Consider the following 260,759-nt stretch of genomic DNA (forward strand, 5'->3'; position numbering starts at 1 on the left):
TGGTATATTGAAAGATGCTCATTCTAGTTCCTACTTACACAAGACAAAGGAGACATTTACTATAACGGATGTGCTAACAAAAATGTCAAAATTGAAGCAGTAAGTTAACAGTAACAGTTGAGAAAAAAATATAACTTTTAAATATTTTAAATATTGACTTTGTTTAATCAAATTATGATGTGTGCCGTGGTGGTGATCATGGACCCTTGTTGCGATGAATCACAAACAGAGAAACGCAGCCATTCATTCAAGTTCTCAATGTACACGTGTGCGACGAAATAAATTGGCGTTTCAAAATAGAGACAGGTCGGACGGTACGTAAGGCAAACCAATTCTCAGTCAGTCATTCAATATTGAGTTGTGATAAACTTACCTTTCAAAAATTAGCTCAGTGTTTTCACAGCACCGTCTATTGGATTGGTTTTGAACCACACTGAAGGTGGTCGTAATGTCCATCCACTATATTGGCGGTGCGTCGATTGACCCAATTTATACGTCGTTAATGGCACGGATGAGGTCATTCAAGGTACACCACAATTGAACATATTTAACCAGGTTATATCCGCTAGGACAATGCGGCATGTGGCTCAATCAATTATTATAATCGTGACTAGCCTGCCAATATCCGGCGCTGAAATTCACCTGTCACGTGGGGCTTCCGCTAACACGGGTAAGACAGTTTCCGTCTCATTCTCTCACGTGACTTAGTATTCGTTTCTTGAAAAACGACGGAATGTTTAAATAAATGATTCTTGAACAGCATGAATATACACATCAGCTGTGTTTACTTAGTGTTCGATACAGTAACATCAGCTGATCATATATATTACGAATAATAAATATGTATATATGTAAATATTTGCCATCGAATCTATCGATAATGCCATATCTGATCAAGTCTTTTGACGTTTTATCACGTGACACTACCTATATTCATTTCGAGTACACTTGGAGCAAGAAAATAATGTCGTGTTGCTCAATTATATTTTCAGACAGGCACTTTTAATATTATAAGGTTATTACGAAGATACCTCAAAGTATGCACGAAGACAGTACAGCGGCAGTATCGACCGACGCGCAGCGGAGGTCGATGCGACAGCGTACTGTCTGAGTGCATACTTTGAGGTATCTTCGTAATAACCTTATTATTATTATACATCTTTTCCTTCCAATGATACATCATGGGAATGCCGAAATCCAAAAAGTTTAGAACAGAATCAGCGAACTTATTTGTGTGGAGTCCGGTCAAATCCTGGTGGCAGCCATGTTTGTTTTTATTATTAGAGGACGCTTACGCGCGTAATCATTCCATATTTGGAATTCGCATTTCCTAATATGGTAGTATGAAAATACCCCGTAAAATACCGCAAAATTACGGCACGCTGTAACTTATGGCGTTACGGTGACAGATGTTTAATATTACATAATTACACCACAATAGAAACATCTTACAGAAGTACTGCAAGAGTATTCATGTGTGTTTTAAAATGTAGCATATCCTTTTTCGCTTAGGTCTGAGACTGGATATGAGTGAAACTCAAATTCTTGCGTGTTAGTCACCATAATATCATGGGTACAGGGTTTATTAGTTTGATCACAATTCGAGTTATAATAAAATGTATTATTTCTGTTTCACTCAGAAAGAGCTTACGTGTTTGCCAACGAAACGTTTCCACAAGAACATTGTATTTGGAAAACAAGATGTCATTAATTCTAATTGCACTGGATCTGTGGCTATTTTGACACCAATGAAGGATTGAGCCCGAAAATTGTCTAAATGAGTGTTAACATCAATCATTGATTATAATAACATGATTTAATAGGCATAGCTTTTAGATAATTAGTTTCACCGATACATAGTGTAAGGGTATGCAGCAACTGTCGTATGTTTTGGATACATACGTTATTAATGCGGTCAGGTTCCACCAGTGCATTACATAGTACATCGATATTAAAATAATAAATAGAAGTAAGCTTATCAATCTATATCTGATTATACAGCTTTCAAAATATTACATTGATTTATATAATATTAATGTGTATTGATTAATTGTACCAAACTCATCATTGCGACACGTTTCTTGGTACACTGATCGCTGTCACCATCATACAATATTTACATGGTCTTGCATATTCTACGAGCGTGCTTGGGAGTGAAAGGTGTGTACACAGCTCAGAATTATCTTGAGAATTGCGAGAAAGTTGTTATATGTTTGTTTTAATTAATGCATAATAAAGAATTATGGATGATTGTTTTCATTGTCCGTTTATGCACAATAAAGAAGCTCTATCCGCATGAATGAGTTGATCTGAAAGTCGGTTGGTATACATACTTTGTTATCATGTGACATTATGCCTGAGTACCTCATCAAAACCGCCATATTGTGTGATGTGTCATTGAAACATACTTGCTGAAATAATCTTTCAATTTTCAAGGTTTTGGAGATAAATATTTTATTTGTAAATGTGATATCCTGAATGTCCTGTAACCTCTCTGCTTGGTTTACGTTTGAACTGTGTATCGAGAAGAAATACACACCTAGTCAGCATACATCTAAGCATACTAAAAATATGTTATTGGCAAGAACACGATACACAGAATAGCAGACATGTGTCATGACTCAGTATTATCTCCCTGTGTGTTCGCAAGCCATTTCCAGTGAAACACGGTACAGCTTGTGTTAATGTGTCGACCACGTGAGTTCGGCATTGATTCGAAACAACCCTGCTGTATTAAATATATTTGCAATTATAATGACGTCACTGATCTTATTAACAGTGAAGTAAGCAAATAACACCGAATAAACGGCAAGGTAAAGACTATGTCTAATTATAGTAAATACGTACTGCGTGCGTGCCTTGCCGTTTATTCGGTGTTATTTGCTTACTTTACTTCCTATGTCGACAGCAACTATGAGTTTAAAATTATTTCTCAGTACTTATCCACTGTTACAATGCTGTACCATTACTTTCACCATCCTAATACAGCCAGACCTGAAGGCCTTTGCCGCATTCTGGCCATGCTGTGTGGCGCGTATCGCGTGAACGGGTTTCATGTTCTCTGCACGTAATAAGCTCGGTTATTAAGCATCTTTTCTTGGGGATGCCCGGTGGCCGAGGGGAAGACGTGTAGTGGCGTGAAGTTAGGCGATTTGGTGCCGTACGCGAGCGCCGGTTCGAGTCACGCACGCAGTACGTATTTACTATAATTAGACATAGTCTTTACCTTGCCGTTTATTCGGTGTTATTTGCTTACTTTACTTCCTATGTCGACAGCAACTATGAGTTTAAAATTATTTCTCAGTACTTATTCACAGTGAGACTAGCGTTCAGTTATGTTGTGGTGGCCGAAAATGATAACTACATAGAACTGATCAAACATGCATTACGATTCATGGCTTTTGTTTAGGATTAATGATTTCATCACGTGCAATTATATCTTTATTTGTCTGTGTATAGATTACAAGCCCAGAGAATCCCATACATGCTGTGTTGAAACGTCAATCCGACATTTACCAACTTGACACCGAAATTATAATGCTACTCATAAGACGGGTACACCATATCATACTTCATTATTGTCGTTACTACCCAAGACAAAACAGAATTTGTGTCGAAGCGTGTATACAAGGCAGGATTTGATACGTCGAAGTAACCTGGATAGCCAATCAGACACACTCTTGTAAATAGCTTTGCACTGTCTCCAATATTGATTTGTATATAAGAAGTGGATAAAGCTGGACATGGCATTTGTCAGTACAATGTCTTCATTTGTCAATATATCAAGTTCATTCACAGTTATATTATGTTCATTTGTCAGTACAATGTCTTCATTTGTCAATATATCATGTTCATTCACAGTTATATTATGTTCATTTGTCAGTACAATGTCTTCATTTGTCAATATATCATGTTCATTCACAGTTATACTATTTTATTTGTCAGTACAATATGTCCATTCGTCATTGTGTCATGTTCATTCACAGTTATACTATGGTCATTTGTCAGTACAATATGTTCATTTGTCATTATATCATGTCCATTCTCCGTTATAGTATGTTCATCTGTCAGTACAATGTGTTCATTCGTCTGTATATCATGTTCATTCACAGTTATACTATGTTCATTTGTCAGTACAATATGTTCATTTGTCATTATATCATGTCCATTCACAGTTATATTATGTTCATTTGTCAGTACAATATCTTCATTTGTCAATATATCATGTGCATTCACAGTTATATTATGTACATTGTCAGTACAATATCTTCATTTGTCAATATATCATGTTCATTCACAGTTATATTATGTTCATTTGTCAGTACAATGTCTTCATTTGTCAATATATCATGTTCATTCACAGTTATATTATGTTCATTTGTCAGTACAATGTCTTCATTTGTCAATATATCATGTTCATTCACAGTTATATTATGTTCATTTGTCAGTACAATGTCTTCATTTGTCAATATATCATGTTCATTCACTGTTATACTATGTTCATTTGTCGGTACAATATGTTCATTCGTCTGTATATCATGTTCATTCATAGTTATACTATGGTCATTTGTCAGTACAATATGTTCATTTGTCATTATATCATGTTCATTCTCCGTTATAGTATGTTCATCTGTCAGTACAATGTGTTCATTCGTCTGTATATCATGTTCATTCACAGTTATACTATGTTCATTTGTCAGTACAATATGTTCATTTGTCATTATATCATGTCCATTCACAGTTATATTATGTTCATTTGTCAGTACAATATCTTCATTTGTCAATATATCATGTTCATTCACAGTTATATTATGTTCATTTGTCAGTACAATATCTTCATTTGTCAATATATCATGTTCATTCACAGTTATATTATGTTCATTTGTCAGTACAATATCTTCATTTGTATTTATTGATTCGGTAACTCAATCCTAGCCACATTGTATGAAATAAAAACAATTTTCAGTACTACAGGATCACCCTCTATTCATTGTATTTATTGTGAATATAACTTGTTCAAATCAATTTTTTATCTTGATTATCTAACTCATTGTCGAGTTCTAATGAGTATCAAAATATTTGTGAGAGAACTGTGAATGAAGGGAAAAAAAGCTAAATAACATAGAATCGGTTAATGAATATCTTGAAGTAGTTCGTATTGTCTAAGTATCATTTTGGTTAAATCTAGGGTCACTATAATATGAGAGAGTTGGTAACATTTGCTAGCAGATTGGTGAATGGTACTACTCAATGCCAAATCAATTACAGTTCGGGAATATGTTTTTATTTCATGTAATGTGTTTACAAAAGAAACATGTACACGGGTTTTACAGGCGACAACCGCTGAGCAATCCTACTGCAAAAATGCTTTGTGGCCCTTGTCAAAACAATATGTTCATTCGTCATTATATCATGTCCATTCACCATTATAGTATGTTCATTTGTCAGTACAATATGTTCATTTGTCATTATACCATGTCCATTCACCGTTATACTATTTCATTTGTCAGTACAATATGTCCATTCGTCATTGTGTCATGTTCATTCACAGTTATACTATGATCATTTGTGAGTACAATATGTTCATTCGTCATTATATCATGTCCATTCACCGTTATACTATTTTATTTGTCAGTACAATATGTCCATTCGTCATTGTGTCATGTTCATTCACAGTTATACTATGGTCATTTGTCAGTACAGTGTGTTCATTTGTCATTATATAATGTCCATTCTCCGTTATAGTATGTTCATTTGTCAGTACAATATGTTCATTTGTCATTATATCATATCCATTCACCGTTATATTATGTCCATTTGTCAGAACAAAATGTTCATTTGTCATTATATCATGTCCATTCACAGTTATACTATGTTCATTTGTTATTACAGTAAGTTCATTTGTCATTATATCATGTCCATTCACCGTTACACTATGTTCATTGGTCAACATTTCATGTCCATTCAGCGTTATACTATGTTCATTTGTCATTACACTGTGTTCATTTGTCATTATACCATGTCCATTCATCGTTATAATATGTTCATTTGTCATTACAGTATGTTCGTTTGTCATTATATCATGTCCATCCACCGTTATATTGTGTTCATTTGTCAGTACAATATGTTCATTTGTCATTATATCATGTTCATTCACCGTTATACTATGTTCATTTGTCAGTACAATATGTTCATTCGTCATTGTGTCATGTTCATTCACAGTTATACTATGTTCATTTGTCAGTACAATATGTTCATTTGTCATTATATCATGTCCATGCTCCGTTATAGTATGTTCATTTGTCAGTACAATGTGTTCATTCGTCTGTATATCATGTTCATTCACAGTTATACTATGTTCATTTGTCAGTAGAATATGTTCATTTGTCATTATATCATGTCCATTCACGTTATAGTATGTTCATTTGTCAGTACAATATGTTCATTTGTCATTTTATCATGTTCATTCACCGTTATACTATGTTCATTTGTCAGTACAATATGTTCATTCGTCATTGTGTCATGTGCATTCACAGTTATAGTATGTTCATTTGTCAGTACAATATGTTCGTTCGTCATTGTGTCATGTTCATTCACAGTTATACTATGGTCATTTGTCAGTACAATATGTTCATTTGTCATTATATCATGCCCATTCACCGTTATACTATGTTCATTTGTCAGTACAATATGTTCAGTTGTCATTATATCATGCCCATTCTCCGTTATAGTATGTTCATTTGTCAGTACAATGTGTTCATTCGTCTGTATATCATGTTCATTCACAGTTCTACTATGTTCATTTGTCAGTAGAATGTGTTCATTTGTCATTATATCATGTCCATTCACCGTTATACTATGTTCATTTGTCGGTAAAATATGTTCATTCGTCATTATATCATGTCCATTCACAGTTATACTATGTTCATTTGTCAGTACAATATGTCCATTCATCGTTATAATATGCTCATTTGTCATTACAGCATGTTCGTTTGTCATTATATCATGTCCATCCACCGTTATAATAGGTTCATTTGTCAGTACAATATGTTAATTCGTCATTGTGTCATGTTCATTCACAGTTATACTATAATCATTTGTCAGTACAGTATGTTCATTTGTCATTATATCATGTCCATTCTCAGTTATAGTATGTTAATTTGTCAGTGCAATATGTTCATTTGTCATTATATCATGTTCATTCACCGTTATACTATGTTCATTTGTCAGTACAATATGTTCATTCGTCATTGTGTCATGTTCATTCACAGTTATACTATGTTCATTTGTCAGTACAATATGTCCATTCACCGTTATAATATGTTCATTTGTCATTACAGTATGTTCGTTTGTCATTATATCATGTCCATCCACCGTTATATTGTGTTCATTTGTCAGTACAATATGTTCATTTGTCATTATATCATGCCCATTCACCGTTATAATATGTTCATTTGTCAGTGCAATATGTCCATTCGTCATTGTGTCATGTTCATTCACAGTTATACTATGATCATTTGTGAGTACAATATGTTCATTCGTCATTATATCATGTCCATTCACCGTTATACTATTTTATTTGTCAGTACAATATGTCCATTCGTCATTGTGTCATGTTCATTCACAGTTATACTATGGTCATTTGTCAGTACAGTGTGTTCATTTGTCATTATATAATGTCCATTCTCCGTTATAGTATGTTCATTTGTCAGTACAATATGTTCATTTGTCATTATATCATATCCATTCACCGTTATATTATGTCCATTTGTCAGAACAAAATGTTCATTTGTCATTATATCATGTCCATTCACAGTTATACTATGTTCATTTGTTATTACAGTAAGTTCATTTGTCATTATATCATGTCCATTCACCGTTACACTATGTTCATTGGTCAACATTTCATGTCCATTCAGCGTTATACTATGTTCATTTGTCATTACACTGTGTTCATTTGTCATTATACCATGTCCATTCATCGTTATAATATGTTCATTTGTCATTACAGTATGTTCGTTTGTCATTATATCATGTCCATCCACCGTTATATTGTGTTCATTTGTCAGTACAATATGTTCATTTGTCATTATATCATGTTCATTCACCGTTATACTATGTTCATTTGTCAGTACAATATGTTCATTCGTCATTGTGTCATGTTCATTCACAGTTATACTATGTTCATTTGTCAGTACAATATGTTCATTTGTCATTATATCATGTCCATGCTCCGTTATAGTATGTTCATTTGTCAGTACAATGTGTTCATTCGTCTGTATATCGTGTTCATTCACAGTTATACTATGTTCATTTGTCAGTAGAATATGTTCATTTGTCATTATATCATGTCCATTCACGTTATAGTATGTTCATTTGTCAGTACAATATGTTCATTTGTCATTTTATCATGTTCATTCACCGTTATACTATGTTCATTTGTCAGTACAATATGTTCATTCGTCATTGTGTCATGTGCATTCACAGTTATAGTATGTTCATTTGTCAGTACAATATGTTCGTTCGTCATTGTGTCATGTTCATTCACAGTTATACTATGTTCATTTGTCAGTACAATATGTCCGTTCGTCATTGTGCCATGTTCATTCACAGTTATACTATGGTCATTTGTCAGTACAATATGTTCATTTGTCATTATATCATGCCCATTCACCGTTATACTATGTTCATTTGTCAGTACAATATGTTCAGTTGTCATTATATCATGCCCATTCTCCGTTATAGTATGTTCATTTGTCAGTACAATGTGTTCATTCGTCTGTATATCATGTTCATTCACAGTTCTACTATGTTCATTTGTCAGTAGAATGTGTTCATTTGTCATTATATCATGTCCATTCACCGTTATACTATGTTCATTTGTCGGTAAAATATGTTCATTCGTCATTATATCATGTCCATTCACAGTTATACTATGTTCATTTGTCAGTACAATATGTCCATTCATCGTTATAATATGCTCATTTGTCATTACAGCATGTTCGTTTGTCATTATATCATGTCCATCCACCGTTATAATAGGTTCATTTGTCAGTACAATATGTTAATTCGTCATTGTGTCATGTTCATTCACAGTTATACTATAATCATTTGTCAGTACAGTATGTTCATTTGTCATTATATCATGTCCATTCTCAGTTATAGTATGTTAATTTGTCAGTGCAATATGTTCATTTGTCATTATATCATGTTCATTCACCGTTATACTATGTTCATTTGTCAGTACAATATGTTCATTCGTCATTGTGTCATGTTCATTCACAGTTATACTATGTTCATTTGTCAGTACAATATGTCCATTCACCGTTATAATATGTTCATTTGTCATTACAGTATGTTCGTTTGTCATTATATCATGTCCATCCACCGTTATATTGTGTTCATTTGTCAGTACAATATGTTCATTTGTCATTATATCATGCCCATTCACCGTTATAATATGTTCATTTGTCAGTGCAATATGTCCATTCGTCATTGTGTCATGTTCATTCACAGTTATACTATGATCATTTGTGAGTACAATATGTTCATTCGTCATTATATCATGTCCATTCACCGTTATACTATTTTATTTGTCAGTACAATATGTCCATTCGTCATTGTGTCATGTTCATTCACAGTTATACTATGGTCATTTGTCAGTACAGTGTGTTCATTTGTCATTATATAATGTCCATTCTCCGTTATAGTATGTTCATTTGTCAGTACAATATGTTCATTTGTCATTATATCATATCCATTCACCGTTATATTATGTCCATTTGTCAGAACAAAATGTTCATTTGTCATTATATCATGTCCATTCACAGTTATACTATGTTCATTTGTTATTACAGTAAGTTCATTTGTCATTATATCATGTCCATTCACCGTTACACTATGTTCATTGGTCAACATTTCATGTCCATTCAGCGTTATACTATGTTCATTTGTCATTACACTGTGTTCATTTGTCATTATACCATGTCCATTCATCGTTATAATATGTTCATTTGTCATTACAGTATGTTCGTTTGTCATTATATCATGTCCATCCACCGTTATATTGTGTTCATTTGTCAGTACAATATGTTCATTTGTCATTATATCATGTTCATTCACCGTTATACTATGTTCATTTGTCAGTACAATATGTTCATTCGTCATTGTGTCATGTTCATTCACAGTTATACTATGTTCATTTGTCAGTACAATATGTTCATTTGTCATTATATCATGTCCATGCTCCGTTATAGTATGTTCATTTGTCAGTACAATGTGTTCATTCGTCTGTATATCATGTTCATTCACAGTTATACTATGTTCATTTGTCAGTAGAATATGTTCATTTGTCATTATATCATGTCCATTCACGTTATAGTATGTTCATTTGTCAGTACAATATGTTCATTTGTCATTTTATCATGTTCATTCACCGTTATACTATGTTCATTTGTCAGTACAATATGTTCATTCGTCATTGTGTCATGTGCATTCACAGTTATAGTATGTTCATTTGTCAGTACAATATGTTCGTTCGTCATTGTGTCATGTTCATTCACAGTTATACTATGTTCATTTGTCAGTACAATATGTCCGTTCGTCATTGTGCCATGTTCATTCACAGTTATACTATGGTCATTTGTCAGTACAATATGTTCATTTGTCATTATATCATGCCCATTCACCGTTATACTATGTTCATTTGTCAGTACAATATGTTCAGTTGTCATTATATCATGCCCATTCTCCGTTATAGTATGTTCATTTGTCAGTACAATGTGTTCATTCGTCTGTATATCATGTTCATTCACAGTTCTACTATGTTCATTTGTCAGTAGAATGTGTTCATTTGTCATTATATCATGTCCATTCACCGTTATACTATGTTCATTTGTCGGTAAAATATGTTCATTCGTCATTATATCATGTCCATTCACAGTTATACTATGTTCATTTGTCAGTACAATATGTCCATTCATCGTTATAATATGCTCATTTGTCATTACAGCATGTTCGTTTGTCATTATATCATGTCCATCCACCGTTATAATAGGTTCATTTGTCAGTACAATATGTTAATTCGTCATTGTGTCATGTTCATTCACAGTTATACTATAATCATTTGTCAGTACAGTATGTTCATTTGTCATTATATCATGTCCATTCTCAGTTATAGTATGTTAATTTGTCAGTGCAATATGTTCATTTGTCATTATATCATGTTCATTCACCGTTATACTATGTTCATTTGTCAGTACAATATGTTCATTCGTCATTGTGTCATGTTCATTCACAGTTATACTATGTTCATTTGTCAGTACAATATGTCCATTCACCGTTATAATATGTTCATTTGTCATTACAGTATGTTCGTTTGTCATTATATCATGTCCATCCACCGTTATATTGTGTTCATTTGTCAGTACAATATGTTCATTTGTCATTATATCATGCCCATTCACCGTTATAATATGTTCATTTGTCAGTGCAATATGTTCATTCGTGATTGTGTCATGTTCATTCACAGTTATACTATGTTCATTTGTCAGTACAATATGTTCATTTGTCATTATATCATGTCCATTCTCCGTTATAGTATGTTCATTTGTCAGTGAAATGTGTTCATTCGTCTGTATATCATGTTCATTCACAGTTATACTATGTTCATTTGTCAGTAGAATGTGTTCATTTGTCATTATATCATGTCCATTCACCGTTATAGTATGTTCATTTGTCAGTGCAATATGTTCATTCGTCATTGTGTCATGTTCATTCACAGTTATACTATGTTCATTTGTCAGTACAATGTGTTCATTCGTCTGTATATCATGTTCATTCACAGTTATATTATGTTCATTTGTCAGTAGAATGTGTTCATTTGTCATTATATCATGTCCATTCACCGTTATACTATGTTCATTTGTCAGTACAATATGTTCATTTGTCATTATATCATATCCATTCACCGTTATATTATGTCCATTTGTCAGAACAAAATGTTCATTTGTCATTATATCATGTCCATTCACAGTTATACTATGTTCATTTGTTATTACAATAAGTTCATTTGTCATTATATCATGTCCATCCACCGTTACACCATGTTCATTGGTCAACATTTCATGTCCATTCAGCGTTATACTATGTTCATTTGTCATCACACTATGTTCATTTGTCATTATACCATGTCCATTCATCGTTATAATATGTTCATTTGTCATTACAGTATGTTCGTTTGTCATTATATCATGTCCATCCACCGTTATATCGTTATATTGTGTTCATTTGTCAGTAGAATGTGTTCATTTGTCATTATATCATGTCCATTCACCGTTATACTATGTTCATTTGTCAGTACAATATGTCCATTCGTCGTTATAATATGTTCATTTGTCATTACAGCATGTTCGTTTGTCATTATATCATGTCCATCCACCGTTATAATAGGTTCATTTGTCAGTACAATATGTTAATTCGTCATTGTGTCATGTTCATTCACAGTTATACTATAATCATTTGCCAGTACAGTATGTTCATTTGTCATTATATCATTCCATTCTCAGTTATAGTATGTTCATTTGTCAGTGCAATATGTTCATTTGTTATTATATCATGTCCATTCGCCGTTATACTATGTTCATTTGTCAGTACAATATGTTCATTCGTCATTGTGTCATGTTCATTCACAGTTATACTATGTTCATTTGTCAGTACAATATGTCCATTCACCGTTATAATGTGTTCATTTGTCATTACAGTATGTTCATTTGTCATTATATCATGCCCATTCACCGTTATACTATGTTCATTTATCAGTGCAATATGTTCATTCGTCATTGTGTCATGTTCATTCACAGTTATACTATGTTCATTTGTCAGTACAGTATGTTCATTTGTCATTATATCATGTCCATTCTCAGTTATAGTATGTTCATTTGTCAGTACAATATGTTCATTTGTCATTATATCATGTCCATTCTCCGTTATAGTATGTTCATTTGTCAGTACAATGTGTTCATTCGTCTGTATATTATGTTCATTCACAGTTAAACTATGTTCATTTGTCATTATATCATGTCCATTCTCAGTTATAGTATGTTCATTTGTCAGTACAATATGTTCATTCACAGTTATATTATGTTCATTTGTCAGTAGAATGTGTTCATTTGTCATTATATCATGTCCATTCACCGTTATACTATGTTCATTTGTCAGTACAATATGTTCATTTGTCATTATATCATATCCATTCACCGTTATATTATGTCCATTTGTCAGAACAAAATGTTCATTTGTCATTATATCATGTCCATTCACAGTTATACTATGTTCATTTGTTATTACAATAAGTTCATTTGTCATTATATCATGTCCATCCACCGTTACACCATGTTCATTGGTCAACATTTCATGTCCATTCAGCGTTATACTATGTTCATTTGTCATCACACTATGTTCATTTGTCATTATACCATGTCCATTCATCGTTATAATATGTTCATTTGTCATTACAGTATGTTCGTTTGTCATTATATCATGTCCATCCACCGTTATATCGTTATATTGTGTTCATTTGTCAGTAGAATGTGTTCATTTGTCATTATATCATGTCCATTCACCGTTATACTATGTTCATTTGTCAGTACAATATGTCCATTCGTCGTTATAATATGTTCATTTGTCATTACAGCATGTTCGTTTGTCATTATATCATGTCCATCCACCGTTATAATAGGTTCATTTGTCAGTACAATATGTTAATTCGTCATTGTGTCATGTTCATTCACAGTTATACTATAATCATTTGCCAGTACAGTATGTTCATTTGTCATTATATCATTCCATTCTCAGTTATAGTATGTTCATTTGTCAGTGCAATATGTTCATTTGTTATTATATCATGTCCATTCGCCGTTATACTATGTTCATTTGTCAGTACAATATGTTCATTCGTCATTGTGTCATGTTCATTCACAGTTATACTATGTTCATTTGTCAGTACAATATGTCCATTCACCGTTATAATATGTTCATTTGTCATTACAGTATGTTCATTTGTCATTATATCATGCCCATTCACCGTTATACTATGTTCATTTGTCAGTGCAATATGTTCATTCGTCATTGTGTCATGTTCATTCACAGTTATACTATGTTCATTTGTCAGTACAATATGTTCATTTGTCATTATATCATGTCCATTCTCCGTTATAGTATGTTCATTTGTCATTACAGTATGTTCCCTTGTCATTATATCATGTCCATCCACCGTTATATCGTTATATTGTGTTCATTTGTCAGTAGAATGTGTTCATTTGTCATTATATCATGTCCATTCACCGTTATAGTAGTTTCATTTGTCAGTGCAATATGTTCATTCGTCATTGTGTCATGTTCATTCACAGTTATACTATGTTCATTTGTCAGTACAATATGTTCATTTGTCATTATATCATGTCCATTCACCGTTATAGTATGTTCATTTGTCAGTACAATGTGTTCATTCGTCTGTATATCATGTTCATTCACAGTTATATTATGTTCATTTGTCAGTAGAATGTGTTCATTTGTCATTATATCATGTCCATTCACCGTTATACTATGTTCATTTGTCGGTAGAATATGTTCATTCGTCTGTATATCATGTTCATTCACAGTTATACTATGTTCATTTGTCAGTAGAATGTGTTCATTTGTCATTATATCATGTCCATTCACCGTTATACTTTGTTCATTTGTCAGTATAATATGTTCATTCGTCTGTATATCATGTTCATTCACATTTATACTGTGTTCATTTGTCAGTAGAATATGTTCATTTGTCATTACATCATATCCATTCTCCGTTATAGTATGTTCATTTGTCAGTAGAATGTGTTCATTTGTCATTATATCATTCCATTCACCGTTACACTTTGTTCATTTGTCAGTACAATATGTTCATTCGTCATTATATCATGTCCATTCTCCGTTATAGTATGTTCATTTGTCAGTACAATATGTTCATTTGTCATTATATCATGTCCATTCTCCGTTATACTATGTTCATTTGTCAGTACAATATGTTCTTTCGTCATTGTGTCATGTTCATTCACAGTTATACGATGTTCATTTGTCAGTACAATATGTCCATTCGTCTGTGTGTCATGTTTATTTACAGTTATACTATAGTCATTTGTCAGTACAGTATGTTCATTTGTCATTATATCATGTCCATTCTCAGTTATAGTATGTTCATTTGTCAGTACAATATGTTCATTTGTCATTATATCATGTCCATTCTCCGTTATAGTATGTTCATTTGTCAGTACAATGTGTTCATTCGTCTGTATATTATGTTCATTCACAGTTAAACTATGTTCATTTGTCATTATATCATGTCCATTCTCAGTTATAGTATGTTCATTTGTCAGTACAATATGTTCATTTGTCATTATATCATTCCATTCTCCGTTATAGTATGTTCATTTGTCAGTACAATGTGTTCATTCGTCTGTATATCATGTCCATTCACCGTTATACTATGTTCATTTGTCAGTACAATATGTTCATTCGTCATTATATCATGTTCATTTACAGTTATACTATGTTCATTTGTCAGTAGAATATGTCAATTTGTCATTATGTCATGTTTATTCACAGTTATACTATGTTCATTTGTCAGTACAATATGTTCATTTGTCATTATATCATGTCCATTCTCCGTTATAGTATGTTCATTTGTCAGTACAATATGTTCATTCGTCATCATATCATGTCTATTCACCGTTATACCATGTTCTTTTGTCAGTAAAATATGTTCATTCGTCATTATATATCATGTCCATTATTATGCCGAATAAATCTTAAAACACTTCGTAGAGTTGAATGCATGTATGTATACAAATATACAAGTTGAAAGAATTCAAACACAATGAGCTCTTCGGGTCGCTAAAACTGTATGTCCACCTCTGTTCGGGTGAACATTTGTATAATGTTAATTCGTTATTTTATGTAGTCCGTTCGTCATTATTTCATACATATTCGTCATTATATGATGTTCAGTCATTGTACAATATCAATTTATTATTTACCGACTGTGGATTTCTAGCAAGTGCGGTATTCCCATGTTGTGGAGGGACAATGATGAGTGATCTGTTGCATAACCGAGTTTTGAATGCAGAACAAGCTGATTGCATGTTTGGGTCTATTGAGAATTTTAGTAAAAGTTCATCGTTCTGACATGTGCACACAACGATGAAGCCCCATCTCTTCTGCAATTTTTCATGACTGTTGTAGTAAAATTTGCCGATCTATTTAAGATCAGGGTTAGAAAATTCATACATTGCAGACTATATGATAGCAACCAGGGGATCGAATCGTGGCAGTATCACGTGGGAATTCTTCTCCTCTAAGATTCTCCACATGTGTCAGGGGGAAATCTCGTCTCGTCTCTATGTCACGTCCCCTTGAGGTGCGGGATCGGGAAAGTCACTTAAACCTTACAGTCAAATAAGATACACACAACGAAATATGTTTCAACTCTCGTCTTAGTCGGTCAGTCAAGCACTCTATAAGATACAGCGCCCTGGGGAAAAGTCCCCAAGACTATCGCAAGGCTGACCCAAGACTCTCTCTAGACTGCGTCAAGACTCGCCCCAAGACTCTCCAGGACTGCGTCTGTCTTGGAGTACTCGCCAAGACTAACTAAAACAACTTTATTCATTTTCAAAACCTTAACCAATTACAAAGAATTAAAAAGACTATAGGGCGTAACCTCCAATCATAAAGCCAATCACACTAAGTACTGAACACGTCATATCTTTTGATTAATCGTTCACTACATTACATTAATAACTGCGAATACTAACTGTCAGAAATATTAGTCCAAATAGCGACGGTTATCTCGTAATTAGTTCCAAATCACTGAACCAAGTTCCGTCCGGAACCTCAAATAGGCCAAAACGATGACATATATATAACACAGCAATTCACTCGTAATCAGCTAATTAAGTCGATTCACAGATACGCAAAAACAAATTCATCACAGCAGTGTCCACAATTAGCGAATAGGGCGATGGCGGTGTAGTGTTTATGAAGGGGTTTTAAGCTTTTACTTTTAGTTGTTTTTCTTTCTTGGAGAAAATGGATTTCCCAAGATTGCAGCTTTCCACTACGTACGGCTTATTAATAGTTGTCAGCATGGGGTTCGGCATATGGTCCCGACACGAACTATGCTCGACCTGGTCATCTCCATTACGCACATAGGTGTGGGTCAATGGTAGGAACCCACTGGATTAGATATCGCTGCTTTTGCAGAGTGTAGAGTGGAGGAGAATGGTGACAGACAACACGTTGCTGGCATCAAACCAATGATTAACTCAGTCGGGTATCAATTTAGTCAGGCCTGTATGAATGGATGAACTCTATGTCAGTATACCTATACATTGGATTAAAGACAATTGTGGGACTCGAAATAATTAAAGCACACCAGTAAATTTCACCAATTGCATTGTAATAAACAACTTATTTTTATTTGAACTTCCTTGTGCTACTAGAACACACACAGTGCAGCTATACGGGTTGATTCTATATTCATTGTACTTCCTGTTATTATCAACTTTTCTCATTGAATTAAGGTGCCCTCTAAAAATCTGATAGTCAAAGTTACGTAATATACACGCATACGTATTCACCATGAGTGTAGATCACGGCTGCACATATTCAAAATGCACGAAAAGAATTGCATTACATTTCCTTGGTATGGTTAGTGGTTCTCAAGATATATTTAATACTAGTAATATGCAGCATAGTCATAATGGTTAATTGACTTAAAACACTTTTGATATGTTCCCTGCAACTTTATCCTTCTATATTGAAACATATAAATCGTAATCTGAACATTGGTAAATTGTGGTAAATAAGCAAGCTGTTCATTTTGTTAGTAGTTATTGGTTACATTAGGACCAATTTATGAGACTGGATAATTTGTGATGTGTTGACACATGTGAAACAGTTCACATATAACATATATAGTGCTATGTTTCTCAAATAGATATATGCCATTCATGTAACACATTTCAGGTACTGGTATCTTCCAAATGTACTATTATTCTAGTTATATGCCACACTACACACACACACTGCTATACAACTTGAATAAACATTGGAACAAAGCGTAGTCAAAAAGACAATATCAGACATGGTGTAAATGATTAAAATAAACTTAATTCCTATATTGCAATTAATTGCTTATATGTTGTTATATATAGTGTTTCAATGTCGTCAATGATTATTTTATGAACAAGTTCCAGTCTCACCAATTTTACAATAACAGATACAAGTGTTTAAATTGCTCATCGAAAGAAATTCAAATGTCTGACTAGCCTTAATATGTCCGACATGACGCGGTAAAACAGTTTTCAACAATGAGGGTAACCAATAAAATACATTTAAAATAGTATTGAAGCGGGGGAGTTGTCACCTGCGTAAGCGTCAGATGGCCATAGCGTGTTACTGTTTACAAACAAGCGTCTATCCATGAGCCTTTGCGATTTTGGCGTGTGTTATTATCGCTTGGGACTCAATTCCCGCGCGTGCGCAGGTGACGACCCTCCAGCTTTAAATACAATGCTGATTAAGTGCCTATATTAGTGTATACATGATTGAGATATTCATCAATAACTATTCTGATGATGTCGGGTTGATTGTGGTGGCATGTGGACGTTCAAGCAGTCAGCGAAAAATACTGAAATGTTGACTGTTTTTCAACAAAAGGAGGGATTGTAAAAGATTACTCTACTTAGTGTATAACGAAACACATAATTAGCATTTTCTATAGTCATGATAGTTAACATTTGATTTTTCATGGATACTGATTTTTGTTATTTTTTGAGCAGATTACAGAATTTTTTATCAAATTGTTTATATACAATGTTATAGTTTGGATTATAATTACGAATTCACATAATGTAATTACGAATAGACATATTATATTGATAAATAAACATAGTATGGCGTGGAATGGGCATAATATAACGACGAATAGACATCATATAACGACGAATGGACACCATATGACGACAGTGGGCACCATATGACGGACGACAGTGGGCACCATATGACGGACGACAGTGGGCACCATATGACGGACGACAGTGGGCACCATATGACGACAGTGGGCACCATATGACGACAGTGGGCACCATATGACGACAGTGGGCACTATATGACGACAGTGGGCACCATATGACGACAGTGGGCATCATATGACGACAGTGGGCACCATATGACGACAGTGGGCACCATATGACGACAGTGGGCACCATATGACGACAGTGGACACCATATGACGACAGTGGACACCATATGACGACAGTGGACACCATATGACGACAGTGGACACCATATGACTACAAATGGACACCATATAACTACAAATGGACACCATATAACTACAAATGGACACCATATAACTACAAATGGACACCATATAACTACAAATGGACACCATATAACTACAAATGAACACCATATAACTACAAATGAACACCATATAACAACAAATGAACGCCATATAACGACAAATGGACGCCTTATAATCAGAATGGACGCCTTATAATCAGAATGGACGCCATATAATCAGAATGGACGCCATATAACGACGAATGGACACCTTATAATCAGAATGGACACCTTATAATCAGAATGGACACCTTATAATCAGAATGGACGCCATATAACGACGAATGGACGCCATATAACGACGAATGGACGCATATAACTACGAATGGACGCCATATAACGACGAATGGACGTCATATAACTACGAATGGACGCCATATAACTACGAATGGACGTCATATAACTACGAATGGACGCCATATAACGACGAATGGACGCCATATAACGACGAATGGACGCCATATAACGACGAATGGACGCCATATAACTACGAATGGACGCCATATAACTACGAATGGACGCCATATAACTACGAATGGACGCCATATAACGACGAATGGACGCCATATAACGACGAATGGACGCCATATAACGACGAATGGACGCCATATAACGACGAATGGACGCCATATAACGACGAATGGACGCCATATAACGACGAATGGACGCCATATAACTACGAATGGACACCATATGACGCGAATGAGCAACAAATTACGACCAATGATACAAAATAGATCTGGCGTTTTATAGCTTTTAAGAAATTCCAAAGCAAATTTTGTTTCCGGTAATATAATTAATTTTTTGAACATTTGATTTGTGGAAAATTGAGAGCCGTTCACTCAAACATAATTTGAAAGACACGCTACTGTGCATGTGGGGTTATTTCCCAACAATTGTTGTGAGAAATAATGATATACACTAAACGGTTCGCATACAACGATTATGAACCTAAAAATCTGACACGGACACAGACACGGATTTACAGTGGTATTGCATGTAATATAAATTCATAATACAATAAATTACATAGAGTAATACATATGGACATTAGTAATTGTGCGTACATGAACGTAATACATGTACTATGAACCGGATATATACGTACATGAACGTAATACGAGTAACAATCTATGCGTACATCAACATAATACTATGAACCGGATATATACGTACATGAACGTAATACTATGAATCGGATATATACGTACATGAACGTAATACTATGAACCGGATATATGCGTACATGATCGTAATACAAGTAACAATGTATGCGTACATGATGAACGTAATACTATTAACAGGATGTAGGCGTACATGAACGTAATACAAGTAACAACATATGCGTACATGAACATAATACTATGAACGGACTTTATGCGTACATGAACGTAATACTATGAATCGAATTTATGTGTACATGAACGATACACAATAATATTATATCCAAGATACACAATAATAATACACAATAATAGTGGTACGTAATAACAACACGGAAATACATCACGAGGAGGGGGATTCCTAAAACAAATATCTAAGAAATAAGTAACAAAAAATATTGATGGCAATGATGTAAAATCGCTGTCTAAAATGTGTGTTATTTCATCGGTAAATTGGTGCGACTTGCTTCTTGTCTTCATCCTGAAGGTTCTATGTTGCGATTCGCGCACCGCGAGGTGCGACGTTAGAGCTTCTCGACAATTCGGAGAGAATGCATGAAAGATCCGTCAATTATTTCGGCTGGCAATATCCGTCACGTATCACATGTCATCAGAAGTCACGGTTTGCCATACTATTACCACGTAGATCAAGGCAATGCAACGCCCGGCTTAATTAGTGTTGGACTTTATATAGTTAAGACCGGTGAGACAATGGATATTGAAATATGCATTTGGCTGGTAGTTAATTCATGCAAGATCGCCCTCTTGAGTGAGTTATTTGGTTAATTGATCCATAGGCAGACCTCTTAAGTGTCAGGACAGTCTGATTCCTTATATTGATTGGTCGTTTATATGTGGTTGTTTCCAGTGCGTATTCACGAATTTATCCACAGGGAGTTGGACAAACTTATGTATTTTAATAAATTATTAAATAATAAAATGTTATATAACTTTTCTTTACCCCCCTCCTTCCTAGTATCGATTTCAAGTAATCACTGATCCTTGTTTATACCACTCTTTCCTTTATCACAATCTTTGTTACGCGCTAATGTTATATGCAAATTTTAACGCGCGATGTAGACACCCTATTATATTCTAGTTTGTCCAACTCCCTGTGATTTATCTGTAAATTGTCTAGTTTATATTCCGCTGACTGTATAATGTTCATTACAGAAATGCCCCGACTGACCCTTCAAGTATTCACAAGCTGAATGCTTGTCTATGACACATACTGCACACATTTCAATGTCCCGTTGTTGTTGTTGTTGTTGTTGTTGTTGTTGTTGCTGTTGTTGTTGTTGTTGTTGTTGTTGTTGTTGTTGTTGTTGAACCACTGACACTGCAAAGCAACATCGCACGATTGTATGTATGAATGAATTATCATGTTGCCATTATAAAATCTACCTATCCATTGAGTCATCGTATTCACACTATATATTAAAAATAATTATAACACCCGTCTCGCCGATAAAGGATTAAAAAAAACAATATATAAAAAACAGTCATGTTTGTTATTTTAAATACAAGTTTACGCTCGCACGAATCAGGTAATAGCGCAATGAACAGATCGTCCTTCACATTAAACTACTGACTGCGCTAGTCTTCAACGAATGACTACTACATTTCGATTTACCGCAAACTAGAAACGTTACTTTTACATAGATAGATTTACACAAAATAGTATTCTCGTATACGTAACAATATAAAATACATGTGTTGTAAACGCAGGTAGCCTAACAGATTGCTATAAGCGTAATCTAACAGTTATAAAAACGAATATAGAAGACGGCAATGTCATTGGACACTATGTTTTGAAGTAATTACCTGAAACAGTTCCTATTAAACTTGTATATTTTTGAATGTGTGTGTTTAAGAAGTGTAACATTAGCAACAAATAATATATCCGTAAAGTGCTATACACCAACGAGTTTGTCATCGACGGATTTTACGCATGCGTACCAGTGATGTGCGCTGTCCTATAAAACATATACAACGTTCAGTCTTCAGCTACGTCAAACTCTATTTGTAACATAATTGACAAAAATATAGATCAATATGTTATATCTTTATATTGTATAAAGTTACAAAGTACCTAATCTTCTCTGTAAAACATTGAGGTATATCCACTGTCTATGATATGCAAATACATTTGTATTTCTCGGACTGCTTCTCCGAGATGCTTCCACAGTGGTGTGAAGTCCTTATTGTCTCGACGCTTTCATAAAATGTTACAAGTCTTCGAATGTTGAGAATACGAACTGTTATGCTCACTCAAATAGCTTGCCGGAATCACAAACATTTCGTTATTCCCAGTACTGCGCATGTTCCCGTCCATGGCGCGAGTCAATGACGTCACTCTTGACGCAATCATTTCCTGCTGTTCATTTGAATAATCTCCTGTGTTCAGCGGGCACTGTACATTGTTATCTGCATACAAGTCATCATTGGTGTTGTTTGGTTCGTGTAGTCTTCCTGATGCCACACGTTTCATACCCGTGACAGCGCCACCAGCCGAGTCACGTGACAAACTGTCTTCTGATCCCATGGTCGATGGCGGAAGTTTCAGATATGCAAATGAGTCTGACAACGTATTGACGCTGCTGGTTGCAGAGATTTGATCTTCTCCTGGAGGTATTATCCTGTCGTCACCTTTAAAACAAATAATATTTCAATCAATGCATTAAAAAAACGAACCCGGGGTGAAATATTTCAACCGATTGTCTCTGTCGCTGTTTTAAGCGGGAGATCGTCACCTGCGCACGCGCGGGAATTGAGTCCAAAGCGTTGATAACAACACATGCTAAAACGGATAGGCGTATGGGTAGACGCTTGTTTCGACTCTCCCGCTTTAAACAAATACATTTTTTTGACAAAGACGTGAGTGAACAATCGACATTTTCAAGTACTTCAAGAAGGTGAGCGCCCTCAATTCTTTGCAAACATGTTGCACTCTCGTCAACATCGCGGATGAACATAGTGATTACTTCGATGCGACATTGCCCACTTGTTAGCAGATTTGAACACATTATCCACAGTCGCTTGTAACATGAAGTCAAAAATATGCCGAATCTTGATGTTAGCCCGCCAGTGGCTCGGCAACATCATATATATACTATTATTATTATTATTATTATTATTATTATTATTATTATTATTATTATTATTATTATTATTATTATTATTATTATAAAAATACAAAACTGCAATAATATAAACCAATTCCATGCGAAATCGACGAATAAATGAAGTCACACAAAACACGCAACTTCCAAATGATTGGTTGAAGCTACTGGGTCAAAGCAGGTCAAGTGTTTTCTATTAAGCGTTTTGCTGATTGCAAATCAATCACGTGTCTTGCTGTTTGCCAACCAATCACGCGTCTTGCTGGTTGTCAACCAATCACGCGTTTTGTGGATTGCCAACCAATCACGCGTCTTGCTGTTTGCCAATCAATCACGCGTCTTGTGGATTGCCAACCAATCACGCGTTTTGCTGTTTGCCAATCAATCACGTCTTGTGGATTGCCAACCAGTCACGCGTCTTGTTGATTGCCAACCAATCACGCGTCTTGTGTCATCTCACATGTATATGAAACTTGATTCAAGTCTTACTGCGTGAACTGTTTGTATTATTTGTCGTACTCTTTTTTATCAAGTTTGTTTGTAATACCTATAGCTATAACAGAACGACGATCCCGTGTTTTGAATTGTTGATTTAGACTAAGTCTAAATCAACAATTATGGGTGATCTACTGTAAAACATGTTGAAAAAGCGACATGCAATTTTAGCGAAATGTGGTAAAATGACGTAGTAGCGAAATGTTGGTTTAGCGAATCTCTCTTGTCATTGTTGATTTCCTGTTTTCACGATACTTGTCTGTCGCGCGCCAAAACAAATGCGCAGTTATTACCTCCATAAAATTAAATAAGAAAAACTGTGTAATTTTATGATTCAAATTACTGTATACAAATCCCCAAGCCTTGGCCATTTTGAATTTATAATAAAGTCATTAGCGACATCTTTAATTAGCGAATCAGTTCTCTCGCTAAAAAGACATGCTCGCGAAAAAGACATGTTTTACAGTAATTTCAAAAAATAATTATTGAAAACAAAATTGTCCATTTTCAGCAATATACCAACCAGTCTCACCTGTAGGTGGTTCAGCGTCAACTTTATTACTATTTAAGAAGTAGGTCACCATTCTACCTTTTCCTTTAACTTCAATTTCACCTCGAATTTCGATTACGTAATCACCGCCTTCCAGACATCTGAAATCAACAGCTCAAAATTATACGAGTATCAATGGAAAAACTAAACGAAAATAAAATAGTTATTATAATAGGTGCCCAGACATGTAACTTCTGTCGTCGATGGGGTTAGAATGTGTTGCTAAAATGGTTTGTATTTAGGGCATTATTTGGATATCAATATTATTTTACAGACATGCTACGTGCTTGCCTACTTGTGCAATTCGCAGGTTATTTGTGAGATTGGAAGTGTTAAAAAACAGTGTTTTCAATAGTCAGAATAGTAAAAAAAATACAATAATATTATCCCTGAGTGGTCCCAACAATAAGGGAGATAATATAATTTTTGATTGGCCCAGCAGGAAGATAATTATCCCCCGAGTTGTTCCAATAACAGAGATAGTAATACATAATATATTATATAGTAATTTTCGTAATTTTGGGTTAAATTGTGCTATTTTGATTATTATTGCATTTTCTGTTAGCGAAGTAAAATATACATGGTCATAATAATTGCATGTTGCTAGGAAACACTGTTAATAGCATAATTGGCCTCCAGGTAATCTCCTAGACTATCACTGGTACGGCATATGTACTACCGTAATCCTCTATATCTAAGCTTTCAAAAGATGTATAGGTTGTTATAGTAGCAGGCTTTTATAGAATGTCCGAATCATTTTTCACTATATTGCTTTATCCTTGTCGCAATCTTGATACGTTTGTACTCACAGTTTTGTTTCGTGACTGATATGTATTCTCCCTGGCACGCCATGACTTTCCATCCTGGAGGCTACATTGACTGTATCGCCAAATAAGGAATACCTAGGGACTTTCTCGCCAACGACTCCTGTGACAACGGGTCCTGAATGGATTCCTACGCGAATCTACGTGAAAGATGTTGCAAATTTCAAATTAAGTAATATAGTTGTTATTTACAAATCGACTTCTATGTATAATCTAGCTCACGTAAAATGTATACTATTAATGGTTTGCTGGAATAAATTGCGTAATTCCGATCTATACTCACCATAATAAAATTACATAAAGTATACAAAGTTTACAAAATTAAATTCCGTTTCTGCTCATCTGGAATATTTGGGATGTGTTTTCGAAATAATGATATAAAATGAAAACTCACTTTGATAGAATTCCCATCAGCGGGCGATTTTACTTGAATGGACGCTTTGATTATCCCGAGTGCAAAATTGGCAACTCCCTGGGCGTGAGCTGACTTCGATACATGTAAGCCCCCAACCACCATATAGGCGTCTCCAATCGTCTCAACCTGATAGTAAATTGAATGTAATGAGGATTTTATGAATACGATTACCAAAATAATTTCCCCATCTTTCATTTCTTGACTCTGTCGTACCTTGGTCCACTGGTATTTGTTTTACTCTTTGGACACTTCGAGGCCCGGTATGTATACCACGATGCCACTCAGACGCCATGATTGTGACGCATTCGAGTTTTGCTATGACAAGCATTATTAAAGTTTAGTCATTCAATAATGCAATGAAGCATTGTGTAATTTTGTGGCAATGCAGGAGCCGACAAAGTAATAATGCGTGTCGATGCGCAATAACACGTTGGTGAAGGAAAAGAGATAGCAAATACAAATCATATACTGGAAGCGGCAACAACGACTAGACACGAAATGGGAATCCAGCGCTTAGGTATGGAGATGTAGACTGCTTGACGAATACATACAATTGTTTACGTAACCTCTGAGAGCAACAACCCAACTCAATGATGAAACTCAAAAATAAGCGGAATTATGTGACCCGATACTGACCTTGTAAACCTCGTACACACTGGTGAGCCTGTCAAATCGTGAATACATGTCATTTAGGAGGTGTATGACCTCAATTGGCTTGCAGTGGGAGCAGATGTTCGTGAACTTCACAATATCTGAAAACAGCACCGTTACTTTGTCGAAATATCCTTCAGAAAATAAAAGGTGGGAATACTAATAAAATAAGTTTATATCGCTCTCTAACGGTCAATTATTATGCAATCTACTGAAGGTACACGTGCCTTTTGTGCGTTTGTTCTGACAACTGGCTTCTACAAAGACATGTCAATTGCTGGGAATAAAACAAATTCACCAACCAAATCATTTAATACATGTCACGTACCAATCTAACATTGATGCAAAAAAATCAAATTTCAAATTGGTTTGTTTTAGTTTGACCACAATTATTATGTAAACAAGATGTAAGCAGAATTGTTTAGTAATCGCACGAGTTAGAGCGTATTTCTGATCGTCGACGCCACAGTTGTGGTCAGCAACCTTGTAATGCATTGCAACTACAGAATTATAATACCACGACAAAAACGGAAGATTAAGCAAGCCATTAATGTACAGCGACACATTAAACGTCTATTGCCTGTCAGTTGCCTTGAATAATTCAATGCACACCACGTGATATTGAAATAATCATTCTAATGCATGTTTTTGCCGTAACACGTTATTGAAATCTGTATTAGCATTGTTACTATTGTTTATAATGTCACTTCGAATCCCATTCTTGTCCAACTTTGTCATCAGTGAACCCCTTAACTGTAGATGTTGCACCTTGACTGAAGCTGCAGAGTTGGGTCAACGTATGAGGTTTGAATTACAGGTTAAATACAGTTTCGAAGTGTTCCTCACCTGCGTCTACTTTCTTGCCTTCACGCAGTTGTTCAGCTGCCTGTCTAGGCATCATTGAATACAGCAGCATATCGGTTTTCTTTTTTTCTTCCTCAAGTTGTTTCAGCGTGAGACGTAATTCTTCTTCTTTCTGTTCTAGTTGTTTGGCAAGTTGTAATTCAAGCAGCCTCTTAAAAACAAAAGTTGCTCCCGAATAATGAAACGAATCATATATTGAAAGCAGTACTAATATTACTAGTATTTGAAATGAAATGATGGAAGAGTACAAGTTATTTCCATACAATAAACTAACCTGTTGATTGGCTAGAACTAGATCTCGCGTTAGGTCATGCACAGCGAGATCTGCGAAATGTAAACCGCATTGTTTCATTTCTTCCAATGTATGAACAAACGGTGTACATAGAAAAACAAGACAAAGTAGGTCTTCCATCCACATCATCTGACCTGGAATCCAAACAGAAATAGCGTATTATCAGTATTATGTCATCTGCTCCACGACCCACCTTGCTGAAATGATGATTACATTTTACCTTCGAATTGTCTATGATGGGGTCTGGGTTTAGACGTTTGGGCCACAAACCTCTACTAAAACAGTAACTGGGTTATCCCTAGTATAAACGCGAACGAGGCTGTGAGTTGATGACGTAATCTGACAAATGAAGCGTCCCAGACCCCGCAAATAGTCTAGTGGTGGTGTAATACCTGTATTGAAATGCAAATGAGTGTCACGTACCTCTGAGTATTAGGCGTGACTTGTCGGTGTAGTATTCCTTAACTCGCTCCTTTTTTATCGCCATTACAAACTCTATGTTGATGAATTGTCTGATGTCCTGTGACGTCATAGGTATGTTTGGGTGCATTATCTCTAAAAAGTCACTGACTGTATTTTCGTTCAAGGTCAAATTCTGACAAACTCGTTGGATCATGACACCGCATTGTTTGAACACGAGAGATTCGTCGAATACAAAGTGAAAAGGAAAGGCTCTGCAGAAGGATTCCTCGTCCATCCACAGCCTATCTGGAGCCTGGAAAAAGTTACGTAGATCCCATGTGGAAAACGGACGAGGTATATCGCCCCCTACGACAAACTTTCTCACAGGGCTTGCAATCGTTTTCTGTGGGGAGTAAAATATACAATATAAAACTTAAATTACATTGTAATTATTAATACTAACACAATATTATTAACTTTATTTTGTGCAACCCAATAACAAAACAAACAATAACGCTATGCCAAAACCCCATGTTCACTGACCAGAACATGTCTAACCACTTCATCCAAAATTTTCGTCATGATAGTGCGCGCAAGAGCTATGAGTTCAATGACCTACTAAATTATGCTCAGCGACTCATTAACACGTGGTCACGCGCTCTTGTTCACTGCATTTGCTCCATCGCGATGAAAATACCAACTGAGAAACAGAACACAACTCTGGCATTTTTTCCAATAAAAAAATATAAAAGTTATAATCCACAGAAATTGTATATCGCGAACTCATAAACTGACAATTCTATAATTAATTTGATGCAATTCTCATATTCATTCAGTATATAGAACGCAATAAACTTTACAATTATATATACAATTATACTCACCGTCTTACGCTTGGTACTGATAGCAAAATCACCAACAGAACGTATAATGAATGTTGTGTGAGTTTCCCTGCCGAGTGGGGGCGTTTCCTGCTCAGAGTATACAACCACCGTTACTTCTATATCGAAGAATTTCTTGGCTATTGATTTAACAATCCCTATATTCAATATAAAAGCGAATGAAATTAATTTGCACATTATCACTAAAACATAGTTTTTATGTCGATGTTTCACGTCGATAAAAGAGAATTTATGCATGTCATGACTTGTTTCTTTGTTACAGTATCCTGCAATGTAATGGAGTATTGACGTCATCACACAGTTACGCCCCTAGTAACCAGAAATCTTACACTCGTCCCTGTATACTTACACACTGGGTTATTATTTATATTAATCAATGTTTAAGTCGCAATATATTGTTTATGAAATAACGACCTACATTTTATTGTACGTACCATTAAATCAAAACGCTTGCGCATTTGCATAATTCACCACGTCTGTGTACTATATAGTCATATTCCAATGTGTATGTCAAATCAAAGACACTAGAAAGTGTCTTTGGTCAAATACACAACTGAAAATTACTCAGGTTATTGTTGAATGTATATAATGTATCGATTATTAAACACAATGGTAAGGTATTACAGATTTCTAGACACACACAAGTATTATTTATAGACGTTGTTCGCTGTAAATTGAGCAGTGCATGCATTATATCCACTTGAGAAAAGGAATGATTATCGTCGTCGTAAAAAGTAGTTTACGATGAGCAAATAAAACGCTAGATTGATAGAAAATGATAAGTAGTGCTTACCGACAACGATGGGCTCCAGACCTTTCCTGTTTGAATAATAATGCAACAGTAGACTTCCATCATCTAACTCACTACACCGAAATGAGGGCGCACTCATCTCTGTGAATGTCGATTTCAAGTGTACGAAGTGAAGAAAGTCCAAACTTTCCAAGAACGACTTCAAATCGTTCCCGAGTACAGAGAGAAGCTTTTCATAGCCTAGACGTAGAACGTAAATTACGAAGAACTCGCCAAGCATCTCTAGAACTACGGGAATATCGAGACCTGGCAAGAAACGTTACGAAAAAATGTGAATAAGATGTATTCATGAAAGTATACTTATTTCCCATAGGAAAGAATTCAGTGAAGAATTCCTCAAATATGAGAAATGGACCAATGAATACGTTAGCGACAACAACGTGTTCGGGTGGGTCGGTTCGATAAACAAGATATAAAATCAAATGATAAAAATACAATAATAGTGTTCCAGCTTTTATCGTTGTAATGTTAAATAAAAAAAGTCGAAATAGTTCCCTTTTATTTATTATGACAATATGATATATATTAAAAATGATGTGAGGTGATTTGTGATCTAAATTCAAATATGTACATTCATAAAGAACAAATCGAATATTAACAACATAAAACACGACTACAATAATTCACTCATTGATCGAAAGTTTAGAAAAAATGCATATGAAACACATAAAAAATAGTGACATAGACAACATACTATCTATACCTGGTCAGTATTATTATGGGTGTTGGGAGATTTCAATAAGTTTTAAAATGCGGTCGAAGAATAAACTCGAACTAAATCGATTAGACGTCAGACCACAGCTAGTAAATCTGATATTGCTTGAAAACATTGTATATTGATGAAAAGCGAGATCTTATCCTACGATCGATGATTTCTCAAAGGGACAGAATTGTGTTACAACTCATCCATTATGCAGTGAAGTAAGTTGCACCTCCTAGCAACAAGGTGATTCTGTGACGTAAATGGTTGAACGGAAGGCCGTTCACATCGTCATTATTGAGTTTATTTGTAGTCGTCCGTCGGTTATTGAGAGATATGATAAATGATGAACTACTACACAACCAGATGAGGTAGTGAACAACATCTCTTAGTTGATGTTAACACAGGAAGTAACGCACAGAAATAACACAATATACTGAACGACATATCTTTCATCAAACTCATGACGTCACGTGATTACGTTTTGTCACTAGAAGGCGCGAATTATATGAAAGTTGTGCATAGGAGATGTGAGCACTGAAGGAAATACAAAGTCCATCGGTATAAATTGTGCGCAAAGTTTAAAAGCGCTATCAATATACTAATTCAAGTGACGTCAATGACACCACTTTAACACAGATTAAAACAAAAACATCTTAAAGGGCGGTGCTCGTCGCGCCGCGTCCTGTTCGATATGGGACTCATAGCGACGTATACAACGCGTGTAAAATACATTGTTTATTTTCGAACACGCGCTGCGCGACGACCACCGCGCTTTAATCAACTAAAACATCACTTAAATAAGTCTTGTGTAAGATACAAATCCCTCGGTTTTAACGCATGATGGCTTTAACAGAAAACGTATATCCCGATGTCTATCTTTTCTAAATTCAAATATCAAAGCAAACCTTGATAAATATTCAAGTATTTCTTCCGCAGGATATGCTTGTGTTCTAATAAAATTTATAATATTGCTGCTCGGCTTGCTGTTCTGTTATTTGATATATCAATACCCGTTGTCTCTATGACAAATGCGACACTTACCTAAAATTATCGAAACGGCTTGCAGTATTCTAAATGACACAGTGTCTTTGTAATTTTGGTGCGTCAAAAACGCGATGTCATCAATGTCCGCCTTGGCTCTGAGAAAACAAACCACAAAAAGAAAACACATTATCGTCGATCAATAACTAGAATTTCTGTGAAACAACGCCGACATAAATACGATAGATAATCCAAAGCTTTGTTTTGATACACTGCGTAACTGCTAAAGCGCTGGTTAATCCGTACGATTGTATTGCTCTATTCTTATGTCGTCGTTATTCAGACATCATTTTTTTACTCGATACATACATATTGTGTATTGCTCTCAATAATGTTGTATTCAGATGTCAGATTTATAAATACCGATGATTTTCTTTCTGCGTAGCTTCAAACAAGACAAGCTGATTCTGATAATTTTGTATACAACTATGTAAAAACGAAATTTTTCACAGTTTTTTAACTAAATTCCCGGGGGAGTGGGATGAGGTCCTCCACCTGAAAACTGCACGTGACGACGAAATTGGGAAACTTTCACCGACGGACAGTTATTTGTTACGTCTTTTACTGGTTTGCTAATGTCCATGTCCATGTATCGAAATGTACATGTCAGAAGAGTCAAATGGAACGTACTCGTGTATGTATTCCTAAAACCAGAACACTCGACAGGGTGAATAGAGGATGTGTTTTGCGATACAAAATATTGATTATTGTCGATTCTGGATATCAGCAGTTGATCATGAACTGAATACAATGTGTTGCAAAATCGACATCATAGTTTACGACAAATCATCTCGGTTGTTACGAGTTCGATCGGCAGACCTCGCAAATCTACTTCAGGTTACCCCCACCCTGTCTACTTATTGCCATAATCATCATTTAAAAAACGCGGAAGTGTTCAATAATTCGACGAATTTCACTGACACCGCTAGCTAGCAGGAACAACAATCTGTGGAGTGAACTTCGTAATCTAGAAATGAAATACGTTTATCTAAAATAGAAACATGACAAATCTGGTCATATCACTGATGAAGTATAACATGTCACACTGTGCCGAACTCGTGGCCATGATATTCATCTCACATATACTGAGACGCCGTCTATACATCAATGATTAAGATTATATCGCCCAGATAATCATTGTACATGATTGAAATCCACTATGTTTCCATCTAACGTGCAGGTTTTTACTTTATAGTTAAGTTATGTACGTGAATTGATTGGCCGCAAAATGTTACACTGACTGGCAGTGAAGGCGGGATAGTTAAAATTTTACGTACTGTGTTCTTGTCTGCAAAATACTGATTTGTAAACTGATCATTTATAAAACTCAATTACAGTACACAAAAAACTCTAGTGCGATTACAAGAAAATCGGGAATAAATCTCATTGCACGAACAAGCTTATACGATATCACGTTATCCATGTTAATAGTGTTTGTAAAGTTATACATTTGTCACCGTAACGCCACAAGTAATAGCGTGCCGTAATTCTGCGGTTAATTTTACGGGGTATTTTCATCCTACCATATAAGGAAATGCGAATTTCAAATATTGAATGAACTTTTTGAATTTCGACATTCCCATGAAAGTATAATATGTATAATAACAGAGGTACATTACTTGGGGTTTGCAACGGCCGTAGTACTGTATGGTGACATTATGTCAAGATCCCATTCAAGTCTCATCTTGTAGATAGCGACTGATGCGACGACCTTCTGACATGACATAGGCGGTTTGTAATAATCAATAAAACATGTATTACCACATTCATAGTGAAAAAATGCAATACATCGAAAATGTACAGAAAATATAGTTATCGTATTCCGTCATATCGTGAGCAGCTATTTTGATCCACCTGGACATCCCAGTATCCTAGTGACCTCGGGCATGCGCATTCGCATTTTTCTGAGTTGGAACGCTTATGCGAGAGCGAGATTGTAACGGGATCTTGGTATCATGTCACCGTAGTTGCGAGCCCCAAGTAATGTACCTCTGATAATAATAAGGTTATTACGAGAATACCTCAAATTACGCGCGCGTCGGCCGATACACCAGTTGTACTGTCTTCGTGCATACTTTGCAGTATTCTCGTAATAACCTCACATTACGTCGAAACAATATGTGAACAGAGAAGATTGTATCTAATGAGAATAATGGTTTGTGATTCTTATTTTGGGATGGGCCTTGCCGTGTTTAATTTAAAAACATTGTAACATTTTGTGAAGATTGAAACGGTTATTGGCGGGGACATCGACAAAATCATCGTAAGCAGGATCATCGTCGTCATGACGAAATATGCCTCATGTACTTGTTTCTGATTCATGATGAATATATGTGAAGACATGTTTTTATTCCTTGAATGAGCACTGGTCATTTGTGAAAATTGTCATTGGCACATCGTTTTGCCCATCAATGTATGCATACATAGTTGTATGCATACCGAACGCATATTGGCACCCGCTGTTGTTGTCGACGATGTGTATACTCGTGTAAGTGACCTACATTCAATATCCTGCCATTAACATTCTATCGTTTGTATCAAACAACTTGTAAGTTAATAAACAGGGGAATATTACACACACAAAAACGCTTAGTTCATGGATTTCAAAAAACGTGGAGCTGGGCAAGGGGTAGTAAATTGGATACATCCATCTCACTGAAAGACACTTCATACAGCGAATCTAATGACGATTCTGAACGAGCCCCAGGACACATCGCGCCAACACAGCAGGTACATGGCAAATGCATTCATGTCACTTAAATCTTACAATAAACACCAACTATAAAATATAAATAAATAAGTAATACGTACATTAAAACGTCCATGCATTTGAGTAACATAAATTTCATAAAACTCGTCATTGTCGTATCTATGTATGTCATATATGTTAAATAGCATCATCATATAAAAGGAATTCAACTTTGTTAAATTAAAATTCGAACTTGAAAGGAAGTTTAATTTACATGCAAATTAACTATCGGGTTGTAATGTTTCATCCATGTTTTGCAAGCAGATTCACAAATTAAATTTATTTATACTCATTCCAGTAGACTATTATCAGGAGATTTTTTGTACGAGCATGGTCCGAGTAAGTCACCACATCACACCACGCCATTTTTATTCATCCTCGTCCGACTTGTGTTATCAATAATATATTTATCACACTAGAACTAACCAAATGAATGTAACAAGGTTTCCAGTGTGGGTATTCATGTTGGGGCATGTATCGTGACGTCACGTATTCACCAGTAGTCATTAAATCAATACGAAGGTTAATCATAATATCATATTTAACATATATTGACTTTGTGTGTTTTCGCATTTCACTTGCGTTGTGTTGTGCTGTAAATACATGGTAAATAAAAGATTAATAGTCTACACATGAATAGTCAAATATCAATGTACCGGCTTAAACCGGTTGCATATAATAACATAAAATGTATATTGTTTAACGTGAAAATAGAATACTAGTATTATTGACTTCATACCCTATAGCACAAACCATAACGCGTACAGTTTGTTTCAGTTGCAATTTCGAAAGAGTTATGATTATTTTCTTCTTTGATTGTATATTTAATGAAGTCTTCGATTTATCTACTTGGTGCGTGTGTTTTACATATAAATTGCCGTTCTTGGTGCCACCAATATTAAGTTAATACATTTGCATTACTTGGGGTCCATTAGTAAAAACACAATAGTGTCTAACTGTCAGTGCATTATCTAGTGTGTACTTTATACATTATTAACAGACTTTGTATCATTTTAATATACTAAATCTGAACGCTGCCTCCTTCATCAGCATATATCAAAAATGCTTTAAATAGCAGAGCGCTTTCCTTGAATTGCTTTTATATTATGAAATAAAGATTTTTGCAATATTTTTTAGCGACATGTTAGTTAGTCTTTATTTATTAGAAACTTACATTTTCAACACTGCCACAGATTTACCTTCAGCGAGACATTACGCGCGGGCTCAAACAATCTGAACTGCATCGTTCAATGCTGCGAATCAGACATCATCATCGCTATGGTCGGTTCAAGGATTCAGCTTTACGTATCATTGATACAGTAAATGTGTGCGTGTAAGATGTTCTAAAACCACGACAATGTGAATTTATTAAACATTCACACGAGTATTCAGCATTATCTGGTTCATTTAATTAAACAGTTAACAAAAATCTAATTCAGGGAAATCCTTCCTTTATATATTATTGACCTTGAACGCAAAATGTGTCTGACAGTTAAATTTTCATTTACATACAATATGTATTTTTTCTTCGACGTGATTTTGCTGATATTTGTTAGAATGAGTTGCACTTAATACAGTAGTTTACGAATAGGTAGATTACGGACGGCGAATTTAAATATATATAGCATAAATATATATATAGCATAAATATATATAGCATAAATATATATAGCATAAATATATATATAACTCACACTTGTTGTATGCAAGTAAAAATAGTATAGTCACTTATATTATACTAGTAATTGGGAAAATGAAGAAATACAAATTTAGGAAGATATAAGCAAATAAATAATAATGTAATAGTTATTATTATTAACTGCAACTGAGAAGTATATGAAGATCTGTCTTCTCGTGTTACAATAATTGTCACAGACGGGAGACTAACCTGTGTATGCCCTGAATGTTACAATTATGTTAATGAACAAAAATGCACTATATCATCACCGATATGTGAAGTACGTTTGTCAAGCAGTTCAATCAGAAACTAGCTTATTGATGAGGTATGCTATTCACACGGATAGACGATCAGTCTGCGTGTTGACAGTTTACGTATTCACACCACGCAAAGCGTGTCCAATTCGACGGCTAATCGATCTACACTAATTGTAGCACATTGTTAATAGATATGTAATATGTATCCATATTTGCATACTAATCGCATTGTTATAAGTTAAGTAATCTATAGTCACATCGCAGATATCCATATTTGCATACTTTGCAAATACATACTTTACTTTTTCATAATTAAATAACTTCACCCTCATTTTTGCCTCTCCATTCATGCAATTACATTTTTAGCTACATATTAGGCAACTGGTTAGTTTCTTTAAAAATAATTAAAAAATACTGTTTATTTACGTGTCATGATTTTCTCATACCTGTCGGTGTATGTGAACTACATTGTTATGTTTTCCATCCTAATATATGCTATGACTACTGATCCATTGGGTCACAGTTGTGTGTTTAGCAGTAATTGAACAGGATTGACAACGTGTTACCAGTGTCACGTATCTCCCAACTGGGACGGTTCGTTCAGTTCATATCAATCAATTACGTTTTTGTAAAGCATGACATTACACACACTGGGTGTTATCAGTGGCGGCGATCGTCCGTTTTATGGCGCTTTAACTGTCTAACATACACTTGTTTATAGCATACAAGATACAAGATATTGTATTTGGAACGTACACAATACAGAGCTTGAGTAAAGTCCAAAAAACAAAACAAAAAGAAATAACAATACAAAACAACTAACTAAATAACTAAACTAAAATAATTTCATAATCTGAAAAACAAAATTAGCTAAGTTAGTATAGATAAATTTATCATTACTAGAGAAAACAAATCATTCTTACATAAATTTTGTAGATTGGGTGCATAAATATACAATGATTTAAGAAATTTATCCCTGTGCCCATTAATATCATTATGCATCATATAATGTATTTAATTCCCCAAGTCGTCGTTGTTACATAAATTACATACTCTATTATCTCTATCAGTACCCTGGTAACGGCCTGTCTCAATAGGTAGAAAGTGTGCTGAAATACGGTATTTAGTTAAAGCTATTCTATGTTTCTTGTTTTTAATTTCATCCAAATAGTTATCTAACTTATAATTACTTTTAAATGTGTTGTAAGTGCTTAACTTATTATGGCCAATTTTCTGTAAATCAATTCCCCAATATTTAATGTAAATAAGCTTCATCTTCTCTTTGAACAAGTCACAGAAATTTGCTTGACTGATATCTACATTATCCATTTGAGTAATTCTCAACAGCTTTTGTATAAAGGTAAACCATTGGTCATGGGTGTAAGCACTGCTTTCTTTGAATGCTGCATTAATGATTGCATTGTTTGTTTTTTACATGACATTCTTTGATATGATTTCATGACTGTCGTACAAATTTCTTCCATAATTGGGTACCGTCCCAACTCCCCTCTACAGGCATTATTTGATGCCTTCTTATGAACCCTAAGTACTCTTTTGCAGAACTTAACATGAACTTTTTCAGTTACCAATTTGTCTGAGAATAATTTTGAAATGAAATTGTCATCATCAATCTCAGACTTGTTAGTTCTTGATCCTTTAAAAGCATTTGTCAAGAACCCACCCCAAACATCCACACCATAAAGTATAATTGGTTTAACTATAACAGTTTACTTGCAAGTGCTTCCGTTACCACCAGCCCCACGTCTGTGGTGCCTTCGTTTAATACTGTAAAACCTATTCCACTAACGTCATTGACACCAGTCTCACAGTTGTCATGCCATTTCACCAATCCACGGTTACTCTTTTTTAGTAACCGTGACCAATCCCACATGTGTAGTGCCATCCATTCAATAATTTGTTGTACAATCTGATTCACTTTGTTTATACCATCAGCCACGCAATCTGTCATCTATTCCATATTCTGTTGCATAGCATATTTTACTTTAGTCATAATCATAGTAGCAACACCTGTAGTGTCAATCACTCAATCTGTATATATTTCCCTAGTTGTCATGGCCCATTTTCGTCAGTGTACAAACTGGTCTGCTTTATTTACCATCTGTAGCGCCATCCATTCCATACTTTGCTGTAAAACGCCAACGTTAAACAATGCCATCTTTCCTAATTGACTGCCATACTCTGAGCTACTTATAGTGACGTACAACGTAGTATTTTGAAGTTACGTAATCAACAGTTTTGTGTAGAGGCTCTGTTTGGCTTGAATAACGACGTACAGGTGGTACCATACATGATTGCGCCATAAATTTCAACTTATCCCATAATACTTGTTTATTGTTTTAATGGCCATGATTAATTAACATATTTTACACGCAAAGTGAAAATAAATAAAAAAAAATTCGAGAGATACAAAAATGCGTTTTGAAGCATGTCATTCACCTCCTACCACGTGTGCTATACACGTACTGATGTAATACGATGCCAATAATGAATATCTGTCTGATCATCTCATTTGCATTGAAATTATATTGACTTGAAATAAACAGATCAGTGTACGAATTACGCATGTATGTATGTTAATCCCACTGTTTATTTAGCCTGGATTTAAAGCAGTTGACAACAGTCTTGTTTTACGAGTTCTCATTGTATACTGTAAAATACTTTATTTTAGCTGGAATGTATTTTCACTGACTTTGATGAGTTGAATGTGAAATATGGGGAAAAGAGTATATTCACTGGATTTTATGTTCACTGAATCACACCTTCAGCAAAAATAGGGAAAATAAATTTCAAGCGGAAATAAAATATTTTACAGTATTTAAAATAAACATTTCCCATGCATCATTAAAAAAGTGATTTCGAAAATAATATTAACATGTACGTTTATATTTTCACGTAATTATTTCCACTGTATGTGTAGAGTGAGGTATTCGGAGAATATCTTGAATATTGGTCGCGTTTTTAGGCATGTTGGTATATATGACCCGTGGCTTTTGATGATGTGTCTTATACTTCTTTTCACGCTTACTAACTTGACGGCTTAATTAACTTGATGGTTGCTTGTCGATGTGAACGTAATTACAGATCATCATTGTTGCGATCAGTACGCGACAATTAATGTTGACAGATTAGTTGGGAATAAACACTAAGATATAGTGCATATATAGTATACGGATCATTTACATGTGTGGCGTTATAGTGATTTAGATGGAACTTTTATAAGTAATAAATTAACATATTTGTATCCATGTCCAACATAGCTCTCTGTTGGATGTATAAACCTGCCATTTCACACGTATCTCCAATCTTCTTGTAACAGGACATGTGTCGTTTCTAGATCTGGCTGACGGAGAGTAAGCCTATCGATCGGCAAGCACACTCGACATACCACCATAACGCATTACGGTCGCGCAAGACACTTTTCAAGTTATATATTGCGTGAGACTCAGTTTAAAGACGATCCACCTCAAATGACTTAATGATGAGGTGGTTTGGAATTCATTGAAACTGTTTGGGCATATAACTTGCCACCCGCTGTACTGACGAATCGTTTAGTGCTGTCCCTGCCCGGTATACAGGCAATGTATCATCTTATCGGCCAGCTTTTGAGGTACTTGACACATAGACCTTAAAAATACATATGTTTAATGTCTGTGGTCGACATGAGCTTGTACATGTTTCAAGACCATTGTGATTTCAATTGATAGAAATCTACGGCGACCGCTCGTAAATTTACCACTGTAGGGCAATAAGAACCGGAATTTCAGAATGTTCTGAATCAAATGTTATTTAAATCGTCTGTGCATGTTAGAGTACCCAATCCTACGTCATAAAAAATAATCACATTGAGTCTTTCAGACTTATGTCACGGAGAATTGAATATTTTGGATTTAGGAGCGTGTCATTATTACCTCAATGTGTGTTACATATATGCAACAATACACGACTCAATTATTGCTATTAATCTGCACTAACAAGGTTTGAAAATCTGGCAGGAGAGGAAATCGACGAAATAATGTTGTTAGACCAAAAAAATATACCCACCCCGCATATATAATGGTTCATCCCTTTACATATGTTCTTCGGAGATTATAGGAGAAATGTAATCAAGAAATCAAGGCGAATAATTGCATCGTGCATATCTAAGCCGTGTATGAGGTTTTTGTTATCAAAGCTGAAGCTGTGATTGAATTTTCTTATTTCCGAGTCGTTTATAATCAGTTATCTGTGTGGAGACTTGACTCGGGGTTGATAACCTGTGGTGCTAGTACACCGCTATTGAACATGTAATTGATTGTAAAAATTACCAATTCACCAAAATTGTCGTAATAACTTTAAATTACACATTGTTCGTGCAATAAAAGATGGACGACAATGTGACGTCATATGTTAATATATCATATTCACTGGAGAAGAAAGGTTAGTTGAAATCATTATATTTCTTTATAATTCAGTAAAAACTAAAGTAAACCTGTAAAAATCGTCACTAAGATATTTCGAATGGAATACTAGTAAACTTAGTGTACTATAAGTATACAGAGTGGGATAGTTTATTCTTAAAGACGCACAACAGTGTATACATTCTCAATATTTTCTACTGTAATTCATCAGTTAATTTCTTATCAAACTGAAATGTTAAATGGCGCTGCCCTATAAATGACGTCACGCTACTTGCCACTCCACTTCAGATGACGCGAGTAACTGTTCCACTCGAAATAATACAATTGAGTTCAATAAACGTTTCATACGCCATGACTACTGCAAGCGAAAGCGCTCGATGACATACACAAATAAACGAAAATACGTAAGGATATACGAAAGCACTCTTAAAAAACACTGGAGTGTATACTGAAACACAGACAGAAAAAATAACCAACCTTGTGTCGTCTTCGACAATATACCTCATTTGACGTGGTCATATATTTGTTTACATTTTCGCGTTTTCGGATGGTACATTTGACCCTAAACCTGATTGTAACTATACAGCTACTCTGAAAAGAATCTGTGCTACCTGTCTCACATGACAGAGGTGATCCGTTCAACAAAATGCAAGCTATCTATCTGACATGCTACATACTCTAAATTTCATATTCACAAGGCTTATATTCGTTCTTTAAAATTTCGTACAAATATGTTATTTTTTAATATCGTATTTTCTAGATCAGAATACACGATCGATTTTATATAACATACGTCATACGTGTTCCACAAAATGTCGATTTACTTGGTTAGTTTCCTGTATTAAAAGAGCTTATTACTATAATACTCATCTTTTCTGGGAAAACATGTTTATAATCCACACAGTCGACGGTTTATCCATAACTGGAACCTGAACGCATTTTATAGTAAAACAGTATCGATTGATAATATAGAAGAAAACGTGTTTATAGTACGCGATACAATTAATATGTGAATTATATTTATTTCAAGATATATTTGAGTCAGACGACAGTTTCGGACATTAAATATCACGGTTGTTCCTCTGAACGTTAATACTACTTTGCACATTGCAAATGCAGAGATTTATATTGCAGAATTGTACATTAATTTAATCAGCAAAAATGCTAATATTTCGAGAAACTTGTTTACGACTCACAAAACTATCAATGTTTGCTCAGTGCAGCATTGGTACCCTTTAAATGGTACGTACTAAGGTATATGCATTTATTTAGCGTATTTTCAAGAAGAAGAGAATGAGAATGGAATGGGGAGAATGGAAAAAAAGATTGTAGTGGGGAAATCAATATTAGTATTATTACTATGAGGTTATTACGAGGATACTTCAAAGTATGCACAAAAACAGCGGTGGTATCGATCGACGCGCAGTGGAGGTCGATGCGACCGCGTACTGTCTGAGTGCATACTTTGCAGTATCCTCGTACTAACATTATTACTATACATCGTTTCCTTCCAGAAATACATCATGGGAATGCCGAAATCCAAAACATTTAGAACAGAATCAGCGAACTTCTTCGTGCGGAGTCCGGTCAAACCCTGATGACAGCCATGTTTGTTTTTATTATTAGAGGACGCTTACGTGCGTAATCGTTCCATATTTGTAATTTGCATTTCCGAATATGGAAGGATGGAAATACCCCGCAAGATACTGCAAAATTACGGCACGCTGTATCTTATGGCGTTACGGTGACAGTTGTCTAATAAAATGTTATACTCACACTATTTTGTCCCAAGTCTCTTCTCCGTATTTCTCGGTGACGAGTGTCCGTATACACACATGTATAAGTCCATACTGTATAAAGGCAATTCAGAACAAACCTTACATTTAATAGAATGGCCGTCTAAATCTCCCCCGCTCGCGTCAACTGTTATATCATGGGTACGTGAATCAGAAGAACTGTGGATGCGGTGACGGAGAGAATAGAGAACAGTATTTGATTGGTAAAAAAAGTCACGTGACTTCATCGTTGTCAATGAGATCTCTGCGGCCATTTTGCGTCTGAGGCCTACTCACCTATTCACGTAGTTCCACGTGTGTCATTCAAACATTCTGGCCAATAGCGTCGCCGCATCTCACATTAAAGCGGGAGGGTCGTCACCTGCGCACGCGCGGAAATTAAGTCTTAAGTGACAATAAAAACGTAAAGGCTCATGGGTAGACGCTTGTTTATAAACAATGACACGCTATGGTCATCTGACGCGTGCGCAGATGATAACTCCCACTCTTTAAAACTCCGCGACAACAAAATGGGAAAGATGAATTATGACACAATCAAGAGTTGCGTTGATAGCATTCAAGTGGAATATGAGAATTTAGTTCACACGGAATTCACTTGCCGTATTTACATAACAACGGCTCATTTGATTCTCACTTTTCATTGAATTTTGTCGAAAAGAAGATAATTATATGAAGTAAATGGTCAGGTTCGTTTTCATCACGAATAAAAAAAATCTTATTCATTTGAATAAAAACTTCACTGTCCGAATTTGCATATTCTTACATTAAGGCACGTGTAATAAACAATGAGTTTTACACGAATGGTGATATACCTCACCGCTTTAATCAAATCCTATTCCTGGTGTTCAACCTAGTTCTTGTCATGCAGCAATAATCGATAATTATTAAAATATAGTCATAAACTGAAAATACGTGTTTTAGACATAATTGATTGCATAGTATATCATATGAGTAGAGCTCACTGTGGTTACAGCAACGATTGTACCACTCTTGGATGGGAACTATGACAGCATGCCGACCATTAACACATGTTAGATAAATGACCCACTTAATGCTTACACTGACAATCTACGGTTTCTCTATACGACTTTACCGACAATATAAGTGCCATCATTCTTGTCGACATGTTTATTTTTGTACGGTTTCCATCCAATTTTAGAGTGCATTTTTGCCACAATACTTTTCCACATTTGATTTACATCGTAATTAGGGGGTTACTTTCACTCTTGAAAACCGGACAGCATGATTAGATAGAACACCGTTGTTTGGTATTACTTTGTCCTCTGAAACAGCTGCTGTGATGTCAATGTTCATACACGATAAGAGTAGATTATAAAGTAGTTAGATACCGGGTGTGTCAAAATAGCACTAATGTATTGACTGTGTGTCCTTGCCGACAATATGAATCAAACTCTTCTTTCAAACTTGTGTGTGTAATGATTACAATTGGCGTTACGAGTGTATGATTTTAAAAGTGACGTTGTCACAACTGATGAATTCGTACCTTTTTTCTCGGCTATAGCGCGAAAATCCAGGAGTTGTAATCACCTACTTCGTTGTTTCAACAGGTAATACTAGCACATCATAGGCATATCTCTTTAATACTACAAAATATTTCTCATTTGTGTCAAAATATCCCCTCACTAATGTGTACCCTATTGCGTCAAAATATCCCTCAGTAAAAAAGTACCTTAATATGTCAAAATATCCCTCAGTAAAAAAGTACCTTAATATGTCAAAATATCCCTCAGTAAAAAAGTACCTTAATATGTCAATATATCACTCAGTAAAAAAGTATTCCTCAAGTTACGAAGTACTGCGATGTGTCAAAATATCCCCGCAGTAACAATGTATCCCAATTATGTCAAAATATTCCCCAGTAGCAAAGTACCCCAATGTGTCAAAATATCCCCTCAGTAACAATGTATCCCAAATATGTCAAATAATTCCCCAGTAGCAAAGTACCCCAATATGTCAAAATATCCCCTCAGTAACAATGTATCCCAAATATGTCAAATAATTCCCCAGTAGCAAAGTACCCCAATATGTCAAAATATCCCCTCAGTAACAATGTATCCCAAATATGTCAAATAATTCCCCAGTAGCAAAGTGCCCCAATGTTTCAAAATATCTCCTGAGTAACAAAGTATCTCTAATATGTCAGAATATCCTCTCAGTAACAAAGTACCCTTAATGTGACAAAATATTCCTTCAATACCCCAATATGAAAAACATCTCCTCAGTAACAAAATGTAAAAAACCTAATATACTCACGGGTTTTTCAAAACACTCATCATGTGTCAAAGTACCCGCTTTGTGAAGAAGTATCCCTAATTTGACGAAATATCACCTCAGTAACACAATACCTCTAGTGCCACAAAATGCATTTCATGTAACGAAACACTCCTCGCGCAACAATATATACCCCTCAAGCAACAATGTTACACGTAAATCCACACGTGCGCAAATTGTGGTTAATGTAACACAAAGCAATGTACAAGATAATCAATCATTACATCATATTGTAAACAACGAACAACCAATTAGAGGTCTTAATTTATTCATAGTATCTAAACAAGTACAAGTGATGAGTCCTTCCTGAATGTTTGTCCATTATATCACGTGTCATTTCAAATGTTAACTGATAGGCAGCTTTGTTATTGTGCAAATCATGTACCAGGGAAACTCGTTCTCATTTACGTGCCTGAGTGTGAAATGCATACAATAATGTAGTACATGAGGCTTGCCATCACGCATGACTGAGAGAATTGAATGAGTCGATGCCGCTTAGTGTATAGGCACACTTTAAGGGAGTAACGACACCTGATTGAACAGGTAAGTCCTGAACATTCAGACCCAATACACGAACACCAAAAGGCTTTCAAAACACAACATAGGTTAATAAAACATTGCCGAGATAGTTACTCACCATGTTTAGGACGGGTTTTCGTCTTGTTCAATAGGATAACGTTGAGTATTACCGGATGCGATTAGGTAATGCGAGAACAAGTCATACCGTGTATATACTGCTTATGTAAAAGTCATCCTACCGAGATAGGAATATAAAACGACAATTTGCTCAGGCCACATACGGTAAACTTAATGTTTCACGGAGTGTTGCCGATTGCATTATATATGCTTCAAGCACAATCGGATTATGTTGTCGTTTCGTTTGGTCCTCGTCAAGATTGGCTGAGATGCTTAAACATATTCTAATTTCAAGGAGCGTTGACTTAGCTAACACAGCAGGGTTTACTGTTCCATTCACCTTACTTATTAGTGACATGAGCTGGTGACACGCAAACTGTTCGTAGCGTTGATAATGTTTTCATCTGTAGTCGTCTATGAATAACGAACGACTACACAACCAAACACAATATCGATTTGAGTGACATTGCCTTAACCCGTATGCGTCATTTTGACGTCACGGAATCGATACGACATTGGAGGGCGCTACTTACAGTAAACGTATATTGCAGAGAAGAACATGCACTGTAAAACTAGCTAGTGATGTCAACTGCTTTGTATTATCTCTAATGTAAAGTGGAGCTAATACTATGTAGCTGTTTTAAATGGTTCACAGTATTTCGGGATATATGTTTACATTATGCGTAGGGATATTTAGTACAGCACAATTAAACTATCAACACACGTCGTCACACGCAGAGTTCATTCTAGGTTGAGATTTTCCAGTATATAATATCACTGGCCTTTGCGATAATATGGATTTTTACGATGTTTTTCAGAAGGTCGGGACTATGTTCTTTTAAATATTCAAATAAAAAAGAATGCTTATATCCATTCATTTCAATTACAATTTTTAAATAATGAGCATTCGTAACATATACTTTTTTTGCACGTATTAAATAAATGTATGATTTCTCTCAATATTACCGATTTGAGTAAATAAATCTCTTATTTCGAATCGTATTATTAATAAACTAATCTGCCATATTTATTAATGCTAACCCAAAGCCTATCTCTTGAATATCTGAACACATATTATTTATCAATGTTGGAAGCATTGGCATATTTCTCATATTTTATAATTGTAATTTATCACAAATTATGATTTCAAAATATTACAGATCATACATTATTTTATTGTTAACGTTGAAATGAAAATATTGCTAATTTTAGAGCGGACAATTGCAAAGTAAAATTTGCCATATTGAAAATATTTCATTACAGTCAATAATATGAATGGGTAGGGGTATGCCGCTCTCGGAAAGAGAATATTGTTGTAATTGTTACGCGAACAGATAACTAACATACTTCCATGAGGTACAGTCAGTCGCCCTTATTGTTATATTATGTAGTGGAATCTGTCCCGAAAATGTCTCTTTCGAATGGGCATACCACTGGTGCTAGCGTTTATATTGAAGGGAAAATATATTAGGATATTGAGATACTGTTCAAACACAATTTGTTATAAACTGAACAAAATTAGCACTGTGATTGAAAACGTTTTTCAAAGTCGCTCTTAATGTTTTGATCGTGATGGTTGATTTATTAAAGCGTACCATGGTCTAGTGGAACATCAAGGGCAATGCATTATATCCTAGGCAAATGAACCGTATAAAAACATGGCACGTAATTAAAATGTGTAAATTATTCACCGCATAGAGCATTTACATTACTGTCATGCGTCATTTGCATTACATACATGTCCGATGAAAAGGTAATAGTATTACCTTCCAGGCTGCCCCAAATACATAGCAGGCTATATATTGGGAAAGCAGCAGACTATATGTTGTACGCGAGGAAGATTCATTTATATATATATGGTACGCGGGAATACAGTAGACTATGTTTTACTTCAGTCATATTTACCTTACAACTAATTAATATTAAAATATTTAAATCTTGGACTTAATTCGGAAATAAAAATATTTGTTGTCATTTACTGGCAGACTTGAAGTGTCTAATCCTAAAGCCTCCTTTGGATTAGTACTCAGAGAATTTTGGTTTGTTCAATAAGTCTTTATAATTTTTTTTATACAAGAAAGCTACTCCTCCAAGACAACAGGAACTTCTACACCACCATTGATGGTCAGTTATTTTAGTTGAATTACCATTTTCTGTGAGAATTGTTGCAACTGAAAGTTTGTAATACACATGACGGCCGGTACTCTCTGTGTGTAGCAACCTGGCAACGATCATTAGTGATCAGAAATTCATATGTTCTTGATCGAAATATGACCCGCTTTTTGTTCTTAGAATGTGTTGTAATGTCGGCTGGTCGAATTAACTATTGGTGATACCCATTTGACGTGTCTGAAACATTGACCATACAGTCAGAAAAGAAAAACATGTGATATCTGCAAAAACTAGTCCCTTCCTCTGAGAAAAAAAATAATAAAACCTATTAATAAATGACAAAACATCAAGTCTAAGAAACACGGTTCTAGCAATCCTACTAAGCGCGTCAATTCGTTTCATGTACAGGGGAATTCTGCGTCTGAATTATCAGATACGCTTACAAGTCTCTGAAGCAATTTCATCAGATGAACAAATAGTTCATTCAAACCGAAGCTTTTACCCCAAGACACACTGAATAAGAGGCACCGAGCGGCATTGCATACTAAACAGAGTTGTCCCATTGCATAAATATCGATGAGATTGAAATGTAGCGCAATACAGCATGGCTAGGAGTGGAAAACCAAAAACACATGAGAATGCTGGGAATGATACTGTCGACAAGAAGAAGGAATTCATTGATTCACAAGTTGTTTTTCAATTTGGCAGAGACGTGCGACGGAACAACCCTTGAGAGTTGTAAAAGTGTCAGGGACGGAATAGAGCAAAAGCTTTGTCAGTTGTGAAACAGATTTTTCTATTCCTGGGCTAGAATGTAACAACATTGTGGTACCTGCACCTGTGCACCTTCTCTGCTTGCGTTTATAAGAGTCATAAGAGTCACACCCAGAATACTGTTGATAAACCCAGAAGTATCACTATTTATGAAAAGAGGTTTTTAGCTGCACCACATCCCAGATAATCAGTCCAAGCGACTTTCAAGGCACCATCTTACGAGATTGGCATGATTTCTGCATCATATGCTATTTACGTTGACCTAAAGGCGGCCATACAAAGTGTTCACCAACTAGCCAGGACAACCAGTTTCCAAGTACCAATATCCCTTAGTATACTGTGACAGAAAATGGCCGACTACGTTTGGAACAGCACTTTTAAGACAGCATACAACACTGAGAAATAATACCAAGACAGCCGATATTAGGAATGTACCTGGAATCAAGGCTATCATCCAATGCAGAAGCATTTGAAAACTGAAACAGAAAGTCTCAGGGTGGCAAACAAAAGGTAGCTTGGATGGAACACAGGCCTTCACAAGTACAGGCAAGTAACCGACAATGTTTGCGGGAGTTCCTAGGATACTTGTGGATTGGGTGGTCGTGGTCGAGGATAGTTCCATTTCTAGTTGTGAACTGGAAGATACACCACAGTACAAAGTTAAATGCAAATAATCCACAAAACAAACGAACTGTCTAAAATGCACACTACTGCACAGTCCTACGAAGAAAGTCGCAACCAACAATGCAAAAGCAAAAACATGTACATCACAGGATGTCAAATCGGTAAGAGACATATATATGGACCTCCATGGTAAACATGAAAGGGTGGCAGGTGTTTCAAAAGGAGTGAGCACATTCTACTTTACATGTGGCGCCCACTACCTTTCTGAGTGAAGAACTGAGTGTCATGGAAGTAAAGCTACCTTTTGAGTAGACCTGATTTGGGTGCTAGAACAGCGAGCACAACAGATAAAATGTTGTTGATGCATATAACATATAACACAAAAATCAAACTACCTTATATTAGTGTCTAGCAACATTACCGGACCTCAGGAACACGCATGGGGAGAGTTCCATGACAGGCGACCTTTAAGTCCCCCAGTAGAAGATGTTTTTACTATTTCTGTGGATCTGATCCACAAAAAGATTTACTCTAAACAGCAACCTTGTACAAGTTACACACAGAGACGGATGTTCTCAACCTGCAATACACCAGGTCAAGGCTCTGGCCAACTCACTGGCCTTTGTCAAGTGAATCTATCAATAACATTTTCAAAGGTTGCAGAAGACAAAAGGTCCTAACCATCTGGGCCTGCTGGTCCCTAGCCAGCTGGTGTGTGGGCAACCTGTGCGACATAGCATGGAGAGGCAAAAAACACTAGTGTTGGGTCCCATATCCAATTAATCCATGGTTGTCTAATGGAGATGTCTAGTGGAGATGACATTTCAGGTACCAAAGCCTCGCATTTCGTATTCTTTTTACTTTGCATTAAATTCCCCAGTTGGGGAATGTTTTGTGACCATAATTTCCACCAAGACAACTTTGTTTACAAAAGTACCCTTAGTTCAGTGTTAGAAACATGTTTTAATAGTTGTTAGTTAATACAAACGATAAATTAGCTTCTAGCCTATTAGCCTTTCCATTCAAAGGAGTCAGCTGGGTTGAAACAAGGATTATACAAGAGTGAGTAATGTCTTTTCTAAATTCTAATAATACATGTAGTTTAATACTAGTAGCTAAAATTTTGCGGTTATATTGAACGTATTTCCATGTTGATAAAGCATGTATGAATCTGATGTAACACAAAAACATTCTAAGGAAATAATGAGCTAACTAATTTCATCGGAACACGCATGCCCTCTGGATTCAAATCGCATATGCATTTGGACGAAATGGGCCGGGCACATTTCCTACACGTTCATTAAATGGTTGTTGGTAGTGAGTATTATTACTAAACTTAGAATCTTATAAAAACGAAGGCTGGAATTTCTAAAACAGGCGTAGTCTGTAATGATTTTAAATTACAGTCTTCTCAAATTTAAAATTATTACACATGCTTTCTCGAAATGGCCGATGTTTAGGGGTATGGCAATATAGAAGTTTGACCAGTTAACCCATATCTTTTGGAGAAGCGATACATAATTCACTGACAATTGTTAGACTGTGTAAAGTATTCCCATATGATTGTCTGCATTTCTGCACCACTATCCTGACTGGTTTTCAGCACCAAAATGGTGCATAAGGTTTTTCACTCGCTCGCCCACGATCGGTTTACGCATGCTCATTATCATACAATTAACATGATAATATATAATTTCTCAACATTAAAAACTACGGCAAAAATATTTTCCGTATAACTGTAATTCATTCCAAATTACATTTTAAAATTTATTACATCATATGTAGCGCATTATTTTTTGTTAACTTAAAAATAGAAATTAGAACATGAATCAACAACAGTCGATAGTAGTGTACACAGTAACACTCGGAGTGGGGTACGCTAAACAATAAAACCTAAGGCCATTATCTTGATTGCCTGTTTGTCATCTCTGGAAATGACACAGACACACAATAATGTATTTGTATGATTTGCGCGCAGTGATATGTGTAGCCACTCACATCACGCGTCATTTGGTGTGGCTCGCGCGCAGTGGTATGTGTAGTCACTCACATCACACGTTATTTGGTGTGGGTCGCGCGCAGTGATATGAGTAGTCTCTCACATCACGCGTTATTTGGTGTGGGTCCCGCACAGTGATATGTGTAGTCACTCACATCACGCCTTATTTAGTGTGGGTCGCACGCAGTGGTATGTTTAGTCTCTCACACCACGCGTTATTTGGTGCGGGTCGCACGCAGCTATATGTTTAATGGATGCTCTCATTACCAAAGTATGGTAATGACTGTAATAAAATTTCAATATCTACTAAGACGTTGTAGTTCTTACTATGACAAATATATTTTATACTTTTCCTTTTCATGTATTTTATATCCATTGCTTTATTCAACTGACAGTTTTACTTATTAAGTATTGTCCACGGTTACTACCGCTCCTGTCTCCTTCCACAAAGCCACAATCCCTAGTCCCTTAAAGGGCGGCAGTCGTCGTGCTGCGTCCTGTTCGATATGGGACTCGTAGCGACGTATGCAACGCGTGTGAAATACATTGTTTATTTACATAAAATTCCAACACGCGCTGCGCGACGACCACCGCGCTTTAAAAACAAGCTCCATCAGGTATTTGCAATCCAAGTCTACTTCAGTAAATTTTCTTCACAAATTTCATGTTCTGGTACCAATACATCTTCGTGCATACAGTGATATGTGTAGTCTCTCACAAAATGCGTTGTTTGGTGAACGAACGGCGCCGTAACTGAACGACAAACATTTATGAAATAATAATTTTTCGACACTTGGGGCTATAAAGACAAATAAATTGGAAGGTCATTTGAATGTTTTAATAGTGTCAGTACTTGGTGGGGGATTTTAATAGACTTTTAGATGAAACCTATCAATTACGCCTTGTTTCAAGGTAAATGATAGGGAAGGACTTCATCAAAGATGTCAACAGTTCATTACCATTAAAACTAAAAGGATGCGTGGGATTGAGTGGACAGGAAGAATTATATTTAGACACATATGCATATATCGCCCAAAGGTATAGATGGGTAAGATTACGAGAAAGAACCAAATGTTTATTACATGCTGCCCTATTCAGTTAGAATGCCGAATGTATAACGCGAGATTTAAGTAACAGCCAATCAGAGAACTGGATAATTCACGCAGATGATAAAGTCAATATTTATTGACAAATATAAAACAATTTCAAACAAATTGAAGTTTGGCAATCCAGAATCCCTATATTTACATATGTGTGTAAAACACATAGGAAGGGCGTCGGCATGACAACAGAGCTACCAACTTGAAGTGCAAAGAAATGTACATATGTTGTAAAGATTCACATAGAATACAAGACGCAATTTTTCGTTGACGAACTCACTGAGTGGGAACATGTTAGTCACAATGACATAGACGGGTGTAAGCAATATCGTCCAAATATACAATTCTGATTAATGAGTAGTCGTTCGTCAGTGAAAACAAATACTTTTACTCCTGATCAATCACAAAACAAATCAATATCGACTACAATGTGGACGACGTCCTTATACACAGTTGAGACACAGAAGCGCATGACTTTTATTGGACGTAATCTTTTCTTTCAAGCTTGTGTAATCAAATGTTACCTGTGTACTACTCGGGTCGTCGTGTCGACTGGCTCATAAACGATGATCAATGGTCAATGCAAGTAAGGTTTCATTGTAAACTAAAAAGGCTGTTTTGCAGTACATAATATTTAGATTTATGATATAACGAACTACATATACGTGCAAGAATTTAGAATTAATAGTACGTAGAAATTATTTAATACGACGCATGCGCATTTTCAAAGCCTGGTATGAAGTCAGTTATTAGTTGCGAATTTAATTAATGACAAAACTACAGGCAGAAGAACTGTAGGTGAAAACAAAATGTCATTGCAGATGAATGTGAATAGTTCTTTATTTGAAAACAAGGTAGGTGGTTTCGCAAAATTCTACGGATTAAAGAATAGAAATATCAACAGGATAAAGTATGGAGATTCAGAGATTATGAAAAGCCTAAACCTCAATCGGGTGAATTTACTTACTAACTTCTTTTTTTGCAGAATAACGTTGCCATGGTTTCATGGAAATGTGACGCACGCCTTCACATTATCGAAAAGTCGTTGAATACCTGAGGCTCATGGCCATGCTGCTTCTGACATATTTTCACAGAGGTCAATTTCACAAGATTATCATTAAACTTTTACACGTGTGAACATTCGATGTAGACACAGTCAGTCGTCATTAATGCATCGGTGTACAAATACTAAAAGGAAGGTCAAATGCAGCTTTTCAGAACATCTGGAAAATAAATATAATAAAGATAATAAAAATGTAATTTCAAAATAAATACAAAATCATCAGATTCCGATGATTTCGGTAATTGTTCTATAACCAATAAGATTTAACTGACGTACACGCATACGATTTGTGGCACACTGTCTGACGATACCTGGGCAGTGCTCTAGGTAACAAAGCATTGCTGCGTCTCGTCCGTTATCAAGCACAATTCCCGTTCTTGCCATTTGATTAAAACTATTATGAACACAGCGTTGGGTAAGATGAAGGGTCCAAGGTAACTCAACTCAACTCCAAACCCAATATGACGATGTGGGAAATTATAAGTAAACAAATTTAGTTGGGGGCCTTTTCATTGAATGAAAGGAACTTGATATTGTAAACAAATTTAGTTGGGGGCCTTTTCATTGAATGAAAGGAACTTGATATTGTAAACAAATTTGGTTTAGTTATCAGTCAAAATTGGCGTTTTAAATCAGTTATGGAAAATATAAACAAGCAGCCTATCGGCTGAGATAGCTCCGCTGTTAGCAATGTACATTTCAATTAAAGCACTGAAGACATCATTAGAAAATGAACAATATGAATAGTATCAAAGCAATCGGACTTACAGTTTTAAAGAGAATTAAAGATATCATTACAAAATGAACAATTCTGAGAGAGGTCCACATGTAGTACCTATATATGTAATATCAAAGCAATTGGACTTGCGGTTTTTAACAAGAAGTCGAAAATATCACTTTTTACCAAAAATTACAAAAATATTCACCAAAATAAATAGAGAATTGAAGATATCATCACAAAACAAACAAATCTGAGAGAGGTCCACATGTAGTACCTATATATGTAATATCAAAGCAATCGGACTTACAGTTTTCAACAAGAAGTCGAAAATATCACTTTTTACGAAAAATTACAAAAATATTCACCAAAATTAGAGAATTGAAGATATCATCACGAAATGAACAAATTTGAGAGAGGTCCACATGTAGTACCTATATATGTAGTATCAAAGCAATTGGACTTGCGGTTTTTAACAAGAAGTCGAAAATATCACTTTTTACCAAAAATGACAAAAATATTCACCAAAATTAGAGAATTAAAGATATCATTACAAAATGAACAAATCTGAGAGAGGTCCACATGTAGTACCTATATATGTAATATCAAAGCAATTGCACTTGCGGTTTTTAACAAGAAGTCGAAAATATCACTTTTTACCAAAAATGACAAAAATATTCACCAAAATTAGAGAATTGAAGATATCAACATGAAATGAACAAACCTAAGGGAGGTCTACCCAAGGTACATATACACCAAGTATCAAAGCATTCAGGCTTGTAGTTTTCAAGAAGAATTCGAAAAAGTAAAACATTGACACGGACGACGGACGACGGACGACGACGACGACGGACGACGACGGACGACGACGGACAATCACTCATATGATAAGCTCCGCTCGACAAAGTCGACAGCGGAGCTAAAAAAAACGGTCACAAGGCATTATTCTCCCTGAAAGAGAAAAAAAAACGGTCATGATAGGAAACTTATCATTAAGTTATCACTATTCCTTTTTGATAAACTAATCAAACCACTCATTTTTGATGGTAGTGATGTCTGGGACGGCGAATGTAATATGGAATCTAGCATTGTAGATGTACATTTCAGACTCTGTCGGCCCTTCCTAAGCATACATATTAACATATAGCGAAATTGATTGATATATTCGATTGAAGTGTTCATCCAAAAATAACTTTACAGTGGTGCTCGTAACATCGATACTAAATAAAGCCCAAATAGTAAACAAAGCATTTACATTTGCAAATAGATTAAAATAGAATCAATATTAACAAATATCAACCACAAACAGCAGATAAATATATACATGCTTTTTCAACATTGAACAGCAAGTATTGTTTCAACAAATATACAGAAGACATTAACACGAACCACAGAGCAAATTCGAAAGCTAGAAATAAACTAAAACGCACAGGTTATTTAACAACAATATCCACTTTGAAAAATACCTAATTGGTTGAAAACATAATGCTCTACGTGAGTCTCTCATCGGATTCCGATTTAGTAACCACTGATAAATTAATATAGTCGACATTATTATGTCCTAGTAATAACAAGATCTGTGAAGATGAACAGAATTTCTTAATGATTACACACTCTACTGATCGCAAAGAAGTAAATTGTTTCCAGAAGCTGTAAGTTCCATTCAATAAAAAAATAAATTTGAATTCTTTGTGGAAGGCGATGACTTCAATATGATTTCAATAGCGCTTGCGCAGTACATGTCATTATGTATGCAACATAGAACACACACCTCAATTGTTTTGTTTTTTGAAGCTGTGTTTTCACTTTTATTTTATCCATTGTAACCCTTTTCATTCCTTCCAAGCGTTGTTATGTGTTAAAATCTAAATCGAACGTTTTATATGTACATTAGACTTCATTCCTATCCATCTTTCACTTCAATCTGACAAACCATCCATTTTACTGTACTTGGAATTACGATGAAAAAAAACACATCTTTTTATCTCATTAATGTGTGAAGACACATTTCCTCCTGTTGCTGGACGATTTTCAATTAAGTTGGTTTACTGAAATGCTACGCGGACTCTAACGGTAGTTAACATACTGTTTGAGGTCAAGGTCCTAGTAAACGGGCCAAGGACGTTTACTCGAACCATGGAAGGTAAACTCTTTTTACCTTCCATTTGAACCGAAGTAATATTGTGAAATTGTTAGAGACGAGCAAAAAGTGGTATTACTGTAATTAATTTAATTGATATGGTAATTAGATAATTACAGTTCAATGTTGCATAATGAATTTTAAGTTACGTAACCATTACGTAGATTGGTTTAAACAATTTTTAAATTTGGTTTGTTTAGTTGTGTGATCTAGCCGATAGATCCCAATGCATCATGGGATATCAGACGGTTGCTTTGTATTATTACGCAATATAATTAGTTTAGCTGCCTTTCCAATTGTGAATTAAGTATAGAGTAGTTTTCTTACACAACAAATAGTGTTTTTTTTCAATCAGAAGAAACTTTCCTTTCTGTAGTGAAAACAACCATCGTAATCACTTATCTCAGCTTCAGAATCAAATAAACAATATATGTAGTAATTATCAGTCGATTTTTTTTTTATCACGTACATTTTACTTAAATTGTATTTAAGTTCTGTGAATTTCTTAAATTGTGTCCATCTACCTCACATACACACGACTCTAGAGGGCGTGACTTATGTGCTGATACCGTTATCTACAGCTAACAAGCACCCTGTCGTCTGAGATAGCTTCGCTCAGACCGCTGTTATCAATGCACATTTCAATTAAAGAACTGAAGATATCATCAGAAAATGAACAATGTTTATAGTATTAAAGCAATCAGACTTGTTGTTTTCAACAACAATTTGAAAATATAACTTTTTATCAAAAATATTCAGTAAAATTAGATAATTGAAGAACAAAATCATCACGAAATGAACAAATCTGAGAGGTCTACCTGTAGTACCTATGTAGTATATCTAATATCAAAGCAATTAGACTTGCGGGTTTTAACAAGAAGTCGAAAATATCACTTTTTACCAAAAGATGACAACAATATTCATGAAAATTAGAGAATTAAAGATATCATCACGAAATGAACAAATATGAGAGAGGTCCACATGTAGTACATATATATGTAATATCAAAGCAATTGGACTTTCGGTTTTTAACAAGAAGTCAAAAATATCACTTTTTACCAAAAATGACAAACGTATTCATGAAAATTAGAAAATTAAAGATATCATCACTAAATGAACAAATCTGAGAGAGGTCCACATGTAGTACCTAGATATGTAATATCAAAGCAATTGGACTTTCGGTTTTTAACAAGAAGTCAAAAATATCAGTATCAAAGCATTTGGGCTAGCGGTTTTCAAGAAGAAGTCGAAAATAGCATTTTTGACCAAAAATGACTAAAATATTCGCTATAAATAAGACAATTGAACATATCCACACGAAATGAACAAATCTGAGAGAGAACCACCCAAGGTACCTTCCTAGTAAGTTTCACAGCTATACAGTTTGTGGTTTTAAGAAGAAGTCGAAAATGTAAAGTTGACGAAGGCAACGACGGACGCCGATGGACAATCAGTAATACTATAAGCTCTGCTTGACTTTATTGACAGCGGAGCTAATAAAATCAGATATTTTACAGTTCTGTGAGGCATGCGCCAGACGACCTACGAGACTGATATTGAAATGGAAGAGTGACTGATATAATAATAGCAAACCAAAGGAGTCTTACTGATATATATTCATAAAATATAATTGAGAAATTCATATGACCAGCTCAATAGGAAAATGTAAATAAATGTGTGAATGAAATTTGTGCTGTAGTGTTGGCTACTGGTATTGTTATGGAATGAAAATCAAATGATTTCCTTTGAACTTTGCTTAGCCATATTGTCAAGTGTAACTTGCAAGACTATTTAGGGAGATGTGGCAGAATACAACATGTGCAAAATAAAAGGAATCTCTGCATCCATTCCATATACACAAAAGCTTACCAATGTCAACAAAATATGTAGAAACAAGAATCCCTATCTTTCCCAAAATAAAGATTACATTTGTTATATACATGTTTCAATGAAATGCAGATAGTTCACTTACAACTTTAAAAAAAAAACACTTGATTAACTTTTTTTTAAACAACATCATTTATTCAGATGCTATTCCAATGTGTACATATATTCTGTGTACACCCTAGTACAAGGTAGTATTTCCTGAAATATATTATTATTTAATACTGGTTCTGTGAACTCCCTAGTACAAGGTGGTATTTCTCCAAAATATATGATCTAGTACTGGATCTGTGAACTCCCTAGTACAAGGTGGTATTTCCTGAAATATATGATCTAGTACTGGTTCTGTGAACTCCCTAGTACAAGGTGGTATTTCTCTGAAATATATGATCTAGTACTGGTTCTGTGAACTCCCTAGTACAAGGTGGTATTTCTCTGAAATATATGATCTAGTACTGGTTCTGTGAACTCCCTAGTACAAGGTGGTATTTCTCTGAAATATATGATCTAGTACTGGTTCTGTGAACTCCCTAGTACAAGGTGGTATTTCTCTGAAATATATGATCTAGTACTGGTTCTGTGAACTCCCTAGTACAAGGTGGTATTTCCTGAAATATATGATCTAGTACTGGTTCTGTGAACTCCCTAGTACAAGGTGGTATTTCTCCAAAATATATTGTTATCTAGTACTGGTTCTGTGAACTCCCTAGTACAAGGTGGTATTTCCTGAAATATATGATCTAGTACTGGTTCTGTGAACTCCCTAGTACAAGGTGGTATTTCCTGAAATATATGATCTAGTACTGTTTCTGTGAACTCCCTGGTACAAGGTGGTATTTCTCTGAAATATATGATCTAGTACTGGTTAGACATGACAATAAATAGACCAATGGTTTAACAGTAGTGGAACATAAAGTTTCTGCTGATTGGCTAGGCAGGTAAGTAGTTAGAACGTGATAGCCAATGAGGAACAATCTTCTATCTGATTTCAGCTTCCCCCACTGCTTTGTAAATTGAGAAAATACAGCAAGTCAAACAAATTCTTGTGATTAAACAAAAATTGCTGGTTGCTGTAGCAACAAAAATGTTGAAAACTTTGGTGAGTTCCTGTGTAATCCTTGAGTTATAAAATCTAAAGTCATGAATTTGAGCGTACAGTATAGGAAACCAATCGCAGACATACTTGAATACCAATATAGCCTATGTGTACTGTAATTATATGCACATGACACTTAACCTAGTAAAGTCACATGACTTAGAGAAGTAGTCTTTCACAAACTTTATTATGACAGTCTGTTTTTTGTTTTTTAACAAATTGTAAAAATTAATAATTCATAAAACTAAAATTCAAAAGACTGCCAATAATATATTCCATCAGACTGAATAAAATCGAACTGTAAAGGTGACATCCTCCTGTGAAAGATTTCAACACATGTTGAATAAATAAACTAATCTCAAAGACCTAAAGTAATAAATGCTGCCCTCTAGTGTCAGACATTACAAAATACAAGAAATCAAGGTGAAAGTGTATCAAGAAAACTGTTTCAAATTAATAAAAGTGTTTTCAGAGCTCTACTTTTTCTGTCTTTGCCTTCACACTGTCTGCCTTTTTCCCTTTAGGAGGGGTAGATATGGGTTTGTATTTTTCACGTTCTACATTTGAGGCACATCGGAATCCCAGGTTGTCTGAGCCTGCGTCAGCGGTGTTACCCATCCTGAAAAAAATAGACACAATTCTATGTTAATTTGAATATTTTTTTTGTTTTTAACTTTTTTATTTTTGTTTTTATTTTTCAACTTCTTTGGTTAATAAATATTTTTAAATAAATATTGCTTTTTTATAGATTTTTCTTCTGTATTATGGAAATTTGTTTTCAAATGGTATCATGTGATAAAGGAGGAGTTTCCATCTGTTGCACCCTGGGTAATCAAATTCCTGTATGCAACAGTTTAGTCTGAACTATCTGTGTGGGCAGTACCATTTTATAAGTTAATTAAATTATTGTACCAAGTTATGTCCAATATGGATTCCATGCCATCATGTAAAATACATTGTTTACTCAAATTTGTATCCAAGATGACTGTGATATTTAAAAATAATCCTAAACATGTTTATAGTGTTATTAGAAGCACATGTGTTTACGAAAATGTTGTCACGTTGAACTCCTCAAATGTGTATTGGAGCAACAATTGAACATTTTTATGTACCATAATTTCTTATTTGATTTGGACCCGAATAGATATACTTTACGATTGGCTTCAGATCTTATCAACATTTATGAAAAAAGTATGAAAAGTACTGTAAAATACTTTATTTTTGCTATTTTCACTGAAGAGATGATTCAGTGTAAATAAATCACACCGAATGTATGCCTTTGTTTTCTATAATTTATCTTCAACTTCAAATTCAATACAAAGCAAAATATTATACAGTTAGGTAGATTTATTTTGTAAAACATAAGTTGACTTAATAGTCAATATGGTCAATAGAAGAGATGGCAACGTGAGGTTGTTGCACTTCAATACGATACACTATTATGGATTTAATAATTGCTTCTAATATAAGAAATATGGTACATGCAACTCCAACTCCAAGAAACAAATATCACAGTACATACTTTGTGGTCACCCTAGCTAAGTGATTAAATCGTACCTTGTAGTCACCCTAGCCATGTGGTTAAAAGCGCCATCTTTTGAGTCAATGTACGAGCCTCCTCTCAATACTAGCATAGGATTCTCTGGATTTGAATCTTGGTTTGGTGATTTAAATATTGTACTTGTCCATTCCCAAAGGTTACCGACCATGTCATACATACCTACAAATAAATATATTGTAAGATTAACCCAAAAAATTTACAATCTTGGTTAATATTATAGAGGTGTAGCTAACACATTGCATATTCTAAGCATGTATTAGTGAAATGGAATGTAAATCACTTCGGCAGCGAAAAATCACAGTTGATAGCCAAGGGAGTGAGGGATTGCATTTTAAACAAATATTACCGGTATATATATAGTGTATATAATTAGTGCAAATTTGCTTGTAATTTTTTGTAATTTTCACTCACTTGTGTTTTGATTTTAGACCGAACAGAGTATATAATTATGCCATTGCATCTAATTTTCGATTAAAAAAAATTTGAAAATTGTTGCCCACATTTTATGTTGAAAAGAGCAAAAGTAAAAGTATTTTGTGGATGATAACTGCTTGTGAAGTTGGTGCTCAAAACGTTAATAGGCCAGAAAAATACTTTACATGTCAATATGTACATATTCATCATTTTTCAGTTTCAGAATTTCGGTAAAAAAAGCAAGATTTCGGAGAAGGTACCTGAAAAGAGGTTTGGTTTAGATATACATGTATAATTCTACTGGATTGTCTTGATTGCTTTACTGTACATGCATTCTTTATGCAAGATGAAAGTCTTACCGTAATCGTTTTGTGGTTCAAATGCATCTACTGGGGATGATCCGTGGTAACCATCTTCCTTAGTGTTTTCTTCAGGAAACTTACCCTGCAAGTAAAAAATAAAATTAAACAATTTGATTACATAGCCCCTTTCATGCAATAGTACCAGTAAATAAAAGGGAAACCAGTCAACCATTTTAAATTAGGACTTGACATGATATAACGTATGTGTATGATTTGATATGTGGCTTGATTTTGATGCATTATCATGTTTTGATTTCTGTACGTCCGTGTGTCCGTGTTTCCCTGCGTGCGTTCGGACCTGAATCTCAGAAATGTCTGGACCAATCACAATCAAACTTCACACATGCATCATACATGATATTATACATATGCATATCAATGGGCAAATGGCGGCCATTTTTGTTCTAAAAATCATTAAAATCAAGCATTTCTTGACTGTTTAGAGATGGATTTTGTTCAAACTTGGTATATACGTTGAACATTATAGTACCTTGATGCACATCATTTTGTTTTCAGATAGGATTCAAAATGGCAAACTGGCGGCCATTTTGTTTTAATAAATGTGGTTCTAGTGCCATATCTCTGACTTGCTGTGACTGATTATGTTCAAATTTTAAATATTTATTATACATCATGTCATGGATATACAGATATATTGGTTTGACGATCCTATTAAAAATGACTGAATGGTAGCCATTTTTGTGCTAAAAAAATCATCAAAATCAAATTTCTCGACTGTTTACAGATGGATTTTGTTTAAACTTGGTACATACATTAGACATTATAGGTTCTTGATGCAGTTATTTTATTTTTTAGATCGGATTTGGAATGGCTGACTAGTGGCCATTTTGTTTTAATGAATGGGCTTCTAGAGCCATATCTCTGACATGCTTTGACTGACTATGTTCAAATTTCATATATTCATTATACATGTATTCAAAATGGCTGATTTTGTTTTAATTAATGCTGTTCCAGAGCAATATCTCTCAATACCTGTTTGACGATCAGATACAAATGTCAATCATTTAAATGTTAAACAATCATCATAATCATATTCCTGACATGTTTATATTCCAGCTATATTACTATAAACAAAACTATATATTTTAAATTCGATAACTAACGGGGACTGTGCTTGTTATTTTTAAAATGAACACCATTTGGCCATCTTGAATTGAATTGCAAAATAAATGCATTTGATTTGTGTGACAATGCATGTAATGCATTTGTAAAGTTGAACATGATTCACCAGTCGACCATTTTAAACTTAATTTGAAAAATAAAATGATGTGCATCAAGGTGCCATTACGTTCAATTAATCTGCCCATGCATGACTCAGATTCGGTTCTGTGATAATGTGTGATTCTGATGCATTTTTGACCATTCGACCATTTTTAATCATATCATGAAACAAATGCAGATGCATATGTCCAATATAATGTCTGATGTTTGTGTGAATTTTGAACTAGATCAGTCAAATCATGTGTGAGATATGGCTGGATACAGACGGATGGACAAACAGCAAGGAGGTCAGTCCATAAGTCTTATAGAGATTAATAAAGTGTAAGTTTTATTTCAGGAGAGGTGAGTTTCCTCTCTACATGCTAAATTTATTAGAGTCACCCTAGTTCCACTGCCATGTCACCCTAGTTCCACTGCCATGTCAACCTAGTCCCACTGCCATGCCACTCTGGTCCCACTGCCATGTCACCCTAGTCCCACTGCCATGTCACCCTAGTCCCACTGCCATGTCACCCTAGTCCCACTGCCATGTCACCCTAGTCCCACTGCCATGTCACCCTAGTTCCACTGCCATGTCACTCTGGTCCCACTGCCATGTCACCCTAGTCCACTGCCATGTCACCCTAGTTCCACTGCCATGTCAACCTAGTCCCACAGCCATGTCACTCTGGTCCCACTGCCATGTCACCCTAGTCCACTGCCATGTCACCCTAGTCCCACTGCTATGTCACTTTGGTCCCACTGCCATGTCACTCTGGTCCCACTACCATGTCACCCTAGTCCACTGCCATGTCACCCTAGTCCCACTGCCATGTCACCCTAGTTCCACTGCCATGTCACCCTAGTCCCACTGCCATGTCACCCTAGTCCCACTGCCATGTCACCCTAGTCCCACTGCCATGTCACTCTAGTCCCACTGCCATGACACCCTAGTCCCACTGCCATGTCACCCTAGTCCCACTGCCATGTCACCCTAGTCCCACTGCCATGTCAACCTAGTCCCACTGCCATGTCACCCTAGTCCCACTGCCATGTCACCCTAGTCCCACTGCCATGTCACCCTAGTCCCACTGCCATGTCAACCTAGTCCCACTGCCATGTCACTCTGGTCCCACTGCCATGTCACCCTAGTCCACTGCCATGTCACCCTAGTCCCACTGCCATGTCACCCTAGTCCCACTGCCATGTCAACCTAGTCCCACTTCCATGTCACCCTAGTCCCACTGCCATGTCACCCTAGTCCCACTGCCATGTCACCCTAGTCCCACTGCCATGTCACCCTAGTCCCACTGCCGTGTCACCCTAGTCCCACTGCCATGTCACCCTAGTCCCACTGCCATGTCACCCTAGTCCCACTTCCATGTCACCCTAGTCCACTGCCATGTCACCCTAGTCCCACTGCCATGTCACCCTAGTCCCACTGCCATGTCACTCTAGTCCCACTGCTATGTCACTCTGGTCCCACTGCCATGTCACCCTAGTCCACTGCCATGTCACCCTAGTCGCACTGCCATGTCACTCTGGTCCCACTGCCATGTCACCCTAGTCCCACTGCCATGTCACCCTAGTCCCACTGCCATGTTACCCTAGTCCCACTGCCATGTCACTCTGGTCCCACTGCCATGTTACCCTAGTCCCACTGCCATGTCACTCTGGTCCCACTGCCATGTCACCCTAGTCCCACTGCAATGTCAACCTAGTCCCACTGCCATGTCACTCTGGTCCCACTGCCATGTCACTCTGGTCCCACTGCCATGTCACTCTGGTCCCACTGCCATGTCACCCTAGTCCCACTGCCATGTCACCCTAGTCCCACTGCCATGTCACCCTAGTCCCACTGCCATGTCACCCTAGTCCCACTGCCATGTCACCCTAGTCCCACTGCCATGTCAACCTAGTCCCACTGCCATGTCACCCTAGTCCCACTGCCATGTCACCCTAGTCCCACTGCCATGTCACCCTAGTCCCACTGCCATGTCAACCTAGTCCCACTGCCATGTCACTCTGGTCCCACTGCCATGTCACTCTGGTCCCACTGCCATGTCACCCTAGTCCCACTGCCATGTCACCCTAGTCCCACTGCCATGTCACCCTAGTCCCACTTCCATGTCACCCTAGTCCCACTTCCATGTCACCCTAGTCCCACTGCCATGTCACCCTAGTCCCACTGCCATGTCACCCTAGTCCCACTGCCATGTCACCCTAGTCTCACTGCCATGTCACCCTAGTCCCACTTCCATGTCACCCTAGTCCCACTGCCATGTCACCCTAGTCCCACTTCCATGTCACCCTAGTCCCACTTCCATGTCACCCTAGTCCCACTGCCATGTCACCTTAGTCCCACTGCCATGTCACCCTAGTCCCACTGCCATGTCACTCTAGTCCCACTGCCATGTCACCCTAGTCCCACTTCCATGTCACCCTAGACCCACTGCCATGTCACTCTAGTCCCACTGCCATGTCACCCTAGTGCCACTGCCATGTCACCCTAGTCCCACTGCCATGTCATCCTAGTCCCACTGCCACTAAAATCACCAAATTATACTGATCATAACAGAACCAGACAGTCAATGATGAATGAATTCTATCAATGTATAGATGGGTATATTTCCAAGTCTGGCCACTAGAGGGCAGCAGAACAACATACCTGCCATATGTTCATTCTCTTATTGTCATATCTTGCACCCCATGGATATCTCTTCGCTGAAAGTACAAAAAAAAAACTGAGTTGCAGGAAACACCATGAATAGTAGATATAAAAAAAACATTGGTAGATTGAATTGGCATTGGCTTTCATTGTGAAAACACATCACAACAGAATATCATAAATGTAGATGTACTTGTTTCTATCAATAATCAGTCAGACCAAGAACTCATCATTGTATGAATAAGTATAAAAATACTCATTATTAAATGTTTTAGAATATTAAGATTCATATCCAACTTTTTCATGCCACGTAACCATGCAATATTGTGAAATATGAATGATAATTTCACTTGTAAACTAGTGCAAAAATCTTTTCCATTTTTCTTGAGTTATTTAATTGCATTTGTTTTGTGAATATCACATTTTTTTTGTGTTTTTACTGCTACCAAATTTCATTATTTTTTTTATTGACAAAAATCTGTTTCTTGCAATATTGAAGTGGCTTATAGCATATGCCAATAACACATATACAACATATGTAACCATGGAAACAGAGAAAGATACATTGATCACCATATGTATATAATATGTACAATAAATTACTGAGTTAATTAAATAATAACAATATGTAATAGTACATCAGACATTAAAATTATTTCTATATATTACATTTCATATCTAGTACTAAAATTCGGATAAAAAGAAATTTGTCAAAAACTTATGTTTTGTAGATTGTTAAAAGGTAAAATTGGAGTAACAAATTTGCAGACAATTTTGGTAAATTTTATTTAGAGCTAAACTATTTGGTACATTATATTATTTTTTTTATTTTTCTGACAATTACTTATTATTAATGCTTAAAGCAGGGAAGTCGTTACCTGCGCATGCGTCAGATGGCCATAGCGTGTCATTGTTTACAAACAAGCGTCTACCCATGAGCCTTTGCGTTTTTAGCGTGTTTTGTTATCAACACTTGGGACTCAATTCTTGTGCAAGCGCAGGTGGCGACCCTCTCGCTTCAAGATGCATTATTGCTTAATACGTTTGCGACATTAAAAGATATGGTATGTATTTTGGAACAAACAAAAATAGAATGTCAATGACTTATGTACATTACAAAATGTGGAAAAAAAATTGACTAATTAATTAACTCTATCTTCTAATCTCTGAGTTATTTAAATGATAGTCATCTTAGATATTGATGGGCATTATACTGGGGATGACGCTCTGCCCTCGAATGCTGAGTGTTATGTGAGCTATTTTTTCTCTCTGGTCTGTTGTATGAATCCCAAAACTTCACATACTAAATGTAATTTTTATTATGAATCAAACAATAGGTGAGACACACTACATTTTACACATTTAGTTTGCATATCTTAATTAAAAGCATTGACCAATCAGTGAAATACAGGAAGTGAAATTAAAATCAAGGATATAGTTAAGGCTGCATTTCTTCAATTTTGTTATATTTTTTATTCAATCTATTACAGAGCAGAGATGATGTTGTGGTACTACCGAGTAAAGTTTGAAAATGTATGGCATGGCATATGCATGCAGACAGCAGAAAAATGATTTTTTCTTCAAAAATAATCCATATTTTGAATTTGTATATTATTAACATAATTAGAATATGTTTGTTCAGTTTGCATTACAAAGGTAATTTGGCTCTGTATTAAAAGGATAAAAATATATTAAAATTGATAATAATCGCAGCTCAAGGACCTTTAAGTATAGCTGCAACAACTCACATTCAAGCCCTCCTCTAGCTGCATACTCCCATTCAGGTTCCGTTGGCAGCCTCCATCCTTTCCATTGGCAGTATTGCTTGGCGTCATTCGCACTAATGTGAACTGCCGGCCAATTTAGTTTTTTTGTGATCGTACTACCCTGACCTTCAGGCTAGAAAATATAAAAAAGATTAGGAACAAAAGTCTTTGAATATTCACATTATTGTGTCTGCTTTCAATTGCCAGGTTTTTAAACTAAGTCCTGCCTTTCCCACTTCAGTTAAAACTGATATTGAGAGTTTTGTTAGTTCAAATTTTCAAACTTGAAACACTGCTATTTATATTAGTAACTTTAACATTTCATTATCGTAAACAAGAAGTCGAAAATATCACTTTTTACAAAAATTACAAAAATATTCATCAAAATTAGAAAATTAAAGACATCAGTTTTTAACAAGAAGTCTTAAATATTACTTTTTACCAAAAATTACAAAAATAGTCATCAAAATTGGAGAATTGAAGATATCATCACAAAATGAACAAATCTGAGAGAGGTCCACATGTAGTACCTATATATGTATTAAATATCAAAGCAATCAGACTTGCGTTTTTTTACAAGAAGTCGAAAGTATCACTTTTTAAACAAAAATTACAAAAATATTCATCCAAATTAGAGAATTAAAGACATCATACACAAAGTATCAAAGCATTCAGGCATGTAGTTTTCAAGAAGTAGTTGAAAAAGTGAAAAGTTGACATGGACGATGGACAATGACAGATGCCAACGGACAATCACTCATACGGTATATATGCTTCGCTCGACAAAGTCAACATTGGATAAGTTTTACGATTTCTTTAATAAAAGTTTTCTATATTTGATTTTTGGAAATGTGTGAATAAATTTTCAAAATTGTTTGAAAATTTATTTTGTTTGTGCAGTTTCATTTATTTCATCTGCTAGGATGATTCAGTTGTGATCATTGATTGATTTGACTAATTGAAATCTGTCTTGGTGATTCAACAATGGCCATTTTTGATTTGGCTCATTTGATTTAAAATTTAATTTTATTAATTTGACATAGTTCAAAAATAACTGAACTGCAGGTACAAATGTCCTGGATTACACAAAACATTAGCAATGATACTTTAATAGGGGGAACATATGGACTCACCTGTCTCCAATATGCTCTTGGTACCGGAACCCACCATGGAGTGTTCTATAATACAAATACATCATTATTATATATTATTGCCCATATTTGGACATTGCATGACATCATTAATGTACATTAGAAAACATACCAAAGACTTTGTCAATTTGTCTTTGAATCATTATTTTCATCAAGATTTCCCCAAATTAAAAAAAAAACTTACTGGTATCCTCTCTGTTATGTTAGCTTTTACTTCCTCGCTCACAAAAGCATCAAAAACAAAACTCCATTGAAAACGTTCTGCCTCCGTCTTGAATCTTTTCGCTTTAACAAATTGTCTACAGAAAAATTAAAATAATTAACTTAAACAAGCATTATAAACCAAAATTTAAAATTATTGTTAGCAATTTTTTTATTTTCCAGATAAGATCATGCATACATTTGTTGACATCAAAATGTAGAGTATTGTTTTTTATTCATATTAATTAAAAATAATCAATTCCGATCATCGATTTTAATTTTTCAAATAGAGTAAAGTAATTCTAAGTAATTGATAAATAATTTTCCAAATTTAATGTTTGGACTGTCAGGAGAGCAAGTCGTCTATTTTTACCTAAAAGCAGCATTCGTCACTGGATATCTCATTATTTTGAATGGTTTTACGGTAACTTTTCTGGAGGGGCCTTCACCATCTCGTGCATTTGGTTCGTCGGTTCCCATAATAAATTTTCCACCTTTCAATTCTACCATCTCCTCAAATTTCTTGAGATCAGCATCTGTAAAATAAAAATATAAAACATCTGAGTTAACCTGTAATGCTATAATAATTTGTATTTTTCCATAAATTTGTTAATAATTTAAAACACAGATGATTATAATTTTTGAATGGCTATAGGGCTTGATCAAAAGTTTGAAAAAAAAATAAAAATATGATTCATAATTATTTTGTGAAAAAGTTTACTTTCACAACAAATTTGAGTTAATTTTCATGATTTTTGAGTGTGTGAAAATAGAAGAATTTTGTAGCAATGAAAACGTTTTTATTTAGGCAATTAATTAAAGCGTCACAGTCAAATTGCATTTGAATTTCTGAGAAATGAACAATGTATTTTACAGGCATTGTATCCATCACATGGGACCCACATTGTAAATGATACAGCATGACAATTGTGACAGTTTAAACCTTTCAACACCTACTTTTGTCAACTTTCACAAAATAAAACCTAATTTTTTTCATAATTTTACCAAACTTTGAACAAGACCAATAGAGCCAGAAAGGAATTACATGTATGTCCATTTGGTTAATAATTATGAAAGAATTAAAGAAATGTTTATAAAAACAACAAAATGTTGCACCAAAACCTTGGCGAAAAAAATAATGGCTTTTATAGCACATATGGTGTTGAAAACATATTTACAGGTATCATCTGGGCATATTGTCTGCATTTAAATGGCTACAGACAATTAATAATCTACTTTATGAATTACTAGCTTCCTATTTTATTGTCAGTTTTTACTAAGATCTCATGATTGTGCCTATAATGCTATTAATACAAACATTTCTGTTTCTGACTGTCAATTTCCATGATTTATTATTTGAAAAGAACAAATGTTATGAAGACACAATTGATTTCTCTAGCATCCCTGTTTACTGCTACTTGATTATTTTGTATTTCTCATTTTCACACAATTTTTTAACCCCACTGAATTTAAAATGATTTACAGTACTCCTCACTCAAACAAAATTCTCAACTCAAATTACCAGTGTGTGTTTTAGCAGTATGATTCTGTGATAATTGGTCGGGTAACTACATATTTATACACACAAGAAACATAAATTTATGGTATACATATTTATTCATTTGAAACCAATGTTAAACTGAGCTCAATATTGTACAAAATGCAATCAAATTTAAAGAATAACATCCTTGATCTGCCCAATTTGATGCATGGCAACACCACATGACAACACATTTCCTTAGTGTCTAGCCTACAAGTATAGCCTACAAGTACAGCCTACAAGTACAGCCTGCAAGTACAGCCTGCAAGTACAGCCTGCAAGTACAGCCTACAAATGCTAAAGTCTGTTAATTATTATGCAAATTATGCAAATTATGCATGAATCAAAACTAATCAGGTCTGGAGTTCATCGTAATCTGTGTAGTAAATTGCAATCCCATCTACCCAGTGGATCTCACATATGCTGGTAGACTAAAAAATACTGAACACACGCACACGCACACACATTTAAGGGCCAAAAAAAAAATTGTTTTGTTGCCCTCAGTGACCGACCGAAAAATATGAAATATCTGGTCGCGTTTAAATATTAAAAACTCACCATTTTAAGCAGTAAAAAGTGTTTCCTCTAAAAATTAAGCATTCTGTATCATTGTTTGATCCCCAGAGTCCCCGTAAGTGGCGACTTTGAACTTTGGGTGGATCTGTATTTCTCTGACATGTTCTGAATACTATGAAGTCCATATACCTTGGCTATTTACAATACTCATATTTTTCACTAATTTAAAAAAAAAAAAAAAAAAAAAAATCTGACCAACCGACTGACACAATTTTTCGACTTGAGGGCAACATAAGTTTGTTTGTTTTTTGGCCGAATGGCACATTTCCTCACATTTGTGCTATGCATAAGCACTGAAACAAACAAGCAGCCTGTCGGCTGAGATACATGTAGCTCCACTGTTAGCAATGCACATTACAGTTAAAGAACAGAAGATATCATTAGAAAATGAACAAATCTGAGGGAGGTCAAGATGTAGCACCTATATGTATAATATATCAAAGCAATTGGACTTACAGTTTTCAACAAGAAGTCGAAAATATCACTTTTTACCAAAAATGACAAAAATATTCACCTAAATTAGAGAATTAAAGATATCATTACAAAATGAACAAATCTGAGAGAGGTCCACATGTAGTACCTATATATGTAATATCAAAGCAATTGGACTTGCGGTTTTTAACAAGAAGTTAAAAATATCCCTTTATACCAAAAACGACAAAAATATTCACCAAAATTAGAGAATTGAAGATATCATCATGAAATGAACAAATCTGAGAGAGGTCTACCCAAGGTACACATATACACCAAGTATCAAAGCATTCAGGCTTGTAGTTTTCAAGAAGAAGTCGAAAAAGTAAAACATTGACACGGACGACGACGGACAATCACTCATATGATAAGCTCCGCTCGACAAAGTCGACAGCGGAACTAAAAAACTCAGTGGTTAGGATATAAAAACCTAATCACTGAAAGTGAGAACATACCATGCCAGAATGTAGAGTACATATCTGGTATCAGACAGATGTAGAACATAGTAAGTTAATGACACAAGGTCAGGGGGTCACCCAAATTGCAATTACTCAAGACCATTAAGTAATGTCAGCTGCTTTCTATTCCTGTCATGCATTGCATACTGAACTGGCCTACATGGCTTATCTAGTTTATATTATCACTAAAAAGTTACTACCACTATTTGTTAGTAATTAATTGCATAAATGAATTACCAACATATAAATTAAATAAATGAATTACCAACATATAAATTAAATAAATTAATTACCAACAAATAGTGTAAGTGACTAAAAAACCAGAAGGGGGGTTAACCCAAAGCCCTGCATTGTCCCAATTTTAAAAGTGAAAATTATAAAAAGCATATTTTCTTAATTGCATGCAATATTACTAGAGCAAATACTATATAATATAAAATGAATTTACATATTTATTCAACAATGTGGAGAAACCATTTAACACATCGCCTCTGTAGAGGCTTTCGGCAGGTTATGTGTTGAAACTGTTGATAATTCATGTCTAGATTTTGTAATATACAACTAAACGGAAGGAACCTAATGTATTTCACTAAAACTGTCACGACTGTCATATAACATCTTGCTAAAATCCAGTGAATATTCAAGTTTAACTATGTATGTAAGAATGTATAGTTTCCTGAAATGAATTTGATAAAACCTAGTGAATATCCCAGACATCAAATTCACTAGTAAAGTTATTATAGTTTTTATAAGTATGCATAATAACATGGGAATATCCAACTTGTTACAACTGAGATGATTTTTATGCTTTCAGAAAGTGAATATAAAAAGTTAAACCAAATGATCAATTACTGTTCTTACAGTTTTGAAAAACAAAAACACAAGTCAATTATCTAATTGCAATCATTAAGAACAAAGATTCATCCAGTGATTATTGTTGTTGGCACAATTCAATGAAGTTTTTAAACATATATTTCATATACATATTTTATTTAGGATGTGGGTGACACAGGAAGAATGAAATTAAAATTTCAAATTTGGGAAAACAATTTAAAAATCCATCTGACCAAATGCTTATTGGGCCCATGGTTTGAAGGATAGAACAATATTTTAACTCCTTTGGCAGAAATATTACTATGATGTAACTGATTACCCACTAACTGAGTCATGGTAGTTTGAACCATGTTTGTGCAATGATGATGTCACAACAAAGATATACATCAACATTGAGTGCAATTTGCATACTCAAAATCTGATCAACACATGTTCCAAATTCAAGTATTTACACTTGGTCATTTATAATGGTACTGCGATCAATTAGCAATATTCACAAACAGTAGCAATTCATTCTTGTGGGTGGGTAATGTTTGTATTGCTACTAGGGATTTCACTTGATCAATATAATAAAGCCAGTGCTACTATATAATAACATCATGGGTATGTTAATTATTGTGCTTAAATGCTGACTTTATAAGTACAATCATTTCACAACTAACTCCGAACTTGCTGATAGCACATGAGCCTTATCATCCTGCTATAACTGTTTGAGATCTGTAGAAAAAATATTTATTGAAAAATATTTGTTTCTGCCAAAAGTGTACCCCGGCTCACGTACATGTGCGTCTATGGAGTGGTATGAGAATGTCTTCGCATAAGCCATTAACTTCGACTGAACAACAAAGTGTATAATATAATTGAGACAGTAGAACAACATTTCTCATGGAAATACTGTACCAATAACTTTATTTATAACATTCCTCCAACAACAAAAAAGAAATTTGCCCACATGTTAATTAGCGGTTGGCATTGCAGGCAGAACACATCTCGGACATATTCACCGGGATCGTGAGATCCCTGTGTTGAAATCACATAGTACATGTATACGGAAATAAACTTTCAACTTGCACTGTAATCAATTTCAGCGATCGATACGCCCCCTTGGGACCGGTTCAGAAATCGAACCTTATCGCGCAATGATATAGCCAAGAACAACTAAATATGCTCACCTGTTAATGTGTCTTTATCGGTTTTACTCTCAGTTAAAATAATTACACACATAAACACGAGCCCCGCACGATACACGTCCGTCCACGCTGCCATTTTCGCTCAATACAAAGTAGTACGCATGCTCAGTAGAATTTTAAATAGGCGTTGGATAAGGCGACAGCTGAGCGCTCTCTCATTGATAAAACTTTAGAGGCTACAACGCGGCAAGCTGTGACTCGCTGACACTGTACATGCTCACTCAGCGGATATTTATACGGATAGGGACTGTAGAAGACAACGAGTCGACTCAAAGAGAACCATGACTGCATTGGTGATTGAGAGAAGGTTAATCCACAGTCCCTGTATCATATTGTAGATGATATGTGATTACTCTACTCGGTTTGGTCAAGGATTATTCGTTGCGGTAACAAACAACAAATGCGCTACTAAATTAACTTGAAAATACATATGCAAACTAATAATAATTATCGCAACCCACTTCATCGTTTCCGTAATTTTCACGGTCATCATAGTTTTTACCGCGCGTAGTCACGTGCCAGTGCGATTAGACAAAACACAGTCGCACACAAGGGGAGGGACTGTTGGCAAACCCCTCCCAGACTCGAAATGTAAATAATTAGACAAATAACAATAAGTAATCAATTATTCTATACTAATCACCATTTTACTACTTACTAGTTGAACTACCTTAAAATACAAATTAAAATAATAATCGGTTTACTCATAACATTGATACGGGTCAGTTTGTTTAGTCCATAGCCAACTTGAGAGCAAGGAATTTGATTTGTCATCGTCCCGAGCACAGTCACTCAGGCTCCTCCAGTAAACGTGGGTATTTAGTTTCAAATTAGCTAAATCTTATATATTCTCGTTAACCCAGGAGTATTATGTTGGCAATCATAATTCTCTTCGCCAGCAATAGTCCGTTTATTCGGTATTCGGTACGCACGCTCTCTGACTGGTTTGGACTGTTTGGCGTTATGATTGAGTAGCCACTCAGCCGCAATATCTCATTCGAGTTCAATTCGGGTGATGGAATTGATGAAAAATTAATTCATGCCAGCTCTTTCAATTTAGGGGTTACCCATCTCAAAACTGTTGGCTTAACTTGAACTAAAAATAAAATTCTGGACGACGACTCCATAATGTGAAAATTAGGGAAAAACGTGAATAAATTTGCACAACAAAATACGTATTGCTACCAAGTATAGTGCATATTGGTCAGTACACTGAATGTGACTGTTATGTTAATAAAAAAGCAAGACCACATACGTTTTCACAGGCGTGTTTTACGTCATAAAACACAAGAAAAAAATCCACGAATGAACTACGATTGAATGGTAATTGAATACTAGTAATATAATTTATTTAGATTCGATAGAAAATTATCGAGATTAACAGGTAGTAAACACTTTCGTAAGACATTGATGCAATAGAATTAATGTCATTATCTACTTTTGCATCTAACAAAATGTGTTACCCCGGTGACACAGACCTGGGTTACTAATCGCACGTTATCGAGTCACGTAGCATGAAATTTACGTTATTTTTTCCCGTAAGAACATCGGGGGTTAATTGATTGAAAAGTACGTATGATCATTGAATTTCTTTTAATCATCAAAATAAAACTAATGTGAGATATTTTAATTTTTTTCGCATTTAATATATAGTTAACCACGTCAAGGTATTTTGTTTTCTGTTTTTGAACGGATACGAAACTGTGCGAGTGAACGATGTCGTCCAGCACACGTTAGAACTTCGTGTAAACAATACGTTTTACTCTTGTTGGATAGGATGCATGGGACCACTCTGTTGACCACGACGCCGAGCGGCGACCAATGCCATTTAAATATGATTAACGGGACATAGCAATGTACCCCCACTTAACCGTGAGTGGGCAGTCATTAGTCACATACGTATAAACATCGCGGGCCAATTTGTACACAAGATGACAGATTCAATCGAGGCGGCCTCAAATAACTACTTCAATTTTTGTGTAAAACAATGTAAAGTCAGACAAGCAGATGTAGTTAGCATACCAACTGAAATCAATATGAGAGACATAAGAACATAAGTATACTGGCGATAGAACACAACCTTGAAGTTGTCCCACACATTTATTTATTGTGATGTCGGTGGACATACCTATTACACCCCTAACGATGCTCGTTTGTTTGTTCTTGCTCGTCAGTCAAAGACGCTTCTCGTAATTCAAGCCGATGTTCCGATGGAGACATTTGACAGATTTAACCTCGCCATTATCATGATGTTGTGTACTTACATTTGGTATATGTTCATATAGAAAAGACAAGCAGTGAATAACATTTACCCTCGCCATAGTGTAAACTTTCTACATGTGATTTGCCTACATACTAGTACCGTACGGAATGACTTACAGAGAATACTGATTCGCTGAATTCTTGGAGTCCCGAATTTAAAAACGTCAATGAATGAAAGTGTAAAAAAAGAAATAGTCCGTTAGTGCGGAGTTTACAGTGTTTTTATTGTTACCAGCAATCCCGTAATGTGTATGTATAGTCTTTATAGGCTTTTCGACGAGTCTGAATGATTCCTTTAAACTGGATAATTATTTAGTTGTTGGTGGAGTGGGGGATATCACGGTCTTTACAAACGCGACTTTTCGAGCTTTCAGCATATGGCAAGCATTATCAGCGTAAGTTAAGTGAGGGCGCTGCTACCTAACGGATCGCCGGTCACACGTTTCTGAGACATTTTAAATAACGATTTATAACGTTACCTTTTATTTATGAAACCATTTAATGTTCAGTTTTTACATAGACAATGGAAATGAATCTGGACTCGTTAAATAAAACAAATGTACTTGACCCTCAATAGCGGCATCATACTAGTTTTCCCCGAATGAAAGTAAGGACAAAAACGAGCCCAATTAAAATACGTTTGTAATAAATTCTGAAAGAAATGTCACGCAAAGATTTCCTTCATTGTCTTACAATTATTTATTTATTATTTTAATATTTTTTGTGTGCCAGGCGACAGTTCAGGATATTGAATGTCACTGTTGTCTCTCCAGACTTTTTTTGTATGTGCTAGTGCTGACACATAGTGCATTTTTGTCACAGAAGTTATATTCATGTTGGGACTACATGACAGGGCTGTGTGGCCATCTCCCTATCAAATGACAATTTAATGCGCTATCCTGGCTCAGTCGAACACAAGCACCTGCGGACCTTAACCAAGGTTCCCCCAAAGTCGCATTCGTTAGTGAATAAATCTCGGCCAGTGGAATTGGCCTTCCCATTGAGTGGCACACTCACCCAGGGTAGGGGTCGGCCATTTTGATGTTTAGCCTAAGGTAGGATTTGAACTTGGGTCTAACGATCATGAGTCTGGTACGACGATTCATGAGTCTGGTGATTAATTGATTACACTGCTCAGATCTTGTCAAGTTTAATAGATTTCCAAACACCTATTCTCGTTGGACGCTGATAAACGCGTAGCTGTATTTACTTTGTCCTTATATAGTCCGTATGTCTCCCTAATTGGCATAAAGTGTAACTCTTTTTTTCACATATGTCAGTTATTGTTATTTTTGTATAAGTGTTCACTAAATTGTCTTATTATTATGTCCGCCCTTGAACTAATAATATATTTAAGTATCTGGACATCACTTTTTAATTCTTCTGAAATATTGATTTTATTAAATAAATATTGTTTTTCTATTTGGTATCTAAGACATTCCAAGAAGAAATTTTCTTTATTTCAATTTTCAATCTGGGAGCATTGCTCACAGATTCTGTCTTCTAAGGATGTTTTGGTTTGGGTAAGTCTATCCATCTCTATTTCTAATACATGACTGCTTATTCTGAAACGAGTCATTATAATGTTATGTTTCAAATTACATAAGAGTAAAGCAAGTACAGAACATTATATAGTTTACCATTTTGTTTAAGGGATTTACTAACTATTGTTTTTTGAGTAACCTGATTTTTATTTATAATACAATGTATTATTCTTTTCTGACAAATGACACAACCTAAAAATAAGCCATTTATTCAAAAATTGTAAATTTACAGAAATTGAAAACTGTATTAAACAACATTAAACAAAGTGACCAACTCCTTTAGTGAATACAAGTCACGCGCAGATTTAGAAGGAGGCGCCCCTCCTTCAGCCTGCACAACAATGACAAATCAATTGACAAGCCCCGCCCACCGGAGGTCTACTTCGGCCACGTCAATAGGATCGCCCGCTTACCGAATTTCTAGACGAGTCCGCCAGTGCAAGTAGTTATTAAATGTGTCATGATGAATCTACAATTAGCATAATGGCATTACCACACGTTACCACACACTCACTCAGGATACGGACGACCCTTTGAGGGTTGAACTATTAAAGTAAAGTTTTGAACTCGAGTCTGCCAATCATGGATTTATGCCGAGTTTATAGGAGGGTAGGCAAATAGTCAGCAAAATTGTGCTCACCAAATCAGTTGAACAGTGAGCAGAATTTCCCCTTTGAAACAGGTAAGGGCCCACACTTTAAACTAAAGGGGATAGGCAGCAGAGTCAGTTAGTATTTAATATTGATATTCTTAAGTCAGTGAGTTCTTTGAAACTTGGTATGGAAATATATATAAAGCTATATCAAAAAAGAAAGTGTGAACAAAGATTTTCGGGAATAAATGTACGTAAAAAGGTTCCCCTTCGATATCAAATATTCAACCCTCAAAGTTTCAAAGGGGATTTTTCTCATCGTTGACGATAAGGATTTTTTACGTGATTTGGTGTGCACAATTTTGCTCACCAAATTTCCCTCACCACTTATCCAACCTTAGTTTATACTGTTTATTGTAATATCGTAGATAGTCAAAGACACTTAGGTATGGGATCCATTAACATGAGCGGGTCACGTATCCAACGCATATGGAAGTTATTGAGAAACGTCACGGTGTATATACATTATATCACCATTGTCTCGTGGCGATATACAACGCTGATTTACATCAGTGGCTGACCTTTTAAAACAACAGATCGTGCCAGCAAGGATTTCTCATAACTGTCAGCACGTACATCGTGTAGCTGGAAACGCGTGCGACAGCCGAGATATGGGGCGTTGTATAGTGAGTTATATCGGTCATTAAGTGTAGGATACGCACTGGATACTTATAATGCACAGGAGTGCAATCGTTCGGATATTTAACAACTCGAGGCTTGTAGGCCCGAGATCAGTTAACATATGAAGGATGTGCGATACGAGTGCATTGCCTGACTTAAGTGACGTTAAAGGGCGGTAGTCGTCGCGTCCTGTTCAATGTGTGACTCATAGCGACGTATACAACGCGTGTAAAATACATTGCTTATTTACATGGAATTCGAACACGCGCTGCGCGACGGCAACCGCGCTTTAACCGCGCCTGGAGATTTATTGCCCAATCACCTTCAACTGATTTTTCAAACGTCATCATGAGACTCGGTGATAACCGGTTTTTATTTTTAGGTTTGCCCGTGTATGTGAACGGTTCTGCCAATAATGTATACATTTAATTTTTGTCATAAAAATGTTGGTAGTATGTTCATTAAACCTTATGATATGTAGTCACCTGGAAGGGAGGGGGTATCGCAATTCGGGAGAGATGTCGTCATATATTCAGGGGGGACTTATATACAGCACTCACAAACACAAACACACGTTCCATGACTACGTTACCCTCTCCGTTTTATGTGTGTGTGTGTGTTTTAAATATGTCCCCCTGTTGTTTAAAAAAAGGACTATTTTCATAGTTGAAATTTTGTCCTCGTATAGTTCAAGTATTAACTCCATAATTACCATAAAGTGTTTGATGCATAACGAGGCGCCAACTCAGGATAAGGATTGATCGTTCGAGGATTTGAACTCGAGTGCGCCAATCATGTGCCTGTTCCCAGTTTATATTTTTCAATATAGCGATAGTTACAAAACTAACGTGTTCACATCAAGATCTACGTTCATCCTAACCAGCACGTAATATTGTTAGACGATCCCCCATTAACATGATCGGGTCAGATGCTAGTAACCAACGCATATGGAAGTCATTGAGAAATATGTCGCAGGAACCGGAGTATTACATTATCATTGTCTTTACAACACAGATTTACATCAGTTGCTGACCTTTTAAAACAACAGATCGTGCCAGCAACAATTTCTCACAACTTTCAGCACGTACATCGCGTCGCTGGAAACGCGTGCGGTGGGTCGCTGTATAGATATATGGAATTGTATTAGTTTCAAGATACGTCAGAATGACAAACGTTGTCGTTCCGTATAATTATAAATCCCATACTCATAATGCAATGCAATAAAACGGCTAGCATTAAGAGTGATAAGAATTACAAATTTCGTACTAATATTGAACTTCTCATAGGCGACAATGAAACAACTTTAAAAGCAGGATTATATTACGCAGAGAATGTAAGACAAGTTTCTCATAATTTTTCGAAAAAATAATCAATGTGTCAATGCGTGTCAGTCTGTAATTTCAAAACTGATTTTCGCTAAAATCCCTGTAGTCGTCGCGTCACGCATGTACGACATTTGTGTTGATAAACATTGATTTTCCCATAATCCAATGCGCCCTTCTAATGGAAATCACAAGTATGAGGTTTGACCTGGGCGTGACTTTCACTGCCGATGACTCCTTAGATACCTTCCAATCACCTAAACAAATACCTAATTAAAGCTTAGTTATTTCTCAGTTTGTACTTGTTGATCAGCGCAACATACAGTCAAAGTCGCCATCTTTGTTTATATGAAACCCTTATATCTCGCGCATGCGTGGCGCGATGACTACCGCCCTTTAATAGAAGAAATTGAATTCGTGCATACAAATTCTAATTGTATAATATGAGATCTGTAGTGATATATCAATAATTTTATTAACAATTTATATTTATGTAGTACATTGTATTCATATTCCCAACATCACGTGAAATTGTGAATGGCCTACATTTCGAGTCATGCAATTACATCCTAAAAGTTCTTCAACACGAGAGGGGGCTATTTACGTGCTAAGAATGCTAAAAAAAAATTTAACACTGAGCAGCGACAGCCGGTCGTCTTTTGCAGTCCAAGAATACAAGAATACGTGATGACATGTGACTTATAACCACATGGGCTATCTTTAGCAAACATTATTAAATTTTCAGCATTCTGTTTTAATTATCTTCAAGCTTCAACAAATATCAGTTTGAACATTTTATACAACAATAATTTATGCAAATAACATTCAAAGTACAGTTATATATTTCATCAGGTGAAGGCTGAAAAGGTCAAAGTGCAAGGGTGAATGACACATTCACATGCAAACATTTTTGGATCAAGGATTTATAAGAATAGGGCATGTAACTTGGATACCAAATTGATAAAGCATGGTGGTGTCGAGATGACGATCCGTGTGAGTTCCATGCATGTGCCGCATAAAGCAGTGGATATACGACCTATGTGAACTGCTTATGATCATATTGGAAAAAAAACAAAAAAAAACAACTTGAAGGGACACTAGCAAAACAGCCTGAAACGAATACTCACCAGTTTTTACGCAGACTCACTCATTTGTATTGCACTATTTTGTGATCATCTCGCAAATTGCGAGACTTTAAATCGGGATCTTTATCGCACATCACACAAGAGCCCTATCTTATAAATCCTTGATTGAATAAACTATGATCATTGGTCTAACGAATTAAGCAGCGCCCTCTAGTGCCATTTAAAAATACAAAAGTCTGAACTACTACTAGTATTAACAAAAGATTTTTCAAAGCTCAACATTTTCTTTCTTGGCATTCACGGCGTCTGCTGCTTTTCCTACACGTTCTACGTCAGAGGCACATCGAAATCCTAAGTTGTCCGAACTTGCGTCAGCTGTGTTACCCATCCTGAAAAAATAGACACATAAATTTGAGAAATTTTTTTCTGTTTAAAAGGCGGCAGTCGTCGTGCCGCGTCCTATTCGATATGGGACTCATTCTTCAATATTTCTGAAAATAAACCCTAATTTTGGAGCCAATAAAAATAATTTGAGTAAATTTTCAGGTTTTATTCAAACTTTGAACTTTTTTGTCCCAATCTTCTGAAGGAAAGGGCAGACTATAAACAGGAATATGTTGTGAATTTGTGATGAAAACAGGAAACTGGTTGTGAAAAGGTTATTCTGTGAAACTTTGTGGCAAAGGAAGAGCATAACATGAGCCTGTGGAAGATATGTCACCCCAGCCAAGTAATTAAAACAAAATATACAGCGCATACCTTGTGGTCACCCTAACTATGTGGTTAAATTCACCATCTTTTGTGTCGATGTACGAGCCTCCCCTCAATACTAACATTGGGATCTCCACAGCTTGACCCTGGTTCTGTGATTTGAATTTTGTACTTGTCCATTCCCAAATGTTGCCGACCATGTCATACATGCCTACAAATCAATAAATACATTATTACATTAATATTTTAGTTAATATTCAGAATTTCGGCCCGAAATGACGGGCACTCGTACTTCCGGTAGAGGCAATATGTTTGAACGGGAAATCACTCTTTGCTGTCATGGTGTAAAATATGTTCAGCTCGACAGTCGACTGTGCAACACAAATACCGACTATGACCAACTATGAACAAATAATTGAAATTTTTTGCTCCATCTAATCCACACCAAACATTTTTTCAAATATTTTTTAAAAAGATTTCTTTTATTGTATTGGCGAAAAAAAATGTCTACACCATTGTAAATATGTTTATAGCAGTCTTTTTTAACCTGGAAACCCGAATGGAGTTCCACTGATTACTCATTCTTCACTCGGCTTGAGTCTGGAATATCTGCTAAGATTGAGCATGAAGCCGCAATACGATGACGATCGAACTTTCTTTATTATGGAAACTATCAGTCGGTTGACATAGAAGGTGGGGGTGTACAACTGCCATCCCTGTGTTATCCATTGTTACGACATTAGCATATTCAAATTAGCATCGGGTTATATTTATCAGCCAATCACCGTCACGGACACCCACTGACTGTATGGGGAGTACTCAAGCCACTCAAGATATTAGTGGCGTGTGAGCAAGGCTATCTCAAGCTCCCAGACTAAGTATTTTTTATATAAACAAAATAAATAGAATTTCAGTACATGTTTATTCATCCTTTATGCCTAAAAAGGGCATTTTTGAACATTTTATGTGCAATGACGAAAGTAGAAAAAAAAATATCGGGCCGCACGCTGACTATATTTTTTTAGACATTACAAGATAAAAGTCAACTCACCGTAATCATTTTGTGGTTCAAATGCATCTACTGGGGATGATCCGTGGTAACCATCTTCCTTAGTGTTTTCTTCAGGAAATTTACCCTGCAAGTAAGAAATAATCTATTCTCATCTTCGAATATTCAAAATAAATGAGTGTTACAACGGAGAGACAATCAGACTTGACGCAAGTATGATATTCACTTCACATCATCTGCTGATACTAGGTGCAAATGTCCAATAACATGGGTGAGATACCCCTCCCCACAATGAATTCAATCTATGAAACGCATATAATTTTCCAAGATTCAAATCTGAAAATGATGCCGTTCACTGTCAGCAATGGCCGAAATAAGGTGCGCATTTATTTCGCTTTTTGCTGTGGTATTAACTATACTAATTATCCATACGTTAATAGTTTGGGAAGCACTGCCACACCACCGTGAACCTTCGTCCCTCTGCCCCTACATTATTGTACCAAGAAAACTCATGACGTTAAAGAAATTACTGTCATTACTATAGTATCTGGAATCACTAAATTACAGAAGAACCATATAGTCAATGACGAAAGAATTTATTTATTTCAAAATTCAGCCACTAGAGGGCAGCAGAACAACATACCTGCCATGTATTCAGTCTCTTATTGTCAAAACTTGCACCCCATGGATATCTTTTCGCTAAAAGTAAAAAAAAAAAAAATATTGAACTGCAGAAGATTGCACTGAAACTTTTATTTGGGTTACTGGACGTATTTACGTTTACTCTCAGCGAACACAGATATTTCTGAAAAAGGAGTATACTTTTGTGATTGATCGCGTATATACACAGTTAAATATACCACTATCTTTGGACGACCCGGCGGAATATAATTTAACTAAGAAACGGGGAGCAAAATTACTGCAGACAGCCTGTCGGTTGATATTGCTGTCTGGTGTTGGATGCATAATATCCATTATCGAATTAACAAGAATATTAAAAAAAAATAATGTTATCGACAGGAAATGAATCTGATCGAGAAATGAATCAAATCAATCTGATAGCAATCAATTCTAGGTACCTACTGACAATCTGGCTTTTAGTTTTTCAAAAATGAAAAAAAATAAAGTAATCGTCATGAAATCGCTTATGTTTTTGCATATGAATATTTAAATTTTAAAGTTGTATTCATATGTTAATTAGGTCTATTGACAAAGCTTTAAGGTTTACTAATTTTAATATCAACAGGTGTTCCAATAATAAATGAACGCTTATAACAATACGGCACGTACATCTAAGTGGTATTAGCTCTGTAACAACACGATTCAATGATTTAAGAAAACGTTTCACAAAAGTCGTATTGACTTTTATTTGAAGCTTAATTATCTGGCATTTTTTTTTTTTTTACTGAAATTGTGTTATTGTAATTTAAAAAAACGCAACTCGATTTTGACATACGTACATTTAAACATATGGTACATTGTTACAGAACAAGGAAAATGAAATGCACTGATTGTGAATATTTTAAAATTGATATATATTACAAAATTATAGCTAATTTATCTAATTAATATACATCGTTTATTTCACTCTAATTTCATCGTCACACTAAATTTCAAAGAGAGCCATGTGAATATAAAAACTCAGTCACTGAATTGAAATGGATGGATAAGATAGATGAGATACATCACTCAGTGTTTATTTATAGAACACCTCATGGTGTTCCACAAAAGACGCTATTGCCGTGTGGTGGTTGTACACATACACAACACCTTGCGGTGTAAATGTCAATATTTTAAAAGCAAAGGTCAGCCTACCGTATGTTATATATAGTTTACACATTCAGTTATCGAGAGATGCTGAATTGTTCGAGTTACGGACATCGAGTTACGAAAACATCGAGCTACAGAAATATTTTGAAACCACGCCCACTTCTGTGATCTCACGCGATGACATATTATCTACTTATGTTTTTAGCTTATTCTGAATATTTAAACAACTCACATTCAAGCCCTCCTCTGGCTGCGTACTCCCATTCAGGTTCTGTTGGCAGCCTCCATCCATTCCATTCGCAGTATTGCTTGGCGTCATTCGCACTAATGTGAAGTGCCGGCCAATTTAGTCTTTTTGTGATCGTACTACCCTGACCTTCAGGCTAGAAAATATAAATAAAAAAGATTAGCGTAAAAAGTTATCAAATTTTCCAATTGTTAAATTAAAACTGTTCTTAATTAAGACTTTTGTTTATTTAAAAGTTTTAATTTCATTATCCTAAAAATAAATTCATTACAGTAGGCATGATTTTTTAAAAAGTTTGTTGTCTTCTCAGTAATTAGTAATTCTATTAACCTGACACATATGATTTACAGGTTGTTGGTAAATAACTGAACGGCAAGTCCTGACAGCCGTTAGTCTAATAAATGTCCTTGCGTACAGATATTTGTAACAAAACACTAGCATTGATACTTGAATAGGGGGAACGTATGGACTCACCTGTCTCCAATAAGCTCTTGGTACCGGAACCCACCATGGAGTGTTCTATAATACAAATACATCATATTTTTAATAAATTATTCTGAGAGAATATATGCTAAACATGTTTTTATTAGTTGTTCTTATTCTAGAATGGATCGACATCTCTGCAGATTTGCAACATCATTATTTTTGTCAAGATTTCACAAAATTATAAAATAAACTTACTGGTATTCTGTCTGTTATGTTTGCTTTTACTTCCTCGCTCACAAAAGCATCAAAAACAAAACTCCATTGAAAACGTTCTGCCTCCGTCTTGAATTTTTTCGCTTTAACAAATTTTCTGCAGAACAAAAGAGAGGAAGTGAAACAATTATTATATTAAAAATATAGGCTACATTATTGTACCCATGCAAATAATTGTTTTCATCAATTTATATAAAAACAATCATTTATATAAAAAAAAAATTTTGTAAAAAAAAAATAATCAATTCCGATCATCAATTTAAATTTTCAAATGTAAAGTAATTTATTTTTATTAAAATTAATTTTCCGAATTTAATGTTTGGACTGTCAGGAGAGCAAGTCGTCTATTTTTACCTAAACGCAGCATTCGTTACTGGATATCTCATTATTTTGAATGGTTTTACGGTAACTTTTCTGGAGGGGCCTTCACCATCTCGTGCATTTGGTTCGTCGGTTCCCATTATAAATTTTCCACCTTTCAATTCTACCATCTCCTCAAATTTCTTGAGATCAGCATCTGTAAAATAAAAATATAAAACATATAATTCTAATACCGTTACTTTCGATTGAGACAAATGTTTCTGAATATCTTGAAAATACTGTGAAAATTTGCCCATTTGCCCTTGAAATGTTTTTTCTGCATACAAAATGCATGGAAAGTTTCTCAAAAGACAAAATTTCACTGAGAAACTACAATTGAATCTGAGAAAATTGAGCGAAAATAAGGCTTAGAGGAAACACTGTTAACAACATGGTTACTCTTTACTTCAATTAAAACGAAGAAATTGAATACCAGTAACTAAAACAGTTCGCAATACGAAATCAATCACTCGAAAGTCAATTTATGCAATTAATAAAACGAAACACCAACAGATACTGAATTGTTACTAATAAACTAATAACACAGCTGGCGGTCATCGCGCCGCGTCCTGTTCGATGTGGGACTCATAGCGACGTACACAGCGCGTGTAAAATACATTGTTTATTTACATTAAATGCGAACACACGCTGCGTTACGACCGATTTTTAAATGTCTTACAGCCTGTAAAAGAAATTATCAATGACAATAAAACAATAAACTTGCCAGGGCTAGGCTAACGCAAATTGGCGGATTTAGAGGAAAACACATGGCGCGCGCCCCGGCCCACCTAGACCGTTCTTACTGTCATATATAATTCGGTAACGATGTCATTGTAAATGTGCCCCATACAGACGATCGGACGGACAGACTCACCATATATACGACATTACCTCCCGTTTTTTACTCTGCACAGGGGAACCAAAAATAGACACAACTGGAATGCACATAATATATAAATAAGCGCAACGTGCACGTCGAAAAGATCGTTCACGTATGGCAAAGTGCACACACGATGTCAGTAACTACGTGTCGACCATTTTATTCCAAAGTCACATAACTTCTTTTCCGCATTAAATTTGAAACGTTCACTTGTTATGAAAACCTATATACTTGTTTTGGGACATATTATGAGATTTAAATTGTATATGTTGATAAAACTCTTTTATCATAGTATTTATTACGTAACTTCTTAATGGCTAACTCTTATCATAGGCCAGACATCTAATACCGTAATGGGTATTATCGATTATCATCGGGTATTATCGGGTATCATCGGGAATTATGAACAAAAAAGAAGCACTTCTCTTAAATTTTATCATCTCATTAATCAGAGTTTAGCAAACACTGTGACATAAAATGGCACTATGAATAGACAAAGTACAATATTTGGCACCGTGGTGTTGCCTTATTCAAAATTAAAACCTTTTCTTTAAAAAAAAAACGCTGTCAGGTCTGCATTTTTCAATATTATGATTGAATTGAAAAGACTCACCATACATAACTGAAACTGTGACCCTTTGGTCAAAAAATATGTAGCATGTAGTTGATATTATTAATTTTTTATAGTATTAATATATTAATAACGAGTATGGCAAGTAATACTCTTGGCGCAACAAAGGTATTTCCTTCATCTTTATAAATATTTATAAATTCCAATGGAAGTTGAATCAAGCCAGCCAATCAACGAGCACATCGCGCGACGACGTCATCTGAAAACGTTCCAACTCTATTTTATCGGCCAATAGAAACCTTTCGTTTTTGTTTGAACTGTGAAATATATAAATATTTATGACGAATAAAGGAATGTCTTTGTTGCGGCGGGAGTACCCAATTTATAGGACTAGTACCAGCATAAATGATGCACCCCGTGGTGACCTAGGTACTACAGGGTGAAGAAAGTAAACAATTATATAAGATTTAGCCAACGAATGCTATAAAATTGCTGTTATTATCCGATATGCCAGAACGTGGCATTCTGCAAATATATGTTAGTTATAGATAATGAGCTAGAGTATTGACATTAATATCCAATTTATGCCAATATTACCAGTGTTATTATTGATATACCCGGCAATGTAATTCACCACGGAGTTTTTGTGTATAGGAGCTACAGGATGAAAATTGGGAAAATTTATAAAAAACGTGAATTTGGAAAAATCTTAAATTTAAATTCGTATCCGGTCAACTGTACGTCGATTGACAGTTTTGTGAGGGTTTTTTTGGTGCGAAATAGAGTAATTTTGCTGTATACACTTCTGATTTGTCGCTATGCGAACGCCAGTCCTTTATGGTCGCCATAGAACGACTAAACCCTGGTATCTACAAGTTTTAAGCAAACTACAAATTCCGAAGTCACGTACTGTTGCGTAGATTTGTAGCGTGGTTGATCAACTGATAACTATCCCTGGGAACTCAATGATTGTTTATATCATGGACTCGAACTTTCAACTCGCTCTCTGTAATCGATTCGACAGGATCAACGACCGATTAGCCTCTTAGAAACCGATATCAAAAACGAACCTCAGCACTCAATGATATAGCCAAAGATAACTAAGAAATGCTCACCTGTTAATGTGTCTTTACCGGTTTTACACTCAGTTGAAATAATTACAAACACAAACACGAGTGCCACACGAAACACGTCTGTCCACGCTGCCATACTTTTGCTCTGTAGTAATAACACACGCATGCCCAGACGATGTTTTAAATACTTATTGGATACAGAGCGCTATAAAATTGTGGCAATTATCTTAGTGGCTACAGACGGCAGCTTGTGATTCGCTGATATTTTTACACAAGCACTCGACACGAGGAAATACTATAATAATATATGTATGCGGGTAGACGTCTACGAGCTGACACGAAGGCCGAACAAAGTATCGGGTGAATGGGGTTATTTAAATAAGTTAATATGGATGAAACACAATTGTTTTAATATTATTAATAGCCTCGTTCATGCGGGTTGAACATGTGTCGAACAAGGTGTTAATCCCTATGCCGGTTACAGAAACTGGACACACTCGCCTCGAGCCGACATCACACTCTCAGTCGAAGAACTTTTCATAACTATTATCTTTATGTTTCATACCAATGAAATCTTCCGTAAGAATCCGCGATAATAAGACGTACATGCACAAAACCATATTGTGTTAAATGTTATTGAATTTACGGACATATACAAACAATTATTGCGTAATGTGATTGAAAAAACGGAGAAATTTGTAGAGATAATATAACCGGTGACTGTGGTACAGTATGTCCTGCGGAATTAAAGAAAAATTCTAGCAAAATTCTCGCATAATCTGCCACAAAAAAAAATCGATAAAATGAAGTGGTACGGAGAGTAACATATTGCGTGCGTGCCAGAGCCGCGTTCACACACGGTTTTCGGCACAATGAGCTAACACGTGGTAAGAGCATTCGTAAATATTAAATATTATTGCTTGATGTTGAGGACCAAATTGAATTTCGATTTAACGTAAATTAAAATGTCGTTTTTACAAAGTTCTTATAATATTCATTGGGTGTGAAATGACCCGATCCGTACTTAGCGCTTCTCAGTCCGCAGTAAGCGTTCACGCACGTTTTCTTGGCACCGACGGGATAACGTTTCTGACCTCTTACCCCGTTCTAAGATGCTGTGTGCGAACGCAACTATACTACCATTCTAAGCTTTATTTGATTATATTCATTACTAGTATATAATAAAACATAAATGTTACATCTGTCTCTTGTTAATTATGTGTGCAAGTGCCAGCAATTTATATATGTTTGTGTATTTTACAGAATGATGACGTGAGACACTGCCAGTTACTAGTATTCTAATGGTATGGATCAGCCAAATAATTGACAGCGCGAGTAGCCAATCAGCGACCGTGTGACATCTGGTGATTTTCCGCAGTAATACGTGACAAGCCATGGTGTTACTGGTCACATGGAAGGTAGAATGCATCCTTCTATTTTACATGCCTGCCATAATCCCCACTGCTAACACCGTGTAAGGTAATAGGTCCTTCTATCGTCCATGCTAACACCAAGGGACATCGGGAAGTTGTTTCTGGTTATGCTCTCGAAATACTCTTCTGAGCCGTTGTGTTTCGTACACTAATTCCACGCTATGACATTATAAGTATTAATCTTTGGAAAATCTATTAATATAGATATATTTTGTAACTTTATAAAATTCATTCAAGTACATAGTTCTATGGTAGTTGGTACACCAATAACACCAGTGTACATGTTTAGCAAAATCTATTAGTTTACAACTGTATCGTACGATCGTTGATTAATATTTATGGTCGCCATAAAACGACTAAACCCTGGTATCTACATACTATAACAAAAACACGACCTTTAACAACAAAGCAAACTACAAGTTCCGAAGTCACGTACTGTTGTATAGATTTGTAGCGTGGTTGATCAACTGATAACTAACCCGGGGAACTCAATGTTTGTTTAAACATAACCGTGACGGAAATGAACTTTCAACTCGCGCAGTGGTTGAATTTTACGGGATCCGCGATTTGTTATCGCCTTAAAAACCGGCATATAAACCGAACCTCGTCACGCAATGATATAGCCAAAGGTAACTCGAAAATGCTCACCTGTTAATGTGTTTTTACCTCTTTTACTCTCAGTTAAAATAATTACACACACAAACACGAGCCCCATGTGAAATACGTCGGCCCTCGCTTCCATACGTTTGCTATGTAGTAATGAATGCAAACAGACCTGATATTATTACACGTTACTGAGAGACATGATATCATTTCACGATATCGAGAGACATGAAATCATTTCACGATACCAAGAGACATGATATCATTTCACGATACCAAAATACATGATATCATTGCACGATACCAAGAGACATGATATCATTTCACGATACCAAGAGACATGATATAATTGCACGATACCAACAGACATGATATCATTGCACGATACCAACAGACATGATATCATTGCACGATACCAAGAGACATGATATCATTGCACGATTCCAACAGACATGATATCATTTCACGATACCAAGAGACATGATATCATTTCAGATACCAAGAGACATGATATCATTGCACGAATCCAACAGACATGATATCATTTCACGATACCAAGAGACATGATATCATGGCACGATTCCAACAGACATGATATCATTTCACGATACCAAGACACATGATATCATTGCACGATTCCAACATACATGATGTTATTTCACGATACCAAGAGACATGATATCATTTCAGATACCAAGAGACGAGATATCATTGCACGAATCCAACAGACATGATATCATTTCACGATACCAAGAGACATGATATCATGGCACGATTCTAAGAATTAAAATAATAAATGTCTCGTCAAATATTTGGTGATGTATTTGTGTTTGAATACCTGTCGTTTAATTAATTTCAACCTTTTCAAGTTGTTAAATTGAGAGAATAATTGTCTCAACAAATATTTGAGACTTATTTTGCTGTAAACAACTCGCATTTGATTAATTTCCACCATTACAAGTTGGTAAATTGTTAGTTGAATAGGAAAGCCAAAACAAATGCTTTGGTTCGGGTGAATGTTTATTATCTAGAAGGATTCAAACCCTTGGTGTTTGTATTAGGCGTTTTTTTTATTTTCCATGTTTGCTACGCCGTAATATGCGACCACTTCTCCATTTCATTGTGATTTTGTGAGTGTTTATTGATGTCTTCCTCACCCGTCACGCCATGACCCAGTTTCAACCACACGGCCATTTTGCAACGAAGTACGTGACCCTTGGCGTGACCCCACTGACTATATTGTCGTTCTGTTCAACTGTTAACCAGGATTTATTCTTGTTATTATCATTATATTGTCACTTGATTTGTTCCACTTTATGTGTAATGCCTCAAGTATCTTTATTGTGATTTGTATATACTAATTCGTATATATACCGAGGAAACGACCACGATTGAAGGTCATGTATTTTGTGACGTCTCAAATTTGTGTGTAGGTGCCTAACTATAACAATGTGACTGATGTGAATTCATTATGTTTAAATATATTATATTAATTTTAAAATATATTCGTATTTCTTAGTATAAATAAAGTTGATACGAATGGTTATTACTTGACCAATGAATATAAGGTCATGTGCCGGGTCACGTGATATATATTCTAGCTGTACAACCAATCAATATGTAAATACTGCATATGGAGTTTATAACCTGATAAATTATTGTTTTATGTGATAAGTCTATGTGAACGACATGTTGTATATTGACAGCAAGGCGGCATTTTTATTTGAATGACAGTATTATATACATTTGGATATTGTCAAATCACTGATACTGAATGGCGTACAAAACAAGCTCATTAAACACTCACATATACAATTCAGTGTTATGTTTAAATGTTCCAATAAAGAAAAAAAAATTCCCCGGTGTGGAACTGTTGAATATATTTTTTTAAACATCAAGGTTACACTAATAGCAAAAAACAGAGGTACATTACTTGGGGTTTGCAACTACGGTGACATGATACAAAGATCCCGTTTCAATCTCGCTCTCGCATAAGCATTCCAACTCAGAAAAATGCGAATGCGCATGCCCGAGGTAACTAGGATACTGGAACGTCCAGGTGGACCGAAATAGCTGCTCACGATATGACGGATTACGATAACTTTATTCTCTGTACATTTTCGATGTATTAATTTTTTTATGAATGTGGTAATACATGTTTTATTGATTATTACAAACCGCCTATTTCATGTTTGAAGGTCGTAGCATCAGTCTCGCTATCTACGAGATGAGACTTTAATGGGATCTTGACATGATGTCACCATACAGTACTATGCGCGTTGCAAACCCCAAGTAATGTACCTCTGGACAAACTTATATCATTTAGCTCTATGATTATATCGTTATTTCATTTCAAATGGAATAATGGAACCCACCAGCATTTGTGCCCTCGCATTGTAACGTTTATAAATAAAATAAATTTCATCATTTTGTTAAACTGCAAGGAGAACCGTACATATTTATTAAATATGTGGGTTTTTTTCTGAAATCGGCGCGGTCTGAAAAGCTTGTGTGACCGGTCCTCACCTGTGTCAGAACATATAGTTACTTCTGTTTTTATTTGAAGTGGTGGCGCTGTTGAAATCGTCATATGTACTATCCCACAATCCAGTCTGATATCTGTGTCAAGATGGCGGCTGCTGGACTTTTGTCGAGGTTTCTGCAGGTTTCTCGCCTTAGAGTACCTCTTCAAAGGGCGAATTTGATTCTACAACAACCAACAAAAAATGCTTTAGGTAATGTTCTTTCTTGATAATACATTACTAGATTATATCGTTGTTTCTTTTCTTTTCTAGACAGACTCGTTATCAAAACACGTAACACTGGCTACGGTAACTCATCTATGAAAATTCACCCGTTCGCAAATCTGTTTCCAAGTTGCAGTAGGAGTCGACCTAGCTGCATTTCTGCAGCTCTCGATTCTCGGTCTTCGGGTCATAGAGGAACCGTAGGAATCATGAGCTACAGAACTGCTGCTAGAGTCGACCACGTAGAAAATGGAGTTGGCTTGAAGATTTGTTGAAAACAAATTTCAAGCTAGACACAGAAAAAAAAATACATGCAAAAGATCGCAGAGAATAGATGTCGAGACATAGTCAAAGTATACAGATAATACAACTTGAAAAAAAACACCCAAACAACAAATGATTTCAAATGTTTTATTCCGTAATATGAAATATGATGACACACGTTGCAAAAAAAACATTCAAAGGGATGGCCAGGCTTACAAGCTTGAATGATACAAAGGTGTTGTTTTTTTCCATAGATATAAACTGTGCAAAAATTGTTAGCATGTCATAGCTGCGTTCTGTAGCTTTCTTTGTAAATTTTCATCAGGCATCAGTTGAATACAAGCGAACCCGGCATCAAAACGATCCCATCACCAAAACATCCGGGCACTTGAGCGAATGAGCCTAATCTTACTGTACAAGTCTCTCGCTTGAATGGTAGAAAAGAAATTTTCATTTTCGTGTAATTTGATTAGTAGAAGACATGATTCGGGCAACTGTAGCTACTCCGATATTCAGTCAGTGCGCTTATGTAAATGGACGTCCATGTTTGGATATACAATTATTATACCTGATTATCATGTTTTCTTCTATTTTTTTTTTTAATTTACTAGTACTAAGTATCGGTACGTGCATGGAGGTACCTCCATGGTACGTGCAACCGACAAACGTACACGAAATCAACAATCTACATTTTCGTAAAATCAACAACCAAAAAAAAATATTTGTTAAATCGACATAAATACTACACAAATGCGTGTCTCATCAAATTGGTGCCGTTTTGTTTGGTGCCGAGTTCTCTCGTACATTGTGGTGCCGGGTTGGTTTTGGTGCCGGGATCTCTTGTTTTCCATCAGTTGATCGACCGTGAACCCCGCCAGCATTAAAAAAAAAAAAATAGCAAAGTGTTGAGTTTATTTTCCAAACATAACTGCATATTCAAAAATCAGTATTTTTTGCATTTAAATTATATAAAAAATAATTAATCACCTTGTAATATATCCGACATCAGCACACGTTTCTCTATCATCAGCACTCATTTCTCTATCATCAGCACACATTTCTCTATCATCAGCACACATTTCTCTATCATCAGCACACATTTCTCTATCATCAGCACACATTTCTCTATCATCAGCACACATTTCTCTATCATCAGCACACATTTCTCTATCATCAGCACACATTTCTCTGACATCAGCACTCATTTCTCTATCATCAACACACATTTCTCTATCATCAACACACATTTCTCTATCATCAGCACACATTTCTCTATCATCAGCACACATTTCTCTATCATCAGCACACATTTCTCTGACATCAGCACTCATTTCTCTATCAACACATTTCTCTATCATCAACACACATTTCTCTATCATCAGCACACATTTCTCTATCAACACACATTTCTCTATCATCAGCACACATTTCTCTATCATCAGCACACATTTCTCTATCATCAACACACATTTCTCTGACATCAGCACACATTTCTCTATCATCAACACACATTTCTCTGACATCAGCACACATTTCTCTGACATCAGCACACATTTCTCTATCATCAGCACACATTTCTCTATCATCAGCACACAGTCTCTATCATCAGCACACAGTCTCTATCATCAACACACATTTCTCTATCATCAGCACACATTTCTCTATCATCAGCACACATTTCTCTATCATCAGCACACATTTCTCTATCATCAGCACACATTTCTCTGACATCAGCACACATTTCTCTATCATCAGCACACATTTCTCTGACATCAGCACACATTTCTCTATCATCAACACACATTTCTCTATCATCAGCACACATTTCTCTATCATCAGCACACATTTCTCTATCATCAGCACACATTTCTCTATCATCAGCACACAGTCTCTATCATCAACACACATTTCTCTATCATCAGCACACATTTCTCTATCATCAGCACACATTTCTCTATCATCAGCACACATTTCTCTATCATCAGCACACATTTCTCTATCAGCACACATTTCTCTATCATCAGCACACATTTCTCTGACATCAGCACACATTTCTCTATCATCAGCACACATTTCTCTATCATCAGCACACATTTCCCTATCATCAGCACACATTTCTCTGACATCAGCACACATTTCTCTATCATCAGCACACATTTCCCTATCATCAGCACACATTTCTCTGACATCAGCACACATTTCTCTATCATCAGCACACATTTCTCTGACATCAGCACACATTTCTCTGACATCAGCACACATTTCTCTATCATCAGCACACATTTCTCTATCATCAGCACACATTTCTCTATCATCAGCACACATTTCTCTGACATCAGCACACATTTCTCTGACATCAGCACACATTTTTCTGACATCAGCACACATTTCTCTGACATCAGCACATGTTTCTGGGACATCAAATTGTTGACAGCAAATATCACTAATGAACAGAATCAAAACAAGGCATGCCCTATCCTGAATACACAGCCTTGCATCCAGGTACCGGTAATTCTATCTTTCAATATTATAGTGCCTATGATAGGGCGTGGTATGTCTGGTGGCGCAGCTCGGCGATTTGAAGTGCGTCCCTCTAAGTATGTGGAAAAAAGACTGTGGCGTATGGTTGTAAGTATGAATCAGATCATCTGTCACTTGTGTGTTGGAGGTTAGAAAGTTTTACATGACATTAGAAAGTTCAAATTATGGCATACTATCAAAGAAATCACATTATGAAAAAAAGTTGTATTATACTTTGTTTGGAGGGTGCGGAAGTACTGATTTGCAGAAAAACTGATTTGTAAAACAATGTGTGTAAGACTAGAAATGTACACTCTGATGGCACAATCCTATGCACTGAATCAGTAAAGCAATACTTTTCTGTGTGATCATAATCTAATAATTTTTTGTCTATTCACAGGGGTTTTACACAATGTTGACTGCACTTCCAGCTGCTGTTGTAATAACATATATAAACGTTTTTATTGGTAAGTTTTGTACAAGTTATAAATGTTACTTCCAGATTCCATGTAAAATTTTGAATTGGTTTATTATTATGTAATCCATTTATCTAAATTCTACATATATTATTGACTGAATGCGGATTGCTATATTTGTAACTGCATTGCAAGAAATTGCCAAGTCTAGCAGCTACCATCATAAATACAATGAATTATAAGCAAATAAGATCATTAAGAAAGTAATGCAGAGACACTGGCGATTGTTGGGCCATGAAATGTGGATGATAAGACCAGACATCCTTACACTGTACTCAGATGGATGTCACCTTGGAAGGGGAGGAAGAGGGAGACTACTGGGCACTTAGTGGAGGACAGTGGAAGAAGAAATGGGCAAAACCTGGAACAAGATCCACTGGCTTGCTCAGAATTGTGAAGGCCGGAGAAGTTACGATGACGCCTTATGCTTCAAAAGAGTCAAGTGGATGAACTAACTTAACTAAATTTGCATAATTCGCAATCCATGTATTTTAAACTGTGGTGATTGTTTTCTGTTTATGCGTAATTTACAATATTGTGTGTTAAATTATACTTGAAGCCTAAACAAAAATTTCACTTTGTCATAACGTTTTGGTAAGATACATGTTTGTAATATTTGGTACACACATTTTGCAGGTTTCATCACTTTGTCAACTGAGGGCACTGTGCAGTGGCGAAATAAGTGATAAAAGAGTGGTCTGCATTTTTTCGGTAGTGTGTGTGCGCTGACCTAAATGTAGCATTTAGTGTGACATGATAACACATATTACAAATACTCGCATAAACATAAAACAAATTTAGGATTTTCTAAAACCAAAACAAACTTGTGTATGTACCTATATATTGGTGACGAGTATGGTTGATAGTTTGTTTATATAGTGTATCTGTACTTGTGATTGCAGGGGAAGCCAAATTAACTGAAATACCAGAAGGTTATGAGCCAGAACATTGGGAATACCATCAAGTAAGAACTGTACTGTACTGTACTGTAGTAGTTGTCTCTTAGTTCCATATTTTAGGAGTGCACCATATATGTACTAGTTACATCATAGTGATATGATGGTTACAGCATATACACCACAAGTGCATACTGTAATACATGTTGAAAAAGCGACATGTAATTTTAGCGAATTGTGGTAAAATGGCGTAATAGAGAAATGTTGGTTTAGCGAATCTCTCTTGTCATTGTTGATTTCCTGTTTTCACAATACTTGTCTGTCGCGTGCCAAAACAAATGCGCAATTATCACCTTCATAAAAAGAAAAAAAAACTCGAGTGTAATTAGAAAGCGCCTCAGAATTTTATGGATTATTGTATACAAATCCCCAAGTCTTGGCCATTTTGAATTTATAATAAAGTCATTGGCGACATCTTGAATTAGCAAATCAGTTCTCTTGCTAAATTCGCTAAAAAGACATGCTCGTGAAAAAGACATGTTTTACAGTAATATTCATGTGATCATGATTGAGTTAATTTGTACCATGGCTGCTGTTAATTGAGGAAGTTTTGACAAATCTGTAGCATATTCAGTGTCAGGGTCAGTATCGTGTACCATGCCTTAGCCTCTTCATTATCAGACTTTCTCACTCAAATTTGTCTGCCCTCTGTTTTTATATACTCCAATATTTGTGGAAATGAACCCTAATTTTGGAGCCAATAGACAAAATTTGCGTAAATTTTCAGTGTTTAATCAGAAAATTTGGCTATTTTTGTCCCAATCTTCTGAAGAAAAAGTGCAGACTATAAATGGGACTATTTTGTGAATTTGTGATGAAAAGAGAAAACTGGTGGTGAAAAGTTGTCATATAACGTAAAATTCTAGAGCACCAATTGGTCAATTCAAGTATCGTAGTATTGTGTAATACGTTACTTGTCTATAGAGCTTTTGATACGAGTGATGACGTGGGCAAATATTAAACTGAAGATGAATGAAAATACCAACCAGCTCTACGAATAAGTAATATCAGGTGTTTTGATTACATGACCAACTCGGTCAAAAAGATGGGGAAATCATTATTTTTACCAATCTATGCTTATGAATCATATGTTAATTTATCTCAACTAGGCATGGCATCCAAGCGCATCAGTGAATGTTCATTTTCAGTTATGGCAGTAGATAGATATTTATAAATAAACTCATTATGAGCTGTTGCCATCTCATCATGCGAGTAATCCAGTCTTAAATTCTTATATTGCTGTGAAATGAGAGCAATTTGTTTTTCTCTGTACACTATTCAAACATGCATAAAATAACACTAACATCGTGATGTTTACCATACCTTATCGGTTGGTTATATTACACGCTAAATGTCACAGCTGTCAGGGATGTGGATGGTGGCCATGTGATAAGTAATACTAAATAGTTGAATGGTCTGCTACACTTGTAATCGTGTGGGAAAATTTGTTTCTGCATCGGTCCAATGTTTTTGTTATGTAATAATTTTGAACTTTTATTTTCAGCATCCAATCACTCGATGGTTAGCTAGATACGTGGTTGGTGCACCTCAAAAGGAGTATGAAAAATTCATTGATTACCTTGAAATAGAAAATGAAAAGAAACAACTTAGGTAGGCAAAACACAAACACATGTGTTGCAATGAATATTCAATCATATGTGACAATAACCACATTGTGTAATTAATTTTATCTGACACCCCTACTGTAATAATTGCCACAGTCTCTGTTTACTAACATTTTGACAAATAATTACTTTTTGTAGATCACAAGAGAAGCAAGTACGTCGTATGATGAGGCAACATGGGGACGGTCATTGGTACTACTACCCAACCCCATCACCTGATGTCTACGATGATAAATCATAGTCACCTTTGTAAATCATTATAAGTTTGTTTTAAAAATCAATTGTTTTATTTAGTAGCCTTGAGTTTATGAAGATTTTGTTCACTGTCTATCCTTGCGGATCTCCAGTTTTAGTACAAAATTTGTATAGATCTGCTAGTCACCAGAATGTAATGCATTAAAACCACCCTTTTAAGTATCTACAGCTTTGAACTGTTAACAAACCGTCTCTGAAATTGCTCTTTACTGTTAGTTACCTGTAGCTGTAAATTAAGTGATTTTTTTGTTAGTTTTGACTGCTTACTAATGACCAAATAAATTTTCTGCAGTGTTTCATGGCAAGGCAGATATCGATCATTTCCTGACATTTCTCAGCTTGCATGTTATATATCCACACACGTTTGAAAAAAAAATTCTTTCTTTTAGTACGTGTGTCAAATCAACATATACCGTATTTGCTGTATTAGAACCACATCTTCAATAGTGCATGTGCATATAAACCAAAAATCGCATTGGCTGTGTATAAAATCATCAAAATATTACCTCTTCTGACAAAAGAAAATACTGTGTAATTTATGCAAGTGCATATGCTGCTACTACAGTATAATAGAGCAAATACAGTAATATGTTAAATATGGCACCAATAATAAGGTAATTGAACAATTAAAGATTTGTTGTATAATATTTTGGTCTGAGTAGTTCATCAAATCTACCATTTTGTTTTGTTTTGCAATCTTCACTTCATATCATCTTTGAATATACCAGGTTATGGTTTCTGTGCCATATATTTTTTTCCCAGTAAATACTCATCTTAATTTCTCATGTTTCCCAGCCTAATTCATTCAGGAGATTAAAATGTACAATATAATCTCCAAAGATTAATTCATGTATCGCCACAAATTTTAAAAGTGATTTGAAGTGATACAAATTTTTGTTTCACACATGCCTTGTATCATGAACCAACATTAAATGGCAATGGTTATAATGGCCCATGCGACACATGTAAATAACATTGTTTACCTGACAATCAAATGTGCACTGCATGCCAACCACTGTCCCTTTAATGACTGAAAGTTGCTGATGTAAACGAACATGTCAATGCACATACATGTATCAGCAAACACCAGTGAATGATGACAATTGTATTCCATAAAGCGTAATACACAGCAAAGTTTGTGTAAATTGTTCAAAATTAGTGTAAAGAGGTTGTTAGAATAAAAGAATTTTTCAAGACGAAACCATGGTTTCTCTACTTCAAATTTGACTGTTTGGGTGCTTTATTCATGTAATGTGAATCTCAAAATTACCAATGTTTCATTAGTTATACCACTCTTTGCCTTGTAAACATTATTTCTAAACACTGTGTTTATTATTGGCAGAGGGCAGTTTTACATCAAGTATCTTCTTGGAGAGTACTCTTTCTTTGTCAACATTTGCGGTTACTTGTTTATTCCAAACAATGTTTATTAGAAAAGGACGTTATTTTTGTCAGCATTTACTAGTAAGTGGACTGTTTCTCAGAAGTTTGTTCTCACATCATCTTAGTGAAGAGTACAATTTTCCCCTCACTATTTACAAAATCGGACATTTTTACTATGCCCGATTCATCAAAGATGGAAGAGAAAGGTATATTAAGGGGAAAATGTCTGTTGGCGTTGTTGTTGTTGTTGTCGTCGCCGCCGCCGTTAATAATTGTTAATGTGTGCACAATAACTTTACAAATTTTATTCCAAACTTTATCAAACTTGGTCACCTATTTCATCAATATAAAATCTTCAATATAAAATATAATATAAAATCAAAGGTCACTGATCTCAGTGGAATTGTGCATTGCTGTCTGTGTTCAATGATGCAAATCATTTATCTTGTAATAATATCATTGGTATCTCCCAATTCCCATGGGAATACTAGACTCGTTTCAAAACCAACTCATGGAGAGAGTTGCACAGTCTGATACACATTTGCAAACTTATAAAAATACAGCAAACGATGTCAGAAAATCGATATAAGAACTCCTATGAATTGGGTGCCAATCTTTTGATCAAGATCTGAAGCCAATAGAAAATCTGTTTAGTCCAAACTTATCAGATCAAAAACAATACATAACAAATACATAGATATGTAATTTGTACACTTGTTGGTGTCGAGCATTTCTGAACTCGGAGCTTGGTCAGGTATCAGATTTGAAATTTTAGAAGCAAATAAAAGTTCTCTCTCAACTATTCAAAGCGTTGGCCAAGCTGGGTTTGAACCATACCTTTCATATCTGTAGTTGGTGCCTATAACCCCTACTCCATGGGGTATTTGGTTGCACTAGCTATACAAAAGTAGATGTTTAAAGAATACATTACATAATACATGCGGAAATGCACTGAAGTCTTGTGTTTATGCAAATGTACCATCCTACTGACAGCAATGTGGCATTGGATTGTTGTACAAATTATTAATCGCACATTGTAGCCACACTGATACAATAGGCCACACTTCATGACATATACAAGTTGCCGACACTTGAAACAGCACAGCTACAAGGTGTGAATAACTAATATCACAATTACATTTGTATTAAAGTACAGACTCACTTAGGAAGCCACAAATGTAATCCGCTTTTTGCAAGGAATGGCATGCTAGTTTATTATTAGACTTTTAGCGAAAGCACATGATTTTGAAATGGTAGCAGTAAGCTAGGTCAACTTAAATGTTGGCAATACCTGTGGTTGAATTGGCTTAATCTTTCGACATCCAATTTCAAAAACTAGACAAATCATTTTTTAATTTTGTAAAATGGCCCTTGATGTAACAACTAAACATTTCAAATAACTATTAGCGCCCTCATTGTAAGTTGTCCACGCTCCCAAACATCGAGTGATTAGCATCCTCGATCCAATCCCAATGTGCACATTTAATCACAGACTACAAATGATAAGGTACATAATTAAAATCAATTGTTTCATGATAAAATATACAAGAAACTTTGGAAGCTGGCTTTTTAGTCCCCGTTCGGAAGTAGTCCGACAACGGGGACTTATGTTTTGCCCTGTGTGCGTCCGTGCATCCGTGATCACCTGTATCTCGAACATGCATAGACCGATTAAGTTCAAACTTCACTCATACATCACACATTATATGGGACATATGCACATGCATTTTTTTCATGATCCGATTAACGATAGCCGAATAGCGGCCATATCAAGGTCGAAAATGCATTGAAATCGCACATTTTCACCATTTCGGACCTGGATCTCAGTTATGCAAGGACGGATTTTGTTCAATTTTGGTACATACATTAAACATAATAGGACCTTGATGCACGTCATTTTTTTTTTCGGATCAAGTTTGAAATGGCCGACTGGCGGCCATTTTGTTTTAAAGAATTCAGTTCTGGATCCGTATGAGACATGCCTGGATTGATCGAGTTCAAACTTCACACACACAAGGTACATCATGTCACAAATATGTATGTGCATTTGTTTCATGATTTCATTAACAATAGCCAAATGGCAGCCGCTTTAAGGCCGCAAATGCATTGAAATCGCACATTTTAACCATTCCGGACCTGGATCTCAGTTATGCATGGACGGATTTTGTTCAAATTTGGTACATACATTAAACATAATAGGACCTTGATGCACGTCATTTTTTTTTTCGGATCAAGTTCGAAATGGCCGACTGGCGGCCATTTTGTTTTAAAGAATTCAGTTCTGGATCCGTATCCAAGACATGTCTGGATTGATCAAGTTCAAACTTCACACACACATGGTACATCATGTCACAAATAGATATGTGCATTTGTTTCATGATCCGCTTAACAATAGCTGAATGATGGCCATTTTAAGGCCGAAAATGCATCAAAATCACGTATTTTCACAATTCCGGAACCGGATCTCAGTCATGCATGGATGGATTTTGTTCAGATTTAGTACAATGTGTTGTACATATACAGGTGCATTTCGGTCATGTTCTGCTTTGAATGTATATGTCACTAAAATACTGAACGGAACGAGGATGTGTCATTGACAATGACTTGTTAAGTTTGTAATTATTTGAGGGGGGGGGGAACAGGAAACAGAATCAAGTCAACCAATAAGGAGAAAAAGTAGGTTTTTCTCTCAAAGCAAGAATGTTTATTTTCATTAATCTAGCAGTTACACAGGAAATGAGCGCAGAATACAGATAAATCTTAGGATAAAACATTGATTCAAAATTTACAATCTTAACAAGCACGTTTACACTATTACTAAACCAATAGAAAAGTTATTAAATAATCACTCTAAATTGCTTTCCCATGTGCAACCACATCACCCCTCTATTTTTTTTTCAAATTTTCATAGAAATACTATATTACACTTTTTACACATACACTAAAAAGACACTACTGGCATCCACCACTGGGATGTTTTAAATAAAGCTTTCGGTAAAAAGATTAATCGCAAAAGTTATCAGCTACTCTAATAACTGTAGTGGAATGGTTGCGATAAGATTTTATTTTTTAAATGATCTCTGAAAGCTTGGCTAATAATTTCAGTTTCAATCTCAAACATGTTCACTTGTACGTAAACAGCTTTAATTTTGGTGATTTTTTTCAAGGCAGCTAGAGAAAATCTGTACATTTACAAAGCTTTGAACATTTCACTTTTATACACCCTTCTGTTGTTCAGTCATTAGTTAAGTCATGAGAAGTTCTAGTGGCAAAAACAAATTAAAACACTTAACATTTTATTTTGAAATAACTACAGAAAGTCAACTAACATTCCACTGTTGATTTCAACATAATGAACAAGAAAAATAGTGATATTACCGGTAGTCAAAAATACATTATTGTAAAAATAAAATTTAATGAGATTGTGTTCTGATATGCTGCGGTGAAATTTGGATTTAATAAATGGGCGAGACAAAGTTAGCATGCAAGTTTCCAAAATGTGAATTTCTTACCACAAAAGATTTTGAAATGGTTGTATAGTACAACAAGGCATCTTTTGTTCAAACACATGAAATGAAACATGAAAATTTGGTAACGCAAGTGAGAAACAGATTAGTAAACTACCGGGGTAAATGCTTTCAGGGACAATTGTTGGCTAATTTTTGTTTATTTTTTTTACCTGCAGACATCAATAATGTGCAAATAAAACATGTTATAGATAGACTTTGTAATGTAGCAAATTAGCTTCAGACTAAATTAAAAATATTGTCTGATAACATCTGCATGCTCTAGGTCTGAATTATTGTGAAGATTTGTTAACATTCTCATTTAATCTTTGTTTTTACATACTTTTCTGCAGCAAATGAAATTCAGCATATCCAGATTTATTGCCCAGTGAGTGGAAAAAAATTGTACATATTTAATTGATATTAAAGCTGGTATAAGGTTAAGTCAGCAAGTTTTCAATAATACATGTATTTATATTCAATAGTAGTTACACTCTCATGATGGATACATGTACCACATTTCAAAAGATGTAAAATTTTGGCCTAAAGTATTGCCAGACATACTTTTCTGTATTTTATTTGTAGCCTCTGATGCATGAAGTAGTATGTGCCATATACCAAATGTCGCATACAACATTTTACAACTGATGTTTCAAGTGCAACTTTCTCAAGTAGTCAAAATTTGATGAGAAGGATTGTCCCTTAGGATTAGTTTTTCTGTGCAATGCTTTTAGGCCACTTCCTTCCAACGAGAACTCATAACATCTGTTTCATCAGCATCCAGGTGAACTTCACACATATCACATTTTATACTTCCAAGGTTAGTTATATTGAGCTTGTTCCGAAACGCGATTTGAAACCTCATTAAAGATGGACAGTTTCTGACGTGCATAAATTATGACTGCCATAACTACCGGATTTTGTGATTTTTCGAATGGGCAGAATCCGTACATGTACTGATTTCACTTTGTGGCTCATTTTACTACATACATTATGTTATGAAGACTTACAAATAATTTTTAACAGGTAAACAATTTTAAATTCACAAATACAAAAATGAATTTCTACATGTGTCATACATTATGGAGTTCTGTATTGACTGTGAAGCCTCACTCTGCTATGTCTCTTTCTAAAATGCATCATGTATAAGAGAAACTGAATAAAAACAGCTAAATTATGTGCATCCCAGTGACGACCAACAGTAAGTGACAGTGAAATAGCCACAGCATATTCTTACTGCAATGACAAGCTTTTTATAAAGTTAACTCTTTCAATGCCTCCCCTGCTTAAATTTAGGTTTCTCTAATTTCTTTGTTAATTTTGGACCAGATTAGCTACTTAGTACATTATTTTCTCTATTTCTCTGAAGAAGCGATTCAGTGAAAATAAAATCAAGTGAATAGACCTATTTTCATATATTTTACATTCAACTCAGTGAAAATAAACTCCATACAAATCAGCCAAAATATCTTAAATCCATCTAAAATAAAGTATTTTACAGTACATAATTTTTGAATATTATAAAAAATTTATATGGATATATTTTGTGAAGGATGACAGCAATTTAGCCGTTCAAAAAGTTTTCAATGTATTTGTTTTTTAGCCATGGGCATTAATAAAAAACAATGATGTAAACAGAAATCTTTCCTGGTGTCACAAAGATGCGTCAACCTGTTGCAATGGCCTTACTTGACATCAGACATAATCCTTTCGAGACGTTTGTCCTGGTCAAACAAATTCAGGAAGACGCTTATTATTCTGGGGTCACCATGGAAAACTGTTTACATAGATGAACTTTTAGCATAGACTAATATAAAGGCTCACTGAAAAAACTACATAAAGGCTACTTATAAATATTTTCAAATAATTTACAGTAATTATTTTTATCATCCATTTGTTTTTAGATATATTATTGAGAAAAGAATTTAATTTACTCTTATCAGGGGGACTTATAATGTCAAAGTCTAATTTATCAAACTTTTCAGCAACCAAGGTACATTCATAGTGTAGTTATACAAGCGTTTTGTTACAATCTTCATGAGAATAGGTAAAATTCAGGATTTTAAAAATGGTTTTGTTGACCCTACCAATACACTAGTCATGAGCTTTAAAAATACATCAGTAAGTGAGAGCAAAACACTTGTGTCATGAAATTATACCATTTCCGGTCACTAAACTTTACAAAAAAATCAATCAATCCACTGAAAAAAGATGTCATCACAAAATAAAACTAGAGATATATCTGTCACTGGTGGTTTCGCCTATCTGAGGTCATAGTTCAGTTGTGATGGAATCTGAGATGGATAGATACTCAACGTCTATTGCACCATTCTTCGCTATTACACATAGAAAAGTCGCACTGTAGATGTACTGACCAATAACTCTTCATCAAAAAATTTGGTTTCTATGGTAACATTACCACTGGAAGAAAAAAAAGTATGTGTATACGTTACACTAGAATGAAAAATATTCTTCAGGACCTCCACTAACCTTTCTCCAGTTGACAATTTGTCACTTTTTACCACCAAAAGAAAACAAAACATGCAGCAAGTCGGCTGAGATAGCTCCGCTGTTAGCAATAATGCACATGTCAATTAAAGAACAAAAGATATCATTAGAAAATGAACAATATGTAGGACTTGCTGTTTTTAACAAGAATTCAAAAATATCACTTTTCACCAAAAATGACAAAATATCAAAATTAGATATTTGAAGATATCACCACAAAATTAAAAAATCTAAAAGAGGACCACATGTAGTACCTATATATGTAATATAAAAGCAATTGGACTTGTGGTTTTTAACAAGAACTCGAATATATCATATTTTACCAAAAATCACAAAAATATTCATCAAAATTAGAGAATTGAAGATATCATCACGAAATAAACACATCTGAGAGAGGTCCACATGTAGTACCTATATATGTAATATCAAAGCAATTGGACTTGTGGTTTTCAACAAGAAGTCAAAAATATCACTTTTTACCAAAAATGACAAAAATATTCACCAAAATTAGAGAATTAAAGTTATCATTACAAAATGAACAAATCTGAGAGAGGTCCACATGTCGTACCTATACATGTAATATAAAAGCAATTGGACTTGTGGTTTTTAACAAGAAGTCGAAAATATCACTTTTTACCAAAAATGACAAAAATATTCACCAAAATTAGAGAATTGAAGATATCATCATGAAATGAACAAATCTAAAAGAGGTCTACCCAAGGTACATATACACCAAGTATCAAAGCATTCAGGCTTGTAGTTTTCAAGAAAAAGTCGAAAAAGTAAAACATTGACGCGGACGACAATGGACAATCACTCATATGATAAGCTCCGCTCAACAAAGTCGACAGCGGAGCTTACAAAAAAACAATCCTCCCTCCTCCAAAAATAATACTGTAGAAAAATATTTGAATATTTAATATTATCAGATTTTATGTTGCATGAATATTCATTAGATGTTAACTGGTTTGTAAAGAAATCAAGAAATTTTATTATTACATATAATTATTGACTGGATTTTAATTTGAATTATTCACCTATCAGTGAAAATGAGGCCCAACGAATAATAATCTGTTTGCATTCTGTTGTCTCAGTCTAGACTATATTCTGCAGAACACAATATAACAATGACTAATAATATTACGACATGCAGCAGAATTGATTGCTAGCTATACTGTGTATGACTTACTTTAAAACATTAGCTGGCATCATTTGTGATTCAGGGGCTGCTTCTATAATGGACTGCCATGTATTCGTAGAACTAGGAATTACAAAACCAAAATCAAAATACCATTCTGAAAGAAAGAGACAATATATCAATCAGTGAAATCTTTTCTTTCAACCAGATTACTGTAAATACCTGCTGTCATTTTTGGAAAGTTAAACTATCAAATTTTCACTGAATTGCGATGTTTCATAATAAATGGCACTAGTTCATGAACAATATTTGTTGTGGCTATCAATAATATTTTTGAACTGGATACAGCTTTTGTAATCTGAGTTCTACAGCTGAAGCATCTAAGCTTGTGAGGGTGCATTAGCTGTACGAGTAAGGGCCACAAAAGCCATATCCAGTCCATATAGGTTTTATCATATACATTATGGATTCTGTTAAAAATAAATACAATTTATCTGAGCTATTGGTTTTTCATTTGTTTCAGTTATTAATCTTATTTATTCCATTTATTCAATCATTCACACTGGACTGATATTTGTGTGCTCAACACCAGACACCAACAAGACGTGCATGTGTTCTAATATTCGGTCTATATTAACGGAACTCATTCAAAATAGAATGCATAATCAATCGAAGGTGTGCTTAAATTTCTGCACTAAATATTTATGTATCAATAGCTAGTTGTAGTATTCACAACGGATTTCAGCTGTGGCAATGTAACTGGTACCCTGTTGAAGAAAGTTTATAGTGTGTATCTTCAAATTTTTTACCATAGAAATACCTTTATAATTTATTTACTCACAGTTGATAAAATATCTCCCCCCACCAGAAAGGAGTACTCACCTTCTAAGCATCTGCCTTTAAACAAAACTTTCTGTTCTAACCGAAATTTATCCATCTGCTCTTGTGATGAAAAATTTATTTCTCTAGAAACACTTTTACATTTAAGAATCTTTTTTGGTACCCTCGCCTCGTGTTCAGAACCTGGCACTGATCTGTAGGGAAAACAAACAATACACAATGAACATTTAAGAAATTATTTGGTAATCAGGCCTTGTGTTCAGAAGCTGGCACTGATCTGTAGGGAAAAACGAACAATACACAAAAAGAATTTCTGAATTTTTTTTGGTACCCTGGGATTGTGTTCTGAACCTGACACTGATCTGCGAAGAAAACCAACAATACACAATGAACAATAACATTCAACCACAATTGTTATCTTAAGTAATGCAAATTCTATTATTTCTGTGATGAAAAGCACTAATTTTAGGGGCACTCTCTGTCATTCATAGTTGAGATACAAGATATGGAGATAATATTTTGAAATCCAAAGAATAAATACTCAAAATATAAAATTATAATTTGTTGAATTTGGTTTCCATAGAAACATGGGTCAATGACATCCGATGAAAAACATTTGAATGTAATGCATTGTGTTCTCTAAGCCGTTATGACGTACCATTGACGCACACAGATTTACTGTGACGCAAGTAGTTATGCTAATTTGCTGGCGCATCTTTCATGCAACAAAAAATCGTACATTGATATCACAATCATGAACAAGATAGCTCTGCTGTTATCAATGCACATTTCAAGAACTGAGGATATCATTAGAAAATTAACAAATCTGAGAGAGGGGTATCTAAAGGTAAGGTATCTAAATGTATAGTATCAAAGCAAAGAATGTCCCTTTTTCTAAAATACCGTACTTATTTGGGCAAGAGCCCATGCCTGGACAAACGCCCACCCCCCACTTTTGACACAATAAAGAAGTTGAGGTCATATCCGGGCACACGCCCAGGGGGTCTTTTTCTACACAAAACAAAAAAACTATTTTCTATTCGTTGACTGAAGTCTGTCCTGATACTTATAAAAATTGTTAATTGCGTAAAACAAGGGGTGAACGCAAAATAGCTGTGACAGCTTTCTGCCTTCAGGGCAGCGGGTTCATCGCTGATTTTTTTCAGAATCATAACAGTCAGCAAGTCTATAAAGATAAATACAAGCAGCCTATCGGCTGAGATAGCTCCGCTGTTAGCAATGCACATTTCAATTAAAGAACTGAAGACATCATTAGAAAATGAACAATATGAATTGTATCAAAAGCAATCGGACTTACAGTTTTTAACAAGAAGTCAAAAATATCACTTTTTACCAAAAATTACAAAAATATTCACCAAAATAAATTAATTAGAGAATTGAAGATATCATCACAAAACGAACAAATCTGAGAGAGGTCCACATGTAGTACCTATATATGTAATATCAAAGCAATCGGACTTACAGTTTTCAACAAGAAGTCGAAAATATCACTTTTTACCAAAAATGTAAAAAATATTCACCAAAATTAGAGAATTAAAGATATCATCACGAAATAAACAAATCTGAGAGAGGTCCACATGTAGTACCTATATATGTAGTATCAAAGCAATCGGACTTACAGTTTTCAACAAGAAGTCGAAAATATCACTTTTTACCAAAAATGTAAAAAATATTCACCAAAATTAGAGAATTAAAGATATCATCACGAAATAAACAAATCTGAGAGAGGTCCACATGTAGTACCTATATATGTAGTATCAAAGCAATTGGATTTGCGGTTTTTAACAAGAAGTCGAAAATATCACTTTTCACCAAAAAATGACAAAAATATTCACCAAAATTAGAGAATTAAAGATATCATTACAAAATGAACAAATCTGAGAGAGGTCCACATGTAGTACCTATATATGTAATATCAAAGCATTTGCACTTGCGGTTTTTAACAAGAAGTCGAAAATATCAGTTTTTACCAAAAATGACAAAAATATTCACCAAAATTAGAGAATTAAAGATATCATTACAAAATGAACAAATCTGAGAGAGGTCCACATGTAGTACCTATATATGTAATATCAAAGCAATTGCACTTGCGGTTTTTAACAAGAAGTCGAAAATATCACTTTTTACCAAAAATTACAAAAATATTCACCAAAATTAGAGAATTAAAGATATCATTACAAAATGAACAAATCTGAGAGAGGTCCACATGTAGTACCTATATATGTAATATCAAAGCAATTGCACTTGCGGTTTTTAACAAGAAGTCGAAAATATCAGTTTTTACCAAAAATGACAAAAATATTCACCAAAATTAGAGAATTGAAGATATCATCACGAAATGAACAAATCTGAGAGAGGTCCACATGTAGTACCTATATATGTAGTATCAAAGCAATTGGACTTGCGGTTTTTAACAAGAAGTCGAAAATATCAGTTTTTACCAAAAATGACAAAAATATTCACCAAAATTAGAGAATTAAAGATATCATTACAAAATTAACAAATCTGAGAGAGGTCCACATGTAGTACCTATAGATGTAATATCAAAGCAATTGCACTTGTGGTTTTTAACAAGAAGTCGAAAATATCACTTTTTACCAAAAATGACAAAAATATTCACCAAAATTAGAGAATTAAAGATATCATTACAAAATGAACAAATCTGAGAGAGGTCCACATGTAGTACCTATATATGTAATATCAAAGCAATTGCACTTGCGGTTTTTAACAAGAAGTCGAAAATATCAGTTTTTACCAAAAATGACAAAAATATTCACCAAAATTAGAGAATTAAAGATATCATTACAAAATGAGCAAATCTGAGAGAGGTCCACATGTAGTACCTATATATGTAATATCAAAGCAATTGCACTTGCGGTTTTTAACAAGAAGTCGAAAATATCAGTTTTTACCAAAAATGACAAAAATATTCACCAAAATTAGAGAATTGAAGATATCATCACGAAATGAACAAATCTGAGAGAGGTCCACATGTAGTACCTATATATGTAGTATCAAAGCAATTGGACTTGCGGTTTTTAACAAGAAGTCGAAAATATCAGTTTTTACCAAAAATGACAAAAATATTCACCAAAATTAAAGAATTAAAGATATCATTACAAAATTAACAAATCTGAGAGAGGTCCACATGTAGTACCTATAGATGTAATATCAAAGCAATTGCACTTGTGGTTTTTAACAAGAAGTCGAAAATATCAGTTTTACCAAAAATGACAAAAATATTCACCAAAATTAGAGAATTAAAGATATCAACATGAAATGAACAAACCTAAGAGAGGTCTACCCAAGGTACATATACACCAAGTATCAAAGCATTTAGGCTTGTAGTTTTCAAGAAGAAGTCGAAAAAGTAAAACATTGACACGGATGACGACGACGGACAATCACTCATATGATAAGCTCCGCTCGACAAAGTCGACAGCGGAGCTAATAAAAGCAGAAATGGTAGTTCTATTTTTGAAATATGTCGTGGCTCTAAAAAGGGCCGGCCGTTTGGTTTGTGCTTCCTTAGAAACGATTCAAGCAAATCGTATAAGGAGAGCCGCTAAGCAAGTGTCGCACTCGTTCGGCTTTAGCGTCGTCGACAATGAAAACAATGTTGCAATATTGTAGCAACCCGTACCTGGGAGAATGGTTGAAATCACGTTATTTTGGCTTTTATAAATATTTTGTAGCAGCTTGCGAATCCATAACTGGGGCCAGCAATTTTGCAATGTCACGCCGAAGACTGACGACTTTTTTACCATCTTTTATTAGGGGCCCAAGCCTGTAGGGCGTGGCCCCTATTCTTATTGTTCGGTTTTTTCTTCTTTAAACTTCTTCTTCTTCTTCTTTCTTCCGTAACTTTTTTCGTCGAGCCGTTTGAGAAAACTGCTGAACCAAATAGTTTGAAAATGCTCTATACTTATAGTCTGTAATATGAACTGGTGCAACATGCTTTCAGAATTTTGATTGGCCAATTAGTTTGTCAGCCATATTGAATTGAAATAAAACCGGAAGTGGTTGTTTGACCACTTTCTGAGGGTCTAGGCGTCTAGATTTTTTTATGGTATATAGTACAACTCATGTGTAATAAATATCAGCAATAAAAACTTTAGCGGTCATGTGACTTTTCCCGCCATTTTGTTTTTCCTAAAAACGGTAAAAAACACTTTAAAATCTTCTTCTTCAGAACCGCCAAGTAAAATGTTCTCATATTCAGTACTTAGCTTCTACATATGGAGCAGATTTAGATTTGAGAAATTCATTATGATTGGTCACGTGGTTTGGCCGCCATTTGGGATTTGTTCTCAACAGGAAGTAGTTTTTTACTCATGCCACAGTTGAGCGTTAATCTCAAATATTGCGTCATGGCATGTCCCTATCTAACCCTTTCAGAAACCTGAAAAAGATTTCAGATCAATCACATGGTTTGGCCGCCATCTTGGATTTTGAGGAAAATTGACCAAAAGTTTGGGCATTTGTTTCTCAGAGGTGATTCAACGAATCTACTAGATGTTTTTACATTTACCATGCCTGGCCTCAACTCCATATGGAAAAAATAATATATTTTCGATAAGTCACGTGGTTTGGCCGCCATCTTGGATTTTGTGAAAATTGAAATTATGCAACTACATGTTTTGTATTAGTCCGATTGGAATAAAATTTTGTATGTGTATTCTACTCTTTAGATACATTCTTTCCCCTGAATGGCATATGGCTAGGTCATGTGGCTACGCGCCCATGGGGTGGGGGGCTTCTAACCTCATTAATATGCATAGCTGCTATATCTCAAGCACTGTTGCAGTTAGGAAGATGATTCCTGTGTTATCATGACAACAGTGAACAAGCAATTTCATTAAAATAACAGATTACCATATATGGTCATGTGAATTCATTAATATGCATAACTGTTATATCTCAAGCACTGTTGCAGGTAGGAAGATGAAAGCTGCGTTATTATGATGATGTTAAACAAGAGATTTGAATAAAATAACAGATGACCATATATGGTCATGTGAGCTCATTAATATGCATAATCGTTGTATCTCAAACACTTTTGCAGTTAGGAAGATGAATCCTGTGTCATTATGACAACAGTGAACAAGAGATTTGATTAAAATAACAGATAACCATATATGGTCATGTGAACTCAGTAATATGCATGACCATTATATCTTAAACACTGTCGCAGTTAGGAAGATAAATCCTGTGTCATTATGACAACAGTGAACAAGAGATTTGATTAAAATAACAGATAACCATATATGGTCATGTGAACTCATTAATATGCATAGCAGTCATATCTTAAACACTGTTGCAGTTAGGAAGATGAATCCTGTGTTATTATGACAACAGTGAACAAGAGATTTGATTAAAAATAACAGATGACCATATATGGTCATGTGAACTCATTAATATGCAAAGCAGTCATATCTAAAACACTGTCGCAGAGCAGGACATGTAACAAGTGTCATTATGAAGACATTGAATGAAAGATGTAACTGACATTAGAAATGGCTATATATGATTATGTAATCTCATTATTAAGAACATGGCTCATTATATATCCTGAAAACCATATTTCGATAACCAAACCAGTTAAATACATGGTACCAACTTCATGTTGACCTCATGTTACTGATAATTCAAGCTACCTGATTGTCTAACATGTGACCACATTAATTATGAAACAGAATCTTGTCAGCTTGGGCCCCGGTGACGCCGCTTGCGGCTTTAATTGCATTTCTGTCACGAAAACTATTCTTCTGTCGTTGGATAAAAAAAAACTTCTTATTTCAAGTCCACCGCGATATGCATATAGTGAGACATTCCAACCGCCGGAACTTGCTGAATGATAACTTTCACCGTGATTAATAAGCGTCAAGTCTGATAAGAAAGCAATGTCACGATTTGACCTTTATGATGAAATACTAGTAGTGATGTCATTCTTAGCCAATCAGTAAAGCAGATGGATAAAGGTCAAAGATGATTGCCAGACTGTAAACAAAAGCATCGTGTGCCATCGCAGCAGAGCGACCTCATTTTTCTTGTCTCTTTATTGTGATTGGAGATGAATGAAAAGTGACAGACTGCGAAATCCGTGGATTAAAAGTGCTAAGTCCAAATTGTGTGGGACGATATCGACGAACTTCAGGAAGAAGTTGTAGGGATTTTGTTGGACGGCTACAGTGACGCCGACTTGGACTTTGAGGGTTTTGAGTTTGACGAAGATGGCAATGAACGTACAAATAAAGATCAGAGAAGTTTTTCTTCAAACAGCTATGAATTTTTATAATTTTTACTGTGTAAATTTTTAAATTATTATTGATCTTGTACGACGGTTGATTCGTAATTTGTCGGGACCGGAAATCATTTTACGCAGTTTAACCCCTGACATTTTAATTCATTTTGAGAACACGCGTATTGGGCGTGTTTGTCGGCGGGAAAATCCTAATTCAAATGATTCCTCACTGTCGATTTTTATTATTTCTGGTTTATTTGTCACATTATAAGCAATACATTATTTTTGTTTTACTTCTAGTGTTGCATATTGTTCATTTATTTCCGTTGCATGTTTTCATTTGCCGTTCTATTCCCTGCCACAGTTCGATCTGGGTGTTGTCAATTTTCGCAAATTTTCATTTTCTTTGCCGGGGATCTCCTGGCAAACGCCCACCCCTTCTTTTTGGCAATTTTCCATGTTCAGGACCCTGGGCTTATACCCAGATAAATACGGTAACAAAATTATTCATCAAAATTAAAAAATTGAAGATACTTGTATCATCATGAAATGAACAAATCTGAGAGAGGTCTATCTCAGGTACCTTCTTCTTTAACATCAAAGCAATTGGACAAGGTACATACGGGTATACACCAAGTATCAAAGCATTCAGGCTTGTAATTTTCAAAAAGAAGTCGAAAAAGTAAAAGTTGACACAGACATTGTAACCAGATTATTAGTTGTTGAATATTCTAATCACATATTTCATAAATCATTAATTCCTACATCTATAACTTGTGCTTCATCATGCAGAAAGGTTTATCGGTACATAGTATTTTAAGAAATATTCAATTTTAACAGTATTGAGATGGTTGACTACATTTGTCACAGAAGCATCTGTTAAAGCATGCTGTCATTTTTTTTATTGATCTGTTTTTAGTTGTTTTCATATCTATGTCCAATTGAACTGAAATTGCCTTTGTATTACCATTAACATTTCATTAAAAGTGTTTTATATGGAGGTTGGATTTTTTATTGATTTCCAATTTATATTTTTTGGTTTGTCTCAAACACAAGATGATACAACAAAAACACCTTTGAGATGATGAAATTCATAATTAAAGTTTGAACTTTTGCAATGGCAATTAGAATTGTTATATGGTTACAAATCTCATACAGCAATAATTTTCAAGACAAAGTCAAAAATAGCATTTTTACCAAAAATTACCAAGTAAAAACATATTTGCTAAAAATAGAAAATTGAAAACATCATCATGAAATGAACAAATCTGACTGAGGTTTTACTCATGGTACCTACATATCAAGTATCAAAGGCTGGTAGTTTTCAAGAAGAAGTCGAAAATGTAATTGTTGACAGACCACAGACGATGACAGACAATCATCTTTGTGTATATGAACATCTCTACTCTATCATCTTCGATGAACAGAGCTAACAAAGGGGAATCTGCAAAAATATTGCTGAGAGGAAGGTCACACAAGATAGATGTAGTCTTTAACAAAGTATTGACTGTAGTAAAAAATAAACGCATCTCAAAGCCCAAATGAACTTCACCACATACATTTGTATAGTTTTATTTAGCTAATAAAATAAAACGATACTTACAAATCGTCATTGCTCTGCCATAAAATTTTTCCATTTTCTGCATCTCGAAGGTTCATCCAGTTTCTATGACAACTAGTCAAGGATCCATGAACAAATACATATGCACTATGGTATGAATGAATTGCTCAATAGACAACTCAATTATGGTTGGCAATGACAATAGTCAATTATTTCAATCTTTCAATTCTAAATTTGAATACTAGTACATTTGAATATCAGCAAAACATCTCAAGCCATACATTGCACTGCAAATGTAACTTTTTAGCGAGCATGTAATCCCTGATTTTATGGCATTTAGGAAGACAAGAGTCGACACTCTTTTGTTGTATATATACCTAGCGAAATTGTTAATACAACAAATTTTCACAGACTTGTGATTATCAAAAATTTGTCTGTTGTAAAATTACAGCGGTTTATTGTCACATGGAGCTTGTTAGTACTAAATAAAGGTGTTTTCGGTTCAAGCATTGAGGTGCATTTGCTAAATGTAATTATTTGAAAAAATCAAAATCAAAATTCAATATCACCAGAGTACATGTTATAAAACATCATCTCAAAGATCAGTTCTTAAATGTTTGTGTCAATGAATTTGCCAGAAATTAATGCACTAAAAGCAAAGTTGTGAAGTCAGCAAAATGTTCTTTGAAACCTTCGGCATGTGAAGGAATATGCATAATACAATAAATAGCTGGGTATCACCAAGCAAATTGGGTTTTGATCAAGGTAACAGCAATCTGTCCTATCATCACTGAATCTCATGCAGTAATCTCTGCTCAAAGATAGGATTTATTGTATTGAAGATAATAACTTACTGTATAATATTTTAGCTGGAATTAATTTTCGTTGAAAAAAAGGTATATTTGCTGGATTTTAATTTCACTGAATCATTCCTTCAGCGAAAATAGCGAGTGAAAATAAAGTATTTTACAGTAGTCAATAAAAAGCACAATACATCCCGTTTCAAGAAGTATAACACATGAATAACATAAAACAGAAAAAAAGTGACTTGCATTCACTCTACTGAACAACACATCAGACACAACTACCTTAAGGTTGCTAGGCGACAACCACTTACTAGTGGTAATCTATCAAAGCGAGAATGTAATTTCATCATGAATATCTGCAGCATATGATGAAACACAAGTACAATCTTTTCAATTGTTGAATTATGCAATCATACTGAGACATCAGTTCTACATACTCTGCATGGATTCTTTGTGACAGACACACAGTCTGGCATATGTAATCTTAATAATTCATGGCTCTGACACACTTGCACGTGTCAAACTCAAGGAGTTGATTAAAAGAGTAAATATAAATCACACGGGAAAAATACATTCAAGCCATGGGAATAAAGTGCACAATAATTGCTGCATCACTATATTTTACATCACTCAATCGATATTTGTTACTCACATGTTGTGTTGCCATGGTGGCGATACAGATGCAAGGAAAAATAAAGGAAACTGCATATACATGTACACAGTGTGATATCCCTAGAGCTTTCAAATCTTTCATAGCCCACCCAAAACATTGGTTCTAATATTTGCTATTTCTGCACTACAATTACATGTACATGCAATAAAGTGCTGAACCATGAACATAACAAGACTCGACTGTTAATAAAATATTACCATTGCCATGGCAATAGATTGAATAATTTACGTAGGGGATGATAGAGTTGCATACTACATACTATTTATATAAGCATTATATTAAATTCATGCCGTATTATCAGATTATCAATGTGGTTGAAAGGAAGTGTGGCTTAGTCAGAGAATAAAAGTAATCATGTTTCTGGTCACCAGATGTATCAGCTAAAAAGGTGCACATCACTGCTTTTCTCAGTATGTTAGAAAGAATTACAGAAAAAATCAGTTTTAAAGAAAAATACAAAGGACAACATCATTAACAATTTTAGAATTACTTTTCTTTTATTCTGAGCCATAATAAGGCAAAAAAAAATCTGTTGACAAATGTATTAAAGCGAATCTCTAATAAAAGCGCTGATTAATAAAAATCATATTTGATGCATATATGACTTATTTTGACAACTCAGTTGTTTGCGCATGGTAAATAAGTACTAGTGAGAAGATGAAACTTTTTATTTTGACAGAACTAATTAGTCTTGCAATTGTTCTCAACAAAACACTACTAGACATATTGGTCATACTAAATGCATATTCCTTTTAAGAAATAAATTCGGCCGAATTAGTCGTTTTTGTGTGGAAAAATCTCTTGCATACGAACACCTAATTACGCGAAGAACCTAGAACACTTTCCTGGGGTATTTGAAACTAAAAATTGGCATTCCAGCTCAGCAGCCAATCAGCGACGGCCTTACACTTAGATGACAATTTCGGTTTCAAATACCCCGGCTTAGTGTTCTAGGTTCTTCATGTAATTAGGTGTTCGTATGCAAGGGATTTTTCCACATAAGAACAACAAATTCGACCGAATTTTGTTATCAGTTGGCTTAATATAACCCCAACGAACAGTATTTTTGTGAAAGATTGGAAGTTTTGTCCTGATTTGTAGGAATCAGAAAAACGCATTTGACAAATTGGCTCTCATTTAGTTGTATGCGTCATTCAAGATGGCGGCCCCATATAGTAAATATCGCGTTTATTTTATTTTATCAGGTGTGCGCCAGCTGACTGTGCCCCTAACCCTTCCTAAGGACACCTTAATTTGTTCCACAATATGATTGCAAGTAGTATGAAAAATATTGATACATTGTATTCTGTTCACCTTAGATTAAATCATTCACAGTTCCTCTGTGAATCATTGATTGAAAACCAATACTCCTTATTGCAGTGAATCGACATGAAATCCTACATAGCCTACCGATTCAGTCTTGAAGCACTGTCCCATTGAGGGATGGTGCTTGAAGCAAGTAAAAACATTTTTAATTATTAAATCTACTTTCAATGACTTTGTAGAATAAGGTCTGGATGTGTAATTTGTAGAACAGGAGGTCTAGAGACAGTGTTCTCCCCAGGCCTTTCAAGCACTGCGGGCCCGCGTCGCTTAGACAAACAGCCGCGTCGCTTTTGTTTCGCCCGCGATCCTTGAAATCCTGCCCGCAATGCTTATTCACGTTGTATTGTTTACAAGTGTCAGCCTCGTCTAGCACATCTTTAAAACAATAACATGTATTGATCGAAAGGTAATCCCGCCTTTGTGCATAGTTAGCCTTACAAAAACAGTGATAAAAACGGAAGTCTACAAGAAGTTACCAAGTCTATCAAGGGTGCGGAGCTGGCAAACCCAAAATACTAGGGTAGTAATAATTTGCCCATTGCGTCGGGATGGTTTATGCCGAGTTGCTGCACTGCGATTAATTGCGTTTTTACTACTTCATCGCCAGTGACACTAATTACCAAGAATTAAAAAAACAAGTGAAATTAAGTAGCATCGGAAAAAAAACTAAATAAATCGAAGTAAAAATTATTCAACTGCAGACGAGACGGACGAAGAAAAAACGAACCCTGACCTCTAGAAATACCTCATTCATAGTGCGTCATTACCGAGGAACGCCACCCTAAGGCGACGTAACGCATGTAGTGACATCACAACCGATGCATGCTGGGTTACAACGGAGATTTTGATTGAGGTAGCAAAGATGGCGGCGCAGAGTGCATGTTTTTCCGCGATATTTAAAAACAACATTTCGTTGGCGATTTTGATGTAATTTGTAAGTTAATCATCAATGAATCGTTTTAATTAAGCAAACATTCTAAGTTTGTGTATTTTTAAACAAAAAAGTCAGGGACCGATGATCGCAACAGCAGCGGTGAATACCCGTTCAACACAATGCCGTCAGCTGACAATGTTACGGTGATCGTAGCGTTACACAAATAATAGATAGATCAATGAAAAATCGCTGACTTTAGTTTTGAAATGCTGTTATAGAAAAAAATGTCATTATTGATTTATTAATTTCTTCATACAGATTTTCCAAATTTACCTCCACGGATAAACAATATATTTACTGACTGGCTATAAGTATTTCCATTTCTTTCCTGTTCTATTTCAAACTGTATTTGACTTGATGCACACATAAAACACAATGAATGTAAATGATAAAAAATATATGAGATATGTATCTCTTCTTTATTTCAGTTATAATGTTTGTTGGGGAAACTAATTATTATGCAAACAAAATTATGCAAATAAGATGTATTGTTATGTAAATTAGCCGCGATGCTTGGCTTAGAGTCTGGGGAGAACACTGTAGAGATGTAGTTTGTATAATAGAGACCTGAGTTTTAAAATGGTCTGAATTATGCGAGAGATAATTAGCTCTTGTGTCTTGGTTTGCAAGAATGATTGAGCAGAGTTATCACTTTTCTCATACGACATGCTCTTGTGTAAAGATTAAGTTTTGCTGATGAATGCCACAATTCTGAATGTTGTAAACAAATAATTACATGTATAACAATACATGTACTTGCATTACAAAGACTCCAAGTTATACCCTAGAACTGTATTGATACCGGTAATTGTCTCAACTGTGTCATTAGGCTGGCTCTAATCAATTCAATTCTCTCGTGACTGATAAAATCTACTTGAGAGCAATTGTTATTGAAAATTCATGAAAGTTTTAATTGGGGTCACTCAAAGGTCAGAATGACAAACCATATTTACTATATAAGAAGTGCATCTCCAATAGATGTGCATGTAAACGAACAGATGTACTTGTTGCATACTACTCTGTCATTTACATAAACATTTGTGTTATCAATCAAGCAAATTTATAATGGCTTATATACAGCTTTGTTGTTCTGCACAACAATTCAATTAAGAAAGCCTAGTCCCAGTAAAATGGATATGTACTAAGACTACAGCGAATATGAATGAAATTGTGCTAAGCATATAGTTAATATGAATTAATTAAAATAACTTAATTAATGACAATTTATTTTGTCAATCACCATGACAAGATGATGGTATAAATGACAGTGGATATAATCCACACACGGAAGAGTAACTCTAAAAGATTAAATGGAACGATCGATTGTGACACGAAATAACTCGCCTATCGTGGACAGAGCTTCGTTAGTGTCTCACAAAACAAGATTGTAATAAATTAATATTAACAACTGCGAATTAACGCAAAATTGTACTATTATTAATTTAGACAATCTGCAAAAGTGTAATATACTGATGATACAGTCGTACGTTAATTTTACAGCTATTCATCAAATCAGACTCATTTCTGAAACCATGGCAACCACGTTAAATACTGAAAAAAAACATAACGCAGTCGAGTAAATATGTACAGGGGGTATATTACAGTAGCCCAGTGACAGTTCCATCATGATGTTGACATCAGCACACAAGACATCTTACCAAAGGATACAATTTAAAACCCTTCAATATATCATCCGCTTTCGCACGGGGCATGTTTTCGTCTGCTCACTGGAGGTACACAAACGTAAACAGGAGAGCGCACGGTAACCTGGAGCAACCGGTGTTTGACGGCGCAGACAAGAATAAATTGAATTTCCTTAGATAGTCTTTAACCAACGCTCGCTACAACGTTTGAGAGCCAGCAGAAATCCAAGATGGCGTCTTGACGTAATACGGGGTACAGGGAACTCTGAATATCAATCCGCCAAAATAGAAAGTAGTGTTATGAAGCCGAATATATTAAGTGTGACATTAACAAATAAGGGCGATAATTAAGAAAACGAACTTTAACGGTTTTTTTGGCAAAATGTGAAAATAGCGTAGACTTCAATTAATATCACGGAATTATTTTTCACAACACTTCGGCACACATTGTTTAGAAACGGGGTGCTAAAAAATACACCTATGACGCCATTATTGTGGAACCCTGGGATAGACTCAACCGGAAGTCAGCTGCTTTCAACATGTCGTGTATCTGCTAGGAAAAATGTTGACAAAAATAACGAAAACTCGGGTATTGGAGGTTCTTTCGAAGAAAGCGATATAAGCACAAGGTATTTGAGGACAATTTGTAAATTTTAAATTATGTGTTAAATCATTGTTATTTAGGTGTTAACAGTGAATGAACTTCGGATGTTCAAAGGTTATAGTACAGATGACCTGAACTAGTTTACCCCTCCCCCACTAGGGGGAGGGGGGGCATTGCCAGGTGTTTATTTCGTGGCGATGCATTATCACAAATAAATAATAAAAAGAAGCCACACAAAAACAACAATCGATCAAACCTAAAATGAAAAAAAAAAATGATTCCCCCCCCCCCCCCAAATACAAAATGTGTTGGTGGTTAGAATTAAATATTCGTAAATGGATGAGGGTGGGATGCCCCAATCTTTCCTGAAACATAGTCATTTTACGCATGGCTAAAATCTGGGTATGCAACTACATAACCAAATATATCAAGGAATACTCTGATTGAAATTGCTAAAGCATGTTTTTGTGAGATTTTAAAATTGTTTTGGTGGAATAGCATGGTGGAACAGCGTTCATTACCATACACTAGTTTGATATTTGAAACCTGTTTATTATCAGACAAGTTCAATCACATCTAGTATATTTTAATTCTTGCTTTATAGTAAATTTAACGTTGTAAAAAGTATCACAATTAGTGGAGCCTACACTGTATGATTTTCTTTTGCAAAATTCTAGAAAAGAATCTGTCAATATCATGATCAGAATTTCATTCACTATTTATTTTTGATCAAAGTCTAGCAAGAATCCCTTTTACTTTCTCACTAGATTTTTGCTAGATTCTTATATTATAGTACCAAATAATTTCTGATCAGAATATCACTCAATATAACACATTCGATTGTACATTAGTTGACAGTGGAAGAAGTGGTTCAAAATATGTATGGTTTTTTTAAGGTGATCATGGCTATGCGAGACTTTATCGATGGTGAATGTGGTGGGGCGAATCCCCTTATGAAATTGACCACACATTTCACACAAGATAAATCTTTGCAACAAGAAGGGTTCAGAAGAGGTGTTATTCATCCTAGAGATTTAGAAAGAGGTTTCATTGAAGCTCCCGAACAACAGGTGAGTATAAGCGTCAGAGGTTAAAGTAGACTGAGTTCCCATTTTTTTAAAACAATTTTACACTTCCGCCATATGGCTACTTGTGCAAATGTAATATAGCTGACCTGAAAATCATATTTCTTCATTAGTTACAACACCACAACCAGTGTTCCTTCTAAGCCTTATTCTCGCTCAATTTTCTCAGATTCAATTGTAGTTACTCAGTGAAATTTTGTCTTTTGAGAAACTTTCCATGCATTTTGTATGCAGAAAAAACATTTCAAGGGGGAAATGGGCAAATTTTCACAGTATTTTCATGATTCAAAAAAATTTACGGAAACAGTGACCACAACTGTACTACATGTGAACTGCAGATGGCTTTCACTCTACCTGTTGCAAACATTCTCGTATTACATTCACAATTATTATTTCATCACATTTGCATGAAGCCCACTCCACATGTTTTCATCACCCTTTTAACTGTACCACACTGGAGATCAGATTGACATTCTCAAAGTCTTTACAGATAAAGTGGTTAAAATGTGCAATGACAGCTTGTGCTAAAATTATACTGTATAAAATATCATAAACATCTTGGGTTTCAGTTTGGCCAAAAAAATAGCTTTTGCTTTTCATCGTTGTACAAGTCAGTTTGAAACCTGTGCCTCACACATTTTTTTGAAATTTTGCATACAATAGAATGGGGAAATGTTTATTTTCACTTTCAGAGGTTGTTTTGTCAATCCAAATCTTCAATGTATGTATTTGAAAGCATGATTTAATAAATGTTAAATATTAAACATATAAATTGATGTGGTATAGAGTGATCTTATTAAAACAAAACAAACTTGTTGATGCTTTTTGGAAAAATAAACTACATTTTTGGTTAAAAACATGGATTTGCTGCTTTCAAAGTCATACATGTATCAGGTAAATTATTCACATAGTTAATTTATATTATTTGTTTATGCTTGCAGTTAGTGAATGAGTTTCTGGCAGAGCAGCATCATCATGCACCACCTCAAACATTTCGCATGGATGCATTACTTCATGAGATGCAAGCAATTGAAGATGCACAGTACAGACCAATGCCTGTCAGAGGTAATGTGAACAGTGTTGTACTTTATAAATTTAAATCTTTGTACATGACATTGGTCACTTACAGTGGACTGTCGTCAGAAATGCACATACTGTAAAATACTTTTTTTTAGCTGGAATTAATTTTCGTTGACTTTTTGGGTGTTTTGTATGGAATTTATTTTCACTGATTTTTGACAAATTAATGTAAATATAAGGAAAAATGTATATTCACTGGACTTTATTTTCACTGAATCTCTACTTCAGCGAAAATGACGAAAATTAATTCCAAACGAAAATAAAGTATTTAACTAGTATACATAGAGAAAGGCTGAGATATCTACCAGAAGCCAGTTAGTAAATTAAAACAATTATGCATCATAATTTGTCTAGTTAAATATTTTTTATGACTATAAAGTACTCTCATTTATGACTGTGTTCTCCAGCTGTTAGCTATTTAGTGCACATGATGTACATAAAGACCAATATGAAAACTGTAAAAAACACACGTGCCGAGATTGGAGGTCAGTGTAAATTTTATACCCATATACCCTAAATCATGCCAAATCCCTTTTTATACAAAGCCCAATGGACATTATAAACATACATGTTGTATAATGCAGACTGATAGTAAAACTGGTTTTATTGACACTTTATAGGCATTCAACAAAAGATGATATTTTTTCTGAACAGAAAATTTGCATGTAATTTATTTCACCAATTTTTGAGTAAACTGTTATTATTACAACATTGGCTAAATTATTTTTATTTGATTGGTTGTTTTCATTTTTTTTTATGAGTCAGACCTTTTACTGAATATACAAATTTGTACTCGTTTTGAATTTTCCTAGTTAGCCACGTACATCCTTAAAGTTATTACCGTACTCGACCGCGTTAGCGCCCATGGGCCTCAACTCAGAAAATCACGATTTTGTAGGGGTGGGCGCTTACCCGAGCACCCCCCTCGAAAAAGAGTGCAAATGAAAATTTTGATTCATCAAGTGACAGATTACGTCTTTGAGAGAAAATCAAATTACTAAATTAGTTGCGTCGTCATTGATTTTCACAATGAAGAAACAGAAATGATCACAAAAAATACGCACATTTTATTACAATATTAATTACGTACCACCATAATTTACGGAATTAAAAACATTTGAGTCTGTTGGAACACAGTTGAAGTCAAAATTGTCATATTATTTCCACTGACAAAGTTGTTGGATCGTACGCAAACTCTCGATGAAAATCACTTTCCGCCATGATGCAATTGCAGATTTGACCTACAGCAGCGTCCTTTGACCTAATGGGTCAAGTTGGTTATTAACTAATCAGAATGCTGTGTTGTGGGGGGTGGGCGCTTGCCCGGGCATGAGCGCTAACGCGGTCGATTACGGTATAGTCTTATACTGTAGAATACTTTATTTTCGTTTGGAATTTATTTTCGCTATTTTCGCTGAAGGGATGATTCCGTGAAAATAAAATTCAGCGAATATACTTTTTTTCCTCTATTTTACATTAAACTCATCAAAAATCAGTGAAAATAAATTCCATACAAAATGCCCGAAAAGCCTTTTCAGCGAAAATTAATTCCAGCGAAAATAAAGTATTCCACAGTAATCGCTTTTGTGGGTTTGTGTGTGTCTGTGTGATTTCCAGTGTTTTCACGTATTATTACTTCTGTGATTTTTTGGGCTTGGTCGATTTTGCTCAAACTTGGCAGCTTCACCCTAGTTATTAGGACAAATCTGAAATTTGTTGCCCACCGTTGCCATAGCAACAGCCAAAAAACTGATTTTTGGATAGCTTCGCGCCAAATGTATCTCCTCCTATAAATTTGGGATAAAACACCACAGACATAGCTCTTTCTACTCAGCTTGAGTGTGGGCACAAAGTTACTATTTGAATATTATCTTTTTTCATTACCGAGAAATTTGAGCCCATGTTCACCAGGAATATTTTTTGAACTCTTCAGTGATTTTTTTGGCTTGGCTGATTTTGTTCATACTTGACAGGTCGTACCGTCACTGATTGGAAAAAATCCTGGCCCACCACTGCCATTGCAACAGCCAAAAACTGATTTTTGAATACTTTCGCCCCAAATTTATTATCTCCTACCAGTTTTGTAATAACAGAGTTCAAATGATCATTCTTTTTATTTTGGCTACTTTGCACACTGGTAAGATATCACTGGCGCCGACATTGTTACACTGTATCAACGTAATCTCAAACACAACTTTGAACTTTGAATGAACTGTAAATGCTGCCTTCATTCTAGAAAATACTATCGCAAAACGGTTGGAAATAATAAATGTAACAGCAGAATACGTCCTAGTAATAAACTAAGTGACTTCTAAAGACTAAATGGTTTTTGCGAACTTCGTATACAGGACCATTTAGTTACAAACTGACGATAGCTTCACGTTCATGTCTTATCATGGAAACAGCCAAAAACATGTTGCTTGTTTTTGGAGGGGAGTGGATCGTCAACTAGCCTACCGACTTGTATTGACTATGTCCCGGACTGTTTACTAGTACAATGTACTTACTTACTTGTCAGTGTCTGACTGTTATATACAGCCCAGAACACGTCAGAATAGTAAAAAAATCAGGAAATGTTGCCCGTGCCTTGACAGCCGTTGAACCAAAACAATCTGTCACCCTTCGCCGCCCACAGCATCCATATGATTTTATTTTGCATAGAAAAGAACACTAAATGCAGCTATCCCGGTCAGCAATTGAATCATCAATCTTCATGATTTATGCAACTGGTATTTCCATCTATTTGCTTAATGGTCTGAACTTTAAAATTTTCAAGTTTGAGAGTGTGTTTTACGTACAGTGACACAAGATCCATCTTGGGCTAGTGGCATTGTCAAATTTTAGAGAGTACAGGAAATGTTTCAGTAAGGAATTGTTAGGCATATCAAAATCTAATATTGGAACAGAACATATTCACCAAAAACAATGCTGCCATGTTTCTAGGCGTACAACAAATTTGAAACAAAAGAAATCGTCCGATGCAAACGACCTGCGTCCTTGAGAATCTAGTCTTATCGCCTTTGCCTTTTGAGCAAAAAAGGTCGAAACTACTTACCGCGGCGATAGATACCTGAATTATATTTTGATTTTAGTAATCAAGGTTAAAAAACGTGTTTATGCATAAAAAACGTATTTTAGTGCAAATACATTTTTGCGAACAAAATTTAATGCGAGTGAATTTCCCTAGTTGTATGCGGTATCCAATATGGCAACCAAGGGCAAAAACATTGTTATGCAAATTAGCTTTAGTTGAAAATTTGAGTTTTCTCCTCGATATCTACGTGAATTTGAACCAAAATGTTATCGGCAAGACTCAGAATATGACTGTGACAGCCACTAAAACGCAATTGAAGGCAAATGAACATGTCATGGAGGCACAAACGATTGTGACTCTTGAGGGAAATGGAAATCAGTTGATTTGAGTGTGTCACAATAAGAAAGGGAGTAAATCATTTTTATGCTGCGAAAAAATGCAGACCTTGAATGTACTTTTTGGACTTTAGTGCAACGTCATTTTTGTTTGATTACCTTACGTTTTTAGGTTCATTTGCTGCAAGTTACAGAGCACATACCTAAGCGGCCCTCCCTCAGCAAATAATAAAGCAAAGGCATTTTCGATGTCGAAATCGCAAAACTCACCCTTTTTACGCAAACTGGAAAGTTCAAATTAATAAACGAAGTACAGGACGTTGAAGATAAAATATCCAAGAATCAACACATACCAAATATTATATCTCAAAAGTGAATATTCGTGGTGTATTTTAAATCTAATCGGACCATAAATGAAAATGTGTTAGTACTCTAATTATCCAAATATATTTTAGTATAAGGTAGTACCGTACTCGACCGCCCGGGCAAGCGCCCACCCCCCACTTTTGCGCAATTTTTATAATTGGGGTCACATTTGGCAAAGCGCCCGCCCCTTCAAAATGCAACTAATTTAAAACTTGGTCTTGCGTAACGAATCTTGGTAATCGTTTTTATATGATACAGCGTGGATATCGATCGCTGTGAACATGTGAATGCATAGAACACGGTAACCGTGTGTAAACTACGCTTCGACAATGACCTGTTAATACAAGTAAAATGCGATAAATATTTCATGCCATATTTAGTTTACCTCTCAAAAATGGCTAGTTACTAGTGTTTCGGAAAAACCATGTCGTTTATTCGCTGAAATCAATCCCAACGGATCATACTTCGACATCGATTATTCACTTCCGCATTGCGTTACCGGAAAGTCTTCAGGAATTTCCGAAGAATTGCGTCAGTACAACACAGCATTCTGATTAGTTAATAACCAACTTGACCCATTAGGTCAAAGGACGCTGCTGTAGGTCAAATCTGCAATTGCATCATGGCGGAAAGTGATTTTCATCGAGAGTTTGCGTACGATCCAACAACTTTGTCAGTGGAAATAATATGACAATTTTGACTTCAACTGTGTTCCAACAGACTCAAATGTTTTTAATTCCGTAAATTATGGTGGTACGTAATTAATATTGTAATAAAATGTGCGTATTTTTTGTGATCATTTCTGTTTCTTCATTGTGAAAATCAATGACGACGCAACTAATTTAGTAATTTGATTTTCTTTCAAAGACGTAATCTGTCACTTGATGAATCAAAATTTTCATTTGCACTCTTTTTCGAGGGGGGTGCTCGGGTAAGCGCCCACCCCTACAAAATCGTGATTTTCTGAGTTGAGGCCCCTGGGTGCTAACATGGTCGAGTACGGTATAAGTATTCTACAGCATATTGGAAAGCGGTTATGGGGATTATTAATTTTAATAAACAATATTCAACTATCCTTTGCAATAAGATCATAATGATAATGTTTCTTGGGTTTTAAAACTATGGGCATTATCAGAGCATAGGTCTTATTTTGGAACTCCTGCCAGAGCAACATCACAAATCATAAAGGCAAATCAATAGCTTCTAAGGATGGTATTCCCAGAATAGCGCAAGTTGTTTAAGAAACATAAAACTTTAATTCTCAACAACGATGAAAGGACCAGTTACTGCGCCAAAGCCCTATTCCCTGCGAGACCCACCCAATACGAAACCCACTTACCGTGAAAGCCACTTACCGCGAAGCTACTAGTACATAACAAAAAAATTAGCAAACATAATTTAAAGTACATGTACTTCACAGTATTTATTTTCTGCTATTTGTTATAAAGGCCCTAGAGTTGCTGAGATAGCCACAGAAGATTGGGCTGCTGAATTTCTGACAAAAGAACAACAGAGACCTCCTGAAGAAGCTTCGTGGACAACAGAATTCTTGGAAAATCCAAACCAGTCAGGTGAGATTACAATTCAACATGAAATGCATTATGGGTAATATAACGGCATTCTATCCATTTTAGTAAAATAGACAATAAGAATTTTAGTGTCACTGCTATTTGTGTTTTGTGTCATTAAATCCATTGGTTTGTTGTTACAGGTAAATATTATACTCACTATTATATTTGCTTTTTTTGTAGCACTTAAAAGTGTGTCTGTGGTCAAAACACGTATTTTATTCATCCAGCATATATTAAATTCAATTTCATATAAACAATATTGGAGATATGCTTTATTCGACCCATTTCATAATGCCTTGAGAATAAAATATATCCCAGAGAATTTTCATATTTTTCCCACAATAAACAAATTTATTCATTTAATGAACACCACTAATGTTATTGTTGTTAGAAACCTTGCCAAATTTATTTTCTATGCAACTAAGAAACATAAAGTAAACAAGATAGATTATTAGTATTATTATAATTATTGCAAGTTTCTGTTTATTTGTGTCCTGGGCTGTTATCCTAGTTACTGTGCAAATTTTAGCACTAACAGTTATTAAGCGCACTGTAATACATTCTTGACATATTTTACTTGAATAAATAAATACCGGTAAATATATATATATGACCACATCTGAATGTGTCATAATTTCACTTCAAATGAGTCTACAAGCTGCTGACATAATCAAGCATATCATACACCAGCAATCTGGATTCTATCTTGCCTATGTCACAGTAATATGCAGTGGAGTTATTAAATATGCATCTATTTGTATTTATTCAAACTTAATACCCTCTTGAAGTTGCTAAATCACTCCCAGAACAAGCTAAAAACAACATTTTTTGAAAGTGGTGTTTTGTTAGTTAAAAATGTGTTATATTAAAAGTCCATATCCTGCTTTCATGTTTTACATATTTTACATGCTAGAGAATGTTTTGATCACAGATTACAGTTAATTAATTAATTAATTAATTAATTAATTAATTAATTAATTAAGAGGACTATTTTAAAATGTATATTCCATTACTTCTTTAATACCCATCAATATTTCATGGTATATACCAGGTATTGGTAAGTGGATTGATACCTTACAAAATCAATATTTTTTTGTTTGGATTTATATGTATATGTTTTGCTGCAAGATAGGTAAGTTTGTGATGACATTTTTGACATTTCTGTGTTTCAGCTGTTGCCAATGTTGTACCTGATACAAAGTGGGCTGCAGAATACTTGGAACAAAGTGAGGATCACTTATGGTAAGACCTAAGATACTGTAGAATTAAAAAATGTTTACTCAGCTTCACTTTAGCCGATTTGATGATGCACTAGGTTTTAAATTCACAGTTATGTAAAGGAAACAATTCTTTCAATGATTATATTTTCTGGGTTTTCATAAAATAAAACCTGGCTAAAACATTGTTAAAGACTATGCCATTGTCTCCCGAAAATTGCCAGAACCAGTCGAGAGGAAGATCAATCAATCAATCCGTTTTTGTTTCATTTCATTATAATGCACTATACATGTAACTGCTGTTCTCAACTGGAATGCAAAATTATTTTGTCTTCTTACTTCCTGTTAAATTATTAAATTTTGACCAATGTCAACCCAAGATCACACAGGTAGCTAGCACCTCTGAAATACAGAATATAAAACATGGTAGTAGGTAATTATAATTCTTTGATATATCCAGTTGTTTTCGAACAAAGTATCCTTTTTCAAGGATAGATATGAATAGAATTCATGGAAAATAGATAAAAATATCTTTGACAATTAAATACATTAGGTTTCTTTGAAACTGAAACTAACATAATTTTGTTTTTCTATGCATCTTTTTGGTTTTTGTTGCTGCTAACAACACACTCACTTGAAATGTACATATCTAAAACACTATGCCGCCTAGAACTTAAATATAGTGACCACATGGTGTTGCTGCCACAGTATATTGTTTTACCAACACATTGGATTGACACTGCTACAGCTGCAGTGATTTATTTCTGCTTGTATGCATAGGGTGCAATCATTTCTCTTTTGAATAATTATTCAATTCCAATGCTGTGCAAATTAGTGTGTAACTTACCACTGCCTGATTCAATCTGCTTAGCATTTCCTCTCTAGTTAATATGTTACACTTTATTTAATACAGGACAGAAGAATTTGAAAATGCTTACAAAGCAGAAGATGAAAAATGGTAAGTTTTTAACTACTGTACATTGAATGCTAAAAAAACACTGACTTGCAAAATTCACGAAAATTGTTTTTTGGTTTACAGTATGTGCACTATTTTCAAACCAAAGTATTCACTATATTTTAAATATCTTTTCAAACAAATCAGTGCGTGAATTCAAAACACTTGTTCATTTTGCAGGATTGATGAGTTTCATCAAGATGCAAAGAAAGATGAAGAATTAGCACAGACAGCCAATCAACTTCTAAACTCCTTAGATGACCCAAGGTTTTCAAACTCTGAGGTACCGTTGAAATCCTAATAGAAACCGTGGTTTATATTACAATGTATCAATTCAAAAATTGAAGTCAAAAGCTCAAGTTCGGTGTGCAGTTTCTATTACATACATATTGCAATCACTAAATGCACAAAACAAACAATACACCGTACAATCTCTTGAATAGACGTCAGGGAAGAGTGAAAGGCCTTACTTTGGTTCTAAAATTAGCGTCACGAAATGTTGAAAAGTCAAAAATGGTGCTATCGTCTTAGATAAAACACTGGTATTCTCTTTGTTGTATTTTGAATATACATGTAGCTAGGTTGAGTTTTATATCTTGTTTAGAATTTTGATTTTCACGAACACATAAACATTAATTAGTTTTGTGAAATAGAATGACTGATAATGAAATGACTGCAGGAGCTAACACTTCCAGCCAGGACTCACTAAATAAAATAAATAGACTTAATTAGAATATCATTATTTTGATAATTATAGTCTATTTGTTTCAGCATAAATAACATCAGTACATGTATTTTAAGTTAAATCAAAGAAAGCTTAAATTACTTATTCATTTCATCTTCCCGGTTTCAATCAATTCCATTTGGCTGATGCTGAGACTCACAGTTCTGTTGCTTTTCCCCAAACTTTTTCCTTCGTATTTTGCATGATACATCAGTCTCACTATACCACAAAACAAGAACATTGAAATTCCTGATTCTAAGTTTGATAACCACATGTTGTTACTACCCTACACATTCCTCAATTAAAGATGATATCATTTGAAATGTATGATGGAATAGTTTTGCAAAATGCAAATGTAGAAGCAAGTCTATATTTAGTCCCCATTCGGATGCAGTTCGAAAACGGGGACTTATGTTTTGACCTCCGTGCGTCCGGACCTGTATCTTAGAAATGCCTGGACCAATCACAATCAAACTTCACACATACATCATACATGATATTATACATATGCACGTCAATTTGTTTCATGATCTATCAAGTGTTTCTGGCATTTATGGATGGATTTCGTTCAAACTTGGTATAAATATTAGACATTACGGGTTCCTGATGCACATCATTTTATTTTTCAGATCAGATTCAAAATGGCTGTCTGGTGGCCATTTTGTTTTAATGAATGGGTTTCCAGACCCATATGTCTGATGTCAAATTTTTAATATTTATTATACATCATGTCATAGATATACGTATATATTGGTTTGACGATTCATTTCGAAGTGGCCAAATGGTGGCCATTTTTGTGCTAAAAAAATCCTCAAATATCAAGCATTTCTTGCTTTTATGGATGGATTTTGTTCAAACTTATAACATACATTAGACATTACAGGTTCCTGATGCACGTCATTTTATTTTTCAGATTAGATTCAAAATGGCTGACTGGCGGACATTTTGTTTTAATGATTGGGCTTGTAGAGCCATATCTCTTGAATGCTTTGACTGATTATATTCAAATTGTATATATTCGTTATACATCATGTTATATATATATATATATATATATACATGTATTCATGGCTGAAAAAACAATTTATAAAAGAGTATATATTAACATAACATTCCTACATGTAGTTACTACTGGACTAGCGTAATTATGAAATTAGTAGTCATGTAATGAAATCTACTGGTCTGTGAACTACATATTATGTATATCAATCTCATTTCATTTCATATAATGTGTTTTCTTCTCTTTCGTCTCAATCTTTCACACAGAGGAAAATATATTTTACAAAAATGTCATGAAAACTTGATTGATTTTCTAAATGGTAAAAATACAGTTGAAATGGATACAATGTGCCTTGTTTTGAATATGCATTTATTTTTGAATTTTCGATAAAGCTGTTGAAAAATATAACAAAATCCTTTAAAACTACTTTTGACCAATCAATCTTAAATTGTAATATTAACGAATTGGAAGAAATAGATTCTCAGCTTTCAACTTATTTTTCTGTGAAATAATTTTTATTTCCGAAGTATTTGTACACCAAAACTATTCAAGAGTTGCTGATGCAAGTTTTTGTGTTTTTCTCAGTTTTTGAAATTTATTAAGAAGATAGGTGATGGGGAAGTAACAATTGAAAATAACCAAGTAGTAGATAAAGGTGAAAATACAGGGACTTCTTGGGCTCAAGAGTTTTCCCACCAGCAGGTGAGGCAAATTTGCATAAATACAACATGGTATCTGATTGGCTAATAAATGAAACAAACCATTTGATTTATCAATTCAAAATTCACCTAGTTCAATATTGATTTAGTGGATACAAATTTTCATACTTCACTTTTACAGCCTTTACATGCCACAGTGGATGTTTTTTTTGTGTGTATCTGTTTTTAATGCTCGTTTTACATTGTCCTGTGTGCTGTTCACAAAAATTCACAATATTCTGCAGCACGTAGTCAAGCAAACAATATAAAATTTACCTGCTACATGTACCTCTTGCAGGGAGACTTAGCTAGTGGCTGGGCTGACGAGTTCACGGCTGAAGCTACGGGGGATGCTAAAACTGACGCTGATTTCTGGGACAAATTACAGAAAGAATGGGAAGACATGGCAAACACAGAAGATCACCCTTGGTTGAGTGATTTTGAAAAAATTGTTGATTTGTCACCAAAGGTAAAATTTTATGTGCAAGATTTTTTCAAATTTCAGTACACTGAATATCAGACCCAAAACAAAAGTATTCATGTTTCTGGTTATCATGTACGTCAGCTAAAAATGTGCATGTGTCACAACTAATTAGTCCCCGTTCGGACGAAGTCTGAAAACGGGGACTTATAATTCGGTCTCCATCCGTTTAACTGTGCGTCCGTCCATCCGGAGTTATATCTCTGAATCCCTTGGACCGATTCCGTTCATTCTTTGCATGTGTCTAGTACTTTATGTGAGACATATGCACATGTAGTGGTTTAGCGATTCGATTCAAAATGGCTGACTGGCAGCCATCTTGTTTTTTGAAAGTGTTGTATTGTGGACATGCTTTGTCAGTTTTCATTCAAACTTGGTACATAGATTATACATGTTAGGATACATGTCCATGACGATTTATTTCACAATTGGATCAAAGATGGCCGACTGGCAGCCATCTTGTTTTTTGAAAGTGTTGTATTTTGGACATGCTTTGTCAGTTTTCATTCAAACTTGGTACATAGATTATACATGTTAGGATACATGTCCATGACGATTTATTTCACAATTGGATCAAAGATGGCCGACTGGCAGCCATCTTGTTTTTTGAAAATTTTGGACATGCTTTGTCAGTTTTCATTCAAATTTAGTACATACATGTAGATCATACATGTTAGGATACATGTCATCCGAGAGTACCTGAGTCCGTCCGTGTGTCCGTCCGTCCATGCGTCACTCTGTCCAGAGTCATATTTCAGAATCCTGTGGACCGATTCCATATTTTCTTTGCATGTGCCTAGTACCTTGTGTGGGACATATGCACATGCAGTGGTTTAGGTGATTTGATTCAAAATGGCCGACTGGCAGCCATCTTGTTTTTTGAAAATGTTGTATTTTGGACATGCTTTGTCAGTTGTCATTCAAACTTGGTACATAGATTATACATGTTAGGATACATGTCCATGACGATTTATTTCGCAATTGAATCAAAGGTGGTCGACTGGCAGGCATCTTGTTTTTTTGTTTTTTTTATGCAATATCTTGGACGTGCTCTGTCAGTTTTCATTCAAATTTGGCACATACATGTACTTTATACATGTTAGGATGCATGTCCATGACAATTTGTTTCAAAATCTGGTCAAGGACGGACGATTGACCGTCATCTGACTTTTTGGCCTTACTACTATATTTCCACAATTTATGTACCATTTTCATTCATATTTGGCACATACATCATACATATCAGTGTGTTTCATAATCAGATCAAAGATGGCCGAATAACGGCTGTTTTTATTTTTGGCCATATTACTACTACACGGAACACATGTTTTGATGTAAATAAACAATCTGTTGTATACGCCACTTGGAACTCAAGTTTCAAGGACACGCTCGCGACAACCCCTCCGCTTTAATATGACGAGCACAAAGAGAACTTTTAAAAATTTTACGGGGACTGTGTCATTTTTAATGACTTGTTGTTGTTTTTTAAATTTTTGAAAAGCTCAATTTTTTTGACCTATTAAAAAAAAGTTGAGACCATATTTCTACTTTTCAAAAAAATGGTAGGTAAGTTTTGTGAAATTAATTTTACATGCAATATCTTTTTCCGGTGATATGGTAAATAGTAAATAAATCCGGAACTGTCCGGAATATATATATACAAAATGTATATATCATGGCTGTTCAGTGTAATAAAGCAGTGGAATAACTCTATAACTCTATATTTGGTGATAAAAATCTGACAGTCTGATTGGTCCATGAAAAAAGATTGACCTGACTATGGCAAAATATGCCAATATCTCAAGATGTTGATTGTTTTACACTAAATTTCTTGAATTGTCAATAATATTTATATTAATTTGAATATAAGTGGTAGTTTCAGATGTTATGCACATGAGTCAGAACCCCACCATGATGTCTTGATAATAAATGGAATAAATGAAAATTGCTACACTTGTTTTTCATTTTGATACATTATTTCTGACATGACAAGCAACATGATCACATCCAAAGACTTTGTCCAAGACTCTGTACTAGCTATCTACCTACAGTAATCAAGAAACTGAAATATATATCTCTTTGGGACTGTGCGTGAAAGCAACTTGGTCTAGGCAATGTACATACACAATAAGCTTTAAGGAATATTGATATGAAAGTGTAGCTAAGTGTAACACCACATATATTTTTTGTAGGATTATCAGTTTGAAGAGGATAATCCTTTGCTGGATCATCCTAATCCATTTCAAGAAGGAATTAAGCGATTAGAAGAAGGTGACTTAGCTAATGCCGTATTATTATTTGAAGCAGCTGTGAAAACAGATCCAAATCATGCAGAGGTAAACTTGTAGCATCTATCTGAACCATTCTACCGTCAATATCAGGCTCCTTTCACAAATTAGTACAGTATAAATTTGTCCATAGTTTTTCAAATTTTGTGATCACTGCCTATAGTAAATTGGAAATTATGTCCATTTGATCCAAAATTAACAAAGAAATTACAGTAAAATATCTAAAATATTGTGGTATTAAGCTCAAAGTATTGATTGCCTCAATTGCCGAGACAGTTGGAAGTTGTTGGGCATAACCATACATTTTTCATTTCATAAACCATTCCAATAAATAGCGCCCTCTAGTGACTAAACATTTTGTGATTTAGATGGCAGATTTGTTTGTTTGTTTGTAAAGCTATTCACCATTTATAATATAGCTTATCACAACAACAAATCCAAACAAGATTCCTTGGACTTTGAATCAGTTCATTTAAATTTTATTTTAAGAGTGACATTATAGTTAACTTAATGCAACTCAGGACTGATTATGTTTATGAAGTAGTGGCCATTTTGGGTCTAAAATCTATCATACATTTCCAGGGCCTGCCTAGGTTGATTACAATCAAACTTGGTGTGAAAGTCACACACAGGGTATCACTAATGCATAACATTTTGTTTCACAATATATTGTAAAACATGTTTCAATAGCTACATGCCATTTTAGCAAATTTGACTCTATGCATGAATTAACTGAATCTTAATTTAGCCAAAGTGTCAACAATCTAATTGTGAGAATATACTTTATCCTTAATTAGTGACATCTTGAATTAGCGAAATTACAGATTAGCTAAATTAGCTAAAATAACTTGCTAACTAAAAAGACATGTTTTACAGTAAATGACAATGAAAAGCACATCATTTTGTTTCATGGTATGAAAGCCGATGACAATGTTTTTCTTATTCTTTTAGGCATGGCAGTATCTTGGAACAAGCCAAGCCGAAAATGAACAAGAGTTAGCAGCAATTTCAGCATTAAAAAAGTAAGTTTGAAAACAAATAAATGAATATCAAAGTCACTTTGCACATGTAGCCTTTCATTTATTTTCATTTTATATATCAGCTTCTTTACTATTTTTTTTTCAAGAATTTAGAATGTATGATTGTAGTTTTTAGAGCAAATACCAAGAAATCAAACTAGAAATGCAGTAGAAATCCAAATTTGGTGAAAAGAAGAAATACGTCCATACAGCCTGTGTCTTTGGAGAGTTGCACGATTGAACCTGTGCAGAACTCAAATAATCTTGGACAGGTTGATCATTCAAAATATAAATGTGTGTATCAAAATTTGTAAGGTTTCAATTATGGGGATCAATGACCATATATTTTCTTTTATTTAAGATGTATAGAACTGGAACCCAGTAACCTGACAGCATTGATGTCATTGGCAGTGGGCTACACGAATGAATCAATGCAGCCACAAGCCTGTGAATCTTTGAAAAGATGGCTTAAAGCTAATCCTAAATATCAAGGGATTGAAGGAAATCCTGGTCTAAAAGCTGAATATAAACCATCATCTTTTGTATCAAGGTAATATTTGTTGCCATAGAAACAGTTTGTTGCCATCTTGAAATTAAATGCATGTGTCTGGATTGAAGAATGAGGTTGGGTGGCTTTTTTATTTCTTATAACATTTCTTTGAATATTCTATTTCTTATTGGCTTGGCTTGGGTTGCAACTTTGCTGTTTTAATCCACACTATGTACAAGTGACCAAGTGTCTTCAAGGAACTTTGTACTTTTTCAAATTTAAGGAAGGTGAGTTTCTAGAGTGCCTTCTTCAAGTATAGGTAATATGTTAGTGAATATTTAAATCTAGTTTAATTGATTGGCACAGAGACGTAACACAATGATATTGGGTCAAATGCTTTTCAACTATGGGAGAAGCTTCACTATGCGTATCTGTGATGATTTGTATGGAGATGACACGTCCCAAATTACCAAATTCTTACATGTGCAGGGTTCTCCCTATGCTGGACAGCATCATCCAGTGCACATGGATGAGGTATACGTATGAAACGCACCTCGACGAGTTGGTGTCATAAACTTTCCCTCAGTGGCAATCAACACTGATGAGTATGAAACCCTATTTAATACAGTGGTAACAATGGTGGTATTGAAGTCTCCCAGTCTGAGTGGAGGCCGATGTAAAGTTTACATAAAAGAAAACAATTGTCACCGCTTTCATTGACATCAAAAAGGATCTTTTTTTTATCCGTGAGGCTGGTAAAATGACATATTTACAAATAATTTCCTGTCAGTCAAGTCAAATCAATTGAAAATGAGCAGATAAAAACACAGCAATCAGCTAAACTGCATCATTTCAGGATAGTCTATTGAGAGAGAACTCTGTACTGTGCTCAAGTTTATTACGTCTAGTAAATGCAAGAAACATAGCAAAGAAAATCACAACTTGTCTAAAAAGAGAACAACCGTGGACTTTGTTGAAGATCACACAAAATCAACATAACATTGGAAATCAGGTTGAAACATTATGAAATATGAGATGACATCCGCTACCAACATTTGTGATGTTATTTAAGCCAAAGTAAAAAAAATGATGCTATCTCTTCTGCGTTTGTGTATTTTTGTGTATTTCCTGGCCAAAGATTGTATATCAAATACATATACAAAAATGTAGAACTCAGCCCGGATTGTCAATGAAAGAAGATTTACATGCCAGTAAGAGTGTCACATACTTGAGCGAGAGGTTAATGCACAAAATAAATAAATTATTTTATCATCAGTGCTGGAAGACAAAACAATCAACAAGCTGAAATAGTCAAACAGTTCTTATTCAATTATGCTGGACAAGACCACTGATGTGAGTGTCAGCAAACTGTTAAAAATAAACTGTTTGTACTCGGACTCAACTGGACATTTATGCGTCAATTATCTCAAGATAATTCAAGCCGCTGAAATCAGATGCTAATCTGTAACACTAAACGCAGAAAATATCACTAGACATGTGACAACAAATTTCAAGGAAAATGAACTTGCTTATGAGAAATTGGTGGGTGTGGGAACTGATGGGAACAGACAGCAATCGATTGAGTGCTGTAAAACAATGGCAGGGAATAACTACTACTGCAATCGGAATTCACCTTTGTGCGCATCAATTGGAACTAGCATCAATCCAAGCCATAATGCAATGTTGTTTGTGTCAGGAGATGAACGCAGTGATACAAAATCTGAAGTCGTTATAGTGCTTTATTGCTACAATATGAATATTCATAACCATCCAGCACTCTCTGATTGCTAGATAGAATCCTGGAGCGTCACATACAAATGTAGCAGTCAGACAAAAAACTGAATAGACCAGAGGTGACCCAGAGCACTTTGAGGCATGACGTGAACAAACTACTGCATGTCCATTGTCTAAGCAAGCAGTTAATTTGCATAGTTACTTTGTTGCAATAGAAATACATGTACTTAGAAATATAAAATGAAAGGCAATAGTAATATCAATAAACTTTCAATAAACTTTTGAGAATTGGCCAATGGCATTTTTGTGTCCAACCAAACATGGTAAAATAGCCATGCTTTAAAGACATGTTGAAAACACTGATTGCGGTATTGATGTGTATCCATCTGATTTTCCAGGGTTGTCTTGGTTTTAATTCTCCACCATTGACAGCTATCGGCCACTACCTTTCATTTCAGCCAAAATTGAGTTTTGGGTAAAAGATAATGAAAAAATTACCATTAAAAATTGAATAATTCATGCAACCTCACATAATATTTATTTTTAATGTCCTTAGCAAGAGTTATTTCAACTCCCAGATTTTTATACAAAACATAATTTTTTTTCAAAAATTAGGAATCTACCCCAACTGAAAATTTTTTAGTTGACCATCTTCGAAGGCCTCAATATGTAGTGAATATGTATCATGGATTATTTAAAAATTTGGTGTCACATTTATCTCAAATTTGCATTGGGGACAACATTATTGCATGTTGGAAAGTAAAAAGATAAAGAAATGACCTGTTTTTATGTGTGAGTGAAAAAGATGTGTTCAAGCATGTTTGATTCCCAAGGGATTCTCAGATATAACTTCCAACAACTTCTCTGACTTGCTCACTGAATGTCATGTGATGCTTTTGCTGATTGGTTAACTGGTACATGGACATTTAACTCATGATGCAGTAACCACTTAAGGTAGCAAGACTATTATTTGTGTTGAAAATTACGATTTTCACATTTGTTTATTAATTGATGAAATGCACTATAAACTTTTATGTGATAAAGTCAACATAACATAGAATGTCATGTAAGTTGGTTAAAATGTAGATTTTCTGAAGGGAAGCAAGGCAGCCTCAGTAGTGATTTCCAAAATCAATAACACAGGTTTAATCTGTGTGCCGATAAGTTTCAAAGATAAACTCAAGACAAAGCAATGTTAGGATGTGTTTTCAGTAGCTATCTGCCACACAATGAGTGTTTCCAAACATTTTAGTGGTTTGTCTCCGCCCCTGTTTGTTTCACAGATTAGTCATTTGCATATGAATGTGTCAGACACAAGGTCACACAGCCACTGAAAAAAAATCATTGATTTTGGTGTTTTCATATGCCAAATTTATCCAATTATAGCTATCCCATTCCTTTATTTTTTTGGTTTCCAATAGCCTTACACATTTGGATGTCCCTACACATGTTAAAGCAGGCCTTGATGGGAAAACAAATTGATTGTGCCGATAAACAAGCTTGAAAATCTTTGCTGTTACTTCATGGACGTTTTCTGGGAGTTTATGTTTTTCAAAATACAAGGTCTTTAACAAAAAATAACGTATACTTATTGTCATCCGATTAACACCAAATTTTCACAGCTTTAAGGTGACAGTGAGAGGAACTTGAATGTGTCCAGACAAACTATTTCATCGATTATTTACCAACGAGTTGTGGTTTGAGTAAGGGGCAATGCGACTAAACCAGTAATTGAAATTCAGCACACTATTTTTTAAAATGCGTTGCTTGCATAAAACTGACCAGACACATTCAATTTACCAGACTATTGAACAACTAGGAAAAGTGAAAAAAATACTTCTTATCGCCAGCATAAATGCGTAATTATTTTTTTTACAGAAAAAGTAATTTTTCACCTTTGATTAAGTAACGGGTCATAGAATGCAGATACGGGCATGGCAAACACACCTTTGCAAAGCTTGAAGTCTGGCGATTCTAAAAATATATACTTTCCTGGGTCTATTTGTGGTCATTTGGTCACAATTAGAAGATGAAAACAAGTAAGCAAATAATAGTCCCGCTACCTTAATTCTGATTGGCTTGCTATATCACATTGTGCAGTAACCATTTGTTGATTGGCTTACTATTGTCACATGTTACAGTAAACATGTGCTGATTGGTTCTAATGATATATAATAAGACTTTCCTTATTTCTGACTAGAAACGCTCTATTTGCTTTGTTCTATTTTACCTTTAAAAAAAGATTTTTAGTTTGTTTCTTTTTTAAATTATACCTTTCACACATACATCTCTGATATGCATTGACATTATAAATCATATCACACATATTGCAGACTCATTTCAGGTTTTTTATTGTATACTGGGGGACTAATTTTTAATATGAACATTATAATTTGTTGATGTTTAATTTACTTTATGTGGATTATGATGATTTCTCATAATAATACTTGGTTTAAACTTCCTCTTATCCATTTGTGGGAAAACATGCCATAATTTGTTGTAGTCGCCAACAAATGTTCACCATTGAAACAAGAAAAGTGTTAGCGAAAACCCATTAATTCTGAAATTTTCTCAGAAATTGAATCTAAAAAAAAATGTTTCTCAAAACATCACTCTCTTAACGTTTTTTTCTCATCATTTCTGTACTATACTGTACACAATTCTGGATAAAGCCCTGTAATCCCAAGGTTGGATATACATTCTCAAAGGAAAAAAAAACATAATCGTGCAGACATTTAATTATTTTGAAATATATTTTGCAATGTGCTTAGATGTATAAATTGCAGTGGTACCGGGGGTATATAAAATTATCTAATTTTCTCAGGAATCTTTGCTAAAATCAAGTTTTCTTAAAAATCTTTGCTGAAAACTGGATTTTCAATGAGTTTTTGCTGAAAACGAACACTTGAAAGCACAGAGCATCTTTAGAGTTTTGAGTATGATTGAAGGATGTTAAATACATGCATCGAGAAGTTTTTTTTTTACGTACAGCTCCAGAATTTTTAGAAAATGGGTCCAGCAGAGCATGCTAAAAACATAAAATTAAAACTTCATTTTCAAGGTTTAGTACTGAAGTGATAGATAGAGCAAGACGTTATACAACAGTCTTCTTCCCAGACTTCATCAAAGTATTGCATCTAATCTGCATAATCTAATATTTGCATCTAATCTGCATAATCCAATATTTGCATAAATAATTATCTAAACAACTTGAGTAGCATTGACAATTTGTGTTCTTGCACTGTTTTTGTGATCCTTGAAATACATGCTCTAAAATTTGCACCAAATAAAATTAACATTACAAACTAAAATTGAAGTACAACTAACAGGTGGCATTAACCATCACAAGTGAGTCTCCAGGCATTAGAGTATCACAATACTTCAGAGGCCTGGGAAGAACACTGTATACATCATGTAAGGTTTTTCCATCACTTTACATTTAACTCTCCCCACTGATCCTTGTTTTACAGCGGTTACGCACGTTTACAGACACACCACAGGTAAAATGTCCTATAACATTCTTTCCATTATATAAATAACATTCACTGTCTAGTATTCATCGGTCTCTCCCTAACCCATCAGGTACTACTTGTTTACTGTGTCCACCTTTCTACATTAGATCTAATGTTGGTTCAGTTGCATTATTTGATTTATCTGTGGTCATATTGTCTACAGTACATTTACCTGTAGTCATATTGTCTGTTAGATTTACCTGTAGTCATATTGTCTACATTAGATTTACCTGTAGTCATATTGTCTACATTAAATCTACTGTTGGTCAGGTGCATTATTAGATTTACCTGTAGTCATATTGTCTACATTAGATTTACCTGCAGTCATATTGTCTACATTAGATTTACCTGTAGTCATATTGTCTACATTAGATTTACCTGTAGTCATATTGTCTACGTTAGATTTACCTGTAGTCTTATTGTCTACATTAGATTTACCTGTAGTCATATTGTCTATGTTAGATTTACCTGCAGTCATATTGTCTGTTAGATTTACTTGCAGTCATATTGTCTATGTTAGATTTACCTGTAGTCATATTGTCTATGTTAGATTTACCTGTAGTCATAGTGTCTGTTAGATTTACCTGTAGTCATATTGTCTATGTTAGATTTACCTGTAGTCATATTGTCTATGTTAGATTTACCTGTAGTCATATTGTCTATGTTAGATTTACCTGCATATTGTCTACATTAGATTTACCTGTAGTCATATTGTCTGTTAGATTTACCTGTAGTCATATTGTCCACATTAGATTTACTTGCAGTCATATTGTCTACATTAGATTTACCTGTAGTCATATTGTCTGTTAGATTTACCTGTAGTCATATTGTCTATGTTAGATTTACTTGCAGTCATATTGTCTGTTAGATTTACTTGCAGTCATATTGTCTACGTTAGATTTACCTGTAGTCATATTGTCTATGTTAGATTTACCTGTAGTCATATTGTCTATGTTAGATTTACCTGTAGTCATATTGTCTACATCAGATTTACCTGCAGTCATATTGTCTACATTAGATTTACCTGCAGTCATATTGTCTACATTAGATTTACCTGTAGTCATATTGTCTACATTACATTTACCTGCAGTCATATTGTCTACATTAGATTTACCTGTAGTCATATTGTCTACATTACATTTACCTGTAGTCATATTGTCTACATTAGATTTACCTGCAGTCATATTGTCTACATTAGATTTACCTGTAGTCATATTGTCTGCATTACATTTACCTGCAGTCATATTGTCTACATTACATTTACCTGCAGTCATATTGTCTACATTAGATTTACCTGCAGTCATATTGTCTACATTAGATTTACCTGTAGTCATATTGTCTACATTAGATTTACCTGTAGTCATATTGTCTACATTAGATTTACCTGTAGTCATATTGTCTATGTTAGATTTACCTGTAGTCATATTGTCTATGTTAGATTTACCTGTAGTCATATTGTCTGTTAGATTTACCTGTAGTCATATTGTCTGTTAGATTTACCTGTAGTCATATTGTCTGTTAGATTTACCTGTAGTCATATTGTCTATGTTAGATTTACCTGCAGTCATATTGTCTACATTAGATTTACCTGTAGTCATATTGTCTGTTAGATTTACCTGTAGTCATATTGTCTATGTTAGATTTACCTGCAGTCATATTGTCTGTTAGATTTACCTGTAGTCATATTGTCTACATTAGATTTACCTGTAGTCATATTGTCTACATTAGATTTACCTGTAGTCATATTGTCTACATTTGATTTACCCACAGTCATATTGTCTACATTAGATTTACCTGTAGTCATATTGTCTACATTAGATTTACCTGTAGTCATATTGTCTATGTTAGATTTACCTGTAGTCACATTGTCTACAGTACATTTACCTGTAGTCATATTGTCTGTTAGATTTACTTGCAGTCATATTGTCTACGTTAGATTTACCTGCAGTCATATTGTCTACATTAGATTTACCTGTAGTCATATTGTCTACATTAGATTTACCTGTAGTCATATTGTCTACATTTGATTTACCCACAGTCATATTGTCTACATTAGATTTACCTGTAGTCATATTGTCTACATTAGATTTACCTGTAGTCATATTGTCTACATTAGATTTACCTGTAGTCATATTGTCTACATTAGATTTACCTGTAGTCATATTGTCTGTTAGATTTACCTGCAGTCATATTGTCTGTTAGATTTACTTGCAGTCATATTGTCTACGTTAGATTTACCTGCAGTCATATTGTCTATATTAGATTTACCTGTAGTCATATTGTCTACATTAGATTTACCTGTAGTCATATTGTCTACATTAGATTTACCTGCAGTCATATTGTCTACATTAGATTTACCTGTAGTCATATTGTCTACATTAGATTTACCTGTAGTCATATTGTCTACATTAGATTTACCTGCTGTCATATTGTCCACATTAGATTTACCTGCAGTCATATTGTCTACATTAGATTTACCTGTAGTCATATTGTCTGCATTAGATTTACCTGTAGTCATATTGTCTACATCAGATTTACCTGCAGTCATATTGTCTACATTAGATTTACCTGCAGTCATATTGTCTACATTAGATTTACCTGTAGTCATATTGTCTACATTACATTTACCTGCAGTCATATTGTCTACATTAGATTTACCTGTAGTCATATTGTCTACATTACATTTACCTGTAGTCATATTGTCTACATTAGATTTACCTGCAGTCATATTGTCTACATTAGATTTACCTGTAGTCATATTGTCTGCATTACATTTACCTGCAGTCATATTGTCTACATTACATTTACCTGCAGTCATATTGTCTACATTAGATTTACCTGCAGTCATATTGTCTACATTAGATTTACCTATAATCATATTGTCTACATTAGATTTACCTGCAGTCATATTGTCTACATTAAATCTATTGTTAGTCTAGATGTCTCATTATTATTGACCATTATTCATGATATACATTGTTGTAATGTAGCATACACTTTTCTAAAATGTTGCACCCTCTAGTGACGTAAAAATGGCATTAATGTGTGTAAGGTATGACATTCAAATTCCTCCTGTGTTGTGTAGTTGTTTGTACTACTGCGAATCTCTGAAGCATCTTTTTTAATTGACAGTCAACCACAAATCAAAACAATATCAATGATGTGAATGATGTTTCCTACACACATTTACGTCTGAGAAGTGCTTTGTTGCTAGGGGTTACGACTAATAGGACAATGTATTATGAGATAAAATGATACATCAATGTCATTGTGTTTGACCACTTTTTGCTGTATATATTTTACATCCGCTGTAACTAATGAAGACCCAAGTGAAGTTTTTCGTATTAATAATCTCTTGTTGCTCTTGTTTTCCCATTCATTCACTTGTTTTCCTTCTAACAACACTAATATTTAGATTTTCATTAAACTGATTGCATTCATATGGTACAACATAGAATCATGGTGTCTTGGGATCGTCTTAAAAACACACTATAATATTATAGCACTAACACTAGACACAGAATGTTCACTAGCTTTATGCATTCAACAAATTAAAAAAAAAAAATAATTGCAAGAATAACTATTTCATGCTAAATAATAGAATATTATTAAAATGAAAATGTGCAAAATTAAACCACATTAATTAATAAATAATGTCATGAGAATTTATAATGTCCATGTGCCATCTACATTGATTGTTTTCAAGAGTTTCTCAGTATTGTATTGAAATTAATCTTTGCATTAACTTTGTTTTTCCATTGAGCTATTAGTTCAAAGTACATGAAATTCTAAATAATAGCATTCAAGTTGAACACTTTTGGTTTTATTTCACTGGTCACATAACAAGAATATTTTTCTTTGAGAGAGACAAATAATTCATTCATTTCACTGGATTTGAAACATGAGGACAACCCTATGCTTGTTACACTTTGAAATAATTTGATTTTACATTTCAGTTCAGTGTTTAATGAAGTACGAAACATGTTTATAGAAGCGGCTCGTCAATCACCGAATGCTGTAGATCCAGATGTACAAAATGGTCTTGGTGTCCTCTTTAACTTATCTGGAGAGTTTGATAAGGCTGTGGATTGCTTCACTACTGCCCTCAGTGTCAGACCTGAGGTGAGTTGCATTATGGGATCTTAGTTTTGAATAAAGACATTACTGTATAAATTGTTGGCACTATCAATGTATGATTTCATGAGGGGCATTTGTGATGAAATTTTTCAAAATAATTACCAATTTATTTTTGTTTCAAATTGTTGCATAATTGTTGATTTATACACTTGGCACCAACTTTTGGAGTTTTTTACTCAGTAAGAAATACTTTTTTCAAGAAAAACTCTTTACATAATTTGAGCTTTCTGAAATTGCATCTGTGATTTTGCAAAATTCATTCTTAGTGCCATATAGCACATGTTTTTACACATGGTTAAGTTTCAACAGATTATTATTATTAAACATTTCTATACAGTTTAATTACTACACTTATCTTGGAGAACATATTACTAACATCAGGTTTTCATTATATGAATATCAGCAATATAAATGTCTACTTATTTCTATGTCTTTCTATGTCTACAAATTTTACCCCATCACTGAATTTTTCACAGTGATTGATAAGATCAGATACACATTGTATGAGTTACTGTAAAGAAGATTGTAAAGATGTTAATACAAAAATACATAGAATTCGAACCAAAGTTTAACTTGTTTAATTGTAATTGTAACTACCAGTACAAGAAAACTATTACAACGAAGTCAACGACAACAAGGACAGAAATTTTCCTCTTGTATACCTTGCTTTTCATCTACTATGATACAGAGCTGTGGTTGACCATTAGAAACACAGAAGGGGGTGGTGGATTTAAAATAATGCAGAAAAAAAAAATCACACACACACACTCCATGTCATCGTGTTTATCTCAAAATTAAGTGAAAAAAACCTTACATAGCACCTAATTGTACAGAAGTAGTTCCAATAGAATTACAGTGGTTACCATGTGAGAATGGGGGTGTATGATTTTTAGCTTGCCCAATTTGTTCCCTGGTTTTCTTTGTTTCTGGTGTTCTGATGATCAAGCTATCAAATGTGTACACAGCGAATTCAACACCAGAGCAGGCAAGTTTCCAAGGTAACCGTGGAACTCGAAACTTGTCTATTGTACAATGTATACAAACAGGTCTAGACACTAAGGGTAGTAGTCCTGTAGCTTAGTATAAGTAAATTTACCATTCATACAACTAAATAGGAACTTGTCTTAACAGTCTACAGTAAATATAATACAATCAACATATATTTTCAGACAGATGAGTTTAAAACTTAATAAATGATAATTGAGCGGTTAAAACAAAGAGGTTGTCACATGCACGGGAATTGAGTCCCAAGCGACAATAACAACGTAGATTAAAACGCAAACGCTTATTGGTAGATGTTTGTTTGTAAACAACGACTCGCATGCAGAGGTGACGACTCCCTCTCTTTAACTTATGTTTATTATTTCAAACAGGATTCTTTGTTGTGGAACAAACTTGGTGCTACACTCGCAAACAGTAACAAAAGTGAAGAAGCCATCACTGCATATCACCGTGCACTTCAGTTAAGACCAGGATTTATCAGATCACGATACAACCTTGGCATTAGCTGTATTAATCTTGGTACTCATAAGTAAGTTTGAAACACGTTATTTATGCATGACCCTTGAAGGTCACACATCCTGGTACTATGCATGACCCCCTTAAGGTCACATATCCTGGCATTATGCATGACCCCCCCCCCCAAAGGTCACACATCCTGGTACTATGCATGACCCTTGAAGGTCACATATCCTGGTACTATGCATGACCTCTAAAGGTCGCACATTTTGGTACTCTCATGTCTCAAATAGCGTACCGGTATGTTTTTTTTTTTGACAGAAAAATTCCACTTGGTACGTTCTTATTTGGGACAGTATATTTATTTATTTTTCTAAATCTTGATTTAAAAAAAAAAATTCCTGCCATTTTCCCATCAAAATTAAAGCCAAAAGATCACACTACAATGTTGGTAAATCTCAAAGTCATCGTCGCGGGGCTCGTCATATTACTGAGTGTACATTTTTGGCTTCTTCTTTAAAACCGTTTAACCAAATGCTTTCATATTTGCAACATAGGTTCTTTGGGTAGTCTCGAGTCAGATTTGTTCATTTCGTGATGATGCAATAAAATATATTATTGTACCTCTGTCACCGTAACACCATAAGTTACAGCGTGCCATAATTTTGCGGTATTGCACTGGGTATTTTTATACGCCATCGCATCAACCTTTCCTGTGTGTCAGTCGATACTCCCGCTGTACTGTTTATGCATACTTTGCAGTATTTTTGTAATAACCTCATATTACCGGTACTATTGGCAGCACAATTGGTGGTATTTGATCAGTTGAGATTCTGTGACAATTTCTCACATTTTACTTATTTATTTTGTTGCAGTGAGGCAATAGAACATTTTCTGGTTGCATTAAATATGCAAAATGCTGTCGGTGGACCTCGTGGAGACCAGTCTGTGATGTCTGATAACATCTGGTCAACACTTCGTATGGCAATTTCTTTATTGGGTAGAAATGATCTGTACAATGCCGCTGATCAACGCAATCTTGATATGCTAAACAAAGAATTTAATATAAAAACTGAAAAATGACAGAATATTTGTTTTGATATAGGCAGATGAATGCCGAATACGGTAGGATAGATGGAACGGTAGGATTTTAAGTGCATCCAACTCGCACTGTAGTTCATTCATTTCAACATTTAAATATGCCCAAGTTAGTTGCTGCAAAAGATTTTAAGCAATAATACTACAAAGAAAAACTTATAAAAGAAAAACTTTATAAATTTCTAACTTGCTATGAAAAGGATATTAAAAGGAAATCATATTTACAGAAAATGTTTGATTATTTTTTCAGTTCATGACTGCACAATAAATTGGGGTAGGCTATTGCAATGTTTTTGGTGTAGTCTCACAAAATAAATGTAACAAAAACTTTAGTAGACATAACAAGTAGACATGTTGGTCAAAATAATTGTAATAAAATAATTTTACCTCTGCATTTCTAATATTTGTAAAGAAAATATTTTATATAACATGTAAATATTGTGCAAATAAATGTCAATAACAAAAAATGTGTGTGAGTAGTGATGTAGTATTGGCATCTGGTTATTTATGGTGTTGACCCTGCGATATTAGTGGCTTACATTAGTGAAGAATTGGGATGGTGATGACTATGCTTTTGTGTATTAAAGTATGAATATCGGGAACCCATACATAGGGAATAGGTATAATTTATGCAGCTGAATAGTTTTATATTATGCACGTAACATTAAAAATGTAAAACAAGGTATATATATGTTAAAAGATCAAACCGAAGAACTGTACATTTTTGCACGAATCAAATAATAAATCATAGATGAAAATGCATTTGAATTTTGCTTCCGTGCTAACGTTTGGTGCGCCCTCTAGTGTCAAAAATGAAAGAAGTTATTCCCTGTTCGAATGAATTCTGTCCATTATCCAGCCATATCTCTCACATGCTTGGGGCTACCAAGTTCAAAATTTACAGGCGCAACATGCATTCGTTTCATGATCCTATTCAAAATGGCAGTCATTTTAAGGCCAAAAATCTAATTTTCACCATGCCGGAACCAGATTTTGGTAAACCATATTTTCTCTATTAACGATTCAGCAATTAATACAAATTTTTGCTCATGTGCACTTCTAATAGAGCTAGCATGGTAAACATTCGCGTTCTGATATTTAAGTTGTCAGTGTCCAATTTGAATGAAAAAAACTTAGAACTCCCATGTGCTGAGAGTATTAGAGACACATTTGTACTTGAGATATTGATGGAAAAGCTGAAAACTAATAATGCAAATCAGAAATATGAACAGATTTGAGTGTAAAACTAATGAGATCTGCGCAATGTAACAAATCATCTATGTACCAAGTTTTTACCTTGCCCGTACCATCAAAGATGGAAGGGAAAGGTACATTGTATATTAAGGGAAAGATTTTGTTCGGCGTTGTTGTCGTTGTTGTCGTCGTTAATAATTGTTATTGTGTGCATAATAACTTTACTAATTCTATTCCAAACTTCATCAAACTTGGCCACCTTATTCATCAGTATAATGTCTTCCCTGAGTTTGAACAATAGATGTCCTGTATGAAAATATCATGCAAAAATTGAGAAAATCTGATAAAATATTTTGACTGTTTCTACTTGACTGATCATTGTTGATACACATCAAAGGTCACTGATCTCAGTGGAAATATGCATTGTTGTATGTGTTCAATGAAGCAAATGATTTATCTTGTAATAATATCCTTGGTAATGTATCCCAGAATCCCATACTGGGTTTCAAAACCAACTCATGGAGAGATTGCACAGTCTGATACACATTTGCAAACCTACCAATAAAATCTTTACAGAAAACAAGATATCAGAAAATCAATATAAGCACTCCTATGAACTGGGTGCCAAACTTTGATCAAGATCCGAAGCTAATAGAAAATCTGTTTAGTTCAAAGTTATCAAACGAAAAACAATACATAAAAAGCAAAACATTTCATCCACATTTTAAAAAGAAAATTGTTCTAAAATATATGTATTCTGTATTTGACAAACAGTTCATTCGACAAATGAAAACTCGCAGGAATGTTTCAGCTATTAGAACAGAATGATAGTTTTCTTAATACTAGTTTAAAAACGCACTGCAGATTGCAGTGTTTGAAGATGTAGATTCTCAGAAGGCAACAGTACTGTTGACTTCTCCCTCCACTGCTAAGCCAGCTAAGATTTTCCGTTATCTTGCATGTTTTATGAATCTATTCACGTCTAAATACAGAACTTTTTTTTTGCGATGAAGCATTTATTTTTATACTAAAATATTTGAATTACTTTGAATAAAACTGGAAATTATGTCCCTTAAAATAATTAAACAAATAAGGAACCAATGTTTTTGTAAGATATTTACATCTTTTAAGGACATTCGGTAGACTGATTCCCCACTGTTGGTTCAACCCCAAAACTTGTTTGTATTCAAAATTATGACAATGCATATTTATATTGAAACAAACTGTGATAAAGGGAATTATATTATATAACAAAGGGCAAGGTCACCAGAGTTCAACTATGTTATTGAAATGTGATTAGAACCACAAAATTATGAATTATAATACTAATTAGAGAATTTATATCAACAGATTTTGACCCAAACTAATCAGGTTTGTACATTGTCCTAGAGCATCTTTATACTAAGTTTCATTGAAATGGAATAATTTGTACTCTAGATATCAGTGTGATGGGCTAAAATTGGTTAGGTAATTAATATGTACAGATTTTAACCCACAATTAATTAGGTCTGTCTATTGTCCTACAGCATCCATGTACAACGTTTCATTTAAATGTGATGATACGCACGTACACGCACTATATTTTATTTATCAACACACACAAGCTCTAAACAAATATACTGTATTCAGGGTTTTTTTGCATGAGCTTGATACATAAATTACAGAGATTTTTTTTTCAATGATCCAGCATAAAGAAATATGATTTTTGGTTTTGTGTTTCTATGGAGATGAGTTGGAGCAAATATGGTATATATGGGAATTTTTTTTTAAAAAGTAAAATTCTGTACAAAATACAGAAATCTGGAATTTTCAAAGTATAAAGCTCCAGCTTATTGCTTCCACATGGAGAGAGTGATGAACAGATATGAAGCCAAGCGAGTAGACTATGTACAGACAATTGTTTCTCACTATTATCCTTCAAAACATGCGCTCAAGCATCTATAATTTTAAAACAGTAACTGACTGTATTATTGAAACAATAAAACCATCCATCCATATTTTACTTTATACATGTAGTAATTGTAACAAACAGGATTTATGGGCATATCAAATCAAAGAAGGGGGAGGGGGTCGCAGGAACAATAGAAAACGGGATAGTAGATCCCCCAAACAATCGAAATGCAGGTCAAACACATTCCCCCCTTCTGAGATTTATTTATGTTGACAATGGGTGCTTATTTACGAGTAACATTACACCAATGGCAGTAACTAAAGAAAAGAGAATGGTGTAAAACAAGATTTAATGCAAAGTTCTGTCTGGGTCTAAAGATCTTGGAGATCTATAAGCAGTGGCACATTTTTGTTTGGTTCAATTTTAAGACTGAATACAGTGAAAATTACTGGAACAAAGTTGCACCATTTTTTGAACGGGAAAACACTATATTGAACACTCTTCTGAATATCCCAGTTCTAAAAATATTGAAAGCTCAAATTTATATATCACCATGTGAAAATTTCTGTCTCAGTCTTTGTTTATGCTTTTTGTTGTACATATTTCACCCATAGTTTTTGGCAACAATACTATGAAACAGGGATCAAAGTTTGGTCGGTATTTGAACGAAACATTGGCATTATAAAGAGGATCCATTTTCATTACATCCACACCTACATGTACTATATAAATATACATAGAAACTGCTCCACTGAATATCCCAGTGCTAAAGCTATTGAAAGATCAAATTTCTATATCTGCATGTGGAAATTTCAGCTTCAAACGTCTTTTGTAAGCTTTTTCTTTTACAGCTTTCACTCGTAGCTTCTTGCGTTCGAGTTCCTTTCTCCGTCGGATGAACGGTACAACCAGTGGATAGTAGGAGTACCTTTCATGTTGAACCTGAAATTTACAATGAAACAGACAATGGAATTACAATGTCAAAACAAACATTGAAATCATGATTTGCGAGAATGTATAACCGGTAATAATTTCTTGCATATATAATCACTATTTTTGAATGTTTATTTTAGGAGCCATCGATATATTCAATAATTATTGAGAAATCCTGATTTTCGAGCAAGCATACATGTAGTAAAAAGGAATGAACATGCACTGCTTAGTTGAGGTTGGGAAAATAAGAAATGGTTGACTCAGAAGAAAACACACTTGCTGATATCTGAAACGATCATAAATATTCAAACAAAAAATTGTTTCAAGGTTACTATGGAAACCACATCATACAATTCCCAGCTCAGCCATTCCAACTAAATGAGTAAAATAGTCAATAACATCTAACCTTTCTGTTCATGTGATATGGTATAGGCCACTCTTTTAATCTTCTCCACACCTTTTCTCCAAACATGTTATATGTGTATATCTTTGGTGCTACTTCTCTTTGACCCGTCTTTAACTCACGGACTGCACAGTTTCTTTCTTCAACCACCTGCATTAGCCTCTCCATAGACTCTTCAACCTGTATGTCAAATCGTTGTTAAATATTTTTTTAATAACACCCATGTGCTCTCAATGTAAAACTGAATAATAGTGATTGAAAATGAAACCAAATAGTTAGCCTTATCATCAGAAAACACTTAGAGCTGTATCTGAGCAAAATGACGTGTTTGTTGCAAACACAATCCCTCGACTGTGGGCCGGTTATGAATGACCGGCTTTAGCGAAACTGTGCAATTCGGACGATGCAACGCACTAAATAATTGTCAAATCAGGGCAAATATTCATATATTCTCCAGCTGTAGTTTATAATTGCTTATTATTGTATAAATGTGGGGTAATTGTATTAATGAGTATGTTAATTATTACAGTTGAATTTAATTGCACTAATTATGCAAATGTATGCAAAATTAGAATGAACATTATTACTACCACAGTTGTTTGAATACATGGTCTGACAGATGACATCAAAAGATCATATCACAAGATTATTGAACATACTGTACATGTACAAAAAAGTTTGTTAAGCAATGAACTGTAATGGGCTGATCCCAGTGAATATGTAAAATCTAAATGATAAAACCGTGAGTTTAAAACCCACTGAATATGGTAAACCAGCGAAATTAGTCCTTTTACAGTATGTAGAATCAGTGTACTGAGTTTGAATGAAATCATGCAAGCTATCTCAGAAAAATAGTTGCTAAAATGTGTATCTGTAACCCAATATGTATAAACCAAATATAAAAATGATTCAAATACATTTACAGACTGATTTTAGACCAAATAACCATCAATTCACCAAATTTGATCAAATAACACAACCTATGGTATTACTATATGCAAACTTTCAACTGAACCAGGTGATATATAGTGTAGTGATGAATCAGGATGGAAATATACAAAAACTGGCTGCCAGTCAGCCATACTCGATCAAATTGTGATGAAAATTGATGTACAGATGCAAGTCATCATCTGTGGTTAGTGCGTCAAGTTTAAATGTGATCGATCAAAGCATGTCTGAGAAATGGCTCCAGATAGACTTTATCTGAAGCAGGGACTAAAAAGCTGTGACGCACATATTTTTTATTCTCGTGCAATGACCTGAAATATGAATATTTGTTATCTAGTTCTCACAAAGCAATATATCCAATACTAGTGTTTGTTATGACTTCAGACGATGTTATGTTATGAATTAACATTTCTTGTCTAGCCATAACTAAAATATGATATATTACATTTTCATTTCATATTTTCAACAGTCTATATTATAAACAGTCAGTCACGATGTAAGCATAATCCATTTTCTGGACATCTAGAGATTCTGAATAATCGTATGTAAAACCAGAATAAAGAAAGGTCACAGCGTTGTAGTGGCATTAAAACATCACATGGGATTCAACAAATGTGAAAGTATTATTGGTATTCTCACGTTCAATGTACTATAAACATTTGATTTGATTTCCTTAATGTGCTATGTTTTCCTCTAAATATTCAATATTTCGACATTGAACTACAAAAAAAGAAATTCAAATTTAAATCATTTGATTTTTGCGACAGACATTTGGTGAGATCTCATAAAATTAAAAAAATCCACTATAAGTGACTGTCCAAAAACTTTGATAAACATCTTTCAGATCTGGTTCTGAGAAGGAAAAAAAACTCATTCATATTTATGCAATGTCTTCTATTCTCAAATTGTCAAAGTTCACCCCCTTAAAATTTTCTATGGACATTATTAGTTATAATTTCATGTTCTGTATTACATGTACAGTAAAATGATAAATCCAAATCCAAACTTTGATAACCAAATTGTTGAAATGTTTACTGCACAAAGTATCACCATTTCCTTTTGATTAAAATCCACCGGTAAGTTTGATACCAACCCCCCAAAAAATATTTATTTTATTAATTTACCTTTTCTATTCTTTCTGGACTAGGCATGAATGTCTTCTTCCTTTTTGCTTCCAACTTCATTGTCAACAACATGTTCTTTTCTTTGAGAAGTACATACCTAGAAATGTAATGTAGAAGTCTATATACAAAGACATCACAAGCAAAACAGATATCATTAAACTATGATATTGTAGAATAAAATCCAAGACTATTATAGATGCGATTGTATTTTCTATTGAAACCATTTTTGTACCAGGGCAGGAAGTAATATATTTTGCACAGAAATCACAACAAGGTTTATGATTATGGAAATTTTGTACACGTCATTATTTGTTGGCATAAACTACAAGTCAACGCCAAAGTCATAGTCCCTATTTGTACTATAAGTACGAGATGTATGAACTGATGTGTGATGTACTGGTACATGTGGAGTTTAAATGTGATTGGTTCAGGCATGCATGAGATATGGTTCTATGGAACTACCTTTGCTTAAATAAGATGAGCATCAGTCGGCAACAAAAATGCATTCACATTTGACAGATACAATGTATGTTTGATGTATGAATGAAGTTTGAACTTGAGTGGCCAGGTATATTGAATATATGGATTGAGAGCTGCATTCATTAAAACAAAATGGTAGCCAGTCATTTTGAATTTCATTCAAAAAATAAAATGACAGCCCATCGTGTTTAATATATGTTAATATATACATTTTAAACCAAATTTATAAAATGAGATATGTGTAAGACTGAGATATGTGATTTTAATGAATTTTTTACTTTAAAATGACAGTCATTCAGCCATCTTGAATTAGCTCATGAAACAAATGCATGTGCATGTTGATATAAAGCTTGATCTGTCCAAGCATGTGTGATATACTGCTGGATATGAACGTATAGAGGTCAAATAATAAATCATTTTCAAACTGCATTTGAATGGGGACTGATCAGATAAATCCAAACTCCAGTTGAGCAGAAGTCTACTTATATTTTCAAAGAAGGCTTGTCATAAAACCCAATAATGTAGCTATAATCGGTCCCATTAAATACGTGGGTCAAAATTATTCAAAAAGTGGTATTTTTAAAACATTTCTAGAACACAATGTTGAAGCAAAATGAGTTTTGCAGCTCTTTTCACAAATCCAGATTTTGAAGTAATTCAGGATAAAAAAAGTACCTCATCAGTCACTGTACATAATTCGTTCACCTTATGTCACCACATTACAATTTGAGATATGGCATAATATCTCCACCATAGAACGTGTAGTGATTTGTACACACTATTGATATGCTAATTAAATGTACACCTGGTTATGCCAGTACATCGGGTATGCACCGTTAAAAAAGAAATGTAATTCAATAAAATGTGGTCAGTATTCTATAAGCCTTGGTCATGTTTGTGTCTTGTCATTGTACTGTGTATGTGCGTGCTTTTGCCCTGGGTCCACCCCAGAATATCACAGAACCCAGTGATCTAATACTGACAAAATGGACTCCTTGTTCATTTAAAATACATCCATAATTTTCTTCAGATTTTGGCTTTGACACACAAAAAAGTGACATATGTTTGGCCCCTATTTAGGTTAAATGCCTGCTGGTTTTCCGAAGGAAGCTTTCAAGCAGGCGATGTGCTAACTGAGGCTTGGCCAGACATTCCCTTTATTCAACGCCAGTTAGAAAACTGATATTGTGACTTACCACAATTTATGTAATGTAACACTGTCTTTAATTCTAAGTTCACCCAATTCCCATGATCGTCCTGATTTCACTTCAATTTCCCCAATTTTCTTTTTTTCTTCAAAAAATTCTTCTAATCCATTATTCTGGAAGGTAGTATGAAAACTGTAATGAAAAAAAACAACATATTTGTGCGGCCAACTGGTCAGTTTTGTGGAAACAAGTACACAGGACTGTAGCAACAGAACAAGGCTAGAAATTGCATAAAAATGGTTCATGCTCGTGATTAAAACAAAATGCAAATGCAGTAGCGCTCGTTTTCCAGGCATTGCCTATACATTCTTCTATTACCGGTAGTACATTGTTTATTCGATGCGAATTCCTGCTGATCGTTTTCAGCAATGATTGCCCGTCTAGTCGGTAAGCACAATTATGCCCACAACATTTTACCTACCCTCGTTTTTTTGGTACACATGACTGGGGGGGGGGGGGGTCAGTTAACTAAGGGGCGAACTAAACAGTCACCCAAGTGACTGTTGAGTTATTCCAGTTTGTATCAACACACCCCATATGGATGGTATAATTCCGGAGGGTATAAAATAATGTACTTTTTTTGTTCCGGGAGGAGGGGTCACCTTAAATGAATTCCACAGGGTGATGATTTTACTAAGGGCTTCCGAAGGGTTGGATTAATGCAGTTTGTATTAGATTAATCGATTCAGTTAGATGTTAAATCTGAGGGGTAAATTTCTGACTGTTAATTCCGTGTGGTACATTTTGGGGAATGATCATCGGGGGGGGGGGGGGTATTGGAAAAAAAAATGTTTTCCGGGTGCTGAAACAACGTTGTATATTTCCAGGGAGGAGTTATCAAATACTAATCCGAGGGGTACATTTTTTACTATAACCATCCATGTAGGGGGTGTGGATACAAACTGGAATGACCCGTTGCACAGATCGTCGACGAAGTTCAAGTAGACAGGTAGGTGATTTGAAAGACAGTGTCATCTTTACCTTGTAAATGACAGCACACCTGTATGTGCTGGCCTGTGTCTAAAAAATGAGTTTTTTGTCGTCACTAACGTCGAGAATGCCCGGCAAAGCTGTGTTATGTTGAATTTCTGGGAAACGAGGATTCTCGTGGCTATGGACGCCGCCATCTTGAATTTGCTGAGCATTATGGGAGTGTTAGTATCAGAGGTCAAAGGTCGTTGGACATGTATTGCGAGTAAATGTAAATACTATTCAAAATCATGCACGTAACTTTATAGACAAAGAAGAACACATGCCCTGTAATTCTGACTCGAACGGTCCAATTCTAAAAGGCGAAATATTAAAAAATAATTAACCTGTTGAAAAATAAAAAAGCTTCGAGTCAAGATAAAATATGCAATGAAATGCTAAAACACAGACAAGCCAACTTTTGTGATCAAAATCAAATAGAAGATGAATATCACCTAATGATGTCATGCAAAAGTTGTACCCCCGAAAGAAATGTCCTATTTGAAATGGCAAAAACTATAACCCCAAACTCTCAAAATATGCCACCAAAGGCACAATTCATAACCTTGCTAAACAACAGTGGTCTAACACTCCCTGTAGCAAGGTACCTAAAGAAGTGTTTTGAAATAAGACAGCAAACCCCAGTAACAATCCTCTTTCAGTGTTTAAGTTTTGCATTTTGTTTTCTATAGCATAACAGTTTAGTTTTAATATTATTGTTTTGTAATGTATTAGCTTAACTTTTTAACCTTTTATTCTTTCTCAAACATTTGTGACCATTGCCAGTCCATCCGAGGAATGTATAAGCATACTAAAAAAATATTATTAAATTATTATTATTATTTGTCGGATAACATTATTGGTTCCTTTATATCCAAACCAATAGTTGTTTGCTCAGTCTCATACCGGCGAAATAATGACTGTACTATGATAATAAGTTCATGACATTACTAATATTTTAGAGTGACCGCGATAACACCACCGTGTGTGAATTACGAATTCTGATGGAATTATTATCACGAGAAACAATCAGACAATGCACAATGCTGAATAGTTTCGCAAATAACGATAATTCATCTTTATCGCATATCACCGTACATGAGTACATGGCGTTGCATTCCTTATTTTATTAAATCCTCAAAGCGGGGGTCCGGGAGTCGTCTTGTTTACAAACAAGAGTCACCCATTAGCCTTTGCGTTTTTAGCGTGTGTTGTTATCGTCGCTTAGGACTCAATTCCCGCGCATGCGCAGGTGACGATCCTCCTGCTTTAATACCAAACTAGTTAGGCATTTACTGGTACAATGATCCGTCAAAATAATAAATTTCAATGAAAGTTGATTCAAATCAGTGAATTAGAAGAACAGTGAGCTATGAGCTTCCAATGTTATATTCCCCTGGCCACTAGATAATAATTCATGCGCGTTTTTAATTCATGTCGACACTGCTGAGAAATTTAAGCTTAATTTGGAATTCTAGTGGCGTTTAAAATAAGCTAGATTTATGTATACGGACGTTAAGATACAATATTGTTTTTTCCTGAACGCTATAGTTTTCGATATTGATGTACAGTGTCGGTTACGGACGGAAGTGTGCAAACGATTAGATTATAATTCCAAGCGTGATAAGAATTATCTATCCGCCACAGGTCTGCCTGACAAGATCGCGTGTGTTGCGCCCTCCGCGGTACTCCAAACCCAACACAAGTTAGTGGGGCCTGGTGCCGTTCGGCCGGCGTATTAGTAGGCGCTACTCACGCCTACATGTCAGACTAGCCACAGGTTAACTTCGTCCTGATTTAACCCCATTCTGACTAAACGTGAACAATTAATTTAAAACGAAGCTGAACATTATGTCTCTAATCTGCATACAGGTAACACCTCTGGCGAGAGATCCGGTAAACCTGCCTATTTCACTTTTACCAGGTCAAAAACTAAGAAATTTTATGCCAAATGTTAATGATTACTTGATCATTGTTTAAGATTTCCTTGAAAATCTCGTTAGATTTAAAATAATAAGTGGTCGACCCTTTATATATTATTTTCATTTTCATTATAATTTTTTTCCGAAATGCGGTAGAGTTACTGAATGTGTTACCAATGTGTTATAAAATTGTCTTGTTTTTTTTTAAAGAGGGTTTCTTTCTCAACAAAACTCTGAACATAGGACTTTCAGAACATCGGACTTTACAGTTTTTGATGAAACAAGGTATCTGATAGGGAAAACTGTGACTCAACAATTTCACTTTCAGTTCTGGTTTGTACCACATGTGACACTAACATTCGAAACCATAGCTCACTGCTCCAGGAGCAACCATTACTCAGTCATTACGTATCTATTTAATTACCGGGCATAATTTTCGGTTGAAACAAATAAGGATATAAAATACCGAAAACTGAAAGATGGATTGTAAAACATGTTTGATTTTTACAAACAACCCCATTTTAATTTCGGTATATCCTTTTGTTGTTACTATGACGACGAGCAGTCACGTGCACGTACATGTGGGTTTCGACATGACGTCTAAAATGGATTCTCCATTTCCACTGTACATTCCAACGACAGCTGATAGGTCATCTGTGGCAGGTTGTAGGCCATACTACCTTCCACTGGTTTCAATGTCAATAACAGTTGTGGTTGAGCGATTAATTTTCAGTTAAATGCCGCAAAGCGAATCAGTGGGATGCATAGGTGAGTATTGCTAGTGCCAATACGTTGGATAATACGTATACAATGTACAACACATTATTATTGCGGAAAGAAACAAAAACAAAACAGTTTCGTTGATTGGCTTATTTTTTTCAATTATTAATTTTAATTATAATTAGTTGTTTTTACAATAAATTTGCTACCCGGTGGCTTTCACAAACAAAACAATTCTTGCATCAAAATAATTGTAACGTCAAAAAATAGTTAAAATGAATAATAATTATAGTAATTATATGAACAAAATGTAAAAAAAAAATAAGCCAACCACGGTCTTATTTTAATCAGAATGATTCGTGACTAATTTTAAGTTTAAGTATAATATATTATGTCTTAGACATATTTTAGTTTGACTTCAGGTTATACAGCATTTCAAACGACCTCTGAACTGTTTATACGCCAAATAAATAAAGCACACTCGATTTCCTGTGTACTCACTGTATCTATCAATTTAAATTATAGTTGCCATGTCGCAGTTGAAGTCGTCTAATCAGCCTATGATGTAGAGCATCGAGAAATGAGCTATAATAAAGGTCTCCCACGACAATAAGACTACACATACGTAACATAGACGATAATTAGACAACCCATAGACGACAATTAGACTACTCATAGACGACAATTAGACAACCCATAGACGACAATGTAAACATAAAGGTCTCACACGACAATTAGACTACACATAGACTACAATTAGACAACCCATAGACGACAATTAGACTACTCATAGACGACAATTAGACTACCCATAGACGATAATTAGACAACCCATAGACGACAATGTAAACATAAAGGTCTCACACGACAATTAGACTACACATAGACGACAATTAGACTACCCATAGACGACAATTAGACTACCCAGAGACGACAATTAGACTACCCATAGACGACAATTAGACAACCCATAGACGACAATTAGACAACCCATAGACGACAATCAGACAACCCATAGACGACAATTAGACTACTCATAGACGACAATTAGACTACACATAGACTACAATTAGACTACCCATAGACGACAATTAGACTACCCAGAGACGACAATTAGACTACCCATAGACGACAATTAGACAACCCATAGACGACAATTAGACAACCCATAGACGACAATCAGACAACCCATAGACGACAATTAGACTACCCATGGACGACAATTAGACTACCCATAGACGACAATTAGACTACCCATAGACGACAATTAGACTACCCATAGACGACAATTAGACAACCCATAGACGACAATTAGACTACCCATAGACGACAATTAGACTACCCATGAAAGACAATTAGACAACTCATGAATGACAATTAGACTACTCATAGACGACAATTAGACTACCCATGAATGACAATTAGACTACTCATAGACGACAATTAGACTACCCATAGACGACAATTATACTACCCATAGACGACAATTAGACTACCCATGGATGACAATTAGACTACCCATAGACGACAATTAGACTACCCATAGACGACAATTAGACAACCCATAGACGACAATTAGACTACCCATGCATGACAATTAGACTACCCATGGACGACAATTAGACAACCCATAGACGACAATTAGACTACCCATAGACGACAATTAGACTACACATGAATGACAATTAGACTACCCATAGACGACAATTAGACTACCCATGAATGACAATTAGACTACCCATGGACGACAATTAGACTACCAATAGATGACAATTAGACTACCCATAGAAGACAATTAGACTACCCATGAATGACAATTAGACTACCCATGAATGACAATTAGACTACCCATGAATAACAATTAGACTACCCATAGACAACAATTAGACAACCCATAGACGACAATTAGACAACCCATAGACGACAATTAGACTACCCATAGACGACAATTAGACTACCCATAGACGACAATTAGACAACCCATATACGCAATTAGACAACCCATAGACGACAAATAGACTACCATAGACGACAATTAGACAACCCATAGACGACAATTAGACTACCCATGAATGACAATTAGACTACCCATGGACGACAATTAGACAACCCATAGACGACAATAAGACTACCCATGAATAACAATTAGACTACCCATAGACGACAATTAGACAACCCATAGACGACAATTAGACAACCCATAGACGACAATTAGACAACCCATAGACGACAATTAGACTACCTATAGACGACAATTATACTACCAATAGATGACAATTAGACTACCCATAGACGACAATTAGACTACCCATGAATGACAATTAGACTACCCATAGCCGACAATTAGACTACCCATAGACGACAATTAGACAACCCATAGACGACAATTAGACTACCCATGAATGACAATTAGACTACCCATGAATGACAATTAGACTACTCATAGACGACAATAAGACTACCCATGAATGACAATTAGACTACCCATGAATAACAATTAGACTACCCATAGACGACAATTAGACTACCCATAGAAGACAATTAGACAACCCATAGACGACAATTAGACTACCCATGAATGACAATTAGACTACCCATGAATGACAATTAGACTACTCATAGACGACAATAAGACTACCCATGAATGACAATTAGACTACCCATGAATAACAATTAGACTACCCATAGACGACAATTAGACTACCCATAGACGACAATTAGACTACTCATAGACGACAATTAGACATACTATATACGACAATTAGACTACTCATAGACGACAATTAGACAACCCATAGACGACAATTAGACTACCCATAGACGACAATTAGACTACTCATAGACGACAATTAGACAACCCATAGACGACAATTAGACTACCCATAGACGACAATTAGACTACTCATAGACGACAATTAGACAAACTATATACGACAATTACACTACCAATGGACGACAATTAGACTACCAATAGACGACAATTAGACTACCCATAGACGACAATTAGACTACCCATAGACGACAATTAGACTACCCACGAATGACAATTAGACTACCCATGAATGACAATTAGACTACCCATGAATGACAATTAGACTACCCATAGACGACAATTAGACTACCCATGAATGACATTTAGACTACCCATGAATGACAATTAGACTACCCATAGACGACAATTAGACTACTCATAGACGACAATTAGACTACCCATGAATGACAATTAGACTACTCATAGACGACAATAAGACTACCCATGAATGACAATTAGACTACCCATAAACGACAATTAGACTACTTATGAATGACAATTAGACTACCCATAGACGACAATTAGACTACCCATAGACGACAATTAGACTACTTATGAATGACAATTAGACTACCCATAGACGACAATTAGACTACCCATAGACGACAATTAGACTACCCATGAATGACAATTAGACTACCCATAAACGACAATTAGACTACTTATGAATGACAATTAGACTACCCATAGACGACAATTAGACTACCCATAGACGACAATTAGACTACCCATGAATGACAATTAGACTACCCATGAATGACAATTAGACTACCCATGAATGACAATTAGACTACTCATAGACGACAATAAGACTACCCATGAATGACAATTAGACTACCCATGAATAACAATTAGACTACCCATAGACGACAATTAGACTACCCATAGACGACAATTAGACTACTCATAGACGACAATTAGACAAACTATATACGACAATTAGACTACTCATAGACGACAATTAGACAACCCATAGACGACAATTAGACTACCCATAGACGACAATTAGACTACTCATAGACGACAATTAGACAACCCATAGACGACAATTAGACTACCCATAGACGACAATTAGACTACTCATAGACGACAATTAGACAAACTATATACGACAATTACACTACCAATGGACGACAATTAGACTACCAATAGACGACAATTAGACTACCCATAGACGACAATTAGACTACCCATAGACGACAATTAGACTACCCATGAATGACAATTAGACTACCCATGAATGACAATTAGACTACCCATGAATGACAATTAGACTACCCATAGACGACAATTAGACTACCCATGAATGACATTTAGACTACCCATGAATGACAATTAGACTACCCATAGACGACAATTAGACTACTCATAGACGACAATTAGACTACCCATGAATGACAATTAGACTACTCATAGACGACAATAAGACTACCCATGAATGACAATTAGACTACCCATAAACGAGAATTAGACTACTTATGAATGACAATTAGACTACCCATAGACGACAATTAGACTACCCATAGACGACAATTAGACTACTTATGAATGACAATTAGACTACCCATAGACGACAATTAGACTACCCATAGACGACAATTAGACTACCCATGAATGACAATTAGACTACCCATAAACGACAATTAGACTACTTATGAATGACAATTAGACTACCCATAGACGACAATTAGACTACCCATAGACGGCAATTAGACTACCATGAATGACAATTACACTACCCATGCATGACAATTAGACTACCCATGGACGACAATTAGACAACCCATAGACGACAATTAGACTACCCATAGACGACAATTAGACTACCCATAGACGACAATTAGACAACCTATAGACGACAATTAGACTACCCATAGACGACAATTAGACTACCCATAGACGACAATTAGACAACCCATATACGACAATTAGACTACCCACAGACGACAATTAGACTACCCATAGACGACAATTAGACAACCCATAGACGACAATTAGACTACCCATGAATGACAATTAGACTACCCATGCATGACAATTAGACTACCCATAGACGACAATTAGACTACCCATAGACGACAATTAGACAACCCATATACGACAATTAGACTACCCACAGACGACAATTAGACTACCCATAGACGACAATTAGACAACCCATAGACGACAATTAGACTACCCATGCATGACAATTAGACTACCCATGGACGACAATTAGACAACCCATAGACGACAATTAGACTACCCATAAATGACAATTAGACTACCCATAGACGACAATTAGACTACCCATGAATGACAATTAGACTACCCATGGACGACAATTAGACTACCAATAGATGACAATTAGACTACCCATAGACGACAATTAGACTACCCATGAATGACAATTAGACTGCCCATGAATAACAATTAGACTACCCATAGACGACAATTAGACTACCCATAGACGACAATTAGACTACCCATGAATGACAATTAGACTACCCATGGACGACAATTAGACTACCAATAGATGGCAATTAGACTACTCATAGACGACAATTAGACTACCCATAGACGACAATTAGACAACCCATAGACGACAATTATACTACCCATAGAAGACAATTATACTACCCATGAATGACAATTAGACTTCCCACGAATGACAATTAGACTACCCATGAATGAATATTAGACTACCCATAGACGACAATTAGACTACCCATGAACGACAATTAGACTACCCATGCATGACAATTAGACTACCCATGGAGACAATTAGACAACCCATAGACGACAATTAGACTACCCATAGACGACAATTAGACTACCCATGAATGACAATTAGACTACCCATAGACGACAATTTGACTACCCATGAATGACAATTAGACTACCCATGGACGACAATTAGACTACCAATAGATGACAATTAGACTACCTATAGATAACAATTAGACTACCCATGAATGACAATTAGACTACCCATGAATGACAATTAGACTACTCATAGACGACAATTAGACTACCCATGAACAACAATTAGACTACCCACAGACGACAATTAGACTACCTATGAATGACAATTAGACTACCCATAGACGACAATTAGACAACCCATAGACGACAATTAGACTACCCATAGACGACAATTAGACTACCCATAGACGACAATTAGGCAACACATATACGACAATTAGTCTACCCATGAATGACAATTAGACCACCCATGCATGACAATTAGACTACCCATGGACGACAATTAGACAACCCATAGACGACAATTAGACAACCCATAGACGACAATTAGACTACCCATGAATGACAATTAGACTACCCATGCATGACAATTAGACTACCCATGGAGACAATTAGACAACCCATAGACGACAATTAGACTACCCATAGACGACAATTAGACTACCCATGAATGACAATTAGACTACCCATAGACGACAATTAGACTACCCATGAATGACAATTAGACTACCCATGGACGACAATTAGACTACCAATAGATGACAATTAGACTACCTATAGATAACAATTAGACTACCTATGAATGACAATTAGTCTACCCATGAATGACAATTAGACTACTCATAGACGACAATTAGACTACCCATGAATGACAATTAGACTACCCATGCATGACAATTAGACTACCCATGAATGACAATTAGACTACCCACAGACGACGATTAGACTACCCGTAGACGACAATTAGACTACCCATGAATGACAATTAGACTCCCCATAGACGACAATTAGACTACCCATGAATGACAATTAGACTACCCATGGACGACAATTAGACTACCAATAGATGACAATTAGACTACCCATGAATGACAATTAGACTACCCATGAATGACAATTAGACTACTCATAGACGACAATAAGACTACCCATGAATGACAATTAGTCTACCCATGAATTACAATTAGACTACCCATAGACGACAATTAGACTACCCATAGACGACAATTAGGCAACCCATAGACGACAATTAGACAACCCATAGACGACAATTAGACTACCCATGAATGACCATTAGACTACCCATAGACGACAATTAGACTACCCATAGACGACAATTAGACTACCCATAGACGACAATTAGACAACCCATAGACGACAATTATACTACCCATAGACGACAATTATACTACCCATAGACGACAATTATACTACCCACGAATGACAATTAGACTACCCATAAACGACAATTAGACTACCCATGAATGACAATTAGACTACCCATAGACGACAATTAGACTACCCATAGACGACAATTAGACTATCCATGAATGTCAATTAGACTACCCATGAATGACAATTTGACTACCCATAGACGACAATTAGACTACCATGAATGACAATTAGACTACCCATGAATGACAATTAGACAACCCATGAATGACAATTAGACTACCCATGAATGACAATTAGACTACCATAGACGACAATTAGATTACCCATGAATGACAATTAGACTCCCCATGAATGACAATTAGACAACCCATGAATGATAATTAGACTACCCATCGACGATAATTAGACTACCCATGTATGACAATTAGAAAACCCATAGACGACAATTAGACTACCCATAGACGACAATTAGACTACCCATCAATGACAATTAGACTACCCATAAACGACAATTAGACTACCCATGAATGACAATAAGACTACCCATAGACGTCAATTAGACTACCCATAGTCGACAATTAGACTACCCATGAATGACAATTAGACTACCCATAGACAACATTTAGACTACCCATAAACGACAATTAGACTACCCATGAATGACAATTAGACTACCCATAGACGACTGTTAGACTACCCACAGACGACAATTAGACAACCCATAGACGACAATTAGACTACCCATAGACGACAATTAGACTACCCATGAATGACAATTAGACTACCCATAAACGACAATTAGACTACTTATGAATGACAATTAGACTACCCATAGACGACAATTAGACTACCCATAGACGACAATTAGACTACCCATAGACGACAATTAGACAACCTATAGACGACAATTAGACTACCCATAGACGACAATTAGACTACCCATAGACGACAATTAGACAACCCATATACGACAATTAGACTACCCACAGACGACAATTAGACTACCCATAGACGACAATTAGACAACCCATAGACGACAATTAGACTACCCATGAATGACAATTAGACTACCCATGCATGACAATTAGACTACCCATGGACGACAATTAGACAACCCATAGACGACAATTAGACTACCCATGAATGACAATTAGACTACCCATAGACGACAATTAGACTACCCATGAATGACAATTAGACTACCCATGGACGACAATTAGACTACCAATAAATGACAATTAGACTACCCATAGACGACAATTAGACTACCCATGAATGACATTTAGACTACCCATGAATGACAATTAGACTACCCATAGACGACAATTAGACTATTCATAGACGACAATTAGACTACCCATGAATGACAATTAGACTACTCATAGACGACAATAAGACTACCCATGAATGACAATTAGACTACCCATAAACGAGAATTAGACTACTTATGAATGACAATTAGACTACCCATAGACGACAATTAGACTACCCATAGACGACAATTAGACTACTTATGAATGACAATTAGACTACCCATAGACGACAATTAGACTACCCATAGACGACAATTAGACTACCCATGAATGACAATTAGACTACCCATAAACGACAATTAGACTACTTATGAATGACAATTAGACTACCCATAGACGACAATTAGACTACCCATAGACGGCAATTAGACTACCATGAATGACAATTACACTACCCATGCATGACAATTAGACTACCCATGGACGACAATTAGACAACCCATAGACGACAATTAGACTACCCATAGACGACAATTAGACTACCCATAGACGACAATTAGACAACCTATAGACGACAATTAGACTACCCATAGACGACAATTAGACTACCCATAGACGACAATTAGACAACCCATATACGACAATTAGACTACCCACAGACGACAATTAGACTACCCATAGACGACAATTAGACAACCCATAGACGACAATTAGACTACCCATGAATGACAATTAGACTACCCATGCATGACAATTAGACTACCCATAGACGACAATTAGACTACCCATAGACGACAATTAGACAACCCATATACGACAATTAGACTACCCACAGACGACAATTAGACTACCCATAGACGACAATTAGACAACCCATAGACGACAATTAGACTACCCATGAATGACAATTAGACTACCCATGCATGACAATTAGACTACCCATGGACGACAATTAGACAACCCATAGACGACAATTAGACTACCCATAAATGACAATTAGACTACCCATAGACGACAATTAGACTACCCATGAATGACAATTAGACTACCCATGGACGACAATTAGACTACCAATAGATGACAATTAGACTACCCATAGACGACAATTAGACTACCCATGAATGACAATTAGACTGCCCATGAATAACAATTAGACTACCCATAGACGACAATTAGACTACCCATAGACGACAATTAGACTACCCATGAATGACAATTAGACTACCCATGGACGACAATTAGACTACCAATATATGGCAATTAGACTACTCATAGACGACAATTAGACTACCCATAGACGACAATTAGACAACCCATAGACGACAATTATACTACCCATAGAAGACAATTATACTACCCATGAATGACAATTAGACTTCCCACGAATGACAATTAGACTACCCATGAATGAATATTAGACTACCCATAGACGACAATTAGACTACCCATGAACGACAATTAGACTACCCATGCATGACAATTAGACTACCCATGGAGACAATTAGACAACCCATAGACGACAATTAGACTACCCATAGACGACAATTAGACTACCCATGAATGACAATTAGACTACCCATAGACGACAATTTGACTACCCATGAATGACAATTAGACTACCCATGGACGACAATTAGACTACCAATAGATGACAATTAGACTACCTATAGATAACAAGTAGACTACCCATGAATGACAATTAGACTACCCATGAATGACAATTAGACTACTCATAGACGACAATTAGACTACCCATGAACAACAATTAGACTACCCACAGACGACAATTAGACTACCTATGAATGACAATTAGACTACCCATAGACGACAATTAGACAACCCATAGACGACAATTAGACTACCCATAGACGACAATTAGACTACCCATAGACGACAATTAGGCAACACATATACGACAATTAGTCTACCCATGAATGACAATTAGACCACCCATGCATGACAATTAGACTACCCATGGACGACAATTAGACAACCCATAGACGACAATTAGACAACCCATAGACGACAATTAGACTACCCATGAATGACAATTAGACTACCCATGCATGACAATTAGACTACCCATGGAGACAATTAGACAACCCATAGACGACAATTAGACTACCCATAGACGACAATTAGACTACCCATGAATGACAATTAGACTACCCATAGACGACAATTAGACTACCCATGAATGACAATTAGACTACCCATGGACGACAATTAGACTACCAATAGATGACAATTAGACTACCTATAGATAACAATTAGACTACCTATGAATGACAATTAGTCTACCCATGAATGACAATTAGACTACTCATAGACGACAATTAGACTACCCATGAATGACAATTAGACTACCCATGCATGACAATTAGACTACCCATGAATGACAATTAGACTACCCACAGACGACGATTAGACTACCCGTAGACGACAATTAGACTACCCATGAATGACAATTAGACTCCCCATAGACGACAATTAGACTACCCATGAATGACAATTAGACTACCCATGGACGACAATTAGACTACCAATAGATGACAATTAGACTACCCATGAATGACAATTAGACTACCCATGAATGACAATTAGACTACTCATAGACGACAATAAGACTACCCATGAATGACAATTAGTCTACCCATGAATTACAATTAGACTACCCATAGACGACAATTAGACTACCCATAGACGACAATTAGGCAACCCATAGACGACAATTAGACAACCCATAGACGACAATTAGACTACCCATGAATGACCATTAGACTACCCATAGACGACAATTAGACTACCCATAGACGACAATTAGACTACCCATAGACGACAATTAGACAACCCATAGACGACAATTATACTACCCATAGACGACAATTATACTACCCATAGACGACAATTATACTACCCACGAATGACAATTAGACTACCCATAAACGACAATTAGACTACCCATGAATGACAATTAGACTACCCATAGACGACAATTAGACTACCCATAGACGACAATTAGACTATCCATGAATGTCAATTAGACTACCCATGAATGACAATTTGACTACCCATAGACGACAATTAGACTACCATGAATGACAATTAGACTACCCATGAATGACAATTAGACAACCATGAATGACAATTAGACTACCCATGAATGACAATTAGACTACCATAGACGACAATTAGATTACCCATGAATGACAATTAGACTCCCCATGAATGACAATTAGACAACCCATGAATGATAATTAGACTACCCATCGACGATAATTAGACTACCCATGTATGACAATTAGAAAACCCATAGACGACAATTAGACTACCCATAGACGACAATTAGACTACCCATCAATGACAATTAGACTACCCATAAACGACAATTAGACTACCCATGAATGACAATAAGACTACCCATAGACGTCAATTAGACTACCCATAGTCGACAATTAGACTACCCATGAATGACAATTAGACTACCCATAGACAACATTTAGACTACCCATAAACGACAATTAGACTACCCATGAATGACAATTAGACTACCCATAGACGACTGTTAGACTACCCACAGACGACAATTAGACAACCCATAGACGACAATTAGACTACCCATAGACGACAATTAGACTACCCATGAATGACAATTAGACTACCCATAAACGACAATTAGACTACTTATGAATGACAATTAGACTACCCATAGACGACAATTAGACTACCCATAGACGACAATTAGACTACCCATAGACGACAATTAGACAACCTATAGACGACAATTAGACTACCCATAGACGACAATTAGACTACCCATAGACGACAATTAGACAACCCATATACGACAATTAGACTACCCACAGACGACAATTAGACTACCCATAGACGACAATTAGACAACCCATAGACGACAATTAGACTACCCATGAATGACAATTAGACTACCCATGCATGACAATTAGACTACCCATGGACGACAATTAGACAACCCATAGACGACAATTAGACTACCCATGAATGACAATTAGACTACCCATAGACGACAATTAGACTACCCATGAATGACAATTAGACTACCCATGGACGACAATTAGACTACCAATAAATGACAATTAGACTACCCATAGACGACAATTAGACTACCCATGAATGACAATTAGACTTCCCACGAATGACAATTAGACTACCCATGATCGACAATTAGACTACCTATAGAGGACAATTAGACTACCCATGAATGACAATTAAACTACTCATAGACGACAATTAGACTACCCATAAATGACAATTAGACTACTCATAGACGACAATTAGACTACCCATGAATGACAATTAGACTACCCATGAATGACAATTAGACTACCCATGAATGACAATTAGACAACCCATGAATGACAATTAGACTACCCATGAATGACAATTAGACTACCCATTGACGACAATTAGACTACCCATGAATGACAATTAGACTACGCATATACGACAATTAGACTACCCATGAATGACAATTAGACTATCCATGAATGACAATTAGACAACCCATGAATGACAATTAGACTACCCATGAATGACAATTAGACTACCCATAGACGACAATTAGACTACCCATGAATGTCAATTAGACTACTCATAGACGACAATTAGACTACCCATGAATGACAATTAGACTACCCATAGACGACAATTAGACTACCCGTGAATGATACTTAGACTACCCATAAATGACAATTAGACAACCCATGAATGACAATTAGACTACCCATCGACGATAATTAGACTACCCATGAATGACAATTAGACTACCCATGAATGACAATTAGACTACCCATAGACGACAATTAGACTACCCATGAATGACAATTAGACTCCCCATGAATGACAATTAGACAACCCATGAATGACAATTAGACTACCCATCGACGATAATTAGACTACCCATGAATGACAATTAGAAAACCCATAGACGACAATTAGACTACCCATAGACGACAATTAGACTACCCATGAATGACAATTAGACTACCCATAAACGACAATTAGACTACCCATGAATGACAATTAGACTACCCATAGACGACAATTAGACTACCCATAGACGACAATCAGACTACCCATAGACGACAATTAGACAACCCATAGACGACAATTATACTACCCATAGACAATTATACTACCCATGAATGACAATTAGACTCCCCATGAATGACAATTAGACTACCCATGAATGACAATTAGACTACCCACGAATGACAATTAGACTACCCACGAATGACAATTAGACTACCCATAAACGACAATTAGACTACCCATGAATGACAATTAGACTACCCATAGACGACAATTAGACTACCCATAGACGACAATTAGACTACCCATAGACGACAATTAGACAACCCATAGACGACAATTATACTACCCAAAGACGACAATTATACTACCCATGAATGACAATTAGACTACCCACGAATGACAATTAGACTACCCGTGAATGAATATTAGACTACCCATAGACGATAATTAGACTACCCATGAATGACAATTAGACTACTCATAGACGACAAATAGACTACCCATAAATGACAATTAGACTACCCATAAACGACAATTAGACAACCCATGAATGACAATTAGACTACCCATGAATGACAATTAGACTACCCAAAGACGACAATTAGACTACCCATGAATGTCAATTAGACTACCCATAGACGACAATTAGACTACCCATGAATGTCAATTAGACTACTCATAGACGACAATTAGACTACCCATGAATGACAATTAGACTACCCATAGACGACAATTAGACTACACGTGAATGATAATTAGACTACCCATAAATGACAATTAGACAACCCATGAATGACAATTAGACTACCCATCGACGATAATTAGACTACCCATGAATGACAATTAGACTACCCATGAATGACAATTAGACTACCCATAGACGACAATTAGACTACCCATGAATGACAATTAGACTCCCCATGAATGACAATTAGACAACCCATGAATGACAATTAGACTACCCATCGACGATAATTAGACTACCCATGAATGACAATTAGAAAACCCATAGACGACAATTAGACTACCCATAGACGACAATTAGACTACCCATGAATGACAATTAGACTACCCATAAACGACAATTAGACTACCCATGAATGACAATTAGACTACCCATAGACGACAATTAGACTACCCATAGACGACAATCAGACTACCCATAGACGACAATTAGACAACCCATAGACGACAATTATACTACCCATAGACAATTATACTACCCATGAATGACAATTAGACTACCCATGAATGACAATTAGACTACCCACGAATGACAATTAGACTACCCACGAATGACAATTAGACTACCCATAAACGACAATTAGACTACCCATGAATGACAATTAGACTACCCATAGACGACAATTAGACTACCCATAGACGACAATTAGACTACCCATAGACGACAATTAGACAACCCATAGACGACAATTATACTACCCATAGACGACAATTATACTACCCATGAATGACAATTAGACTACCCACGAATGACAATTAGACTACCCGTGAATGAATATTAGACTACCCATAGACGATAATTAGACTACCCATGAATGACAATTAGACTACTCATAGACGACAAATAGACTACCCATAAATGACAATTAGACTACCCATAAACGACAATTAGACAACCCATGAATGACAATTAGACTACCCATGAATGACAATTAGACTACCCATAGACGACAATTAGACTACCCATGAATGTCAATTAGACTACCCATAGACGACAATTAGACTACCCATGAATGACAATTAGACTACCCATAGACGACAATTAGACTACCCATGAATGACAATTAGACTCCACATGAATGACAATTAGACAACCCATGAATGACAATTAGACTACCCATCGACGATAATTAGACTACCCATGAATGACAATTAGAAAACCCATAGACGACAATTAGACTACCCATAGACGACAATTAGACTACCCATGAATGACAATTAGACTACCCATAAACGACAATTAGACTACCCATGAATGACAATTAGACTACCCATAGACGACAATTAGACTACCCATAGACGACAATTAGACTACCCATAGTCGACAATTAGACAACCCATAGACGACAATTATACTACCCATAGACGACAATTATACTACCCATGAATGACAATTAGACTACACACAAATTACAATTAGACTACCCATGAATGACAATTAGACTACCATAAACGACAATTAGACTACCCATGACTGACAATTAGACTACCCATAGACGACAATTAGACTACCCATAGACGACAATTAGACTACCCATGAATGACAATTAGACTACCCATAGACGACAATTAGACTACCCATAGACGACAATTAGACTACCCATAGACGACAATTAGACAACCCATAGACGACAATTATACTACCCATAGACGACAATTATACTACCCATGAATGACAATTAGACTACCCACGAATGACAATTAAACTACCCATGAATGAATATTAGACTACCTATAGACGACAATTAGACTACCCATGAATGACAATTAGACTACTCATAGACGACAATTAGACTACCCATAGACGACAATTAGTCTACCCATGATCGACAATTAGACTACCCATAGACGACAATTAGACTACCCATGAATGACAATTAAACTACTCATAGACGACAATTAGACTACCCATAAATGACAATTAGACTACTCATAGACGACAATTAGACTACCCATGAATGACAATTAGAGTACCCATGAATGACAATTAGACAACCCATGAATGACAATTAGACTACCCATGAATGACAATTAGACTACCCATGAATGACAATTAGACTACCCATGAATGACAATTAGACTACCCATAGACGACAATTAGACTACCCATGAATGACAATTAGACTACCCATGAATGACAATTAGACAACCCATGAATGACAATTAAACTACCCATCGACGATAATTAGACTACCCATGAATGACAATTAGACAACCCATAGACGGCAATTAGACTACCCATAGACGACAATTAGACTACCTATGAATGACAATTAGACAACCCATAGACGACAATTAGACTACCCATAGACGACAATTAGACAACCCATAGACGACAATTAGACTACCCATGAATGACAATTAGACTAGCCTTAGACGACAATTAGACTAGCCATAGACGACAATTAGACTACCCATAGACGACAATTAGACTACCCATGAATGACAATTAGACTACCCATAGACGACAATTAGATTACCCATGAATGACAATTAGACTCCCCATGAATGACAATTAGACAACCCATGAATGACAATTAGACTACCTATCGACGATAATTAGACTACCCATGAATGACAATTAGAAAACCCATAGACGACAATTAGACTACCCATAGACGACAATTAGACTACCCATGAATGACAATTAGACTACCCATAAACGACAATTAGTCTACCCATGAATGACAATTAGACTACCCATAGACGACAATTAGACTACCCATAGACGACAATTAGACTACCCATAGACGACAATTAGACAACCCATAGACGACAATTATACTACCCATAGACGACAATTATACTACCCATGAATGACAATTAGACTATCCACGAATGACAATTAAACTACCCATGAATGAATATTAGACTACCTATAGACGACAATTAGACTACCCATGAATGACAATTAGACTACTCATAGACGACAATTAGACTACCCATAGACGACAATTAGACTACCCATGATCGTCAATTAGACTACCCATAGACGACAATTAGACTACCCATGAATGACAATTAAACTACTCATAGACGACAATTAGACTACCCATAAATGACAATTAGACTACTCATAGACGACAATTAGACTAGCCATAAATGACAATTAGACTACCCATGAATGACAATTAGACAACCCATGAATGACAATTAGACTACCCATGAATGACAATTAGACTACCCATGAATGACAATTAGACTACCCATAGACGACAATTAGACTACCCATGAATGACAATTAGACTACCCATGAATGACAATTAGACAACCCATGAATGACAATTAGACTACCCATCGACGATAATTAGACTACCCATGAATGACAATTAGACAACCCATAGACGGCAATTAGACTACCCATAGACGACAATTAGACTACCTATGAATGACAATTAGACTACCCATAGACGACAATTAGACTACCCATAGACGACAATTAGACAACCCATAGACGACATTTAGACTACCCATGAATGACAATTAGACTACCCATAGACGACAATTAGACTACCCATGAATGACAATTAGACTACCCATAGACGACAATTAGACTACCCATAGACGACAATTAGACAACCCATAGACGACAATTAGACTACCCATGAATGACAATTAGACAACCCATAGACGACAATTAGACTACCCATAGACGACAATTAGACTACCCATGAATGACAATTAGACTAGCCTTAGACGACAATTAGACTACCCATAGACGACAATTAGACTACCCATGAATGACAATTAGACTACCCATAAACGACAATTAGTCTACCCATGAATGACAATTAGACTACCCATAGACGACAATTAGACTACCCATAGACGACAATTAGACTACCCATAGACGACAATTAGACAACCCATAGACGACAATTATACTACCCATAGACGACAATTATACTACCCATGAATGACAATTAGACTACCCACGAATGACAATTAAACTACCCATGAATGAATATTAGACTACCTATAGACGACAATTAGACTACCCATGAATGACAATTAGACTACTCATAGACGACAATTAGACTACCCATAGACGACAATTAGACTACCCATGATCGACAATTAGACTACCCATAGACGACAATTAGACTACCCATGAATGACAATTAAACTACTCATAGACGACAATTAGACTACCCATGAATGACAATTAGACAACCCATGAATGACAATTAGACTACCCATGAATGACAATTAGACTACCCATGAATGACAATTAGACTACCCATAGACGACAATTAGACTACCCATGAATGACAATTAGACTACCCATGAATGACAATTAGACTACCCATGAATGACAATTAGACAACCCATGAATGACAATTAGACTACCCATCGACGATAATTAGACTACCCATGAATGACAATTAGACAACCCATAGACGGCAATTAGACTACCCATAGACGACAATTAGACTACCTATGAATGACAATTAGACTACCCATAGACGACAATTAGACTACCCATAGACGACAATTAGACAACCCATAGACGACAATTAGACTACCCATGAATGACAATTAGACTACCCATAGACGACAATTAGACTACCCATGAATGACAATTAGACTACCCATAGACGACAATTAGACTACCCATAGACGACAATTAGACAACCCATAGACGACAATTAGACTACCCATGAATGACAATTAGACTACCCATGAATGACAATTAGACTACCCATAGACGACAATTAGACTACCCATGAATGACAATTAGACTACCCATAGACGACAATTAGACTACCCATAGACGACAATTAGACAACCCATAGACGACAATTAGACTACCCATGAATGACAATTAGACTACCCATAGACGACAATTAGACTACCCATGAATGACAATTAGACTACCCATAGACGACAATTAGACAACCCGTAGACGACAATTAGACTACCCATAGACGACAATTAGACTACCCATGAATGACAATTAGACTAGCCTTAGACGGCAATTAGACTACCCATAGACGACAATTAGACTAGCCGTAGACGACAATAAGACTACTCATAGTCGACAATGTAAACACTTGAAAAGCAGGGTTATTCCACAAAAATAAAAAGATTAATTTGTCTCTTCTTTTCAAATCAACTTACAGTAAACTTCGTCATCGCAGTGAATTTGCTATACTCGTATTGGCAGTGTTTAAACAAACTCACCCAGTGACTACCCACTCAAATTGTTTCATCAGTTTGCCATTTTAAAACTAGTTGATTTTCACTAAAATTCTATTCACAAACTTATGGCGCCAATTAATAGCGAAATTTGTTCACATACTTGTAATTGTCATTGAATTCAGACTTAATTTTGGCCCAAACAGACAAAATGTTGCATTGCTTTTAGTTTTTGGTCATATTGAAAAAGTTAACTTTGACGTTCAAAGGGTTAGATAAAAAAAGTTTGAAATATAAGCATGTCACTCTTGCATAAAAGATTACATGGGTGCACCCCTCCCCGCCCCTGATACAAATAATAAATTATGGTGTGAAACCAAAAGCATAAACTGTGGTGCAGTTAGTCATAGAGAAATAACCATGACGTTATTTCGCGATAAGCTTTGTGACCCCGTCCCATTCATTCCAGTCATGTGCGTCTTGCTTACCCGGAAGTGATCTTCGTTTCGGTTAGATTCAAGTTAGTTGCAATCGTACTGGCGGCAGATCTCAGTGTACATCGAGTCTGTGTATATAGACACACTTTTAAACAACACATTCATTCATCGATTTGTTGAATGGGAGACGTAGTAAAATAGCGTTTAACGGACTGAATATTAAATAAGCACCTCAAGAACAAGGCATGCATTGTTTCCGTACAATGTAAAGCTGGAAACAGGGCGTACAGGTGTGCCGGTTACAAGGACACTATTTTCAGAATGCAGCCCATTGGTAATAAACTTTCTTCGTGTTTTCGATCATTTTTGGCTATTTTCCTGCTAGCGGAATCGGTATGTGGATTTGCCGGGTTGCCATTGAGATACCGGAGTGATGGGCTGGAGATGGATGGACATGAAAATAAAAATGGAACATATCCACCTCAACACGCTGATGACCTAGATTACGAAGACGTCATTCTGGTTGGTATATGTTCTATAATTGTATTTTGTCGTGTACAATAGCTTTAATGCGATAGCTGGGGAAGTAAGACAAGATCCACCCCTGTCTGGTTCAATTAACAATAATTATTAAATCTCTATTAGCGTTGCATTTTTTCGAAGTTGACCATACTATTTAAGTTTATAAAGTGTTTTACGGCAGGATTATTATGCGGTGGGTTGACGACGAGGGAGGTATAAAACAAAGTGCCTAAACAATCGTAACTATACAGTTAAACCAGACTGTTGGGAAAAACATTGAGTAGTTAGCATTTGACACTAGCGTTAAATATAGTGATATCAAGTTGTGATACGAATCATTTTGAAATGACTCGCCTTCCTCACATTTAGGGTCACATGCGGCATAAGAGCTAACACTCACTTTGCCTTTAAATTAACACTAGTATGTGGTGTTTTTATTGGGCTCCGTATTTTACAGCTGATTTATTGATCGATTATTAATTTATGTTTTGTAAAAGGCTCTGCAATTGGTCAAACATTAGATATAGTCCAGCTACTTCGTCATGTTATTGTCTGTTCGTCAATAAGTGTTGGTATTCCGTCTGCTCAGTTGTTTTTGTCAATGGTAATTCGATTCTATGTTTCACTGTAATTAATCTGACAAAGTTACTACGCAGCGCCCTCTATTAACTGGTTAAATTCATTGAAAGAGGGCGCAATAAAGTTGATTTTTTTCAGGCCAGAACCGACAATTACAATTCAATGAAAGTGCATATGTATTCAATGCATTCGGGTTGCCATATAAATAACAATGCAATGCATTCTGAGCTGCTTCTATTGTCTCTGGAATCTATTGTATCAGTTGTACAATTTATGATGTCAACTCTCTCTTAGTTCATTTCAATAAACAAATATAACCTCGTTACTTTCCTTAAACACTCATATGGCTAGGTCGGTCAGTAGCTGCAACCTCTGACGCGCGAAGGTCGAACAACTGATCTATCCTCGGGGCGGAGCTACGTCACAGACGTTCTACGTTGCTAAGACGCGCATCACTGTACCACGTATTTCTATGGGCTTTGTGCGCGCTGCTGTGGAACTCCGGTGGAGCCGGTGAAAATTCGAGAAAACAACACAAACTCAACTTTGAAGTAATCCTGAACAACCAAATTCATATATGTTACACACGTAGGGCTAATCTTGTTACACTGTTCAGGGGACTCTCAACAACCTTCGCAAAGTACCGTTTTCTGCGAGTTTTTGGTCTTTGTTTTCACCGCGAGGGTTGCCAAGCGGTAGAAAATGCCCGGATGTCCGCCCCCGAGGATATCCATTTCAACCTCCAGAAATGTCACTGACATCTTCATGCACAAGTGAATAGCAACGATGCAGTATAATACGTATAGACACGTATAGGGGAATAACGCACACAATCAGGACTTTGAATTTTCCTGTCCCAGTAATTAAATTGAATTTATAAATGAAGCTATATGTACTGCAGTTTATTTTGATTCGTCCCTGAAATCAAAATCGGTATTTCCACAACCCATATGCAAATGAGGTCCGAGAGCAAACAAAGTAGTCCCTTCAGGAGTACAGTTTTTCGGAATAAACAATATTTAGAAGTACGATATTTTCCCCTTGGGGTACATGAATATACTTGCCGAGTGACATGAAATTTGAACAAGAGTAATGGTACTTTTAGGCAGTCACTTATTTTGGCCCAAACTAATTTGCATATCACCCATGCAATAATGTTTTCGGTATTTTCACGGTCGATATGCAAATGAACATGGTATTTTCATTGGCTACCGAACTATTTTTATTTTGTAAACACATTTTCGTCTGCTATTTTTATCCAGTTCAAATCGTTCAACAACATTTTTGGCATGTCAGGTGTACATCACATGGAATACTACGATTGGGAGAACTTAATGTATGTTGATCACCTGGAAACTGAGTTTTATAAACCTTGAAGGGCTCTCAGAAGATCCACCAGCAGTAAAATCAGCGATTACTATGCAGCTGCAACCATCGAGATACCAGGTTTCTGCTGGCGACGTTGCGGCGTTACTCAGTTCCAAATAAAAATTACCAACGCCAAAAGAGCAACATTTTAACCGGTAATCAAGACTCAGTCAATCCACGACAATTGATGTATGCGCACGCTATATACCTCACGAATAGAACCTCACAGATACGACCTCACGAATAGGACTCAGGAAGTGACGTATTGATTGTTCAATGGCGTTGTGGCACATTATAATTTAACGTTGCCGGGCCCATTAGTATCAATATATTTGGTATTTCGTAAATAGAAACTGAGCTCGCGACGTGGACTCGGGTCGCTCACAGTCGGACAGAGCAAGGGAGCAAGGGAGTGTTTGGTTATTGAATGACCCTTGGTTTGCGGTGCTACTATTCGATGACTCGCGATGTAACGGTCGGTACTGTGACTGATTCAAACGCCGTGTGCCGTTATATTCCTGGGCACAGAATGTGTTTTGAGGCCTTCGAGTTCCAGTTCATAATCTTCAACTTACCGGTAGTGATGTTTTCAACAATTAGATTTTTCGGTACTTTGTAGAAGTTGGTCATGGAGAGCGACACGTTTACTATAGAGTCCTGTAGGTCCTAGCGAAGTACTCTGATGACAACAAACAATGATGCTCGCAAGATAATTCTAAAATAAAACAGCGTTTGCTTATAATTATAAATGTGTGGGTTGAATAGAACTGCGGTGCTATCTAAATTTAGCTTTGAAAAACAGATTTCCAAATAATCTGGGTGACAGGAAACTCTCAATCTATTACATAAAATATACATGATTCGTCTTCATAGACTAAAAAAATATTTGACCCATTATTTGAATTGACCATCAGCACTAAGTTTCATGTTTTAATGCTGTAATGGAATTATTTACGTTCAACAAACTTATATAGAACTCACGGTTTCACGTTTTGTCACAGTCCGTGCTATTACTGACAGAGAATGGCATTTTCCAGTACACTAATAACGCTTTATAAATTCTCTCAGAGTGCAAATTTTATTTCAAATGACAGCAGTGTGATGATACCATTCAAGCGAATGTTTTATTTGCAAAATCAATGTCGAAATATGTAAGATGGTATGTTTTAATAGGTGTTCTAAACTCCACTTCTTATTTATATTAGAAAAGGTCTTAAAACTCAGGCTCCATTTTGGGTAAATTGTACTAAAATGGATATTCAAATTTCGACATTTTGATGAAGATGTGTTGTCATAATAAGACATAGTTCTACATTACACTGAAAAGAGGGGTTAAACAGTTTGAAATGAGAACTCCGTAGCGCAGAATGTACCTATACCTCTCCAACACAAGGAGCTTCAACTTGGCAGTGAACCCCTTCCATTCACGGTGAATCGTCATTTAAGGATGTAACCCTGCATATTGTCTGTCTTTCTGTTGTCTAATAAGTATATTAAATGAGATTGGGTAATGCCAAAGAAATATTATTTTCTATTGCTATTTTGACAAATTATTATACTCAGTTTAGGTGATGAATTCCACGTCTTTGTTTCACTCATTTAATGAAATATACATTGCACTTACTACTAAATCAGAAAATACAACAACAGCTACATACAAATTAAAACAATATAGAGTACTGAGGCCTTTCATAGAAATGTAGATGTTTTAAGAATTATCATATTTCTACCGTTAAATGCGATTTCAACTTGTTCATTAGTACGGCTGCCAGTGAATGCAATTCATATTCACATAACTGACTTGCAGTTGATTGCCGAATGCACTGTGAATCAAAACACATTTAAAAGATGCGTAAACTAACCACTGAGCTTAATGTTTCATTTCGCCACGGTTTTGAGAATATGGGCTACTGGCAATAAGCCCCTGCAAAATTCGCCGATTGGCTTTAATACTAACCTCGGAGTATGCAATGTTATTTTTCTTTTAAGGGGCGGTTACACGTGATTCTTTGTGAACCCTGTGACAGACTCATCAAGGCGTAAAAGACAAAATATCCGACATGTACATATAATACACATATCCATGTGATACTAGTATATGACCCAACCATCCGACTACACTATACATATCCATGTGATAATAGTATATGACCCAACCATCCGACTACACTATACATATCCATGTGATACTAGTATATGACCCAACCATCCGACTACAACTACATATATTCATGTGATACCAGTATATCACCTCAACCATTCGACTACAACTACACATATTCATGTGATACCAGTATATCACCTCAACCATTCGACTACAACTACATATATTCATGTGATACCAGTATATCACCTCAACCATCCGACTACAACTACACATATCCACGTGATACTAGTATTTCACCTCAACCATCCGACTACAACTACACATATTCATGTGATACCAGTATATCACCTCAACCATCCGACTACAACTACACATATCCACGTGATACTAGTATATCACCTCAACCATCCGACTACGACTACACATATCCATGTGATACTAGTATATCGTCTCAACCTTCCGACTACAACTACATATATCCACGTGATACTAGTATATCACCTCAACCATCCGACTACGACTACACATATCCATGTGATACTAGTATATCGTCTCAACCTTCCGACTACAACTACATATATCCATGTGATACTAGTATATGATCTCAACCATCCGACTACAACTACACATATCCATGTGATACTAGTATAGTATATCACCAACCATCCGACTACAACTACATACATCCATGTGATACTAGTATATCATCTCAACCATCCGACTACAACTACACATATCCATGTGATACTAGTATATCATCTCAACCATCCGACTACAACTACACATATCCATGTGATACTAGTATATCACCTCAACCATCCGACTACAACTACACATATCCACGTGATACTAGTATATCACCTCAACCATCCGACTACGACTACACATATCCATGTGATACTAGTATATCGTCTCAACCTTCCGACTACAACTACATATATCCACGTGATACTAGTATATCACCTCAACCATCCGACTACGACTACACATATCCATGTGATACTAGTATATCGTCTCAACCTTCCGATTACAACTACATATATCCATGTGATACTAGTATATGATCTCAACCATCCGACTACAACTACACATATCCATGTGATACTAGTATAGTATATCACCAACCATCCGACTACAACTACATACATTCATGTGATACTAGTATATCATCTTAACCATCCGACTACAACTACACATATCCATGTGATACTAGTATATCATCTCAACCATCCGACTACAACTACACATATCCATGTGATACTAGTATATCACCTCAACCATCCGACTACAACTACACATATTCATGTGATACTAGTATATCACCCAACCATCCAACTACAACTACACATATCCATGTGATACTAGTATATCACCCAACAATCCAACTACAACTACATATATCCATGTGATACTAGTATATCACCCAACCATCCAACTACAACTACACATATCCATGTGATACTAGTATATCACCCAACCATCCGACTACAACTACACATATCCATGTGATACTAGTATATCACCCAACCATCCAACTACAATTACACATATCAATGTGATACTAGTATATCACCTCAACCATCTGACTACACTACACATATTCATGTGATACCAGTATATCACCTCAACCATCCGACTACAACTACACATATCCATGTGATACTAGTAGATCACCTCAACCATCCGACTACAACTACACATATCCACGTGATACTAGTATATCACCCAACCATCCAACTACAATTACACATATCAATGTGATACTAGTATATCACCTCAACCATCTGACTACACTACACATATTCATGTGATACCAGTATATCACCTCAACCATCCGACTACAACTACACATATCCACGTGATACTAGTAGATCACCTCAACCATCCGACTACAACTACACATATCCATGTGATACTAGTATATCACCCAACCATCCAACTACAATTACACATATCAATGTGATACTAGTATATCACCTCAACCATCTGACTACACTACACATATTCATGTGATACCAGTATATCACCTCAACCATCCGACTACAACTACACATATCCATGTGATACTAGTAGATCACCTCAACCATCCGACTACAACTACACATATCCATGTGATACTAGTATATCACCCAACCATCCAACTACAATTACACATATCCATGTGATACTAGTATATGATCTCAACCATCCGACTATTTTATAAAGTTTATTCTTTACTCTGGGTTTTAAGTGTTCAGTCAAGAGAGCAAGTAAACATTATTCCTTGCAAAATCCGCTATTCTTATGATGATGCACAGTCCCTCTGATGATACAAGGGTTCTTCAGCTTTTTAAATAAATTTCAAATACGTACACAATTTTTTAAAAACAACAACAACAACAACATTCAATTAACAAAAACATCAAAAGCATACCCTATTGGCGTAATTTCAACACATCAATAAAAACGATTGCCCTGTTAGCATTTTGCCCATCTTTATTCTAAACACCGAATATACATGTTCCCGAATGAGGTTTGCACATCCAACATTAGCCGGCCAAAAAATGAAAATATACTTCTATGAAATACAGAAATATCATTTTGAAAAAAAATATAATTCATCATACCACCATCATGATATAATTCAGTGTTTGGCTGAACTATTCATTACAAATTAACTCACATCAAAATGTATCATACGCCTTAACGATTAGATCAACTAAGTTCTGTATTCAGGAAGGAAATTATACATATTTATGCAGTTAACACGCCAGTCTGTTCTTCGCGATTATTCAGGGGCGGGGGAATTCTGAACGTCACGTACTACTAAGTATACCTTACCGGAGATTCGCTGGTAGGTTCGCCGGAGAGATTCACAGAAGAAATTACAAAAATGTAAAACTTGAAGATTGATTAGTAACCTCTTTTCCGTTTATCTTATATGTCGGAAAAAATATACCCGTATTTTGTTTTCTCGATTTTAATAACCCTACCTACGTGTATACATTACTTTCTATTGCATAACCACATTCACGGGCATGCACGCGGGGGGGGGGGGGGGCAGTTGATACATAGCTGGGTAGGGAAGTGCTCAAAAGTGTGGCCAATTTTATAACTGGATAGTGGCAAAATCTATACCCATGTTTATACCAAAGTACCATTTCTGTCCTCACTGTTTATTTCGAATAAAACAGTTACCTAGGGATATGAGGCCGGAATCTGAGGTGGAGATATTCGCTCATATACGGAACCATAAATACACCAAATTGGGAAAATACTACCGATATTCATACCCATCTTGATCAGAAATAAGACCGATACTTATTTCTAATATTCTAAAAACGAGAACCACTTCAGGGGCACGTAAAATATGCCGCCACTCGAAAATCAAGCTGAAACCTTTTGTGTCAGCACAATTTGCCCCTCAAAATGAAGGAAATAGCTTAGGTTGTAGAGGGTCTAGATTTCAAAATTCAAGGAAGTGTATGCCCCTGGGTCCTCCTAGTAAGCGAGGGGTGATGAGCAGATCTCGCCCCTCCATGGGGTATTTCGTTCCACCGCCTCTGTAAATCATAATAGCGACTGATTTGAATATCTCGGCAAAATGTATCCTTGTTTATATTACTGTGACCCCCCCCCCCCCAATACGAGACCACAAAATCTTTGTGCGCGTGTGTTCTCTAGAAAAGTTTGTTCTAGATGATTGGATATAAATTGTATTATCTGATGAAATGTTGAAACCTGTCTACACAACGGAGCAAATGTAACTTCCAGCCATATGTGCTAATTGTTGTCATCTTTCATTTTCCTTCGCAGTGCTGCAAAACAGCACGAACAAGTAATATTAAAATTTACCGTGACTGTTTTGTCTATTATGTTTCTTTAAGGTTTATGCACACTACGAATTGTTTCCATAAAATGTTAAGAAAATATTGTCGTAACTAATAAGTTTTTGTTGTGTGATAAGTAACTGCCATTTTCGACGGATCAACATGAAACCTCAACCGCAGCCTTTCAAATAGAGTCTGCGATGAACCTCAGACCAATGGTCTGACATTTACAGATAAATATCACAACTAGGACGAAACGAAACGTTGGCATGGCGACATCGATACACATACTGTAAAATGACTAATTTTCACTTGGTTTAAATTTCGCTGATTTACCATTTCAGGTATATTAAGTGGGTTTTAAATTCACGGTTTTGTCATTTAGATAATGTATTCTATGCTAAATTTTACATATTCACTGGGTTTTAATTTAGCGCATTTTTCATTCAGCGAAATAAGCCAAATTAAAACCCGGTGAACAATTGATCCTTTTACAGTATATGGCGCATTACGTGTGAAATGCTAGAAAGTTGTAAATATGCACAATACTTTCAAAACCTTATGCTTTCACAAAGCTTAGAAGACAGGATGCCCATGCACGATTATTTGTTCAAATACAAATCTGCAATATATGACCCTGATTTAGAGCTTGTGCTGCTGGGTGTAATCAGACCAGACGTTACAAACATGATTTATTGGTTGTCATCGTGGGTGGGAAAGTCCAATAACGTGTCGGCAGATGAACATTTGTAGACGGAGTACAGTTCATATAGCTGACGGTCGTACGTGGCTACATGGGGGTCGAAAGTTTTTTTGATAGTGGTTTGTCATCAGCTAGGTCAGTTTACCAGCTACCCAAGTTACAGTTGGTTTTCCAGTTCTCATCATGAATAGCGGCTACTTTTGTTTGAAGTAGATATAAGACGCATAATAATAATAACTGTATTTAAATCTACAAATACAACACTATCAGATATTGACAATAATGAGCTAAAATCGTCACAAATGTCACGGATATACGATAAAATAAAAAATGTATTTATAAAGCATTGGATTAACTCAATTAATGATGATAACAGACAAAACACTAATACAAAAAACAAACTGAGGACTTACAAAAAATTTAAAACAAACTTCATTTTGGAAAACTACTTAATTAAGCTAAAAAATAAAGAACTGAAAAGTACCCTAACTAAATTCAGACTGAGCAATCACAGTTTAGAAATTGAAAAAGAAAGACAAAACAGAATCAAAAGTAGCGACAGAATCTGCAAATTGTGTAATAAAAATGATATTGAAGACGAACATCACTTCCTCATAATATGCCCAGTATATAGTAAAGAGAGGGTCGTTTTATACAATGAAGCTGAAAAGATTATTCCTGACTTTACTAATCTCACACCTGAAAATAAATTCATAAAAATAATGTCAAATAATAACTTAGCAATTCCTCTGGCACAATATCTGAAATACAGCTTTGCTATTAGACAGCAGCACCTACCCCTGGTACTTAGTCATTGACTTTTTCTTTTATTTTTTTTTTACACCTATTCATTGGGTTTTTTGTTTTTATATTCAGTTTATAGTTTTTTTTTGGTGTTTTATTTTACTTTATTATATATTTCCGTTACTAACTTTTATTCTGTTTTTAGTCTGTTTTTGGTTGTCTTTAAACTATTAGCCATTGTAATTTGATTAATTTTTTTTCTGTAATTTTTGTTGTTGTTGTAACCTTTAACCTCCTTCAGTAGGTTGTTATGAGTTAATAAATTGTACTGTATTGCATCTTTAGAAATACGCAATTTTCTATCAGTACCGGTATATAGCAATAACTCCAACTGTATTAGAACAGTGTACAGAACAGTGTTGGGTGCTTCCGCAGTAAGCTATTTTGGGGGTTATGTATTGCATGGAGCTTCATGTGTAGCCAGCTGACAATGAATGTTTGTTAGTTCATGGTATTATCAGCACTTTTAATATGAAAAACATTTAAATATCATCTGAAACAATTTCTTTTCATTGTAATGTTTCAGTGTCACTTTATTTAACCCATCGAGAAAAGGGAATTATTTCCTGGACTCGAGACTCAAGTTAACAAATGAAAATAGCTTATAAGATGATTATCAAAAAAATATTTTCATTATAAACTGAAATAATCTGGCAAAATGTCTGTCCTGACGTTGCACCCACATCTATACAATGTTGATAATTCCAGGTTAGCCAGCATTAATTTATATTATATCCAGTATACAGTGCAGTAATGTTGGTTTCCATACAGCTTGTTCTAAAGAATATAAAGGAAAAAATATGGCATTCTTTATCAGCATCCTCAGTTATATTATATAGGTTCTCTAATAAAACACAATTTGTTTTATAATAATTGTAAATGGTTGCAGTGTTATTCCATACTAAATAAACTTGGTTCTGAATGTCCATATGATTTGTGTGACATTTTAGGCGCAAAACTGACAATTGAGATTTGTGTCCACAAAATATAAATAACTGTACATCCACAATTATGAGCAACTAATTTAAAGGGCCAGTGAAAATTTGCACCGCAAATTTCATCAAGTATCCTAAGTAGGTAAAGATAATTTTCCAAAAAAATTGAAAACTGTAAATGTGCTGCCTTCTAGATGACTAATATGGCAAGTGTCAGTTCTGCAGTAGCAATAATTAGCTATTTAAATTTGAACTGACATCAATGAAAATCAGTTGTCACTAATACCCTCATAATTGTATTAAAGTTGCCTACAGTGCATGTAAGTAATATACTGGAATGTGGTGGATACTTATGTCATCGTCATCTCAACATTTTATTACAAACTATGGAATTATAAACTTGTTAAATAGGTTAATCAGGTCTAGTGTGCAATGTCTTCATTATAACACTGTGTGACTATCTCTATATGCACTAGTGCTCCTGACAGGACTCTGTACGAACCTGTGAAAATAGGGCATCAAGGGACACCAAATACTTTCTGCATTTTCCTATACTAATGTAACATACAAACTAGAAAAGCATGTACTCAGAATGTCAAACACACATGATATATACAAGGATGATTTATCTGTGGTTCCACAGAATTTCTGTTTTCTTAGCCATGTTTTTTAAGATTTATATATAGTTTAAGCTCAACAAAACAAAATAATGTTTCAGATCACCATGCACATCATTCAAAGATTACATGTCAAATGGGTTTTTTTGTAGTTGGCCATGGTAGTAAAGAAATGCATCAATTTTGAAAAAATAATTTGGCCAGAAACATTGTTTTTGGGCAAAGAGTGTACAATGTCACCTTTGACTTATTGTGGTACAATTAAACTGCTATAAATAGATAAAACCCAAGTTTTACTGTATTGCCTGCCCAAAAATACTATTAACAAGTTATACAGTCCTCATTGGTTATGAAGTTTAAGTCATTGCATAAAAAACAAAATCCATCCAAGATGGGGCCTTCTGCAGTCATCTTAATAATATTTATTAGATGCATAAAATCCTCAGGGAAGAATAAAAAGGGTCTTACAAAAAGAAATTTAAAAACTATAATTTAAAAAAAAACAAAAAAGAAAACACACTATTCTAAAAATAAAAAAACAAATAAAAAACAAATATGAATAAAAAATATGCATCCCGAGTTGTGTGCATGTTTAAAGTTTCAGGTTAACTATCCAAGTACTTTCAAGATATGGAACCAGAATTATATTTGTTAAATCAAAAGGAAAGGACGCGCATCAAGATTCAATATTAGTTCAGAAAGGCCAATTTAAATAAGTTTAATGCATTTTTAGTACTAAATCTTGAATCAAGTAGTAGCACATGTTGTATGGTGTTTGTATAAAGATTGAACTTGACCATTCCAGTGTTTCCAATATAGAGACCTGGAACTGTATTTGGTAAAACAAAATGGCCACCAGTAAGCCATTTTTAATTATATCTGCATGTCTCGTGCATCAAGGTCCCATTCGTTTTCATTGTACCAAGTTTGAATGTAATCAGTCTATGCATTACCAAGATCTGTTTCTGAAATGGCCAAAACAGGGAATTTTGATGTATTTTTAGCACTAAAATTGCCACTGTTTGTCCATGTTAAATAAGTCTGTATCACAAATGGATGTTCATATGTAAGTCATATGTACAAGCCTATATAACAATTTTGTAAAAGTCTGGAAAACAACCAAATTTGAGGTGAAATCAGTGAATAAATTCATTTGCACAGAAATTAAGGGTGACCAATACATTTTCAAGACTGTATTCAGAAATGGCTAAATAAAATGTTTCATTACTATACACCTTTTTTCAGTTTACATGGTGGTCTATGGGGAAAACTGCAAACATTTAATGTGATGGTCAATTTTGTAAAAAAAAAAATATCAGTTTTCTTTATACTCCAAAAAAATTAGAGAAAAGAAATAGAGAACAACAATTTTAATGCACCAATAGAGAAAAACTGTATTGATTGTATATTTTAATATCAGTAACATTTTCCATCAACTGTAAATTCTGCAGTACTGGTAGTAGCATTGGAAATGATGGGAAATGTTCTTAAGAAATATGTTGCTAACATAAACACTGTATTTGCTGTTTAATCTGTTTATGAAAATGATTGGTCAAACTACTACTTGTCCTAATCAATATGGAACTCATGACATACACAATACGTGTAAAATACACATTTGTTTACAGGGAATGCGCAACGCTTTAATGACCATGAATACATTAAATACAATTATTTAATTGTAAATATGGCACTGCCAAACTGTGGTTATATTTATTCCCACTTTTAAGAAACTTTGTGCATGCAAATTTATGGGATCTTCGTTGATTTTATTATCAGGAACAACATAATATAATTTTTAAGATCAAAAGGTAAAATAATAAAGAAACATAATTCAACGAGCATGCAACACAAGCTATTATATAGTATTCCCTATTTTGAGTGACGTATCACTAGGAGTCCACAAACTTCAGATCTTCTGTGCAAATCAAAGACTCAGATTCCTATATTTCACATGGATGTTACCCTAATATTCAGAACTTGTAATGGTTGTCGTTTATAGATTGCATATGTGATTTGATAGCATACCATGTACACAGTGATGATTTGTGCTGTGAAATAAATCATTAATCTACTGAAAACCAAGCGACCTGACGGTCGAAATAGGTCCGCTGTCTTCATTATCATGGAACAAGAATCAGTGAAGTGGCATTGTGGTTGTAATATTCATAGTCAGTCATTTAGAAAACATTGCAGTTGCAGTTTCGAACTTTTATAGTGTTCATAAGGATAGTGCATTTCATTGGACAAACATCATTGAGGCTAAACTTAAGAAATCATGGATGTGCAAAAACCTGAGAAATGGTCGAGAAAAAAAAAATATGTTTTTGTTTGAAAATTGTGGTCATGTTTTTGAAATGTTATCTTTCCTGATACGTTGTACATATATGTAATTGTTTTGTTACACCCAAGAACAAATGTTCAATAAATCTGTGCAGTAATAATCTTATGATCAGGTATAAAAGAGTCAATTACAAATGTACTCCAGTTTTACATAAGACATTGCTGAATGCAAGATCAATTGTTGTGCCATATATGTGGTGGCTTCTGAAATAAGCTGAGAAGATCTAAAAGTTGTTTCTAATGACTGTATCAATGTTCTATTTATAATGACCGTCCAAATTATTATGTGTGCAATTTAAGGGACCTGATATAAGCAGAATAATCATCGCATTTTTCATCAAAAATACCAGTTACTTAACTCACTTGTGCTATTACATATTCAAAGTATACTTTAAAGCTGTATTATGTTTTATATTTAGTTGAAAGCTCTCTGTAAATAGGGCTTACGGTTTTGAACCAGTTGTCAAAAATAACATTTTTTACCAAAAATGAGAAAAATGTTCACTAAAAATCCAAATTTGCTTATTTTGACACCAGTTTAACAAATCTGACCATCCAACGTATCATTGCTGGAAATATGAAAGCATTTGGACTTATGGTTTCGAACTAGTTGTCGAAAATAACCCTTTTTTACCAAAAATGACAAAAATATTCACTTAAAATCTAAATTTCCATATTTTTACACGAATTTAACAAATCTGACAGATATATATATATAACAATTTTTTTTTAGATGGTGCCGAGCATTTTCTAGTGGAACTCTGTTAAATCCAATAGCAATGTAAATCAGCATATATTTTTACTTAACTATAAAATATACAAATTAGCAATTGTCTCTTATAAACTTTACGCTTTGACCTTTTGTTTTGAAATTTTCACAAATGATTAACAATGTGTTTATCTTCAAAACGCCGTAGGGGCATTGTTTTTGGTTGAACAGTGTTACAACAATCGTACAGACAACTAGCCTGGGTGTTAATTTATGCATAAACTTGAATTAGTGAAATTTGAGCTGCTGCCCAGATAGACAGTTTTCAAGACGAAACTTTCTTCATAGTAAACAGATGTACCCGTAAACCAATTTTGACAGGAAACAGAGACATGGTTTAGAAGCGAATTTGTTTTAAATCACTTTTGACCAAAAAAAAAACATTTTTGTGCATATTTCAAACTACAATGTCCATAAAAAAAAATACTTACAAAATTTTAAAATTCATACAATAAGCTTTCTAAAAATATATAGTTATGTGGACAAGGGAGGTCATCTTGGTTGCCTAATTAACTAATTAAAATACCTGTCAGGTAAACTGCATCTCTACCTTAAATATCAATTGGCCCAAACCTAATAATCCCCTTATATAGCTACAATGGTATGTTAATGATTTGTAAACACAATCACTTTTCTATTTCAAAACAATATTCCTTCCATGAGAAATCTCAACCCAGGCATTTGGGATGTGGGATTCAATTAGTCTCAAAAATTGAATAATGCTGCCTAGCACAAAGAGATGGCTGGACAAATGTGAACAATAAGATACAGTATTGTATTTATATATATATGCAATATTATGCAATATTCAAATGCTGCACCTTTCACAATATGAATGATTAAAATATTAAATAAATGAATTTTCAGGACAGCTGATTCCAAAACTATGGTGCACACAATATATTAAGGCATGCCTGAAAAATGATATTCTTCACTTCATGATTTTAAATGGTAGAATTTGAACAAGGTGGAACTACATTTACAATTATCAGACATTAATCTTTCTTGAACTTCTATAAAACTAACAATTGCTATGCAATCTTCAATTTCAATTACCTGGGGTAGTTCACATTATTTTGTATCTTTCTCCAAGCAACCCATAGAGGGCACTGTGTATTTAAAAAACATTCACTGGTTTGAATTCCAGTGGATACTAAATAGAAATATTCATTAGATTAAAAATTCACTTGTTTGAGAAAGGAAACTATACATTCTACTGTTAAATCATGGACCATTTTATTAGGTTCATACTGTCTATCAGCCATCCAAATCAGCTACTGGTAATAATTTAATCTGATTTATGTACATGCAGCGGTAAATTTGATAAAAATCATTAGCCACATTTTATTTATTATAAGTAATAGAGATGACATCTATTAGTAAAATAATTTGATTTTCAATAAACACAAATTAGAAACATACATTGATCATTATTGAGAAAAAAATTGTAGCACCTGATGGTTACCAAAAGAAAGTTGTTGTAAAATACATTGCAGTAATTAGCCTGTAGTAAGCACACCAATCACTGTCTTCCTTTTATTTTAAGGAACTATTCAACATCATGAAAGATGTTTATTCCAATCACAGTTTTGAAATATAGGTTCTGTCTTGTGTATAGGAATGGGATTGAATGTTTTGATCACTGAAGCAATATAAGACCAAACATGCTAAAACAGAAACATGTTATGTTCTAAGATATCAAATTTATACTGCTCCTTATACCGGGGTATAAACCACTACTATACCAAGATAATAATGTTTAAAAATTACAAAGGTATGAAGTATTGTTTTAACGACAACAATAATACACAGTCACCTGAGTTAGCCAGTGAAATTTGTTTACGTCTAATGTGGAAAGAATATTACCCAGTTCTTTAATGCTGTGTTCCCCAATCTTAGAAAAAAAATTTACCCAAAAACACTCAGGTCTAGAACAAGTAATATCAGGATAACCTTACATTTATTGAAACATGTCAAATTCCTGGAGAGGAATTAAACTGGTTTTATACAATTGTACCAGTTAAATGCTGCAAGCTAACATACTAGATGTTAAATAGTACATTGGAACAGTACATGCTTCAATGCCCCCAGACATCACTACCTCAAACAAGGATTAGCTGAATTAAAAAATAAATTAATTTGTCAAATAATTAATTTATTCAACACTAAAACGAACTACAGTGAGTTGTTCTATGGTCATATAACAATAAAAATAGATAAGATAAAATAAAATAAACTACACTAAGATACAGTAATGTTAATCAACTACACAGAATGCTAAATAAAGCTAAATAATATTACAAACACGCAAAAGATCATAATAAACTTATACGGTACAATACAATACACTAGCTAATATTATTAAGAAGTAACAAAATCACATTAAAATCACATTAGAGTCATAATTATGGTGGAAAGAATATTTTTAATTTTGGTAGAGCTGCTCACATCTCATTTGCATACATTTTTGTATGTATTGTGCAGTTCTTATTCCTGAACAATATTTCATGATTGCATTGAATTTTTCTAGTTCATTTAACTTCCTAAAATTTTGTATAATTTCCTTACAGTACTTGAATAATTCAATTCTGTGTGTATTGTACAGACTGCAGTCCATAAGGAAATGTATCTCATCTTCAATCTGCTTTTTAGCACAGTGTTTACAGACCCTTTCATTCCTTGGAGTTCTGCAATGCCTGCCAGTTTCAATATGAAGTTTGTGATCAGAGATTCTGAACTGGCATAGGGAGTGTCTCAGTTTAATATTACTCATTGTTATTAAACATTTTTCCATTTTAAACTGTGTTTTGAATGTTCTATAATTTTCCAATTTGTTTGTTCCACCATTTGCTCTGTTGTCATCAAATAGAGCTTCTTTCCATTTTATTTTATAATTTTCTTTCAGTAAAGCAGAGATAGTCTTGGTTTGGTGTGGTTTCTTTTTTTTTATTTGTTGTTTTATTGCCTTATCAAGATTGTTGTCACTGATTATTTTGTCGACATTTCTTGTCCACCTAGTTTTTACTGTATTGACCTCATCAAAGGTGCTTTTTATTAACTTGGGCGTCTATGGAAGTTTTGATCTGAGCCAGAATTTAATTATTTGTGTGATAATTTTTATGGCAAGAGGGTATCTTCCCAATTCCCCTAAGATTGCAAGCTTAGTAGCATTCTTTTTAACCCTCAGGAGTAATCAGAAGAAAGAATAGTTAACAGTTTCAATAATATCGCTATTTTTAGTGACTTCCTCTCCCCATACTTCACACCCATAGCTAATGATGGGTGCTATCAATTTATCAAATAGGTTTAGAGCTATGCTTATTTTGAGGTTTGAGACAGAATTGAGTGTTTGTTTTAGTACGAACTTGTACTAGTGTACGTTTGTTTCAGTAATAAGCCTTCTTCCCTATACCCCCTCTAGATAACTATAGGCGTCCTTAGAAGGGACATACGCAATTAAATTGGGCTAGGAGTGGTATGGGGTGATGGTTTTGGTAAAAGGAGCCCCCCCCCCCCGTGTTGGAGCACAGGAACTATGATCAAATTTGAAATTTTAAACAGCAACCAATATTCTTCAAGCTGGTATTTTTTTTTAGATTTTATTTTTTCATTCCGTTTGACTGTTTTTTCGAGTTTAAAAAATATGAGCTGGCTGGAGCCTTCATCCCTTATTTCTTAAACTAGATACCAGCCGATAACCCCCCCCCCCCCCCCCGCTCATAGGGATTGCGTACAGTTGATCAAAGTTCCTGGGCTCCGACTGGTTGGAGGATCACAAGTGTTCATAGCAAAAATGTCTGGAGAGCATTTATAAAATAAAAACGATTAAATAATGTTGGGCTTAAGTTACAGCTCTGTTTTACTCCTGAAGAGTATGGAAATCTATTTGTTATTCTTCCGTTTAACAAGCTGTCGAAGATTCGGGTCAACGCAACGAGTCCGATGCCAATAAATATTCCAATAAATGTCAATAAATCCTACGTTCATAAACATGAATAAACATGCAAACTGAATCGCTATCTCGCGAGGCGATATTGGTTCAAATACTGCGTCAGGAAAACGTACGATTACTGGTAAACGCAAAACATCGAGTACACACTGCGAAGAAACCGAAAAAAACTAACAACTAACCTACCAGCCATTTTGTATAATGCAAAGTAAGCAAATAACACCGAATAAACGGCAAGGTAAGGACTATGTCTAATTATAGTAAATACGTACTGCGTGCGTGACTCGAACCGGCGCTCGCGTACGGCACCTAATCGCCTAGCTACACGCCACTACACGTCTTCCCCTCGGCCACCGGGCATCCCCAAAAAAGGATGCTTAATAACCGAGCTTATTACGTGCAGAGAACGTGAAACCCGTCCACGCGATACGCGCCACACAGCATGGCCAGAATGCTTAATAAGAATAATAAGCTCGGTTATTAAGCATCCTTTTTTGGGGATGCCCGGTGGCCGAGGGGAAGACGTGTAGTGGTGTGTAGCTAGGCGATTAGGTGCCGTACGCGAGCGCCGGTTCGAGTCACGCACGCAGTACGTATTTACTATAATTAGACATAGTCCTTACCTTGCCGTTTATTCGGTGTTATTTGCTTACTTTACTTCCTATGTCGACAGCAACTATGAGTTTAAAAATTATTTCTCAGTACTTATTCACTGTTAAAATGCTGTACCATTACTTTCACCATCCTACTACAGCCAGATCTGAAGGCCTTTGCCGCATTCTGGCCATGCTGTGTGGCGCGTATCGCGTGGACGGGTTTCACGTTCTCTGCACGTAATAAGCTCGGTTATTAAGCATCCTTTTTTGGGGATGCCCGGTGGCCGAGGGGAAGACGTGTAGTGGCGTGTAGCTAGGCGATTAGGTGCCGTACGCGAGCGCCGGTTCGAGTCACGCACGCAGTACGTATTTACTATAATTAGACATAGTCCTTACCTTGCCGTTTATTCGGTGTTATTTGCTTACTTTACTTCCTATGTCGACAGCAACTATGAGTTTAAAAATTTTTGTATAATGCAATATGGGTAATATGTAAAGTAGGTCGTATTCGTGAGGTCCTATTTGAGAGCTCCCAGATACGACCCAATGTGGCGTGCGCATAACCCTTCTCATCCACGACCAGCAAGCAACATCACACACGAAGATGTAGCGTGCAGCCACAGTCCATCAACGAAGGACTGTGGTGCAGCTAAGCGACAGCCGCTGTCGACGAAAGTCATCCCGTCTGTGGAGTACCGCAGTTGCACGGCATGTTTGCCAATGCACAATTCTGTGGCGGAACTTTTAACTTCAACATAAACTGTGTATCATAGTCGTCCAGTTCAACGTTCTGGTTCTGCCGTTGTCCCAACTAAACGTCAACGAGTTATTTATTCGGACAGTGACTCAGATTAGACGTCTGATTATTTTAATTTCAAACAGTGACACGCGTTCTCCGGGCGCGTTCTACACTGACACGCGCTGCTAGGGCGTAACACTTATATTGGAACATATTAATGGGCAATGGGGTTCCCCGACCTAAATTCCATCCCGGTTTGCACGTTCTTTCTTTAATACGAAATAATCAAGTATGGAACATATGTAATAATAACAGAACCCCACACCCTCCCCGTGGCTTTCGTTGCGTATGGAAGTTATTTTCACTCGAGATGCGGTGTATTCTGCTGTACTTTCACTCGCTTCGCTCATGAAAGTACGGCCGCAGGATACACCGCATCACTCGTGAAAAAAACTTCCATACGCAACGAAAGCCACGGGGACGGTGTGGGGTTCTGTCATATCCTTGCATGACACATCAGTAATTTAGTGCAGGTAGACTAAATCAGTCATTGGGAACTGTTCCTGTGATTTGTGTAAAATTTGTCAAGTTACATAATGATACATGCATCGTTTCGGAAATTGAGTGAATACCAAAAAAAGGGAAACTCGTAGCATCAGAAGCCGTTGCAAAATCTAAAAACATTTCTCCTTGACCCCCATGGTCTTCAGTCCCCTCAATAATAAACGTTAAGAGACGAAGTCGTCTGTAATACGTCTCCCTTTTTAAATATCAGTTTGCTCTTGATGAATCATGTGCAATATTATTTTTCGTATCACCTTGTTGGACATGCTACACTCACATATAACTTCTGAATATTTAATTTTTAACTTAATTTTAAACCCCAGATTATCAATATAAATCAAAACAACAAAAATGGTCATTTACCAGTCACCATGGTGATATATAACAAGTTCGCTTTATCTCACCATGAACACATTTGAGGCAATGATAGAAGGTTCCACAACTGACAAAATGGCCGCCATTAACAATAAAATAAATTAGTGACTACAATTTATTAGAACATGCCTGAGTAAAGAGAGGCTTAAAACAGATCCATATACTGCAAAACTGGTATTTAAAATAGTTGCTCAATTCACAAATCACAGATACATTGTATGTTTTTCCATGATTTTTTAAAATTTTTACCAAATTTTTTTTTCCTGAAGAAGATTCTGAAAAACATAGAAAGCCCACTGAAGTTCTTCTGACTTCACCGGACGCCGAAAAACAAATTTTCTTTACCTATTTTTTTATAATCGCTATAAACTAGTTTGCTGTGAACAGTGTACTGATGACGTCATTAGATCACGTGATATGGGGACACCTTCCTCCATAGAAGAACAGTTAAATACACAATGAAGCTAAAAGGTCCATGATTATTTATTCATCAAATTACCGTACCAATATTCTCATTGCAGTGTGACGGTATCGATTCTGTAAACTACACAGCGCGATGTGAGTTTATAAAATCTAACGATGATTGTCAAAATTTCGATGGATTTATCAACTATCTTCAATTTATCTACTGTGCCTTTGCCGACAACGAGGCCATGTCTACTATCGCTGTCATTGTGCTGGTAAGTACTGTAAATACATTTATTTTCACTGGCGTTTAGTTTCACTATTTTGATGTTTTGAACAATTTCACAGGATTTTAAATTCACAAACTTAGCAATGAAACAATGAATTATATGTTCACGTGGATTAAACTTGAAGCGGGGTGGTCGTCGCGCAGCGCGTGTTCGAATTTCATGTAAATAAACAATGTATTTTACACGCGTTGTATACGTCGCTATGAGTCCCATATCGAACAGGACGCGGCACGACGACCACCGCCCTTTAACGAATTTTACTTATCGTAATCATTGCAAAATTAATGCATTCACAGACCCAGACTCAAAAACAGGCAACATAACCCAGAACGTCAATTCGGAGACTTATCTTGAGAAACGACTGCTTAAAATATAAATCTGTTTTTGTTACACCAAATGACACACGTGGTCAAGAGAGGTTATTTTAAATGTTTCTGGCCGTCAATGAGAATAATAGGGACAAAACTAATTACATTTTACATACAGTTAATTTCACAGCTACATTACTTTGTTGTGCACATTTTATCTAGAATTACGTCACATATGCTACCTCGTCATTATCACTGAATTAGATCAAATTTCCTAATATTGCAGATCTTGATGCTGGTGTACCTATTCCTAATTCTCGGAACAATTGCAGCTAGCTTGTAAGTAACGTATGACTTTACTAACTTCGCATGATTTGCGCCATCGACGGCAATCGTTATCAGGCTTGCAATAGTCGGCAGAGGGCGCAATTCTACAAATACAATAAAAAAGCTAAGCTTGGCGGGACTCGAACCCGCAATCTTCGGCTGAATTCTTTAAATAATTGGAGACCGACACCTTATTCATTAGGACAGAGGGGCACAATACAAAGTCATCGATATAATTCTAGTAAAACTAAAAATGAAATGCAATAATTTCACAATATGAATTCACTGACCTTGCAATGAAACCTGCAATCGTTGGTCGACGGATTTAAGATTAGGAGGCTTACATCATATGCATGACGTCACACGGGCATATATAGATGTCAATGTCACAATACGAAGTCATTGACAAGTTATATGAATATCTCCCTCTAGAGGGACTTGAATCTGTAATATTATGTTGATTTCGTTAGGCTTGGAGGCATTTTGCTTGGCAGTGAAAGCGTGTAATGTAATTCCCATATATATGTTGTTCTTTCAGCTTTTGCCCGTCTCTGTCATCGATATCGAAGTCACTTGGATTAAGTGACAACGTTGCAATATCCTTTGTTTATTATATAGTTGATTGATATATGACAATTGGTACTGTGAACCGTAAAAACGTTTATCAATTATTGCAGTGTTCTGTCTAATAGATTTATTGATTTAATGCCTTATGTATTCATTGCCATACTTCGCATCTTGTTCTTCCCGTAATTTAACCTCTCAGAGAACTGGCATACTATTTTGGTGTTCAGATAAAATGTACATGCATGGAATAACCGAGAAAACCTGTCCCATGAAGGATTGTTATAAAATTCAGGCACGAACGCGCCCAGTAACTTAGCAACCTGGGAACAAGCTTGGGAAACAAATCATTGTTATTTAAGTGAAATAATACAATGTATATAAATCAATTAACGCATCCAATATGCTGTGTCATTGCCTTAGTGTGGAAACAATGTTTTATCATAGACTCCAGTTGTTTAATTTTTTTACTATGTTTTACGATAAACTTTTTTACCAGGCATTAATCAGATTGTGATTTCTTTAATTCGACTCATACGGTGTGACTTTCCTTGCATTCGGTAATGGAGCTCCCGACATATTTGCATGCATAGCAGCTGTGACCAGTGGTGGCAGTGGAGATGAGAACGGACTACGACTTGTTGTTGGAGAGTTATTTGGTAAAACAAATACTGTAACCTGTATTTTAGCGGACATATTATTTTAGCTATTTCAGTAATCTGTACAACATATATTTTAACTATTTATCTATACAAACTTAGTTTTTAGTACACAATTTTAGCTTATTAGCAGCTACCCGTACCATGTGTTCTCTTAACTGGTGCACTATTTTAGCCATATTAGCTAGCTGTACAATGTGTTCTCTCCGGTACATTACTATTTCAGCCATATTAGCTAGCTGTACAATGTGTTCTCTCCGGTACATTACTATTTCAGCCATATTAGCTAGCTGTACAATATGTTCTCTCCGGTACATTACTATTTCAGCCATATTAGCTAGCTGTACAATGTGTTCTCTCCGGTACATTACTATTTCAGCCATATTAGCTAGCTGTACAATGTGTTCTCTCCGGTACATTACTATTTTAGCCATATTAGCTAGCTGTACAATGTGTTCTCTCCGGTACATTACTATTTCAGCCATATTAGCTAGCTGTACAATGTGTTCTCTCCAGTACATTACTATTTCAGCCATATTAGCTAGCTGTACAATGTGTTCTTTCCGGTACATTACTATTTCAGCCATATTAGCTAGCTGTACAATGTGTTCTCTCCGGTACATTACTATTTCAGCCATATTAGCTAGCTGTACAATATGTTCTCTCCGGTACATTACTATTTCAGCCATATTAGCTAGCTGTACAATGTGTTCTCTCCGGTACATTACTATTTCAGCCATATTAGCTAGCTGTACAATGTGTTCTCTCCAGTACATTACTATTTCAGCCATATTAGCTAGCTGTACAATATGTTCTCTCCGGTACATTACTATTTCAGCCATATTAGCTAGCTGTACAATATGTTCTCTCCAGTACATTACTATTTCAGCCATATTAGCTAGCTGTACAATATGTTCTCTCCGGTACATTACTATTTCAGCCATATTAGCTAGCTGTACAATGTGTTCTCTCCAGTACATTACTATTTCAGCCATATTAGCTAGCTGTACAATATGTTCTCTCCGGTACATTACTATTTCAGCCATATTAGCTAGCTGTACAATATGTTCTCTCCAGTACATTACTATTTCAGCCATATTAGCTAGCTGTACAATGTGTTCTTTCCGGTACATTACTATTTCAGCCATATTAGCTAGCTGTACAATGTGTTCTCTCCGGTACATTACTATTTCAGCCATATTAGCTAGCTGTACAATGTGTTCTCTCCGGTACATTACTATTTCAGCCATATTAGCTAGCTGTACAATGTGTTCTCTCCGGTACATTACTATTTCAGCAATATTAGCTAGCTGTACAATGTGTTCTCTCAGTACATTACTATTTCAGCCATATTAGCTAGCTGTACAATGTGTTCTCTCAGTACATTACTATTTCAGCCATATTAGCTAGCTGTACAATGTGTTCTCTCCGGTACATTACTATTTCAGCAATATTAGCTAGCTGTACAATGTGTTCTCTCAGTACATTACTATTTCAGCCATATTAGCTAGCTGTACAATGTGTTCTCTCCAGTACATTACTATTTCAGCCATATTAGCTAGCTGTACAATATGTTCTCTCCAGTACATTACTATTTCAGCAATATTAGCTAGCTGTACAATGTGTTCTCTCAGTACATTACTATTTCAGCCATATTAGCTAGCTGTACAATGTGTTCTCTCCAGTACATTACTATTTCAGCCATATTAGCTAGCTGTACAATATGTTCTCTCCAGTACATTACTATTTCAGCCATATTAGCTAGCTGTACAATGTGTTCTCTCCAGTACATTACTATTTCAGCCATATTAGCTAGCTGTACAATATGTTCTCTCAGTACATTACTATTTCAGCCATATTAGCTAGCTGTACAATGTGTTCTCTCCGGTACATTACTATTTCAGCCATATTAGCTAGCTGTACAATGTGTTCTCTCCGGTACATTACTATTTTAGCCATATTAGCTAGCTGTACAATGTGTTCTCTCAGTACATTACTATTTCAGCCATATTAGCTAGCTGTACAATGTGTTCTCTCCGGTACATTACTATTTCAGCCATATTAGCTAGCTGTACAATGTGTTCTCTCCGGTACATTACTATTTCAGCCATATTAGCTAGCTGTACAATGTGTTCTCTCCGGTACATTACTATTTCAGCCATATTAGCTAGCTGTACAATGTGTTCTCTCCGGTACATTACTATTTCAGCCATATTAGCTAGCTGTACAATGTGTTCTCTCCGGTACATTACTATTTCAGCCATATTAGCTAGCTGTACAATGTGTTCTCTCCGGTACATTACTATTTTAGCCATATTAGCTAGCTGTACAATGTGTTCTCTCCGGTACATTACTATTTCAGCCATATTAGCTAGCTGTACAATGTGTTCTCTCCGGTACATTACTATTTTAGCCATATTAGCTAGCTGTACAATGTGTTCTCTCCAGTACATTACTATTTCAGCCATATTAGCTAGCTGTACAATGTGTTCTCTCCGGTACATTACTATTTTAGCCATATTAGCTAGCTGTACAATGTGTTCTCTCCAGTACATTACTATTTCAGCCATATTAGCTAGCTGTACAATGTGTTCTCTCAGTACATTACTATTTCAGCCATATTAGCTAGCTGTACAATGTGTTCTCTCCGGTACATTACTATTTCAGCCATATTAGCTAGCTGTACAATGTGTTCTCTCAGTACATTACTATTTCAGCCATATTAGCTAGCTGTACAATGTGTTCTCTCCGGTACATTACTATTTCAGCCATATTAGCTAGCTGTACAATGTGTTCTCTCCGGTACATTACTATTTTAGCCATATTAGCTAGCTGTACAATGTGTTCTCTCCGGTACATTACTATTTCAGCCATATTAGCTAGCTGTACAATGTGTTCTCTCCGGTACATTACTATTTCAGCCATATTAGCTAGCTGTACAATGTGTTCTCTCCAGTACATTACTATTTCAGCCATATTAGCTAGCTGTACAATATGTTCTCTCCAGTACATTACTATTTCAGCCATATTAGCTAGCTGTACAATGTGTTCTCTCCGGTACATTACTATTTCAGCCATATTAGCTAGCTGTACAATGTGTTCTCTCCGGTACATTACTATTTCAGCCATATTAGCTAGCTGTACAATGTGTTCTTTCCGGTACATTACTATTTCAGCCATATTAGCTAGCTGTACAATGTGTTCTCTCCGGTACATTACTATTTTAGCCATATTAGCTAGCTGTACAATGTGTTCTCTCAGTACATTACTATTTCAGCCATATTAGCTAGCTGTACAATGTGTTCTTTCCGGTACATTACTATTTCAGCCATATTAGCTAGCTGTACAATGTGTTCTCTCCAGTACATTACTATTTCAGCCATATTAGCTAGCTGTACAATGTGTTCTCTCCAGTACATTACTATTTCAGCCATATTAGCTAGCTGTACAATGTGTTCTCTCCGGTACATTACTATTTCAGCCATATTAGCTAGCTGTACAATGTGTTCTCTCCGGTACATTACTATTTCAGCCATATTAGCTAGCTGTACAATGTGTTCTCTCAGTACATTACTATTTCAGCCATATTAGCTAGCTGTACAATGTGTTCTCTCCGGTACATTACTATTTCAGCCATATTAGCTAGCTGTACAATGTGTTCTCTCCGGTACATTACTATTTTAGCCATATTAGCTAGCTGTACAATGTGTTCTCTCCAGTACATTACTATTTCAGCCATATTAGCTAGCTGTACAATGTGTTCTCTCCGGTACATTACTATTTCAGCCATATTAGCTAGCTGTACAATGTGTTCTCTCCGGTACATTACTATTTCAGCCATATTAGCTAGCTGTACAATGTGTTCTTTCCGGTACATTACTATTTTAGCCATATTAGCTAGCTGTACAATGTGTTCTCTCCGGTACATTACTATTTCAGCCATATTAGCTAGCTGTACAATGTGTTCTCTCCGATACATTACTATTTCAGCCATATTAGCTAGCTGTACAATGTGTTCTCTCCAGTACATTACTATTTCAGCCATATTAGCTAGCTGTACAATGTGTTCTCTCCGGTACATTACTATTTCAGCCATATTAGCTAGCTGTACAATGTGTTCTCTCCGGTACATTACTATTTTAGCCATATTAGCTAGCTGTACAATGTGTTCTCTCCGGTACATTACTATTTCAGCCATATTAGCTAGCTGTACAATGTGTTCTCTCCAGTACATTACTATTTCAGCCATATTAGCTAGCTGTACAATGTGTTCTCTCCAGTACATTACTATTTCAGCCATATTAGCTAGCTGTACAATGTGTTCTCTCCGGTACATTACTATTTCAGCCATATTAGCTAGCTGTACAATGTGTTCTCTCCGGTACATTACTATTTCAGCCATATTAGCTAGCTGTACAATGTGTTCTCTCCGGTACATTACTATTTCAGCAATATTAGCTAGCTGTACAATGTGTTCTCTCCGGTACATTACTATTTCAGCCATATTAGCTAGCTGTACAATGTGTTCTCTCCGGTACATTACTATTTCAGCCATATTAGCTAGCTGTACAATGTGTTCTCTCCGGTACATTACTATTTCAGCCATATTAGCTAGCTGTACAATGTGTTCTCTCCGGTACATTACTATTTCAGCCATATTAGCTAGCTGTACAATGTGTTCTCTCCGGTACATTACTATTTCAGCAATATTAGCTAGCTGTACAATGTGTTCTCTCCGGTACATTACTATTTCAGCCATATTAGCTAGCTGTACAATGTGTTCTCTCCGGTACATTACTATTTCAGCCATATTAGCTAGCTGTACAATGTGTTCTCTCCGGTACATTACTATTTTAGCCATATTAGCTAGCTGTACAATATGTTCTCTCAGTACATTACTATTTCAGCCATATTAGCTAGCTGTACAATGTGTTCTCTCCGGTACATTACTATTTCAGCCATATTAGCTAGCTGTACAATATGTTCTCTCAGTACATTACTATTTCAGCCATATTAGCTAGCTGTACAATGTGTTCTCTCCGGTACATTACTATTTTAGCCATATTAGCTAGCTGTACAATGTGTTCTCTATGGTACATTACTATTTCAGCCATATTAGCTAGCTGTACAATGTGTTCTCTCCGGTACATTACTATTTCAGCCATATTAGCTAGCTGTACAATGTGTTCTCTCCAGTACATTACTATTTTAGCCATATTAGCTAGCTGTACAATGTGTTCTCTCCGGTACATTACTATTTCAGCCATATTAGCTAGCTGTACAATGTGTTCTCTCCGGTACATTACTATTTTAGCCATATTAGCTAGCTGTACAATATGTTCTCTCAGTACATTACTATTTCAGCCATATTAGCTAGCTGTACAATGTGTTCTCTCAGTACATTACTATTTTAGCCATATTAGCTAGCTGTACAATGTGTTCTCTCCGGTACATTACTATTTCAGCCATATTAGCTAGCTGTACAATGTGTTCTTTCCGGTACATTACTATTTCAGCCATATTAGCTAGCTGTACAATGTGTTCTCTCCGGTACATTACTATTTCAGCCATATTAGCTAGCTGTACAATGTGTTCTTTCCGGTACATTACTATTTCAGCCATATTAGCTAGCTGTACAATGTGTTCTCTCCGGTACATTACTATTTCAGCCATATTAGCTAGCTGTACAATGTGTTCTCTCCTGTACATTACTATTTTAGCCATATTAGCTAGCTGTACAATATGTTCTCTCAGTACATTACTATTTCAGCCATATTAGCTAGCTGTACAATGTGTTCTCTCAGTACATTACTATTTCAGCCATATTAGCTAGCTGTACAATGTGTTCTCTCCGGTACATTACTATTTCAGCCATATTAGCTAGCTGTACAATGTGTTCTCTCCGGTACATTACTATTTCAGCCATATTAGCTAGCTGTACAATGTGTTCTCTCCGGTACATTACTATTTCAGCCATATTAGCTAGCTGTACAATGTGTTCTCTCAGTACATTACTATTTCAGCCATATTAGCTAGCTGTACAATGTGTTCTCTCCGGTACATTACTATTTTAGCCATATTAGCTAGCTGTACAATATGTTCTCTCAGTACATTACTATTTCAGCCATATTAGCTAGCTGTACAATATGTTCTCTCCAGTACATTACTATTTCAGCCATATTAGCTAGCTGTACAATGTATTCATTTAGATAGTACTCAGCAGTTACATAAGCAAGCTTCAATATTTCCCGAAATTCAGCAAAAAGTGAAATGATCAGTTCGTTATCTTAAAGGGCGGCAGTCGTCATGCCGCGTCCCGTTCGATATGGGGCTCATAGCGACGTATACAACACGTGTAAAATACATTGTTTAATTTCATGAAATTCGCTTTAATTAAGTTTCTTCTCATTCAGGCATTAGGCAAACACTCATTATGGTAGTTGAAAAAAATGTTCTTGTGAGTGAAGTAAACGACTAGATATCCGAATGTATATGTCATTGTAATTCTTAGAACTATGTAACAAGTCTGCCTGATCTATATTTTTTCCATTACCTTCAAACTGCATACTGCATGGTTTTCTTCAAATTGAATACATCCGTCACAACATGGGCGTGATGTATTATGGGTAAATTGCGAACACCAACATGATGTAAAATATGTATATAATTAAGCAATGAATGTTATACTACGTGCATTGTTCAATTAATAGGGGGTGGCGTCTTCGTAACCACTGTCGTTGTTGGAGCCGTTGCTATGGTTGCAAGCCCCTTCCGACTTGACCCAGTGCCGTTCATGCGTGATGTCATATTTTACCTTGGTGCTTGTTTTTGAACATTTTGGATTATATGGGATGGACGCGTAACATTTTTTGAAACATTTGGTAAGTTATGTGCCCTCAGTGGTAGACAATGGAAATGTTGTATACTTGTATCTCAACAATAATTGGGTACATCCTAGGAATACTCGTGCAAATGTCAGTTATACGCCACAATACAAAGAAATTCAACTACGCATGCGCAGATATAGACGTCGTGTGGAAGGACCATATTTGGTATTCATTACTCAGATGACTACCCCAGACCCACTAGTCATTCCATTTGAAATTATATAAACGAATGGAGCATACATATTTCCCAGCAGCCTCAGGAGAAATTCTTCTCTGTGGAGCCAATGAGCGCGAGAATCCATAAGGACAAATTTTGAACCGCAACACAAATACGGTCTATGTAATTATTTTAACATAGAAGAAACACACAAAATCGAATACATTTTGTAACCTTTTGTTGTTCATTATAGTCTGAGGTAATTGTTTTCAGGTTACATTGGTCTGTATGTCGTCTTCGTTGCATTTGTTATCATTGGACATAAATGCAGTCAACATCATGAAAAACAAAAGCAAGGTACTGATATGTATACACCAGACGTAGAGGGCGTGTTTATACTAACTGGTAAGTACGATTTGTTATTGTGCACCGCATGGTTAATGTTGGAATATGAAAAATGGAAATTGAAGGTCTAAAATTTAATGTTACGATTCTGTATTTAATGCAAATAAGACTGTTTCTCACGCACGGTTGGGGAATAAATATATACTCAATATTACGTGCATGGGTACTAGAATTATTTTCAATTTGTCTCTAAAAGTGTTTTCTACGAACGCCTTTTCAAGACACATGCCCAGCCGAAATACGGTATTTATGCGTTGTTAACTTTCAATATGTTGCGTACTCAGAATGACTTACTGCATTATAATTAATTATTTGCTTGGATGTTGTTTGTCATCCAAACTAGCAATATGGATGAATACATTGCTGTACATCAGGTCAAGAAATCAAGAAATATATGAGCGTTCCATTGACTAGTTCAATCAGTATTTGATTCCTGCTCCTAAACATAGGTATCCTACAAAGCAAAACAAGTCTACAAATGGCAATAACAGTTGACCTTGTTAATGCATGGCAAACCTCAAATACTTGTAACGAATGGGAGATGAGAATGAAAGTTATATAATCACATAGGTTTGGATATTTTTTCTAGATCAAGTGCAAATTTTTGTATTGTATGGTTCACGTCTTCTCAAAGGGCCAGACAGTGTAGCATTTCCAGCAGTCATATCTAGGCCAGATAATTAGGTCATTGAAGGTGTCGGCTTCATGGTTCATGGGTCTCAATTGTTATATAATACAAAGTTATTAAAAATATGCAAATGAAGTGTTGTCAAATATGTAGCTATAGTGAATCTATGCAAGTTTGATGTAATGTTAACATAGAATAAATGCCACATTTGCATCACTATATGCATACATGTGTAATTACAAATTGTTAATTGTACTTTACCATTATAATTGTTGTTGTCCCATGTTTAGATTCTCAGAAATTTCGCATTGAAAAGGTTGAGCAAGAAACGAAGAAGAGTGAGACTCTGAAACCGTTGCCCACAGAGTCGTCAGCTGGTAAAACAGACAACACACTTGCAGAAACTCATTCAACTGATTCACCAGCGCCGCAAACGTATGGGACAATCACATCTACTGGTGACAGTGATGGAGATACCTTGGTAGAGAATATGCATATAGGTATGATTATTTGTAATCGACACATATTGTATACAGGTTCTTGCAATCTGATTGGGTCACCTAGGTGGTTGTACACAAATTCTCGCTATCTGATTGGTTCACACAAGCGGTTGTATACAGGTTCTTGCAATCTGATTGGGTCACCTAAGTGGTTGTACACAAATTCTCGCTATCTGATTGGTTCACACAAGCGGTTGTATGCAGGTTCTTGCAATCTGATTGGGTCACCTAAGTGGTTGTACACAAATTCTCGCTATCTGATTGGTTCACACAAGCGGTTGTATGCAGGTTCTTGCAATCTGATTGGGTCACCTAAGTGGTTGTACACAAATTCTCGCTATCTGATTGGTTCACACAAGCGGTTGTATACAGGTTCTTGCAATCTGATTGGTTCACCTAGGTGGTTGTGCACAAGTTCTTGCAATCAGAAATTCTGAAAATAATATGAGGGTGTAATGTCTGTGAATCAAAGATTTTAACCTGCGGCGAAGATAAATTTTACATTATTTTTGTTTTTACATAGATTATGAACCTCTTTTTACCAAGGTGGAAATTAAACCGGGGGTGAAAGGTCGGCTACGTGTATTCTTTCTAGCATTGGTTCCTATTGACCATAGAAGGTGGAAATATCAAAAGCTAGTTGGCAAAATACTTGATGTGCTCAAGGTAACGTAAACATTCGAGAGTAAACACACGAAAGTACACATACGAGAGTACACATACGAGAGTACACATACGAAAATACACATACGAGAATACACATACGAGAGTACACATACGAGAATACACATACGAGAGTACACATACGATGATAAACACGATAAAATAATGATCAATATATATGATTTACTTTTTAACACACTGTCCACTGTGCTGTAGAGTTTTAATCGAGACTGAACCTTTTTTTTATTTGCATGAATTATCTATATATGTGCACGAGGAATAATGTTAAGAGGGTTATTCGATACATCAAATGACTGTTAACATTTAGTGCTATACAGTTCATACGAGTCTAATACTACCTAACGCCTGGAGATAATAATACAGTATGTCCCCTCTCTCACAATGTTCTTGTCAACAGTGTACGTTCGAAATCTGTTCAGTCAGAGGAGAATTGTACGAGCCTCCTTACAAGTACAACAAATAATCGTGATGGCCATCATTATTGAAAATAAATAATGATCTGCGAAATTATTTTAAACGTACATAGACAATTTGCTCAGGATTATATTTTTAAATATAATAATGGTGTTTTTTTTGCAGATGCCTGTGATGTTTCTTGCCATTCTAACAATCCCTCTAGTTGATCATGAAAAAGATATGAAAAATTGGAATAAAATATTGAACTGCCTCCATATGATAACAGCTCCAGTATTTTCCACTGTAGTGACAATGTGTAAGTAAATTTATGTACATAGATAAACATCGTGCCTGTACAGTGGCACAGTGATACTAGATATCCAGATAAAGTTGTGTTGTCAACTTTTAATTATATCATGCATCATTAAATTGCCATTGTTTTGTTGCTTCCAGGCCATTCCGTTCCCGTGTCGGACCAGTTTCTTGTGTGGCACGTAGCTTTGATCATAGGAGCGATATTATCAGTATTGGTCTTCCTGACTTCCTCCCATGATAAACCGCCTGTATACCACTGGGTGAGTGGTCAAATAAAGTTTTATTCTTAACAAGCCACAGGGGCGGATCTAGGATTCTGGAATAGAGGGGGCAGATTAGTTGGCCGAAGGCCAAGTTCGCGAGCGCCGGTGGCGCGAAGCCCTGTTGGTTGTTAAAAATAGGGGGCGCGGCCCCCTCGGCCCCCTCTAAATCCGCCAATGAGCCAGATAATCAGCCTACCATAGGTTTGATGGCTCAAAAGTATACATGCAACACTTAATATCGCTTCAAATCTGTTATTTGTAATTTAGAAATGAAATGACATGACAGGCGGGACTCGAATCCCACAATCTTTGTTAGACTTGACTGACTGACAAATGAGCAGATAAACCTATTTAAATACCATATTTACGCCATATGAACAAATGAAATATAACTACCTTTATCGGGATTTGAACCAGCAATCTTCGGATGACTTCTGCGTTGAAAAGTGGGTGCAATCGTTCACATAATGAATGGCCCACGCGTGAGAGAAGTACAATATTTGAATAATGCAAAACGAGAGAGCGGTATCTGACTTAGAATGCGGCAACCGCACCTGGAGATTGTGAAGGGCGGTAGTCGTCGTGCCGTGTCCTGTTTGATATGGGACTCATAGCGACGTACACAAAGCGTGTAAAATATATTGTTTATTTACATGAAATTCGAACACGCGCAGCGCGACGCCACCGCCCTTTAATAGATTTTATAGGTATTTGACACATTTTTTATTTAAAAAATACTTTGTGACTATACATTTTTATTAGAATGAATATGAATGATATGCACCATGGTCATGTTATAATATATTTATGGAAGTTAGTAGGAATATTGTATCGTATATAAGTCGGTTATTGGAGCATGTCATGATGTAGTTAATATACGCCTTTTTTCAGGTGTTTGCGTATGCTGGTTTTGGTATGGGTGTCGTCTGGATCTACGCGACTGCTAATGAAATCATCAATGCCCTTCAGGTATGCGGGGTTAACCCGATCGTCTCCTTCAAAAATCTCGGTTCAAATATTTGCGCATTTTCCATGATTTTCTCAAAATTCTGCCTTAATTGTGAACAAAATAGACAGAAAATGTTATAGGTCATTGGTCAGTAATTTTCAGTTTTAATACTTATGTGTTAAAGTGGGTGTAATTTGGATATTTTCACAAACTGGCGACGGAAAAATGTTCTACACGCTTTCGTATTGCAGCTTGGTCATATTCCTTGAAGTATTCAAGTTGATGGATGGGTAACAAGGAAAATAAGACTCTGGGTAGCGATAATGATGTCAGATTCGACTGGGAACGTTTGGGTGGTTGTAAAACCCTGTGTTTTTATTCAAATGAACAAATTAGCGTTCGGGTCTTGTTCATCGGGGCAATACTACCAGGCGTCTTTCGTACAGTCATGCAAATACGCTCGAAGAAGTAAATAACGTTTTTTTTTTTCTCTTTTCGCATATTCATTTTCCACTAGGCACTTGGTATTATGTTTGATTTGAGTGAAGAACTTCTTGGATTTCTATTACTAGCCATTGGAAATAGCATAGCAGGTAAGTACTGTGTTAATCCGCTGAAAGAATATGTGTGATTAAAATGCACGTGAGCTATGCATGTGTTTTGAAACATGCTCGAATCCAGGCCGGGGTTTGTAATACCGTAAAAGCTAGATCACTTGTTCCTAAGATCTAACAATTTTGAACTGTATCTATGTTTCTAAGTACAAATACACCATGTTCAATACACATGTAATGATAACGCTATTATTGAGATATTTTGTATTCAGATTTAGTTACAGATACTACAAATGCCAAAGCCGGTCGACCTGTTATGTCCATTGGTGCATGTTTTGGTGGACCCTTATTCAGTATCCTTTTTCATTTCTATTGTTTGTTTAGTAACTGGTGTTACAAAGGACAACACATAACAGATAAAATGTAATTACAAAATGCTGGTCGTTGAGAGGGGGTATTATGATTTCGCCTTTTTTCATCATGATGTTCATTTCAGACCACACAATTTCTAAACGATGTACACAGATGCTTGCATGCATAGTTACGAGTTACGAGTGCGTGAACACCCCGATTCCACGGCGCAGTTGAAAAGTCAGTCCGAGTTCATGATCTGATTTAATCTGACGTGTTCTTAAGTCTAATGCATACATATATTGTTTTAATCTTATTTTTTTTATTATTTACAACTATTGCCACACACCTTGGCGGTTTTCACCATTACTAAAACAAACAAAAATAACATACTAAATATATTTAAATAAACAATGTACAGTTCACGCTGCCCATAGCAGTCCGGTTAATTGTAATCTTTAACGTCATTTTAGATATGTTATTAGGATTCGGCATAGCTGGTACAATTGGGGCGATTCGTGCAGATGGAGAGGACCTCATGGTAAGATCATCCTATGACCCATTCATAATATCAATATTGGCCAATTGAACAGAGGGTGTTTTAGGTTAATTAACACAAATTTAAAGTGATACAAACCACCTTTTTTTAATATACAGTATGCTGCCTCGGTGACAATCCTGTGAATAGTCATATACATTCCATGGAGGTCAATGTTTTATTGTTCTCAGGCCTATAATTGTTGTTTTTGCCTGTTGGCTGCAGTTTAATATAAAAAAAATTTTAACGATGCATGTGTGTTTTTATTTGTTTTATTTCAATTTGTTTTATTCTATTTATTACAAGGCGATCGGACATCTCTGGTGATACACAATCACGCCTTTCATATAATTCGCGCTGTATAGCGTCAAAGTTTGTGAAGACATTCGCCATTTGTAATTAGTTAAAGCGCGGTGGTCGTCGCGCAGCAGGTGCTCGAATTTCATGTAAATAAACAATGTATTTTACACGCGTTGTATACGTCGCTATGATTCCCATATCGAACAAGACGCGGCGAGACGACCACCATCCTTTAACTATAATCAGACTACAGATAAAAACAGTATCTGAACGTTCATTCTTTCACACAGTCACATCACAGACACATTTCAACGCTAGAGGGCGTGACGAAAAATGTGTATTGGCTAACCAATCGTATTCATTTTCCAACAGATTTCTTACCAGCCTCTACAGGCCGTCCTATTTTTCACGATGGCCGTCAGTTTGTTGTCTTCTTTGCTCATCATGCTTGTTTACTGGTTTAAAGTCACCAAACCATATGGAGTATATCTATTTATTTTGTACATCGTTTTTCTCATTATTGCTATACTGGTAGAAACTGAAGTCATTAATTTATGATGAAATGACGTTATTCATCTGTGATTCGATAATCGTTAATATACTTCACTTAATCATGCTTGGCTAACCATTAAACATGTAACTGAATAGTAATGTCTGAAAATGTGCTAAAAATGTAAAACAAATCACTGCTTTAATATATTTACGCTTTCTTTTACGTTTGATTTTAAGTTTCCCACCTGTAACTGTGTATGGCGATGACACACTATGTACATGTATATTCAAATGATATGCATGTAGCAACCAACCTATACTAATCAAATCACGCCACGTACTCCCCTTCGTCATGTGACCCCACAACCAGAGAATTTGTACTTTACTGATAATGTCGATGTTGATAATGTTGCCAAAGAAATTATATTGAGTTGTGTTTTTTGATATTACGAATACCACTTTTTTTCTGCCAACTCACATTTTTAAACTTTGTATATATCACTGTTATTGCAACAACTTTATTCAGCTCAATAAACTTGACCAATATAACCATTTTTATGATTTTGTTCATATTATAATAATATTATAATCGCGCGACTGAGTCGTGCGATGGTACGTTAGGCGTTTGGAAAGATCAGCGATGATTTGCCTCTGAATTGTGTTAAATACTGTCCAGTAGTAGTATATGTTCAATGTATTAAAAATAGTAAAAGAAACATTTTAGTCTAATGGATAATTGAATTAATGTAACAGACTTTGGGTATCAGTATCACGTACATAACAACATATCCGTCGCACTCGCCGAGACCCGAAGAGGTATAATCATGGTTAAATGGTTTCAGCGAAGTCTGTTCAAAGTATGTACACTTCAGTGTAGTATAAAATAACAACATTTCACGTAGAATGGTGTTTTAATTCAATTTATGTTTCGGGGTGTTGTTGGTTCCCCTTTATCAAACTACAACCACAAACAACTTCAATATGAGTACAAAAATAAAAATAAAAGCATGTTTGGTGAAACTGTGGACGATGGAGGAGAATGCCGGTGGCTTTATGAGGACCTTTGGAATAGCACCAATGGTACTGTAATTCGAACAGGACGCGGCGCGACGACCACCGTCCTTTAACATGCTTGAGTATCACTGGTGTGCGACCAATGTCGATTGTCCTCATTATTTGCCTAAAGTCATAGACATAACATTTTCAAATTTGTCAGGTCAGTTTTAAATTAAAATTAATATTGAAATAAGTATCTAATCTGATGGAAATTTAATATAACGTCAGCTGACGTCAGAGAATCGCTTCTTGGCTAGATGACGCTATTTATAGGAGTGGTCAAATACATTTCCCAACATGGAGCCTAAGAATACCTTGGTCGTGAAGTTGAGTTAAAAGTTCGAATTCCGACGTCAAATTTTCGCCTTTGCCGTGATGTGCGGGTAAGTCGGATGAATATAGAGATGGTATGGCACTCATTTTTTCGTCGAATTCAAATGGCCACACCCCAAATACATGGATTGTTTCACATATTGTAAACCCGATGCTAATCAGTGTCATGCTGGAAGAGAGGACTGTTCCACGAAGACGCCAAAACCTTCGGAAATTTTCGGGATACGCCACGTTTAGTAATAGCGTCTGCAGCCTTTGGGATGTCTGTTTGTTGATATGTTGCGCAATTTTGAACGCCATGTTGTTAGACACATTTCGGCTGTTTGGAATCCATAAAACGTAACCGCTGTATTCACTGGCGGCTTTCACGAGAAACGGAACGTCAAAATTTCCATAAATATTTAATATCTTTACTGCATTGGTATTTGGACTAATACTGACGAGGTTGGTTTTTCTGCCGGCATCGTCTTTATATTGATCTATCGGCTGTAAATCAGACCTCATGATAAAATCTAAACTATCAATTTCCACACCACAGTGACTGTTTCTCAAAATAGCTCCATTCCCTACAACACCGCAACTTTTGTACCGCGTGACGTCTGAGAATGGTGACGTCAGTGGGAGCAGCGCCCTCTTTACCACAGTCATTTGTACGGGTTTTTGATGGTTAGAATTGAAGAATCTTTCCCCGAGCGGAGTATTCTGCCTTGTTAGTATAAAGTACGTTTGATTCAGTTGACTGTCTAGTTGTCTTCTAAGCATCCACATTCTAGTTATGTTCATTTTCCATCGACTTAAGCTTTTGCCAAGTTCAGAAAGTCTTTTCATTAGTAGCTTATTTTGATTGTAGATTTGCACTCTCTTATCCAAAATGTCGTGTAGTTTTTGTTTTTCGCCTTCAATCCTTTTCTCATGTTCTATTCTCAAAGTTTCCTCCGACTTCTCCTCAACCCTGGACCAATCAGCTGCTTTCTTGTCGGTTCCATGACTTGCATTTTGTTTATGGAGATTTATCACCACGTTGCTTTGTTCTGGTACTTGTATATCATTTTCAATGACGTCGTCAACGGGGATTATATCATTTGACGAATCCGGTCTGCATATGTACTCCACATTCTTGTTTTGACCAGGCTGGTAGTAAGTGGCGAAGCCCCAAAGAGCATACGTTTGGGTCATTATGATCACTGATACCGAAAATAGACAAAACTTGACAAGCCACGATGACGGGACACAGCGTTTCAGAAGACTATTTGTATTCATGTCTTCACGATAGGAATCACCAATAAAAACGAAGTCTACCGCGTTGGTTCTCAGCTTGGCACGATTCGTGGCGAAGATCAGGGCCTCAAAATAATCAGCTGCATAATCGACTCGCCAAATCCGCACATTAGTAGCCCCGGTACAACGTGTACGGGGTAGGAGATGATATACCCCTCTATTATGTGCGTAGTTCACTGCTCATAAGCGGGTGTGGTTCGACTAAGTTCACACACTACACCCGGCCTTAATATAGAATACGGCATTGTGGAGCCCACAATGCACGTCATTTTCTGTGTTTCTTGAATGAATAGCTGATTTTGTTGTAAAATAACGGCCCTTATCTTCACTGTTCAATTCCCGAATAATCATACAATTGTTCATACATAAACGTAACCTAGTCTGCGAGTTGTACTGTCACAGTAATTCTAAATCGCCCCAGCCTCCCGCTACGTGCCAACGTGCAATCATGGGAGAGTTGAAGTTCACAACTGGTTTCATTCGGAATCAGCAAGTTGAAAAATACAACTTCTTTCTTGGTCAGGACAGTTGTATTCTCGCAGGTATAGATCAAATTCAGATGGAATTGTTAAATTAAGTTGAACAATTCGGTGAAGGACACCACGTGACATAATGGCTCTTACAGTACAGCGGTTTACTCCTTCTTGCTGGCGTAAGTGTTTGACCATGGACATATAGATACAATAGTAACATTGAACATTACCTTCGTTACCTGCAATATGTCCGCTGTCGAAAGTAAGGCTTGTGCTTGGTGGCTACTCACAAATATATACGCAATGTGTCGCCCAAATAGGTTACTTTCTCCGAAAATTTCATGACATGGGTATTTCTTTCGGGAAATAAACCCTAAATATGGCTTTTTAGTACAAATTTTAACACACATTTTCGTAAATTCCTACCAAAAACTGCCTTTACTAAAAAAATAGTAACCTGTAATGTTTTTGTGTATTGTATCTTTGTTTTGTTAAGCATATCAATAAAAAAAAAAAAAAAAATAAAAAAAAAAAAAAAAAAAAAAAAAAAATACATATACATAATTATTTGCATACCAAATTTTTCCTAGAACAGGGTCGATATTTTGTTTGTTTTATTGAGTATTCCCGGAATTGTGTATAATCGGAAGTACGTTACAGGCCCCGTTTCCACTGTGCATGGCTGTGTGACAGTTTTGTAAACCACCCCATCTATATGTTGTCTCGTATTTTATGCCCCGGGTCTCAAATGTGCATAAAAAGTAATTTATATAAAATAATTGCAACCAATATTTGCGGATGCATACAAGTCACAATGAGTCCGTCACTCGGGGGAGTTGACAGAAATTAAACAACCAGTTTATATATATTCTATTATTATACACCTGTCACCGTAACGCCATAAGTTACAGCGTGCCGTAATTTTGCGGTATTTTACGGGGTATGTTCATCCTACCATATTAGGAAATGCGAACTCCAAATATGGAATGATTACGCGCGTAAGCGTTCTCTAATAATAAAAAGGGTTTGACCGTTCTCCATACACAGAAGTTCGCTGATTCTGTTCTAAACATTTTGGATTTCGGCATTCTCATGATGCAACCTTGGAAGGAAAAGATGTATAATAATAAGGTTATTACGAGGATACCTCAAAATATGCATTCGGACAGTACGCCGTCGCATCGACCTCCGTTGCGCGTCACTGTACTGTCTGCGTGCGTACTTTGAGGTATCTTCGTAATAACCTCATATTATTAGCAGTGGGGTCATATTTGATCCTTTTATTGTCGCAATAATCTTTACAACCAAATATCAAAGTAAGGTGAGTACATTTATTTTTACACAGTGCTATCGTGATTGGCAGGTCTGGTAAAATTAAAATTGTGTCCATTGCAATGAATTAGTGAATAATCAAAAACGACGGGAAATATTCGCCTGGTTACAAAATAAATGTAGTAGTATATATTGTTTACAAGAAGCCCACTCAATTATTAATAATGAGCATATGTGGAAAAATGACTGGGATGGCGATATCATTTTTAATCATGGTACCAGCAATCAGCGTGGTGTAGCCAAAGTGTTGTTCATATGTAGTTCACAGCAGTAGAAATGATTCAAATGATAGGTGGATTATAGTAGGCCTACGTTTTATTTTAGTTAAAGCGCGGTGGTCGTCGCGCAGCGTGTGTTCGAATTTCATGTGAATAAACAATGTATTTTACACGCGTTGTATACGTCGCTACGAGTCCCATGTCGAACAGGACCGGCACGACGACTACCGCCCTTTAATGTGTACGCTCCGAACGGTGATACGGTCGTTTTATTGATAATCTGAAAGTGATTATTCTCAAGCTATTATTAGCGTGTGATATCGACATCTGTTGCTTACGTAATTAGCTGACTCGACGTTACATCTGGAGAAGAGGTAGGCCATCAAGTAGAATAGATTACATATTGATTCTTTTTTTCATTTGTGTCGAGGGTTACCACGGCAACTATTGGTGAAAGTTACTGTGATCACTGTTTAATTAAGATTGGAATTAAAACGAATGCCCATCCACACAGCAAGGAATATTGGCATTTGAATCTCATCTGAATGAGTGTGGGCTTGTTAACAATTTTTTACAGTATTTTTCGAGACAAATGAAGGATCAGCTAATCCACATTCAAATGTTCTTTCAGAAGATTCTGTAGAAAATTTAGTTGTATGCGACATAAAAAGTACCTGTATTAATAAACATACTTATCAAAGACATAAATAAATTTCGTGGCATTGTTGCAACAGGACATATTAAATGAGCAGATAGATCTTTACATTAATCGTTATTATAGTTTTGAAGGGAGGTTCCACTAATAATGTTCGTTATATGTATGATTCACAATTAGACAGTTTGCAAAACCGTACATATGAAGGTCTTATCCAAGAATAAGAGTTGACCGAGCCTATAGTTCATTTTCAACTGCCAAATCTTCTTGTTTAGATGGCATACCCGTTGAAATATACAAATTATTGTTTCCACATTTAGGTCACCATGTGCTTAATTACAATTATTCATTCAAAAGGTGACAAATGACAGCAATTCGACGGGAAGGTCTTTTGACATTATTTCTTAAAGGGCGGTGGTCGTCCCGCAGCGCGTGTTCGAATTTCATGTAAATAAACAATGTAATTCACACGCGTTGTATACGTCGCTATGAGTTCCATATCGAACAGAGTGCGGCACGACGACTGCGCTGCCGCCATTTAAACAACAAGATGGGTACGGAAAAGACACTGATGCAATGCTTATCAATTGCTTATAATAGGTATGTCCTACTTATATTGGTATTACATATTTAAGTTACAACACATAATACCAAATATTGCAGGTTTTGAATCCTGTGTAAAACAAAACAGCTTTTGCATTTCACGATTGCAGAGTAAAAACACCTTTAGTTCTCAATTTCGCAATCATTGTATTATTTGCGGCACTTGGGGTAAAAAGAAGAATACGAGTTCCGGAGCGGGAATAAAGCTCTAGCTGTGAGAATGATGGATTCAGACAAGTGGTGGTACATTGAGGTCGAAATTGCCAAAATTACCGGCTGGTTCATATTGGCAAACCACGTAGAACTTTGGTCCATACGCCCTCTGTGCTGTTGCTATGCCACACCCCAGTTGGTCGCTAGACTTCCATACAAGTTGTGTGAAATGTTCTGAAAAATAAAAATTGAGATATGAATTTCGATTGGCATTTGAACAGAGCGACGACCTAGGTTCATACTAGCAAATAAAACTTGTAACCCTATAATTTATTATCGCTATTTTCGTTGAAAGGATGTTTCAGTGAAAATAAAATCCAGTGAATATACCTTTTTTCCTATGTTTTACATTCAACTCATCAACAATCAGACTGAGTGAAAATAAACTCCATAAAAACACCTAAAGTTTTTTCATCGAAAATTTGTTCCAGCTAAAAGAATTTCTATCGCTTGGAGGTTAGTCGCGTTTCGAAGCTCAGACAAATAATTTGTTTCGTTAGACACTGACTTATCAGAAAAGCGTATATACAATGATACAACTTATTGTTTAGAGTCATTGTCTGAATTGCCTGGATGACAGACAAATCTAGAAACAGCCTGAGAGCTGCTACAATATTTCCATCTTATTTTAGTATTAACCATTTCCTGCTTGTATTTTACTTTACTTTCATGATTTAATTTTGAACGAAATTGACATATTTTTAGCGGAGATTAGCTATATACAGGTCTTGGTAAACATTTGTGATTTGTTAAACTTATTGTATCTAATTATAAAATTTGTTGTTCTCAACCAGCTTCTTAGGTTTCTAATGATGATATGTTAAATTGTATAGGCTACATAGCAACTGAAGAACGATAAAAACATGATTGACGTCACCAGTTTAATTTAAAGCATTTTGACTCACCATTGGAACTGTTGAGAGTACCTGAAGCAAAATCATAGTTTACAATCTCTGAATACCAATCGGATACTGGCGTGGATCCTGCAAATACAGACACATTGTTTACTTTCATTAGTTTCCGTATTACGGTTGCCACTGGGGGCGTCATGCAAATTTTAAGACAACATTACAGCCTTTCCGACAAAAACAAATCAACTACAAAAATTAAGGTTTATGTTAAGCTAGAAATTGGGATAATAGATTTAGCTGGTATTGACTTTCTTTCGAAAAAGAATGATCTGTATGTTGTTTGTGTTTAAACAATTTCTGTATTCTAGGAGTATATATAGTTAATAACCACAGGGACGGAACTGTGTCATCATGATTGCGTCGCAAACTTCAGTCACGTTCTTCAATCTGTGGAACAAAGTCGTCAAACGCCCTCTCTCGGCGGTGTCCCACTTTTACGGCACCATCATAGTACACACCATCATTCACCTACCTGTGAATTGATCATATGATTGCCATCTAAATACGTCATATCCGGTCCATATATTTTCTCCGCGATTAGGTGGGTTAGATCCTCTGTTTGTACTGTGCTCGGATGAGTCAGTAGCCGCCAATTCCTCAGCCCATTCTTGGGCATAGTCATTAAGTTGTGAAGACAGTTGCAGCTGAGGTGACCCGTGCTTGCAGCGATAGAAGTTATGGGGATCGAGCATCTGCTGTCTGATGTCATCCAATCCAATATTGCATTCGGCATTCCCGGTGGGGTTAGAGCACTGTCCTTCAACGAGGGATCCTGATGAACATCCGGATGATCGGCCCCCGGCTCCACCTGAATTAAATGAGAAGTAATAGTACACTTTACTATTGTGCACTTTGAAATGAGGCAACAGCAATCATTTTCAAAATTGAAAGAACATGATCATTAGTTGATTGATTGATTGATTGATTGATTGATTGATTCGATAAAAATATCCCATAACTGTGATATGGACAGCAATGAGTCTGAATATACGAGGTAAATTCTCAGACAATAATGGCATGTGTGGTTATTGTAATGTCATAGGTGATAATAGCAATGTGGATAATATTTCCAGACAATAAGCCATGGTTGGTCACGGTTACTATCAGGTAATAATGGCATAGTGATGATAACAGTGCGGGTAACTAATATTATTATACATTGTCGCCGTAACGCCATAAGATACAGCGTGCTGTAATAAAAAAAAACATGGCTGACACCAGAGTTTGACCGGATTCCACACAAAGAACTTCGCGGATTCTGTTCTAAACATTTTTTATTTCGGCGTTCCCATGGTGTATCCTTGGAAGGAAAAGATGTATAATAATAAGGTTGTTAAGAGGATACCTTAAAGTTTACACTTGCTGCGCGTCGGTCGATACTTCCGCTGTACTGTCTTCGTGTGTACTTTGAGGTATCCTCGTAATAACCTCACATTATCACGTAATAATGACAAGGTATCAATGAAACTAGGAAATATTGATAAACCCTGTCCTAGAAGTGCAATATTAGTGAAAAATGTGTAAATCATAATGCGATAGAGGATATTCACAAACTATTATAGTAAGTTATTCCTGTTTTTAAAGGAATAGAAAATATAACGACTTTCTGACGGTTGATTCATTGTTATTCGACAAAAGAGAACAAAATGTGTGTATCATAGGAGAGGGTCAAACTAAAACTTTGGCATGTATTCGGAGACCTCAGTTCATTGTATACAGGGACATACTAATAACAGGTGAAATTCGTCCACGTTACATCCAAGGTCACAAAAATAACAAGGTAATAATGACACAGATAATAATAGCACATGTAGTTTTGACACAGGCAATATTGAAAGGGAATATTTCAAGCTATATTCAAGGGCAACAATGGTATAGATAGTAAAAACATGATATTGCAGAAAATGACATACAGGTAATATTAACGAATATTTTAATGGGTGTTTACTGACCAGCACAGTCCTTCTCGTCACTGCCATCTAAACAATTATTCGTCCCGTCACACAAAGTATCTTCTTTCACACACAGTATTTTATCTGAACATATTATTGGGTAATTTGGATTCCAGCACAAATCGTCTTCTTTTAAAGGAGGGTTTGGATTGCCTAGTAACAAAATATTCATCATAGAAATATTAATTGAGATAACGTAAATTAATTTTCAATTATTCCCGTTCAAAGGTAATCGTTTGGATAGTCTCACCACAGGACTATCCTCAAGTTTCCCTTTTGAACTGACATTCCGAATAGATACATGTGCATGCATGTACGGTGTTTTAATAACGATACAACATTCACATCTATGCATCGTACCCTTCGAATATTATATTCTCCGTGATTACTCCAAATAGTAAAATCTATAAAAAAAAATATATAGTGGTAAGAGAACAGCGTAAATAAAAAAGAAAATATCTTTACAGAAATCGCGTAATGAACACTGATACGCAATAGACATATTTTAAATTTTATTTTAAAACATATACCCTTTTCATAAGACAGGCGCCCTCACACTTTACTGTGGAATATGAACTCAGAAAGAGGCTCACGGCGGATTATATTGTTTTGCTGCCTGAACAGATATAAAAAAACACTCTTTCAAAGGTAAGAAACACTTTGTATTTCTTGTTTCTTTTTAACTTAACCCATCAGTGTTATAATTATGATGTTATCAGAATGTGAACGTGATGAACCAATCAGAATGCCGGAACCATTACTAGTTACCGGCCTCTTGTGGTTTGGTGCGCTATGACACATGAGGCGGTAACCAGCCAACTTATGGATGCGCTTGGGCGCGCCCTTATCGACAAGTGTGTTTGTATGAAACTAGCGCATGGGCACCAGGCTGTGTTGTATTTTTAAAACGTCATCGATTATACCCATCTACGCCATTTTGACGTCATATAATAGGTTCGTCGCTAGAGGGCGCAACTTAATGGAAATGTATATTCACCCGAATATTCGATAAAATGTCATGTAGGCTGCGTTTAGTTATTTGACGTGATTGCAATCTTAGTAACATAATTGACACTCGATTTCGGGCAACTGTCTCCGAGGAGTTTCTCACCTGCACGCTCCTGAAGAAGTTCGTCAAATGATTCTGAATTGCCTGATAGAAGATCTTTCAAAGCGTGAACCAGCTCGTCACGCTCCCTGTCTTCACTTTTCGTCTGTATGTCTTCGCTAAAGTGAATGCTGCTGTATTTGGAAGACGCCGCAAGTACTGCTTTCCCAGTGCGCAACTACAAATGGTCACAGAAAGCAACGATCAAAGGCAAGCATGGGTGGATGACGAGACAAAACAAAGTCCGTCTATATGAACATGGACAGACGAAGAAATACATAACGACGGAGGAGGGCAGAAGAAGAAAAAAGCACTTTAAAGCATTTCAGTAAAAATAAAATGACTCCAGCCATAACAAAAATATTAGTTTGCCATCACTATTTTTTAACAGGTGCAGTTTCGTTATGGTCTTAATTACAGCCTTGTCTCCATGGTAAAATATACTTCATGAATGGAATGAAACAAGTGCAAAAAACACTACAATAAACATTCTTTTGTTTTTATGCAGAAAAATACAGTATTTTTACCGTAAATCATATTTGTTAAAGTTATTGTTCAACATGAGTTGTTGGACACACTACATAGTTTGTAATTTCATTTATTACTTCAAGTTCTTTCAGTCATAAATCAAGACAAATAAAATGCAAAACTATAGAGAATATAGCAAATAGCAAATATTCTGTCATATTCTTGTGTAACCGGTAAGTATGAAATAGTTGGCATATGGAATACATTTCGTCATGAATTGTTCTTAATATATTTCTGAATTTTCTGGTCAAAATCACTTGTTTTCAGTTTTTCTTTTTTCAAAAAACACGACAGAATTTGACAATGTCGAAAATGAAAAATCTTTATCACAGTGTTAAAACTTCAGATGATCATAATATCGGCACAATCCAGGGGCTCATTCCTTCCCATTCAAGCTGTCAAGTTTGGAGTCAAAACAATTCAATACAAAAACGACCGAAATGTTGCGATTAAGACAATTGACCAACATAATACTAACTCGGCTGCGGACTTCGTCTCTCTCAAATTTCTCATCACGCCTCATGACGTCATCCATGATGCCATTCACTGGTAAGGTCTGACACACCACCAACACTATTAGGAGTATGTAAGCCGGCTGCATTCTGAATATATTATACGAATTACTGTGAAAGAAACAATCTGAAATTATTAAAAGTATTTTAATTACACACGTTGACAGGCGTGCGACCACCACCCTGCCTTCGCGCATTCGCCGTACTGCCCCCTACACACACGGTCGATGCGTCCCTTATACTGCCTTTGGGTGTACTTGAGCTATTAATTAAAAAACCGCATACTCGTGTTATACTCTACTACGTCTATACAGCATATAATATTACTTCAAGAGATAGGTGGCTTTAATCAGAATTTTAGGTAAGTATGGTTTGAGAAGCCTATTTTATGTAAAATATTGTGCTGATTTCAAAAAAAGCACTCTTATTGACCCTACGTAAGACAAAATTGCAATTTGGACCACATTTTGGTAAAAAAATTGTCATTTTTAGTCAATTTTTTTTTTTTTTTTTTTTTGACATATGATGTCATCACATTTGTCTGATGATGTGTATGTATGTTTAAAATGTAAGGAAACATATTTTAGAAGTTGCATTGATTATTAAGAATGAAGATGTTGGTCATCACTTGGATATTTTCCTACAAAAATTGAACAAAAGCGCAATTTTTGGACAAATATTGACCAAATTCTATTTCAACGCATATGGAGATTCTTGTAATGTATAAAATATTATATAGAGATCGGCAAAATATTTGGCAGAACAAAGATTTGGAACAAATTTAGATTTCTTATTTACATACTTTTAAAGGGAAATGTCATAAATGTCATAAACATAATTAATCTACAGCTAGTAATGAATAATTTATTTTTCTATATAAGATGGAGATTGCTTTACAATGTGTGCTGCATGTGAGTGGTGAGAAAGACCATGGTGAAGAAGTTACTCCATTTACTAAGCAGACATGGGAAACAGCAGGAGAGGTAGGCCTAGCCAGAAAGCAATATCAAAGAAGATCAAAATACCTTGTTATATGTGATTCTATAAATTTTGAAGGTGAACAATTACCTCATTACGGTTTTCATGGTAGTTGTTACAGCAAATTTACAGCTTATCAGATACATTCAAAGGAAAAGAAAACAACTTATTCTGATAAAGATATTGTTGAAACAAGATCCATGGTGGAGAAATCAACAGTCGCTACTACTTCCACCACTGGAGTGCTGGAGAATAAGTGTATTTTCTGCAATGGTCCAGAACGCAAACATTTCCGCAGTGGTTTTGAAACATTATCATCATGTGAGACAACAGAAGGACAAGATAGCATTATAAATGCAGCAAGGCAATTGAAAGACAAACACTTCCTTCGAGAATATGAACAGATAGACTTCATAGCTAAGGAAGTCAAATACCACAATGCATGTAGAGCAAGGTATATTTCAAAGGGAACAAAGACGCAAGAAAAAGAGGAAGCTACAACATATACACATAGACGAGAAACAGCTTTCCTAAAATTACTTTCATATATAAACTCCGAACTTTTTTTGAAGGAATCCTCAAAGAAATTGGTTGATGTCAATAAAACCTATATTGAATTTCTCGAAAACGAAGGGTTGGATGAATCTAATCCAGATCCATACCACCTGTTGTCCAAAATCAAGGAATTCTATGGAAGCAAGCTTCAGATTGACCAGGAAAGTAAAAAACAGGGAATCTATCTCTCCATGACTAGAGATGCAATGGACAATGAAATAAAGAATGTAGCTTTGTTCCTCAGAGAAAAAATTCAACAGCTGCGTAAGAACAAACTCCCAAATCCAATTACAGTAGAAGCAATATATACTGGCCAGTGTACAAATATACCTCATGAACTACTAGAGTTTTATAGGATTATGTACACTGGCTCAAAAGATGAGGCCAGTCAGAGAGTGGAGCGATATGTTGAATCATCAGCTGAAGATGATATTTTTAAAGCAACTAATGGAACAGTGAAGCCAGCTAAACACATACTACTTGGCATGGGTTTAAAAAGTATCACAGGTTCCAGAAAAGTACAAGAAATTGTTAATCACTTTGGCCACTGTATAGGATATCATAATGCAGAAGAATACGAGACTGATATTGCAGCTCAAATTATTGAGACAAATCGTATTCTTCCTGATGGCCTAAAAGCATGTAAAGGACTAAGTACAATATCAGCATGGGACAACTATGATGAATCAATGTATCATGACACACAAGGTATCTGTATCCAGAACGAAGTTCCTGTTATGTTGTCACCATCACCAACTACATCAATGGCAACCATGACAGCCTCAATCATAAACTCATCATCAGCATCATCATCACCAGTATCATCTCCTTCTACTGTTATGAAGAAACAAAACAAGAGAAGTCTCGAAATACCAAATACTGAGCTTGAACCAGTTAGAAAAAAGCTTAAGATATCACATTTCAATTTTGGTATACAAACATTGGACAAGCCTGTAAATTACAATGCGTGTGTTGCCAGAGATGTTGCATGGACAATATCTTGTAAAACAAACAAACAAGTACCAATGTGGTCTGGCTGGAACTCCACAATAACTAATGATGATCTTCCTGTTCAGAAAATAGGCTATTTGGCAAACATCGGAGCCCCTCCTACAAGGCATGATGTTGTGAATGAAACTATGAAAAGGAATGTTACCCTTGCTGAAGAGTGTGAGGAAGATTACATTGCAACAACCTATGATCTAGCAATAGCCAAGCCAGCTTGCCAATTGCAGGACACTATGAGACCTAAGTTTGACAATGTATTTGTCTGTTTTGGTGCATTCCATATCATGTTCCGGTATATGTCAGCAATGGGATACATCATTGATGGGTCGGGTGCAGCCCATATATTAATGGAAAGTGGTGCCCTCACAAAAGGATCTCTAAATGCATTTCAATGTGGAAAACATTATAATCAGACTAGAAGAGTGCATGTACTTCTCGCAACTGCTATGCAGAGCAAACATCTAGATTTGTTCTTGGCGCTTGAGAAAGCAAATGATAATTATGGGCAGTTGGTTGAAGCTCTAAAGATGGTCCAATCATCACCATCGCCTGAAAAGATGAAAGATTTAGAGGACACAGATGAGTACAAAGAATTCATGATGACCTATGCAAGATTCTGTGATGATACCAGGACTGGTAAACATGGTGTGAATGCCCAGTTTTGGAGAAATTATATTGACATGGTTAATATCTACATGTTGTTCAGCAGGGCTGTACGAACAAATGATGTTGATCTTTTTATCTTTATGCTTGGGAAAATGATTGACATTTTCTTTGCTGCAAGTCGCCATAATTATGCACGCTACATGTGTTTGTACTATCTGAAACTTTTGAACATGGATACCACCCATCCTGGTATTAGACAACAACTTGAAAGAGGTGGTCTATCTGTGAGGCTGTCAACTAATTCATTTGCAAGACAACCAGTGGACCAAGCACTGGAGAGCACAATCAATGCCGATGCAGCATCAAGACAAACTGGAATCACTGCTTTCCATCAAAGTCAAGGAGCAACTAGACGCTGGACGATTACTAGATCAGCAAGAAGTACTATAGTTGGACATCTCTTTGAAAAAGCAGCAATAAAGAAACATGTTAATCCCAGTCATGAAACAAGAAAATCTGAAGTGAGTAAATTTCAAAAGGATTTTGAAAGTATTTCAAACATGATTGAGACAACTATGAATCCGTTTGCCAGCTCTTTGATCGGAAACATAAATTTGTATTGTTTGGCAGATGGTAAAGAAATGCCAGATAAAGTCAAAGCTGATATGCTAAGTATGTTTGTTTTGGGGAAGAAGTGGAAAGATGAGTTTCTACAGGAATGCCTGACGGATCCTGCTAGGTTTGAAAGACCACTGCAAAGAAGAAAAGTGAGAAACTTTGCCAGTGCTGCCAAAAAGAGTAAAATACAATGTAAAGATGAAAAGGTCATTGAGCTGAAGACAACAAGAGATTTGCTGGGCAGATTAGTCTATCTTGCGTGTACCAGAAAGATTGAGCTTGAAATGGTGTTTCCTTTTCCACTTACACCAGTTCCTCTATCATTGGCCAGTATTTATGGCACAGTAAAGAAGACACCAAAGTATAAGCTCTCCAAATATCTCGAAGATATGATTGCACATGCACAACCAACAACAGTTGACACAGTTCTCTATGATGCTATGTTTATAATTCAGTCACTACCATCTGATCTGCCTCTCAGTTTTGGAAAGCTAGCAGAGTTGGTACTGAAGATATTATGTAGTGTACAAGCAAGTGCAATTCACTTTGTATGTGACAGTTATGTCAAAAGTATAAAGAATGCTGAGCAACAGGCAAGAGGAGCAAATGATGGATCATTCAACATCACTGGTGCAGATCAGTTATGCCCCAAAGACTTCAGATATGCATTGAAATCTTCAAATTTTAAAACGGCACTCATCAAGTTTTTCATAGAGGAATGGAAGGACGACAAATATGTACCTATCATAAAGGAAAAGTCGATTGTTGTTGCACACGAGGTGCAGTGCCTTCAGTATACAGTCACTCCAATGAGAAGTGTTCATCAAATCGAACTACCTGAATACATATGTTCACATGTGGAAGCTGATACCCGCCTAGTATACCATCTCAGCATGCTGTCTAGAGCAATACCAAGACAGAATGTTGTTGTCCGTGCTACAGACACTGATATCATGGTAAACCTGCTGTATCATGCCAGACAAGTGGATGCCAATATGTGGATGGATCTTGGACATTCAAGTAATAATACTAGAAGATATGTAAATATTACAGCACTGGCAAACCACATCGGACCAGTAGTTTGCAAATCATTGCCCGGTTACCATGCTCTGACAGGATGTGACTACACATCATCCTTCTTCGGGAAGGGAAAAGTAAACCCATTGAAGAAAGCTGTGAAGAATACGCTTTATCTTGAAGGACTAAGCATACTTGGAGAAAACATCACTTTTGCTGATGATGAAAATCTTGTAGAGCAGTATGTATGTTCACTCTATGGTCAAGGGGCATTAACATCCGTCAATGAGGCCAGACTAAAAATCTTCTTACAGAAATACAGACCAACCAATCAAGAAAGTCCATTGCAGAACATAAAGGGAATAGATGCCGGCATGCTTCCACCCTGCAAAGATGTTCTGGTTCAGAAATTGGCACGGTGTAACTATGTGGCATATCTTTGGAAGCATGCACATATACAGAATCCACTGGAGAACATCAAACCCACTGATCATGGATGGAAAGATGTAAATGGCGTTTTTCTACCTGTCTGGTTTACTGGCAATCAGATGCCTTCTATGCTTTCCCAGATCATTGAACCAGAAGATATTCCAGATGAAGATCAGGATGACAATGATGATGACAATGACAGTATTGTCGATTCCGAAAGTGATGAGGACAGTGATGATGAGGATGATGATGCAGATGAATGAGTTGTGGTAAGTTTCAAAAATATAGCAACATTTATGACTAATCTTTTCCTTTAATCTCAAACCAGTGAAATATACCACAAATCACAGGTGCTGGTTATATGGTAGTAGCAAATAATTTTGTTTTCGTTGTTTCTTTCAGCTTGAAAATGATATAGTTGAACGATGTCTTCAGAGCTGTTGATAAAAGATGTCAAACCCACTTGTGATGAACATTATATACAGTGATATAACAGTGTGTACATAGATCATAAATCATCTTTTGTTGTTTTATTTTGAATCTATATTTAACTAGAGAATGCAAAGTATTGGGTAATCTTTATGCATGATATGTTGGTTAAAATTGTATACCGATCTTGGAGAATTATTATCTCCGATTTAATTGCTAATGCTTGGTGCAAATGTTTTCATTAATAAATATATTAGAAATACAACATACTGTGTATTTGTTATTTATGTTCTGTACATCATTTGCCGAAATAATTATTTCAATCATTAAGTGTTACATATACATATATAAAAAGTCCCACGTGCGGGAAAATTGGCCAAACAATAACGTTCAAACACAAAAGACTCATTTTGACTGAAACTGGACAATATATCACCATGTTGTGTCACTTCTTCAATACACATTTTGAATGCATCATACATATTAGGTGGGTCAGTGCCCTTCAAGCATAAATGTATTTTTCCTTCACCATAACGGTTGAAAATAACCGTTGTTTGAAAAAAAATTATTATCGATCCAAATTTGTCAAAACAAATACAAATGGATAGCCAACTATGTTATCGATATAACTTATATTTTGATATTCCTTACATTTTTACCATATATACACATCACCACATGCAAAAAATACCCTAATATGAAAAAAAAAATCAAATTTTGACTAAAAATGACCATTTTTTGACCAAAATGTGGTCTAAATTGCAATTTTGTCCTGAGTATGGTCAATAAGAGTGCTTTTTTTGAAATCAGCACAGTTTTTTACATAAATTAGGCTACTCAAAACATACTTACCTAAAATTCTGATTAAAGCCATCTATCTCTTAGGGTATATCTAACTGAATTCGTTAATGTTATCCATACTATTTGTTCAAAGGCAATAGAATAGAGAATAAGAGACTTTTCCTATTCAGATGAACCACATGTACATGTGTATGCAGTCTATTGAATCTTTTCATTTATCGTTACTATCGATTGAAATAACACTCGTACTAGTCACACTTTTTGTGGAAGGCGGACATACGTATTCACGGATAAATGACAATAGTCAATAGTGTCCGGAAATACGTGAAGTGTTCACGATCAGAACGATATCCCAGGAGAGCCACTATATCTGCCATTCATTCGCTAATGTCAAGCCCCAGGGCAAGCTGATACGCTATATGTCGACAAAAAATAAGCGCGTTTCTTTATTTGCGGCCAGCACGGTTCAATATTGCAGTTGGATGACAAACAGTCGTGATCTGAGCGTGAAACTAATGCAGCAAAGATGTGGAAGAAAGATTGTTTGTTTATTGTTGGATGTTGGTGAAATAATGCCGATACGACATGTGCAGGTCTCTATAGCATTGTCGACTAAACCAATCATTTATTCTCCGGTTCAGTAAATCCTTTAGGGTTTTCGAAAAACGAGGGGAACTATGGAAACAAGTTACTGATGATTTCAAAGCACTAATTTACAACCTGTAACCATGGCACCGATCAAAATGATTCGATCATGCAAACACTTCCATCCCTAGCAAGACGATGGTAAATCTAAATTTTGTTTCGCTGAGAAAAGCTGCATAATGTCGACATGTCTTCTCCATCTATGGCACCGTCACGGTGCTCATTTTTTGATAAAAACCCTGTCATTGTAGAGGAATCTGTCGACCGCAGCGATTTCATCAAAAAATCATGGAACACAATTTGCTTTCTTTCAATGTAGTAGCTATATTTTCTGTGGATTTTGTTTGTATAGAAAGCTTATTTCAAGTGAACACATAAATTTTACTTATTTTATTCAAGGTTAGTTTTATGCTAGGCGGTAAAATATTGAATATGCATGTAGACAGTTCCCATGGAAACTGGTATGAACGTCTCCTCCTTTTATTTTCTTGTCATGTGTCTGGTGTAACTCATCATTGCTGAACATGGATATATCAATTGATAGAATAACTGTAATGTATTAACCCATGTATGCTTATTCAATTTTTCACTGAATATGCAGTCAATGAAATAATGACAAATATAACACAGAGATGACATATATAATATCCTTAAAGAAATTAACAGTGATTACCAAAACTTGAACAAAAAGGAACGATTTAAACTTGTACTACAGTCACCAAATACAAACCATCTTATCACTCTCTGCAAATATTTAGTTAAATATAAACATTAATTTTATTTTGTCATGTTCTTTTATATTTTATACATATTCTATGCTACATACAGTGATACTTACATATCACAGTATTTTAATATTTCTTATATTATTAATAATTGTCTGTAGTATTTTTGTCGTTCACTAATTTTGAATTCTTTTTAAATCAATTTTTACATTTCATGTACTTTTATTATTTACTTTATTAATCTGAAAAACCTAAAAAGAAATGTTAACTCTTTCTTTACGGTATTAATAATTAAGCATTATTCTATTCTATTCTAATGTCTAAATTGACACTTAACGCTAGTCAACAGTGAATTGCATTCTATTATGTTGCATACTGTAAAACATGTTGAAAAAGCGACATGCAATTTTAGCGAATTGTGGTAAAATGACGTAATAGCGAAATGTCGATTTAGCGAATCTCTTGTCATTGTTGATTTCTTTGTTTGGCGGCCATTTTGAATTTATAATAAAGTCATAAGCGACGTCTTGAATTAGCGAATCAGTTCTTTCGCTAAATTCTCGAAAAAGACATGCTCGCAAAAAAGACATGTTTTACAGTAGTTATATATTCAGGAACACTAGCCAAATTTATTGACATATGGCATTTTGAGGTAACTTTTCATCATGGTAAAATATTACTTACATTATTCTCCGTTTTTTTGTAAATCCCCAATCTTGACCCTATGACGTGTGCCATGACGTCACGTGTAATGACCAACTTCAACCCTAAAAATACCACTACACGTGGTAATAATTTACATATTTTCTCATTATTCAAATACAAATGTTGCAGTGTTCAAAAAACTGTAGACGTCGATTACACATACAGCATATTGTGCCCGATTAGCTGTAACGATTGTGTGTTACTTTCGATTGATTTGGTCGCGTGTCACTTCTCTAATTAGTTTTAAGCGACATTGTAGCAATACTTTTCAAATCTATAATCATTACAGTGCGTTGCGTTGCGTTGCATTGCGTTGCGTTGCAGTAATGATAATGTATCTGTGTTTCGTAGATTAGCAGATAATTGCTATCTATTCGTATGTAAATTATTCACATGTGCGATTCCACCTGTTCTGATTGGTTATTGGCTAAATAACAAACACAAGATGTATTGTTTTTTTATTAATATATATGTATTTTCTTTCTCTTAATGGATGACTCCCGAAATCCACCCCTAGGTAAATCTGACATTGCCTCGGGTACAGGTTCCCTTAACGGGTTTTTATATCTGTTTTTTTTTCCTGGGCGGTCGATGTATTCGCGATGGGGCTATAGCATCAATTATTTCGTGTATATTTACATATGTAATGGGAATATTGTAATAAACGCGTGTGGCTCCTGGGTACTGCAACCAACGCATACCGCATTTCATGCTTGTTGTGTAATTTGTATGAATATATTTGTTGAGCAGAAAGGTTAAACCCTGTGCAGTGCGACCAGTGAGTGCCCTCTCTACACACAACTGAAGGGGGAACTGAGGTACTTTCATTTCTTAGTTTTTCACTATGTTTTTACCATTTTTAGATTGTTGATGGCGTTGATTTTGATTTTGTTGACCCGTAGACAGTTTTGATCCCTTTTGGTAAAGGCATGTCAGTGTCAAGGTCAGATCAAGTGGAACGAGCAACAAACACTTGTCAATAAAGTTAGCAACATATTCACACACCATGCCAGAATAAATACCGTTTTACATCCATCGAAACTACTCCAACTACGGATTTGAATTGACGTCGGGGGTCAAGGCAAAATGAAGAGTCAATATCCCAATAACTCCTAGTTTCACACTAAATCAGATGAGTACACAATCTTTGCATCTATAGGAACTATGCTAACAAAGCTTTATTCAGATACACGGTAACATGCAGTCACGTGTTAACCCCATGGTCTCCATAACACGTGCATACAAAGTAAATCGGGCTTACCAAAACTATGACTCTTTATATTCGTTTGTTGCCATTTCCGTTGTCATATAAAAGCTAGAATTCAATGTTGATATACTTTTCAAAGATTTTACATTACATTTTCATAAATCACCATTGCTGATTTCAAGCGCTATAAATAGTATTTTTCAACTCACGAAGAACGTACTTTAATGCGCATGTGCCACCGAATACTTTAAAGAAAAGTCTCATGATGAAAAACAATAGCGTCATCATAGTAGTATGTATTTATTTTAGTGCGCATGCGCCAATGAATACTTTAAAGAAAACCAATATCGTCATCATAGTAGTACGTATTTTGCCGGTATTTTGTGGGTCGTAAACTAGCGAGCATCTTCGTTAGGTAACGTAGGTGCCACACCGACGAGGCCTTCCGTGGTTTTACACGATGGATGCAAACAAGTTATAACACACTGTAAAATAGTGTATTGTGAATGATGAGGCCAAAAGTCATCACTACTCTTCTGTGCCTCAATCATTCGTGGTTGCTTGGAAACAATCTACTAGTATAATGTCTTTGTTTGACAGTCCAGGATTCAATAATGTCTCATTTTGTTACAATGGTGATTTTACAAGTCCTGCCTATTGAACCGGGATTCTTTCTTTTGTTGTTCCATACAAGCATGCGTTATTCTGAACGTATGCTGACTATTTACCATGATTGTCGATGTGAGTCTTCAATAGAATCATAATGCAAAAAGCAGTCAGGCGTTGAACACCAGTAACAAAACCTCTTCCGATAAAGTTGACAAAACAACGAAATTAACTTTCTCTAAATAAAGAACGCGTATAAGCTGGTAGTCGGAGATGACCATTTACTTCACAAAGTGAATAGTTATTCTTTTTCGCATTTATTTTGAAATCGATAAAGTTGTGTAAATAGGACATAGTGTACTGAGTAGAAACCAAATAGTGCTAGGCGTAAATATACTGCTGTGACGGCTCAAACGAGTGTGATCGCGTTTACGTATGATGTCTCCCATAGACGGTTCGATAAAAGAGAAAAAAAACCATATATTTTTACACAAAGTTTTTACGCTGTACCTTTTCTTGCTTATATGGTATCAGTAAAACAACTACATTGTCGTTACAAAAAGTCACGGTCATTTTTTGTAAATTTGATAAAAAAAAGTAGTTTTTTGCCAAAATTGAAATCTGTGCGTTCGCATAAAACGTAATATGTCCAGCTGATGTTAAGTTTGGATGAAACAATTTTGTCTGACTCTGCCCATAATTCAACAGTGATTTTTGCGAAGAGTGCTGTTAGCTTTACAGGAGCTGACCATGTCCGTTTGATATGACATTCTGCTGTTACTAGTACGGGCCAGCAGATTAATTATCCGCTCTGAGTCGGTTACTTCCATGGTTGCAACAAATTACCTTGATGGACCAAATATTAAATCAAAGTGGACAACACAATGCGGCGGAAAAATAACATTTTGTTGCAGTATTTGTTGAGTTCTTTAATTGAGATTTACTCACTTACCTATAGCTGTGCCAACTATGAACTTCTCACGGGAGATCTCGCATGTGACTGGAAGATACCCAAGAGGCGTTATTTTTATCATGGAACAATCCACTATCAATGAAGGGGTGGTGAATTGTGTCCAATACCTCGTGCACAATATCAGTTGAAATCGTTTATGACTTGAATTATGATAATATTGAAAACTGTTTTTAAACTCACCAATTGATAACTATTGTTTCAAATCAAATGACTGAGACATCGGTGTGTGTTTGGTGCATTCATTCTATCAGTGATGAGCGTAACTCGGGTTTCCACACATAACAGAAGACGAGTGGACAGCAAGAGAGTCAGCTACTCCTGAATTTTAGAGATACTTTTTTTAAAAGCACCGCATACAACACAATTCTTTACAAATCTAAAAGATATTATTCTTAATGCACCAATGAAACCTTACTAACCACAAACCTGGATGTACTAGTACATCAAAAACAAACACTTAAGGTAGAGATGCAGATTCACGGGCACTTAGGATTGATTTTTTTTTCATTTTTTCTTTTTACTATCTTGGTAGAATTGTGAATAGTGGAACATACTCAAAAAACGATTTTAAAATATAGATAACAGGTGCAAACATCCTCTCTTTTGAATGCTTAGCAAGATTTAGCAAGGCTGTACATAAATAATAAAAAAAGAAACATGGTGAAAAAAAGAAATGACGGAGTCTCCATATTATGCACTATATTTAACTTTTAACAAAACGATAATACATTTAAATTTGGAACTGTTACAGCCATTTTAATTATGAGCATTATCAAACTTCTTACTGAGTGAATTGTTATGCAAATTGGCAATTATCTCAGCTTCTGTTTAGTGTATATCCCAGAACTTTAAAAAAATAGCTACTAGACGCTTTGACCTTTTGTTTTGAGATTTTCACAAATGATTGACAATGTGTTTATCTTCAAAACGCCATCGGGGCATTGATTTTGGTTGAACAGTGTTACAGCAATCGTACAGACAACTAGCCTGGGTGTTAATTTATGAATAAACTTGAAGTAGTGAAATTTGAGCTGCTGCCCTGCAAAATTGACAACTGGTAGACAGTTTTCAAGACGGCACTTTCTTCATAGTAAACAGTACCCATAAACCAATTTTGACAGGAAACATAAGCATGGTTTAGAAGCTATTTTTTTTTTAAATCACTTTTGACCAAAAAAGCACATTTTGTGCATATTTCAAACTACAGTTTCTATAAAAAAAATATACTAACAAAATATTAAAATTCATACAATAAGCTTTCCGAAAATATATATATATATGGGCAAGGGAGGTCATCTTGGTTTCTTAATTAACTAATTAAAATACCTGTCAGGTAAACTGCATCTCTACCTTAATGTGCAGTTATAAAGACACTGTGACTAAATGTTGTGTCAACTTTATCATACAACATTTAGACTAGCCCCCCCCCCGGTTTTGTAATTTATAGTGGCTTTTAATCTCGAACGAGACCAAAGGAACCGATTTAAAAATCGAAAATCGTTGTGGCAGTAACAACGGGTTGGTGATGTATTCATAAAACGCCCATTATGTATTATTACTTCCACTGTTAACTACAACTTAGAGCGTCAGTTTTGGAGACTGAGACTCAGTTTTAAACCAACGAGATAAACTGATATCATTTCTATTCTATTCTATTCTATTCTATTCTATTCTATTCTATTCTATTCTATTCTATTCTATTCTATTCTATTCTATTCTATTCTATTCTATTCTATTCTATTTCTATTCCATTTCTATTCCATTTCTATCCTATTCCAATCCTCAGCCCCTCCCCATTCCTATTCCCATTCCATTCTATTCTCTGTGCTCGTCTGGTTTAAGTACGGACGCGATAAGTCACGGCTCAACAGTTTCCTTCGTCCATAATCAAGTAGGGAATAATGATTGTGTAATGTCTGTTTATGGCTCCCATCTTATGAGATAAATGTAAAAAGTTACAATATCTGCAAAAAAACTCCTTAATGACCCCCTGACCCCTGTAATCATTCCCAAGTTGTAGGAACTGTAAAAGAAACCGACCCCTTGTAAGGTCTTTGCATTTTTTAGAATTAATGAACAATCCAGGCCAGCTGGCCAGCTTCAGTACTCCAATATTCCAAGATTTGTTTCCATGCCAACTGATTTATCATTTTTCATAGTGATATTAGTTTGAGGTATTCTGCATATAACTTAAAGTGGAAATGCATCTTTAAAAATCAATGGGATAATTAAATTAAATTGATTCCTGGAAATGCCCGGTTAATGTAGGTAGGAGAACATAACTTACGATTAGCGGGTAGCGTGGAGGTTATTGCATCGAACTCGCGACCGGAAGAAGCAAGTTAACATAAATACGCGGTTGACCACACGCACTTGTAATTTGCACATAGACAAAGCCAAAACTGAAATTCAATATCGTGAACAGTCGCCTGCCTTAAAACATATTCAAACATGAAAGCTAATGGAGATTGTTCACATATAACGGTAAGTATGTGAACTAGGTCATTTCGGTGATCAGCCGAACCTTCTGTCTCACTGCAACGTGTTCTATATGCAATACATTATAGTCCCAAAGCAGTAAAAATAACAACAATTGCCACCAATGAATGATTCTAAGGATTTCAAATTGCCATATCCGTTAAAGGGCGTGGGAATATGGCGTTGTTTTTCTAGCGTGTCGCCGTCACGGTCGTCGATGTCAAGAACATGTGAATAATATCTAATATATATGCATTATCAAACAGTAAACATCAATTTCAAGGAGTTTCGTTTAGACATTATGGCTTAAAACAGCCATGGTTTCACTGAAGCATATATTCATAACATATTTACTGACAGTTCTAGACATTGAGTGTCACTGTTGTCTATCCTGACTTTTTTAGTGCAAATTGCAAGTGCTAGTGCTGACACATAGTACATTTTGCCACAGAAGTCATATTCATGTTTGGGACTACATGACAGGTCTGTGTGGCCATTTCGTCTGTCAAATGGCAATTTTAATGCAATATCCTGGCGAACACGAGCACCTGCGGACCTTAACAAAGGTTCCCCCAAAGTCGCATTCGTTAGTGAATGAATCTCGGCTAGTGGAATTGGCCTTCCTATTGAGTCTGTGGCACACTCACCTAGGGTAGGGGTTGATCCTTTTGATGTTCAGCCTAAGGTAGGAGTTGAACTTGGGTCTACCGATCATGAGTCTGATGCGACAACCACTATGCAACCAGTAACCTTAATCCCTACTTATACACTGCGTTTGTAACTACGTTTTAAAAACTGAATTACGAATAATATAATGAACCTTTCCATAACCAGTAAATTTTACCGAGTCGTTTTTTACTGAAAAACCGACACAGCAGGACTAACGCGAGCAGTCGAGCTAGTAGTACGACGAGGGCGTGCAATTGCTTGAAACTACAACCGGGAGCTAGAAATGATAAAGGCCTCCGATTTCCTTTTTTATTCATGATGAAACGTTACAAGATACATGATCGTTATTTAACAATAAATAAATAATTCATTTTCTAAACTTTGATTTGTATCCACAAAACAAAATCACAACATAATCTAGCTAACACAAAAGAAGCTTAGCGAACAAAACATAATCAGCAGTGATGTTTGTTTTAAATTTTAGCCACTACATGTCTACAAAGTAATTACTACACCTACCTGCAAGTGATAGACCTGTAATAATTTTATTACCACTAGTATAATGTGTTCGCAGACAATAATCACGCTCTCGTGGACCTAGTCTGCAGACATAGTAATGGTACCACTATTCCCATTATAATGAAGGCCAATCACCACTACATGTCTACAATTAAAAGTAATTACTACACCTACCTGCATGTGGTAGACCTGTAATAATTGTATTACCACTAGTTTAATGTGTTCGCAGACAATAATCACGCTCTCGTGGACCTAATCTGCAGACATAGTAATGATACCACTATTGCCATTATAATGAAGGCCAGTCACCACTACATGTCTACAATTAAAAGTAATTACTACACCTACCTGCATGTGATAGACCTGTAATAATTTTATTACCACTAGTTTAATGTGTTCGCAGACAATAATCACGCTCTCGTGGACCTAGTCTGCAGACATAGTAATGGTACTACTATTGCCATTATAATGAAGGCCAATCACCACTACATGTCTACAAAGTAATTACTATACCTACCTGCATGTGATAGACCTGTAATAATTTTATTACCACTAGTATAATGTGTTCGCAGACAATAATCACGCTCTCCTGGACCTAATCTGCAGACATAGTAATGGTACAACTATTCCCATTATAATGAAGGCCTACCACTACAAGTGGGACATTCAGTTTGTGGAGGTGACAACATCTTTGATACTTTATTTGTTCTGACGGCGTCATCACTTTTTGTAATAGGCAACTTTCTTTTTCGAGTTTCTAATATAACCTGCAAAAAAATAATAAGGTTGCCCCAGAGTTTATTTTGTTAAATAAATAAATAAATAAATAAATAAATAAATAAATAAATAAATAAATAAATAAATAAATAAATAAATAAATAAATAAATAAATACAAATTACAAATTTTTATAGAATAGATCAAAATTGACAACTCTAGATTTTAAACTCTTTAGTGAAAAGTGAATATAATATTCCACACTCAATACGGCTAAAAATATTCAGAGATATAATTACAACATAAAGGATTAAGAATCAAGGATGACATAGAATTACCCATGTCACATACAAATTCTATTTTATGAGCATCACATATCTGTGAATTGAAACAGTTTCAGTTATTCATATACTCACCGCGCCAGCGAGATTCATTTCCTTTGGTAATGCCATGTCAGGACACCTGCATTACGACGCCATCATACGGCGAATACGATATTTCCCAGAGTTCATTGAGTTTTGACGTAGTTATGACGCAAAGATATGTGGGCGCGTTGTTGTGAATCAAACAACCAATCAGACAACTGTGCGTGCAAGATTGACTGGTCGCGCTGTGGTGGACCTCTCTCTCGTGGACCCGCTGTCTCGTAGCAGGTCTGCAGCCACAGCTATATGGGCTCAGACGGTGAAATCACGTGGACTTGAATACTAGTATTTCCCGGTCATGTTACGTTGGCGATTGCCGACATTTCAAACTCAGCTGGAATCCGTCATGTTATTCATTCTAAGTGCCGGGACTATTTGCCAAGCTGGTCAAAATACGTTACTACCATGATAATCGTGAATCATATCGTTCAAATACCGTTGTAATGCTGCAAGTTTTTTATGTCGTCGTAAACGTCGCGTTGTGACGGTAAAATAATGAAATGAACAGTATAGAATTACATTCTTTATTATTCGGTTAGTTTATTTGACTTGGCGGAATCGAAAACAAATTCTTTCCCTCCATAATTTAGTGTAAAATATCAGGTTCCGTCATAGACCCTCCAGTAGTCTACTGGAGGGTCTATGGTTCCGTACAAGGTATTATAAACATTTGACCATCCGAGCAACCAAAATAGCAGACTGTTTTACAACAACTTAACTAGTTAGCTAGCTGGAGTAGTAAATTCTAGCACACCCATATTGACGGCGTTTTTTCACCGACTTTACTGAAAAAGGGTTAAAGCCATTCCAGAAAGTGAGATAGCTAAAGTTGTGATGTACTTAGACTTGGACAATGGAACGTAGGCACAGATCATCTTGGGTTCAGAAATAGCATTAGGGAATGGCCAGCAACTAGAAGAGGCATTCTGGGAGTGGTTAGCTCGGTATATTGCTGCCACCCAGAATGATACTAGTTTATGCAAGGACAAGCTGGACTGGGATGATGAAATTTCAGTGAAACAGCGCAAACAATGGGCAAATGGTTGCGTGATCTGTCCAAGTTGGAAGAGATGTTCAAGGTTCTTAGATGCATAAAGCCCAATGAATTTGGTTGTATACGGGTTGATAAGTTACATCACGTTTCGGATGCAAGCAAATCAGTTTATGGTGCTGAATCATACATCAGAATGGTTGACAAGAGTGGTAAAAAAAAAGTACATTGTGCCTTCTTGATGGCCAAGGCTAGAGTGGCTCCACTGAAGCAAATTTCCATTCCAAGAATGGAATTTACTTCTGCTACAGTAGCAGTTCATATGAATAAGGTACTGAAAAGGAATTGGATATACCAATCAACGAGTCTTTCTTTTGGACTGACAGCCAAACAGTGTTGTGGTATATAACTAATGATGTGGCAAAATTTCAAACATTTGTAGCCAATAGAATAGCAGTCATACATATGAAAGGATCGTCTCTGCCACCTGGTCTATACACAGCTGCTGATCGAAAACGTAATTATAGCGTTATAATCAAAATTACGTTTTTAAAAGACGTTATAACAACAACAAAAATGAGTCCAACTTTATAACATTACTAAATGATGCATTTACAATGTAAATAATTATGTTATAACGACATTTGCAAAAAATGCATAATTATGCTTTGCAATATTATACTAATAACGTTTTCTTAAAACGATATTATAACGTAATTTTATAATGTTATAATACTGTTACTTTAAAATGCCACATATGTATCTTTCTTGGGTACGTCATAGTGACGTTTGCCAAAAAATGCTTGTATTGCAGTTTTAAATGTCATAACTTTAGTGTCATTTTAAAAAAACATTATCATAATGGTATTTTATAACAGAAAAATACAGTCCTGTTTATGTGATTTATTTACGTAAATTGGCATAATGCCATAATTACGTTTTTCATTGATGCATAAAATACGTTGTATACCGTTATTAAAAATAAACTGATATAGTAATATACGTACTTTATTTAACAATACAATATCTCCATTTACACACAAAATTACATTGTAATATAATTGGGACCGAATACGAAAATACGAGTTGTATACTTGTGTAATATCAGGGGTAATTTCTTTTCCTCGGGGTCTCCACACGCGTCAGGGGGGTATCTCGTCTTGTCTCTATATCTCGTCCCCTTGAGGTACGGGATCGGGAAAGTCACTTTAACTTTACAGTCAAATAAGGCACACACAACGAAATACGTTTCAACTCTCGTCTTAGTCGATCTTTTGGAGCACTCTATAAGACACAGCGCCCTGGGGAAAAAATCCCCAAGACTCTCGCAAGGCTGACCCAAGACTAGCCCAAGACTGGACTGCCTCAAAGCTCGCCCCTGGACTCCAGGACTGCCTCTCGACTGCGTCTATCGTGCTCTGCTCCCCAAGACCAACTCAAACTCTCTTTATTCATTTTCAAAACTCTAACCAATTACAAAACAGTAAAAGACTCTAGGGCGTAACCTTCAATCATAAAGCCAATCACACTAAGTACTGAATACGTCATATCTTTTGATTAATCGTTCACTACATTAATAACTATGGAATACCAACTGTCAGAATCGCGACGGTTATCTGGTAATTAGTTCCAAATCACTGAGCCAAGTTCCGTCCAAAACTTCAAATAGGCCTGAACGATGACAGACATAACACAGCAATTCGCTAATAATCAACTAATTAAGTCGGTTAACAGATACGCAAAAACAAATTCATGACACATCCCTTCACCCAAACTGAGATTGTGCCTCTCGGCATAACACGTTCATAAATCAAAGATACCGTCCTCTAATCATCGTCATACAGGTTAAATACAATACTAATAAAAGGTATAAATCAAAAAGAGTAAAACACACTAATTAAGTACAATGATTATAAAGTCTAAATACAATGGTTATAAAGTCACAAATATCAACGGTTATAAATCAAAAACAAGGGAAAGGCTACCAATCGACTCACTTTTCTCAAAACGGTTCGCTGAGGTAACCCGTCGCTTCACTTTCTCCGTTACTAAGGTTACAAACTCTATATCAAAAGGTCAAAAAAAACTAAGGCGTGGCGGTGTAACCAAGCGATCAGCCAATCGCGGCCTTCGACAGCACGATCACGTGATTACCAGGGATGCGTTTCTCGGTTAAAGCATTGCAAAGCGGTAACTAATAAACAATGAATAAAAAGCTATTAATCAAACTCCTGTCATATACGCTTATATACTTCAACTGAACTCACAAGTCGTTAATCTAAACAAAAGTCATACGGCGTGGAAACAGAATGCAAAGACAAATTCGCTTTCATAATACATTACTTCTCTGGCAATAAAGACGGGAAAAGACTAAAACGATAGAAACTACTGAGTTACATATAATCCTGTCAATCATGAACAAAAGCTTGCGATATCAAACAATACGTATATGAGCGCACCACCTCTCATTCCAAAAGACATCAAAAAACGTTACAAAGGTGCTATCAACTCAAAAAGCGTCAGAAGTATTCCGGAAACAACACATAAACAAAAACAACTCTTAAAACGTCGATATCTCTGTACTCGACAAATCTCAAAACTCTGAAAAACTCGTGGGGGCATCACTCTCCCCCTCATAATCCTTACACATTAACTCATTAAAACTCCATAAAACTTCACAAAACTCCAAATCACTGTGTTGCAAATACTTGTCCACTGAGGCGCGCTTAAATCGTTATAAAGGACCTCGCACGTCATCAAATATCAGTTCAAAACAAAGATCTGGGCGCCTACACACATACAATTCAACATCACAAAAAAACGGTAAGAAAAAAGATAGAAAAAGCAAACAATACATTACATTACTAAGCAATAGGGTTAGGGTTCTGGAAAAGAGAGTTCAACGTCTTGAGTTATACAGCGTCCAGTCCGTTACAGTGTCCAATGAGTGGTTCTCTAAGCAATACACAGATAGCTAAAGTCAAAGTCTATAAGCGTCTCTTCTCTTGTCGCGTTATTCCGGGTCGTTCTTTGTCATCTTGTCTTTAATGTCGCTCAATTCTTAATTATACAGTCCTATACGATATTCGTCCTTCATAATGGGTTCTGAAATCTTCATCTCTTCAGCGTCGTTCATCGGTGCCGTTCGGGTAAAGCCGTTAGTCGTCAAGCGCAGTTTCTGAGTCGTCTCTGCCATCGAGCAAGTTAGTTCGGTTCGCAAGAAAGACACATCTTCGCCATTTCACTTCTCTTCACAGGATGTTAATGTGCGTAAGACGCAATGCCCAGGGTTCTCACACCACGTATCAGGGGTAATTTCTTTTCCTCTGGGTCTCCACACGCGTCAGGGGGGAATCTCGTCTCGTCTCTATATCTCGTCCCCTTGAGGTACGGGATCGGGAAAGTCACTTTAACTTTACAGTCAAATAAAGCACACACAACGAAATACGTTTCAACTCTCGTCTTAGTCAATCTTTTGGAGCACTCCAGGACTGCCTCTCGACTGCGTCTATCGTGCTCTGCTCCCCAAGACCAACTCAAACTCTCTTTATTCATTTTCAAAACTCTAACCAATTACAAAACAGTACAAGACTCTAGGGCGTAACCTTCAATCATAAAGCCAATCACACTAAGTACTGAATACGTCATATCTTTTGATTAATCGTTCACTACATTAATAACTATGGAATACCAACTGTCAGAATCGCGACGGTTATCTGGTAATTAGTTCCAAATCACTGAGCCAAGTTCCGTCCAAAACTTCAAATAGGCCTGAACGATGACAGACATAACACAGCAATTCGCTAATAATCAACTAATTAAGTCGGTTAACAGATACGCAAAAACAAATTCATGACAGTAATTTAAAAAAAAAATCTTGATTTTCCGGCAACAGCACTCGGACATATTATCATTTAATTTCCTTTTCCAACAACATTATTCTGAAACACAAACAAAGCAAGACATTTTACGAAAGTAAGTTCATTTAAATACAATTTGTCCCCGAACCACCAACACTGGGGAGAACAAAATTCAAATTTGCCAGCAAGTTCAAAATGGCCGGTCTCTGCTTCGCGTAGCAACCATCTTTCTGATTGATAAGCTTGAATAATCATAGTTTTCTGAGTAAAATCTTTGTCTGAATCATATATATTAATATTAGAGAACAAGTTGTATAGAATATATAACTATTTGACCACTTACCATGCGAAGAATGAAGATAATGCCGGCAACAGTTATATCCACAAACTTTATCGTTGCGGGAAAGCCAACGGATTGAGCATGCTCAGTACTGAGCTTATGGTCCATACCATTTTTTGGATAGGGGTGCAAAAAACAGTACTAGTATTTATCCGCAATTAAATTACGCTATAATAACGTTTTCATTAGAAAAATAATAATATTATTTAACAATTACATCTTTAAAATATAATATACATGTATGTCGCATACGACTTATTTACCACTTCTGTGTCACTGAGAATGTTCTAGAACCGTACTGTGTCTGGGTGGAATATTCTAGATTTTTTTAAGAAACTGGTTGAATAGGTAATAGAACACTGTAGGAGGCAATAGAAGGTAATGGAACATTCTAGAAATTTATAGTAAATCCCAGACTCATTATGTATGCTGATGTATAGACAGTGTGGGTATATATAGGGGAGTTGTTCAGCACTGAGTTCAGATCGGAGATCTCGTTGAATTGTATTGGAGTTTAAGTATCTAGTTAATGGAGTAGTGGAGTTTTACCGCGTTATTGTACTTGATGTTTGCAGAGTATAATAATACCAGTACCAGTTGAAACCTCATCTGTTGGCTCCGTGTTCGCATGTTATCATCGCCGCCAGGGAAGTCTTTATGTTACTGTTGCCATTTTGGTATTTGAATCATCACACCTGTACTATACCAATTACGGTAATATTACGTTGCGTGTGACACTCATCTACATTTATAATACACACCAATAACTGGTATATTTTGACGTGGTGGTGGTGTGGAATTTCGAAATAAAACAGTTTAATGATGAGAATCAAAATCCCCACTGACGATCTAGATGGTATATGTCTGACCATGTTTTGTGCAACTTACAAGGTCAAGAACACGTCAGTAAAATTAAAAAAATAAATCGTCGAAGTAGACGACGTACAGAACATTTAATTAAAAATTTTCCCCAGTATCTAACCACCTTTCCGGGCATCTTCCCTGGCCAACCTCGATGATTGAGATGAGATGATTGTCTTCAAAATGAAACCCACACCACGCAACGTGCTCTTTTTTTCTTGTACTTTGTAATTGTTTATTAATTATTTTCTACAATGAGTACGCCGTCGGCCAAAAGGCTAGCTATGATTGGCTGTAGCTTATCCGAGATTTGAACGGGATTTATATCGGCATTGGGTCAGATTCTTGTTGGCTTTCACGATTGCCAGCTAATAAATAATAAATTAAAAGAAAATGTATGATAAATAATTAAACATAAATTTTTAAAAAAGCCCAAACTAGGATCTTATTTTAATCAGATTGACTCTAATTGCAGCACATTGTACTAAAGTACATAAAGTACGTTCAACGTCTTCACTTCAACAGTTTTCTTCCTCCCTTATTGTGACGCCCTCAAAAGTGAGTAATCTCCGCTCCCCTCAACGGCGAACAATGGTTTACAGTATTCCCCTACTTTACGCTACGACTCAAAACGTTTTTTTTTTGTGTGCTTCACGTGTTTATTTGCCACTTCTTACCTGTTTTGTTGGTTGTCACTGTCTTCTCTGGAATCCTGTCGATAACGTTTTGGTTCCATTTTACGTAGCTATCGCCGAGAAAATTCAAAAAATCTTTCATTTTGTTGTCAACTAACGTGCCGGAAATAGATTAGCATAATAATCCGTATGACCTGTGTTGGGGGGGGGGGGCGAATATTATACAATAGATTAGTGCGTGTGTATCTAATACATACTGGGCAGATTTACAGTAGAATTGTAACAATATTTCACTAATCGAAAGCATGTTGGCGGTAGTTTAGTCTGGTACGGCAATGGTAATGACCTCTCTTAGTTTGAACTGAAAGGAATTATCATCAGATACACATCTATCTTAAATATAGTGCGTGGGACAGCTGCCCATGGCGGCCTTTTACAAAACAATATTAAACTAGTATAATATAACTAGAAGTTTGAATAAAACATGTATTATGCATTATTATTTTCAAACTAAATTTGTTGTATCTGCTCTGACATTGCTTTTCAACCAGCACAGATAACAAATCTTACTTACTCAATCCAATAATCCCGAAATCATCATAATTCCCGAATTATATCTTAATTCACCTCCATTACCAGACTGTCGCATATCTGGTGTAATCTACTAGTGTCGTGCGCCACCTAGATACAGGATAATATGCCGAATTGAAGACTATGGTTGCTAGAGGGCGCTGTGTCACGTTGTCTCTCATTCTCCTGGCATTTGAATATTGTGGTCAATCTATTATTTTTGTTTGTATTTATTTATTTATTTATTTATTTATTTATTTATTTATTTATTTATTTATTTATTTATTTATTTATTTATTTATTTATTTATTTATTTATTTATTTACAAATAAATTAATCATAATACAATCACAAGATACAGGAAAATCAAGGTAAGAAACACAATAAAACGTTATGTCCCATCGTTTGTTCCAACATCGTTTGGAGATGTATAATATAGGAACGCGTTCGTACGTTATATACGCTCGTATGATTTGTTTGATCGAGATCATGGGTGTACATGTCTTATGCGGAAACTACGCGCCAATGTGGGAGTGTTCGTTTACAAAAATAAACTTCAAGAATAGGGAAATATCTAATTCCAATATTTATTGTCTGTGGTATTCAGAGAATATTTATCATTGAATAAATGTGCGTGGTAAATGGACTGTGGTGGTTTGTATACGTTTCGAATTCAAAAAAGTTGAATGTGGATTGAATTAATGTAAGTACAGTAAAAAATAATCTGTGTGTAATTATTTTGAGGGGTATGGTATCGATCTAACTTCATTTGTAAAAATTCTTAAGTATACATACAAAATACATTTTAAATATTGTTTTAAAAGGCTGATGATATGATAAATCTATGAATTAATGAACTAAACTCATCTCCACATAGTGAGTTATATTAGTATGGAAAAATCCAGGAAATTTAAACAAGCGATTTTTAGGATTATTTGTACGTGTTAAAGTTACAAAATAAATTTCATCAAATCAAAGTTGCACGTGGTGAAAAAGTTGTATACATTTACAGAAATCGAAATTTATGCACTGTTTGCCCTTCATTGTGTGTTGTCTTTGTTTACACCAGGACGGAAAATAATTAAACAAATTGTCAACGACCCAAAATATAAAGCCGCCAAAAATTACCTTTACCCTTTTGTGTGGATTCTGGTTACCACGTGGCCCGCCACACAAATGAACTTCAATATATTCCGGGGTGACTGACAATGTAAATTGTTACAAGAAATCAATATTTAGACAAAACATTGTATAACCATTTATTATGCACAAATTACGAAAATGCAAAACAAAACAGGAAACAAAGTGATGATATGTAGGCTGACAGCGTAATGAAATAAATATAAATCAAAATTATGATACGTAAAATCACAAAGAATGCTCTCACAACAAAACAATTCATTACAATACCCCCCCCCCCCCGAACTGGGATGTCTGGTGGTGTCTGTGTGTTTACCGAGTGTTCGTCCTTCAGTCTTTCAACTATTCATCATTGTGATAACCATAAGCAGTTAGTATGAAGGATTTCCAATGTAATATTATACAAGGTAATAGTCTTCCACCGGTTCATCGAGCACCCCTCCCCAAAAGTTGGTTCAGCACAATGTGTCACACCACAGTCACATGGAATATCAGCCACGTGTACCATCCGGCAATGGTTTATACAGGAAATAGTTACTGCATAATAATATGCATACCAATCAGCAGCCTCCATACATACTTGCAGTTCAATCAGATTGTGTGACGCATACACATGCTCAGTGGCACCATGAAAATACCCGGATGGGTGTTCACCCATACTGTATCCCTATACATGTTATTATATTATTGTTCGGATACTTCTAACGTCAACTAGGTACAGTAGGTTTGACAATGAATGCAATCTAGGTTTTGTACGTATGTCCGTCTAAGCATTCCCAGGTTCAAAGTATAGTTTTGATTATACAATGACTCACCATTACAGAATATAACGCTATAAAATATATGCTAGGTATGCTAAAATACTTTCTGACATAATCACCTGCTAGGATAGAACCTATTAAAATAATAATTAGAATAATACATTATATTTTAACAAGTTTAGCCTTATCATCCATATATACACAACCCCTTAGTGTGATAGCATATGTTGACGAAAACTCCTACCCAATCTCTATTTTACATTAATTACAAATTTATTTGGACTCAGCCCCTATGACATGGCTTCAATTGTTTGCAATGGTCTTAGATGGAAGATGGAGATGGAATGTTCATCTCAGAAATTATCAATTATTGTACAGGGTACTGTCAAATCCTAGCTGCGTAAAACCTACACATCACTTGGATGGTTTTGCACTAAGCCCTGCCTTCTCCAGGCGATTCAATATGTCAGTACAATTATGGGTCCACCCCTATGAAAATGTTCCCTCTGTCGGGTATAGTTCCCGTGTATTTTTACATATTTTCGAGCAATTCTTGGGTATAGTTTCTTGCATACTTATCAAGTATTATACGTATTTGACATGCGTATCTATTGCGTATTAGTTTTCATGTCCCTGCATGTCTGTCGGGTATCGTGTTGGGGCTGTTGGGTACCTCGTGAGAGTAATGATATCATTATCCTCAAATGCCTCCAGATTCTTCACTCGTCCATTATCAGCTCTCGACATTGACAACACTTGTCATTCAGACTGTAGTTTCACGCATTTTCAATTCACGAACCCCATGAACTGAAAATACAAAATAAACTATACAACTATAAAAAAGGTAATATACAGGAGTCTCAACAAACGTACACAAAATATACATTTGTTAGAGGGCTTTAATAATGTAAAGTGTGATTGTGTTTTCGTATTCCAGATACAAGTATTTTTTTGTCATACCATGTAATCATTTTGAAAAAGCAGTCAAGATTTGCAATTCTAGAAAGAATAATCTGTGCTTCTGTACAGATGGAATATCTGATGTTCTTAATTTGTTTAATCAATTTGAAAATTATTGCGCGAGAACAGTATATGTACAGTGTTGAATTCTCACCATAATGTATGTATCATGAAAGATATATACATGGAATGACCTCAATTAAAGAGGCCTCTTGAGAACAGAAACATGCCTTAATTGGAGTGGAAACACGGAACTTTCACAACAAATATTCAACTACTGTTTTCAGTTATTCATTTAATATTTGTAATCTGTGCGTTGCCTGGAAACAAATGATAAATTTAGGTTTTATAGAGCTGATATATAATACTTAATGAAAAACAGTAGTCCGTATATCACAATATACAGTGAATTTTCTGCATTCTCTAAATTATGGCTACAGTTCCAAATCCAATACATCCATATAATCATTAACATACATCAGTAGAGAAATATAATACTAGACATTTTTATGTGTAATTTTCTGTTGATCTCATTTGTCTTTCATAGAATTTGAGTTTCTTGTGTACCTGTTGTGTATTGCTCTGCAGAGCCAAGTTTCTTGCATACCAGTCGCTTAGATATATATAGGACCTAAGTTTTTTGGGCATCTGTCGTGTATCTCTGCTTAGAATTTAAGTTTCCCGAGTACTTTATTTGTACAGTACACAGCTAGCCACGTATAGATCTTATTTTCTTGGCAACACTGTGGGATTGTAGACTAAACCAAAGGGCAAGTATGTATAGTGTACTGCTTTTGACTTTGCCACAGGGATAGATGTATATATATACCGTAACCATAAGGTCGATTTTGGTTAAATAGTGTCAACCCTGTAATAGTAAAACTGGTCTTCAGGCTTAGCACTTGGAAGTGCATCAAATATTGTTATATGGTTTAATTTCCGGAAACCAGTGCAAAATCAAAGTGTGTTCTCCTTGTTCTTGACCAGCACAATTAGAGAGACATAGGGAGTGTTTGACTTTTATTCTCCTCCATTCCTAACAAGTCTTGAACCTCCACATGACGATGGCCTCTCTAAGGGTGACATAAGGTTTTTAGGTCAATGGGTCATCTAAAGCCTTTTAATCTCACGTTAGCCCACTTTGGATTTCCCGGGGCATCATATAGGGTTTTGCTACATCTTACCAAAAAAAAGCTTTCACCTCCTCTCAACTTGCTCTGGAGGGTAAGGTCAGGCCCCAAATTGGAAGTATATAGCTATAGTTTCTATACTCCCAAGGGTACAAATTCAACCAACTCTGTTAACTGATGGCCAGGAACGACAACACTATAATTATGTGACTGGCTGGCTATCCAGACAGTGCCCATGTGTTGTATTTGGTTCTTTGGCTATGCATTCTGAACGTTCAGGAATTACCAAGATAACTAACCTAATAATTGTTCAACATGACAACTTTCACCCTTTCCAATTCTATAATCAACGGAACCGATATGGTTACTGTATTCTCAACTTATTATAGATTTTGGGAGTAGTAAGATTACTTGGTCCCCTCTTCAAGAGTTATAGCTCTAGCCTTCATATCAAAATGATTTTTGTATATCTCCACATGTTTTGCCAGTTCACTTTTTTGGGAACTGCATATTTTTCTACCACCAATGACAGTGGGAGAATTATGCCTTCTACGGACGCTTCCAGGTACAAGAGTATAAAAGTTCATTCACCCCATTTCCTGTCCCAACACAAATGCCTTCGTTAACCTGCTCTAGAACGTTTAGAACTAAATTTCTGATTACTTGTGACACCTCCTCACTTGTACGTATATTAGTACAAAGATTTGGCATGAGCGGGTAGTCATTGAAGGAATTTCAGTAATGTGTTGTTTAGAAAAGATTTAATCTTTTCTGATTTCAACGCCACTACATCTGGAATCTCCCAGCACTGTTACTACGTGCTAGCTAACTATGGCCTGTACCACTGACATGTAGGGTCTCCTGCAGAGTTTGTATCCATGATTATTATTTTGTCAATAAGGCTTGGCTGTAGATATTTCATTTCATCTATTGACTGTGTTCCAACATAATTATTTGGTGCCGAACTTTCAGTGATCTTAGGTGAGCTACATTGAACGCGTTATACCACTGTTAGTGGTTTAACAAATGTGACCCGTTTGTTAACAGCGATGACAGGTAACATTTCTTGGACCTACTTTCCACCCCTGATAATGTTTAGACTTTAAGTACACATCAGTAGCCTCGACTTATGGGCACCCTGCCTCAAATAGGCTATCAAATCAGGCTGACACGTATTGTTTCATTAATACCATGTCCATCACCGTTTTTTTACTTTGGGCTTATGCCAGTGAGCTCTATTCAAATAGCCCTTTAACCTAGTTACGTTTTTTCAGTTTAGGTTTGGCTTTCCTTTTACCCTTCTTCTGTCAGGTTATAAGCAGTAAGCATAGCAAGTTTAACTTTATTCCAATTCTGAGTTTTAGCAGTACAAGGTTTGATATACAGCTAGGGCCCTCCCTGACAGACTATTCCCCTGAGAGTTTCTTGGCAATTTACACCCAATTGCAAACACTTTGAAACTAGAAACTATGTACACATCCATTGAAACTTTGTCAGAAAAAGGGATTGACAGATTTCAATTGCAATTTTCGATGGCTCTCTCAAATTAACTTGGTTTCCCTTCTATGCATCTTTGGCTTCCCTCATCAATTGAGCCTGTTCTTGTTGGCACACTCTCTCCTCCCTTTCCCAAACTTGCAACTCCCTAACCTTTCCCGGACATATTTTTTTTATCTTCACCCTCATAAGTGCAACCCCATTTCGTCTATAGCTTTTATTATCCATGGTTCCGGGCACCTCCAACACCTTTTGGGAGTTCGGAGCATCAACATGAATACATATGCGAATTAACACATGCTACCAATTTAATAAGGTAAGAGCATCTGCATTCAAAAATGCGACACGTGCGAAATAAATATAAACACACACCAACAGGCAGCTTATACAAGTTTAAACAGGGGTATTTATAATAGCTCGGCAAGGGTTACCATGGTTCTGGTTATCATGTGACCAAGCACAGAACATAATTTCATTTATATAGACCAGTACACATACAGATACAAGGGGCACATTAAAATATATTATATAACAACTTATAATGCACAATGATACGCAACAATCACACAAGAAAAATTAGCCAAACATTAAACAAACAAAGTGATAACTAAACTGGCTGACAATGTGATGGAATAATTATAAATGATGGTACATTAAACTATAAATATCCTTTCACAACAATACTGAATGTTTGTTGGTCGTTCAACGTTTCACCACCGATGTTCGTGTGGGTGCAAACTGGCGGCAACGCAGTTAGCATGATAGACTCCAAACGTGATTCTGTACTAGGTAATAGTCTTTCAAGGACAAAACCCACATCGTCCCTGGAGCCTGGGTCACAATGTGTCACACGCAATATCAGCCAAGTGTAACATCACACAACAGTTTATATAGACACAAGCCTCTAAGCAATATGTACACTAGGTGTTTCCGAATCTACCAATCAGTAGCCTCCATAGAGTGTTGCAGTTCAATAATGCACATGGCATGTAGGCACCATCTTATCAAGGGGCTCCACCAATTTCGAGATACGTGTGTGTTTAGTCAGGTCGCATGCCGTCCCTATCTCCAGTTTCAAGGTAGTTTTAATTAATACATGTGCATGTACAATGATACACCATCCAAAGATTCAGCACCTCAATAATTTTCACCATAAAGCCCATGTTAGGTACAAGGGGCGTTCAATAAGGATTGATTTACATCTCTATGGGTTATGTTGCAAAAGACGGGTCTGAACTAATTGTGGTTTCTGATTTACAGGTGTTTGAACTGAGTCAGGTGTGAAATGGAGCCAGTTGCGCGGTGATCTGGTTTTTGTATTTGAAAGGAACCACACCAGAGGAGACTTGATGAAATGAAAGAAACTTATGGTGATGATGCCCCATCATATGACCTTGTAAAACGCTGGCATTGTGAATTCAAACATGGCTGGAAGTCTGTGGGAACAGCTCCCAGACCTGGTTGTCCGTCTTCTGCCATTGATGAGGCATCTGTCAGTCAAGTTGCGGCAGCCATTTTTGAAGATCAACGCATTACTGTCCCTGATAGTACAGGGTCTGTGGAAACTATCATTCATGACCTTTTGCATATGCATAAGTTGCCTGCCAGATGGATTCCCAGGTTGCTCACACCTTTCCAGAAGCAAGACTGATTACACGGGATGAAACTTTGGTCCATCACTATGATCCAGAGACCAAAGCCCAGTCAATGCAGTGGAAGATAACTGGAGATGGGATTTGATAATTTTAAGTTAAAATGGAGCATTCTCTGGCTTCCTTTGGGACAAAATTACTATCAGACAAGTCACAGTTGAAGACTGTGGCCACTTGTGATTCCTGGTCAATCAGAATTTTATGGTTGCCAGAGGATCTGCTCCCTAGGGCAAGGGGCGCATGGCCATGGTACGAGGGCGCTGCACCCCGGTTCCCTAGTTTAAAAAAATTCCTTGTTTTTATATGATAATTTCTTGTAAAATCTCTGGTATTGATGCATGATTTACATGGCTTAT

General features: G+C 35.7%; 9 protein-coding genes, 1 long non-coding RNA gene and 1 pseudogene across 14 annotated transcripts; 4 read left to right on the top strand and 7 right to left on the bottom strand.

Moving 5' to 3' along the window:
• Nucleotides 1-22,655: 22,655 nt before the first annotated feature.
• LOC100368682 (guanylate cyclase soluble subunit beta-2-like) lies at nucleotides 22,656-45,804 on the bottom strand. The gene is made up of 13 exons (XM_085508390.1): nucleotides 45,509-45,804; nucleotides 42,560-42,633; nucleotides 31,682-31,779; nucleotides 29,920-30,183; nucleotides 29,109-29,263; nucleotides 28,246-28,627; nucleotides 27,805-27,956; nucleotides 27,513-27,681; nucleotides 26,652-26,800; nucleotides 25,995-26,141; nucleotides 25,586-25,740; nucleotides 24,759-24,877; nucleotides 22,656-23,258 (listed from the first exon to the last, which is right to left on the bottom strand). The coding sequence occupies exons 1-13, from the start codon at nucleotides 45,509-45,511 to the stop codon at nucleotides 22,828-22,830; spliced, it is 2,298 nt and encodes a 765-aa protein (XP_085364516.1). The 5' UTR covers nucleotides 45,512-45,804; the 3' UTR covers nucleotides 22,656-22,827.
• A 13,239-nt stretch (nucleotides 45,805-59,043) lies between these two features.
• LOC100368528 (inactive C-alpha-formylglycine-generating enzyme 2-like) lies at nucleotides 59,044-73,521 on the bottom strand. The gene is made up of 9 exons (XM_006819241.3): nucleotides 73,413-73,521; nucleotides 68,735-68,897; nucleotides 68,345-68,459; nucleotides 68,143-68,187; nucleotides 66,992-67,142; nucleotides 65,244-65,299; nucleotides 61,352-61,436; nucleotides 60,575-60,737; nucleotides 59,044-59,636 (listed from the first exon to the last, which is right to left on the bottom strand). The coding sequence occupies exons 1-9, from the start codon at nucleotides 73,504-73,506 to the stop codon at nucleotides 59,486-59,488; spliced, it is 1,023 nt and encodes a 340-aa protein (XP_006819304.1). The 5' UTR covers nucleotides 73,507-73,521; the 3' UTR covers nucleotides 59,044-59,485.
• A 7,268-nt stretch (nucleotides 73,522-80,789) lies between these two features.
• LOC100368379 (inactive C-alpha-formylglycine-generating enzyme 2-like) lies at nucleotides 80,790-88,416 on the bottom strand. The gene is made up of 9 exons (XM_002736994.3): nucleotides 88,279-88,416; nucleotides 85,707-85,869; nucleotides 85,335-85,449; nucleotides 85,128-85,172; nucleotides 84,639-84,789; nucleotides 83,280-83,335; nucleotides 82,679-82,763; nucleotides 81,676-81,838; nucleotides 80,790-81,305 (listed from the first exon to the last, which is right to left on the bottom strand). The coding sequence occupies exons 1-9, from the start codon at nucleotides 88,400-88,402 to the stop codon at nucleotides 81,185-81,187; spliced, it is 1,023 nt and encodes a 340-aa protein (XP_002737040.1). The 5' UTR covers nucleotides 88,403-88,416; the 3' UTR covers nucleotides 80,790-81,184.
• A 4,430-nt stretch (nucleotides 88,417-92,846) lies between these two features.
• On the top strand, nucleotides 92,847-99,420 carry LOC100368231 (NADH dehydrogenase [ubiquinone] 1 beta subcomplex subunit 5, mitochondrial-like). Its single transcript, XM_002736993.4, has 6 exons — nucleotides 92,847-93,007; nucleotides 95,817-95,911; nucleotides 96,204-96,270; nucleotides 97,182-97,243; nucleotides 98,740-98,846; nucleotides 98,999-99,420. Exons 1-6 carry the CDS (start codon nucleotides 92,863-92,865, stop codon nucleotides 99,099-99,101), a joined length of 579 nt encoding a protein of 192 aa, XP_002737039.2. The 5' UTR covers nucleotides 92,847-92,862; the 3' UTR covers nucleotides 99,102-99,420.
• A 3,755-nt stretch (nucleotides 99,421-103,175) lies between these two features.
• On the bottom strand, nucleotides 103,176-121,910 carry LOC100313575 (cGMP phosphodiesterase delta-like protein). Its single transcript, NM_001168044.1, is given in 5 exon segments — nucleotides 103,176-106,425; nucleotides 107,702-107,807; nucleotides 108,533-108,684; nucleotides 116,359-116,421; nucleotides 121,724-121,910. Coding segments are annotated over 5 exon segments (447 nt in total). The 5' UTR covers nucleotides 121,768-121,910; the 3' UTR covers nucleotides 103,176-106,343.
• Nucleotides 121,911-122,215: 305 nt separating this feature from the next.
• Nucleotides 122,216-150,739, top strand: LOC100367929 (peroxisomal targeting signal 1 receptor-like). Of its 3 annotated transcripts, XM_085490706.1 has the most exons (16): nucleotides 122,216-122,327; nucleotides 123,199-123,372; nucleotides 124,329-124,452; nucleotides 129,651-129,773; nucleotides 130,946-131,015; nucleotides 131,904-131,948; nucleotides 132,126-132,228; nucleotides 134,255-134,371; nucleotides 134,666-134,836; nucleotides 137,041-137,184; nucleotides 138,088-138,158; nucleotides 138,517-138,705; nucleotides 143,850-143,879; nucleotides 147,848-148,013; nucleotides 149,402-149,559; nucleotides 150,362-150,739. In XM_085490706.1, the coding sequence occupies exons 2-16, from the start codon at nucleotides 123,205-123,207 to the stop codon at nucleotides 150,567-150,569; spliced, it is 1,887 nt and encodes a 628-aa protein (XP_085346832.1). In that variant the 5' UTR covers nucleotides 122,216-122,327; nucleotides 123,199-123,204; the 3' UTR covers nucleotides 150,570-150,739. The 3 variants fall into 3 exon arrangements, with proteins under 3 accessions (XP_085346832.1, XP_006819303.1, XP_085346833.1); XM_006819240.3 differs by lacking the exon at nucleotides 143,850-143,879; XM_085490707.1 differs by lacking the exon at nucleotides 134,255-134,371.
• Nucleotides 150,740-154,001: 3,262 nt separating this feature from the next.
• On the bottom strand, nucleotides 154,002-182,218 carry LOC100368079 (large ribosomal subunit protein uL29m-like). Of its 2 annotated transcripts, none has more exons than XM_085490708.1 (5): nucleotides 182,026-182,218; nucleotides 158,754-158,897; nucleotides 157,078-157,174; nucleotides 155,009-155,185; nucleotides 154,002-154,611 (listed from the first exon to the last, which is right to left on the bottom strand). In XM_085490708.1, the coding sequence occupies exons 1-5, from the start codon at nucleotides 182,133-182,135 to the stop codon at nucleotides 154,453-154,455; spliced, it is 687 nt and encodes a 228-aa protein (XP_085346834.1). In that variant the 5' UTR covers nucleotides 182,136-182,218; the 3' UTR covers nucleotides 154,002-154,452. The 2 variants fall into 2 exon arrangements, with proteins under 2 accessions (XP_085346834.1, XP_002737038.3); XM_002736992.4 differs by lacking the exon at nucleotides 182,026-182,218 and adding an exon at nucleotides 159,747-159,940.
• LOC102804542 (mitochondrial sodium/calcium exchanger protein-like) lies at nucleotides 182,045-219,274 on the top strand (annotated as a pseudogene). Its single transcript, XR_014926590.1, has 16 exons — nucleotides 182,045-182,496; nucleotides 203,275-203,433; nucleotides 204,043-204,095; nucleotides 204,622-204,679; nucleotides 205,186-205,306; nucleotides 212,017-212,187; nucleotides 212,624-212,755; nucleotides 213,674-213,883; nucleotides 214,407-214,549; nucleotides 215,147-215,279; nucleotides 215,417-215,538; nucleotides 216,433-216,510; nucleotides 217,008-217,083; nucleotides 217,317-217,397; nucleotides 217,869-217,936; nucleotides 218,606-219,274. The product of XR_014926590.1 is annotated as a mitochondrial sodium/calcium exchanger protein-like (transcript).
• A 786-nt stretch (nucleotides 219,275-220,060) lies between these two features.
• LOC102804434 (alpha-N-acetylneuraminide alpha-2,8-sialyltransferase-like) lies at nucleotides 220,061-221,290 on the bottom strand. Its single transcript, XM_006824405.1, has one exon. The coding sequence runs from the start codon at nucleotides 221,288-221,290 to the stop codon at nucleotides 220,061-220,063; it is 1,230 nt and encodes a 409-aa protein (XP_006824468.1).
• A 1,840-nt stretch (nucleotides 221,291-223,130) lies between these two features.
• LOC102804315 (uncharacterized) lies at nucleotides 223,131-241,224 on the bottom strand. Its single transcript, XM_085508391.1, has 7 exons — nucleotides 241,179-241,224; nucleotides 229,864-230,008; nucleotides 228,861-229,035; nucleotides 227,750-227,902; nucleotides 226,270-226,605; nucleotides 225,792-225,869; nucleotides 223,131-225,060 (listed from the first exon to the last, which is right to left on the bottom strand). Exons 2-7 carry the CDS (start codon nucleotides 229,984-229,986, stop codon nucleotides 224,903-224,905), a joined length of 1,023 nt encoding a protein of 340 aa, XP_085364517.1. The 5' UTR covers nucleotides 229,987-230,008; nucleotides 241,179-241,224; the 3' UTR covers nucleotides 223,131-224,902.
• LOC144345004 (uncharacterized) lies at nucleotides 235,332-235,802 on the top strand. The gene is made up of 2 exons (XR_013419309.1): nucleotides 235,332-235,377; nucleotides 235,511-235,802. It is a non-coding gene; the product is annotated as an uncharacterized LOC144345004 (long non-coding RNA).
• Nucleotides 241,225-260,759: the final 19,535 nt, after the last annotated feature.

Source organism: Saccoglossus kowalevskii, chromosome 15, assembly GCF_978046115.1.
Source record: "Saccoglossus kowalevskii chromosome 15, keSacKowa6.1, whole genome shotgun sequence".
Classification (NCBI taxonomy): domain Eukaryota; kingdom Metazoa; phylum Hemichordata; class Enteropneusta; family Harrimaniidae; genus Saccoglossus; species Saccoglossus kowalevskii.

Excerpts from the sequence above, each read along its gene's own strand:
- LOC100368682 (XM_085508390.1), bottom strand. Across the intron at positions 30,184-31,681 it reads AGCCGTTTCGATAATTTTAG|GTCTCGATATTCCCGTAGTT; the intron begins GTAAGTGTCGCA and ends GTTTCTTGCCAG. Across the intron at positions 27,957-28,245 it reads GTCACGCCTAATACTCAGAG|GTCAGATGATGTGGATGGAA; the intron begins GTACGTGACACT and ends TTTGGATTCCAG.
- LOC100368528 (XM_006819241.3), bottom strand. The coding sequence starts at position 73,506 with ATGGCAGCGTGGACGGACGTGTATCGTGCGGGGCTCGTGTTTATGTGT. Across the intron at positions 68,460-68,734 it reads GTGACGAATGCTGCTTTTAG|ACAATTTGTTAAAGCGAAAA; the intron begins GTAAAAATAGAC and ends ATTTTTCTGTAG. Across the intron at positions 65,300-66,991 it reads AGCTAGAGGAGGGCTTGAAT|CGAAGAGATATCCATGGGGT; the intron begins GTGAGTTGTTGC and ends TTGTACTTTCAG.
- LOC100368379 (XM_002736994.3), bottom strand. The coding sequence starts at position 88,402 with ATGCGTGTGTTATTACTACAGAGCAAAAGTATGGCAGCGTGGACAGAC. Across the intron at positions 85,450-85,706 it reads GTAACGAATGCTGCGTTTAG|AAAATTTGTTAAAGCGAAAA; the intron begins GTAAAAATAGAC and ends TTTGTTCTGCAG. Across the intron at positions 85,173-85,334 it reads ACATAACAGACAGAATACCA|AACACTCCATGGTGGGTTCC; the intron begins GTAAGTTTATTT and ends TTTGTATTATAG.
- LOC100368231 (XM_002736993.4), top strand. The coding sequence starts at position 92,863 with ATGTACTATCCCACAATCCAGTCTGATATCTGTGTCAAGATGGCGGCT. Across the intron at positions 96,271-97,181 it reads ATATATAAACGTTTTTATTG|GGGAAGCCAAATTAACTGAA; the intron begins GTAAGTTTTGTA and ends TTGTGATTGCAG. Across the intron at positions 97,244-98,739 it reads AACATTGGGAATACCATCAA|CATCCAATCACTCGATGGTT; the intron begins GTAAGAACTGTA and ends TTTTATTTTCAG.
- LOC100367929 (XM_085490706.1), top strand. The coding sequence starts at position 123,205 with ATGGCTATGCGAGACTTTATCGATGGTGAATGTGGTGGGGCGAATCCC. Across the intron at positions 132,229-134,254 it reads CAAGGTTTTCAAACTCTGAG|TTTTTGAAATTTATTAAGAA; the intron begins GTACCGTTGAAA and ends TGTTTTTCTCAG. Across the intron at positions 134,372-134,665 it reads AAGAGTTTTCCCACCAGCAG|GGAGACTTAGCTAGTGGCTG; the intron begins GTGAGGCAAATT and ends TACCTCTTGCAG.
- LOC100368079 (XM_002736992.4), bottom strand. The coding sequence starts at position 159,910 with ATGCTCAGCAAATTCAAGATGGCGGCGTCCATAGCCACGAGAATCCTC. Across the intron at positions 158,898-159,746 it reads GGTGTGCTGTCATTTACAAG|TTTTCATACTACCTTCCAGA; the intron begins GTAAAGATGACA and ends TTTTCATTACAG. Across the intron at positions 155,186-157,077 it reads GTCCAGAAAGAATAGAAAAG|GTTGAAGAGTCTATGGAGAG; the intron begins GTAAATTAATAA and ends TTTGACATACAG.
- LOC102804434 (XM_006824405.1), bottom strand. The coding sequence starts at position 221,290 with ATGACCCAAACGTATGCTCTTTGGGGCTTCGCCACTTACTACCAGCCT.
- LOC102804315 (XM_085508391.1), bottom strand. The coding sequence starts at position 229,986 with ATGCAGCCGGCTTACATACTCCTAATAGTGTTGGTGGTGTGTCAGACC. Across the intron at positions 229,036-229,863 it reads GAGACGAAGTCCGCAGCCGA|TTGCGCACTGGGAAAGCAGT; the intron begins GTTAGTATTATG and ends GACCATTTGTAG. Across the intron at positions 225,061-225,791 it reads TACTCTCAACAGTTCCAATG|AACATTTCACACAACTTGTA; the intron begins GTGAGTCAAAAT and ends TTTATTTTTCAG.